This window comes from Panicum virgatum, chromosome 5N (assembly GCF_016808335.1).
Source record: "Panicum virgatum strain AP13 chromosome 5N, P.virgatum_v5, whole genome shotgun sequence".
Lineage (NCBI taxonomy): Eukaryota > Viridiplantae > Streptophyta > Magnoliopsida > Poales > Poaceae > Panicum > Panicum virgatum.
In genome coordinates, this window is record NC_053149.1 from 59,612,129 (window position 1) to 59,893,016 (window position 280,888).

The 280,888-nt window shown below is 47.2% G+C and overlaps 20 protein-coding genes, 2 long non-coding RNA genes, 1 other non-coding gene and 4 pseudogenes across 33 annotated transcripts; 12 read left to right on the top strand and 15 right to left on the bottom strand.

The window, feature by feature from the left end:
* The first annotated feature begins 5,505 nt into the window (after positions 1 to 5,505).
* On the top strand, positions 5,506 to 31,763 carry LOC120671821 (vacuolar protein sorting-associated protein 28 homolog 1-like). Of its 9 annotated transcripts, none has more exons than XM_039952070.1 (4): positions 6,355 to 8,832; positions 9,002 to 10,258; positions 22,302 to 23,242; positions 31,613 to 31,763. In XM_039952070.1, the coding sequence occupies exons 2-3, from the start codon at positions 9,515 to 9,517 to the stop codon at positions 23,142 to 23,144; spliced, it is 1,587 nt and encodes a 528-aa protein (XP_039808004.1). In that variant the 5' UTR covers positions 6,355 to 8,832; positions 9,002 to 9,514; the 3' UTR covers positions 23,145 to 23,242; positions 31,613 to 31,763. The 9 variants fall into 9 exon arrangements, with proteins under 9 accessions (XP_039808005.1, XP_039808006.1, XP_039808004.1 ...); XM_039952067.1 differs by lacking the exons at positions 22,302 to 23,242; positions 31,613 to 31,763 and adding exons at positions 11,447 to 13,407; positions 13,505 to 13,881 and having other exon boundaries at positions 8,514 to 8,832; positions 9,002 to 11,260; XM_039952069.1 differs by lacking the exons at positions 22,302 to 23,242; positions 31,613 to 31,763 and adding exons at positions 11,447 to 13,407; positions 13,502 to 13,881 and having other exon boundaries at positions 8,531 to 8,832; positions 9,005 to 11,260.
* On the bottom strand, positions 23,310 to 28,864 carry LOC120675005 (annotated as a pseudogene).
* Positions 31,764 to 43,717: 11,954 nt separating the features above from the next.
* LOC120671824 lies at positions 43,718 to 44,708 on the top strand. The gene is made up of 2 exons (XR_005673880.1): positions 43,718 to 43,997; positions 44,094 to 44,708. It is a non-coding gene; the product is annotated as an uncharacterized LOC120671824 (long non-coding RNA).
* Positions 44,709 to 45,166: 458 nt separating this feature from the next.
* Positions 45,167 to 49,719, bottom strand: LOC120671823 (sphingosine kinase 2-like). The gene is made up of 10 exons (XM_039952073.1): positions 49,049 to 49,719; positions 48,828 to 48,950; positions 48,619 to 48,719; positions 48,017 to 48,089; positions 47,088 to 47,174; positions 46,912 to 46,989; positions 46,743 to 46,813; positions 46,228 to 46,506; positions 45,888 to 46,010; positions 45,167 to 45,624 (listed from the first exon to the last, which is right to left on the bottom strand). Exons 1-10 carry the CDS (start codon positions 49,398 to 49,400, stop codon positions 45,421 to 45,423), a joined length of 1,491 nt encoding a protein of 496 aa, XP_039808007.1. The 5' UTR covers positions 49,401 to 49,719; the 3' UTR covers positions 45,167 to 45,420.
* Positions 49,720 to 50,637: 918 nt separating this feature from the next.
* Positions 50,638 to 50,709, bottom strand: TRNAD-GUC. The gene has a single exon. It is a non-coding gene; the product is annotated as a tRNA-Asp (tRNA).
* Positions 50,710 to 50,886: 177 nt separating this feature from the next.
* LOC120673323 (probable 1-acyl-sn-glycerol-3-phosphate acyltransferase 5) lies at positions 50,887 to 55,407 on the bottom strand. The gene is made up of 4 exons (XM_039954105.1): positions 55,162 to 55,407; positions 52,678 to 53,408; positions 52,298 to 52,428; positions 50,887 to 51,571 (listed from the first exon to the last, which is right to left on the bottom strand). The coding sequence occupies exons 2-4, from the start codon at positions 53,298 to 53,300 to the stop codon at positions 51,138 to 51,140; spliced, it is 1,188 nt and encodes a 395-aa protein (XP_039810039.1). The 5' UTR covers positions 53,301 to 53,408; positions 55,162 to 55,407; the 3' UTR covers positions 50,887 to 51,137.
* Positions 55,408 to 57,607: 2,200 nt separating this feature from the next.
* Positions 57,608 to 63,488, top strand: LOC120676808 (external alternative NAD(P)H-ubiquinone oxidoreductase B3, mitochondrial-like). Its single transcript, XM_039958133.1, has 10 exons — positions 57,608 to 57,825; positions 59,542 to 59,800; positions 59,977 to 60,183; positions 60,583 to 60,833; positions 61,153 to 61,369; positions 61,461 to 61,565; positions 62,174 to 62,443; positions 62,552 to 62,673; positions 62,904 to 63,023; positions 63,119 to 63,488. The coding sequence occupies exons 1-10, from the start codon at positions 57,731 to 57,733 to the stop codon at positions 63,204 to 63,206; spliced, it is 1,734 nt and encodes a 577-aa protein (XP_039814067.1). The 5' UTR covers positions 57,608 to 57,730; the 3' UTR covers positions 63,207 to 63,488.
* A 144-nt stretch (positions 63,489 to 63,632) lies between these two features.
* Positions 63,633 to 70,091, bottom strand: LOC120676809 (cyclic nucleotide-gated ion channel 4-like). Its single transcript, XM_039958134.1, has 8 exons — positions 69,189 to 70,091; positions 67,987 to 68,202; positions 67,568 to 67,767; positions 67,364 to 67,476; positions 67,020 to 67,260; positions 66,871 to 66,931; positions 64,443 to 64,469; positions 63,633 to 64,335 (listed from the first exon to the last, which is right to left on the bottom strand). The coding sequence occupies exons 1-8, from the start codon at positions 69,708 to 69,710 to the stop codon at positions 63,823 to 63,825; spliced, it is 1,893 nt and encodes a 630-aa protein (XP_039814068.1). The 5' UTR covers positions 69,711 to 70,091; the 3' UTR covers positions 63,633 to 63,822.
* Positions 70,092 to 90,695: 20,604 nt separating this feature from the next.
* Positions 90,696 to 94,960, bottom strand: LOC120675008 (lysM domain-containing protein ARB_03438-like). Its single transcript, XM_039956098.1, has 2 exons — positions 94,634 to 94,960; positions 90,696 to 90,965 (listed from the first exon to the last, which is right to left on the bottom strand). Exons 1-2 carry the CDS (start codon positions 94,958 to 94,960, stop codon positions 90,696 to 90,698), a joined length of 597 nt encoding a protein of 198 aa, XP_039812032.1.
* Positions 94,961 to 114,885: 19,925 nt separating this feature from the next.
* On the bottom strand, positions 114,886 to 115,586 carry LOC120672535. The gene is made up of 2 exons (XM_039952975.1): positions 115,391 to 115,586; positions 114,886 to 115,310 (listed from the first exon to the last, which is right to left on the bottom strand). Exons 1-2 carry the CDS (start codon positions 115,500 to 115,502, stop codon positions 115,111 to 115,113), a joined length of 312 nt encoding a protein of 103 aa, XP_039808909.1. The 5' UTR covers positions 115,503 to 115,586; the 3' UTR covers positions 114,886 to 115,110.
* Positions 115,587 to 118,850: 3,264 nt separating this feature from the next.
* On the bottom strand, positions 118,851 to 119,282 carry LOC120674069. The gene is made up of 2 exons (XM_039955163.1): positions 119,150 to 119,282; positions 118,851 to 119,077 (listed from the first exon to the last, which is right to left on the bottom strand). Exons 1-2 carry the CDS (start codon positions 119,280 to 119,282, stop codon positions 118,851 to 118,853), a joined length of 360 nt encoding a protein of 119 aa, XP_039811097.1.
* Positions 119,283 to 131,328: 12,046 nt separating this feature from the next.
* Positions 131,329 to 137,092, top strand: LOC120674216 (diacylglycerol kinase 5-like). 2 transcript variants are annotated; one of them, XM_039955360.1, is made up of 13 exons: positions 131,329 to 131,453; positions 132,407 to 132,617; positions 132,734 to 132,856; positions 132,968 to 133,096; positions 133,826 to 133,911; positions 134,008 to 134,131; positions 134,763 to 134,811; positions 134,958 to 135,040; positions 135,167 to 135,234; positions 135,395 to 135,469; positions 135,992 to 136,079; positions 136,193 to 136,312; positions 136,543 to 137,092. In XM_039955360.1, exons 2-13 carry the CDS (start codon positions 132,420 to 132,422, stop codon positions 136,858 to 136,860), a joined length of 1,461 nt encoding a protein of 486 aa, XP_039811294.1. In that variant the 5' UTR covers positions 131,329 to 131,453; positions 132,407 to 132,419; the 3' UTR covers positions 136,861 to 137,092. The 2 variants fall into 2 exon arrangements, with proteins under 2 accessions (XP_039811294.1, XP_039811295.1); XM_039955361.1 differs by lacking the exons at positions 131,329 to 131,453; positions 132,407 to 132,617; positions 132,734 to 132,856; positions 132,968 to 133,096 and adding an exon at positions 133,108 to 133,357.
* Positions 137,093 to 137,179: 87 nt separating this feature from the next.
* Positions 137,180 to 144,970, bottom strand: LOC120674215 (annotated as a pseudogene).
* Positions 144,971 to 145,047: 77 nt separating this feature from the next.
* Positions 145,048 to 147,839, bottom strand: LOC120674217 (5' exonuclease Apollo-like). Its single transcript, XM_039955362.1, has 4 exons — positions 147,449 to 147,839; positions 147,125 to 147,333; positions 146,450 to 146,557; positions 145,048 to 146,197 (listed from the first exon to the last, which is right to left on the bottom strand). The coding sequence occupies exons 1-4, from the start codon at positions 147,744 to 147,746 to the stop codon at positions 145,511 to 145,513; spliced, it is 1,302 nt and encodes a 433-aa protein (XP_039811296.1). The 5' UTR covers positions 147,747 to 147,839; the 3' UTR covers positions 145,048 to 145,510.
* Positions 147,840 to 148,198: 359 nt separating this feature from the next.
* On the bottom strand, positions 148,199 to 152,097 carry LOC120674218 (universal stress protein PHOS32-like). The gene is made up of 2 exons (XM_039955363.1): positions 151,111 to 152,097; positions 148,199 to 148,586 (listed from the first exon to the last, which is right to left on the bottom strand). Exons 1-2 carry the CDS (start codon positions 151,880 to 151,882, stop codon positions 148,579 to 148,581), a joined length of 780 nt encoding a protein of 259 aa, XP_039811297.1. The 5' UTR covers positions 151,883 to 152,097; the 3' UTR covers positions 148,199 to 148,578.
* A 2,561-nt stretch (positions 152,098 to 154,658) lies between these two features.
* LOC120674323 (frataxin, mitochondrial-like) lies at positions 154,659 to 156,502 on the top strand. Its single transcript, XM_039955495.1, has 5 exons — positions 154,659 to 155,082; positions 155,576 to 155,648; positions 155,762 to 155,809; positions 155,911 to 156,005; positions 156,216 to 156,502. Exons 1-5 carry the CDS (start codon positions 154,829 to 154,831, stop codon positions 156,343 to 156,345), a joined length of 600 nt encoding a protein of 199 aa, XP_039811429.1. The 5' UTR covers positions 154,659 to 154,828; the 3' UTR covers positions 156,346 to 156,502.
* LOC120674324 (calcium-binding protein PBP1-like) lies at positions 156,495 to 157,461 on the bottom strand. The gene has a single exon (XM_039955496.1). The coding sequence runs from the start codon at positions 157,092 to 157,094 to the stop codon at positions 156,750 to 156,752; it is 345 nt and encodes a 114-aa protein (XP_039811430.1). The 5' UTR covers positions 157,095 to 157,461; the 3' UTR covers positions 156,495 to 156,749.
* Positions 157,462 to 158,850: 1,389 nt separating this feature from the next.
* Positions 158,851 to 173,736, top strand: LOC120675515 (annotated as a pseudogene).
* Positions 173,737 to 175,019: 1,283 nt separating this feature from the next.
* Positions 175,020 to 178,442, top strand: LOC120676188 (receptor-like serine/threonine-protein kinase SD1-8). The gene is made up of 6 exons (XM_039957420.1): positions 175,020 to 176,397; positions 176,621 to 177,009; positions 177,091 to 177,301; positions 177,386 to 177,623; positions 177,714 to 177,864; positions 177,946 to 178,442. The coding sequence occupies exons 1-6, from the start codon at positions 175,071 to 175,073 to the stop codon at positions 178,249 to 178,251; spliced, it is 2,622 nt and encodes an 873-aa protein (XP_039813354.1). The 5' UTR covers positions 175,020 to 175,070; the 3' UTR covers positions 178,252 to 178,442.
* Positions 178,443 to 181,976: 3,534 nt separating this feature from the next.
* On the top strand, positions 181,977 to 186,402 carry LOC120676187 (receptor-like serine/threonine-protein kinase SD1-8). Its single transcript, XM_039957419.1, has 6 exons — positions 181,977 to 183,524; positions 184,594 to 184,919; positions 185,040 to 185,250; positions 185,344 to 185,581; positions 185,678 to 185,828; positions 185,926 to 186,402. Exons 1-6 carry the CDS (start codon positions 182,198 to 182,200, stop codon positions 186,220 to 186,222), a joined length of 2,550 nt encoding a protein of 849 aa, XP_039813353.1. The 5' UTR covers positions 181,977 to 182,197; the 3' UTR covers positions 186,223 to 186,402.
* Positions 186,403 to 202,434: 16,032 nt separating this feature from the next.
* On the top strand, positions 202,435 to 205,070 carry LOC120676057 (nodulation protein H-like). 2 transcript variants are annotated; one of them, XM_039957274.1, is made up of 6 exons: positions 202,437 to 202,775; positions 203,018 to 203,268; positions 203,342 to 203,600; positions 204,044 to 204,223; positions 204,399 to 204,554; positions 204,644 to 205,070. In XM_039957274.1, the coding sequence occupies exons 1-6, from the start codon at positions 202,704 to 202,706 to the stop codon at positions 204,821 to 204,823; spliced, it is 1,098 nt and encodes a 365-aa protein (XP_039813208.1). In that variant the 5' UTR covers positions 202,437 to 202,703; the 3' UTR covers positions 204,824 to 205,070. The 2 variants fall into 2 exon arrangements, with proteins under 2 accessions (XP_039813209.1, XP_039813208.1); XM_039957275.1 differs by lacking the exon at positions 204,399 to 204,554 and having other exon boundaries at positions 202,435 to 202,775.
* A 3,392-nt stretch (positions 205,071 to 208,462) lies between these two features.
* On the bottom strand, positions 208,463 to 229,404 carry LOC120674154 (annotated as a pseudogene).
* LOC120674155 (G-type lectin S-receptor-like serine/threonine-protein kinase At4g03230) lies at positions 217,296 to 218,076 on the bottom strand. Its single transcript, XM_039955288.1, has 2 exons — positions 217,855 to 218,076; positions 217,296 to 217,760 (listed from the first exon to the last, which is right to left on the bottom strand). Exons 1-2 carry the CDS (start codon positions 217,975 to 217,977, stop codon positions 217,449 to 217,451), a joined length of 435 nt encoding a protein of 144 aa, XP_039811222.1. The 5' UTR covers positions 217,978 to 218,076; the 3' UTR covers positions 217,296 to 217,448.
* Positions 219,850 to 221,885, top strand: LOC120674156. The gene is made up of 2 exons (XR_005674998.1): positions 219,850 to 221,651; positions 221,759 to 221,885. It is a non-coding gene; the product is annotated as an uncharacterized LOC120674156 (long non-coding RNA).
* Positions 229,405 to 237,377: 7,973 nt separating the features above from the next.
* LOC120673396 (NAD(P)H dehydrogenase (quinone) FQR1-like) lies at positions 237,378 to 241,035 on the top strand. Its single transcript, XM_039954212.1, has 4 exons — positions 237,378 to 237,605; positions 239,994 to 240,087; positions 240,195 to 240,457; positions 240,555 to 241,035. The coding sequence occupies exons 1-4, from the start codon at positions 237,583 to 237,585 to the stop codon at positions 240,784 to 240,786; spliced, it is 612 nt and encodes a 203-aa protein (XP_039810146.1). The 5' UTR covers positions 237,378 to 237,582; the 3' UTR covers positions 240,787 to 241,035.
* A 14,185-nt stretch (positions 241,036 to 255,220) lies between these two features.
* On the top strand, positions 255,221 to 256,175 carry LOC120675009 (aspartic proteinase Asp1-like). The gene is made up of 5 exons (XM_039956099.1): positions 255,221 to 255,256; positions 255,465 to 255,563; positions 255,647 to 255,835; positions 255,930 to 255,999; positions 256,144 to 256,175. The coding sequence occupies exons 1-5, from the start codon at positions 255,221 to 255,223 to the stop codon at positions 256,173 to 256,175; spliced, it is 426 nt and encodes a 141-aa protein (XP_039812033.1).
* A 1,488-nt stretch (positions 256,176 to 257,663) lies between these two features.
* On the bottom strand, positions 257,664 to 260,115 carry LOC120676424 (transcription factor bHLH123-like). The gene is made up of 7 exons (XM_039957687.1): positions 259,732 to 260,115; positions 259,167 to 259,629; positions 258,941 to 259,039; positions 258,697 to 258,762; positions 258,481 to 258,546; positions 258,309 to 258,365; positions 257,664 to 258,192 (listed from the first exon to the last, which is right to left on the bottom strand). The coding sequence occupies exons 1-7, from the start codon at positions 259,971 to 259,973 to the stop codon at positions 258,043 to 258,045; spliced, it is 1,143 nt and encodes a 380-aa protein (XP_039813621.1). The 5' UTR covers positions 259,974 to 260,115; the 3' UTR covers positions 257,664 to 258,042.
* Between the last annotated feature and the right edge of the window lie 20,773 nt (positions 260,116 to 280,888).

The following is a 280,888-nucleotide window of genomic DNA, read 5'->3' on the forward strand; positions in this document are numbered from 1 at the left end:
GCCGAAAGATACCTCCCTCGGAAGAACTCGCAGTGCGCCCGCGGCAGGACGCTTGTCGCCGGCCATCGAGGAGGATCGATGACGACGACTGGTGCGGTTAAAGTTCCTCCTTCTTCTCCTTCTCCTTGCGCCTTCGCCTTCCCCTCTTCTCTGTGTCTTTTCTCCAAGAAAATGGCAGGAAGCAATGTCGACGGAGACGAGGCGGCAGAAGGCAGAGGATTAAATAGGCAAACACCGTTATCACTCCACGGCGGTTCCCGAGCGGCGCAATGCATCGAGACACAAGCCGCCACGAACGGACCTCTCCGTTGCAACCGATGCGACACATCGACTCTACTGGTGCGTACTCTACAATTTCAATTAAATCCTCGTCGTCTATTTGTTTCCGATTGCAGGGAATACGGCGGACCGTTTCGATGCCTGAAACGAATCGCAACCGCACGATTCAATCTCAAGGTTCGAAAGCTAGTGCGTCAAGGGCTTCGCGCTGCCTTGACTCAAAGAGCCAGGGAAGAAAAACAGAGACGAGCACCAATCGGCCCATGCCCGACCTGCCCCGGCAGCACTCGGGTCGTCTCAAACTTTCTTGTCTGATCCGGCCTCTAGCGTTTCACGGAATCCCCTCCAGGGGGGAGGCCAACTAGGCCGCCCGAGCTGGCTGACGGCTCGGGTATCAGTCTGGGATGCGGGCTGTAGAGCAGTGGAGTGCTCCCAATGGGGCTCCGTCGACCCGGTCGTCCGCGGCAGGGTTGGACTTCACTCGGATTGTCCTTAATTGGGCCAACCCATTATCGAGCTCACCGAACTCGCCGTTCCGGGCCATCTAGGTCAAGCGGTAGGGTTCACCTCCTCCGATCGCTATCGGTCGCAGTGGAGTCATTCATCGTTGAGGCACGAAAACAAAAAAACAATGCGGAAAAATGAACAAACAAGAACGCCTCAGGGCCAACTTTGTTTCATTAATCTTCCTTTACAATAATCGGCTCTAAGCCGTCATAACAAACGAAAGCTAGCTGTCCTCGACTCACGGACATAGCGGATACAATGGATCAAATCCATTTACTCCCACCAAGGGAGCAATAAAAAGGGGCTAAGGCAACGGCTGCTACCTGGCAAGCTGGAGGACATGGCCAAAGAACGTCGCAAGACTTCTTGTAGCACCTCGCAAGCCTTCTTCTAGCACCAGCCGCGCCAGGAAACTCCTGGCAGAGAAGGAGGCAGACGATGCCGACGACAGGAATTCTTCGGAGCAGATGTTAGCCCAAGACTCCCCACCGGTGCCTGCTCCTGGGTATCTTCATCATACGCTGGAAGACGAGCCGTGATCTCCTTTCTGCTGGACACGGCGTCTTCCAGGCGAACCACTCTAAACCGCCCGCCTCTGGACGGAGGCGCGGAGACCCATCATGGTGGCAAAACCACCCTGCCTGGCGAGACAGGAACCCTTCACCGTCCCCCGCTGCTACGGCGCACAGCATTGAGCTGTGCAGCCTTCCAACCCTAGTTGGAAAATGAGGCAGCGGATTTGCGGCTCCGCGTCGATGACGCGTGAACTGCCCACCCGAGATCTCGGGGGAGTGGCAACCGCAAGAAGGACGTAGAGCAGAAGGGTGACCCCCGCGGCAGGGAAGTGTCGCACTACCACCAAGTCTCCAGGCCAGCACTGAGAGAAGTCCGAGGAGGCCACAAGAAGCTGGAGGGCCCCCTCGCCTGCTGGCAAGGGAGTGGGCAGACCAGTGGCCTGGCTTGCCTACTCCAGCAGCAAGCCCTCAGACCGAGTTCATGCCTGAGGAGGATCCCCCCGCCGATCGCAAGCATTCTTCTAGCACCAGAAAAAACAAGCCATGCCCACTCTCATCGGGAGGACGGGCGTGGGGTGTAAGGAAGAAAACTGCTAAATGGAACTCCATGATCCGCCTACTTGTGTGGAACCATGTATCCACAACCCCCCTATTTATAGGCAAACATGGGCACAAACGGCCCCAGTAGTCAGTGGGCCGCCCAGAGTGGGGCACACCAAAAGCCCTCGCTGAAATCAAACCCCCACTTAAATGCCGACGGAACGGCGCCAGCGCGCCCGGCAACTGCCATGCCACTCGGGTCACGATCACTGCATGACCCACCAATGGGAGGCTGCCCCGAGCGGGGAAAAACGAGGCGTCCGCGGTACAACGATAAGACGCGATGACCGGCCTCGAGATTGCACGACCCGTCAGCCGGCCATCAAGATGGGCCTGACCCCGTCACGCCTCGTCTGGCGCACGCCGAAAGCTAAGGGCGCGGGCAGTTGGATGGGACGCCCTGGTCAGGAACCATCAAAACCGAGGCCAGCGGCTCCACGATTATTTCAAAATCATGGAACCGCTCGGGAGCCTCTGATGGGGGAATAAAGCAGGGGTCCCTGACGGGCCCGACTTATATAAAGCAAGGCCCAGTAGACTTATTGGGCCAAGAACGGGACGACCTGACAAGCCGCGCGGGGAGCTGCCTTCACTGCTAAGCAAACGGGTCCGGGAGCCCGACCTCCCGGACACAAGGCTGCCCCCCCGACCTAGCGCCCCGGTCCAAGGCCAGGCTGGTGGCCTAAGACGTGCGCTCCAAGGGCGCCGCGCCTCCTAATAGGCGTGCCGGCCAAGGCAGCCTCCGTGCAAGCCCCAAGGCGCCGATTCTCCTTATCTTGCGCCAAGGGCCAAGCCAGCAGGCCTCCCTGACAAGGGGACAGCACCGCACACGCGGGCCCCTTGACACAACGGAGTGGGCCCGCCCCCGACCGACAGACTGAGTGGGCCCCGACGACTGACAAGGACGATTTGCGCCCCGACGGTGCAAAGGCACAACGCTAGATAACTGTAAATGGGGGCCCCACCTTGGGCTATAAAAGGGAAGGCCCCCACGTAGGAAAGGGTTGGTTGGACTCCCACGAGTTCGACACTACTAGACCAGCTTGTAAGCTCCACTCTGAACTTTGAGCACCCGGGCTCGAGAGCAATAGAGCAAGAACACCACCCCCATACTGGACGTGGGGCATTTCAGGCCCGAACCAATCTAAATCCTCGAGTCTTTGCGTGCTAGACCATATCCGATAAAGCGCACAACAATCAAGCAATCGAGTAATTTTGTAGTCGCCCATTTCCCGCAGCGACACGTGGAGTACAAAGTGAAGTTTATTTGCAAAACCTTTCCACGGATGAGTGTAATTTTGCGCGATGAATCTAATGACGGTAATTAAACGATGATTGACTATAATGATGATACAGTAACCATTCTCTAATCGTGCGGTTAAAGATCTCATTAGATTCGTCTTGCGAAGTAGCGCAAGAGTTGTAGAATTAATTTTGTAAACTAATTTTATTTAGTATCTCTAATTATTTATCAAAGTTTTTTACAGCTTGCGCTACGCAAACCAAACATGACCGATCCTCGCGGATGGCTGGCACCGGCGCACTGCACCGAAGGCTACACACCTACCCCATACTGCAGAACTAACCATGCATCGGCTCTACTAGCAGCAGCCATAGCCAAGCAAAGCCTTTGTTTTAGATGCATAAAGTTTTGAATGTAAAATACAGTAGTATTTTCGTTTGTATTTGGTAATTATTATCTGATCATGGTTTAATTAGACTCAAAAAATTCGTCTCGCAAATTATAGTTAAACTGTGTAATTAGTTATTTTATTTAGTTATATTTAATACTTTATGCCTGTGTTCAAATATTGATGTGACGAGAAATTTTGTAAAATTTTGGAATTTTGAAGGTTACTAAAAACAAGGGGCAAGTAGCCATGCCCTTGCTGCTTCGGTTGTTCAGCTTGCCCACTGCCCAGTGTCCAGCTTTTTGACAGTACAGGACGCAGGCCTCGAAATCCACACATTTCGGGCTGTGGATGGCAAGCGAAATGGGCCTCTTGCTTTGGCTGGGCTTCTTACTGCCGCTACGCCTAGGCCTTTTGGGCCTGAATGGTTGAATCTGTGTGCTAAACAAACAAAAAGAAAGTCGTAGTACAGACACTGACGCTCGGGTCTTGGCGTCGTAGCAATGTGCCAACAAACAGAGAAAGAAGAGCACACCGGCGATAATCGCGGTTCCTGTACTCTGGAGTAGCTGTACCTGTACGTGGTTGTGTCCCACTCTGTCCAAAGATTCGAACCAGCAGCAAGCCTTTTCAGTCTGTGTTTGTGTTTAGTTCCCACAAAAACCCCCACAAAAACATCACATCTCCATCACATCGAAATATTAAATGTAGCAAATAATTCATGCATGGAGTACTAAATATAAGTAAATAAAAACTAATTGTATAGTTTTGATGTACGTTGCGAGACGAATCTTTTGAGCCTAGTTAGGTCATGGTAGGACAATATCTACCACAAACAAACGAAAAGTACTACAGTGCGCTACAATGTACCCCGCGCTACAGTGTATTTTAGGGAAACTAAACACAGCCTCAGAGTTCGTGCGCCAAAACGAACAAAAAGGCTTGTAGCTGATGGACATCCCTGCCGCCTCCAAATTTTAACAGCCAATCGGCGCAACACGTGAGAGATGCACGGCGCATGGTTGTACAGGGCAGATTGAGCAACTATCTGTAGCTTGTCCATTCTCCAGTTTACCCGTCTCTCCGTTCATGTATATGAGTACATCTAATGGTGTGTTTAGATCATTTTGCATTTTGCATTTTGCATTTTTGTGTTTTTAGAGAAAAAAATTTAATATTTTAAGTATTAAATATAGACTAATTACAGATCTCATCTGTAAACTCCAAGACGAATCTAATGAGACTAATCAATTCATTATTAGATCATGTTTACTATAGCATTACTGTAGCACTTTAGTATCTAATCACGTCATAATTAGGCTCATTAGATTCGTCTCGCGATTTACAATCCATTTGTGTAATGCGATTTATTTTTTGACTAAATTTAGTACACCATGCAAGCGATTTATAAAAAATTTATATTTTGTGTTTTGAATATAAACAAGACCTAAGAAATTTGACAAAAAAAAATAGGAACTTTCTTCCGGAATTGACTGGCTGTCACTTCGCGTGGACGGACGTTTTCGTGTGCCAAGAGGCCACGCATAGAAGCTGTCGTGCAATTTGGCATTGGACTTTGCCATGCTTCGCTAGGAATAGTATCATTTGATTGTTAATTACAGTGTCAAACAAAGTCAGTTTACAAAATCAACTTCAGAACCCCTGTGCTAGTGACTTTGAAAAATGTAATGAGGTCTTTGACCGCGCGATTAGAGGATAGTTACTGTAGCATCACTGTAGTAAATTATCGATTAATTATCGTCACTAGATTCGTCGCGAAAAGTTACACACATGTCTAAAAATATTTTACAAATAGACTTTATTTAATATTTCATACATGCGATTCTTTTTTCGAAAAGCATGCGCGCTAGATTTCTAGCGCAACCAAAGGCCAATTGGTTCAAGTTTGCGTGGCGTGGAGCGATCGCTTCGGAAGAAAGGCAAAATCAAACGCGTGCCGCCGTGCCGGCGGCCTTCGCCGCGGCGTCGCCGAATCCTTTCAGAAAAATCAAAATCTCTCAAATTACACGGAACCCCTCGCAGTTCTTCGGAACCCCCAAACCAATCCCCCCACTCCGATCCCCTCCCCTCTTCTTCCCCCAAATCTCGCGCGCCGCGAAACCCTAGCACCCACCGCGATCCGCTCGCCGGAGGGAGGAGGGGCCACCCGCAGGCGCCGATGGAGGTGAAGCTGTGGAACGACAAGCGCGAGCGGGAGCTCCTGGAGAGCTACGCGGACCTGTACGCGATCATCAAGGCCACGGAGAAGCTGGAGCGGGCCTACGTCCGCGACCTCGTCTCCGCCGCCGACTACGAGGCGGAGTGCCTCAAGCTCATCTCCCAGTTCAACTCCCTCTCCTCCTCGCTCGCCGGCGCCGTCACCGTCCCGCGCTTCGTCCAGGCGTACCGCCTCGACTGCCCCGCCGCGCTCAACCGCCTCCTGCAGTCCGGCGTCCCGGCCACCGTCGAGCTCCGCGCCGCGTCCAACTCCTCTGCGCCGACCGCCACCGCCGCCTCAGCCGCCGCCATCGCGCACTGCGTGCAGACCTTCATCACCGCCATGGACGCCGTCAAGCTCAACATGCTCGCCAACGACCAGGTCCGCCCGCTGCTGCAGGACGTCGCCACCTCCATGGCCAGGCTCGGACCCCTGCTGCCGCCCGACTTCGAGGGGAAGGTCAAGGTCAACGAGTGGCTCGGCAAGCTGCATAAGATGGGCGCCGCGGATGAGCTCACCGAGCAGCAGGCCAGGCAGCTCAACTTCGACCTCGACTCGGCGTACAGTGCCTTTTTGGCTGCGCTGCCTGCCAGCATGTGACTGGGCAAGGATATGCCTGCTTCATTCCTGTTTGGTTGGTTCCTTCTATTTTGTTATGCTTTTGACTGCGTGGATCACTACTGTAGTTCCGTAGATACATGTACTTGTGGTCATGCTAATATGCTATATTGCTGTTAATCGACATTGTGCGAGTGGCTTCCATTTCATTTTTATACAGTAAATATGTTTACGGCTTGCCATGCGTTTATGCTACAATATGTGCATATGGCCTATTCAATTGAATATGTCTATTCTGTGTAGAACATATGAAGCAATAACTGTAAATTATATTATCTCCAATCATGTCATTATCTTTCCACTTTCATGAAGCCACAAATGATCTATTTGAAATTGTGGATAGATGCAATCGGTTCTGCTGCATCTCTTTGGTCTAACAGCAATGGAACTAAAATTTTGTCTCCTGTTATTATATATCATCACCTTTCTGTGCAATCTGCTGATTCTTGATGAGAGGGGGGGTTAGTGAGTTTTTACAGACATGACTGGTTTAGTGTTTAGTTGTTCAACAGTGGGCACAGTTATGTTCAGTGCATGCACTCATCTTTACTATTGCCCCGTACTGATCTTGATGGGAGTACATTTTTTAGTGCCTAGGAGGAGGATGTTAATTTATCGTATTTTGGGAATGCATTCAATGTAACTACTCAGAATAGTTCCTGTAAATTTTTGAATTTCTTGTATGTATATGTTAAGCTCTGTGCTTATTAAAATGGTTTTGTTGATCTAGAGTGATACTTGCATTCTGATTTCATCACTGTGCTTTGTTCCACTTTCTGTTCTTCTGGACTTCCGTTGACTACCATTCGTGATTAGCACATTTGGTGATTGATATGAGGCTTCCTTTGGTGTTGTGGTAGCTCATTTTAATAGTTTTGGATTTAAAAACATTGCTTGGTTTCAGGCACATTAGAATCATAAGGGAAAATCTTGTGATGTGTTTCACTTCGGATCAGTAATGAACTGCTGTAGATGTGCATTTTTCATCATGCTATTTTGTTTGCCAATGATAAAGTTGCTGATTTTATACTGGATTAACCTCTTGTCATTGAGTTCTGGCATACCATTATATGCATTGTCATATAGAATTTGTGCCCATGGACAATATGCTCACATATGCGTGTTATGCTCACATATGCGTGTTCATTTGGATATATTTTCTGGCATGTGGATTTTATGCAGCAGTAAGCAGACCTTTTTTTCTCGAAAGGGCAGGAGAGCTGCGCACCAATATATTTAGAAGAAAGATGGGGTAAGAACCCCAAGTGGTACAGTTTAGGGCCTGTACCAAACTCAAACAAAGGATCCCTCAGCAGTAAGCGGAACTTATTAGCTATTTTGTTGTTTCCCGTAGGTCTCATGATCTTTCTACTCATAAGAATGGCCTAGTTGGAATTGTGGATACATGTAATTGGTCTTATCGATTCCTTGTTTGTTCTCAAAATATCTGAATAAATGAACAGTAATTAAAATAAAGAACATGCATATATCCTTGATTCTAGTCCAAGCTGAGATATTGAATTATTCTTTGAAATTCTCACAAACTTGCTTTGGTCAGAAAAATTATACCTTGGGTTGTAACTTGTACCTTGCAGTTTGCAACATGAATATGATAGCTTCTTAAGCTCTGTGGCAGTTCACCTATATGATCGTTGGATGTGATAGAACCAATTGGAATTGTTCATGTTCAATATAAACTTTGAGACCTGTCATATGGAAATATGAGGTAGACACTCGGCTCGTCAGTTTACTCTTTTTTTTTTGTGCGAAAGAGCTTATCAGATTACTTTGAACTATGAGACTAAAATATGTCTTTAGATGTCACTACTGTGCTCTGGTGTGCCTTTTGGGTACATTGGAAAGTTGAGAGCAAAACAATTGGTGCTTTGGCATAATTATTGATGTTTTGCTCTTTCGACGCGATCATTGGTGTTAGTATGATGTGCTAACATCAGCTCTACCACGGTCAGGGACAATTCCAGACTAATGCATTATTCTGATGAAGCACTGAAACTTCCTGTTAAAGCAAATTGGATTGGTCTCGTCGACTCGTGCGGAGCCCACAACTCTACTAAGCGAACCACCATTTGGTTTCTGCCGAGTTTAACTTGGTCTAAAACAATAGTTGCGATCATCAATCACTGAGCTTATCAACGATGGTCAAGTCTTCAGCCCCCATGGCTCAGCCAAGCTGCCCAGCATACAGCACAGCCACTCATTTTCCTGCTCCCAAAACGAAACAAGAGTTGGTGAAGGGATTCGAGATATTTTGGTGCTCCACCAACCGTTGTGGGGAGCCGCCGTAGCTGACTGGCTGCCTGTTGAGTCGTCCTGCGTTTCATTCCTCTTGCAGTACAGCGCTTGCTGCAGAGGCCAGTTCCACTGCTCCGGCAGCCTCGCATCATCCCTCTCCGTCGCTGGCTCCGGATCTCTGCTTCCGGCACGCTTCAGTTTTTCCATCCGTGTAAGCTCTCAACTCTTCCCTCTGCATATTAATAGCTCGTCAGCGATTTCCCTGCTCTTGTTTTTGTGCATCCATGTTCGCTCATGGGAGAGGAAAGATAATTTGCTCGTAGTTTCTGTTTATTATCTCGGCTGCAATTCACCAACTAATCTTGTTTTTCTCTCTCCAGCAGGTTTCTGCTCCGACAAGATCTGTGCCTTCGCCGGTAGTTCCCCCCTGTTCCCGTAGCATAAGCATCGTTACTGCTCGTCTTTTCCCTCACTGCTCCTTTCATTCTCCAAAAAACACAGGGGGGAAAAAACGTGAAGCTGTATTTCTCCTGCTTCTCATGATCTCATCGTTTACCTTTTAATCTATTGCTTGCCTCTACTCTTCCATTTTGTCATATATTTTGTTCCCCACGTCATCCCCCTAAAAAAGAAAAGTGAGAAAAAAAGTCTTGAGTTTTTGCTTGTTTGCCCTCGTTTCCCTGTTTAGTTCCTTCCAAATATCCCAATACCTTCTGGTACTATCAATTCGTTTTATTCTCTTCCTTCTCATCTGCAAACACTTCCATCCAAGATCTCTTCACCTGGAAAGGTTTTCCCCAATTCATTTTGTTCTCTTCCTTTTCATCTGTAAACGCTTTCGCCCAAGATCTCTCACCTGCCAAAGCCGTGGAGACACAGACTAGTGCAGTTCCATGGCGGACGTGGCACTGGCCGGTTTACGGTGGGCGGCTTCGCCTATTATCAACAAGCTCCTCGCTGACGCTTCGACCTACTTGGGCGTGGACATGGCACGGGAGCTCCAAGAACTGGAGACCACCGTCCTGCCACACTTCGACCTGGTGATCGAGGCCGCCGAGAAGAGCCCCCACAAGGATAAGCTGAAGGCATGGCTCCAGCGGCTCAAAGACGCCTTCTACGACGCCGAGGACCTGCTGGACGAGCACGAGTACAACCTCCTCAAACGCAAGGCGAAGAGCGGGGATGATTCCTCGGTGGGAGATGATGATGATGCCTCCTCCATTAAATCAACTATTCTGAAGCCTTTTCGTGCCACAGCAAGCAGGGCACGTAATCTGCTCCCTGAAAACAAGAGGCTAATTCGCAAGCTGAATGAGCTGAAGGACATCCTGCTGAAAGCCAAGGGCTTCCGTGAGCTTCTTGGCTTACCAGCAGGTAACAATTGTGCAGCTGGCCCTGTAGTAGCAACAACAATTGTTCCTCCGACCACATCACTGCAGCCTCCCAAAGTGTTTGGCCGCGACATGGATCGTGATCGTATAATTGATCTTCTTACCAAGAGAACTGCAGCAGGGGCTAGCTCAACAAACTACTCATGTGTGGCTATCGTTAAACATGGAGGTGCTGGAAAATCCACCTTGGCACAGTATGTCTACAATGATGGCAGGGTAAAGGATCACTTTGATGTCAGGATGTGGGTTTGCATCTCACGAAAGCTTGATGTTCATCGTCACACACGGGAGTTGATCGAGTCTGCAACTAATGGGGAATGCCCACGTGTCGATAACATCGATACTCTCCAGTGCAAACTTAGAGACACACTGCAAAAGTCAGAGAGATTCCTGCTCGTCTTGGATGATGTCTGGTTTGAAGGATCCAACAATGAGAGGGAATGGGACCTGCTGTTAGAACCTCTGGTTTCTCAGGGGGAGGGAAGCAAAGTTTTGATAACTTCTCGACGGGATACATTTCCAGCTGCTCTTCGCTGCGAAGAAGTGGTTCGATTGGAAGACCTGGAAAATGCTGAGTTCTTGGCACTCTTCAAACACCATGCTTTCTCTGGAGCAGAAATTGGAGATCAACAGTTGAAAATGCAGCTAGAAGAGATTGGAAAAGAGATAGTGAAACGTCTTGGACACTCACCTTTAGCAGCAAAAGTTATAGGCTCGCGCTTGAGCAGAAAAAAAGATGTCACTTCATGGAGAGACGTATTGGGAGTTAAAAACTTAGGTGAACCCATGAGAGCTCTTTTGTGGAGTTACGAGAAATTAAATCCCCGTCTGCAAAGGTGCTTTTCATATTGCAGCTTATTCCCAAAAGGCCACAGGTACTATATTTATGAGGTGGTACATTTATTGGTTGCAGAGGGACTAGTTGAAAAATCATGCGACCCTAATAGGAGCATTGAAGATGTTGGACGTGATTACATCAATCAGCTGATGTCTGGATCCTTCTTTCAACCAGTTTATGAAGGGAAGGAGATAGATACTTATGCCTATACTATGCATGATCTCCTTCATGATTTGGCAGAGTCACTCTCTAGAGAAGATTGTTTCAGACTGGACGATGACAAGGCAGAAATACCACTCACAGTTCGGCATCTGTCTGTGCGTGTTATGAGTATGATACAACATAAGCAAAGTATATGCAAGCTGCGTCATCTACGTACAATAATTTGCCTCGACCCACTGGTTGATGATGTGAGTGATCTTTTTCATGTGTTACTGCTGAATTTGAATAAGTTGCGTGTACTGCATCTGCGTTTTTACAATAGAAGCAAGTTGCCCGAATCTGTTTCCGAGTTGAAGCACCTTAGGTATTTGAACCTCTCAGGAACCTCAATTTCCGAATTGCCTGAATCATTGTGCACTCTATTCCACTTACAGTTTATTTCTTCACGCATCAAAGGAAAAGATTTGCCTGGCCAGTTCTGCAATTTAAGAAAGCTGCGACGTCTAGATATTTATGGAGAAGGGGGAACACCGTCAATACCAAACATTGGCAGGTTAACATCAGTCCAAGGGCTTGATACGTTTTGTGTGAAAAAGCAAAAGGGATATGAGCTGCATCAGCTAAGGAACATGAACGAGCTTCGTGGCAGTTTACTTGTTACAAATCTCGAAGCTGTCACGGGAAAGGAGGAAGCCTTGGGGGCAGCGCTTCATCAGAAAAAACACCTGGGAAGATTGAAGCTTGTCTGGACTGAAGAGAATGGCTCCCGAGAAAAGGACACTACACATTTGGAGATCCTGGAATGCTTGATGCCACCACCTGAGCTGAAAACACTCAAAATTGAAGGTTACAAATCCTCCTCATATCCGAGCTGGTTATTTGACGGTTCTTATTTTGAGAGTTTGGAATCTTTTGAGCTTAATAATTGCGCTGTGTTAGAAGGCCTACCAGTGAATAGCGGGCTTCTTAGGCATTGCCGCAATCTGAAGCTTTCTAAAGCTCCAAATCTGAAGATCTTACCTTGTCTCCCAGAAAGCCTTCAAACATTAGAAATTAGACAGTGCCCACTGCTTATGTTTATCAGCAATGAAGAGTTGCAAGAGCATGGTCAGAGGGAAAACACGATGAGGAGAGACCACTTGGCATCACAACTCGCATTGCTTTGGGAGGTGGATTCAGGATCTACCATTAGGAGAGTGCTGTCAGATGAGCATTCATCTATGAAGCAGCAGTTGATGGCGTTGATGGATGATGATGTATCAGAACATCTCCAAACCATAAAAAACGCTGTCGAAGAGGGAAGAGATAAAGTATTGACGAAAGAAAATATCATCAATGCATGGCTATGTTGCCATGAGCAGAGGATAGGACTCATCTATGGACAGCGTATCGGGCTGCCGCTGGTTCTACCGTCAGGACTTTCTGAACTTGATCTTTCTTCATGCAGTATTACAGATGGAGCTTTGGCCAGTTGCCTTGGTGGACTCACTTCACTGCGCAGTTTGTCACTGAAAAAGATTATGAATTTAACTGCATTCCCGTCAGATGAGGTCTTTCAACATTTGACAGCGCTTAAATCTGTGTCTATTAAGGATTGCTGGTGCCTCAGATCATTAGGTGGCTTACGAGTTGCTGTCTCTGTCTCATCTCTTGGGCTCTGTTCATGCCCTTCTTTAGAGCTGGCACAAGGAGCAGAATATATGCCTTTGTCCCTTAGTTATCTCTACATAGGCAGCTGCATTCTTGCTGCTGATTCATTGGGTGTTAGCTTGCCACACCTGAAAGATCTTTACATTTCTAACTGCAGGAGCTTTGCTTCCTTATCAATTGGTCATTTAACGTCCCTTGAATCGCTATCAATTCTTGGTATCCAGGACCTGTGTTTCCTGGAAGGCTTGTCTTCCCTGCAATTTCTCGAGGTTTATTTGAGAGATGTTCCGAAGCTCACTGCTGAGTGCATCTCAGAGTTTCGTGTCCAAAGGGCTCTCAGTATTGGCAGCTCTGTATTGCTCAGCCATATGCTCTCGTCCGAAAATTTTACAGTCCCGGCGGATCTCACTCTACAATGCTGGAAGGAGCAATCCTTTTTTTTCGAAGAATCTGCGAAGTTCACGTCTGTCGAGGAGCTATCATTGATTGAATGCGAGATGAAGTCCCTGCCAAGAAATCTGAATTGCCTCTCGAGTTTGAAGAGACTCTACATCAGCTGCTGCCCCAACATAACATCTTTACCAGATCTGCCATGCTCCCTCCAGCACATAAGCATACGCGATTGTGAGCTCTTGACGGAGAGCTGCCGAGCACCTGACGGAGAAAGCTGGCCAAAGATTGCCCATATCCGCTGGAAGCAAGTCCGTTGAAAGTGCTTCAGATTCGCGGCCAGAGATAAGTAGAGGTAAAGGTTCCACACTCTTTCAAGGGTTAACTTTCTGCCAAAAAAAAGAGAAATCATTTCGGCCCGTCCTGATCTTTCAAATACGTGTTTCCAGCAGCTGCTCTGAGATCACTCCCCTGAAGCGACGTCGTCTCCACCCAATGTTATCAGGTGGAGACGTGGATTGTCCTAAGCTTACGCACCAGGTCAACTCTGTATCCTCGGTTGCCACATTGTGCTTCCAACCTGCACGGCCTCCATTGTCTCCTCTACTCTAGCACTCCTGCCCGTTGGTTTCTCAAACTGTTTGCTTCTATTATTTGTCATCTAAATTTGGATGTTGCTCCATTGGTTTGTCGTTCAGTTCTGTTGGTACCTGTACTGGTTGTAAGTTGTAACTGCTACTTGTTAAGTTCATACCGTGTATGACTAGGAAATAGTCAGGGTACTTGATTTCGTAGTTGACAGAATGTGCTATCTCCATTCTTGTTGCAACTTTTGGCATTGCGGTTTCTTGGTTTGGGTTGTTGCGAGTAGTGAGTACTTCGTGGACATGATAGTTCTTTTTAACTGGTACTAGCCTTTAATATCACCATTAGCGTCTGCAATACTCTTAGCGTTTGCAATACCCTGCAAGGTGCCCAGTTAGGCATCCGATTATTGGGGCCTGACTCTGGCTGTGGTCGACTAGAAATGCATCCGGTAACCTCTGAATGAACCCCTCCTAAGGTATTAGATTAAACTCTGAAGGAATTATCATGTGCCTACTTACTGGATTTATTTGTTAGTATTGATCTCCACCGGGCCAGTCCAACGACTGGGCCAATCTTGACTCGCGTCCTGATCGGGGACGCCTAGCCCAAGATGAGACTGGTGGGCCCCCGTCGCGCAGCCCTATAAAGTGGAGGTGGGATTAGAGGCTCAGCAACGAGGTTCGTCGCCGCCACTGTTTCCCCACCTCCAAACCCTAGCCGATCTACGGGAGAGGCTGCCAGCGGCGGGATGCGCCACCAGCAAGCCATCACCACCCCTTCGACCACGTACAGTGATGGCGCATTCATTCTACACCAGCGCCACCGCGAGACCGTCGTCCCCTACGACTCCGGCGACCCGCTGCATCAACCGTCGCTGCCTGTGCGCAAAGCTCCACCACCGAACCCGCGAAGGCGACGGCAGCGGCCAGCGGCCACCAGCAAGGTCTTCCCTCAGTTAAAGTAAGAACCCATCGATCTACTCCTAGGAGGTCCTAATGATCTTAACAATGGTATCAGAGCCTTCTCTAGTGAGTAGACTGAGTTGGAAGAGAGTGTTTCGAACTCGAATCGAGAGAATCAAAGGACAGATCGAAAAACACAGATCGGGTTTTGAACCAACCCTAACCCTAGCAAAGGAAGAGGTGGCGGGACTCACCTAGGTCTCTGCGGAGCCGCGTGGGACAGCACAGAGCGCCGGCTCGCCGGGGCTCGGTACCCAGAGGAGCCGCCGCGCCTGCCGTCGGGACGTCCGAGGTGTGCGTGCGCGGGCTCGCTAGAAAGGGCGCTGTCACCGGCTCGCTCGACGGCGGCGCGTTCACCATTCGGCGAGCGCGCGCGCCGGCGAGAGAGCCGCGGCAGCACAGCCACCTCCTTCCCTGGCCATCCATGGCCGCCGCCGCTTGTTGGAGGAAAAGAAAGGGGAAAGAAGAAGGGTCACTGGCCATGGGCCGGTGGCAGGGCTGCGGCCACGTGCGGGTGGCGCTGCTCCTCACAGCCGCCGGCAAAGGGGAGGGCCGCGGCGGCACGGCGCCCCTCCGGCCGTTTTGGCGCCGCCGCCTCGACCGAGAGAGAAAGGAGGGGAATGGCTGCTAGGGTTTGACGGGGAATCGGCCGGCTGGTTTTGCTCCCGCTAGGACGACGGGCGGCCGTCCGATGCCGATCCAACAGCCAGGGACGCTCGGACCCAAACGAGCTGGGCTGCCGCCGAGTTGGGCCGAGCCAGGCTAAGAGCGGGCGGACTGGGCCGCGCGATCGTGCGTGTGGGCTGCACGAGGAAGCGCAGCGCGCGCATGGGCCGCGGGCCGATTTCGCTGATTCGGTCCGCAAGCGTGTTTCAGAAGCCTGTTTCAATGATAGTTTGATGAATTTTGGAATATGTTATGATCTCCTTTCAATTTTGCACCAACGTGTAAATTGTTTAGGAGAATAAAAGAATAAAATAATGTTTCTTGATATAGAATATTCATGTTTCCGAGCAAGTTTCCGCTGCAAAGTAAAAGTCTCATCCTCTATTTAAATTGGAACCAACGAGAAAATTTAAATAGAGGAGTAGAAAGATATTTGTTTAAAGTTAATTTATGATATTGTTATTTTCTGATCAACGTTGATGATAACAATATTATAATTTTAAGTTCAATGATAAATCTCTGACTTTTTGCATCATAATGATCAATTTTTCAGAGAAAAGAGAAAGACAAAGAATTATTTCTAAAAAGAAAGAAAAGTTTTCTGCTGCAATAAAGAAAGATAGACTCAGATGAGTTTTTCCCTGTGGGAAAAAGGAGTCTATGTTTAAGGTTAAGAAAAGCTTCCGCTGTTGTATGTCAAAGAAAGAATGTTTTGGCACCATTTTGCCATTGTAAGTATCAAGTTGAGCATTAGTTTGCTCTTAAAAGAAAAGAAATTTAAAATTTATTATGATGTTGTCATTTTCTGACCAAAGTTGATGATCTCAACATTATAATTTTTTGTTCTAGTCATGTGTTCTATTTCTGCTCAACGGTGATATAGAATTGAAAGTAAAGGAAAGTTGTATATTTTAATTTTGACCAACGTTAAATTAAGACATACAATTCTTCCCAAGTAGAGAGAAATTAACAGAGAAAAGTTGATTCTGATCAACGCTACAGATAAAGCTTTGAGGTTACTTAGCTTGAGGTTAAGAAAGAAAAGTGCTTGTTTCATTATGACTTTTAGTTGATATAGAAAAGAGATGCAACTGTTTTCGAAAAGGTTTTGGTTTCTCTCACTAAAGTTTTGCGAATATTGTAATTCGTTAAATTTTCTGATTAAATTGGAACCAACGAGAAGATTTAATCAGAAAAGAAAGTATATGTGCATGTTTTAGTCATTGTGACCAAAATTTTATCTCTATAAAGTGTTGTCTTGTCCTTCAACAGTAAAGATAATAGTTGAAATGAGTTTGACGCACGTTCAATTTGACCAACGTTGAATTAAACATGCGTTGCAAATGCCTTTAAAGTTTTATACCGCATGTCGGAAAAGTTTTTGTCACTTATATCCTGCATGACAGGAAAAGTTGTGATGACTCATGTGCTACTTGAGTATCACATAAAAGTAAAGAAGTCTGGGGGAGCTCTTAAAGTTATCCCGATAATTCTCATGCACTACTATAGTGGCATGTTGGATAGTGACTTGAAAAGAATCGAAGGATAAAAAGAAAGTTGTATGCGAACCAAGATTGCAAGCATGACTTGCAAAAGTATAGCATAATGAAGAACTTGATGAGTTCTTGAAAGTGCAATAAATCAAGAACTCTGAGGACCTCTTGAAAAAGAACGAGGAAATGGTACTCCCATTATTTTGTATGACTTGGTTATATGAATAAAGTTCTAATAATCAAAGGCTCCTCTTTCACAAGTGTTAAAAATAGTTTCGAAATTATGGCAGCAAAGTTTGTGCCATATTTCGAGGAGGAGAAAGATTAGAAAGACAAGAAAGATTAAAATTTAGAGAGAATTTTCCCCGCAAAGTTAAATGCGATGCATTTTAAAAGCAAGGATGATCTATTAAAGTGAATATGACCGAAAAAGGAGTACAACGGTCATAATGTTGATACCCCAACCATGAAAATAAACAAAATTCTTGGAGTTTTTCAGCTCTAAATAGAAAAAAGAAAGTTGAGGTTCAAAACACCAGAAAGAAAAGGTGGTGCTTAAAGCACCCTTTGAGGCTTGTAAAGAACAAACCCAAATAAAAGTTTGAAAATATTCCATCTTTGCAATAGATGGGATAATCTGGGGAGTAAAGTATGCCGAGAACTAAGGCTTGAAAAGAAGTGGGACTGTATGTTCACTCCTATGATTCAAGTACTGAAATTGTCTCAACATATGTTTTGACGTTGTATGAATGCCATAAATTGAGTTGTCTCATTCATCGACGTGGCGAGAAGCCATGGAAGATATAATGAGACCTAAAAGTTCCAAATTTATTTTGGAATATAGAATAAGTTCCTAATGGAGCCAAGACAGTAGGCTATAATGGGTCTACAAGATTGAAACGTGACTCCAGAGGGAATATGAAAAGTTGCTAAGCACGACTTATGACAAAAAATTTTGTGCAAAGAAAAGAATAAGTTATAATGAGACATTTTATTCAGTCTCATGAAAGGATTCTTTTAGAATCATAATGCAATTGAGGGCATACTGCTTTTAGAATTGCATCAGATGGATGTTGGAGCAATATCTCCCGACGGAGATTTGCACAAGAAAGTATATACATGACATAACCAAAATGGTTTTGTTGTGAAAAGAAAAGAATATTGCGATACCACTTGATGATATCAGATCATAGAATAGTAGTATCTAAAGTTTTATGAGAACAAAGAAAAGTTGGGTTTTAAGTAAAGGTCAATGCAAAATGACAATTTGCAAATATGCAAAGTTCAAAAGATGGGAAATCCTTTTCCTGAAAAGGTTCAAAGAAGGTTATTTTGACCTCTAGTTTTGATAAGAATAATCTCGGTGAAGAGTCAGTCGCTCTAGGAAAGGAAATTCACCGGAATAAAAGAAAAAGAGGGTATCAGCACTATCGCAGAGAGCATACTTAGAAAAGAGTTCTAAAAGATATATAGTATGCATGCGAGTAAGTCTACGCCTGTCCTATTGTCAAGGGTAATAGTTTTGGAATTTTCAAAATTCTAGGAACAGTTATATGATCGATCAAAAGAAAAAAGTTCCATGTGCTTCAGCTGTTGGAAGCAAAATTAGTGCTCAAAAGAATTTACGCTGATATAGTGCAAGTATCCGGGACATTTTGGCAGAAGTCCAGTCCAGCAATAGATCACTGGAATGGAGTTATAGAATGTATTGCAATTTTGCAAAATATTGTCAGCCTCATGCTAAGTAAGAAAGAAACATTTACTCTCAAAAGGTTGTGAGTAAAAAGAATCAAGTTTTGACGAGTTTAGTGAAGCCCACAGTAGTAGCTAACACTCGAGTTTGGAGTTTTATTGTGGAAAAGCTTCAAAGCAAAATAGTTGTGATATTGTGGGTCGTGTACCCAAAGTTTAGCATTATATGAGACTACAGGACAGGCAAAATGGTTAAGGAAATCATTACCCGGAATTGATAATGGTTGACAACAGCAATATACCATTCGAATGTTTTCACTCCTATTGCAACATGTCAAGTGTGCTGCCAAATACATTGACAATGGGTTATATGTTGCAAAGGAGAAAATCCAGAATCATATGAAATCATGGAGTACCAAAGTATCAAGCAAGTGCTTGCGGATCCGCTTACCAAAGGCCTACCGACCAAGTCGACATGGGTTTTACGGGAGGCCTACGATTTCTGGATTACTAAAGGGCCCAAAGAAAGGTTAAGGTCTTGTTTCAATACAGAAAGGTGCATTGTGGCTGTTAAGTCTGACGGTAACTAATAACTGTCATGATGAGGCACGCCCTACATACTGATCTGCAATGAGATGAGACTAATAGCAAAGCGACTAAAGAGAAAGTAAAGAGTTAAGTTCAAATTGAGAAATTTTAAAGTACAAAGGTGAGATCAAGAGGGAGAATGTTAGTATTGATCTCCACCGGGCCAGTCCAACGACTGGGCCAACCTTGACTCGCGTCCTGATCGGGGACGCCCAGCCCAAGATGAGACTGGTGGGCCCCCGTCGCGCAGCCCTATAAAGTGGAGGTGGGATTAGAGGCTCAACAACGAGGTTCGTCGCCGCCACTGTTTCCCCACCTCCAAACCCTAGCCGATCTACGGGAGAGGCTGCCAGCGGCGGGATGCGCCACCAGCAAGCCATCACCACCCCTTCGACCACGTACAGTGATGGCACATTCATTCTACACCAGCGCCACCGCGAGACCGTTGTCCCCTACGACTCCGGCGACCCGTTGCATCAACCGTCGCTGCCCGTGCGCAGAGCTCCACCAACGAACCCGCGAAGGCGACCGCAGCGGCCACCAGCAAGGTCTTCCCTCAGTTAAAGTAAGAACCCATCGATCTACTCCTAGGAGGTCCTAATGATCTTAACATTATTTTCCAATCACGAGGTTGAACAAAATGTTCAAGAGCTGTGCAGATATATGTGGATTGCTTTAAGTGTCATGATCTTTTCATCACGAATCAATTTATTATCATGCCCAAAAGAAGTACTAATTATGATGCATGCAGTATCCTACGGCAATGGCGTCAGGGACACAAGAAAACGCGCACTGGTACGAGCGCGCTTGCGGTTGGGTGGGCAGTGGGCGGGGGGGGGGGGGGGGGGGGGGGCGAGCATCAGAACAAGGCGTGCACCGCCGCACGGACCACCGGCGGCGGCGGTTTTGAGTTGAGACCTAAACACACCCAATCCACACTGAAAAGCTGGCCAAGTAGACAAACGGAGGACTGCATCTCTGCTTGGGAAATTGACAGCAAGGATTGCCACATATGATTGTACCTTCAGCAAGGATCCAACGATGTTGCTGTGTATTATTTAGTCAACAAAAAACTCACACAGTTATTCTTTCCTTCTGTACTGTGTATTATTGCAGAACAAGAGCACGCATAATTCAGGCTGGTATCCAAATTTCTAAAACCAGCATCACCCCAATGTTGTTCAGTCCCTTTACCAATTCAACTGAAAGAAATATAATCCAAGAACGATACGCTCGGATCTATGGACAAGCGGATTCACGCTCAAGCTCAACTCCAGTCTCCAGCTACTCCGGTCCGTTCAGGTCCAGGAAAGCTGGGTTGTGTTTTTTTTTTCTTTTGCTAATCCTGCAGCCACTTCTAGTCCGATCGCAATGGTGCGGTGGCCGGTCGGCGACGAAGGAGAAGGGTCCCGACTAGCGCCCCCCGGAGCAGACGGCAAGTGCGCGCCTGCCGTTGCCGTCGTCAGCTTCCTTCTTCAAGCACCTACCGCGGTAACGGGGTGGGCTGAGCTGATTGGGCCGATCGCTATCGGCCCATGTAACACTCCCCCGTCACCTTCGTCAGATCCCATCCGCCGTTTATTTTAGATGCAACGGTCAAGATATCCTTACCCTGGACGGTAAGTGAAATACTGTTCACCACCAATAAGACATTCAGACGCCTCGACATGGCTGCCGCGCCTCCTTCCGCAGCCGCGGTCGACGGCGGTCGGGATAGCGTCAGTATGTGCTTGGGGGCAAGGAGAGGCACCAGAACTAGGCGGGACAGAAGTGGAGCGCGCCGAGTGGGGCGAGTGCGGCCGATGTGCGTGCGTGATCAGGCTGTCGCGACACCGCACACGGCGGCGACGGCGTCCGGCGGCAAGATCGTCGCGGGAGATAACGCCGCCCCGCACTGCGCGTCGCCTCTTCTCCCCACACCTCAATCCGCCGTCCGCACCACCGGCCGGCAAAATGGCGCCAAGTCGCGGAGCGTTCTGGATGGGGCTGCGAGGAAAATCCGGCTCGATGCGTCGCCGGGCGGGCGACGATGCAGCTGCAATGGATGTGAGAACAACAGAGAATGCAGATGCAAAGCCCAACAATATACATAGCTATGTCAGCATATAAAAAAGTTGAAGTTTATGGTGTTGGTGCTCGCTGCTATTCGGTAAACAAATTCTCGATACCGGAGCCCCACAAAAAATTTACATTTTCCAAGTACGAGTCTCCTTTATAAGCACAAAGAAGATTTTCCGTTGGTATCCTTCTTGGGAGATCGCCGCAGGATAAATTCAGAACAGGCAAATATACCAGGGACCACAAGCTGCCATGAATTAGGCCTGATAGAGTGATAGATTGTTCCTTGAGAGATCAAGTGACACAAAGGGTTAGACGGTCACGGTTCCAAATTCATCAAGAATACTTCCCCAATGCATTTTCTGAAAGAATCTTTGATTTCTGGGACGCTCACCCCACCAAAGTCACTTTGGCTCAGGTTCAGGTACACCAAATTGGTCAAACCAGCCAAAGATGGGTTGATTTTCCGGGAAGATAGGTCATTGCAGAACCAATTTAATTTTTACAAACTGGAAAAAGTTAATTAGTCTGTTGTAAGTTGTCAGGAAAGAAAAAAAAACGTATGATTAGATTTGTATTGTATTTTGCATGTATACTATAGCTAAAACTAGCATAAAAGTCATGGATAGTTCAGCAACGCTTTCATAAAACTACTGACTGAATTTCGTTTAGGACTGCTGTTGGCTGAAATGAGTAACACACCGTTTGGATGTAGATATTGAAGCCTAGAATTCGAAATTGGAATTGGATCTACTGAATACCGATTGTTTGGATGGCCTAGGAATTGGAAATGGAAATTGACCACAATACCAAGCGGTATTCCCCCTACTGCCGCAACCCCTCCCTCAATACCAAGCCCCTCCCCTCCGTATTGCAAAGAATCGATGCCTCTCCCCGTTTCTCTTGCATCGCTCCCCTCTCCCCTGTGCAGCCTTCTCCGCCGGTGAGGTCCAACCATGGCTGCTCCTCTCTGCCACCGAGGTCCCGCGCCGCTCCAGCTCCTCTCCGCCGCCGGCGAGACCCTAGGCCGCGCCGCTCCCCTCCGTCGCCACCGAGGTCCTGCGCCTCGCTCCACCGGCGAGGCTCCGGACCACGCTGCTCCCTGCGCGCCCCTCCGTCGGCGAGGCCCGGGCCGGGCCACACCTCTCCCCTGCGCCCCCCTCCACCGGCGAGTAAAGGATCACTTTGATGTCAGGATGTGGGTTTGCATCTCACGCAAGCTTGATGTTCATCGTCACACACGGGAGTTGATTGAGTCTGCAACTAATGGGGAATGCCCACGTGTCGATAACATCGATACTCTCCAGTGCAAACTTAGAGACACACTGCAAAAGTCAGAGAGATTCCTGCTCGTCTTGGATGATGTCTGGTTTGAAGGATCCAACAATGAGAGGGAATGGGACCTGCTGTTAGAACCTCTGGTTTCTCAGGGGGAGGGAAGCAAAGTTTTGATAACTTCTCGACGGGATGCATTTCCAGCTGCTCTTCGCTGCGAAGAAGTGGTTCGATTGGAAGACCTGGAAAATGCTGAGTTCTTGGCACTCTTCAAACACCATGCTTTCTCTGGAGCAGAAATTGGAGATGAACAGTTGAAAATGCAGCTAGAAGAGATTGGAAAAGAGATAGTGAAACGTCTTGGACACTCACCTCTGGCAGCAAAAGTTGTGGGCTCGAACTTGAGTAGAAAAAAGGATATCTCCTCATGGAGAGATGCTTTGGGAATTGAAAACTTAAGTGAACCCATGAGGGCTCTTTTGTGGAGTTATGAGAAATTAGATCCATGTCTTCAAAGGTGTTTTTTATATTGCAGCTTATTTCCAAAAGGCCACAGGTACTCTGTTAATGAGGTGGTAGACTTCTGGGTTGCAGAGGGACTAGTCGAAAAATCATGCCAACGTAATAGGAGCATTGAAGATGTTGGACGCGATTACATCAATCAGCTGCTGTCTGGATCCTTCTTTCAACCAGTTTATAAAGGGAAGGAGATAGTTAATTATGCCTATACTATGCATGACCTCCTTCATGATTTGGCAGTCACTCTCTAGAAAAGATTGTTTCAGACTGGACGATGACAAGGCAGAAATACCACTCACAGTTCGACATCTGTCTGTTGGTGTTAAGAGTATGATACAGCATAAGCAAAGTATATTTTTTTAGATAATGGATAATAAAATCCGGCCTCTACATCGAGGATGTACCAGCCAAATAATACAGAGTTCGAAAAAATAAACAGCAAGCCGATAGTCTTTAACATAGACAAGGAATCTAAAGCAAACGTAAAAAATGCTTCCACCCTCTATTGATAATTTCTAAAGCAATCATCTCTAATTTCTTGCTCATCTCAACGAGGGTGTCCTTGGCCTGCTCATCACGCTGCAACTGGGCCTAGAAGCGTAGCCAATAAGCTCCCCTGAAAATAACCTGCATAATAGAATTAGATTTCATTCTTTTAAAAATTATGTCATTCCGGCATCTCCAGATAGCCCAGCATAAGGCAGCCAAACCAACCCAAATCAACGGCTTAATTTTTTTGTGTTGATTATTAAGCCAAGTACCGAACATGTGGTCAATAGATCTAGGTTGGTTCAGGTTAGTAGCATAGAAAATAATCCTCCAAATCATTTTCGCAAAAGGACAGTCAAAAAAGAGGTGTTGTATTGTTTCATTCAAGTTACAATACAAGCATTTCTCACTCCCTTTCCAGTTTTTCCTAGCTAGGTTGTCTTTTGTCAGAATGACACCCCTTTGCAGAAACCAGAGAAAGATTTTAATTTTTAGAGGTATTTTCCATTTCCAAATCCTCCTATGTCGGAAAGGTGGATTTGTATCTATAGCATCAAGATACATAGACCGGACTGAGAAAAGTCCAAAATTTGTTAAAAGCCATTTAAAATAGTCCTTACCATCCACCAAGACAACATTGGATACCTGGGCTACAAGGTTTAGCCACTCTATTAAGTTATTGTCCACTAAAGACCTCCTGAAGGAAATATCAAGAGGTCTAGAGGACATAACTTTGGAAACCGTTACATGACGATCCCGTGCTATATTATATAAGCTCGGGTATCTATGTTTGAGGGGCTTATCACCGACCCAAGTATCGTCCCAGAACCTCGTGTTGGTTCCATCTTTAATTATGAAACAACCTCTAGCGAGTACTTCCTCTTTAATATGCATGAGGCCTCTCCAAAAATGAGAATATGTGGGTTTGGCTGATACCTGGGTTAGGGTCTTGGATCTCAAATATTTATTCCTTAGCAAGGATTGCCAGGTGCCATCGGTGTTCATAAGATTAACTATCCATTTGGCCAATAAACATTTGTTTTGTAGATATAAATCTAAGATGCCAAGACCACCTTGATCCTTAGGGCGACAAAGGATGTCCCACCTAGCAAGTCTATATTTGTGTTTATCAGTAGACCCTTGCCAGAAAAACCTTGATCTGAAGTGATCGAGGTTTTTGAGAACTCCTTTTGGAATCTCAAAGAAGGACATCATAAACATTGGGAGACTGCTTAAGACAGAGTTGAGCAAAACAAGTCTCCCCCCATAGGATAGGTATTTAGCTTTCCAGCAAGAGAGCTTTTGTTCAAAGCGTTCTTCTACTTTTCTCCATTCAGAATTCAGGAGTTGTCTATGGTGCATTGGGATCCCTAAATATCTGAATGGATAAACCCCTGCATTACATCCAAAGAGTGTAGTATAATATTGTTCCATCTCTTTGGCTGTACCATAGCAAAAAATTTCACTCTTGTGGAAATTTATCTTAAGACCCGATAATTGCTCGAAAGCGCAAAGCAAAAGTTTGAGATTTTTTGCTTGCTCCGGGTCATGGTCCAGAAAGATAATGGTGTCATCTGCATATTGTAAAATTGATAGACCATCATCCACTAGATGGGGGATAACCCCTCTTATTTGTCCATCAGCTTTTGCTCTATCGATAAGGAGAGCTAGCATATCAGCGACGATGTTAAATAAGATAGGCGACATGGGATCCCCCTGCCTGAGTCCACGTTTTGTTTGGAAGAATGGACCAACGTCATCATTGACTTTGATTCCGACACTTCCTCCTGTAACCATATTTTGAACCCAACGGCACCACTTCGGAGAGAAACCTTTCATTCGTAAAGTTTGCTGTAGGAAGGATCACTTAACCTTATCATATGCCTTTTCAAAGTCAATTTTGAAAATGACACCATTTCCTTTTTTGGTATGTAACTCATGGATAGTTTCATGTAGAATAACTACTCCCTCCATGATATTCCTTCCCGGCATAAAAGCCGTCTGTGTTGGACTCACAACTGTCTTAGCTACTTTATTCAGTCTGTTAGTTCCCACTTTCGTGAAAATTTTGAAACTAACATTAAGGACACAAATCGGTCTATATTGTTGAATTGTAGTAGCATTTTGAGTTTTTGGAATTAAAGAAATAATTCCAAAGTTGAGACTAAAAAGATCTAGAGCCTCCTTATGGAATTCGTAAAAGAGAGGCAAAAGATCATCCTTAATCACTCCCCAAAAAACCTGATAGAATTCAGCAGGAAAGCCATCAGGACCTGGAGCTTTATTATGCTCCATTTGGAAGATTGCTTCCCTCACTTCAGATTCAGTGAAGTTAGCGACGAGGATATCATTTTCCTCCGGGGATACTTGTGGAATATCTAAAATTTGATCTTCCATCAGAGAGATCTCAGATTGTTCTGGTGATCCAAAAAGACTTTTATAATAGTTTGTAATGTGGCTTTTGAGACAATCATCACCAACAACAACACCTTGATCATCTTCAAGTCTATAAATATGTTGTTTTCGATGTTTACCATTAGCCACTAAATGAAAGAACCTAGTGTTTGCATCACCCTCTAATAAGGATTTGACTTTGGCTCTCTCATACCATTTTAGTTCCTCTTCTCTCAAAAGAGTAACTAAACGCTCCTTTAGGTATTGCTTGAGATTGATCTCTTGATCAGATAGACAAACAGTCTCTGCTTTTTTATCCAGATCGTGTAAAAGAGCTAAAAGGGTCTTTTTCTCTTTCTTATAAGACCCAGCAGTACTTGCAGCCCACCCTCTGAGATACTGTCTGAGCCTACGAATTTTGGCTTGCCAACGTTCTAGAGGGTTGGACCCTGAGGTTTCAGATTGCCAAACATTTGCAACCAAGTCATAAAAACCATCCCTTATAAGCCAGACCCTTTCAAATTTGAAGGGTCTATTCCTGATCTGGTGGGTAGAGGCACCAGTGCTAACCACAAGGGGAGTATGGTCGGAAATATTCCGATCTCTCGGTTCAACCATCGTTCGGGGGAATTGATTTTCCCACTCCGTACTAACTAAAACTCTATCAAGTTTTTCGAAAGTTGGATTATCACCAGGTCCAGCCCAAGTAAATTGGCGGCCTGACATGACAATCTCTCTAAGATCAAGAGATTCAATAACAGCATTAAAGAGGGTTGGCCATTTAGGATCAAAATCCCCAGAACTTTTATCCTCTGGGTTTCGCATTATGTTAAAATCCCCACCAATAAGATAAGGAAGGTGTTCTTTAGAGCAAGTGTTAGCTATCTCAGAGAGGAAAGCACTCTTGTTTTGAGGTTGAGCAGGTCCATATATTGAATATAGGACAAATTTGAAGTCATTTAATTTATATCTTAGGGTGAATTTCACATAGAAATCTCCTTCGTCAATGGCTCCAATGTCAAAAATGGTAAGATCGACCCCTAGTAAAATACCCCCTGATCTTCCATGAGGAGCCATAGCATGCCAAAGAAAGTCACGCCCTCCACATAGATTTTTGAGAACATGATCAGGGAAAGAGTCACGACCAGTTTCAGAGAGAGCAATAAAATTAATCTGCTCCTCCTTAACTAATTCAGCCAAAAATCTGTGTTTAGCCAAGTCCGCAAGACCTCTGCTATTCCAGAAAACTCCTTTCATTTTATAACTATCTTTGAGGGAGTTTTTGGCTTTTTGGGAAGCTTGCCATGTTTTGCATTTTTGGCTTTATTATATTTTTTCTTACGATGGATAGGAGAGAGATCTATAATTTGATCATTCTCCGCCTCTAGCACGTTCTCATTTAAATTTCCACAAACGTGGTCGAGAACTGCTTCCAGTCGTTCTTCCCTTTCATCGTCGCTAGCAAAATTATTACCAACAGATTTTGGCTTCTTTAAATTAGCACCAAGGACCAATCTATCAACCTCTAAATTTTTAATAACAACTACATCAGATGAAGCTAGGTTGATGCCTATCCTACCAAGGTTTGAAATAATAACAGAATCTGGAAAGTTAGAGAAAGAGGTACCTGAAGATTCAAGGTTCTTTTTCAGCGCCATTCGTTCTACCTTGTGTAGGGTGTGCTCATCCGCCTTTCCCACATTCCTGCTGCTTCGGCGGAGTTTGGTAAACGCAGGAGCAGTGGCCTTCCCCATGGCTGCCACCTCAACCTCGGCTGCTGGCGGTGGCAACGGTCCAGAACCCACGCCGATGGTCTGGTGCCCCGCCAACAGCAAGGCGTGCGTGGCCGGCTGTTCCCCGAGCGTCCCTGGCTGCCCCCCCAGCAGCGAGGGCAGCGGCGTGGCCCTGTTCGGCTGCCCCACCATGGGCAGCGGTCCGCTGACCCCACCCAACCCCTCCTCAACCGAAAGTGATAGTGGTGTTGGAGGGTGTAGTGTGACTTCTTCTTCAACACGTGCAACTGGCGATGCGGGGTAAGTGAGCAAAGGCAGCCCCCCGTCAAACCCAAGAGAGGGGTTCAATTCCCCTCCCACTTCGGCAACTTCATCTGCAAACATGAAAGAAAGAGGTTTGATGGGAGGTGCTATCATAGAATTATATGTTGCTAGCTCTTCCTCTGTCAAGGGTGAGTATCATTTCCATTCTTCTCCACCTTCCTTCTCAACCATGACTTTAATACTTATCTCCTCAAAAAGCTGCTCACAAGCCAAGTCCATCGCTTCTTGAATTAAAGCCGCCTGTTTGTGATAAGCCCCACTTTGAGAATGAGAAGGTAAAGTGCCAACCGAAGCAGAAGTAGATTTGCCCTTCTCAAAGTCCTGTGGTTTTGGAGCATCATCTGCCTCTTCCATCTCCCTGTCACCATCACCATCAAGGTCTTTGTCATCATCTCCCAAGAGGTCATCATCTTCAGGATTGAAGATTTCAGGAGCCACTTCATCTGGCTTAAAATAAAGACGGTACATACTCCCTTTGACACAGACATCAGCATATTTTGGAATTTTCTGAACATCGAAAACAGCCACCAAAATGCGGACCTCTCCCGTCTGACGAAGGTGATAGATATCAACCTTTTGGGTCTCACCGATTATAGATCCAACCGCCCAAAGTGGTAGGAAGGAGCGAAGCAGACGAGGTACCTTGGTGACTGTCACCCAAACCTTATCTAGGACTTTGATGGGTTGCACATCATCAACAAATTCTTCAAACAAGAGAGTACCTTCCTTGTTCTTGGTCGTAACCGTCCCAACAGCTACCAAGCGATCCAACTCCTCCTTACTGGGAAAAGGAACCACGAAAACCTGGCTATCCAACTCCTGTACCTCCCACTTCCAGCGAACAGGAACGAGTCTTGAAAGCTCTGTCACCAGCAAACGCGAAGAAACTTCACCCGATTCCACAGTAATTTGTGCCGCCGCAGAGTTCAGGTCCGAAGCAACAATGTCATTGAGGTTGGCCGCTTGAATTTGGAAAAACCCCATGCCATCCTCCGCTGCCCCACAATAAGTGACCGAAGGTTTAGGGCCTCGCAACAAAGGGCACTGGTTAGTGAAGTGATCCTCTAGACAGATCGTGCATTCCAGGTTCCCTGAGCGCTTCCGCTTGGACTTGCCACGCTCTTCAGCAGTGGGTTCCCTGGCCTCTCGTCCCTGATCCGGATCATGGCGCTGGTTGCCCTCTCCAGAACCCGAGCCACTTGAAAGTTGAGCCCCTGCTGCTGGTGTAGCGAAAATGGCCTCTCGTGCCATATTTCAATATAATGTTTTGGCGATTGATGACACACACAACACTTGGACTAATATGATTGTTAAAGATGACCATTCTCAGGCTTTTAGGTTCAAGTGATGACAAAGAGAAGATAGGCGTAGCTAGGCCCAAAGGGCCGCCCCTCGCGGGTCTCAGGGCAGCGCCCTGAAAGCTCTTCGATTCAGGAGCACCGGAAGAACCGACGCCAGGGCATCGGAGCATCCGGTGGTAGTCGGAAGAACCGACGCCATAATACCTTGGTGCAGAAGGGAATCGAAGCCAAGTCAGCCTATAGGCACCGGTTGAACCGACGGTCCAAAATAGGGCATCGGTGCATTGGGCGTCCTATGTACCAGAGACGATGTCAAGTGCCCAGGAGAAGTTTCTTCAGCACCGGTTCAACCGACGGTGCATCGGTGCATACCACCGGTGTAATGACGTCAGCGTCCAGGAGAAGATTCTTTCAGCACCGGTTGAACCGGTGAGGCATCGGTGCATTGCATCGGTTCAACCGGTGGTCTCTGCGTCAGCTGTCAGGACTTCAACGGCTACTTCATGTTGTGAGTGACCGGATGAACCGACGCTACCCTGCCAAGAGGCATCGGTTCTTCCGGTGGTAGCAGATTTTCAGCTGACCGTTGGAGCAACGGCTACAAGACTTGGTGGCCTATATATACGCCTCACCCCGTCCATTTGAAGTGTGCTGGAGTTGCTGAACATCCCAAACACACCCAAGAACATCTCCAACCACCATAGAGCTTCATTGTACATCATATAGGCTTAAGCACACTTGTGAGAGTGCTTAGTGCTTGTAATAGGGATTAGTTCTTGCGAGAGCTCCCTTAAGAGAAGTCTTGCTGCGGCAAGCAACTTGTGATCCGTCGTGTGACCCTCCGTCTTGGTGTGGAGTGGCAACGACACTTTGTGCGGGGGTAGAGGAGGCCCCCTCCTTGGTGGAGAAGCTCCGTAGTGGATTTCGGCCGGGTGACCGAGAGAGACGGTGGCGGTGCACTAGACTCGGTGTCTTGTGTGCACTTGCCTTTGCTTGCCGGCATCGCCTTGGTGGCGTAGTGCAAGACGGTGATCGGAAGAGCCTCGGTGTCCCGTGGACGTAGGCATTTGTGCCGAACCACGTTACATGACCGTGTCTACTCGGGAGTTTGCATCCCTCTTGCACTTACCTCTTTACTTACCTTATTACGTTTCCGCATTTACTCTTTCTTGTGTGCCTTTACTTTCCTAGTTAGTTTGATTAGGATTGGCTATAGGTTGCAAGTTTTTAGGGGTAAGTAGAGAGTTGCATAGATAAACCTTAGTCATAACTAGCATGTGTAGGACGTGTTAGGTTTATCTTATGCAATTAGATTGAGCCCTAGGATAGAAAAGCGTTTAGCGACCCTATTCACCCCCTCCCCCTCTAGGGTCGGACACCCCGGTGATCCTTACAGCTGGTGCTTGAGGATGGAGAGGTGCACCGCCCGTACCACTGCCAATAGGGGCGTTAGGGCCTCCGTTGCCCCCTGCGGCATGGGGAGCGCCACGGCCACTGCCGCGGTCAGGACGTTCACGTCGGCCCCGATCGGCCTGGAGGTCGCGCCCCCGCTCCACCTGATCCGCCCTGCCACTCCTGGCTTGATTGCCACGCCCACGAACCGGCTGTCCTCCATTGCGACCAGGCGCAGCGAAGTCAGTCGCCACTTGCCGGTTAGCCGCTACTTGCCGATCATCTGCCGCCTGCCGGTCCGCTGAGCCGCGACCTGGGATGTTCCGGCGGCGGAACCACCGACCTCGACCGGCCATGAGAACGTCGCGGTAGGTTGGTTTCGGAGGAAGAAGGTGTGGTGGCACTGTGGGAGAGATGAGCCGCCGTCTAGGGTTTCCTTTGGCCAAAGCAGACGACGCGGCGGACGAAGAGACCAGTATCGCGCCCGACCCCAACCTGGGAAATCCCTGAGGTGAACCCGGGTTCGGCACTGACGGGTTGGACAATTGCTTCGCATTTGCAAAAGTCGGACCCGTTAAGTTCGGAATTCGAACTGGCGCGATTATCGGATCAGCCCGACGTTTCCCCGTCTTCTTCATCTCCGGGAGAAACTGGCCGAGCTTCACCGGCGGCGTAATCCTCGGCGATGGAAGCGGCCCTTTCCATAGCTGCTTCCATGGAGGTCTCACTGGACGCGCCACATCCAACTTGTTCGTCCCCGGTTGTTTGGCAGTCCCACCCGCCGCCGATCGACATATGGCAGCAGGCCTAGGCTGTTGTGGAGGTGGTGTCGGGGCAAGCGCCTTGGCCGGGTCTTGAGAGGATTGTTGCGCGACGAGGTTCATGGCGAGCGAATCAGCATCGCCCAGATCCTCGTAATCGGACTCAGAGTCGGAGTCCCAAAACTTGCCGGCCATTGATCTTGGCTTTGCCGAGGAGAAGAGAAAAAATTCCCCCAAATTGAATCGACGGTGCACCACATCTGGATCTTGAGGCCGAGGAGAATCTTTAGCAGTAATTCTTCGAAAAGCTTGCTTGATAAGCAAAGTATATGCAAGCTACATCATCTACGTACAATAATTTGCCTTGACCCACTGGTTGATGATGTAAACGATCTTTTTCATTTGTTACTGCAGAATTCGAAGAAGTTACGTGTACTGCATCTGCGCTTTTACAATAGAAGCAAGTTGCCCGAATCTGTTTCTGAGTTGAAGCACCTTCGATATTTGGACCTCAAGGAAACCTCAATTTCCGAATTACCTGAATCATTGTGCACTCTATTCCACTTACAGTTTATTACTTCACGCATCAAAGGAAAAGATTTGCCTGGCCAGTTCTGCAATTTAAGAAAGCTGCGACATCTATATATTTATGGAGAAGGAGGTACACTGCCAATACCAAACATTGGCAGGTTAACATCAGTCCAAAGGCTTGGTACGTTTTGTGTGAAAAAGCAGAAGGGATATGAGCTGCATCAGCTCAGGAACATGAATGTAACGCCCCGATATTTTGCCCGGGATCACCAAAGCGAAATTGGCCACGGCATTTAAAAACTAAGCAAGAAATATTAAATATGATTTTATGCATAATCAACTAAGAAAAATGGAATCGAATACATTTATGTGTGCATGCATGTGTATATGTGTATGTATGTATGTGCCCATGTTTATGCACTTTGGCAATCAATAACTCACAAACCAATAAAGGTTTACATATGAAATTGTTATGGCATGTCACTAATGTCATGATAAACCAAAGTCTAATTGAAGTAAAGTGAGAAAATGAAATTTTACACATGAAATGACAAGTCTTTTGAATCATGGTTTTTAAAGATTTAAACAATCTTTCAAATTTTAAACAAATCTGCTTTGAAAATAATTTCTAAAATATAGCTCAAATGAATTTTTGTCCAAAACCAAAGTTATAGGTTTTCAAAAGACGAACAACTTTCGTTTTCAAAGTTTTTCGAGTTGCTACACAAAACTGGGACAAAAAGTTGATTTTCGAAGCGTATACGATAATTTCAAATGCATTCAAGTTTTAATTTTTATCTTTCAAACCATTGTTCAAATGAAAAAGTGCCTAAAACAAAAGTTGTAGATCTCGAAATTTTGAACAACTTTGGTATTCAAGAGTTTTTCATTTGAGGCCATGTAGAAGGAGAAAAATTGAGTTTACAAACTAGAGTTTTGAACTTCGCTTTATTTACGAGCCTGCCATCAACTCCATCTCCCTCTCTGTTTTCTCGCCGTGACGGCGTTCGTCGCCGGCGTCGGCCCCCGGCCGTCCCACGCGTCGCGCCCCCGGCCAAACCCGTCCTCCGCGCCCCTGGTTTCGACGAAACCAGCCTCCCTGGCACCTCCCACGCGCGACACGCCGTGGAACGTTGTCGTCTCGCCGTCGCCGCTCTCGACGTCCGAGCCACGCGTCGCCGCGCCACTGTCCTCGCCGCCGCTCCAGCTGTCCTCATCGGTTCATGACGCCAATTCCGAGTTCGCCTCTTCCTCTCCTCGCGCTAGAGCCAGAGCTCGAGCTCTCCCCTGCTCTGGAACGGCGTCGCCGCCCACCACGGTTGCCGCCACCCCTGCTCCCGCGGAGCTCACCCCTCCAGCCTCCCTCCGCCCCAAACGACCCCACAGCTAGCTCCCCGTCGCCGCTCTGAAGCTCCTGCACCCGGCCTCGCCTTGCTTCTTCCACCAGAACGCCGCCGCCATGAAGCAGGGTTGCCGCCGCCCCTAGGCCACCGTCGAGCTCCCACCTCCGCCCTCCCACGGCTCCGATTGACCTCGGGAACGGCTTCACCTCGCCCCAACGGAGCTCCCAAGCCCAGCCAAGCCGCCTCCCTGCCGCCGGAGTAGCCCCGCCGCGGCACAGGGCCACCGCCGGCCGCCGGCGCCTGTGGGCCGCCCTCGTCAGACCGCCTCCGCCCCCACCAAGCACCTCTACTGGTTCGTCTCAGTCCCCTCTACCTTTTCCCCCACATATCCCTTGCCGCCGGCGAGCAAAAACGCCAGAAATCTAGCCGCCCGACCCTCCTCTGTTCTGTCCCGTCCGCCAAGGACCTCCCGTGAGAAGAAACAGAAATCCAGGGGCCTAGATGCAAAAGTTCGTTTCCTTTTTCTTTTGTTTTCAAAAACAGCAAACTTGTAAATTCCATATAAAATTGTAGAAAAATCATAAAAATTCAAACTAAAATTTTTTGGAATCCTCAGATCAAAACCTACAACTTTTGTTACAGTCACATGTTCATATTATGCTTCTATTTTAATCTAGGATAAAGATTAGATTAATTAGCACACAAATGTATCTCCTGTTGTAGTCATGAACTAAGGCTAGTTTTTGGACAGTGTGCTACACCATAGATGAATAAATTACTGTAAAAATTTGAGAACATTTTGACAAATCTAGCTATAGGTTTCATTAGATTTTAGTTTATGCCTATGTTAAATAGAATTAAATTCACAGGGTTCTATTTTAGTTTTACTAAGCTAAAATTTTTACAGCAGCCTTAATTTAGTTTCTTGATGCTATAGAAAAAATTTTGTAATTTTTTTAGTAATGTATAACTAGTCCTTTTGATTTATTCATGAATAAACTTTGTAAATCGAAAGCCCTAGTTTCCTTCATTAGAAAAATCTCATATTTTTACTAGAGATTGGTTTTCAGTACATGAACGTGTCTGTAAAATTTTAGCTACTGAAACTAAGTAGTTTACTATGTAGATTTTTAGTTAGATAAATGCCTAGGAAAGGAATCTAAATTCTTGTGCTTGCTGTATAGCTCAATAATTTATGAAAACTTTACAGCCAGCTAATCTTAAGGAATCTAACCTACTAGTAAAATTTCATTACCAGAACTTGCATTCTTTATCCTAGAGATTTGTTTTTGTACACTAGTAGTGATAGATTCATGAGTTTTTATGATTTATTTGTTACATCAAATGACCTGAAAATCTTACTGCACACTAGTGACTTAGTAAAGCATCTCTCGTAACAATATCAGCACCATTCTATGCTTTTAGCTTTAGTTATAGTTTTCCCTTGCTTTCCATGTGTTAATATGATGAAAGACACTTTTTCTGCATTTTTCTGTCCTAATATAAAAGAAAAGCAACACACCCAGCTCTTTTATGAGTTAGTATAGATAAAATTCCTACTCTATAAATGACTGCCCAACCGGCTGAAAAAGAAAGTAGTAGCACCTTTCAACTTAAGTTTAGTTGACCTCCATCTATATCAAGAAATAAATGCATTATATTCGTCTCATACATATGCATTGTTGCATTTCATTTAGGTACGATAGAAAAACCGCGGGAATGACGTGATGATGGAGTCGAGCCAGAAGACGGTGAATGTGGACACGTCTAAAAGATGGACGGATGGATCCCGATGTGCACGACCGAAGGAAGATGCTCGTTGAGCAATTCTCCTCTAACTAACAATGACCTAGTGTTATTCCCAGGCAAGCCCCGGTGCACAACCTATTATTTCAATTTATGACATCTATATATGTTTCTATTACTTGTGCATTAGGTTTAGGAATGGTTTGGAACTCTAGTTGCATGATCCCTAGGTTCCCTGTAGTTATACTAGTATGTATAGGACGATAGAAATGCTATGCTTAATAAGATCTCGGTAGAAGTCGAGTGATTTCTGGTCACTCGCGAGATATAGGATGTATCATTATTTTGAGTATATGGAATAATAGAATAGGTTGGAGAAAGAAAAGAAAATGGAGACCGGGCGGGGAAAGGCTAGCCCGTCTATGTCGATTAAGGACCGTTCGTTGTCTGGCCCTGTGATCGAGTTTGAATTGTACTAGCCGCATGCCGGGAGTATGAGGTAGTCGAAACCGGTAAGCCGAGTACTGCCTTACTTCGAAAGTACATGACTCCTTCCCACCCCTTAGGGCGAGTCGAGTAGTCGCGGAGAATTGGGATGCATGTATTTACTTTTGGTGGTCTCTCGTTGAGCTCGGTTGACTATACGCTGGTGGGGCGGTCCTGTAGTTCGAGGCGAGGAGGGGAAATGGTTGGTTTGTATTGTCCGACGGGGCAAATACGTGCCGTGTTGGTTAGGTCCACCTTGCAAGGTTAAATCGGATCGATTCGCCGACAGTCGCTCTCGGATATGAGCACCTTTATCACAGCACCGCATCGTAGTAATGAGATGGACTATTAACGTATATGTTGAAGGAAATGTTAAGATTACTAATTGATCTTCTATTATGATTGTTTTAGAAAGGGGTTCTGCAAATGTATAGAGGATATTAATTTATATAGAACGTGAGCTAAAATATTGAAAGTCAGGACTCACTCTTAATTGCTTTTCCGCAAAACAACCCACAGCCAGAAAGCCGTGCATGTCTAGATAATGGGCTATGTATACCCATAGTCGGGTAAGTCTTGCTGAGTATTAGTATACTCAGGGTTTGTTGTTTACCCTGTTTCAGGTATAGAAGCTAACCAGGATTCGCATCAGTGGGCTCGATGTGACGTCCTCACGTGTTCATAGTTATCGTTTTGTTTTATTGGTTCTCAATCAAATTTCCTTCTCTCAGGTCATATTCTTTTCCGCTGCTGTCATTTATTTTATGTAAATTCTAAATTTAAATCTGTTTTGTAAATATTTATGTTATTATCTATTTTTGTGAAATTATATTATGCTGGTACCGTCTGTGCTCGCCGTCGCACGAGACTTCTGGTGTGTTTCGATCGGCCTGTGGATTGGAAACAGACTGTCATGTTACACTTAATTAAGCTAATGTGTCTGATGTGTTCAAATGATGGCCATTACGCTTAATTAAGCCGTTTAACTTGGCGGTTCTGTCACAATGAACGAGCTTCGTGGCAGTTTATGCTTCGTGGCAGTTTATGTATTGCAAATCTCGAAGCTGTCACGGGAAAGGAGGAAGCCTTGGGGCAGCGCTTCGTCGGAAAAAACACCTTAGGCTTCCTCCAACGGTTCCCCCATCCAACTCCCCCTAAATGTACTTTTTATTATTTTTTACTACCTCTCCCTAAAAAATTCCTCCCCCTATAACTCCTCCTCTCCAACCATTCTCTCTATAAGCTCCCCCTAAACCAACTACCATCTTTTTTTATTCATTTTAACTTCTCATTCGAACACAACGTATATGAGCGATGCGTATTTGTATAAATGAACAGTAACCGATCTTCGCGTGTCCACACAGGAAGTTCCATGGATGACAAAACGGTTCAACAGAAATCGTTCGGTAGTACCTGGTGAGCGCGTCGAGGACGACGACGGCCATGCCGCGGTTATCCCCGCGGGAGGTCTTGGGCTGGTTGTCGCCCTTCATGGAGATGTCGTCGTAGAAGGCGCGCGCCGCCAGCCTCACCAGCCTGCCACAAAACGAGCCCGAGATGAAGGGGTGTTCATAGATTTGGGATCAGACCTGAGTCGGCCGCGCGAACGAGCCTCGCGGCGGCGGCTTCCGGCTACCGGCGGCTGCAGCGGCCGGCTTCCGACGGCGGCACCAGGTGAGGCGGGGCGTGGAGGAGCGGGGGGCTGACGGCAGCGCGAGGCGAGGCAGGGTGCTGGAGGAGCAGCGGCTGGAGGAGCAGGGGCCCGCCCTCGACGACGCGCGCCAGCGGCGGAGACGGTGGCGCGACAGCGGATCTTCGGCGGGCCGGATGCGCGGGAACCAGCGGCAGCGGAGGAGCGCGAGGTGGTTGGTCCTTCTTCCCGCGTGCGCCAACTGCTACCGAGCCCTTGCCAGCGGTGGGGGGAGTCCGTATGTCCCCCACCCATGGGGGGAGGAGTGAGCTCCCTGGGCGTGGGGGGAGCGAATACGGGGCGCCGTTGGAGGGGGGAGAGGGAACACTGTGCACCGTATGTGGGGGGAGGGGGTTCTTTAGCGTGAACCGTTGGAGGAAGCCTTAATGGATTGCAGCTTGTCTGGACTGAAGATAATGGCTCCCGAGAAGAGGACACTACACATTTGGAGATCCTGGAAGGCTTGATGCCACCACCTGAGCTGAAACGACTCACAATTCAAGGTTACGAATCCTCCTCGTATCCGAGTTGGTTACTTGGCGGTTCCTATTTCGAGAGTTTGGAATCTTTTGAGCTTAATAATTGCGCTGTGTTAGAACGCCTACCACTGAATACCGGGCTTCTTAGGCATTGCCGTTATCTGGAGCTATCTGGAGCTTTGGAATGTTCCGAATCTGAAGATCTTACCTTGTCTTCCAGGAGGCCTTGAATCATTATCAATTAGATGGTGCCCACTGCTTATGTTTATCACCAATGACGAGTTGCAGCAGCATAGTCAGACGAAAAACACGATGAGGACAGACCACTTGGCATTACAACTCGCTTTGCTCTGGGAGGTGGATTCTACCATTATGAGCGTGCTGTCAGCTGAGCATTCATCTATGAAGCAGCAGTTGATGGCGTCGATGGATGATGATGTATCAGAACATCTCCAAACCATCAAAAGCGCTGTCGAAGAGGGAAGAGATAAAGTATTGGTGAAAGAAAATATCATCAATGCATGGCTATGTTGCCATGAGCAGAGGATATGACTCATCTATGGACTGCGTATCGGGCTGCTGCTGGTTCCACCGTCAGGACTTTCTCAACTTGTTCTTTCTTCATGCTGTATAACAGATGCAGCTTTGGCCAGTTGCCTTGGTGGACTCACTTCACTGTGCAGATTGTTGTTGGAACGGATTATGAATTTAACTGCACTACCATCGGAAGAGGCCTTTCAACATTTGAAAGCGCTTGAATCCGTATCTATTCATGGTTGCTGGTGCCTCAGATCATTAGGCGGCTTACGAGCTGCTGCCTCTGTTTCACATCTTTCGCTCCGTTCCTGCCCTTCTTTAGAGCTGGCACGTGGAGCAGAATATATGCCTTTGTCCCTTAGGGAGCTCTGCATACACAACTGCATTCTTGCTGCTGATTCATTGGGTGTTAGCTCCCCACACCTGAAATATCTTTACATTTCTAACTGCAGGAGCTCGGCTTCCTTATCAGTTGGTCATCTAACGTCCCTTGAATCGCTATCAATTCTTGGTATCCAGGACCTGTGTTTCCTGGAAGGCTTGTCTTCCCTGCAACTTCTCCGTCTTTGGTTGAGAGATGTCCCGAAGCTCACCGCTGAGTGCATCTTGCAGTTTCGTGTCCAAAGGGCGCTCAGTATTGGCAGCTCTGTTTTGCTCAGCCATATGCTCTCATCCGAAAATTTTACAGTCCCGACGGATCTCACTCTAGATTCCTGGAAGGAGCAATGCTTTTCTTTCGAAGAATCTGCGAAGTTCTCGTGTAGACTTTTGGGGAAATTTCTGGAGTCTTTCTCATCCTTGTGTACAGATATATATTATACATACATGTGCCTCCTGGGCCTGGGCTACTAACTCTCTAATACATACAGCCCAACACTCCCCCTCAAGATGGGCGATAAATATCAATCATCCCCATCTTGCTATAAGCTGATGCACATTCTTTCACTCCTAAACCTTTTGTTAGACAATCTGCTAATTGTTCACCTGAAGCTACATAACTCAGTTTAAGTGTTCCATCATCCAGCCGCTCTTTGATGAAGAAACGATCAATTTCCACATGCTTGGTTCTATCATGTTGGACCGGATTATTAGCAATGTTTATCGCAGACCTATTATCACACCAAAGTTTCAAGGGACCTTCCTTTAGCTTCAATTCAGACACTAAGTTGCTTACCCATAGCATCTCGCTTAGACAAACAGACATGGCTCTATACTCCGCCTCTGCAGTTGATCGAGACACCACTGGTTGTTTTTTGCTCCTCCATGATACTAGATTTCCTCCAACAAAAGTGCAATATCCAGAAGTCGACCTCATATCATCTTGACAGCTTGCCCAATCTGCATTACAGTAGCCTTCTACAATTAGGTGTCCGTTTCTTTTGAACCATAATCCTTTTCCAGGACAACTCTTCAAGTACCGCAAGATTCTGTAGACTGCATCCATATGTGCACTTCTGGGATTATGCATATATCTACTTACCACACTTACCGCATATGTTATATCAGGCCTTGTATGGCATAAGTAAATCAAACGTCCAACAAGTCTTTGATATTTCTCTTTGTCGATTGGGTCTCCAGATTCAGCAGACAACTTATGGTTCTGCTCAATAGGTGTATAGGCAGGGCGACATCCAAGCATACCTGTCTCATTTAGCAAATCGAGTGCATACTTCCTTTGTGAAAGAACTATCCCTCTAGGGGACCTTAATATCTCAATTCCTAGAAAATATCGTAATTGGCCTAGATCCTTGACTTCAAATTCTTTGCTTAGATTCTCCTTTAGTCGAGCTATTTCCAAAGTGTCATCTCCAGTAATAATCATATCATCTACATACACCGCAAGAATAGTGATATTATTCCCAAAGTGTCGATAAAATACAGTGTGGTCCCCATTACATTGTTTGTATCCCATATTACACATTGCACGCTCCCATGTCTTGTTTTTCTCAAGTGCTGCTAGCTCCTCAAGCATAGCCTTCTTCCATTTTGGATCCTCCTTTGCTTGTTTCCAATCTCTTGGAATAGTCACTGATTGCAGTGATGCAATAAAAACTTTATAGGCAGAAGAAAGAGTGTCATATGAGACATAATTAGCTATGTCATTCTCATCCTCATTAGCATCTTCAAAACCATATCTTGCCGGAGGTTTTCCTGCGGTACTTCTCATCCCTTTCCTTATAGCAATAGGCAGATCAATAGAAGTGTTGATCCCTTCATCCGTTGGTACTAACGAAATATCAACCTCATTGTCATTAGCTGGAAATTGTTCCTGCTCCATCACCTGTAGGGTCTCCTCTTGACTACCACATACATCATCAACAACTGAAGGTTGTATCGAAGGATTTTTCCTTCTCCTCGTGTACACTTGCAAATTTCTTTCTACATGTGATGTTCTACTCATCTCTGCACTTGTTGGTTTATTTACAGCTGCTGGGCATGGGATCAAACCAGTAATAACTTTCTTCCTCCTTGATTCCTCCACATCCTTGGTCTCTAATGTTTTATCTTCTTTGTTACCAACCTCACATGTATCGCATATATCAGGAGACTCAAGATCAAGAAACAGATCACTCAAATCTGTTTTCTCCCCATAGAAAGGAATTGATTCCCTAAAAGTAACATCCATACTCACAAACATACGATGCTCGGATGGGCTCCAGCATTTATATCCCTTTTGCCCAGATGAGTAGCCAATAAATATGCACTTAACAGCTTGGGGATCCAACTTTCCAACAGAAGGTCTATGATCCCTAACAAAGCAAGTACACCCAAACACCTTTGGTGGAACAATAAACTCATTTTTTCCAAAAAGAATCTCACATGGAGTTCTCATACCAAGTACTTTTGATGGCATGCGATTAATAAGATGAGTAGCAGTCATAACTGCCTCACTCCATAAGAATTTAGGGACATTCATGGTATACATGAGTGAATGAGCCACCTCCAAGAGATGCCTATTCTCCCTTTCAGCAACTCCATTTTGTGGGGGTGTATCAGGACAAGATGTTTGATGTAATATTCCCTCAGCAGATAGATAACTTTTAAATTCATTGTTCACATATTCTGTCCCATTGTCAGTTCTAATAATTTTAACATGAGCATCAAACTGATTCTTTATGGATGCACAGAAGTCCTTAAAACATTTAAGCACCTCACTTTTATGTCGGATGAGATATAACCATGTCATGCGAGAGTAACAATCAATAAAGGTGACAAAATATTTCATTCCACTCACTGAAACGACAGGAGAGGTCCACACATCAGAGTGGATTAATGTAAAAGGTGACACACTTTGTAATCCCTTGCTCACATATGAGGTTCTTGTGTGTTTTCCAAACTCACATGCATCACATAGTAATTTACGTTTGTATACCTTACACATTTCATTAGGAAACATTCTACTCATGATATCAAAAGATATATGTCCCAACCGACAATGCAAAAGCATTACCTTAGCCTCATCTTCATTTGCAGTGGCTGACAAGGCAAGACATATAGCTGCATCTGTCTTTCTTCTATCAAGATACCAGAGCCCATTATGTCGAATTCCAGTCCCAAGTTGTTTTCCAGTCTTCCTTTCCTGAATTAAACAATTTTCACGATCAAGAGAAACCCGACAGTCCATATGATCAACTAATGAACTTACTGAAACAAGATTGACCGGAAAAGAAGGAACATATAATACTGATGATAGTGTAATGGATGGAGTGCATCTCACTGTACCAACACCTTTGATGGAACGATATGTACCATCAGCAGTTTGAATTGTCTCTTTATGAGCATCCGGATATGGTGTGAATGATGCAAATTCACTTGACATGCCTGGATGAACCTGAATCTAAAATCCAATCTGAATTATAATTTTGTATAGATGTAAAAGCTTGGTCCAATGTACCTGAGCTGTCAATTGAAGGGGTTTGTCTTTGATCATTTGATTTTGATCCCTCCTCATTTCTTTTTTGCTTCCTTAATTCTTCTAATTCAGCAACAGGAATGGTAACAAATTCAGATGCCATCCCACGGCTCCCACAATGGCTCCTCGTTTCTTCAATTGCTGCTTCCTCAATTGCAGCAAGGTTAGCTCTATAACCTCTTCTTCCACCACGGCTCCCACCACCTCTTAGTGCACCTCTAGCACTGCTTCTCCCTCTTCCACGGTTAAACTTAAATGGCTGGTGACAATCACGGCTTAAATGGCCCTTATCACCACAATTATAACATATCCTAGTTTCCTGAGTTCCTGTCACCACATAAGCTGGACGGGGTGGGGCTGAAGCATTTGCCTTCATTACATTCAGTCTAGTCTCTTCTTGTGCCATTGCAACTATTGCTTCTTCTAGACTTGGAAGACTGGATTGATGGAACATACTTGCACGCCTTCCTTCAAATTCTGGTTTAAGCCTCTCAAGAACTGAAGTACTCTTTTCTTTTCCATCCACTTCTTCACCCAAGCCACGCACTCGGAATGTGGCAACTCAATAGGATCATAATAATCTAAGTCAGCCCATAAGTGCTTCAACTCTGCGACATAGTCCATCAAAGATAGCTCCCCCTGTTTCAGATGGTAGAGCTTATCATCTGTATCAACCAATAACATCACATTACCAGCACCTGAGTACATCTTTGATAGCGCATCCCATACACCAGATGCAGTAGCAATTGTATCTACTGATCCAGCTATGGTTGGGGACATTGAGCTAAACAACCAGGCAACTACCAAAGAGTTAGTAGCATCCCAGGCCTTCCATTCATCACTTGATTTATCCTCAGGCTCAGCTACTTTTCCATTCACGAATCCTTCAAGTTTCTTTGCCTTCAATAGCAATAATGCTCTCCTAGACCAAGCCAAATAATTTCTTATCCCTTCTAACTTAATGTCATTTGGCATCAGTTCTAGTTTCTGAACTACCTCACTGTGTGGCATATTTTCTTTGCTTGAAGAGGAGGACTGTGACTCATTCTTTTTCTCTGTAAGTAATTCCACAAGTTTGCCAAGAATCATCTCAATACCTTGATTCTCCCCCATGCTACTCTAACTGCACAGCACCAAATTCTTCTCTCGTCTACTACCACCAGCACAAGTAGCAGCAAAGAAATAAACTACCAACAAGCAGCCTTCACTTTCCCCCACAGCTAGCAACCAGTGCACAGCAGCACACACCTTATCTGAACCTGCAATCTGCCTCCTGCACAGGTTCCCTCAAATGCCTACGCGTGGATCCCGTTCAGAGCCTCCAAGCTTGCTGCTATTGCTGCCTCACGCCTCCACGGGCACCTCCGGCCGTATCTGCCGTCCGCAGTGACCGTCGCCCTCACCAAACGGCCCCCTTGCTCTCACCTCCTTGCTGGCCCTTCTATGCACACCTGCATGCAGAAGAGCACCTCCAGATAATGCAGCCTCACCAGGATCAGGCAGCCCCCGTCGAGCAGCCTTGCTTCATGGCCGATTTGGTCGCCATCGCCGGCCACTGCTCCTCACCAAAGCTCTGACACCATGTAGACTTTTGGGGAAATTTCTGGAGTCTTTCTCATCCTTGTGTACAGATATATACTATACATACATGGGCCTCCTGGGCCTGGGCTACTAACTCTCTAATACATACATCCCAACATCTCGTCTATCGAGAAACTATCATTGATGAAATGCAAGATGAAGTCCCTGCCAAGAAATCTGAATTGCCTCTCGAGTTTGAAGAGACTCAACATCGAACGATGCCCCAACGTATCATCTTTTCCAGATCTGCCAAGCTCCCTCCAGCACATACAGATAGACGGTTGTGAGCTCTTGACGGAGAGCTGCCGAGCACCTGATGGAGAAAGGTGGCCAAAGATTGTCCATATCCGCTGGAAGTATATTCGTTGAACGTGCTTCAGATTTGCTACCAGTGATAAATAGAGGTAAAAGGTTCCATCAACTCATTTTCAAGGGCTAACTTTCTGCAAAAAAAAGAATGCATTTCGGCCCGTCCTGATCTTTCTGGTACGTGTTTCCAGCAACTGCTCTGAGATCACTCCCCTGCAGCGTCCTCGTCCCCACCGAATGTTATCAGGTGGAGTGCCCCATGCTCACGCACCAGGTCAACTCTCTGTCCTCCGTTGCCGCATTGTGCTTCCAACCTGCACGGCCCCTATTGTCTCCTCTCCTCTAGCACTTGGACTCCGAGTGCCTATGGGAGAAGGGTGTGTTGGTTCTCCATTGGTTTCTAAAACTGTTTCCCTTCCCTCATCTGTTTGTTGCTCTATTGTTTTGTCGTTCAATGCTTTTGGTTGGTACCGGTACTGGTTGTAAATGCTATCGCTCTCTGCTGTGGTGTACTTCTGAAGTCAAGCTCCATACAGTTATCGGAAAATATGTTCATACCGTGTATGACTAGGCAAGAGTCCCCACCTGATATTTCTGTGATCCGCGATAGGTTGCATGCTTGGCCTATATATATGTACCAGTGTGTCTTGCAAGGGTTAGAGATTATTCTACCCAATTATACAATCTTTCATACCTGAACTTGAAATTTCTTTTGGGTAGAAGATCCAGAGGTCTTGATCCTGTAGTCTGATGAAACTTTGTGATGTATAGAGTAACAGAATGTGCTATGCCCTTTCTTGTTTCGACTTTCGACAATGTGGGTCCTGGTTTGTTTTAGTTTTCTTATTAACTGGTAGTAAACCTTTAATATCACCATCAGCGTTTGCAGTACTCTGTAAGGTGCCAAAGTTAGGCATCCGATTCTGGGGGCCGGACTCAAGCTGTGGTCACCTAGAAATGCATCCAGTCCCTCTGAATAAACCCCTCTTAAGCAACCCTCATGCACTAGATAAAATTCTGAAGGAATTACCATGTGCCTACTTTCTGGATCTATTTTCCAATGACGAGTTTTTAAAATGTTCAAGAGTTGTACAGATATATGTGGATCCCTTTAACGTATCATGATCTTTTCATCATCGATCAGTTTATTATCATTCCCAAAAGAAATAATAATGACGATAGATGACCGTACTATCTACACTGGTTTGTTGGTCACAACTCGCAAACAATATATCATAAAATTATTAAACAGCAATAAAAGCAATTGACATGAACAAATTAACTTTAGAAGATAGGGAAAAGGGAAGAAAGGGTCATTTTAGCCTTTTAGGGTATTTGGTCTAACGTACATTAATGACATAGCTGTCTGAGCGTAAGTCAACTTTTTTTAGGTTTGACTTGCACCAGTTCACTGGGAAAGAAATGTAAGATCCCTTTCTTGTGGTCTTCTACTTGAGCATTTTTCTTCTAAAACTCGTCAAATTTGTAGGCATTTTTTTTTTGTCAACGCCAATCTTTTCACCGAATTTTGTTAGGGCAATATATGGTAGCCAATGCTTGGTGCACTGTCAGCTGAATAGGAGAGCCATAAGCCATCACGTCTTGATGGCACTTTCCATACGTTCCTTCTCCTCTAGCAATTACCTCGCCGTCAACGTCTATAATGCCACCCCTTTTTGGGTTCTCAACAAGCTGGCCTGGAGATAATTTAAATGATCTCACCTGCAGAAGTCACAGTAAGCCAGTAAGGGGGTGTCGTTTCCTTGCTACCGATGAACTAATGGATTGAGAAGAGATGAAAGACCTAAATAGTGATAAATTAATCATCCTGCACTCGCAACAAGACATAAGTTGAAGTGCCTTTTATTCCATCAATCATTACAATATTCAGTTAAAAATATAGCCTACTATGTTATCTTTTTAACTTTGGGAAAATGTCACTGTAAGTCGCAATGTCCAACTGTTACTGGATGAGAGAAACTAACCTTGAGATATGTAACATATGGTGATTTGACATAGCTACCATCGCTCATCTTCATCAGTAGAGCTAAAAGATCAGCCTTTGGACAATCTCTGAGTATGATTGCATCCATACAGCCATCTGAGAACTGCAACACAATCACATTTTTCAGCTTCCTTAAGTCAAATGTACTAAATTCAAGACTGATAAAAGCACTCGCCAGAAGCATATGGAACTGAACACTCAAATAGATGGTGCATAATGATTTTGTACCAATCATGCAGAAGCACAGATTTCAAAATACAAAAAGGACAAGGGCACCCTTGATAAAGTATTGCTATTGCTAGAGCATACTATTCGGTTACCTTTGCTTCAGGAGCTGCCATTATATCCTCGGCAGCCCATGGCACATTGTTTATCCAGACTGCAACAAATGGACCATCAACAAATCTCCAGTCTGAAGCTTGAAACTCAACTGATGGACCTGGATAAGAAGACGGGTGGGATTTTCCACTTTGCTCCAGAGACTCTAGGATGGAATTCTCGACTTGCTTGACAGGTTCTCCATATGACTCATAGCCTGGGGCAGGTACGAACTGAATACTTCCACAGTACTTTCGCAAGCTCATAATGCGAACCACAGCCTGAAATAAGGCTAGAGCTTGTTACCACATACCCAAACATCAAAGAAAAGAAAACCAGAAGGACAAGTCTAAATGATGTCAGCCATGTCATTACTCGACATAATTAACAAGTCTAAATGATGTCAGCAAGGATTTGGATACGAATTCATGAAAAGAAGGACAAGAAGCAAGGCCTAGATCTTTCAGAGATGATAAACGAAAGAACTGCCAAGAAATAGGAATGGTTCAGTACATACATAGAAGTCGAAGCGTGCACTTCCCATCCACCTGTATTTCTCAGACTCAATATCTATGTCGGCCACCAAACCTATGACGATTTTTGTTTTTTCTCTCAAAAGTTAATCAGATAGCTACCAGAAAAGTTCCTTAGGAATTTGACACTGCTTTATAAAGTTTGTTGCGTACCCCAAGTCATCAACAAGACACTGAAAAATTTCTTCTCCCCTTGCAAAATAGTACAAACATCCAAGGACTGCTTGTAACCTGTGTATAACGAGGAGTTTGTGTTCTATAAGATTCTCCGCAGGAAATCCGCATGACTCTACTTTTGTGCATGATAACGAAAGGAATAGAGAGATGACCTTTGATAATTGCCAATACAGCATTTGAAACTGAGCACGTCTCACCGGCAGCATGCAGAAGTGATTTGGCCATGCCATTTCCTGTACCTGCACACATGACAAGACCATGCCTATTTGGTCGCTTTCATAATTTTCTTGTGCTAATGCTTTAGTTTACACTAGCCTATCAACCCGTGCTTCTACACGGGCTAATTAATATAAAAATAAATGTTATAGCTAATAACTTTAATTATCTACCGCATGCCCTCATTTATCTACTAAATATTCTAACACATACTCTAAAATACATATGTATCATTATCTAGTTGCAATAGATTTTATTTTGAATCACACCTCCATGTGTGTTTGATATATATTTAATTAAACTATTTGTTTGTAAATTGCTATTTTTATCTTTTTCATCATAACTAAATACATGGTGACACCATGATATAGTACTTTTTATATAAATAATAACATAAGTAATATATTAATAATGATATAAATATTAATTTAGAATGTTATATTGGTGCACTTATATTTTATTATAATTATATAATTTAGATTCAGATTTAGAGGTTATTTTAACTATTAATAATGGCATAATTGCATAATTTATATGCAAATTTAGGGGGTTTATTTTTGTAATGGTATAGGTGGGTAATTTACACGAAGATTAGTGAGTTACTTTAGATTTTTTTATTATGACAGAGATGAGTATCGAGCTACTTTAATCTATTTTTTATAATGGTAGAGATGGATAATTTATTAGAAAAGATAGTAGATCTAATGACTATTATTATTAGAGTTGATGGATTAATGGCATGATGTTTCTGATTTTTGCGAGAATTTTTAGAATTCTCTATTTTTAAACTATCCACCTAAGATTCTAAGTAGCTTTACGTGGAGGTTTAAAATGAGCCTTCAATTAATAGTAAGATTGTTCGTACCTGCTGGAACTACCCCAATTGGCATCTTTATCGCCTCCTCCCAATCTGTTCGTTGAAGAATTCCATTTACTACCTAGGAGTACATCAGAAATCACAGCACCAGAAACAAATATGAACCTCATTTGCAAGTTGCAACAGGTTACACGTTCCCTTGCAGATGTTAACGGTAAGAATGACTGGAACCAGATGTTTTTTAGAGTACGTTCCAGGGACTAAAACCCGGAACCAGTATCAGGAGAACATGCTGATGCCATGCATAGTGTCAGTACAGTACACTTTCAGATAACATACTACTTATTCAAGAGTCTTCGGAAGGCATTTGTAAGGAAGGTTTATCATGTCAAGTGCAACACAACGTTGACCGTGGAACAACTAACAAGCACGGTTTTAAAACTTACTAAAACAACCGCACTCCACATGAGCTCTATAAAATTTGAGATTTATCAGATTGAAGTCAACTTGCACTAGCTAATCAGGATCGACAATCGCAAAGTCAGCGCTCTAGTCTGAAGCCTCGCCATGCCAGCCATGAACACACGTTATACGCACTTAAATATTCAGAGCACAGGCTGCTGCAACATCATCAGTGGTGTGGCACTAACCTCCACGAGGACACCGTCGCCGCTAACGCAGACAATGCCGTCGTACTTTCCAAGGTCGAGGGAAGACGCCACCTCCCGGGCATGTCCCTGGCACTCCGTCTCTGAAACAGATCACGAACAAAACGGATCTATATAACCGCAAAAACCATGAGAAAAAGAAACAAACTTGATAAAATTCATGGAAATGCGCCCATATTTGCATGCTGAACCTTGCACGGTGATGCTCACGCCAGCAGCTTCAAACAGAGGCTTGATTTCCGAGTCGTAGATCTTCTTCGCGCATTTCCTGCCGCCGAAGGGGTTGACGAAGACGAACAATCTCTTGGGGCGGCCTGCGGGTGAAAATTTCAGCACAGACGTGAGCAATCGGTGAAAATCTAAACAGGGGAGTCGTCTCCCGTCGAGCCTGAGCACGGAGGCACACACGCACCGAACGAGTCGAGGCAGCGTGCCAGCCTCTCGCCCCACGCCGCGGCGGCGCCCTCGCCGTCGGCCATCTCGAGCACGAAGTCCCGCCTGCACCGCCTCCCGGCTCCCTTCCCTCCCGCGCCCGCGCCGGGCGCGCACGACCTCGCCCTGGCCGCGCCCGCCGCCACGAAGGCCCTCACGACGACCTCCTTCCCCCTCGCCTCGACCCCGAGCACGTCGCGCTCCAGCGACAGCGCCCGCTCCCCCGCCGCGCCGCCGCTTCCCGCGCGGCGCCACCGCAGCTCCCCGCCCCCGAGAGTCGCCTCCGCCGGCGCGCCGTCCACGCGGACATTGGCCGTGGCGCGGTCCTCCATGCCCTGCCGCTCCGTGGCCTAGCGGCGGAGGTGTGTGCTGGCGGAGGTTTTGGCGCCTTGACGAGGGAGCGGCGCGCACGCAGGAGCAGGAGGCAGCGTGGACGGGCACGGGCACGGGCACGACGAGGCGATCGATGTGCGGGGGCGGACGGGCTCGCGTGGCGACGTGCTGGACTGGATGCTATGGGAACGAAGGCAACGGGCGGATGCGTTGGCTTCGGCGATCCCACGTTGGAATGGAACTTGGATCGGTTAGATGCGGCGAGCTCGAGGGCTCACATCTCAGTTGTGAGCTAGGAGGCGATGGGGTGCTCATTGCTTAACGCCATGTGCTTCCTCTGCCCCCTTCCATGTCATCCGGTGATCAGTTCAAACCGCCGGGGCAGCTCGCGTGCCGTGCTCGGTGACGTGGCTAGCCATGTACCGACTGGTATCGTCAGATTGAGGCGTACGGGGATGGTTCAGAGTTACGCGAGCCAACCATAAACAATGGCCATAAACAATGGCCTTGTTTGGTTCTCTAGCGTTGTCTAACGTTAGAAGAGAATCTCGTATGTATGAAGTACTAAATAAATAAAGTTTATTTATAAATTTTTTCAGAGACGAGTGTAACTTTTCGCGATGAATCTAATGACGGTAATTAATCGATGATTGACTACAATAATGCTACATTAACTGTCCTTTAATCATACGGTCAAAGATCTCATTGTATTCGTCTCGCCAAGTAGCGCAGGGGTTGTGAAGTTAGTTTTGTAAACTATATTTATTTAATACATATAATTAATAGTTAAAGTTAGCTATAGTATCTAATGGAAAGCGTCCGCGTTTGATGGACGCCCTACTGCAGCGAACGGATGTGGAGTTGTCAGAGGGTGAGAGGGGATAGGTGAGGTGAAACAACTCGAGTGTGATGATTTTCACTAAATTACGCCCTTGGAAAAGCTGAACGATGATGGTTGGAAAGGCAGAGGGAATCAGTTTTTTTACAAGGATTTTCTTGAAGAAAAACGTCTCTTTCAAAAAGAATTTCTCCCGAATTTACATGTACCTCACATGTTGTTTTCAAAAAGGATGGAAGCGCTTGACATGTAACTTCGTAATTGATTTATGTGCCTTCAATTGAGACGGCGACGTATTTTGACTTCTGGACTGCGAGCTGTATAGGCGTACGTGGAAGAACTGAAGCGTAGCGTATCAAATTCATCTTGGTTTGCGTCTGAACAAAATGAAAAAAACTCGCCGTTGCCGGGGATCGAACCCGGGTCGCCCGCGTGACAGGCGGGAATACTCACCACTATACTACAACGACCTTGTTGGTTAACCTCTGAGTTAATTTAAATAACAACATAAAAAGAATCACAGGGTAACATAAGGAATATGTTGATAAATTCACACGGAGCTCTACACCTCCAGCCCACCATCGAGAACCAGCGGTCCACCGGTGAAGCACAGAAAAGATCAGCTCATCGCATTTCCAGTCAAGACATATGATGAAACTGCGGATGAAAATTAGCTCCGTCCAGTATCATGTCAATGTTCAATCTCTAGCTCACAGCGCGTTTCACCGCCTTGAGATAATAGTCCTACTCCTACACTGATGAACCACCAGAAAATTTCTCCATACACATATCATCGCTTTACAGAAGAACGGAAACCTTAAGATGGCACACGCCATGACTTCCAGCAGTAAGCATCTTTGGCGGATATACAGTTTTCAGTCAAAAGCTACATCATCTTCTACACAGCCTTTTTGGCACCCTCCGGTGAGCCTACCAGTTGTGGTGGTAGTATGGAGTAATAGGTAATAAAGGAAAGGTAAGCGCAGCTCGCTACGACATATACCTTGAACCACACAGATGAGCAAAGAGTTAGGTAGAGGCAGATGCCCGTCAAGCCGACTATGGTGAAAAAGTTTGCTAGGCACTTCGGTGTGGATAGATCTCCTTCAGTTCCTTCATCAGGGAAGTGGCCCTTCGCGAGAAAATCTGACAGGAGCTGGTCCTTCTGCCTGAACCTCTCTATCATCCATTCAGTTATTTCGTCCTCCGATGTGGGGATGTCAGAGAGCTGAACCGTCCTGATGTGGATGTGGACTTCAGAGGGATCAACGCCATAAACGTTGTCCAGAAAATCTGGCAGTCGATGCTTGTATGCGATTGTGACATCGTAGACTGCAAGAAAGGCATGTCAGGACTCAGGAGTCAAATATAAACAAGAGTAGAACTAAGCCAAAACACATTGCAGAAATGGAAAAGAATCGCTTTGGAAACTACAAAGTAGCTATATTCAGGTTACGGAATTCAAGTATATTGGTCCTATCAGCAACAATGATGAGATATTTTGGAAATGATAGTACATACATACTGGTTCAGATACTAATAACTGGACTACAGAGAGACTGTACAACATCTGACTTGCTTACTTCACTTTGGAAGCAAAATATGCCTGTTTCTCGTTAACTCAAAATCATAATTAGATGGCTATAACAGTGAAGAATGTATTTCATTCTATTTCAGGAGCTGAAACCCATGTACTTTCTACTCAAGACAAAACCATAACAATAGCACAGTGTGAATATAGATTTTTCAGAATTAACACCACATATGATCTTTTCAAGAACCTCTATGGGTTCTAACAATGCTTATAACATACTCAAAACATAGCAATCTGACAGAGAGTGAATATAGATTTTTAAGAATTAACATCTCATATAATGGATACAACTTCTAAAACTCAAGAGATGAACTTTCTAATGTAAGTTTATAGCTATTAGTTGATAAATACTCTGCTGCTAAAGGGAAAAAGAAAAAGAAAAATCTAGCGACAGTAACACACATCATGCCAGCAAATGTATCATGCATCCATGGAACGAGAAGAAGGGGGAACATGGTGTTCACCTGCATCTAAGGAACATCTCAGCTGTTGCAAGCAACAAATGAACCCCTTTGTCTTCGGAAGGAGGACATGTTCTAGCTTAGGTAAACCATGCTCTGAAGCGTACTCTTGGCTCTTGATGCATTTCTTCTCACTAAGATAGAATGAGCAATCAGCAAACAAATATAGGAAAAGAGGAAGAATCATGCACATTCAATAAAATGACAAGCAACACGCAGAAGCAATGTAGAAATGGATGATCACATGTAATTTTTGATTTGGTAATCAGTGACTACGGAAATTTAAGACATTGAATATAAGTTATTAATTATATGTTCAGTCATGCATGTGGATTACATGACAAATATACAAACAATTAGTTTCAAAGATAATTATGCCTTACGTATAATCTGTGCCTTCAGGAAAAACCGCCAACCAGATAGGATCTCTGGGGTTCTTAAATGTTGATAATTTGTTCTGGATAATTGCTTCATCAATCTCCCATTTCCGTTCTACCGGGATAAACTCGAAAATGTGAAATGCCCAGCTAAAAATAGGTAACTTCATCAAGCTGCTCTTAAGTATGTACTTGATATATCCTAAATAGCCTTTCCGCAGTGCAAGATCCCACAAGTACATCCAGTCAACTTCAGTCCTGTGGTTAGCAAATAACAATACACGCCTTTTTGGAGTCACATTTTCACCAGAGAAGACAACCTTGGTTTTGTTTATCTTCTCAAACAAGAATGGCCATAAAGATAACCAAATTCCAAACAGAATGGAAGTCGCCTTTCGGCTGTAATGCACGCTGAACAGCCGCACAACAAAAGTAGTTATAGGGGCCAAGTAGACTATCAATAAGAATGCTGTTGACAGTATAATCGCTACACATGCTACACCACGGCAACGCCTCATGAGGGTCAATGGACGGTGCTTTGGTCCATTGTTCAGAATGGGCCGGCTAACATGATGCACTCCCTCCTCTCCATTGACATGATGCTCTTGGGAACCATTTGAGCCATTCATCCTTCACGGCTAAGACTGAATCCTTAGCAGGATTTAAGATTTCAAAACAGGGCTAAAACCCAGCACCGCTGATTATCTAAACATCATGAAGGGTAGGAGAAACGATAACTGCAAAAAAAATCAACATTACTGATCAGATGTAAGCATGCTGTTGCCATTCAAGACTTGAGAGTTAGCACAGTTTGCTTGAAAGAAACACTATCACTTAATTTCAGTTCCATCAGAAGCTTAGCACTATTGAAAGGTGACCGCCAATAATGGCCAACACTACCGATCAGATGTAAGCATGCTGTTGCTATTCAAGAAATGGTATCACTTAATTTCAGTTCCGTCAGAAGCTTAGCAATATTGCAAGGTGACCGCCAATCATGGCCAGCAACAATCTGCCGTTACAGGACATGACATCACCTTTATGCATATTAGTGTGAAAACACATGATTCACATACACAAACCCAGGCTTTCTATTATCTCATCATCTCCGTAACTCTGCATGAGGCTGCACAATCACAGACACATGGCTGTATGGCTGAGTATCTAGCGAGTAGGGACAGATTTCCACTTTTCCATCGAATCTCAACTCTCGGGATGATTAGTAGCTTTAGTGTATCCATGCAAGTTTAGAAACGCCATCCAACACGGCAGTTATTGCCCTCAAAAATCAGTTATTGCACTGGTCCTACGCTATCTTTAATAGGGGGTTGGTTACATCTACAACCGAAATGGAAGCCGAGCCTTTCATGGTTCAAAAAAGCTTGCAGATGACTAAATCCTAGCTCCAATTGGGAAGACCACATGGAAGCAACCACCCAGAATACGCAACTCAACCACTCGGCTGACAGCTACCAAACTATCAGCTCTAGACCCAATTGACGCCTTTAGGGCATCTGCAGGAGTCGCGACACTCCATCAGATACAACAATTATTGCACAAGTCATCACCCCAAATCCAATTATCCAAATCAAACTCTACTACTCAGGATGAAATAACAATATACCAAAAATGCCACAAAACCATCTATGTCGTATTGCGCGGCATGTATGTCAAGCACGCACAGGACAAATGAAAGATCCCTGTTTTTTGGACTGCATGGAATAGAAGGACTAACGTAAACTGTAACGCCGGAAACAATCATTGATGCAGTTCAGCTATATTGAAAAGTAATTGGTGTACCGTGGTTCTCTATGGCTCCACTAATTATGAACCATAAAACCACACCAGAAAGCTAATCTACTTCTGCAAAGTACCATCAAGATATTGCACAAATATGTTGTATTAACTACCCTCCCCACATTCAAACATATCAGGAGAACCGCCTTTCCTGTTTGGCAGTTCTGCACGTGTTCAGAAACACAAATCTCTTTTGCAAGCAAGCATAGAGTGCAAAGATAAGCATATCCACACGATCTACCTATCTGCGAAATCAGTAGAAGGAATATCACAATTCCATGCCTAATCCTCCTTTCGCAGAAATTCCAACTCTACATACCCCTAACAGGGGAAATTCAGCCTCTTCAATACTTAGGGTGCTCCATCATGTGTCCACCCATGGGCAACAGTAGTTGCACCTCCATGTTAGATTCAGAGTGCTCAAACAACTCACGGCGATACACCTAACCAACTCATCACGGTTGCTCTGTTAGCTCACAGAAATCGCTTTAACCCAAGAAACACCAATTAACAATCCTAGAGACAAGAATTCGCCCCCGAGAGCCCAGCATCGCCGAATCGGCCGGCCCAGACGCCGACCTCGAACCTTAAAGCGAACAAGATCGCCGACTAGCCGCCGTCCAAGCGCAGGACTGGAGTGCTTGAAAGAAAGGATGAACAGCAATAGGGTGCAGCGAGTCAGAGATGCCATACCAGGGGGAGAATTGGTCGCCGCCGGGAGCCGGGGGAGGGCCGACCTGGATGCGGCCGTGAATTTCGATGGGATCTGCGGGGTCCCTCCGCTCAGGGCGGCGGAGGGGGACAGGGGAGCACGAGGGGATCCCGGGGTCGCACCACGCGATAGGAACAAGGGGCAGGCACACTGGAGCCGCGCCCCCGGGGCGAGCGGAGCTTTATACTGCGCACGCGCTCTAATCGTCAGTCCACTGCAGGCAGCCGCTGGCCGTAGGTGGTGGCTGCAGCCTGCAGGTAGGCCGCCCTCGCCACGGGCGGCCGCCCGCGCGCGTCGCGACGCTGGGGAGCGGGGCTGCGGGGGGTGGGCTGGCCGGCTGCCCGGCTGGGCATGGGAGTGTGTGGCCTTGCGGGTTCGTTCGTCATGGTCCACTCTGCCGGCTCCTTTGTCAGGCAGGAGTACAGTGAATAGTGACATTTTGACCGTTAATTACGGTGTCAAATAAAATCAGTTTACAAAACCAACTCTAGAACCCCGCGTTAGTGACTCTGAAGAATCTAACGAGGCCTTTGACGCGCGATGTAGAGGATAATTACTGTAGCAGATCATCAATTAATTACTATCATTAAATTCGTCGCGAAAAGTTACACCCATTTCTGAAAAATTTTTACAAATAGACTTCATTTAGCACACCATGCATGCGATATTATTTTGTAGCGCTAGCTAGCGCTTTGAAAGCAAGGCCAGAATTCTTCCGTTGCCACGGCGTTGTCGGAGAGTTGGGCGAGAGCGAGACTTTCCGCCGCGGGGCCCAGGGTCGGTTCCGTGCCGTGTGACTTGTGTGGTGTGAGGCCCGGCTACAGTATTTTAGCATTATTGGGCCCAACTCTTGGACGTGTGTGGGGTGAGTGAATCGGACCCACGAAACTCTCAGAGCAAGGAATATGGCCCATGAAATATAATATGCCTTTGAGCCATGAATTATTATATATAGCATGCGTCGTCCGATGATAAAAAAACAACAACACATTATTCACAAAGATGATATTTGCACACACAAAGGTCACCACGGGAGGGCAGACAAAGTAGAGTTGAAGAGAACACCGCAGAGGCCAGAGGGGTAGTGAGGTAGTTACACACTCCTACCGCGGTAGAATCCTAGTGGAAAAGGGTTAAGTCATGTTAGGTTTGCTGTTGCACAAGACTTGTCACATCGTTTTTGGCTGAGGAGACTAGTTAGAGCAGAACGGAATATATAAGTGTTTGCATTTTTTTTTTCTAAATTCAGTAGTGGAATCGAGAATTATTCATCCTGGTTTGATTTATATAATTTGCTATATTTAAAAAGATCCTTAATCGGTCGTAATGCCATTTGTGAGCATATATAGATTGCTGTGGTTCATACGCAAGCACAATTTTACCAAAATACATACAAAAGAACAAAAGCCGAATAATCAAACTATGCTACACATGTACTACGTACATTGAAGTTCACAAGTGAAGGGGGTTCGAGCGTTCGCTCAATGGTTTAAAGGTGCTGTTGAGCAGCTTGGATTCCAACAACTAACTATTAGCTGTGCTAGAGCATCTAGCTAACGGCTAAGTTTTACCTGGGGTGATAAATAGACAATGACTGATCTATTAGCTGTGGATCTCAACAAATATTTTAGCAGCTAATCGTTAGTTAGGAGTGATCTAAACGGGACCTTTTTTTTTTTCTATTGATCTATGGTCGGCCTCCTAAGTTCAAGTTTATGAGTAGTATAGTCAAAATTTGATTCCACATTCCCGTTAATTAAGTTGGCAAGTCTCCAATTCAAACCTTGCCTTAAAAGAAAGAATAATAATCACATGTTTTCCTAGACAGGGGGAAAGAAAAGAAAACCCTAGCGGCCGTACAGCTGCGCCGCCGCAATCTTCCTGGTGGTCTCCTCTCTCTGACCTGTAAACACCCAGGATCTCCGGCTCTGCGCACTTCCCTCAATGCCCCTCCCCGCTCCTTTATTTCTTGGTTTACAAGCCAAAAGATCTCAGCGCCCGGCGCACGCCTCGGCTCCTTCCTGCCCTCCCGCGAGCATCGCAGCCGTCCACGCACACGCCCCGACCGTCTCCGCGACGTCGGATCGTGTACGCGCCGGGGTTCGGGCGGGCATGTACGAACGTGGTAGCCGCCGCGACCGAACGAAAAGGGAAGCAACCGCGGCGCGAGCTGTCGAATTGTCCCGGGTCATATCCCTGGTCCGCCTGTTCAATTTTTTGCATTTCCAAAGTAATCCCTGTGTTGGTCAAATGGGTCCCTGCGTTAGTGCGTTCTGGCGGTGGCGTGGCATTTACGCCATTTCTCGTTCAGCTGAGGGTTGAAGTGCAAAATATCCACGCCAGGGGGAAGGCTTCGTGCTGTACTCCACTGCTCTCCTTCCTATATTAGGCTCCCCCCGGAAGGCGAGGAGGCACCTCGCCCTCGTCCCCGTCCGCCGCCGCGTGTTTGGGAAGCGAGCAAACCGCTCCTCCCCACCCTTGCTGTACCATTGCCCCGCGCGCACCCCACGTCGACGCGATCGAGGGAGTTCGGGCTGTTGCGAGTGAGAGATGGCGAGCAGCGGCTTGTTGCTGTTGCGCCGGGCCGCCGAGGCGGTGCGCCGCACGCCGCGCTGGCAGAAGAGGCTCGTCTTCTTCACCGTCGGGTACGTCCATCGGCTTCATCTCCCCTATGCATTCCCCCTTTTTTTCGTCTACAGCTTTTCCCATCCCCGCTGCTGGTTGATTGATCCGTGTGCCTCGCCGCCGTCGTGGTGCCTTTTTGTGAGGCCGCGCCGTGTGCTTTGGTTCATTCTGCCGACCCTTGCACAGTTCGTGGCGCGGGCCGGGGCAACAGAATTAAGTAGAGTTTTATTGTTTATCGCGTTTGTTGGGCTGGTCGATTGAGATTTAAATTGCTTCGATATGAGACGACTTGTAAGTTGTAACTAGGCAACTCTGTTACGGAATCGTAGATCTCTTCGTTTCTTAAAACCACACTGCGTTGATTCATACTGTCTGACGCTGTTCAATGTGTTATACGGCCTGATATAGTTAATATCCAATCTTGCTGTACGTTATATTAGGGAGTTGCACAAGAATTCTGTGATATATTGAATTAGCATTCTAGCAAATTGCTTTAATATAGAAGATGTGCAATGTACGTACTAGACCAGGCAGTAAGTGTTCTAGGTATATTTAAGTTGATTGCGGTGTCTACCTGTTTCCGATGAGAATGGTATTATGTACATGTACTTACATATTATGTACGGAAATGCCATATTGCTTATTATTATTGCCCATCTGGATGAACGAGAAGGTAGAAGATGAAATTCTTCCTTTACTTTTCTTTCATATAATATATCTGGAAATGTGATTCTAAAATGCAGTAGTATATTGTAGCTGTCATACTTCAATATTCTACCACCTTGTGATGCTTATTGAGTTCCTGTAGTTTGGTCAGCTTTTGTTTGCACATAATACTTTGGTTTTAGTCTCGGAGCAACAGATTTAGCAGATTTTTTTTTCTGTTTGGCTCATTGTGCGAACTTTTAAATTTCTTTGATTGATGATGACCAACTCTGCAACTCTGTTACATCTCCCTACGCCTGTTCATTGTTATGTTCTTTGTTTATTAAGACCACACCGTGTTGATTGATGAAGTCAGTGTTGACTGATGAAAACATGTTAAAAAATGTGCTAAAGGCCTGTTAATATGGATCCAATCATTTCCCCATTTGCTGTATCCAATTTTGTTATTGTGAATTAGTAATGCAGCAAATTAATTGGTTTTTGTGAATAACTATTAATGAAAATGCAAATCAGATCATGCTTCCATATTGCATAGTTCATCCTTTTTGTCAATTAAAATAACTACGTATGAAATGCAAATCAGATCATGCTTCCATATTGCATAGTTCATCCTTTTGTGCGGATTAAAAAAACCTGACACATGGGTGTCCATATTAGATGACTTGAATGCGCTCTTAGATATTTTCGTTGATTATAGTGTCTACCATTTGCTCATGAGAATGGGACTGCCATATCTGTACTGCAATGATATATTTATGTGCTTTGATCATCTAGATAACGTGATGGTAGAAGGGGAATTTCTTCCTACGATAAGGTAGCCAAGGGTTTTCAGCAGTTCGCAATTGCTCTATGTGTTGCATAATGTACTTAATAAAATAATCTTTAGCCATTGTACTAGAATACTTTTATGAATCCCAGAAGTGACTATTTGTAAATAACCCAGAAATAGTGTAGGGAAACTCCACCTTAGATGTTGCTGCAACCCTACAGGCGCCATTCACTCCTTTTACTTCATTTTAATTGCTATTCTATATTTCAGGACTGACACTTCTGTTCTTAACCTTTTGTAGAGTTGGAACCTTGACTTATGCTTGTCAAGATAATCAGGTTCTTCAAATTTGTGATGGGACCGGAAAAAAGAAGGTGGTTATCCTTGGAACTGGGTGGGCAGGAGCAAGTTTCTTGAGAAATATTGACACATCTTTGTATGATATCCATGTGGTATCACCTCGCAACTACTTCACCTTCACTCCTTTGTTGCCAAGCGTGACATGTGGCACAGTTGAAGCACGTAGTATCGTGGAGCCAGTTCGCAATATTGTGAGAAAGGTATTTCCTTATCAATGGGGAATATGCACTAAATTTATAGCACTTATGGCTGATTGTCATCTTATTTTGTTTTTCTTCCGTATTAGTAGTATATATGATATATTCTGGACCATACCATTGATATGCATAATAAAATGCTAGAGTTCCACATCTTATGTCCGTATATCATTCTGTAGAGAAATGGTGCATTCCGGTTTTGGGAAGCTGAGTGCTTCAAGATTGATCCAGCAAACAAAAAGGTCCACTGCAGATCAGATGTTGGGACAAATATTGATGGAAACGGTGAATTTGTTGTGGATTATGATTACCTGATTGTCAGTGTTGGGGCTAGACCGAATACTTTCAACACCCCAGGTGTTACCGAGAATTGCCATTTCCTAAAGGTAAGTACCATGTAAGGTCTAGTGAAGAAATGGAATCCTTACATTGAATTGATAAACTAAGCTATTCTTTAGAGCAATTTGCCATCTTTTTGTTTATGCCAACATTACCAGGGGTACAAAATTTCTTATTTTCCTTGGTGTACCTGCTACTTTGTGTATTCGTTGTCTCATACCATGTCAAGTTAACTTGGTAGGGCTAGGCATTTATTTATTTGTTTATTATTTTCAATCAGTATGTTCCTTTGACTGCTGCAGTAGGGTAATAGATTCGGTCTACTGGCATCTCTTCATCATAATTTATTGCTTTTGTTTCTCTTAATGTAACATGTATAATGGTGCAAAAGCTTTCTATATATTTTGTACAATGGAATTCCTTTTGATAGAGTGTCACTACTGTAGGAAGTAGAAGATGCTCAAAACATCAGGAAGAGTGTCTTGAAATGTTTTGAAAGAGCCTCCCTTCCAAACATTTCTGAGGAAGAGCGGAAGAAGAATCTTCATTTTGTTGTTATTGGTGGTGGCCCAACGGGAGTAGAATTTGCTGCAGAGTTGCATGACTTTGTGAAAGAAGACTTGGCAAAGTTGTATCCTGATGTTAGGAAGTATGTTAACATTTCAGTAATTGAAGCAGGTGGTCATATCCTTACAATGTAAGTCCTTTAAATGCTTCGTAGCCCCTTTCATGTCTACTTCCATCGATCTAGTTATTCCACAGAATGGGGAGGCAACCAATAAAGTGGTTACAATCTCCTTCCTCTTTTCTTTTCCATAAAGAACAAAAAGTGTTTATGAAAATTTGGTGTCAAGTATTTGATGCTTTTATGCAGCATTTCTTATGTTTATGCAGTTGATATGAGCTGTTCAAAAAATATCATGTCAATGTTTAACCGTATACTATTATATGCATAATGCACCTTTTGCCCCCAGATAACTTCTGTTGTGATCCTTTTCGTTTCATGGTTTGTTTAGGTTCGACAAAAGAATCACCCAATTTGCAGAAGAGAAGTTCAAGAGGGATGGTATAGATTTGAAGACAAATTTTAAGGTTGTGAAGGTGTCTGACAAGGATATTACCATGACCAATCCTGCAACAGGAGAGATTGCTATTCCTTATGGCATGGCTGTTTGGTCAACTGGAATTGGAACCCGTCCCATAATTATGGATTTCATGAAGCAAGTTGGTCAGGTATTTTATCTGGTTCTCCTACATCCAGGGGGTGAAAAACGTATTTCGTTCTACCACTTGTTATAAGTTCAGTATCAATAAACTCTTGCAGGGGAACCGTCGTGTGCTAGCTACTGATGAGTGGCTCAGGGTTCAAGGGTGTGCAGATGTATATGCTCTTGGTGATTGTGCAACGATAGCTCAAAGAAAAGTTATGGTATGTTCATTCTACTCATTTTTTAAAAACATTATGTTACTTATACCGAAAACCACATCAAGGTTTGGGATGTATGTTTATCAGAATCACTATTCATTTCCTTCTCTTTTAGTTCAAAGTGACACCTGCGTCTAGCTTGTTCTGTTAGAAAGGCAATTGTGTGTATCAGCCTTACTTTTCATAAACTGTCTAATTTGATCTACCAACATTTTCTGGTATTTTCACAAACGAGAAGAACCAAATAGAATTGTGTTATTATTCTCTTGAGTTCCAAACTACCAGATTTCCTAAGTTCAAGTTTTCGGTCATATTTTTTTCCTCGAACGTTCTCGGTCATATTCTTTGATCTGTTGATAGATGCTTCAACAAGGTCATGTTAATTCCTACTCATTGGTTACTCTATTACTGTTTTGTGAATACAAATATTTGTACAAAATATATTTCTTCTTGTGCTAGCTAGTGCTTGTTATGTGCTTTCATATTTATTGGGCTGTATTAATTGATTTTCAGGAAGTGTCTGCAATGTCTCGAGTAGCAGGCTTAAACTAGCATTTGTGTTTAGAGTGTTCTTAGTTCTGACATATTTATTTGGTCATTAATATTTTCAGGAAGATGTTGCTGCCATATTCAAAGTAGCAGACAAGGATAACTCTGGTACTTTAACTGTGAAGAAAATAAAAGATGTTCTTGGAGACATCTGTGAGAGATATCCACAAGTGGAGTTGTATCTTAAATCCAACCAAATGAAGGGCCTCCATGATCTACTCAAGGACTCGGATGGCAACTCCAAGGAGTTGAAAGAACTGGACATCGAGCAGTTCAAAAAGGCTCTTGCTCAAGTGGATTCTCAAGTCAAGATGCTCCCAGCAACAGCTCAGGTAATGCACATGTAGCATTAGAGCCGAGTAACTCATAGTCCAGAGTGGCAATATAACTTCTACGCTCTCTGTGCTGATGTTGTATAAGAATACTTGTTGGTGCTTCAGGTTGCTGCACAAGAGGGATTATATCTAGCAAAATGCTTCAATAGGATGAAGATTTGTGAAGAAAATCCTGAGGGTCCTTTGAGGATCAGAGGTTCAGGGCGTCATCGGTTCAAACCTTTCAGGTTGGTCTTCCATGCTTGTGATATGCATCTGCAACGGGAACAGCTCAATAGTTTTTTAAATTACAGAATTCTGTCGAAAACATACACGGAATTTTGTTGTATTTGATGTACGAGGTGCACAAATGACAGTTGTTGGCACAATGTGTAACTGATATTAGTACCGTTTTGTGTGGCTATGATTGATCTTCCAGAACCAAGCGGTAACTAATCTGTTGTTGTGTGACCTACAGGTACAGGCATCTTGGCCAATTTGCACCACTGGGTGGAGAGCAAACAGCTTATCAATTGCCGGGCGATTGGGTACATGTTGGCCACAGCACCCAATGGCTGTGGTATTCTGCCTATGCAAGGTATGTATTACACACTTCTGTACGCCTTTGGTCAGGCTCTCACACATCTGACAGAATGCTGGTTTTCCTGGTCATTTGCTCTTTGTTAAATACAGCATGCAATTCAGCTGGCGCACAAGGATGCTGGTCGTTTCAGATTGGGGGAGGCGGTTCATCTTTGGAAGGGACTCCAGCAGCCTATAAATTCCTATCGGCTGATTCCGTAGTTGAATTCCTAAGTAATAGTTCGTCGAAAAAAATTCCTAAGTAATATTCTAGATGCTACTACTTGCATCAGTTTTGCTGCATGCCCCACTTTTTTTCTAAGCCTAGCCTAGCAAGGTTTTTTATACCAAATTTTGACCTTGCCAGTTTTGTTACCATGTGATCCACTACGATGGTTCGGAGAGTATTCCTGGCTTACTTGGGATACATGTTTTTGCGAGGATATGTTTTTGATATAGTGGAATGTGTGCTTTAGCTATATCTTACTTGTTTTTCATCTTTTTTCAAATTTCCATTTCGCTGTAACTTGGAACCACGAGTGTAGCATGCAGATGATTGGATAGACCTTAAGCTGTTGCACATGCATAGGAGAAAAGAGACTTTGATCGGGTTGAGGGGGTTGACCACAGCACGGGCCATATCATCAAACCAGTAAAGCCGTAGACCTGGAGCTCCTGCTCAATGCTCGAGTTCAACATGACATTCACTTATACCAGTAGCCTGTGGCATTTTGCTTCTACCTGACCCGGCAGGCCGTACAACATACAAGCATGGCGTTTGTTCAGACTCCAGACACACGAGGCGGCCCCTGCAGTCACAGCAGGTCGTCCTGGTTGGGCTTGGGCGAGGTGAGCAGCGCGGTGTAGAGGCGGAGCTTCTCCTCCCCCAGCGACGAGCACCGCGACAGCGGCCGCCGCGGGCGGATGAAGGACAGCGACGCGAGCGTCTTGCGGTGCTTGTACCTCCGCCACGCGAGCTGCACGGCCACGGCCGCCCACGTCCGCCACCCGGGCGAGTAGTAGCGCGCGCTGCGCCGCACCCTGTCGTTGGTGAAGGTGTAGCGGAAGTTGCGCGTCACGTACCTGACGTCCGCGGCGTCCAGCCCGAACGCCTCGGTGCTCTCCAGCGTCGCCAGCGTGGACGACGACGCCGGCAGCCGCTCCAGGAACGGCCGCCGCAGGCACCACGACAGCAGCTCGTCGCCGCTGAAGTTGCCCGGGCCCAGCGTGCACCGGCTCGTGGCGCCGGTCCGGAGCGCCTGGCTGCTCTGCAGGTGCCCGCGCACGATGAACAGCATCCGCCTCACCGGGTCCCCTTCCCTGACGATCTGCTCGAGTTTGAAAACGGAGATCACTTCGCTGTTGGTTTGTGCCGTTGCATTGCTTCCAAAATTGCAGTAGTAAAGGGTAGGGAAGATCGTGCTCATGCGCTTACGACTTCTCCTTTGGGGAGTATGAGGGACTTTGTAACATCCCAGGTTTTGGAAAAATTGGAATTTCGGAAACTCCGGGTTCAAAAACCGGAACCTCCGGTTTTACTCTGCTCCGGTGGGCAGAGCACGAATCGCGGCGCGCCGCACATTGCCACCGCCGCCGGCCATCCTCGTGCCACGCACCGGCCATCCTCGTTCCGTGCACGTCCTTATCCCCTGAGGAGCTGCTGTGTTCTTCTTTTCATTCTCTTCTTCCTCGAGCTCAAGCCGAGCTGAGCCGCCCTGTCGCCGCTCCGGCCATCTCCGGCCGCCGTTCGTCGATTCCTCCCACCAGCATCTGCCGAGCCTCGTCCTCCACCCATCCATGAGCCCATTTGAGCTGTTCCCCGACCGAAATCGATTCCCCACGGCCGCCACCGCTTGAAACTCTGCCTCACGCGTCGAGCTCCATTCTCCGGCCTTTCTCCGCACGACCTGAGCTCGGGGTAAGCATCACGGCATCCCCCTCGACCTCTCCAGCAATTTCTTCTTCCATTCTGGGCGTCGCGCGCATGCCATGGCAAAGACCGGCTGAAACCGGAACCGCCGGTTTCAGAAACCGGAACTTCTGGTTTTGGCATGACAAGTGCCTAAAACCGGAACCTCCGGTTTGAAATTCCGGAACCTCCGGTTTTGTCAGGGTTGCATATCTAAAATGTTATCTCATGTATATCTTTTTACGCATATCATTTCATGCAGTTTATTTTATGCACAATCGTAGCATTGCACTAACGCATGCATTTCATCCATGCATTATAGTGACCGAATCATCGGAGGTTGAAACCATGGAGCCCACCGAGTCCGTTGAGCCTGAACCCGAAGTCCAGTTCGCGGTCGAGCCCGAAGCTAGCCGAGGCAAGCAGCTAAGCATGAATCCTTGATCCTATTTAACCTGATTTAATTAGTTATCCCACCGAATAATGTTGGGTTATATATATTATGTATATATTGCATTCTTGTATCTATCTGCGTGCATTATCCTTCCTTGATTTGTCATCCTTGTTCTTGGCACTAGTTAGTTAGTTAATTACTTAACTTGACTAGATGCTTAGCCCTGCTTAGAATATTTATATCGCTCGCTAGACAGGAATAGTTTGGAAGATCACATTTACCGGTAACCCTTGATCGCACGGGCCCGGCTTGGTTGTATGGTCTGGTAGTATCGAGGTTCGAGCGGAATGCTAGGGCCTAGAAAATGAAGTCACATGGGTATAGTCTGCTTGGATCGATCTTGAGCACCTTTTCGTGCTACCACATATCCAATATAATGGTACGGATGAGCCAATTACCTTCTTTGACTTGATCATTGATGTACAGTTCTAGATACGTGGCTACGGGCTATGCAGAGAGGCTTAGTGTATCCCAGGTGGACCTATGTGTAGAAAAGTTTAGAGATGTCCCTGGTGGAACTAATTTTCTACTCATAAGCTAGGTGTGAGGTTCAATGATCGAGCCATGTTGGGAACGGTTGACACGAGTACCCCCTTATCCAACTTTGGCCGGTTGGGTGAGTCGCATGATCCTTGCGTCGTGTGGGTAAAGTAGTACACCCTTACAAGGTTATAATCAATTCGAATTGCCGCGCTCTCGGATATGAGCAAGCTCTTGGTTCGTCGAATTCTTCATAGAGAATTTCGGTATTGTTGGCTTTGGATTCATGTCATATCGAGGATCTATTATAGATTATGTTACTCTCTTAATCAACTAAAACTGTTTGTGGGTTGGGCAAGATTAATTAAGTTTGCTAGGTGATAGTCTAGACAGCTCATGTTTATGCAATAATTACTTAACCCTAAAGTCTTTACTTGAGCCTTTGCATAATCCTTGTTTATTTAATCGCGTAAGTCTTGCGAGTATCTTTGTACTCAGGGTGCTTCTAGCCCTAGTTGCATGTGAACCGAAAGTGGTGTTCGGCCACTTCTACCCCGCCGATCCAGGTGCGGGGGAGGAGTAAGTCGTTGAGGCTGTGATGGTGTCCTTGAGCAAGGCACCATTATCTTTTAGTTTTTCTCGCAGCAGAACTCCGTGAGAGCATGTAAATATAATAATCTTTAAGTTTCTGTATAATATGGCTTTCGTGAGCCCAAGGCTTGTAATGGAAGTTCTCCTATATTGAATTTGTAATTTTAAGTGTGTAAAGTTGCTCTTTGTGGATCATCGGCAATGTATGTGCTTGTGTAACGGTACGTGTGCTTAATTCTGGGCATGTGGCAAACACGTATCGGGATTACCGGGTTTGCTCTCGTTCTAGGTGAATTGTGTTGATTAAGTGCCTCTAAGATGTGGATTAGCACGTGGTGTGTCGAGAGACGGACACGGACACGTGCTAGCCCTCGTCTTAAAAAATTAATCAATAATTTCACTTAAACCGAGTGCAAATTGGATTCTAACCGATTTTACCCCGTCCCAGATATTCTCGAGCACCAGCTCGTCCATGTGCTGGAACAGCGGGCACGTGCAGCGCGATGAGCAGCACGTGATGCACCAGCACGAGCAGAACTCATCGCGCCAGGAGTACAGGACGGCGTTTGGTTGCGCGTACCTGGCGCACGAGGTCGAGGCAGAGGTGGTACTTGATGTCCCTGCGGAGCCCCTCGGGGAGGTCGCGGACGATGCGGCACTCGTCGACGCCGCGCGTGGCCGCCCACCTCTGCCGCTCGTACTGCCGCACCCGCTGCCGGAAGCTCCTGGGCAGGTTCTTGTGCTTCATCCACAGCTCCACGCCCCGCAGCCGCGTGTGCATCGCCTGCTTCTTGGACGTCGTCGCGTTTAGGAACACTTGCCGCCAATCACACAGCCGTACGTTTGCCGGCGTCGATGGATCGTCAGCCAAGACGTCGTCGAGGATCAGTCCCCATTTGAACGCAGTCCTCTGCTACTACCTTGATGTTGCCGATGAGCATGGTCACGAGGATCAGCCCGCCGGTGATGGTGATGGTGATGATGTTGAACACGATCTCCAGCCACTCCGTCGTGCTCTCCAGGTTCCCGAACGTGCTGATCGATTAGCGCCAGCAGCAGCAGTGAAAAGTTCAGACCATCAGTAACCAGGCCATGAACAGCTACTAATATGCAACAGCGAGTTCACCTGAGAGTCATTAACCCCCAGAAGATCGGGAGCAGAATCCTCTCGATCCTGCTGGGGTTGGCCACTAGCATGACCGTCCACTTGTAGGCCCCGTACTGGTAGTTGTCGCCACTGTCGAGGCACGTGCCCCTGGCGGTGGCGTTGCCGGCCCAGGCGAGCCTGCCCGCCGCGCCCAGCAGGTACCAGCACGCGCCCACCGCCTGCAACCAGGAACGGCAAGAGCCTAGCTGTCACGGGATCATGGCGTCGCAGGCGGGCGTCGTCACCTGGCGAGGCCGTTCCGGGTAAGATACCCTTGCGTGCGCGACAGCGTCCTTGGCCAGTTTTGCCTTGTATTTTTGCCCAAGAACGCGGTAGCTTCGACGGGCACACCAATTTGCACGAAGAAGAAGATGGTGGAGGAGACGAGGTGGACTCACGGGAGCGGCGACGAAGTAGGCCATGAGGTTGAGCGCGATCCCCCACCAGATGGTGCCGAAGACGTAGCCGGAGGCGTCCTGCGACCGGCGCAGCACGCGGACGGAGTGGTAGATCTTGGGCAGGTACTCGAACAGGAACGCCACCAGCAGCACGGTCATGACGGCGGCCGTCGAGCCCGCGCGTATCATCGCCGGCGCCGCCGCCCAGACGATCACCTGCGTTCACGAGTACGGCCGGAAAAGGGTCACGGCGTGGCTGGGACGGGTTTCCTGTGGGGGCGAAGCGCAGTACAGATCGTTTGGACCTCACGTCCTCCTGGAAAGAAGTTTGAATCTTGCATGCATTGATTGATGCAACGCATTGTTGGTTCACATCGATTGCTATGCAGGCTTGTCCTCAAGCGCCATGGTCCCAGATCGACCCAGTCTCTCTGCAGCGAAACCGTCCTCGTACGCGCGCATCGCTGCCTGGTCCTCTAATAAAACTTTTCCTTTTCCAGAAAGAACCCGCATGGCAGCAGGTCGCGGCACGTTGCTGAGAGCAGAGCTCCAGAACGAAGGCCGGGCTGACGTGGCTGGTGCTCGGCACTCGGTAGAATGCGACGGGGAGGAATGCGAGGCTGCATGCGGCCACGGCATGAAGACTTCGGCCTCGTTTGGTTCGCGGTAAGTGATATTTTAATTGCTAATTATGGTGACAAACAAAGCCATTTTATAAAACCAACTCCAGAACCCCGCGCCAGTGACGCTGAAGAATCTAATAAGGTCTTTGACCGCGTGATTAGAGGATGATTACCGTAGCATCGCTGTAGCCAATCATCGATTAATTACCGTCATTAGATTCGTCACGAAAAGTTACAGAATGATTTTGCAAATAGATTTCGTTTAGTACTTCATGCACGCGAGATTCTCTTTTCGAGAAACGTGCGCGCTAGTTTTGTAGAATGGCCAAACAAGTATGGTGGTGAATGAGGTATGATGAAGAAGGCTCCAAAATTCTCGGCTGTGGCGAAGGGTTTTTGGACAGGCGCTCCAATCTGTCACTACAGACCATTGCCCACCGAGGCCGTTCCTGCTGATTTGTTTCTACGCGGCAACAAATGTTCCGTGTTTTTTTTTGCCCAAGAGCAGAAGAGCCAGAGTCTCCTCAAAGAATGCACGAGGATGATGGCATGATGCACGGATGCGGACAAACGGCGCACCTGCATCACCGGTAGGATGACGAACACGTCCAGGAAAATCCCCTTCTTGTTCCTGGACCTCGCCCGTCGTTCCGGCACGGCGGCGCCGCCGCGCGCGTCGTCGCGCCCCTGCCGCGCCGCCTCCTCGTCCGCGTCGTCCTCCCGAGCCAGCGGCGCGCGCGCGTCCCGGAGCCGCAGCAGCAGGTTCCAGGCGTGCATGGCGTCCGGCGCGCACCGGAGCGCGGTGACCGCGGCGGCGAACCAGCCGTCGAGGAAGACGCACATGAGCAGCGCACTGAGGCAGACGGCGTAGAGGAACAGCGGGTCGACCACCAGCCCCGCCGCGCAGGCGAGCAGGTACGCGCGGTCCCACTCCGGCGCCCACCGCGCCCGCGGGGCGAGCGCCGCCGCCGCCGCCCACGCTCCGCCTGCTCCCCGCGACGTCGTCTTGGCATCTCCCTCGCTGGCTGCCGCACTCCGCGCCGCGCCGTGAGGGGAGGGCGACGACGACGCGGCCGGGCGCGCCGAGAGCTCGGCTAACATGATCGGCCGATGCCGACGGCAGCAGGTGCTGATGCTGATGAGTACTGACGGCGACCGTGCGTGGTCAGGTGGTTGTGTGGTGAGGCCGTGGCATGTGGACGATGGAGCAGAGACAGAGAGGACGGCGTCCGCAGGGCTTCCTCTACGCGAGTTGGACGGGCATATAGCGGCGGGCGGCTAAGACGGCTATAGCTAGCAGGAGCGTAGCGCGCACCTCTCTCCAGTCTCTTCTCCCCTTCTCGTCGCGCGCGTACGTACGCACGATAGTTCGGTGGCGGCACATCTCGACCGACCGATCGACCGACCGACTCGACGCGGCGTTTGTCGCCGTGCGCGCGTGCTCTACCGCCTGGTGGTCAAGTTCGTGCTTGTATCCGCGCGTGCTCCTCTACAGAGAGAGAGAGAGAGAGAGAGAGAGAGAGAGAGAGAGAGAGAGAGAGAGAGAGAGAGAGAGAGAGTCAGAGACGCTGCCAGCTGAGGCGGGCTGTGGACGACGGCGAGGTAGAAGACGATGACAGCGGATCTGGCTCAGGAGGGAAAAGCAAAGCGGAGGGTGTTAGCCTCGGGTCGGGACTCGGGAGTCGGGACAACCAACAAGCGAACAAGCTAGGTGGCCACATCACCCGTTCAAATCAAATAAGTCACCGTGCCGCAATTCGGCATGCATGCGTCAATCATTCGGTGTGACGGTGTCCAGCATCAGGCCATGAGACTGCCGATCAGCAGGGTTCCGGCCGGTCCGGTGGTCGGGTCCAGTCTCGTCCGCGCCTGCCTGCCGCTATTCGGCTGAGCGTGGTACAGGGAGTACAGGCAACTGTGGATGCAGTTCCTGGGTTTCCATCGGGAGGTGAACCGAGGATCAGAGAGGTTTTCCTTTGCAACATGATACTGTACGTGCATGGCTGGGATGGGGTACCCGTGGGCTACTGCTCAGGTATAGCTACTTCCATGCCAAATCGTCTCCATGTTTTAAAGTACCTGGTGTGCCTACTAATCCATCCGCCGCATTGTTGCCACGCGCCTTCTATTATTGGACTAGATAGCTGACAGCTAGCAAGAATTGCGATGGTTGATGGTTTCAGGTTATGCTCTTTAATTAATATAAGCATCTCCTAATGATTTTATTCAATCTTAAGACCTATCGGCTCAATCTTAGAGGTTATAAAGTTTCACAATAATCTCATCCTAATACAACTACCGAATTGGAATAATATGTACTCTTTGTTTCTTTGGAGGGGGCGAGTTAGGGTAAAATGTTAAGAAAGAGAGAGTTATTAGAAAACTGCCGATGTATATCTTTCTTTTATAATGACAATATAATTTAGTATGTAAAATCATGCTGCTGGAGATGCTCTTAGAAAACTGTCGTGGTACATCTTTCTTGGTACATCTTTCTTCAATAACGACAATATAATTTATTATGTAAAATCGTGCCGCTGGAGACGCTCTTAGCGTGCATATGGTAATATGTGTATGTATGAGCATGAACATTTGGCATTGGCAAAAGAACACATGGTACAGAACACAAGACACACTATAAGCACTTTCACGCCATATTTGTTAAAGGAAAAGAGTGACAAATGACTCCATAACAACACAAGGAACGTAGCAGCAAATTCAGCCGGCCTTAGTTACAGTAACTAAGGCTCGTAGAGGTAAGCACACATATATAAGAGACCTCCTTATTCATAGCACAACGACATTCTTTCTTGGCGAAATAAAAAGCACGAACCGTAACCACCTTGTACTCATGATCAGGGTGCCTGCAAGCTCGAATCAGGGGCCGGGAACGGCAGCGAGACAGACCCACTGGCCGATGAAGAGATTGTCACAGTTGATGTTGGGGTTGAAGCTGAGGAACTGCTTCAGAGGCAGCCCAGTAGCCTGCGCCACCGCGAAGCACGTCTCGCGCTCTTGCACCCCGTACGCCTTCTTGCAGATCAGCGGCGAGGCCGCCGGAGCTGGACGGTGTGCGTCCGCCAGGGTGATCACGGCGATGAGGAGGAACGCGACCATGAGAGCGGCAGCACCACGCTTCGCCATTACAAGTGTTTGTAGGGCACGCGAAAGAAGTTAGGAATAATGAGCACTGAAGTTAGGTATGTGAAAGGCTTGTGAGTGGCTTGCATTGGCTACATTGGTGTGCCTTCTTATATAGCATAGCAAGTGCAAATTAGGCCAAAAGGTGATTACGTGTAGGTGACAACATCAAGTGTGTGTCTTCGGTATTCCACGGCCTTGGAAATGGAGCTGTGGTCAATTACTGGTGATACTTCTCACGACATGTCTTTGCATTGTTGGCCATATTTGCATGGCGGGCATTCTTTTACTTAGGTGAAATAAATTGAAGTTTCTACCGGTTTTGCTTGGGAAGCCAAACATGACTTCAGGCCAACCATTCTTCTTCGACTCTGGCCAGGGACCAAATAGCTAGCTAGCCAGTGAACATAGAGCAATCTGAGTTATAATTCCTTGGAGAGTATATAAACAATATAATTATACCGTCTAACTTTGAACGTGTAACTTTGGACAATGAATTACCCATATGCACCGTTTTACAAGTTGTTAAACAATATAAGTAGGCCCTAGATAGGGATTCTAGTGTTAATATATAATAGCGCATGCACGTATATATATGCTATGTAACAGTGATGCTAATTAATAAGCCTTCATTTGTCCACGTACTGGATACTAACAAGACATTGTGATAATGCAATAATCTGTTCGGTTTGCATCACTGGTTAACAATGAAAGAATTGTTTAATCGATAGACGAAGCTAGCTATAGAAAAGGACGACTAAGAGCCAGCAGTGACACAGGCTAAGCACAAGACAGGCGTGAGCATTGATGTGTGATGATACTTCGAGACTCGAGAGCTGAGGGGAATTGAATAGGGCTAGGGGGATGTAGCCCATGAAGGAAGTTCCTCTCCCAAGAACTGGGTGCAAACGTACAGATAAGGGAAATTTGGTTTAGTTCTAAATTCATAGAATTTGAATACATTTCCAACCGATAATATTTATTAAGTAGGGTAATCAGCCACAGACACTATCGGAAACCCGAATTTGCCGTGTGCCCGAATCTTTGCCGTGCGCTATCGTGGCTTCGCGTGTGCTTTAGGCACACGGCAAATAGGCCGATTCCGGTAGTGAGGTGCCTCGAAAGTTATTAGGACATATATATTTCTAAAGCTTGTTTTAGAATTCTTTATAAATTATTAAGTTTTCTCTAAATGTATTAACAACAGTATTGTATTTTTCTAATGTCAATATTGACATATTTTTCTACCATTTGAAATTGACAGAATGCTATCGCTGTTTGTTCCTTGATGTTGTGCTGAAAATCTATACGTCTGGCTAGCTTGTGCAGAGAGCATCTTACTTTGCACCGTCTAGATTGTCTGGATATCGTGCACATGAATATGAATATGGTGTTAGTCCGAATAAATTGGAAAACGACAAGCCTTTTTCAAAGGTACTGGGAGGTACCACCAAATCACTACCAAAAACATATAGAAATTTAATACCTAATATAAGTTCCACATTTTATTACCTCTCGAGCTACCCTTATGTAATACCTTGGTATTTCTCAAGGACAATTCCAACAACGTGCATTGCACTTTATTAAGGGCCAGGTTAGTAGGGCTTCTAGCCCCCAAACAATATCGGCTTCTAAAGAATCTCTGCACATTGTATGTAGCAAAACGCTAGTGAAAAAAACCAACTAGAAGCTGATAAGACTATTTTTCTTTTGCTTCGTCGGCTCCCAAGAGCCGAAGGAGATGGAGCCCTAGTAAACAAGTCAAAGTTAGAGGTACAAACCCTAAAAGTTCAAACAGAGAAAAAAAAACACACTGTAATTTGACAACAGACCAAAAATTTCTCAATGAAAGCAAAATGATTATAACCGTTGAGCATCTAAAGTGGTTCCCAAATAAATCTTATCTAATAATCAGCTAATAGCGATATCCTAATAATATTTCTTTCATGTTTACTGAGGGATTTTATAGTTTTCTAATAATGTTATCCCAATCCAACTCCCTTATTGGAAGAGTTCCAACTAGTTCCCCTTATTTTGGATGAGTTGGTGTGAATTATTTGTTTATCACAATAATTATTGGAGAAAAGGATATGTTAGACTACTATTTCTACATCAACTCCTCTAATATGGTTGTTGGATTGGGAAAAGGGAATCTACTGAAGATGCTCTATTGTGCCATATGTTGGCTTGTGATACATTTCTGTAGCTGCCAAGTGTTAGATATCTCTCTCGTGCGGTGCTTTTAAGTCGTACGACTAATCATGATTAGTCATGATTAATCGTGCTTATCGGTCTGCCAACACCGATCATGTCCACGGAGGCAATTATCTCGACTAGAAGTCTAGACATCCGACTAATCATCGACTAACCATGTTTAGTCGTCCAATTGGCGTGGGGATGACTAATTTACAAGCTCTAGGCAACTTTTGGGCTGGCGATGGTTTTGACCTTTGTCTGGTAATTTGGTAGCCCATTTGGGTTTAGGTATGAGTCTCACTCATGTCATCAGGTGAGTGTTGGTGTGTGCTTTTCTGCTGTGATCTCCTAGATGGTTCGATGTTTTATTCTTAGTGCTGCTGAATTAACTTGCCAGTTGCTATTGAATCACATATTACTAAGTTAGTGACCATCTGACCATCAACATTATCTTGATCTTTGCTTTAAATAATATACAATATCGATCCTAGAATATACTCGATTACTAGGCTACGATTAGGACCGACTAGGCTCGACTAATCGGTCCTAGAATATACTAGGTCGATTGATCTTCATTTCCTTATTACTTGCGTCATTTCAGTTCATTCTGCATGCCTGGTGCACAACGTGTTGTTCCTTTGCAGGCATTGTTGTGGTTCATTACATATATTTCTTTCAGTACCATGATCACTTTTGTGCACTCCATTATTAGTATAAACAACTGTACAGTGATGAATGGTTAGCTTTGAAAGAATTTGGAATCCTGCAGCATGAAAGAATTTGCATCTATTTAGTGACCTGTAGCTTGTTCCTTTAATTTCTCTGAATTTCATTGCAGATGCAAGGTAGGCAGCAGTTCAGTCATCAGTGACACCGGCGACAGAACTGTTGACACAGAATTGCGCCAACGCACTCGAATGCGCTAGAACGCGCGACGATCGTCAAAACGATCAACACAGCGAAAACCCTGGGCGGACCGGTCTGACCGGTTTAGCCGACCGGTCTGACCGGTGCAGGCAGGGAACTCGCGAAGACCTAGAACAGCGAGTTCGGGAGGGACCCCATCGGAGCTCATGATCGTAGGGTTGCTCTGAGGTCGGCAGGCCACTCAGAACGTCTTCAAACGCCGCCGGGATGAAGGAAGAAAGCAATCTAGGGTTGGAAAAGGCTAGGGTTTGAGAGATAAAAGTAATGCGATTTTTTGTATTGATTCGATTGGGAATAACCTCAATCGGCCTTAGCCTTTATATTTATAGACCGGGGAAGACGTACTCCTTCACGAGTAGGATTACATGAGGACTCTTTACAAAAACCCTAATTCTACTCGGACTGTACAGACCAGACCGGTCTGACCGGTCGACCTCAGCAGGTGCCAAATTTGGCTGTCAACATATGCCCCCCTGCTTTTTGGTGAGTTTCACAAGCCAAAAAGCAAGAACTATCTTGATGTACATGCTTTACACAGAGCATACAACTCTAAAAATAAAACTAAGGGCGATATTCAACACCGGCCATCTTCGTCTTCACGTACTTTGCCAAACGCTAGGATAGAATTTCTTCAAGTATCTCCCATTGATAGCCATGGGTAGACGTTCACCTTGCACCGTCTCCACCATATACGAATTTCCGGAGATAACTTTGACAATGTTGTATGGACCCTCCCAACTTGGCGACCATTTGCCAAACTTGTTGTTTTTCATCCCAAGAGGCAAAATTGTCTTCCAAACCAGATCCCCAACCTGAAAAGATTTAAGTTTTACCTTTTTGTTGTAAGCTCTGGCCACCCGAAGCTTGTCTTTCTCAATCTCCTTCAAAGCCTTCAAATGTTTGTCGGTCACCTCATCAATATTATCCATCATCAAATCATGGTAATCAACAACGGAGAGGTCATTTTGCTTTGCCAACCTATATGCGTCTAGATTTACCTCAACGGGTAAAACGGCCTCTTGACCATACACAAGTTCAAAAGGAGTAATCTTAGTAGAACCATGTCTAGATATACGATGAGCCCATAATGCTTCGGATAACACCTCATGCCACCTCTTAGGATTTTCTTCTATCTTCTTCTTGACAAGTTTGATCAAAATCTTATTACTAGACTCGGCCTGCCCATTGGCCTGAGCATAGTATGGAGATGAATTGAGCAACTTAATCTTATAAGATTCGGCAAAGGCACGCACCTCTTTTGATATAAATGAAGGACCTTGATCCGTTGTCAAAGTTTGTGGAATGACGAATCTATGAATAATATGCTCAGTAATAAACTAAATTACCTCCCTATGTGTCATATTCTTCAAAGGAACTGCTTCGGTCCACTTAGTAAAATAATCTGTAGCAACTAACACGAAGCGATGCCCCTTTGAAGATGGAGGATTAATTCATCCAATAAAATCCAACCCCCAACCTCGGAACGGCCATGGTTTAATAATAGGATGCATCAACGCAGCAGGCACCAATTGTAAATCACCAAATCGCTGACATTCTTCACACCCTTTATAGTATCTAAAACAATCGGACAGCATGGTGGGCCAGTAGAAACCAGCTCTTCTGAGTAACCACTTCATCTTGGGAGCCAATTGATGAGTACCACAAATACCTTCATGAACCTCACCCATAGCAACCCAAGCCTGATCCGAGTCTAAACATTTGAGGAGCAAATCTTCGGCAGTTCGACGATAAAGTTCATCGTCAATTAAAACATACTTGAAAGCCAAACGCCGAATATTTCTCTCTGCGCCACGACCAGGATCTCTCAAATACAACATAAGAGGAACCCTCCAATCCTGGGCTTCGGCCGAGATGATTGAATCATCTTTTTTGGCCGAATCAGAACTAACAGCTGCATCACCGGTCAGACCGGTCTCTGGACCAGTTTGATCGGTCTGGGCGGTCAGACCGGTTGCGCTGACCGGTCGGACCGGTGCGTCTAGAACCAGACACTCGGCTTTCGTTTGCATCGGCTTGCGAATGTTGAAATATTTTTTCATAACATTATAGCCAGATGCTTGTTCCGCCAGAGTATTTGCCTTTCCATTCTGCTCCCTCGGAATATGCTTGATAATAAATTCATCGAAAAATGAAATAATATCGAGGCATTTATCAAGATATGCATTTAGAGAACCATTATAACACTGTCATACCTTAGATACTTGCTGCACCACCAGAAGAGAATCTCCAAAGGCTTCAACATGCTTCACGCCCATGGATTGCAAGAATTCCAAGCCAAATAGAAGAGCCTCATATTCAACTTGGTTATTTGTGCACTCTTCTTCCAATCGGTTTGAAAATTCAAAAATAGCACCATTCGGAGAAATAAGAACAGCACCAATCCCTTGACCATCATCACAAACCGATCCATCAAAGTACAACTTCCATGGTGTGCAAGTAATATAGCCGACTTCTAAATCATGCTTGTCATTAATCCGATGCTCAACAATAAAATCCGCTACAATTTGGCCTCTCATAGATTTTAAAGGTTCACAAGCCAAATCATACTCAACCAAAGCATAAGCCCACTTACCGATTCTACCACTCAAAATCGGTTTCTGTAACATATGTTTGATCACATCGGTTTGACATACTACTATGCAAGTACTAGATAATAGATAATGTCTCAATTTGGTACAAGCATAATAAAGAGACAAACATAACTTCTCAATAAATGTATACCTCGTCTCTGCATCAATAAGTCGTCGGCTTAAATATGTAATAATATATTCCTTCCCTTCGGTCTCTTGAGTCAAAACAGCCCCAATAACCTTGTCTTCAGTAGCCACATAAAGTCTGGAAGCCTCATTAATCAACATATCAGCTATAGGCATAGGATATTCATCCTTGGGAGTAGCTTTATTAAGATCTCTAAAATCAATGCACACTCTAATTTTCCCCGAATCCTTTTTCTCAACAGGCACAATATTAGAGATCCAATCAGCATAACGACAAGACCGAATAAATCCAGCATCAAGTAAATGATTAATTTCAGTTTTAATTCGATCATAAATAATGGGATTGAAACGCCTAACCGGTTGTTTATATGGTCTAAAACCGGCTTTAATAGGTAAACGATGCTCAACAAGATCACGACTCAAACCAGGCATCTCATGATACTCCCAAGCAAAGCAATCGATGTATTCTTTTAATAAATTAACCAAATCGGCTTTATATTCAGCCGATAAATTTTTATTTACAAAGGCCGGCCTAGGAATAGTTCCATCACCAATGTCTACCTTTTCTAAAGGATCGGCCGATGTAAACCCTTGTCTCAGCTTATCTAGATCACCAGAATCTTCAATGGCTTCACACATATCGTTCGTACGTGCCCGATATTGATCAAGCCTCTACTGTAGCAATTCTGCGTTAGACCGGTCTGACTGGTCGGGGTGTCCGGTTTGACCGGTCGGCCCTGTTCGCCGAACGGGACAGGACCGGTCTGACCGGTCGGCACTGGCGGTCTGACCGGTCGGCACTGGCGGTCTGACCGGTCGCCTCTGGAATTTCTATTGTACTCATCTGATTTACATTAAATGATTTAGCCGATTATTCATCAGCTTTAGCACAGCAGAAACAAAGCCATCTTTAGTGCAACTGATCAAATCATAATTGGACAGATCCATGCCTGATAAACACTTGACGTTGTCGTGTGCACTAATAGAATCCGAATCGGCCAAAGCAACAAAGGATGAAGTGTCCCCATGGACAATCTCAACCTCATCGCCGATCCACTGAACAATAAACTGATGCAAGGTAGAAGGAACACACTGATTTGCATGAATCTAATCCCTCCCAAGAATCAAATTGTAGTTACCTTGCACTTCCGCGACAAAGAAAGCTGTAGCAAGCGTCTTACTTCCAATGGTGAGCTCCATGGAAGCAACTCCTTTGGCGCTAAGGGGCTCGCTCCCTCCAACACCACTGACCGTCATGTTTGTCTTGATCAAGTCCTCGTCCTGGCCACCGAGCTTCTTGTACAGCGAGTAGGGCATAAGATTTACAATGGCCCCACCATCTATTAGCATGCGAGTCACCGGCTTCCCGTTGATGTGTCCCCTCATATAAAGAGCCTTCAAATGATTGTCTTTCTCGCTTGGCTTCTGGAACACAGCTTCACGGGGCCCAAACTGAAGATGAGCCAAATCCTCCTCCGGAACCACGAAGTAATCCGAAGATAAGTGCACCACATTGATCTCCATATTGGTGTGCTCTGGAGACGTTTCGTAGTCTACCAACTCTTCGTCTTCTGATGTCGGAGGAACTGCCGGGGCTTCTTCAATAGAAGAAACCGAAACGGGCGGCGCCGATTCGGCTGTTGCCTCTGTACTGGGCTCGACCGGTCTGACCGATTGGTCAGAGCGGTCTGACCGGAAAACACTGCATCCAAATCCCTTCATGCTCCCACACCGGATTTGTTGCATTTGACGCCGGTGGCATCCATGGCATGGTAGCATACATCTTATGAGGAGGATACAATGTGACAACATCACCTCTGCGCCTGCTGAACTCCCTCCTCAGGGACGCTGGACGATCTTGGCGTGGTGGTGATCGCGGTCTCTTTTTTAGTGGCCGATCGTTTTGAATGGCCTTTGTGTACTTGTTCAGCAACTGGTTGAAGGTGGGCTTCTGATTAGTTGCTCTTCCCTGCACCTTCACCTCATTGGTCTTTCAAGTACCCACTTCCGGATGTTTTGGCTTGAAAGTCCGGGGACGGTCACCAGGGCGGTCTGACCGGTTGGAGGAACCGGTCTGACCGGTCGGACCGGTCTGACCGGTAGGAGACACCGGTCTGACCGGTCGTGCCTGATCAGCAGACCGATTTTCTGATGGAGACCTTCCTTGCCCCCCAAGTCTGGGATTTCTGATAATGATCTTCAGAGTATCCTTGCCATCATCAGTCTTCTCCTTGATAACTTCCCGGGCAAGAATTTTGTCACTTGTATTCATCGGTCTTGGATCACTGATGACAACCTGCTTCCCCTTAGCTCCTTCGGCTTGTTCCGGCCGAATGAGCACCTTCGGATTGTTCAATTCCAGTGTATGAACAGGGAAATGAGCTTTATCAATTTTCATCTCAGAAAGTACCAATCGTCCTTCATTAATGGCCGATTATACCTGTCGACGAAAAACATTACAATCAGTAGTAGCATGAGATGTAGAGTTATGCCACTTACAATATGCATGTCGCTTGAGCTCGTCGGGAGATGGAATAGCATGTGACAATCGGATATTACCATTTTTAAGTAATTCATCAAAAATCCGATCGCATTTAGAAACATCAAAAGTAAATTTCAGCTCCTCTTGCCGATTCTTTTGAATCGGTTTGAGAGACGGAACTGAACCGGGTTTGGCCTTCGATGGCCAAACAAATTCAGCAGCATATACTTCTTTATTCTCATCGTCCGAACTATCCGAATCACGATCGATAATGTGCGTGTTGGACCGATGAGGCTTGAAAGTATCTTTGGCATTTTTAAGCTTAAACTCTAAACCCATGACTTTGACTTGCAAGAAATTCACAGTATGATATTCAAAGCCCTCGAGTTTATCTTTCAAATAAGAACGTAAACCATTAAACGCCAAATCCGCCAAATCTTTTTCAGAAATCGTCAAACTAAAACACTGATTTTTAATTTCTTTAAATCTTTTGAAATAATCTGAAGAAGATTCATCACGTCCTTGCTTAATCGATGTTAAGTCTAACAATTTCGCTTCGGTTTCCCCACTAAAAAAGTGATCATGAAACTTATACTCCAACTGAGCCCAATTGCGAATAGAATTAGGAGCAAGCGAGGAAAACCAAGAGAAAGTCGTTCCAGTCAAAGATAAAGAAAATAAACGCACACACAAAGCATCATTGAAACCGGCTTTTCCTAATTGCAAGACATATTGACTAACGTGTTCCCAAGTTGTACGAGAATCATCACCATTAAATTTAGTAAACTCAGGAATACGCCAACCAGCAGGAAAAGGAGTAAAATCAAACTCAGCGGGATAAGGTTTTTGATATAAACGTGTAGTACCCATATCCACCCCAAGCTTACTCTTAATCGCATTGGCCAGATCTTCTTTGAACTTAATAAGATCGGCCTGATAGTGCTGGCTGGTATAAAACTCAGAAAAACGATGTGCATTAGGGTTTCCATGCACCATCATCTGTGAAGAAGTTGGGATCGGTCCTTGGTTAGGTCCAGATCCTCGTGGCCCTCCCGCTACAGTAGTAGTGCGAGGCGGCGTATACAGCGACAACTCATTAGTTCGGCTAGGGGCAGCCGAACCAGGAATTGTCTCGAGAGGCGTCGGCGACGGCACTGAGTAACCGGTCTGACCGGTCATACCGGTCTGACCGGTCTGTGGGACCGGTCCGACCGGTGCTGTGTGCACGGTCGACGGTGGCGGGGTTTGCCCTGAGAACGAGTTCGGCGGCATACCATAGAGTGGTTCAGATGTGAACTCAGGGGTAGCCGAACTCGGATCTGATGAGTTAGGATCTGACATGGGTTGTTTACCTTTAAGCGCATCAACATCACTACTCAATTTAATTAAAATATCACCCGTAGCGGCTTGTGCAGCAACAATCTTTTAATCCATCATGGATGACATTCTATGAAACATATCAGAGGGAGAGAGGCTTACATTGGAGATCTCTTCAACCTTATCCTTGCTAAGCTTGAGAGATGGCAGTACGAACTCTTCCACTCTCTTGACGAGGCCACCACGATCCTTCTTGAAGCCCTTCAAGAATTGTGCCTTGACGTGCTCCTCCACAAGAAGGTAGGCCTTGCGCTCTTCTTCGGTGAGCTCCTCCATTGTAGCCGTGATGATGTTTTCCTTGTCGATCTCTGAAGAGCCCATCTTCTTCAAGGAGTAGATTAGATCGGTTTTAAAACCAGATTAATCTTTCCCCAGCGGAGTCGCCAAAAAGTGTGTTGACACAGAATTGCGCCAACGCACTCGAATGCGCTAGAACGCGCGACGATCGTCAAAACGATCAACACAGCGAAAACCCTAATTCTACTCGGACTGTACAGACCAGACCGGTCTGACCGGTCGGCCCGACCGGTCAGACCGGTCGACCTCAGCAGGTGCCAAATTTGGCTGTCAACAAGAACTAGTAGCTCGATCGACAGTAGAAGCCACAACTCTTGCAGGTAAGCAACTGGAGTAGCAAGGTTTTTTGGCAGACAAGTTATATGAACGGTTGCTTTCATGCTATAGAAATGAGTTCCTTGAATAATCTTGCATAGCAGCTGTTTATTTGTTTATCTGTTCCAGTAGCTCACCCACCTATCTTTCAGTTTGTGATTACTTTGTACCGGCAAAAACAAGGTAGCTGCTATTTAATCTACTCCTGCAATGTTCCTATCAAACTCAAGCCTTTTGATTAACTCAAGCCTTTTGATTTGCGCGTCACTTTCATGCTATAGTAGGTTGCATATCGTTTGTTTATTCGTGATAATCCATGTGTGATCTGTAGCTTGTCCCTATTCTGTGCTTGTCTCCTTGAATGCACGTTGCTGAGTATATGTTTAGCTTGCTCCTGTGTTTAGCTCATAGCTAATTAGCTTGGTAAGTTTTGCTTGCTTCCTGTTACTGATAAAGCTACACTGGAGAGATCTTTGCTAGATAACTATAATTACCAACTATATAGTGTTGAATGTTTAACCATAGCATTAGTAGTTTCAATTGCAAATATCACCGGCTGATAATATTTTGAGACTTGTGCTTTTCATTCTCCTGGAAGGAGCAAGTAGTTAGAAGAGTTTGGTTGAGGATAAGATGCTAGGCAGGAACAGGCAGAAGAGATAAACATACATGACGTTTTGTTTTGTGTGTTTTGTACCAATAAATCAGATTTTGTAATTCTATGTGTGTTTGATAGCTCAAAAGTGATTTTGCTATCCATTTTAATTTGAGATGTTAAAATAGGCTTAGCCCACATATGTAGTGTCGGTTTTGGAAATGGTCGACTACTAATCCTACTCGTTAGCGTGTGTCACACGCTATGATGGGATATGGCCTAGCATACAATGACTTGAGGTTTATACTGGTTCAGATTTGAATGCCCTACGTTTAGTCGGGTGATGATCTGCTGTACTGCTCGAGCCCCAGTGCTCAAGAGAGTTGGGAAGTTACAAGTTGTAAAACCCTAATTTTCAATTTAGGAGTTCAAATAAATTTAATTGAAATAATTATAGGCTCGTTAAGGTTTTATTCAATTTATCTTGTCTTTAGAGCATTTATCATAAATTTAAATAATTTATTTAGCCATAAAAAAAATATAAGGTCAAATAGGCTTTGTGCATCTCATGCTGTCTTTGCATCATTTTATTGTTTGTAGTTCAATTTGAAGTTGAGTTCTATGAATTTGAATTCAAATTGATTGTGTTTGTCTCTTTAATAAAATGGCAAAAGCTTTCTCTTTTTCCTCCCTGGCTTCCGGCCCGGCCCACTCTTCTTTTCCCTCTCTTCTTCCCCTTTTCTTTCTCTTTTTTCCGCGCAGCCCAGTTTCTTTTCCGCCGGCCCAAACACCATTCGCGGCCCGTTTTCTGCGCGCGACCCACATTGCGCCTCCCCTCTCCCTCTCTCGCCGACAGACGCGCCTTCCTCGCCGATCCAGGCTCGGGTGCGAGCCCGACCCGGCCATGGCGCGTGCATCGCCGCCCGCACTCTGGGCCCGCACGCCGAGACCTCCTAGACCCCAATAAAATGCGCCGCGACCTCCCTTGACCCCATCCCAAAGTCGTCGCCGCCAGTTTCCGCTTCAAACCCTGGCCGCGCCGCCGTCTTCGGAGCTTGGAGCCGCCGCCGTCGTTACGCCGCTCCTCGACGGCATCGCTGCCCTGGAGCTTCGCTGTGGGGTGAGGAAGCTCGCCGGACCCTTCTTTTCCCTTTTCCCCCTCGGTTTTACACGGAATGGCTCTCCGGAGCAGTCTCTATCCGCCAGTGCTGCCTTTCGCCGTCGCGCACCTCGTCCCGGCCGCCGACTCGCCTTCTTAAGCCACTAGATTGTTTAACCATGTCTTGCTCGTGCTCCCAGTCGAGGCCGTGTTCGAAACCAGCTCCGGAGCAATGTTTTCGGTGAACTCCGGCGACCCCGCCGCCGTGGCAGATCACTGTCGGCGCCCTGCGCCGCCGCGTTTCCTCCAACGCCCTGGCCGCTATCGGATCTCGATCTAGCGGATCGGATATAATCCGATCCTCTTTAACCCCAGGGCCGTCCGATCCAGATCTGATGGCCCAGATCTGTTCCAATCGAGTCAACCCAACCATACTGGTCAACCAAACCCCTTTTGCAAAAGAGCCCCTGCATTTCTCTGGAATCAAACCGCAGTACAACTTAGTTCAAAAATAATTATGAAAAGTCCTTTTCTTTTTGTTTAGACCCCTGCTCTTTTATAAAATCTTACCCGCCATCCTTAGTTGATAGTTTTGCTTGCTAGCACCTGCGAATTAGATTTAGTTACATTTAGGTCCTCGGTTTTTTTACCAGAGCCCCTGTTCTTTTAATTCCTTTGCAAATAAACACCTAGAACCTCATTTTGGCCGTAACTTTCTCGTTTTAACTCTGTTTTAAGCGATTCTTGCGTTCACGCGATCGTTGTAACGCGTACAACAGTTCTATAATGTCGTTTTGTATTGTTTATATTGATTGGTGTAATGTTTCTTATTTGTTGCATTTGTTTGCTTGTATGTAAGTGTGTGATAAACGATACGCAGTTCGAGCAGCAGCCCGAGCGAGATTTTGGAGACGAGAAGCAGCAGCAGTTTGAAGAAGGCAAGTGGACCTTGATCTTATTTTTCCCAAATTATTCACAAATTATTTGCATTTACTTTATTACATGCATGAGTCTATAATATGATGTGAACCCAATTAAGGATATGCCTAGTTACTTTATCCATCCTTGATCAAAACCTGGGTACTTTATTTATGTTGGGTAGCTATGCTAGTTGCTTATACTTGGACCATAGTTAGAGATACTTGATACAAATTCTACACATGTTACTTCATGTTCTATGGTTAATGTTGTTAAGCAAGATCATATATTTTAATTGGAACATGGAGAACCACAATACTACATGGCTCTGGTCTTGGCTAATTAATTAGAGACTCTAGCTTGTTACAGTCTTACAGAAAGGGCAAGAGGGAATGCATCGACGGGGTATAGCTCGGTTCTCTTGGGGTAGTGGCCTTTGCTAAGGAGCTGACCATTAGGGAGGGTTATGACCGCTTTGGCTTGAAACCTTAGCGGATTGACATGAGTTAGGGAATCTTTTTAAAGGCCTCGTAGTGAACCTCTCGCCACTCACTAAAGGAAGTGTTTAAGGGCCTTGCAAACTCGGGCGACACAGGGGAAGACGAATTGTGAGTAAAGTGTACAACTTCTGCAGAGTGTAAAACTGATATATCAGCCATGCTCACCGTCACGAGCGGCTAGGACCCTCACATGATAATTAAACTTGAAGATGATCTCAATCGATGGTTACTTATGATGATACTATTGTTAATCTACTCTTACTTGGGTTAATGGTATAAACATACACTTAGTTAATGCTTGCTAACAAAACTTACCCAATTAAAATTGCTCATCACAGTCAAACCATGTCAGTCTTACCCTTGACTTAGCCTTGCATGTAATATAGTTGTTTCCCTACCACTTGTTGAACAACAACCATAAGTGTACTCACCCTTGCATAAACATTGTTCAGACAAAGATAACAATTGTTCGGAGTATCCTGAAGACTTTGAAGAAGTCAAGGCGTATGTCTCCCAGTCAACTGCCTGTGAAGACGATGATTCCGCTGTTTACTCTGAGACGCTATTTATTTGTTTATGATTAAGACTGTTGGTCATGTAATAATATTATTTATACTCTCTTTCGTATGGCACTGCAATATTATTTCACTTTATTTGTCTATCGTGTGTATAAAACTTGATCCTGGCATACATACGAGATGCATTTCGGTTTCCCTCATATATTCTCATATATTGGGTGTGACACAAGCTCACGATGGAAAGAGTAAACCTTGCGTGTCTACCAGGGTGCCTAGAGCTTGAGTGTGTGAGTCTCCAGAATGTGTGTTCCTATACTGAGGACCCCTCCTTTTATAGCTTCAAGGGGGGCCACTTACAGGATGACTACCATGAAGTCGTGTGAGAAAGAAAACTTCTGCCCCGCCAGTCGGAGTCGCCTTGCCTTCTGGTCGAAGCCACCTCCTCTCTTCAATCGGAGTCGTGATCTCTGTCAGGGCGTACGACTGACCACCGCCTCGATCTCTCATCATGGGCGGGTTGTCCCTGTCCGTAGTGCTTTGCCAGTCCGACCGGCTATCCCGGAAGGAGGTACGGTATGGTGGTCATTCGAGTGCCACCTCGTCAGATCAGCCTGCTGACGATGGCGTGTCCCTGGTTTTGACATAGTGACGCCGCGCGCTGAGGGTGCCGAAGCGATCACTCCCTGCCCTGTCCACTCTGTGGGGACAGGCAGGTGAAATAGTGCACCCCTGTGATAGTGCAATGTCGCACCGGAGATAGCTTGACTTTGGGTGTCAACCTTTTATGTCAGGGGACTTTTGTCTGTATGCCTCTTGGCTTGGACGCCGGAGGGACGCCGGAGGGATTGGAGTCACTGGTGAGGAAGGAGTACGCGAGACCAGAGATAGGCGGTTCGAATCTCGGTATCTAGACACTACAAGGCTTGTGGTGGTGGCTAGTTGCCTGGAATATTTCTTTTTTTTATTTGGCTGTTTTAGATTTTTGAACTTGGTTTTCTGGACATGGATTTGCGGCGGTGGAGAGTATGGTATTCTTTTGTATTAACTAAAGATGATTTGTATATGCGGGTGACGCCGTCGCCCATCTTTATTAATCATTTCTAGTGGCGGGTGACGCCCCCGCCCGCCCCTAAAAATAATTTTCAAATTTATTATAAAAAATTGTTTAATTTATTAAAAATAGAAAACACTTCAAAAAAATGTGGAATTTTTGCCATAAGCCTATCATGACATGTAGAATTGAACAAAAATATTAAAACTATATTTCAGGGTACATAATGGTTAAGAGTGTGAAACCATAATATATGACTCAATCACTCTACTCTCTCATACAACTCAAGACTTATTTTGTCGTTTTCCATAGTCATAATCACTATGTACAACGAAATGTACTTTTAATACTTTTTTCAAGTTCTATAGGTCACGATAGACTTATGGTACAAATTTCACTTTTTAATGTGTTTTGCTATTTTTTTGAATTAAATGGATATCTGAAATAAATTTAAAAATTATTTGCAGGGGCAGGTGAGGGGTTGACCCGCTCTAAAAATGCATTATCAGTTAGTTGAGCACCTACTTAGGTATAGCATGCTGCCATTATCCATTAGTTTGATGAGCACCATGCATTCCCTGTAACCTTCACGATTTGGAGATAAGCGGTGTAGCCATAAATGAAAAATAAAGAACACAGGGAAGAAACATGATCGAGGCACAGGTGATATATAATCATTTTCGAGAACACACCTGTATTAACACAGGAATAGGAAAGTAGCATAGACAGCCGACCTTAGTTACACTGGCAGCTAAAGCATGTAAAGATAAAACACACAAGAGACCTCCTTATTTTATAGCACAAACATTCTTTTTCGTGGCATATATATAGAGAGGGAGAGAGTGTTGTATCACGCCATAGTAGGACATTTTTAAAAACTCTCAATCTCAAGTGTGCCCGAGGGCAAGGCAGACCCACTGTCCGATGAAGAGGTTATTGCAGTTGATGTTGGGGTTGAATTGGAGGAACTTCTTTAGGGGCAGCCCTGCAGCCTGCGCCACGGCGAAGCACGTCTCGCGCTTCTGCACCCCGTACACCGTCTTGCAGTGCAGCGGCGATGCCGGTGGGAGTGCGTCCACCAGGGTGACCGCAATGATAAGGCACACGATCGTGAGAGCAGCGGAGCCACGGTTCGCCATTGCAATGCAAGTAGTCTGCACGTGAAGGAAGCTGCTAGTCGGAATATGTAGAATTGGTAGGTGTTTGTAAGCTTAAGGATTGCTTTGCGCTTCAGTGTGCAGAGTCTCTATAGTCCGTGCCTTTTTATAGAGGGGAGAGTGCCAAAGCTACATGGTGGTTACTTGTAAGGCCCTGGCCTTGGAGACGGCATCAGCTCCAGTCAAACTGGTGCTACTACTACTTAAGGACATGTCGTTGTTTCAAATAGCAATGCAAGGACGCCATTATTTTGTTCCCATTAGGTGAAATGAAAGAAGTTGAAGTTTCGCCGGATTAGCTGAACGGGAGTCAGGTTTGACCAGGCCTGGGGATAGCATTGAGGAGAATAAACCACCTATAAGGTCAGGTGAATCATAGAGCAGCCAGGGAGAGGTTATGGTTCCAATGTAAGTAAAATTCGTAGTTTATGCCGTTTTGAATGAACAAGGATTTAATATTTTTCACTTATCTTTCTATTTCGGATGGCACGCTTTGGGTTATACAGGAATAATAATCAAAGTATGCCATGCGATCCATTTTAATTAGAATTAGAGGGTTAGCAAAATTTAAACTATAAATTAGGGAGAATATGATTGTGCATTGCGACTAGCTTGGATCAAGTAAGTCCTGAACACCTTGACTCTTCAGCGCCAGCACTAACTAGCTATGGTTCGATCATAGGTTGCTTGTGCGTTTTTTTTTAATAAATGGTTGCTTGTGCGTTGATCTGAGCAGCGCCCTGCAGGGAGCACACGCATTTGCACACATCCAGTCCAGCAGCCGAGTTACCTTTTGGAGTTCGGCAGGCAATCTAGTGGAGCTAGGAGGAATCAAGAAGGTGGAAACAGTTAGGCAAAATTTGCCACGGGACACTATTATTTGGTGGCTTTTGCTAGAAACCATCAAAAAATTATATCGCTGCTGAAAGACATGAGAAAACCAGGTCCATATGCTCTAAAGACACAGTCAGCAATACTTTAGTCGATTTAGTTCCAGAGCAATGGGAAATGACAATTGTGTCCGTTTACCCTATCCTCTCCCACGTTCCTTCCTTCTTCCCCGGGCAGATCCATGCCACGCATTGCTTGTGAACAGCTCTCCCCGCCGTGCAGCCCAACGGATGCCCTCTCCTCCCTGGTGCGCACCCCTCACCGAGTGCTAGAACGGCTCGGCCGAATCCCACGAGGCCCCATTGCCGCATCTCGCTCGTAGTCTCCGGGAGGAAGCAGCGGGAAAAGTCCACCGGAACAGAGAGGGGCCTCTGCCAGGACTACACGCCGGGAAGAGCTGCCCCTGGATGTGGTCACCATCGGCCGGCAGGGGAAAAGAGGAATTGCCGCAGCCACTAGACATGTACGCCTGGAGGGGTAGTTCTCTTATGCAATAGGACGGTAAGAAAGGAGCCTGCCCCACAGCTGGGTGCCAACCCGCCTCTTGGCTTGGACGCCGCACTTGGTCGCTCTTCGATGCAAGAGTAGAACCGCCGCCTGTAGTTGGGACAGGCACAAACGCACTACTACAAAAAACCATTTGTAGGGGTGGATAAAAATATATTATTAAGGGCGGACTTCACACCCGCCCCTAGTAGGCAGGTAATGTACCCGCCCCTAAAATGATTTTTAGGGACGGGTCATGTCATGGCCCACCGCTATAAATCTATGTCCAGAAAACACAAAGTTAAAAAAATCTAAAATTGAAAAATAAAAAAGAAAAAATATTTGAGGCAACCAACCACCACCACAAGCCTTGTAGTGTCGAGATATCAGGATTCGAACAGCCTACCTCATGCCTCTCGCACTCCTTCCTTACCACCGCACCACACGATCACTAGTGACTCCATAGAGTATGATATTTTTTTATATTAACTCTGAAGATGATTTGTAATAATCATTTTTAGGGGCGGGCGACGCCCCCCTCCCCCCGCCCCTACAAATTATTTTTGAATTTATTATAAAAATTGTTTAATTTATTAAAAATAGCAAAACACTTCAAAAAAATGTGGAATTTTTACCTTAAGCCTATTATGACATGTAGAATTGAACAAAAAATATCAAACTATATTTCAGGGTATATAATGGTTAAGAGTGTTTAACCATAATATATGACTCACTCACTCTACTCTCTGATACAACTCAAGACTTACTTTGTGGTTTCCACACTCATAATCACTATGTACAACGAAATCTACTTTTAATATTTTTTCTAGTTCAATAGGTCACAATAGACTTATGGTAAAAATTTCACTTTTTATGTTTTTTGCTTTTTTGTAATTAAATGTATTTCTAAAGTAAATTTAAAAATTATTTGTAGGGACGGATGTGTGGTTGATCTGCTCTAAAAATGCATTATCCGTTAGTTGAGCACCTACTAAGGTATAGCATGCTGCCATTATCCATTAGTTTGACGAGCATCTTGCATTCATTTAACCTTCACGATTTGGAGATAAGCGGTGTAGCCATACATGAAAAATAAAGAACACAGGGAAGAAGCATGATCGAGGCACAGGTGACATATAATCATTTCCCAGAACACACATGTATTACCGGAACAGGAAAGGTGACATATAATCATTTCCCAGAACACACATGTATTACAGGAACAGGAAAGTAGCATAGACAGCCGACCTTAGCACTAGCAGCTAAGGTCTGTAAAGATAAAACACACGAGAGACCTCCTTATTTTATAGCACGAAGATTCTTTTTCGTGACATATATATAGTGAGGGAGAGAGTGTTGTACTACGCCATAGTAGGACATTTTTAGAAACTCTCAATCTCAAGCGTGACCGAGAGCAAGGCAGACCCACTGTCCGATGAAGAGGTTATTGCAGTTGATGTTGGGGTTGAACTGGAGGAACTTCTTCAGGGGCAGCCCCGCAGCCTGCGCCACGGCGAAGCACGTCTCGCGCTTCTGCACCCCGTACACCGTCTTGCAGTGCAGCGGCGATGCCGGTGGGAGTGCGTCCACCAGGGTGACCGCAATGATAAGGAGGCACACGATCGTGAGAGCAGCGGAGCCACGGTTCGCCATTGCAATGCAAGTAGTCTGCACGTGAAGGAAGCTGCTAGTCGGAATATGTAGAATTGGTAGGTGTTTGTAAGCTTGAGGATTGCTTTGCGCTGCAGTGTGCAGAGTCTCTATAGTCCGTGCCTTTTTATAGAGGGGAGAGTGCAAAAGCTACATGGTGGTTACATGTACGGACCTGGCCTTGGAGACGGCATCAGCTCCAGTCAAACTGGTGCTACTACTACTTAAGGACATGTCGTTGTTCCCAGTAGCAATGCAAGGACGCCATTCTTTTGTTCCCATTAGGTGAAATGAAAGAAGTTAAAGTTTCGCCGGATTAGCTGAATAGGAGTCAGGTTTGACCAGGGCTGGGGATAGCATTGAGGAGAATAAACCAACTATAGGGCTGGGCGCCTGGGCCTTTCTCTTTTTTTTCTTTTTTTTTGTCCATGATCAAGTGAATCATAGAGCAGCCAGGGAGAGGTTATGGTTCCAATGTTAGTAAAATTCGTAGTTTATGGCCGTGTAGTTTTGAATGAACAAGGATTTAATATTTTACATGTTGATCTTTCTATTTCGGATGCCACGCTTTGGGTTATACAGGAATAATAATCAAAGTATGCCATGCAATCCATTATAATTAGAATTGGTTAGCAAAATTTAAACTATCAATTAGGGAGATTATGATTGTGCATTGCGACTCTTCGGCACCAGCACTAGTTATGGGTCGATCATAGGTCGGCGGAGCTTCCTCGTCGCCCAGTGGTGCAGTTCGAGCAGATCGAGGATAGCAGAGCTGGAGCTAAACGGTAGCATGCTCGCGAGCTGGAACGAACTTGCTCAAGCTTTTGACGAGCCGAGCTGAGCTGGAGCTAAACCTTGATCATATTTTTTCCCCAAATTATTCACAAATTATTCGCATTTACTTTATTACATGCATGAGTCTATAATATGATGGGAACCCAATTAAGGATATGCCTAGTTACTTTATCCATCATTGATCAAAACCTGGGTACTTTATTTATGTTGGGTAGCTATGCTAGTTGCTTATACTTGGACCATGGTTAGAGATACTTGATACAAATGCTACACATGTTACTTCATGTTCTTTGGTTAATGTTGTTAAGTAAGATCATATATTTTAATTGGAACATGGAGAACCGCAATACTACATGGCTCTGGTCTTGGCTAATTAATTAGAGACTCTAGCTTGTGACAGTCTTACTGAAAGGGCAAGAGGTGATGCATCGATGGGGTATAGCTTGGTTCTCTTGGAGTAGTGGCATTTGCTAAGGAGCTGACCATTAGGGAGGGTTATGTCCGCTTTGGCTTGAAACCTTAGCGGATTGACATGAGTTAGGGAATCTTTCTAAAGACCTCGTAGTGAACCTCTCGCCACTCACCAAAGGAAGTATTTAAGGGCCTTGCAAACCCGGGCGACACAGGGGAACACGAATTGTGAGTAAATTGGACAAACTCTGCAGAGTGTAAAACTGATATATCAGCCATGTCACCGTCATGAGCGGCTAGGACCTCACATGATAATTAAACTTGAAGATGATCTCAATTGATGGTTACTTATGATGATATTGTTGTTACTCTACTCTTACTTGGGTTAATGGTATAAATTTACACTTAGTTAATGCTTGCTAATAAAACTTGCCCAATTAAAATTGCTCATCACAGTCAAACCATGTCAGCCTTACTCTTGACTTAGCCTTGCATGTAATATAGTTGTTTCTCTACCACTTGTTGAGTACCAACCATAAGTGTACTCACCCTTGCATAAACACTGTTCAGACAAAGATAACAATTGTTCGGAGTATCCTGAAGACTTTGAAGAATTCTATGCGTATGTCTCCCAGTCAACTACCTGTGAAGACGATGATTCCGCTGTTTACTCTGAGACGCTATTTATTTGTTTAAGATTAAGACTGTTGGTCATGTAACAATGTTATTTATACTCTCTTTCGTATGGCACTGCAATGTTATTTCACTTTATTTGTCTATCGTGTGTATGAAACTTGATCCTGGCATACATACGAGATGCATTTCGGTTTCCCTCATATATCGGGTGTGACACAAGCTCACGAGGGAAAGAGTAAACCTAGCGTGTCTACCAGGGTGCCTAGAGCTTGGGTGTGTTTAGTTCCACCCCGTAAACGCATTAAAGTGAAAAGGAGTCTTGCTAATTTGAAGTACTAAATGAAGTCTATTTATAAAACTTTTTGCATGGATGGGCTGTAAATCACGAGACGAATCTAATGAGCCTACTTAATCCTTGATTTGCAACAGTGATGCTACAGTAATCATCCACTAATTATTGATTAATCATGGATTAATTAGCATCATTAGATTCGTCTCGCGATTTACAACCCATCTGTGCAAAAAAAATTGTAAATAGACTTTATTTAGTGCTTCAAATTGGGAAGATTCGAAACACAAAATTTTTTTGCGTCCACACCCTACCGAACTAAACACGGCCTGAGTCTTCAGAATGTGTGTTCCTATACTAAGGACCCCTCCTTTTATAGCTTCAAGGGGGGGCACTTACAGGATGACTACCATGAAGTCGTGTGAGAAAGAAAACTTCTGCCCCGCTAGTCGGAGTCGCCTTGCCTTCTGGTGGAAGCCACCTGCTCTCTTCAATCGGAGTCGTGATCTCTGTCAGTCAGGGCGTACGACTGACCACCGTCTCGATCTCTCATCATGGGCGGGTTGTCCCTGTCCGTGGTGCTTTGCCAGTCCGACCGGCTATCCCGGAAGGAGGAACGGTATGGTGGTCATTTGAGTGGCACCTCGTCAGATCAGCCTGCTGACGATGGCGTGTCCCTGGTTTTGAGACATAGTGATGCCGTGCGCTGATGGCGCCGAAGCGATCACTCCCTGCCCTGTCCACTCTGTGGGGACAGGCAGGTGAAATAGTGCCCCCCCTGTGATAGTCCAATGTCGCATCGGAGATAGCTTGACTTTGGGTGTGGACCTTTTATGTCAGGGGACTTTTGTCTGTATGCTGAGCCCGTCGGAATCTCCGTTCTCCCGGTCGGGGAGAGGGCCATGCATCAGATATGGTGCTCAGCCGGCAGGGGCGGAGCTAGAGAGCAGCAGAGGGGATGCGGCACTTCATAGCATGTATATAATATTCAAGCAAACATAGTAAAAAAATGAATGTGATAAGGGATTGTAATTTTTTGTTGGGTGCGGCCGCACCCACAGGCCATAATGTGGCTCCGCCCCTGTCAGCCGGTGCCCTAGGTCGGGCGTGCAGGTGGGACTTGCTGTCCGATGGAGCAAAAGCGTGGATAAAATCACAATTGGATTTCAAAGTAGGGGCTGTCCTTATCCATTAGTTTGATGAGCACCATGCATTCCATGTAACCTTCACGATTTGGAGATAAGCGGTGTGGCCATACATGAAAAATAAAGAACACAGGGAAGAAACATGATCGAGGCACAGGTGATATATAATCATTTTCGAGAACACACCTGTATTAATACAGGAACAGAAAAGTGGCATAGACAGCCACTGTCATTACACTGGCAGCTAAGGAATGTAAAGATAAAACACACGAGAGACCTCCTTATTTTATAGCACGAACATTCTTTTTCGTGGCATAAATATAGAGAGGGAAAGAGTGTTGTATCAAGCCATTGTAGGACATTTTTGAAAACTCTCAATCTCAAGCGTGACAGAGGGCAAGGCATACCCACTGTCCGATGAAGAGGTTATTGCAGTTGATGTTGGGGTTGAACTGGAGGAACTTCTTTAGGGGCAGCCCCGCAGCCTGCGCCACGGCGAAGCAGGTCTCGCGCTTCTGCACCCCGTACACCGTCTTGCAGTGCATCGGCGATGCCGGTGGGAGTGCGTCCACCAGGGTGACCGCAATGATAAGGAGGCACACGATCGTGAGAGCAGCGGAGCCACGGTTCGCCATTGCAATGCAAGTAGTCTGCACGTTGTAACACCTTGCCTTGCGGACAGTCCGCTTGGGACGGCGGACGGTCCACGACGCGCTCTGTTTCACCTGCTCCATGACCGAGGATCGTCGGTCGCCGCCACGTGCCGGCCATCGGACTTTCCCTGGCCGTCCCCGTACGCCGAATTGAAGTCGCGCACATCCCTCCACCCACCCGCGCCCACTCTTCCTTTCTCTCTCTCTCTCTCTCTCTCTCTCTCTCTCGGTTCACTCTCCCTCTCCCTCTCGACGCCATGAGCGGAGCGTGAGCTCCTCCCGTTCGCCGGCCGAATCCGCGAGTTTCCCTCCATGGATTTCAAATCCACCGCACCCAAAGCTTAACCACATCCCTAGCTTCCTCCTCAACCTCTCAAACCATAGCCACAACCCCCACCTCGCCGGGAATCCTGGATTCCCCGGCCGCCGGTTGGAGTTTCGCCCAAATTTGACCTCACCGTGGAACTCCATCGCCCGGTCACCATTTCTTTTGTCCAAGAGCTTGAATCAACGGTAAGTAAGCCGCTAATGCTTGTGCTCCCCTCGTTACTCCTCGTTCACGTTGTTTCCACGCACGTTCTCGACGAGGTCATTTTTACCGCCACAAGCCGCACGTCGCCGACTAGGTTTGGCTTGAGTCTTCGCGTGCGTCACCCATGCCTGTGTGCGCCTCTTCCAGTAGATGGGGTAGTGCTAGCCTCGCCGTCGGTCAGGCCACCGTCGGCGGGAACGGCGCGCCGCGCTGCCGCGTCAGTCTCACTAGTGGCGGCGCGCGGTGTCAGAAGACAGGAATCGCGGATGGTCCGCCTAGGAGGGCCGGACAGTCCGCAGGTCAGGGTAGAAGTTGTCCATAGACGTGGTTGTCTCTGATGGTTTCGCAGAATTGAACTGCGGACGGTCCGCTATTAGAGAGCGGACAGTTTGCCGTAGAGTTCGAAATTTGTCCAGAGACGATGTTGTCTCTGGTGGGTTTCGCAGGATTGAACTGCGGACGGACCGCTATTGGAGAGCGGACAGTCCGACGTAGAGTCTAGGATTTTGTCCAGAGACGTTGTCGTCATTGGTGGGTTGGCAGAGTGAACTGCGGACGGTCCGCCAAGGAGGGCCGGACAGTCCGCCGGTAGGATTAGAAATTTTGTCCAGAGACGTTGTTGACTCTAGTGGATCGGCGAAGGTGTATTGCGGACGGTCCGCTAATGGTGAGCGGACAGTCCGCCAGTAGGTCTAGAAATTCTCCAGAAGCGTTGTTGGTTCGGGTGGGTCTGCGGAGTTGAACTGCGGACGGTCCGCCATTTGGGCGCGGACAGTCCGCAGGACGTTTCAATTCGAAGTATAGTAATTATATAGTTGTGATGGACTCAATTATTTCATATGAATTCGTGTAGCATCCGCAGTTGAGGACGTCGTGTATGAGGTGATTGCGACACCGCAGGAGCAGCCGGAGCAAGCCCAGGAGTAGAGGCGTGAGAACCCGGCCCGAGGCCCGTCTGACCCTAGCTCTGAGCAACAGCCCGAAGGCAAGCCCCGGTGCATAACCCTTATTTCAAATTATGCAATATTATAATTGTATATATATATATATATATTCTTGTGCATTAAAGTCATAGGAGTTGAATGGAACCTTAGATGCATAACCCTTAGGTACCGTGAGTTCTATACTAGTACAGGTCAGACGATAGTTGTGCTATACTAGATACGGTTCGGTAGAAGTCGAGTAATTTCCAGTTACTCGCGAGATATATGTTATTTTATGTTTCCATACATGAGTTACTAATATTGGAAGAAAAGGAAAAAAATGGAATTTGAGACCGGGCGGAGATAAGTGTAGCTCCGTCTGTGTCGGTTAAGGACCGTACCGTTGTTGGCCCTACTGATCATGTTCGAATTGTACTAACCGCATGCCGGGAGTAGGAGGTAGTCGAAACTGGTAAGCCTAGCACTGCCTCGCATCGAAAGTACAGAACTTCATCACTACCCCTTAGGGCGAGTCGGGTAGTCGCGGAGAATTAGGATGCATGTATTTACTATTGGTGGTCTCTCGTTGAGCCCGGCTGACTATATGTAGGTGGGGCGGTTCTGTAGTTCGAGGCGGGGAGGGGAATGGTTGGCTTGTATCGTCCGACGGGGCAAATGCGTGCCGTGTTGGTTAGGTCCACCTTGCAAGGTTAAATCGAATCGATTCGCCGTCAGTCGCTCTCGGACATGAGCACTTTGATCACCGAGTCACATCGTAGTAATATGAGAGGGAACATGGAATATATTATATATGTTGATTCTATTTTGATTTGTGATTAATATTCTACCATGTTTGTTCTAGATGGTCTATGCAAATATTAGATCATGGTTAATCTATATAGAACCTGGAGCAAAAATATTGAAAATAAGGATCCACTTTTAGAAGCTTTTCTGCAAAATAAACCATCAGCCAAAAGCTTTGCATGTCTAGATACGTGGGCTATGTATACCCATAGTCGGGTAAGTCTTGCTGAGTATTAGTTGCTCAGGGCTTTTGTTGAAATATTATTTCAGGACACACGGATGTAGACTTCTGTCCCTGCTGCGTTAAGTTCATCCGACGGGACGCTGAGGGATGGGAGGTTGTGGAGCCGGACACTTAGTTAGGGGACTCCTCGGTGTCCACTTGTGGTAGATGTAGGCCTTTTCCTCTATGCGAACCTTAGTTTCGGCAATGTCAAGTTATAAATTATGTATGTATTCAAACTTGGCTTATAAAACTTATGGTAGAGTCTTGTGTATATTGTTGTATTTTTAAGTAATTGTCGTGCTTGTACCATCTGCGCTCACCTTCGCGTGAGACTATCGGTGATGTTTCGATCGGGACGTGGGCTGAGAAAGGATCGCCAAATTAAGTCATTAAGTTAATGCGTCCGATGTGTTCAAATGACGGCCATTACATTTAATTGAGAGTTTTAATTTGGCGGTTCCGTCACACACGTGAAGGAAGCTGCTAGCCGGAATATGTGGAATTGGTAGGTGTTTGTAAGCTTGAGGATTGCTTTGCGCTGCAGTGTGCAGAGTCCCTATAGTCCGTGCCTTTTTATAGAGGGGAGAGTGCAAAAGCTACATGGTGGTTACATGTAAGGCCCTGGCGTTGGAGACGGCATCAACTCCAGTCAAACTGGTGCTACTACTACTAAAGGGCATGTCGTTGTTTCAAATAGCAATGCAAGGACGCCATTATTTTGTTCCCATTAGGTGAAATGAAAGAAATTGAAGTTTCCCGGATTAGCTGAACGGGAGTCAGGTTTGACCAGGCCTGGGGATAGCATTGAGGAGAATAAACCACCTATAAGGTCAGGTGAATCATAGAGCAGCCAGGGAGAGGTTATGGTTCCAATGTAGGTAAAATTCGTAGTTTATGCCGTGTAGTTTTGAATGAACAAGGATTTAATATTTTACACTGATCTTTCTATTTCGGATGGAATGCTTTGGGTTATACAGGAATAATAATCAAAGTATGCCATGCGATCCATTTTAATTAGAATTAGAGGGTTAGCAAAATTTAAACTATAAATTAGGGAGAATATGATTGTGCATTGCGACTAGCTTGGATCAAGTAAGTCCTGAACACCTTGACTCCTCGGCGCCAGCACTAGCTAGGTATGGTTCGATCATAGGTTGCTTGTGCATTTTTTTAATAAATGATTGCTTGTGCGTTGATCTGAGCAGCGCCCTGCAGGGAGCACACATTTGCACACATCCAGTCCAGCAGCCGAGTTACCTTTTGGGGAGTTCGGCAGGCAATCTAGTGGAGCTAGGAGGAATCAAGGAGGTGGAAACAATAAGGCATAATTTGCCACGGGACACTATTATTTGGTGGCTTTTGCTAGATCAAAAAATTATATCACTGCTGAAAGACATGAGAAAACCAGGTCCATATGCTCTAAGACACAGCCAGCAATACTTTAGTCGATTTAGTTCCAGAGCAATGGGAAATGACAATTGTGTCGCACGGGCACTTCCTCCTTCCCCGGGCAGATCCATGCCACGCATTGCTTGTGAACAGCTCTCCACGCTGTGCAGCCCAAGGGATGCCCTCTCCTCCCCGGTGTGCACCCCTCACGGGCGCTTTTTTTTTTATATTAAAAAAAATCAAAATTTCAAAAATATATATCCGTTTTCAAAAATTTCAAAAATAACTCCGGTCGCCCCCCCATAGGGCGACAGGCCCTAAGTGTAATTTTTTTTTCAAATTCGCAAGGAGGTCCCTGGGCAAAAAAAAATGCAGGGGGGCCTGTCGCCCCCCCCCCCCCCAACGGGCGACAGGGGCCTGTTGCCCGTTGGGGAGGCGACAGGGTCCCTCCCCTCCATATAAGCCCTGGCCGCCATTCCCATTGTCATTTGAGCCTAAAAATTCAGAAAAAAAGAGAGGGGTGAGGAGAAGAAAAACGGCGAAGCTCTGCCGAATTGCGTACTACTGATCTACAGGTAACTTCCGTATGAATCCATTGATATTGTATAACAATTTAATTTAATTAGCGGATTAGCTGAATTAGATTTGGTGCTTTAGAACACTCGTTTAGTATTGCAATTTCAGTACTATTACAGACTTGTTTTTAAATTAATTATGAATTAGAATAGAATTATGAAAGTACCTTATTGATATTGCAGCATAAGGCAATGACTGCCTCCAATTGTGGAGGATTTGCATGAACCGAAGAAAAATCTAGTATAATACTTGATATCATGACCCATCTTGTTATCAGTAAGAAATTGGATCCGTTAGCGGATGGTACGATAGAGATGGTGTTGTCCAAAATAGTAGAGTTTAAAGATTTCACATTATTTCGAGGTATTACGACGCAAGATGTAAAGGGACACCTGCTAGAACGTCGGAAGATATACATGAGAGTATGTGAACTAGCGAATCATCCTAATATCATTGGATTCTTACAAAGTTCTTGTAAGATATGGATGCGGCCAGAGGTGTATGAGATGCATATTAAGGTAACTCTCATTCAGTTGTAATCCCGTCCGTCATTTCGAATCCATATTTATGAAATAGTAACATTGTTTTTTAATTATATGCTAGGATTACTCCGAGGACACGGAGTTGATTAACAAAACGATACCAAATTTCCGTAAATTGGTATGTATCTTCGGTGGACTTATGCCGCAAACTAAACGAAGGAGGTGGATAAGATCTTCGAGTGATAGTACTTGGCCTGCGCAAGAACAGATGCCCGGAGGTTCGTCGAGTCATGCTGCAGCACCTCAACCACCAAATTGTGTTAACTGGGATGACGACATAGATGACTTTATGCCCCCCAAACCATGGCCTCCAACACATAATGTTCGTCCCCCTTTACATGAACCTAGAATCAGAAAAGAGACAAAGGGAAAGGCAAGAGGTTCGTCAAGTAATGTTGCACCACCTGCAGCACAAACTTGTGTTAACTGGGATGACGACATGGATGACTTCATGCCCCCCAAACCATGGCCTCCTACACATGATGTTCCTCCCCCTGTACATGAACATAGATCCAGAAAAGAGAGAAAGGGAAAGCCAAGATGTTCGTCGAGCCATACTACACCACCTGCAGCACCACCATCTGTCAACTGGGATGACGACCTAGATGATTTCATGCAATGATCTATAATATATGATATTCATCGGTTTAAGATGTATTCGCATTTAGTATTGTTAATGTTGTATTATGCTTGTATGTATGTCTCGTACCTAACTTGCATTCACTAGACATGTACATAATGTCGAGTTTGAATCGTACTTAGTCGTAATGGAGCATCGAAGTATAAACATACCATCTATTGTATGTAATGGAAAATACGAGAGTGATCAGTGACGAACATTGAAGTGTATAAATAAGCGGTCCACAGCTATCTCATTACAAATAAATATCAGAGATACAAACATCAGATATATCTAACCACCCCTATGGCGTCGGACACTCTTAGGCCTCTGCTGGGCACGGACATGGCCCTCGGAGCTTTTCATGTCACTAGAATACTAAAAAGCACAAATGTAATTAATATAACGATAAGAAATAAGAACTAAGAAATGCATTACGTAATGTGAACCATCAAATTTTACATCATAATACAACGATAATGAAACACACATCACACATGCAGTGGCATGTCAGAACCCGTTGCAAACTACGGTAAATAGATTCCGGACTAACCTAACATGCCTTAGGTAATTTAAAAAAAACAGAACAAACACAACGATGCAGCATGTCACTAGCACTAGGGTAGTCCTAGTAGCCGTACCCCCACATAGCAAACTGCGTTGAGCCTTCTCCGCAGTATCCACCCATTGAAGGTGGTGCAGGCGGTGGTGCCGGAGGCGCAGGGCCCTTCTTCTTGTGACAAGGGCAGTTGCAGTAAGGAATAGTGCATGCTTCATCCTGTGAACCGGCTGCATTGCTGGTATCATCAACTTCGTCGTCTTTGCTACCCTCGCTCACTTCCTCATAATGGTTCACCTTGCATTCCAGATCAAAGATCTTTATCTGGAGGTACTCGATGAACTCCTGAACAGAATCAATTGGTGCAGGATCTACACACCTAGTAAAACCACAGTTTTCTAGAGCATCGGAAGACTGCAAAACAAATTTCATGTAAGGTGTCTCATTGAAGATAAAGAAATGAAACAACCGAGTATTACCCAAGCGTGTGGACATTTAAAGAAACGCCGACCACCATCCATCCCGTCGGTGCACATCTGCACTAAGCAGTCATCACCATGTCTGCATTTTGGCCACGGTTCTCTACGGTTATCGTATTGTCGAAGAGGAGTTTCATTGGTAAATTCACTCTTGTGCTGTGGCAGAAACTCAAACACTGGTTCCGGAAAGGAATCAGGTCCAAGAGGCCCCTCCCATATTATGGGGTCTCCCTTTCTTCCCCCTTTTCCTTTCCCAAAACCATAGTAATTCTTCCCGCTAGACCCACCTCTAGATATTGGGTATACAATGAGCTTTGGTGTTTGAGTGCTGCTGGGAGTTCACAAACTTCGGAGTATTTATAGGTGCACAATGGTCTGATACCCGTAGTGTGGAGTGTAATGCACCTAAAAAACCTACATGACAACACAGTGAAGAGGCTATCTGACCTAACACTGAAAAGGCTAGATTCGATTCTCGAAATGACTACTCGATGCATCTCTATGCATGCAAACTCACAGCACTGCATTGCTGCCGCTCGGTCGATCGCGCCTAGATGCCGCCTTCCCCACTACACGGCACAGACCTTCGCTGTAGAATGACAGGTCCGTCGTCCTCGCCAGAGAGACTGCTTTGAAGGTGAGCTGGTGTGGTTGCCGTGTTGTCACATCTTTTTTAAATGGTGGAAGAGCACTGCTATTGGGTTGTCGTCTTTTGTCACGTATGTCTGGGCAAAGAATGCGACATTTCGGGAACCCGTGATCGCCGTGCTGAGCAATGGCAACTTGTGATCTCGTACTCGCAGCTAGATACACGATGGTTCCTATTTTGAGCTATTCGAGCGTGTAGTCGTCATCATCGTCGGCGAGATCTCGGCCGCTAACTTGGGAAGCCGTGTGCAGTACGAAGACAGCCACGGATCATCCCAGGCCTCGTCGTCGTTCCCGTGTCCGTCGACCGTGCACGGGCTGACGTCGCAGTTCTACACAACTGCAGGTAACGTAGAAATCTCTTTAAAATTAGATCAAGTGTTCCTACATATTTACTAATATCACAAATAGGATACGGTCCAGCTACTGCGTTCGGCGATGTATTTCACAGCTAGGATATTTGCCCTTCCTAATTGCTTCGGGCCCGGCTTCCTTCGCAGGAAGCAATGCAGACTCACAGCACTGCATTGCTTTCTAATTGCAGGTGGTGCTTGGGGTATTCACAGCTAGGAGGAGCACCTCTTGGGATCTCTCAGCATCAGACACCGCAGCCCTTTCGCGTCCTGAGCGACAGGTGAGGTCTCCGGATGCTTTTTAGTATTCTAGTGACATGAAAATGTGTGCTTTTTAGCAGCAGACCCCGATGTATTTCTTAGTTCTTAATTATTATTGTTATATTAATAAAATGTGTGCCTTTTAATATTCTAGTGACATGAAAAGCTCTGAAAATATTAAGGACAAGTTCAAAGATTTCATAGATTCCCGGCTACAACTGCAAATTAATGGTAAAGGTTACAACACACAGAGTTAAGCTGTCAACTTAAAACATAAACAACTAATTGCAGTGGCATGTGCACGCGACAAGATAATTTCTTGTTGCATCTAAACCTACCATGCCTTTTGGAATGTAAAATACCGAGATTACAAGATACTACTCTACTGAGTGCACCTAGGATATTTGCCCTTCCTAATTGCTTCGGGCCCGGCTTCCTTCGCACGGCGTGCCCTCTCTCGCTTTCTCTCCCTGTCAGCTTCACGTTCAGCCGCCGCCTTACGATCCACCTCCTCCATCCTCTTGCGGATCTCTTCTTGCTCTTTCTTGCGCTTCTCCTCTTGCTGTTCCTCGTGCTTCATTCGGCGCCAACGTTCTGCAGCCCACCTTGCTTTTTGTTCCACAATGTCCTTTGCATGCTACGACTGCACGGTGTCGAACCACTGCATAAAATCACAAAGAGGCGGAGGAGACTTTGTCCAACAAAAGTTAGAATCATAACTCAATGTTAGGTCACAGAAAAATAGCGTATGTTGTCCTGCTACCTTGGCCCGGTCTTTGCCGTATCGCTTAGGTGGATCATATTCGTAGTTCTCACACATAAAGAATCTCATGCCGTAGTCATCTCCTAAAACCTCAGATTGCATGAACTTGCATAACGAACCGCAGAAGCACATTGGCACATCAATTCCTTCGGGTACGGTGGCTTTACACTTGCTCCACGGAATGTAGGTTGATCCTGACGAAGACATTGGCGCTATAGTGTGGTGCGCCAAATAACAAACAATGATTTAAGCAATGCACATATCGTATACCAAATCGATGCGTGAAAATATAGGTACTGTCATAATTCTATGGTCTTATACTGCAATATCAATAAGGTACTGTCATAATTCTATTCTAATATATAATTATTTTATTTGAAAAAGTCTGTAATAGTACTCAAATTGTAATACTAAACCAGTGTTCTAAAGCACCAAATACTAAACCAGTGTTCTAAAGCACCAAATCTAATTCAGCTAATCTGCTAATTAAATTAAATTGTTATACAATATCAACGAATTTAGACGGAAGTTACCGGTAGATCACAAGTGCGGAATTCGGCAGAGCTTCGCCGCTTCCCTTCTCCTCACCCCTCTCTTTTTTCTGGATTTTTTGAGGTCAAATGAGGAGGGAATGAGGGGGAGGCCTTATATAGGGTGGCCTGACCCGGTCGCCCGCGGGGCGGGCGACAGGCCCCCCTGTCGCCCAGGGGGGGGGGGGCGACCGGCCCCCCTAGCACGCCTGTAGGCTGGGCCCACTGGTTGCCCGAGGGGTGGGTGACAGGCCCCCCCTGTCGCCCTTTGGGGGGCGATAGGCCCCGTCTTTTTTTTTCTCCAGGGACTTCGTTGCAAATTTGAAGAAAAAAAATTACATTTTAGCCCTGTCGCCCCCCCCCCCCATAGGGCGACCAGGGTATATTTTTGAAATTTTCCAAAACGGACATATATTTTTGAAATTTTGATTTTTTTTAAATATAAAAAAGAAAAAACCGCCCCTCACGGAGTTAAAACGGCTTGGCCAAATCCCCCGAGGCCCCATTGCCGCAGCTCGCTCGTAGTCTCCGGGAGGAAGCAACGGGAAAAGTCCACCGGAACAGAGAGGGGCCTCTGTCAGGACTACACGCCGGCAGGGGCGGAGCTACGTAGTGGGGTGTGGGTGCAGCCGCACCTAGGAAAAAATTACAATCCCTTATCATTTTCAAATTTTTTCCATGTTTACTTGAATATCATATATATGCTATGAAGTGCCGCACCCCCCTCTGCTGCTCTCTAGCTCCGCCCCTACACGCCGGGAAGAGTTGCCGCTGGATGTGGTCGCCATCGACCGGCAGGGGAAAAGAAGAACTGCTGCAGCCACTAGACGTGTACGCCTAGAGGGGCCACTGATGGAGTTGTGACATAATTCTCCTATGCAATAGGACGGGTAGAGAGGGGCCTACCCCATAGCTTGGAACCAGCCTGCCTCTTGGCTTGGACGCCGTAGGGATTGGAGTCACTAGTGATAGTGTGGTGCGGTGGTAAGGAAGGAGTGCGCGAGGCATGAGGTAGGCGGTTCGAATCTCGGTATCTAGACACTACAAGGCTTGTGGTGGTGGCTAGTTGCCTGGAATATTTCTTTTTTTTTTATTTTGCTGTTTTAGATTTTTGAACTTGGTTTTCTGGACATGGATTTGCGGCGGTGGAGAGTATGGTATTCTCTTGTATTAACTAAAGATGATTTGTATATGCGGGTGATGCCGTCACCCATCCTTATTAATTATTTCTAGTGGCGGGTGACGCCTCCCGCCCGCCCCTAAAAATAATTTTCGAATTTATTATAAAAATGTTAATTTATTAAAAATAGAAAACACTTCAAAAAATGCGGAATTTTTGCCATAAGCCTATTATGACATGTAGAATTGAACAAAAATATTAAAACTATATTTCAGGGTATATAATGGTTAAGAGTGTGAAACCATAATATATGACTCACTCACTCTACTCTCTCATACAACTCAAGACTTATTTTGTGGTTTTCCACAGTCATAATCACTATGTACAACGAAATGTACTTTTAATATTTTTTTTCAAGTTCTATAGGTCACGATAGACTTATGGTACAAATTTCATTTTTTTATGTGTTTTGCTATTTTTTTTGAATTAAATGGATTTCTGAAATAAATTTAAAAATTATTTGCAGGGGCGGGTGAGGGGTTGACCCGCTCTAAAAATGCATTATCAGTTAGTTGAGCACCTACTAAGGTATAGCATGCTGCCATTATCCATTAGTTTGATGAGCACCATGCATTCCCTGTAACCTTCACGATTTGGAGAAAAGCGGTGTAGCCATAAATGAAAAATAAAGAACACAGGGAAGAAACATGATCGAGGCACAGGTGATATATAATCATTTTCGAGAACACACCTGTATTAACACAGGAATAGGAAAGTAGCATAGACAGCCGACCTTAGTTACACTGGCAGCTAAAGCATGTAAAGATAAAACACACAAGAGACCTCCTTATTTTATAGCACAAACATTCTTTTTCGTGGCATATATATAGAGAGGGAGAGAGTGTTGTATCACGCCATAGTAGGACATTTTTAAAAACTCTCAATCTCAAGCGTGCCCGAGGGCAAGGCAGACCCACTGTCCGATGAAGAGGTTATTGCAGTTGATGTTGGGGTTGAACTGGAGGAACTTTTTTAGGGGCAGCCCCGCAGCTTGCGCCACGGCGAAGCACGTCTCGCGCTTCTGCACCCCGTACACCGTCTTGCAGTGCAGCGGCGATGCCGGTGGGAATGCGTCCACCAGGGTGACCGCAATGATAAGGAGGCACACGATCGTGAGAGCAGCGGAGCCATGGTTCGCCATTGCAATGCAAGTAGTCTGCACGTGAAGGAAGCTGCTAGTCGGAATCTGTAGAATTGGTAGGTGTTTGTAAGCTTGAGGATTGCTTTGCGCTGCAGTGTGCAGAGTCTCTATAGTCCGTGCCTTTTTTATAGAGGGGAGAGTGCAAAAGCTACATGGTGGTTACATGTACGGACCTGGCCTTGGAGACGGCATCAGCTCCAGTCAAACTGGTGCTACTACTACTTAAGGACATGTCGTTGTTCCCAGTAGCAATGCAAGGACGCCATTCTTTTGTTCCCATTAGGTGAAATGAAAGAAGTTAAAGTTTCGCCGGATTAGCTGAATAGGAGTCAGGTTTGACCAGGCCTGGGGATAGCATTGAGGAGAATAAACCAACTATAGGGCTGGGCGCCTGGGCCTTTCTCTTTTTTTTTTCTTTTTTTTTTGTCCATGATCAAGTTAATCATAGAGCAGCCAGGGAGAGGTTATGGTTCCAATGTTAGTAAAGTTCGTAGTTTATGGCCGTGTAGTTTTGAATGAACAAGGATTTAATATTTTACATGTTGATCTTTCTATTTCGGATGCCACGCTTTGGGTTATACAGGAATAATAATCAAAGTATGCCATGCAATCCATTATAATTAGAATTGGTTAGCAAAATTTAAACTATCAATTAGGAAGATTATGATTGTGCATTGCGACTCTTCGGCACCAGCACTAGTTATGGGTCGATCATAGGTCGGCGGAGCTTCCTCGTCGCCCAGTGGTGCAGTTCGAGCAGATCGAGGATAGCAGAGCTGGAGCTAAACGGTAGCATGCTCGCGAGCGGGAACGAACTTGCTCAAGCTTTTGACGAGCCGAGCTGAGCAGTGTTTTTTCTATTGTTACATTAACAAGCTGAGCTGAGCCAGCTTGTTATTTAAACGAGCTGGACCGTGCCTAGCCAAGCCGGCTCCACATGCAACCCTACCACTAGTGTAACTACCACCATTTTTTTTGGGCCTTGGCATTATTTGATTCATTTACTTAATAAACCTAGGCCCAATTAATCCAACAGAAAGTTTCTCTCCCAAGAACTGGGTGGAAAGGTACGGATAAGGGGAATTGGGATTAGTTCTAAATTCAAAGAATTTGAATAAATTTCCAACAAATATTTATTAATTTGGATAATCAGCCACAGGTGCCTAGATTGTTAGGACATATATATTTCTGAAGTTTGTTCTAGAATGATTTATAGATTTTTCTCTAAATATATTAACAACATTAGTGCATTTTTAATGTCAACATTGCCATATTTTTCTGTTATCAAATCATTTGAAATTGACAGAATATTATATCTGTTTGTTCCTAAAAGTTGTGCTGAAAATCAGTCTCGCTTGCTTGTGCAGAGAGCATATTACTTTGCACCTTCTAGATTATCTGGATCTCGTGCACAATCCTTTTTACATGAATATGGTGTTAGTCCAAATAAAAAGGAAAACGACAAGCCTTTTTTCAAAGCTTCTGTGAGATACCACCAAATCACTACTTAAAACAAATAGAATTTTAATACCTAATAATAAGTTCCACATTTTGTTACCTCTCTAGGTACCCTTATATATGTAACACATATCTTGGTATTTCTCGAGGACAGTTTCAACCACGTGCGTTGCACTTGTTCGTTAAGGGCCAGGTTAGTAGGGCTTCTAGCCCCCCCAACAGTATCTGCTTCTAAAGAATCTTTGCACATTGTACGTAGCAAACGCCGGTAAAAATCAACTAGAAGCGAGTAAAATTATTTTCCCTTTGCTTCGCTGGCTCCCAAGAGCCGAAGGAGCAGGTGCCCTCGTAAATAAGTCAGAGGTACAAACATTATTAAAAAGTTCAAACAGAGGGAAAAAAATGCAACACACAGTAGTTTGACAATAGACCAAAAGTTTCTCAATGAAAGCAAAAAGATTATAATCGTTGAGCATCTCAAGCGATTCCCAAATAAATCTTGCATATAATAATCAGCTGATAGAGATGTCACAATAATATCTCTTTCATGGTTATTGAGGGAGCTGCTTTTGTAGTTTTTTTAATAATCTCATCCACATCCAACTCTCTTATTGGAAGAGTTACAACTAGTTCCTCTAATTTTGATGAGTTGGCGTGAATTATTTGTTCATCACAATAAATAATGGGGAAAAAGAATATGTTAGAGTACTATTTTTACATCAACTCCTCCAATATGGTTGTTGGATTGGGAAAAGAGAATCTACTGAAGATGCTCTATTGTGCCATATGTAGACTTGTTATAGTAAGTGGTACGCAACTCTCTCGACTCTCCTTTCTCTCCCTCACTACCTCTAACACCGATGGAGAGATAGAAATTCAAGGGTAGCAAAGAGTTTATCTCCCCCAAATTATTACAACTCTCAAAAGCTGAAAATAAGATATGTAGATCAGTCAATAATACATAGGAATAAAGTTAAAAGCAACATATACGGTTATATATATATATATAATGCTATGTGTAGAATGTATTTTGAAGGCACCTTGCATTTTATACAACGTTCTCAATTTATAGATTTAGCAATCCTCCCATACATGGAAAAACAATGAACACACATGTATGGAGCTCATTTTTATTAAAAAGGGGGTATACTGAAATACGAGTTGAGCACCTACTAAGGTATAGCATGCTGCCATTATCGGTTAGTTTGACGAGCACCTTGCATTCTATGTAACCTTCACGATTTGGAGATAAGCAGTGTAGCCATACATGAAAAATAAAGGACACAGGGAAGAAGCATGATCGAGGCACAGGTGATATATAATCATTTCCCAGAACACACTTGTATTACAGGAACAGGAAAATAGCATAGACAGCCAATCTTAGTTACACTAGCAGCTAAGGCCTATAAAGATAAAACACATGAGAGACCTCCTTATTTTATAGCACGAACATTCTTTTTCGTGGCATATATAGAGAGAGAGAGAGAGGGAGAGAGTGTTGTATTACGCCATGGTAGGACATTTTTAGAAACTCTCAATCTCAAGCGTGACCGAGAGCAAGGCAGACCCACTGTCCGATAAAGAGGTTATTGCAGTTGATGTTGGGGTTGAACTGGAGGAACTTCTTCAGGGGCATCCCCACAGCCTGCGCCACGGCGAAGCACGTCTCACGCTTCTGCACTCCGTACACCGTCTTGCAGTGCAGCGGCGATGCCAGTGGGAGTGCGTCCGCCAGGGTGACCGCGATGATAAGGAGGCACGCGATCGTGAGAGCGGCCGAGCCACGGTTTGCCATTGCAATGCAAGTAGTCTGCACGCGAAAGAAGCCGCTAGTCGGAATCTGCAGAATTGGTAGGATAAGCCACGTAAGCTTGAGGATTACTTTGCGCTGCTGCGGTGTGGAGTCTCTATAGTCCGTGCCTTTTTATAGCGGGGAGAGTGAAAAAGCAATATAGTGGTTACCTGTACGGCCTTGGCTTTGGAAACGGCATCAGCTCCAGTCAAATTATAATAATTCCATTCTTTTGTCCGGGATCAAGTGAATGATAGAGCAGCCAAGGAGAGGCTATGGTTCCAATGTAAGTAAAATTCGTAGTTTATGCCGTGTAGGTGTAGCTTTGAATGAACAAAGGATTTAATATTTTGCATTGATCTTTCTATTTCGGATGGCCCGGTTTGGATTATGCAGGAATAATAATCAAAGTATGCCATGCGATCCATTTTAGTTAGAATTAGAGGGTTAGTAAAATTTAAACTATAAATTATGAGGTTATGATTATGCATTGCGATTTGTTTGGGTCAAGTAAGTCCTGTAAACCTTGACTTTGTTGACATCAGACTGGGTGGCCGAGTGTAGTATGGGCCGACGCAGGAGTAGGAAAGACTGAAGATATCCAAGCCTATGGGCTGAAAAGGGCATAGCAGCCGAGGATTCAAAGATTGAGCAGGCAGATGATGTCAGCAGATTGTCGTGTCGAGATTAGGATTTGGTTTGTTTAGAAAGTTTGGTTTCTTGGAGTTCAAGTTGTAATCAAGTTGTCATCGAAAAGAGTCTTAGGCTAGGCTATAAATAGCAGACCTATGGGTCTTGTAAACTTGATTAATCACATCCAACACAAAATCTTTACATTTACCGCATCTACTTTTCATGTCGGTGGTTTTACTAAAACTCTAGTTGCAGTAGATTTTTCCTTTACGAGTTCTTCTCAGCAAGCAGGGCTGCATCGGCTTCGACTCCGGTTTGGTGGTAATTTTCGAGTCAAGTTGCGTAGTTAGGTCAAGGTTGACGGCGCATCGCTTCTTCCTGTCTATAGCGCTCAAGTTATCGAATACGTCAGATTTAGGTTTATAGCTCATCACCTTTACCTAGTTCTAATTTATTCACAATTTATCGATAAAAGTTATCAACACGTTAGATTAATCCATTTAGTCTAGTTTGTTTTTGCTCTTATCACAAGTTATTAGTATCTACTTAGATCTTGTTAGGTTAATCCGCTTAATCTAGTTTGTTTTAATCTTTTGCCGCAAGTTATCCGGCTTAGATCTAATTTGATCAGCTTTCATTTGTGATCTGATCACAATAGCCGATTAGACCCAAATCTAGATGTTGTTTCCAGGCTACGTTGCTTTAAGCTTAACTTGCTCTTACCAGATTGGCTGCCAATAGCCAATTGCTAACGTCATCGATATTGGCTGGCTAGCCGATAGCTCCAAAATTTAACGCTTACTTTTTATGTCATTTGCAGGTCAAATTGATTGGCACGCCAGCGCCCACGACGCGCTGATTTGGATTTGATACATCACAGCGAAGCAGATCTTTCCAGTCTTAATATATGTGGAGTGCAGAAATCCGATCCGTGGATTTTTGCGTCAGCAAAGTCTTCGGCGCGAGCACTAGCTATGGGTCGACCATAGGTTGCGTATGCGTTCTTTTATAAATTGTTGCTTGTGCATTGAATTGAGTAGCGCCCTACAGCGGGCACGCATTTGCACATCCAGCCCAGCAGCCCAGCTACCTTTTGGAGTTCGGTAGGCAAAGTAGTGGAGAGTTAGGAGGAGGTCAAAGGAGGTGGAAACAAAGACTCTAGGATACGGTTTTGAATCCTCTTAATGACATGTGCTCGTAGGCAATGCTCCGTTCATCCGTTAAATCTATGTACCTATAATATAATTAGAGAGGAATAGTCTATTATTAATTGTACGTCTAGACATGCAAGCGATTACTAATAATTTAGAGCTTGGTGATGTGTATACAGTGACTGCACTGCTCATACTACATTTATTTACTGAATTATATGTTGTCCACATTTCATTTATCTTTATAGTTCCATCTAAGGACTTTGCCTTGTGGAGAGACCGGAATTAATGTTTAGCTAAAAGGCACACAAAACCATACAAGCAATGCCATTTTAAATTAGATTGTTTATAGTGGCAAATAATGTTGATACATAGTTTTTGTAGTTGGTATTAGGGAGTGTTTGGATCAATTTTTCATAGTGGCAAGTGTGGAACTATCAATATATGGACGATCACTCCCTTGACTTTGTATCATGTGCTACCATTGGCGATTTACACTACTACAAAAAAAACTTAACTGTGACCTTTTCAAAACCCCTCGGAGGTGGGCACCATTATGAACCGTCCCGGTTAATGCAACAGATTAACCGAGACAGTCATTTTCTATTAACTGAGACATAAAAATAACCACCTCCTAAAATCAATTAATCAAGACGGGTTATGTAATATAACCGCCTCATAGTTAATTCCTAATTACTGAGGCGGTCATTGTAACGACACCGTCTCAGTAAATCAATTAACCGAGGCGGTTATTTTATAAGGCTTGCCTCCTAAAATCTGGCCCGGCCCAATACCCGAAATGAGGCTTGTATCTTACCCACCTATCGAGCCTATATATAAACATGACTTAGGATTTCGCCTCTCTCTCCCTCGGCCGCCCTCCCTCTCCCTCCCTCAGCCGCAATGACGAGCCAACGACAGCCAAACATTCCCCAAGTTGCCTAGGGTTTCTACACAAATCTTTTTTTCGAACAACTTCGGGGGGAGATCCCCACCTACTTTCATTGATCGGAACACACAGCGTAGTGTACATGGTCAGCCTCGGCATACCGAGGGGAGATTACATGGGTCACTCCAGGAGGAGTGAGAGGGAAAAGCTAACGTGAGATGGAACAATTAGTTGGTAACGGACGCCAGCCAGGAGCGCCAGGACTGAAGATCCTGGCGAAGACTCCGAAACCTGCAGCTCCACAAGTCCATATCTTTCAGCACGTGACGGATGATGTCAAGAGGAGAAGAGTTCACATGATCGAAGATTTTTGCGTTGCGCGCTTTCCACATGTGCCAGAGAAGTAGCAGGACAACATCAATGCAAACCGTGTCTGGCAGCATGGAGTTCAAAGGAAATTGCCAGGGGCGCCGTAGGTCGAGAGTGTCCGCGTCGAGGCCCAGGCGACGCCAAACTTGTCGAGCTACGGGGCAAGAGATGAAGATATGCTCGTCTGTTTCCATGACAGTGGGGCAACATTCGCAGTACGCTTCTTCCAATTTCCGAATTGACCTGCGGTACAAGTATTCTCAACTGAGGAGCCAAGCAAAGAATTTGACTTTAGTTGGCAGACGGGTGGACCAGAGGAGCATAATGTCAGTTTGCTGCTCGGTGTCCTGCTGGAGAAGCCGGTAAGCTCCACTTGTGCTGAAAGGTTCAGCCTTCATGCTGGCAAGCACACGAGTGTCTGGGTCATTTGAGAGCTGAATGTTGGAGATGCAGTCGCTGACCATCCGTTGTTCAGAGGAGGCTCCCTGACTGAGTCTCGGCCGGAGCTGGGGATCAAGCCCTTGGCTTAGGACTCGTTGAACCGTAGCATCAGGACGGATGCAGTGCGAGTAGAGGACAGGGAAGGTTTCAGCGAGAGATGTGTTGAGGATCCACTTATCATGCCAGAATGAGGTGAGTGTGCCGTCCCCAATGTGAACAGAAGTGAGGGCCTGGTAGCGGGGGAGCTCCTCATGGAGGAGGCGATTCAAAAAAGAATCCCCATCAAAGCCCCCGAACAGAGCAGAGTAGGTGTGGAACCAATGTTTCCAGGGAAGAGGCGTGGGATCATGCAGCTTGTGCACAAATTTAAGGAGGTAGTGGTTCATATGTTCCAGGTTCCGAACCCCCAATCCACCACGTGCCTTGGTTTGACAAACCTTTTCCCAAGCAAGCAGACATTGGGAGCCATGACATTTTTTCTCCCCTGTCCAGAGAAAGTACCGTCGCCGGGCATCAATGCGTTCTCGCACAGTCGTGGGCAGGAGGAGGGAGGACATGTAGTAGACAGGGAGGCTGCCAAGAACTGCGTTCACGAGAACAATTCTCCCCCCAGTGCTAAGAAGCCTAGCTTTCCATCCGGCTAAATAACGATCAAAGGAAGTGAGGAGGGGTTGATAGTCCGAGACATGCAGCTTATGTGGAGAAAGAGGAAGGCCCAAATAAGTTTGTGGAAAGGAGGAAGTCGCGCACCCAAGAGCCGAGGCCATAGCAGCAGCAGTGTCTGCGTCCACATTCATGGGAACGAAAGTTGACGGTTTCTACACAAATCAACCATTCCGCCGCCCGTTTGTGTCATCGCGGCAGGCCGCCCCTAGACCTACACCGACACCAAGCGCCGCGACGATATGCGCGGCGCCAACATCGCCGCCACACGAGGCGTCGCTGACACCGTGTGGACCTCGCTAGGGCCCCGCATATCACGCATGGCGCTCGTCAAATCCGTGGACACGGCGGCGGCGATGGGCCCATGGGACGCCGGGCAGAGGACGGCGGTGGGCTCGCGGGACGCTGGGTGGAGGACGGTGACAGAGGACGCGCCAGGCATGGGGGATAGGCTCGGCATGCTTTTTTTAGTTTTTTTATTTGATTAACTGAGGCGGGCAGAAAACCGCCTTTAAAAGTAGATAATTTACCATGACCTTTGATCCGAGGCGGTTGCGAAAAACGCTTCACTTAATCGTTTTTGCCCGCCTCTGTTAATCATTTTTGTAGTAGTGTTAGACATATACATTTTGTTTGACGGATCATTACTATAAGCGGCCAATCGGGTATTTTAACTTTACCCTATTTTCAGCCATCCAATGATTTACAAATAGCATCTAATCTCACCTGCCATCACCACCTCTGCCCGTCGATCTTATCATATGCCCACGATATCATACCATCTCGATGAGCTTGCTACCTCCTCGTTTCTCACCACCCTCCATCATTACGTCAGTCCCAAACGACTCATGATACCTCGCACCTACTGTAGCCAACCTGTAGTCCACCATGCACCTTACCACCACACCTCTATGGTTCTATACACATCGCCTCTGCTGGGCAAGCCTACTATATTGGTATTTATTAGTATTTTCAAGAAAAAAACATCTCATAATAAGTTAGAGATTGGTAGCATCATCCTAACCACACGAAATAAATGAAGAACAAATGTGCATGCAGAATGGAAGACAAGCACACCAACCGTTGGAAAAATGAAATTTCATTGAATGCAAATCTGTCAAAGCCTCACAGGGAGAGTGATACACGACTCCAGAATACGGTAAATAAAGTGGCACAGCAAAGAGCCAACCTTAGCAAATTTGGCTCATAGAATAGCAGTAAGCTAATGCTATAGGAAACCTCCTTTATTTCATAGCGCAAACGTCGTAATAAGCTGCTGGGAGATAGTGTCTGCGCACCCGCAGACTTGATCAAGCTGAAGTCGCGGCAAGGCAGACCCACTGGCCGACGAAGACATTCTCGCAGTTGATGTTGGGGTTGAAGCCGAGGAACACGTCCTGCTTCAGCCGCGCCGCTTGCGCCATGGAGAAGCACGTTTCGCCCGCCTTCACCCCATGCACCTTGCTGCAGCTCAGGGCCGGCACTGTCACGGCGTCACTGGCGAAGTAAACTGCAAGAGCGCAAGCTCCAACTGTTAGAATAGAATCTCGGCACGGATAGACGCATTCGGTGTGCTGTCTCCATGTATACCTCGTCCTCGTCCAAGCTTGTCGAGTTGCACGGTGAGCCTCGCGTCGGTGAGGGCGACCGCCACGAGGAGGGACGCGATCGTCAGGATGGCGGCGGCGCGGTGGTTCGCCATTGCAGATGATGGTGCTGCTGGAACCTGGAAGTGTGTAAGCAGATGAGATAGGTGCGTACGTGTGTAAAGCTTGGGTTGTGCTTACTGCTTGGTGATGAGTTGATGACTGATGCAATGTGGTTCTGTGTTCGCGCCTTCTTATAGGCGTGTAGCAGCGATTGTGGGAATTGATAGGATGTGCGCGACGAAACGACGAAGACGCTAGATGCTCACACTGCACGGCCTTGCATCGGGAATGTCGCTATAAGGTTATTTTAAGTGGACGTTTAGTAGGAGTTTCATGCACACATTAATTAGCATACTATATAGAGAATTATACGATAACATGTCATGAATTTAAGAAAAAAGAGAAAAAATCAGTTTCATCTGGATAAAACTCTCTTTACACGAATACCAACATTATGGGTCTGTTTGAGAGCACTCCACTCCCAAACAACCACTCCACTCCACTAACTTCATCCACTCCACCACTTGTAGTCCACTCTATTTGGGTATTCTGTGGCTCCACTCCACCTCCTCAAGTTGGACCTGTTGCGCTTGGGCTTGTTGCGCCTAGCTCGGCCGAGCTCCTTCCACCCCGCCAACCTAGCAGATCATCTCGGCCCATCTAGACTCCTCTCACTCACATGCAGGTCCTGCTTGTAAGTTATCTTCTACCTCCCTCTCCACCTTCTTGTTCTTCCTACCTAGCTCCTCTTATGTGTGGCCCGAGGACCCATGCTTGGCGCCGGCGTTGCTACAGAGGAAGGTGGGGCCACATGATCAACGGTGAGAGCCTCTGTGGTGGTGGCGGGACGGGCTCCTGGGTGGCGCAAGCCCGTCCTCTGGGCAGCGCCATGGGAGACCGAGGAGCTCTCGGTGGTGGCAGGGAGGCCCGAGGGGCGGCGGTGGAGGTGGACGCGAGCCTGCATCGACGGAAGCTTGCGTGTGTTGACTGAGTCATCGATAATAGAACAAGATAGAAATGTTTTCTGTGTAATGAGCGGTAGTGGTTGGTAATTTTGTCCAACTCCACCAGCTCCAAGAATTAGTGGAGCACTTCTTGAGGAGCTCCACAAAAAAGATGGTGTGGAGCCAATTTTTGGTGTAGTGGAGTGGAGCTGCACTTGTCCAACTCGTCGCAGCGGTCATTTGGACACTCCAAATATATGCTATCTCTGATTTTTCACTGCAACTTGATGTCTCTAGAGTGGGTTGGACGTCTCATCGGTGAATTGGACATCTCGACAATGAATTGGACGTCCCAACGGTGCATTTGACATCTCGGATATGATTTGGACTCTATCCAAGGGACCTAAAAAATCCTACAAATATGATCTTGCAAACTCGTTAGTCCCATTGATTGCGTTGTCACTCGATCACCAAAATCACTCGAAATGGCCTAAATGGGGCCATGTTCGTTACATATTCTTTATGAAAGTAGTAATCATTATGAACTGGTGTATTTGGATGCAGCGAAATGACTATATTTTCAAGGGTCTCCAACCATCGCAAGATCAATGTCATAATCATTTTTCGGGGAATTTGCATTAGTTATCCTAAGAGCAAAAGCTAGTGCCAAACAACATATGTCTTCATGGCTAGAAGCCCTTGTGTAATTTTGTTGATCTTTTTTATTTCCTTTTATGTTTCATGAGGCTACAGATCCTGTACTGAACTTCTCTGTTTTGTTTTGCATTAATATATAATCAATAGGAGAACTACCCTCCTGTTTCTTCAAAAAAAACAAGGACTTTTTTTCTAACAATAATACAATGGAACAATCTGAATCTGAACTAGTGGAAGCAACGCATTTAGATTGATTGAACAATATTTGCCTTCGCCAAAAGTGTAATTTTGTAGCGTTACATTATTTTAACTTGAAGAAAAGCCACGGACGCATGCATACAAATGATGAAATGAACTTCTTCAGCAACGTTAGATGGTCGTCCAATTCACTGTAATATATAACCCCAGCCAAACTGGGCCATGCTAGTCCGCGCGCGCGCCCCAGGAGGCTTCCTGGCGCGCGATCTCCGACAGCAGCGATCTTTCCTTTTTTGGAAAGTTTTTTTTTCTGCATTTTTCTATTTTTGGAAATTTATAATTTGTAAATATAAATTTTTAGTATAATTTTTGCGCGCCTTCAGTGGCGAATAATCATCATAACTTTTTATGATATACATAACTTTTACGTATAACTTTTTTTTAGCAACTTAAGGAATAATTTTTTAGTACAACTTGTACTTAACTTTTAGCATAACTTGTAGAATGTTATCTTTATCAGGGAGACTTCTCGTACAAATTCTTTTACACAAGTTCATCATACAACTTTTTACGTATGAAATTCATCATACAACTTTTGAGTACAAATAGTCAACAATTTTTATAAAAAAAAAAGTTGTCAAGAGAACTTCAACACATAATAGAACATAAAAAAAAAAGAGAACAACTGAAAAGGAAAAATTCTCATCATAACTTTTTATGGTGTACATAACTTTTACATACAACTCTTTCGTAATAACTTGAAATACAATTTTTAGCACAACTTTCATGATACATATATAACTTAATGTATACTTTTATAAATATAACTTACAGAGGACAACATTTTAGCATAAATTGTATAAAGATGTTATCTGGAAGATTTCTCGTATAACTTTTTACGCTCAAATTTATCATACAATTTCGGAACACAAGTCTCGGTATAATCTTTTAGTATGATTTTCATGCAAAAGTTGTCAATGGAATGTGAAGGGAAAAAATAGAAATGAAAAAAGAAAATAAATACCTGTGTCGCTCCCTCCCACCGAGTCTAAAGAGGAGGACAAAGATAAATGGTGAAGAGAAAAAAAAAGAGATAATGTACCTTGCTTGATCACGTGGACTCATGAAAGGAAAGAAATTAAAGTCACGAAATGCTATACACGCAACAGACGGCGAGTCACGCAGGGCCGCGGTCGGAAAATCGAGCGCGAGGACGCTCCCTGGCGCTCGCGTGCTGGATTGGAATCGCGAGCCAAACTCCCCATACACACGATGGACGAAATTAAGCACACACGCTGACGACACGCACGCGGCACGCGGCACAAAACAAAATTGGAACTCGCGAGACGACTGGTGGAATCATTCAGGGAAACTCTGACGCGGAGTGACACGCATGCATCACCCCTGGAATACAGCGAAGTGTGACACAGCCAACCTCAATCACACTTCAGCAGAAATTTGATTTGGCGGCTTGTTGTGGAGGCGAACACTAGAGAAATTAATTAACTTACTAATATAACCTCCTTATTCGTAGCCATCATCATGGCACGATCGTGGCCGTACGCATCATGGATCGGACGTGGCAGCACAAAGCAGTGATGATCAAGCGGAAGTGGCGGCAAGGCAGACCCACTGGCCGAGGAAGACACTCTGGCAGTTGATGTTGGGGTTGAAGCCGAGGAACACGTCCTGGGTCAGCCCCGCCGCCTGCGCCACCGTGAAGCAAGTCTCGCCGGCCTGCACCCCGTGCACCTCGCTGCAGCTCAGCTTCGGCACCGGTACCGCCACGGCGTCCTCATGCACCACGGAAACTGCATGCCAGCAGAGCACTTTCCAGGGTCAGAGAATGCACAGATACTAACTAGCGGGGTAACATTACTTGGTGATATATTTATCATCACCCCGAGAAGCGCCGCGATTCACGGCGAGCCTCGCGTTAAGAGGCCTCCTCGCGTCGGAGCCGGCGGCGAGGGCGGCGGCCACGACGAGGAGGGACGCGACCAGGAGAGTGGCGGCGGCTCCGTGCTTGGCCATCGCGAACGGCTGCGTGCTGGCGTGGAGAAGGAAGGGGATATTGTGTGGCAGCTCGACTTGGGCTCGGTGCTCGTACGTGCTGCAGGACAGAGGCCATGGCTCGTTCCTTCTTATAGCTAGCTAGCGCGTGGCCAGCTAGCGTGCGCGCGACATCACGACGACGACGCAAAAAGCGGGCTCGCACTGCCTTGGGAATGTGGTAGCAGGGACGGGTGATTGTAACATCCGAGTGTTAAATTTGAGTTTAACTAGCTAATTAGTAATCCAATTCTCTCGGTTACAAGTCGAATCACAAATCGACTCAAAACTCGATTTCCAATTCAGGAGCCAGAGGAACCCGGATACTCCGGGTTTGAATCCGGAAATTCCGGATTTACTCGGATACTCCGGATTTTCACCCGGATAGTCCAGACCTGAAATTATATATCACATGTTTTGGGTCTTGTGACTATTCTCAAACGTTATTACACCGTTTTCTCTCCCTTCCTCTCTCCCTCACGAGCTCTCCCTTTTCCCTTGGCCCCAAACCCTAAATACTTCCTTCCAAATCCATCCCAAGGCCTAAGGGAGCTCCAATCGGTGTGGGGGATCATCTCTTCCAAGTATTCCACCTTGGGGTGGTTTTATTTTCGAGTTCTCTTGCAAGGGAAGCTTACTCAAGGTACCAAAAGCTAGGGCTAAATGGATTGGTTGTTCTAGGGTGTTTTAAGCGATTTATTTTGGGTCAATCATCTCCCTATGAACCATTCTATTAGGGCCTGAAAGGATTTCAAATTTTGTGAATTGGCTTTGCCAAAATTAAGATTTCAGTTTTTGGGGCCGAAAATGGTAGGAAACCCGAAAACTCCGGGTGTTAACCCGGATACTCCGGAAAAATCCGGATATTTCGGATATAAAATCCGGATATTCCGGGTTTTGCAGAATTATGGACGTCGGGTTGTCTTGGGTAGTGGTGTGTGTACGGTTTAGGCTTGTTTCAAAGTTACAAATCATACTGCATGCATTCTCATGTCATATGCATACGTGTAGACACCGCCGCCGAAGGAGTCGTATACGAGGTGATCGTAGAGCCGCAGGAGCATCCGGAGCAAGCCCAGCAGGAGGTTCACGAGCACCCGGCCCGAGGCCTAGTCGACTCCAGTAGCGAGCAGCGTCCCGAAGGCAAGTCCCGGTGCATGTCCTATTATTTTAACTTATGATGCAATATATATATATGCTTATTTAATTACTTGTGCATTAGATTTTAGGAGTTGTCTGAAACCCTAGTTGCACGATCCCTAGGTTTTCTTGAGTTTATACTAGTATGTATAGGTCGATAGCGATGCCATGCTTAATAGGACTCGGTAGAAGCCGAGTGACTTCTTGGCACTCACGAGATATAGGATGTTTTAGAAGTCGGGTAATTGCCGGTTACTCGCGAGACATTTAATTATTTATGACCGGACGGGGAATGATGGTGGTGTATAGGTATGGCAGCAGAACAGGGTTTCTGGTTGTCTTAGCCCCGTCTGTGTCGATTAAGGACCGGTCGTTGTGGCAGTGCTGATCGGGGATTGAACTGTACTAACCGCATGCCGGGAGTAGGAGGTAGTCGAAACCGGTAAGACTAGTACTGCCTCGCTTCGAAAGTACAGAATTTCATCACCACCCCTTAGGGCGAGTCGAGTAGTCGCGGAGAAACGGGATGCATATGTTTACTTTTGGTGGTCTCACATTGAGCTCGACTGACTATATGTAGGTGGGGCGGTTCTCTAGTTCGAGGCGGGGAGGGGAAGGGTTGGCACGTGGGGTCCGACGGGGCTTTTGCGTGCCGTGTTGGTTATGTCCACCTTGCAAGGTTAAATCGGATTGATTCGCCGTGTCTCGCGGTTATGAGGGCCTTGATCTCTTTGCTGCATCGTAGCAAAATGTTAGAATGTGAGTTATATATATAATGTTGAACACATTGGAATATTTTTTGTTGCACCACCATGTTTGCTATAGTTGATTCATGCAAATATTAGAGTAGAGTTAATTTATATAGAATCTGGAGCTAAAATAATGAAAGTAAGGACTTAACTTAGTCGCTCTTTCTGTAAAATAACCACCAGCCAAATGTCTTGCATGTCTAGATATGTGGGCTAAATTATACCCACTGGTCGGGTAAGTCTTGCTGAGTATTAGTTGCTCAGAGTTTGTTGTTTACCCTATTTCAGGTATAGAAGCTAACTAGGTTTTACATCGGTGGGCTCGATGTGGCGCCTTGTCTTCACGTCTCGGTAGTTCTCGACTTATTTAATTTGTTTTATTTATTCTCTATTAAAAATACTTTGTAAGTTAGATTCTCTTCCGCTGCTACTTTTTCTTTTGTAATTTTTAAATTTAAAGCTGTTTTGTAAAAGTCTTAATATTATTTACTATTTCTGTAAAATTGTATCCTACTGGTACCGTCGTGCGAGACTTCTGATGTGTTTCGATTGGCCTGTGGGTTGAAAACAGCCTGTCAAGTTATATTTAATTAAACTAACGCGCCTGATGTATTCAAATGATGGTGGTTACGCTTAATTAAACATTTTAACTCGGCAGTTCTGTCACAGTGATCCGGAGATGCAGCTCGTGGACGTGTCGTCAGTGCCTACTTGCGAGCCGGCTATAGTACTGTTTCTGCAATTTGGCACAACTGAAACATGAAGGGGGTGCTTATGATTCCAAAGGAGGTCACTTGGAATATCCTGCGACTGCGATCCATATACAGTTAGGATATTAACTGAGCAACCACCTTAATTAAATATTTGCCTTGTGTTCCCAGTTCCTACGGATAAGTACGCTGAGGCTTTGTGAGGAGTACGAGAGATCTCTCGTCTCCTGGCTAAATATTACCCCTTCTGTCTCGAAGTGCTCGACGTAAACATGCCTGCTCGAGCTCTAGAACGGGAGCCGAACAAGACATAAAGCAGTGATATGAACCGAAAACTTTAGGCAGAGATATTTTTCTTAAATGCCATATGATTGTGGCCGTTTTTCTTTTTCTGGAGGCTACTCGGAGCAGCGCGCGTGACCACGATTCGTCCTGCAGAAGAGGGATCCGTGGGGCGGACATGCGTTGCGGCCCAATGTGAGGAAAAAATCTACATAGAAATATACAAATATATTTTCCAATTTAAATATAGAAATTAAAAAAATATTTTCCAAATTAAATATAGAAATTAAAATCTGATTGCACTATTGTATTTTTCGTGATAAGATCTTCAAAATAAAACCAGACTTAAATAATTTTGAATGATTTTTTTTGTGGAAGAAACTTTTTGTGAATGTAGAACAATTTTATTATAAATCAGTAACAATTGTCCCAACATAATAAAGAAATTATTCCGCTTCCTCGAGATCATAAGCGCCACCTACATTATTTCTATGTTTTTCTCCCTTTTCTTCAAGTAAGGATTCTGGACGGTGATTTCGGATTTGCGATTTACTATTTTTTCTCCTCCTGTGTTCAGCACCTCTCTTCTCTTCCATCCGTGATCCGTGAGAGGCTGTTTGGTTGTTGGTTACACTCCCCCGCTCTGCAGGATGCTCCGACTCCGGTGGGGGTTATTAAGAGTCACGTGTGTGACTAGCAGTCAAAATTTACATAGTCATATTTTTTAAAATCATATATTCAAATTAAAATATGACCGCATCACTGTGTTCTTTGTGATGAAATCTTCAAAACAAGATCACACTTGAATGATTTTTCTGCGGAACATTTTTTCAAACATGGAACATTTTTTGTAGTTGGAGCAATATCTTCAAAACCGTATATTTTTCGAACGTAGTATGAAAAACATGTTCCGTCTTATATGATGTGTTCCGTCTTATATGATGGTTTATCTGCCAGTTACACATGTGACTCCTAATATTAGGGATCAAAACTGTCGGGAACGGTTGGGAAAATCTCTCGACCATTTCCGTTCCTATTTTTTTTGGCAGAGAACGGGATCGGAAATGTGAAAGCCAGTCCGAAAAACAAAATCTGTATTACGGAATATCGGAAACGGAATATTTCGATCGGGAATATGATCGGGAATTGGTAATTTATAACGGGAACACCATCATAACCACTTGATACATTAAGCTCGACAAAACACATACGGGAGCCGCATGGGCATGACGGGAGCCGCAGGGGCATGACTGGCCTACGCACACCAACCAAACACATACGGCCCGCCGTCGCTCCCGCAGAACAAAATAAAACAGCACCAGGAGGCAAACTGTGTAAAATCCGTGTAACTTACCCGAGGAGCGATTATGCATCACTTCAACTGATGGTTCCACAACCATCACCTCAATAAGTTTTTGTATTGTGGTTAATAGGTTGCCAGCCAATAATTTGGGTCCATAATTTATTTTATCCATTCTACCCTCGGTCTGGTCGGCGACAGAGAACAGCCGGTGCATGCATGCAAAAAGAAAAAAAAATGGTGTCTACATGCAGAAAATGCAAGAAAAATTTAGAACTTTAAAAAACCTATAAATCTTCAACGTGTATCCAAATTAAATTTCAACTGCACTATTATCTTTCTTATGAGAAGATTTTAAAAATAAGGCCACACTTGATTATATTTGCACGATATTTTGAACAAAGCATTTCGATTAATATTTAATGATGAATTTCGGCTACTGGGAAAAATATTTTATCAACATGAACAAATAATTATTTTCCACAAACAAAAAGGTGAACATAGCGAACAAATAATAATATACGACGAACAAAATATTACACAAGAGAACATTTGATTGTATAGGATAATTAATAAAACATAAATATGGCAAATAAAGAAGTCAACATCACGAAACAATTTAATCTACAAAGCGAACAAATAATTTGATATTGCGAACAAATGGTTACACGCAGGATAAATAATTTTATATAAAAAGGATAAATTATTAACTAACTCTGTAGAGACGTACACAACTTACATAAATTATATAAAATGATTAACAAGTTTGTGAGCACAAAATATGAAAGAAAAAATAAAAGAGGAGGAAAAAAATGAAATGTCAGTATCATGAAAGAATAGAAAATGAGAATAAATAAAAAGTTAAAAAAATATTATGCCTCATCATATTTGGATCGTGAAAGAATGAATGTGCATGTGAAATGAAATATATTAAGTATTAACAAATGTACTAAATCTTGTAGTGATAAAATATATAATTTCCACAATAAAATTATAGAAAAGAAATTATTTAAAAATTTAAAATCAATTGTATGAATTCACAAATCAAATTTAAAGGAAAAGTAACCTACCGTATAAAAGAAAAGAAATAGAAAAGGTAATTGAGAAAAATAACCATAAAATGCAAGGAAGGAAAATAAAATAAAAAGGAAAAAAGAAATAGAAGGAAAAACATGTTGAAACTTATGAAGGAAAATAAAAAATATGAAAGAAAACATGTTCTTATAAAAATAAGATATTATGAAAAATAAAATAATAAATACAAAAAAGAACATATGAATAGAACCCAAAAAGAAGAGAAATAAAAGAATAAAATAAAATGATGATATGTTTTTCTATTGTGAAATTATAGAATTAGAAAAAAAATGTAAAATAGGAAAGTAAAACACAAGACAAGAAATAAGAATGGGAAGAATTAAAACAAAAATAAAAAGGTGTTTGGGTCATTTATTCCTCGTTGCAAAGGCCACGTGGTATCTTCGTGTAGCGAAAACAACGCTATGAGTGGCTCCATGCAAATCTATATAGAACATCACAAATAGAACTGGAGTTAATTCTCTCAATACCATCAAAGTTTTAGTCAATCCTTTTAATGCCATCAAAATTTAGGTCATTCCTTCATTACCACTAAAATTTTACTTCAATTCCCTCAGTGCCATTCTGTGATTGTTCTGTTAGAATGACCATTAAATGAGAGGAACAGATGTTACTGTCCCTGTAAAACATGGATGAAAATATTTGTAGTGACATCCCCTGCTCAATGCGCCCCTGGGGCGAGGGTGGCGACGCCCCTCCCTGCTCGAGGCCGCGCGGGGCTAGCGCGCACCCCTCCTGCTCGGTGCCGCCCCCGGACCCAGGGTTCACCAAACCGGTGGGAACCAGTCCGGTTTGACCGGTTACCGGTTAAACCGGTCCGATCCGGTTCCGGTTTGGGCCGGTACCAAACCGGCCCAAATTCAAAATTTAAATTTGAATTCAAAAAATGAAAAATTCCCAAAAAATTTCTAAAAATACTTCAAGGTGCGATGAATCTAATGGTGTCAAATTTTCTAAAAAATTCGTTCATTTAGTATAGTTTGCGGGGATTTGAAGTTAAACAAAAAAATGTGCATACAAAAGTATACAAATACAATGTAAAAGTAGTACAAAAGATGGTTGGAGGGTTCATTTAGGCTAAAATATATTATACAAATATTTATTTAGTATACTTTGCGAGCATTTGAATTTAAACAAAAAAAATTGAATTTGGCCGGTTACCAGTCAAACCGACCGGGAAACCGGCCAAACCGGCCGGTAAACCGTTCCGAACCAGTTGCACTGCGGCTTTTGAATTCAACCGGTTTGGACCGGTTTCCGGCCAAACCGGACCGGTATACCGGTACCGGACCGGTCGGTAATGTTAACCCTGCCTGGACCTGGGCGTCTTCGCATTGAGGGGGAGGGGAATCAGCCTGGCGCCCCCTCCCAGGTGCTCCCTGCTTCTGCTCGGCGCCGCCTCCCAGGTGCTCTGTCGCGCGGCCCTCGCTGCTCGACGCCCTTGGCTGGTCGTCGGGGTCGGGCTGCTCGGCGCCCCCTCCAGGTGCTCCTTGGAGCGCGCCCTCCCTGCTCGGCGCGCCTGGCTACTCGTCGAGGTGGAGTGGGTCTGCACTCTGTAGATCGGGAGAGGAGGGGGGAGGTTGCTTAGCACCCCTGAGGGCCCTGGCCACCGTCGGGGTTGGGGTCAGGGTCAGGCGAGGGGGAGAGGGAGAGGGAGAGGGCTCAAATCTGAGAGAGGATTGAGAGAGGATAGAGTTTCCTTCTTGGGGTTGGAGATAAGATTGATGATGGTAAAAATGGAACAATAAAAAATTGGCAGATGTAGTTAACGTTTCTACACAGTATTCTCACGGTGCAATGCTCCAAATCTAACGGAAATGGCATTGAGGGGATTGAAGTAAAATTTCAGTAGCAATGAAGGGATGGCTAAAATTTTGATGGCATTGAAGGGATTGGCTAAAATTTTGATGGCATTGAGAGAATTAACTCATAGAACTGCCACCAGCCCACCACGCTCGGCCTTGAAAAGCTATAGCTGCTATTGGGCCAAATAAACTAACAAACAGTCCACCAACGAACAACCACGCTACTTCAGTCAGACAATGGATTGAGATTTTGTAATCCATCCAAGCAGTCGATGATTAGAGCATGGCTAATAATTTAGCCTGCCGCTGGCTAAATACAAGTGCTATATCATATAAAATTAATAATATAGCCAGCTCATATAATGGCTTGGCTACTAGATCGGTTAAATGGAAAAAACAAATACAGTAGTTAATATTTACATATGCATACCATCTTTTATGGTCTATACGTTTGTGGCCACTCTTCAAATAAGGAGTAAGAATAGGAAATAAGGATGGTATTGGATCGCATGGAGCAAGAAAAAGCTGATTACATGCGCATCAATTGGTTGGGAGCAAACTTTTTTCTCGATCCTCATGTTTCAAACGGGGTGACATGCACAGCGCCGACTAGCCTTTCTCTCCTTTTTCTCTCTCTGCTAGTGAGGAATATCATGACTTATTCTGCTATACAACCTTCTGAGCTGGTTTTATAATACTTGCTCTTAAAGCTGCTGGCTGTGTTTGGTGGCCTTGCGCCATCTTGTTTTGCCTGTCTAAGCAAGAAAACCATCGATTGGTTTCTGGGCTAGTGCTCCTCGAAGTCTACACAGGCAAGCTTTATGCTTCTTCTGCCGGAGACACTACCGGAAACTTCGATTTTGCCGTGTGCACCATAGTTTGCCGTGTGCAAATTCACGGGCACACGGCAAACATGATTTTTGCCGAGTGTGCTCAAGAAAACACACGGTAAAACCAAAGCACATGGCAAAGTCATGGTTTGCCATGTGTTTTTTTCTTTTTTTTGACACACGGCAAAGTCATGGTTTGCCGTGTGCTTTTTTTTGGCACACGGCAAAACAATAAATTTTTTTTTGTCTTCTCACATTGAAACTTTTTCTACTCTTCACATACAACATGTGCCACTCCATGTTAAAATTTGATACATTTTTATATTTATTTGTTATATTTAACTAATTAATTGCATTTCAAGTAATTTTTGAATCAAGTCAAATTTGAGCCGCAAGTGATTCAAATAATAGAATAAAATGAGTGAAAAATGATACTCATGTTATTTAACCTAGTTTGAGGCCTTACCCATTAAATGAAAAGAAATTTCGAACATCTTGTGCAGGAAACACGACCATGAACGTGTGTCCGAATGATTTTAAAATTCTAAAAAAAGAAAATGAAGTCTAAAAATTATGAGATTTGGCAATATCTCATGATATCATGTGTGGAGGCTATGGTAAAAATTTGAGTGGATTTCAAAATTTTATCATGTACGATGCTTACAAATGGAAATATCTGCGAAGAAGAATAAGAGAGTTGAGAAGGATGCAGTAAGGTTTGGAGTGAAAGTTATGATCGAATTTGAATTTGACTTCAAAAAATTTGCTATTACCAATATACAATTTAAATTACATCACGTAAAATTTTGGTTATTTTTCGAAGCCGTTTAATAATTATATTTTATTTTTGCAATTAAATAATTAATTTGAATTTGAGCTTGAAACACATTAGATTATATATTTTTTCTCATAGAATCATCAAATACGAATTGTTGAGTCACTTTGGCAAGGTAAAAATTGTGACAAAGTTATGCAAACATAAAATATTAGAACAAATTGAATGGTACAAAAATTGAAGTTAAAATAAAGTGTTTCGAATGCTTTGCCGTGTGCCAGATCAAGGACACACGGCAAAGCAAGTGTTTGCCGTGTGCCAGATCAAGGCACACGGCAAACAACCAAACTTTGCCCTGTGCCCTAGATCTAGCACACGACAAAGTTAAATTTAAATTTCGTAAATGACCTCAGATAGAAAAACTACCAAAATAAAAGTTATAGATCTCGAAAAATTATGAAACTTTATAGTTGACAACTTTTTAATTTGAATTCGTTTAGGGCCTCAAACAAACAATATACTCTCGGTTTAGTATAATATGTGGGGAAAATGCAGTATAGACACAAGTGACTGTGTGGTGTAGTGGTAGAGAAGGTTACACGTGAGGGAGAAGTCGTGAGTTTGAATCTTGCCGGCTGCGTGGTGTGCGAAAAATGTTACAACTTACAATTTAGATGGAATCGGTGTGTGGCTGGCCGGTGGGGTCCTCCCCGAATTAAATCTTTTTTGTTTTCTATTTTTAAAATCGGTTTTTGAAAACTTCTTTGCCTAGTGCTTTTTAGCACTCGGCAAACTATTTACCATGTGTTCGATAAATAGCACACGGCAAAAGACTTTTTTACCGACGCTTGTTTGCCGTGTGCAATACATGGCAAAAGCTTTGCCGTGTGCAAAAAGGTCTTTGCCGTGTGTTTTTGACACACGGCAAACAGCCAGCCTCCCGTAGTGAGAGCGATTTCTGGCAAGGCGAGGCTTGCTCGTGCGGGCGAGGCAACGCGAAGCTGGCCCAGCAACCAAACGCCCCCTAAAATTCGTTGTCGGCTGCCAAAGTCGTCAACAACCTCCGCACCGCATCTTACCCCTGGAATGCATGCGCTCGACCGGACGGGGGGCTGAGGCATCCGCCGCACACCAACCAAGCCGTGACAATGTCGCCACACTGTCGGCATGAGCTTTCGGCGCCACCTTTCAGCCAACATGTTCGCTCTCTCAACATTCCGAACCCTTTCTCCACGAGCACCAGGTCAGCACGGGCGCGGAAAAGAGAGAGAGAGAGAGAGAGGGGAGATGCTTCCGTCACATCGTGAGGAATCTCCTCTTGCTTGCGAAACATCGAAGGGCACCTCCAGAGCAGATGATTCGATGCGCTAGCGTCGTGTTGGCAGATAAGAATTTTGGCTCCGCGCTAGTAGGCCCTACTTACCCTTTCCTTTCCGACGCCACCACTAAAGTCCCCCCAACTTGGTTCTTTTCGTAAACTGATTTCGTCAAAATTGAGACCCGTTTGAGCATCGTGACTGCTTGTTTTGCTTGCCCATGGTAAAAGACGGACGTAGCAGCAGTTGCTGGTGCTTATCGTACCATGCTGATATGATCGTTACGTGTTTCCTGGCCACGGAGATTTCAGGGTACTTACTATTTCTGTTTGATTATGACCGTTACGTGTTTCCTGGGCACGGAGATTTCAGGGTACTTACTATTTCTGTTTGATTATGAAGTACTAGACGTGTAACATCTCGGAAGTCTGATCATCAGTAGATCAGTAGGGATGGAAAACGGATTGGGTTCGCATGGAGTCAGATTCGGATAGCACTTTTTACCATATTTTAAATCAAATACAGATACATTCTCGGATATGAATGCAAAACGGGTACCTCTAATTCGGATATTTACATGACATATAAGATAATGTTTAGCCATTTTCTTTATTGGTAGTTTTAGATTACAAAATCATTATACATGTACAAACTAAAGTATAACAATATAATAAAGATAGCTAGTTGAAAAATAGTTTATTTATCAATAAATATGTTAATAAATAAATACATAAAAAATAAAATGCGGAATAAAAATATTGCAATAAATATATAAATAATTTTTATTATATATAAATTAAAAAATATAAAAGTAATTTCAAGATAAAACAAAAATAATTAAAGTAAATTAATTTTTTATATCTTTATTATAAAATTTAATAATATGGGTTATGAGAAATTAATATAACTTTTTAAATAGTTTTTGAATGAAAACGAATACGGATAGTGTCGGATATTGTCGAATACGAATGTGTAATCAGATAAAAAATTAATAAAAATCGGATTTGGATATATCCACTTTACTATCATATTAAATTCGAATACGAATACAGATATATATATTAATGTCTAAGCGAATATGAATGTCGGATAATTCAGATATCTAGTATCCGTTTCGAATTCTTAATCATCAGTGCCACCCTCCGAGGGAGCGAGGGTACACGCTCGCCCCCCATAAAAAGCTCCAAATTAAGAGAGACGTACACAGCCAGCCTCGCTCGTACAAGGATCGGGGGTCACGTGGAGCTGCGGCGAATCACCTGCCAAGATTCCTCGACACTGATCTGCTCCGCTGATCTGGTGAGCTGGTCTGCCCGGCTCGAGCGACGACGCACCACGCACCCACACCACGGTGCCGGCGTGCCGAGTGCCGAAGTGCCCCGATTCGAGGGAGGAAAATCTTGGCCGCCGGAGGAGCCCGCACCGCGGGCGGATCGGGACTCAGAAGGGTCCTGTCTGCCCGCTAGGCTGTGTAGCGCGTGTGGTTTCTCTCCGAGTCGAGCCAAAGCCCAAGAATAAACGAACGAACTACTCTACCCGCCGGCGACGGGGATCAACCACCCCAACGGAAAAAGGCCGAGAAGGTCAGTACCTAGTACCTCCCATTCGACCAACTCCACAAACCTGACACGGGTGCCCCACGCCTCCCCGGGGCCACATGCCAGCCGGACACGGCAACCGCTGGTGCCTGGTGGTCACACCACCAAACAGGTGAAGGGAGCAACCGACCGACCGCACCGCGCCTGCATCATTCTGTTGGGCCCGCAGCGTGAGCCGGTGGGCCGGAAACAGAAGCCACGCGTCGCCGCCGCCGCACGTGGACCAAGCGGCGCGGCCCGCCTGGCAGGTGGCAGCCGGGGCAAATATAAGCTAGCCGCGCACGCGCTCCGGCACCCCTCGTGTGTTTGTGAAACCCGCCCCCTCTTCCCTCCTCGAGCTCAAGCACACAAGGACATACCCCCAGCACGCGGAAAAGAGACAGAAGAATCCATCTCCCCATTCCCATTCCCATTCCCATTCCTTCCTTCCCTCCGCCCGCGGCACGCCCCCCCCCCCCCCCCCGACCCGACCCGAGCCCCCAGGGCGCCGCTCGCTCTAGGGCCCTCGGCGCCGTCCTCCGCAAGCGATTCGGATTCTCCCTGCCGCCCCCAGGTGAGCGCGCGCGATCCCTGAGCTGGATTCTCTGCTAATCTGTCTCGTGAGGTTTCGAATCCTGGTTTGCGCGGCAATGGCGGGGGGTTCCAAGTGAGCCTGCGAAGGAACCCTTGTGTTTTCTGTGGCGTATGTTTAGTTTTACGCGCGCTGTTTGGAGTCCTGAATAGCTCTGCGCGCGCGTGATCTGGCCCGGTAAGGGTGGGTAGGGTTTTCCGCCGTGTTCTTCGACGATGATTCGATTCTAGCTGAGTGGAGCGCATCTTGTTGGTTGTTTCAGCGCTCTGGGTTCTACAATCTCGTTGAGGCTCGTTACGAATTTGTAGTGTTACCTGTGTTTATACCTGTGGTTTAGCATTGAGTTTGTTCGATTTTTTTACTTTCTATATAAGTTGTCATGATCAGCGCACCTTGGTTTGATTCCCGATTCAATTCGGCTGCTTTGATCGATATGAAATGATTCGGGCCTTTTTGATCGATTGGTCATTTATGGCTACTTTTTCCGCGAAAGGATTTATGGTACGTGTTTTAGATTGTTCTAGGAGATACTGACAGGTGACGCGATTTTATTGGCAAAATAACAACAACAGCGATTTTTTCTTCAGATAATTGAATGTAAGCCTTATTGTCAGACTGACAGCGACTGGCATCTGTTTCCGTGCACTTGAAGGGATGTACGTCATGAGCAGGCTCTTTTCAAAGCAGCTGACCATGAACATGAACTGCTTTCAGTATCACCTAGTTTTGTTTATGATCTTATATTGCCCGTTCTGAAGCATGTACCACTTACTTGGAATAGAACGGAATCACACCCTTTGCCAAAAATGTAGTGCTGCGTTTGCAATTTACCAGCTTGCATTTCTGACTGTAAGAACATATAAGTCAGAACAAACATTAGAACCTTTAGCCTTGCAGTGCATAATCATGTTTCTAACATAGCATGAATATTCCAGGTTGCAGACTTCAATGGAGAAAAACGTTGACAGAAATGACATGATGAAAGAATTCTATATCCCAACTTATATCTTCGCACCGGAGTCTCCAGGGGAGCATGTTTCTCAGATACCAACATGTCCTGTTATTGTTTTTATCAACACCAAAAGTGGTGGCCAGTTGGGACGTAATTTAATTATCACATACCGTAAGCTTCTCAACCATGCTCAGGTAGACCTTGTCTATTTCTGCAAATATACTTCTTTGGTGTCACATTGATTTTGCGTTTGTTACAGCCGTAAATTAAATTGTCGTTTTGCGATCAGGCCTAACTGTGTAAAATTCAGGTGTTCGATCTGCTTGACGAAGCTCCAGACAAGGTCTTGCACAAATTATATAGCAACTTGGAAAGGCTCAAGCACGATGGTGATACTCTTGCTTCTGAAATCTACAGGAGACTAAGGCTAATAGTGAGTGCAACCAGACAATATCTCTTGCTAACATTTCCACCATTATTTTGTATTTCTTGCTTATTTGGATAGTCTTAACATGTGTCTATTATATCATGGAAATCCTATTAGGTTGCTGGAGGTGATGGAACGGCTGGTTGGTTGCTTGGAATTGTATCTGATCTTAAGTTAGCACATCCACCTCCTGTTGCTACAGTTCCATTGGGAACTGGAAATAACTTGCCATATTCTTTTGGATGGGTAAGTTTAAAATCAATTCAATCTTTTTCCTTCCTATATTGTGAATGCACATGTAGTGCAGTGATAGCGGAGCATAGTTGCGAGCTGCCGATCGGTGTTTGATCCCAGTTCACACCAAAAAAGGTCCCTTTCCACCCAAAACATACAGAGGGGCATTGGGCCTGGAAATCCTGGCTATCAGTGGCACCAGCCTGGCGCTGCTTGGCTGTCTCTTGGGCAGTTGGCCGGTCCAGTGACTGGCTGACTATGGTGCTGGCCCAGGTACGAATGCACCTGTACGGGTGAAGCCGGGGTTCAGGGCTTTTCTAGACCAGCATTCCTACCTACATGCAATGCTCGGGGAGGCTTTCCCTGGCTGGTCAAACTTTTCCCCACCTTCCTATTAGACAATCTTTACTGCAGTGTTCTGTACTTGCATGATCCTTTTATGCTTTATCTGCTTTGACATATATAGTTGACGATAAGATCTCTAATGAATTCAAATATTTCACAGATATGAAATATTATGTAGTTCTTTTCTCCTTCCATTGTGGTTTTTTAACTTTCTAAGCTGTTCAGTAAGTCCGTAGAATTTTACGTAATCTATTAAGATAAGCAACAGTTTTATGATGGTGGGTAGGAAAGTCCATTTTATGTTACCTTTTGTGAAGCCAGCTTTTTTGTTGGCTGCTAGCTCCTCTGGAACACTATATGAGTGGATGTCAATAATATCAAACAATTAATATGCAGGGGAAGAGAAACCCTGGAACAGATCAGGATTCAGTCATATCATTTCTTCAACTGGTAAGAGAATCAAGAGAGATGAACATTGATAGGTGGGTTTGCTTTTTAAAGGCGTTGGTATCTTTAGTATGAAATCATCGTATGGTATATGGATGTTAACTAATACTGGTAATCATACAATTATTCAGCTGGCATATTGTCATGAGAATGGAAAGCCCAAAAGGTTCTCCTTGCGATCCAATTGCACCTCCAGACTTGCCTCATTCTTTGCATGCATTTCGCTGCGTGCCAAAGACAGATCCACAAGATATGGTAACAATGCCTGACATTACCCCTTTTTTCCCTTAATGCAAGCATATTTACTGCATTTATTTACAGTTTGCTTTCTTTTTGGACACAGCTATTGTTTTCCCCTTTTCCTTTGGAAGAATATGATCCATCACCTTCAATGTATTTCAATTGCCATGCTGATATGTTAGACTAATATCTTAAATACTTATTTCTAAGAAAAGAGAGGTAGAGGTAGCACATATCATGCATCAAGAAAAATATCATTCCTTTTTCGAAATACGCTTTGCATGTAGTCTCGTGCCATTGTGCTATTCCATACTCCATTTCTTGGATTCCAAATATTTAACTGGGATCTTTACAACTTGTTGAATAGTACATAATGATTATTCGATCTTTTCAACTTGCTGAATGATACCTGTCGTTTTTTACTTTTCATCTTTTATCTACCTGAATAGATAGTTGTTTTGCGCTATATGTTTTCTCTCTCCATTAGTTGAGTTGCGTAAATGCCAGTTATGGAATATGAGAAAATTCTTGTCAAAAAGAATATGAGGAAAGTTGAAGAACTAATTTTCAAAAAATAGTATGAGAAAATCAATCTTTTGAATTATGTTGCCATTTTTTAGTTATACTCTTTTCTCTTTGTTCCCAGGAATATTCTTACACATATCGTGGGGGGTTTTGGAATTACTTCAGTATGGGTAAGTTCCTTTTTTTCCAAAAGGTTAATTTTAGGTTGCCTGTTAGTTGTTAATACGTTTTTTCTTTGCTCTTCTTATAAAATGAACTGAACAAACTCTCCTTAGCTAAAGAGGCAGTTTGAAAGAGACTCTTTTTTCTGTCACAGGAATGGATGCCCAAGTATCTTATGGGTTTCATTCTGAGAGGAAACTGCATCCAGAGAAGTTCAAGAATCAGTTGTCTAATCAGGTGAAGTAAGCTGCTGTGCGTTCTCTATTTTCGTAGTGCCTTGTTCCTTATGATTCATTGTCATTTATGATTTACGTGTATGTTTAGCCATACAGAAACCAATCTCTTTGCTGTTCTGTACTGCAGAAACAATATTTAAAGCTCGCATGCACGCAAGGATGGTTTTGTGCCTCTCTGTTTCATCCAATGTCTCGGTAATTCCCTTGGTGGTACTTTGGCTGTGGAATTGTCTTGTGTTGTGAAACGGAATATTAGTTACAAGTCGCAGTTCAGAAATTTGGTGTTTTTTCTATTTATTAAAAAAAACTTGTAGTCAGCTCACACCACTTTCCCCATTTTTTCACTGGGCTTCAGGAACATTGCTTGCCTTGCAAAAGTAAAGATAATGAAGAAATCTGGAAAATGGGAAACATTGGAAATTCCGCAGAGGTAAGGCTGCTGTGCTCTTCCTTGTCTATATCAACTAGTCGCACTCCAGTCTGTTATCTGATGTCAAATGAACAAGTACTACAACTCAACTCGACCCACTAATCTAGAAGTGACGTGTAAAATTTCAACATGCATGAAGCCAAAAATATTCATATCATAGGTCACACATTTCATGGTTCACACATATGCATGTGTGAATCAATCTGTAGAAAGTCCTCTAAAGTGATGGTGGTAGGTCACACAATCACCAACTCAATATTTTGAAATGGTAAACAAATGGTGAGCATATCAAAGAGTTTTGGATGCTACGTGATCAACGTTGACCGCTGATGGAACATTGCAATTTCTGTTATAGAATAGATAATGCTGTAGCATATAATCATGTTTGTCTTCTGAACCATCTTTCTAATATGCACACATCATGGCAGAAGCACTAGATGCCTATAATATTTTCAGATAATTGCCCTTGGTGACATGATGCCAGACTATAATGTTCTGACAGTTTTTTTTACACAAATGCAGTATCCGGTCCATTGTTTGTCTCAATTTGCCTAGCTTCTCTGGTGGACTAAACCCTTGGGGAACACCAAGTAAGAGGAAGCAAAGAAAAGTGAGTTCAAGACATTCCTTGTACAAGACTTATTTATACCAGAACTTTCCACAAAACAAACTGTTTAGGTGAATATCATATTTGATTCTCTCGTGTGATTTATACCATTGCAGAGAGACTTGGTAATGCCTCCGCTTGTGGATGATGGCCTTCTAGAGATTGTGGGTTTCAAAGATGCTTGGCATGGGCTTGTCTTGCTATCTCCAAAAGGGCATGGAACTCGTCTTGCACAGGTTTGCAACTGCAGACTGGATCATTAGTTGCTGTATTTCTCCCATCCAAACCCACATGCATTGATATCAGTCATTAGATGGATCTTAGTAACTCAGAAAAGTAGTTAGGGACAGGCCAGAGTTCAACTACCCTAGCAGCAGGATAGAAAATTTTAAAACTGCACTCTGGAGCTAACTCAAACCTCTCTGCTTCTGCATGTTCATGAAAACTGAAATTCTCTTCTTTGCAGGCTCACCGAGTTCGATTTGAGTTCCTCAGAGGCGCAACCGATCATGCTTACATGAGAATGGATGGGGAGCCCTGGAAGCAGCCTCTTCCAACAGATGACGGCAAGGTCGTGGTAGAGATCTCCCATGCTGGGCAAGTCAAGATGCTCGCGACCAAAGACTGCATAGCCAAAGGCATCCATGAGTCGTGCCCAGCTATTTCAACGATTCATCCAGAGTCCAGCTCCAGCGATGACACGGACGATGACTTCGAGGTGGAGAGGAGGAACTTTGGGGCCGCCTTGTCATTTCGGTACACAGGCGATGTGAACAAACAATAAAAGGTCGTGTTTTTATTGAGCCTTGTACAGTTTGTTTGCGTTGGGCGTAGGAAGTAGGTAGATGCGCTAATTTACGGAAGACTGGAAGGCGTCCATGTAAGATAACTTTGGCTGACAAGTTGGTTTTGATATGACAAAGTTGTGTTGTGCCATACAGCCATACAAGGATGCTGGGTGACTAACCAGCTTGTACCATCAGTACGTTTCAGTGCAGTTTTTCTTAAGCAACTCACCTCGATTGGCAGATTTGAACTGAGCGCAGTACTAACTTGGATTTGAATCAGTATTTTAAATAAGTAAAAAGACATAATCATCTCAGTGGGAGGTACAGCAGCGCGTTTCATTTTCAGGCTGCACGAGGAATGCGACTTGAAACAGTACTTAATATGTAATGGATTGACTCTCTTGTGAATTTTCGTTACCCTGATGCTAGACAAATCTCTAGCCACCACGTTCTGTACAAACCCTGGATACAGCATTTCAGACACTCATCTCGCCTATCTTCAGCAATCTGTCGGGTGCACGGGAGCACCTTATGCACCCGGAGCACCTGAGCTGTTATCTATCTTCAGCGCCGTGCCATGCTTGTCCAAATCATGCGCCACTTCGTTGCTCTTCCTGGGACAGTGCTGAAACTGAACTTCATTAAACTGAAGATGTCTTCTTTGACACCATGTCGCCCTCTACCTGTCAAAGCTGGTGTGCATCTAGACTAGAACCCAGCATCTCTTAAGATTACTCTATTGACCATGTCTTCCTCTACCTGTAAAATCAGACACTAGAATCTGAGCTTCTGGGCAATGAAATTTGTTCAGTTCTGATCTTCAGGATCTCATGAGGGGTTCATTGGTCACCATGTTGGCTTACCAACCAATTTAAGTGCTGCTGAAATGGAATGATAAAAGGTTACTGCATGACTATGAGCTTACCTGCAGAATAGGTCCCTGATCTCCACCACTTGCTTGGGTCTGCCGCATCTTGAGTTGTTGATTAGTTTCTCACGTCTCCATCATAGGCAACGATCACCTTTTGAAACATATAATAACGTTAGAATCTGATACCAGACTTCACTCTTTGACGATAAAGCATGTGCACTAGATTCTGAGGTTCCAGGAGGCTAGTAAAAAATAACACCATAAACCTACAGCTACCAAAAAAGGGAGCTAAAAAACTTACAACATACAAATTCTCGGTGATGAAGATGGTAAAAGCACACCAACCTGTTCAAAGTCAAAAAAGAGCATCCAGATAACATTATATTCTAATAATTCTTTGACAAGAAAAATTTAAGTGACAGAAACCTGGGTAAAACCATTATTCAATGAGGGATGTTGTCGTCTGTGTGACACCCTAGGTGTCTGCACAATAGTTGTGTATCCATTTTATGCATCATGTGCTTGATTTGCTTGAAAAATGAACTTTTTGTAAATATAAAAGGTTATATGTGTAATTATGATTTTATGCAAGGTCCTTTTTATAGTTATAATTGAATAGATTGGGTAATTATAGCTTTTGTGGAGGGTGTTTTTGCAAAATTTAGTGCATTTATTGCATGGCAGAAAATTTTGCTTTTAAGTCTAAATTTGAAGTGAAATTGCATTGAAAAAGACAAAATTCCTAGAATTCAAAATCCCTCTTATGTTTTCAAAATTAGCTCTTGAATCTTTGATCAAATAAATTTTTGCACAACATCAAAGTTGTAGATCTTGAAAAATTGAACAACTTTCATGTTGGGCACTTTTTCATTTGAGCTCTATATTAAAAGTTATCTTTGATTTACATCCGGGTCCCTGAAATTTTCTGAATTTGCGAAACAGTCCAATTTCTTCTTCCTCTTGTCTGCTTCCTCTGCGCCGCGCAGAGCGCCGCCCGTTGCCGCTCTGGGCTGGCCGCAGGCCACCTCCAGCTTCGTCGCCGCCTCACGTGGCACCTCCACGAACCCTTGGACCCACCCCCTTTGCGCTGGTACCTCCTCCCCTTGCCACGCGCCCCCGCCGAGCTTCGCGTGGCTGCCACCTCGCCGCCGCCGTGGCCCGAGCAGCGCAGCACCCCGGACTGCCAACTCGCGCGCGCCCCAACACCGGGAGGAGTCCCGCATCAGTTTCCCCTCCTCTTCTCGCTCGCTCTCTGCCCCAAGCTCCAGAATACCACCGCCTCCCTCACATGTTCGGCAAGCTTGACTCCGCCGCCGATCCACTACCACAACACCACATTGACCCCATCACCCCCCTAGGAAGCTTCATGGTGCCTCAGTGAAGCTCATTGACCCTTCAATTGCGTCTTTTCTCCACCCGAACCCCATCCCCGACGAGCGCAGCTCACCGCCGGCTGCTGTCCGCCGTGGACCAGCCATCCCAAGCCGAGCCCGACCACTACAACCCCTCGGAGAGCTTCACCAAGTTCTAGTGAAGCTAATCCCCCTCCTCTCGTCGCCAATCCCCTACTGGAACCACCCCGTCAACGAGCATCCTCCGCGCGCCGCGCCCTGCTCAACGTCGACGAGCACCATCCAACCCCCAATCTTTCACTTCGACCCCATCAGCAGGTTCGCCCTGGCCCACTTCACCTCCCTAGCCTTCTTCCCCTCGCCGCCGGCGACCGGAGCCGCCGGAAATGGCTGGCGCACTTTCCTCTGTCCTCCCCTGCGACCAGGGACCTCGCTACAAAAATTCAAGAAACCCCAGGGGGCTGTCTACGAAGCCCATGACTCAGTTGAATAGTGCTCTAAGGACTTCTTTGTAATTTCTAGCTGTAAACTTTGAAATTCACTAGTAATTCGTAGAAAATTCGTAAAATAGCAAATCTAGTTGTTCTGGAATCCTTGTGTAAATCTCTATGCAGTAGAATCAAAATATGGTGGATGTTTATTGAAAGTTTTTGCTGGAAAATTTGATTTGTGTCACTAGGTACATAAAGGCTAGTTGTTTTATCTTTTTCTTAACTATTGCTTGAAGCCTTGTTATGCTCTGAAATTTTTATGGTGTATTGTTCATGTAACTCTAGTATTTATATAAAAATTTCGTGGTCATTTATCATGTGTAGATATTTATTTGATTTAATCCTTGTTTAGTAGACTTTAATTATGATAAATAGTTTATGCTGATGTTAAATCATGAAAATATTTCTAAGTGATATTTTTGAATAGTTTAGCTTGTACTTGAAGTTTGAGCCCCAGTTCATGACTAGAACAGGAGTTCAAAATGAATCTTATTAATCTGATGTCTGTTTTGTCTATTTTCTCATATTTATTTCTGTGTAGATAAAATCATGAAAAATTCACAGTAGCTAATTCATCCCTGTGTAGGTCTTCTGTTAATTTTTGAGCTTCTTTTTTGCTCTATTTAATCTGTGTAATTCAAACTTGTTCTAGGTGTGGTCTGAATAATTGATTTGTTATGAATAATTAGCTATAGGTTTTAGCATGAAATTTGCAGGATAGCTTGTTCTATTTACCTTCTGTTTAAAGTAATTTTTTTATGATTTTATTACTGAATGTGCACTGAGTGACTAATTTGTTAGCAAACCATAGTTTGCTTGCTATAGGAAACCACTCCCACTTGTTTATGATGTTAATATAGCTTTCTTATGCTGTTGATCATGATGCCTTATGTAGTTAGAAATGTTGAGTTACTACTCTATAAACGATTGCCCATGTGTGTATTTGTTTTGTTTGCTTAGCTTCGCCACATCGTAAGTGTGTTTATAATACTGTTCTTGCATTACATATAGATACGACTGCTTTATCGGACGGGACGTACGAGATGATCTCGGAGTCTGACGGAGGTGATCTCGAAGCTCAAGTGAACACTGCTGAACTAACTGAAGCCCCGGACCAAAGTTCGGAAGAGCCTAGGGCTGAAATAGTTAGCAACTACCGAGAAGACAAGCCCCGGACATAACCTATATTTCAAATTATTATCATTTACTGTTATTACTTGCTTATGCATTTACAGTTCTTAGGATTTGAATTGAAACCCTAGATGCATGATCCTAGGAACCTATGTACTGAACACTAGACTTGAGTTCGACTACTTGCTAAGCTTATAGGACCGGTAAAAGTCGAGTGATTGCCTGTCACTCGCGAGTTTTATAGGAATTGATTGTTTACCTTTCTGTTATCAATATAAGGACGACAGACGGGGTTGTGTTCGATATCATAACCTTATGTGAGACCCCGTCTGTGTTGATGAACTTGCTAAGGTCGCGGTGTGTGATAGCGGTGGTTAAGTTTTTGAAAGTACTAGCCACATGCCGTAAATATGGTACGCGGCAAGCCTAGTAGCCGATTGGACCGGGGAGTGGATATACCTTTCACTCTCTCTTAGGGATAGGTTTTATTTTTATGTTGCGCAACAATACGACTTCGAGGGACAAGGTTCGGCCTAGGAGCCCTGTAGTCGGGGAGAGTGACCTTATCCACAAGCCGGAAAGAAAGGTCAACGGTTGTTTGGGAACGACCCGACGGTGTTCCAGACGTGTGTGTTAGGTTTGCCTGGCCAGGTTAAGAAATTCGATTCGAATCGTCTGCTTCTCACAGTTTGGGACTGCTTGATCCCTTTGCCACACAGAGTAATAAGAGCAACTATATTATTTATCAATCTTGATGTTTGCTTAGTTTTCTACCATGATTGGATAGTAGTTGCTTACATAGAATGGTTAATCAACTAGAATCTTGAAAGCTAAAACTTGAAAGTAAGGACCTACTCTTTATTGTTTTTCAGCAAAAGGAAACCAGAGCCTCACAAACTTTGCATAGTCTAGCTAAAGTGGGTTTAGTATACCCGTTGACGGTTAAGTCTTGCTGAGTATTAAAATACTCAGCCTTGCAGTTGAAACTCTTTTTCAGGAATGAGTTTTGAGGACCAGGTCGCTAGTTTGCCTTGGCCCTGCTCTTTGCCTCCTGGCTGGTCCGTAGAGTGGGATACGTCTTCGGCCGGCAATGACCATGACGAGTGATACCTTGCTTGGGCTAGCTTGGTATACCTTTGCGACGTGTTGTAGCCGTCGTTGTCTCTTTCCGCTGCTGTCAAACTCTGAAGTTAAAGTTATGGCTTGTATAACTGTTTACAAAGTTTGGTTTTGTAATAAGTACTTTGAAACATCTTTGAAACATATTGTAATCACTACTTTGCTTATGTTGTAAACTTGTGGTTGTAATATCTCTGGACTCGCCTTCGTGCGGGGTATGCTTGTTCGATCCGAGAACCGGTGGTTGTATCGGGACGTTACCCGACAGACCAAGAATTGTTCCGTTTGAAGTGCGTTTGAGCTGGTGTTGCCTTTATGGTGATGGCCTGCGCACTTGAGCCGGGATAATTCAGGTGGTTCTGCCACAGTCTGCACTCTTGAACAACAGACTGAAATAAAAATAAAAGCTACTGTCTCACACAGGCCTGGAGGGAAAAGCAACAGTCCACATACCATAGTTGATGAAAGAAAAGCATAAAAGCATCGTAAGTACGATGCATTACAGTTTAACAAGTCAATGTGTCAGTTGAAAACTCAAGAGTGTCAAGTAAACAAAAAGTGGATTGTATTCTTTACTGAAAAAGTATAAATTATGAGCACCAAACTTTTTTGCTTGGGCATTACTCCAGATTCATCTCTTGGTCTCATCTTGAAACTTCTAAGGTTCCTGAACAAGGTTATTGTTGTCAGTGAGATTTCTACAGTCTAAGCCAATTCAAATATAGAATGCTTTTGGCAATACATAACAGCATACTTTTTTTTGGTACAAGAGCAAGCTAAAATTGGAAACTTTATATTCCCCAGGGTAAAAGTACGGTAAATACATCTAAGAAGAAACTCACATTGTCATGGTTCCTCTGTACGAAGTTATAGGCCATCAAACAACTATCTACATGAAGTACTGCAGCTTGAGCACAGAAGGCAGCCATCAATCCACATCCAGTTTACCGTGGATAATGAATACACACTTAGTGGTCCGGTTCGGTCTTGACCCAAAGGTGCACAGTTTGATCTTCAACCTTAATGCCACTCTTCTATTAAATTCTTGCTTACAACTCCTCGTGAACATAACTCACTCAGTAGATCATGGGCCTCCTTCAACGAACCCTCATGAGCAAGGCCTTCAATAAGTATAGTGTAGGTTGATTCATTGGGCATGCATCCGTTAGATACCATATAGGCAAAAAAGTCGATAGCATTATCTATTTCACATCTTTTACAGAGCCCAAGTAGTATCTTGTTATACACCACAGCTTTGGGTCTAATTCCAATATCTTGCATTACATGAAACATTTGAATGGCATCTTCAACTCTATCTTCTTTTGACAGGACACCAATGATTGAAGAGAATGTAATTACATCTGGCAATACTCCTTTGCTGACCAAGCCTTGCAACAACTCCAGAGCATCTTCTGAACTGCAATCCTTGGTAACCCCATCAAGTAGTGTATTATATGTAATCAGGTTGGGGGTGCAACCATGTTCCATCATTTGCTCAACAAGTTCAATTGCTTCCTCAAGGAATCCTTTTTGACAGAAGAAACTCACGAGTACATTGAAAGTCACTGCATTTGGAGGGCAATCTCTACGAAGCATCTCAGCTATGAGCTCTGCAGCAGCATCTAACCGTTCGGTGTTGCACAAGCCTGTCAGCAAAGTAGTATATGTGATGGTATTAGGTTTGCAGGGCATGCTGCGAAACAATTCTAGGGCACTGTCAATACGTCCTTGAACACAGAATCCATTAACAAGAGCATTGTATGTGACAACACCCACTGTACATCCATGCTCTGACATTTGCTCAATAAGCATAATAGCTTGCTTGATCAACCCCTTTTGGCACAAGATGCAGATAAATGTATTGAATGTCACCTCGTTTGGAGGGCAGTTCTTTCGGACCATCTCTTTTAGAAGCTCCTTGGCATCATCCCATCGTTCGGCGCGACACAAGCCCTTAAGCACTGTAGTATAGCTAATGGTATCTGGATTGCACCCGTAGGAACCCATGCTATTTAAGAACTTAAAGGCATCGTAAACCCGTCCTTGTTTGCAAATAGAGTTAATGACAATATTGCACAAGGTAGTGTTGGCTGTGCATCCATGCCCCGCCATTTGTTCAAGAACTTGAATCGCTCGCTCGACCATACCTCCTCGACAAAAGAATCTGATTAGCATGTCAAAAGTCACCTCATTTGGCATGCAGTTCCTCTCCATCATCTCAGCAAAGAGTTCCTCGACATCATCCCACCGCTTAGCAGTGCACAAGCCCTTCAGAACGGTGGTGTAGCTGACAGTGTCAGGCTGGAAGCCGTAAGAGGACAACGTGTTCAAGAGCTCCCTGGCGTCATCAACACGGCCTTCCCTGCACATGCCATTGATAATGACATTGTAGGTGACAATGTTGGGTGTGCATCCCTTGGCGCGCATCTCATCCAGGATCGCCATGGCCTGCCCGAATCCGCTGTTCTTGCACAACGCCTCGAGGAGCACAGTGTAGGTGACGACGCTGGGCTGGCACCCGCGTCGGAGCATATCATCGAGCAGGCTGAGCGCGTCGGCGACCCTGCCGCGGTCGCAGAGGCCACGGATCAGGGGCGTGTACGTGTACGCGTCGGGCGCGACGGGCATGGACGCGATGAGCCTGCGCGCGGCGTCGAGGTGGCCGTAGCGGCAGTACCCCGCGACAAGGGTGTTGTAGGCGAAGACGTCTACAGGCGAGCCTGACCCCTCGGCTGCGCGGAGCACGCGCGCGGCGTCGGAGGTGCGGCCCCGGCGGCAGAGGTTGCGGATGAGCTTGGTGCAGAGGTACACGTCGGGGGTCTCCCCATCGCGGGAGGCGGAGCGCTCGACGAGGCGCGCAGCCGCGGCGAGGTCCTCGCGGGCGATGAGGCGGCGGAGGCGGGCGCTGGCGGGGTTGGGCGCCGGGGCCGTGTTTGGTGACTCGGGCCTCGTGGCGGCGGCGGCGAACGGGGTGGCGAGTTGGAGGGGCTTTGCGTTGGGGAAGGAGGCGTGGGGGAAGGGGACAGAGGAGGGGAGGAGCGCGGCCATGGTGGCGACCGGCTAGCGGTGGGAGTGGTCGCGGCGAGGCGGGCGTGTGGTGTGTGGAGCATCGTCATGGTGACTCCGTGGAGATTGGTCGGGACCGGATCAGATGAGTAACGGTTGGTTCCTTTCCTCAGCTGGGGCTGGGCTGCCTCTCAGTCTCAGACTCTCAGGCCAGAACTCCAAATTTACAGTTTGTTTACAGGTTCCACTTGCTTTCAATGGCGCATATATACAGCATGAATAACGAAAACTATCAGTAGCAACTAACAAGCATGCGAGCTTTCAGCAATCCACCTATTGGACAGCATTTTTTTCCTCAAACACGCAAGAGATCTGCGTGTCAATATATTAAGAAGGTGGATGAGAGCACCCAGAGAACACAGATTTTGTTTTGTTTCTTTAGGGGGGGGGGGGGGGCGCTCACGCACACCTATTGGACAGCATACGGGTATGAAATGCATCATGCTAGCAAAACAAGGTTCTAAGGAACAGATGGAGCGACCGCATTCAGATTCCAGACCAGCAAACTTCAGTTTGGACTTTGAACAGCACGTCCCATCTCACTGCGTCAAGCCTTCCACCATTCAGTTGTTAATCTTTACACAGGAGAGCATAATATTACTTGGGGAGAGAGAACTCAGGCGATACCAATGAGTTCTTCAGTGTCATCGATCCTTGCACCACAGCCCTCCTTCCTCTTCCTTTTAACTTTGCTTCTATACAGACTTGAACTGGAGATCCTGACCTTCCTTTCTTCAGGAGTCGCCGAACCATTCTGCTTTCTCTTTGGTGTTAAGTTATCAGTATCTCTGCCCTTGTTCTTTGTGGGAGTCCCGTCATCATTATCTGAACAAAGATGTCTGAAGTGGTGACGAGGATTCACATAGCAGAATGATGTGCTGACAATTCCTATGACTGTTGATGGCCGCACCGTCTGCATAAAGTCCTCCAACTCGGAAAAACAAGCATGCTCGGAATATGGCAAGGTGTAAGAATCCTTGTCAAACAGCTTTGGTGGTGACAAGGGATCAAAGTCCATTTCTATTAGGCCTTCATCTCGCCCTTTGCACCTAACAGACTTTGCTGGTGATCTACCCTTGGGCTTGCCCTTTCCTTCCCCGCTCTTCCAAAGCCAAGGAATACCAGAAGGTATGATCCCTATGGTGGGACACACCGTGTTCAAAGCTTCAAGACTCTCAATAGTGACACTGTATCTTGGAACAGCACGGATCCTGGTCAAACTGGTCTGCGTGGTAAAGATCTCGTGGTTTTCATCAATCCCTAGAAGGTGTATTGTCAGTAGGCGCTGGGGCCAGACCCAAATCTGATAGAAAATATTGAAGGAAAACATTTCAGAATTAGGAAGCTGAACATGCAATGTTTAGAAGAAGAAAAAAACACATAAACATGGGCTGATCAGGGCAAACATTGATACTGAAGCAAGATAACCTTGAACCATAGAACATCACTGAGTAAGAAATGTGCCAAGGCCATTTCAATCATTTCTCAAAAGAATGCCATCAAAGCTCTAAGGAAAATACATGGAGTTAGCATATTGAGGAAAAGAGGGTGCAACCTTTGTTTGTAGTGCTCTAGATATGTGTAGCAACAGGTCCTCTTTCCCAAGAGTGTCAACACCAATGATAACTTCATGATCAGGATGTGCCCGAATGATATTAACAATCTGCATTTCAAAATTAAAAAACATAAGCATCGGCAATCACATCATGATGAACTGCATTGATTTCTATTCTGGAGTCTGGACAGTAAAGTGCATTCAACACAGAAAAACATAAGCATTGACAACCTGCTTAGAAGTTGCTAGTGACATATTATTGCAGTTGCCATGTTCACAATGGCAGCACTAGTAGGGCATCCATCCCTAATCCATGCTCACTTAGGCATGATGACCTGCATTTTTTTTATGGTTTCTCTTCCTGCTGGCTCCTGCAGCTTTAGGATTTCACTTTTTCAGTGACATTTTCGCCTGCGTAACAAGCTATGCAGTGCTACAGTGCTACACTACTTTTTTGAGTCTGATAGATCTAAGTAACCATTTGTCATTGACAACTCACGACAGACTCTGATAGATTTAAGGATTGTAAATTATCGAGGCCAATGCTAGATGGTTTCAGTAAGCTCATCATTATGCGGAAATGGACCCGAGGGTTCGTCAAATGGAACCATTATGCCACGAAGACATAAATTGGCACAATCATCAATTCATCACGCTGATTTAAGCGAAACTGACCTGCTCAGCGACGACGGGGCGCGGAGGGAAGTTGAGCGACGGATGGCAGTAGGTGTTGTCCAGATAGAGCAAATCGACAGTGTCCCCACCGAGCGCGTCGAGAAGCGCCTGCTTCGCCCGCCGCGCCCTGTCGCACCCGAGCTCCCACCGGAAGTCCCCCGTGTAGAGCATGCACCCGAGGTCCCCGCGGAAGAGGTACATGAGCGAGCCTGAGCGGAGAGACAAGACCGCCGCGGGTCAGCATTTCAGAACCAACCGTGTAGAGAAGCCCGTGAAGGGGGCGAATCGGGAGGGGATGGGAGGGTGAGGGTGAGGGTAACATACCTGGGCAGTGGAGGGCGGGGATGGCGGTGACGCGGAGGGATAGGGGTCGGCCAGAGGTGAGGGAGGAGAGGGAGAGTGAGGCGGAGGCGCCGGGGGCGAGCGGGCGGAGGTGGGAGGCGTCGATCCCGGGGAAGCGGGAGGGGAGGAGGCGCGCCGTGATCGGGGAGCAGTAGAGCGGGCCGTGGCGCCACCCGCCCGCCGAGGCGAGGCCGCGGGTGTGGTCCTGGTGGAGGTGCGTGAGGAAGTAGGCCTGGCTGCCAGCGCAGAATCTGTCCACAGACACCAGGCCCTCCTCCATGGCTCGCCGCCTCTCGCGCCTCACCCAATGGCGATGCCGTGCTGATGCTTCCCCTCGCTTCGCCGTCCCCTCGCTGTGCGGCGACCCTGGAGTTTTTGGCCTTCGCTTTGAAACGGAAGGAGGGAAAGAAGCGGACGGAGGGCGCGAGCCCGGCGTCCCAAAATCGAAAATTTTCCTTCAACAAAAAATCGAAAAGTTCCCTTCTGACGTGTACAAGGCTGCAAGTCTGCAACAGCAAGCAAGGGGACGGCGATTGCCAATTTGCTTTTAGATGCCATGTCTGCAACAGCCTTTGCCAATTTGCTTCAGCAAGGATTAATTTAAAAAAATTGCGACCAAGTATTGGGCATGGCAATGGCAACATGGCATCTGTTTTGACAAATTTATTTCTAATAAAATCTTCAGACCGGTCTTACGAATACAAACATGAAACCCACAAGCATAAGCTCGTGTTTTAGCAGCTGAAACTGTTCGACTAGACAATTATTTTATTCAATAAAGTAGTAAATACAGAGAAGTGGCGGTCCTCCATTAACCAAGTATCCAATACAGCAGCAAGCTGAATAGATGTCCTGATACCGTGTAGACAACTACGAGAGAATACAACGGTCAATTGGCATTGCAAAACAAGATAGATTCGGGAGCCCAGCATAAGCATCCGTAAACCATAATAAGACAGCTCCAACCCACTGGAAGTGTACTCTACATTGCATCGACGACATAAATATCTCACAAGCAAACCAACAAAGACTCCGATGATCTAGGACTCCGATATGAAACTCAAAACGGCAAGCTGCATGTTTTCCTTTGTGCTTTAGCTGCTGCCATTGCCTCAGTTTTCTGCAGTGCACCAAAACAGCGGAATCAAAATCCAAAATCCAGTAGCAACAAGCAAACCTCCCCAGTACAGGAGTTGATAACAGACATGTATTTGAAAGACATGATTCATACGAGGCTCAAGAAAATGAAAAATGGCAATTTGATACGAGTCAGCGACAGATTATGCCTATGTCAAACAGGTACACTCAACATACAATATAAGATAGCAAATGGATATCAGATGTAAACAGATGAAACAACAAAAGTGAACACAGTGCAAATGTATTGGCAATGCTCCTTCAAAATAGATGTTATGATTCATAATACAATTCAAATTGTAATGTACATATTTCAAAAAAAAAACTCAAATTATAATGGCATGGTCGCAGGTATAGTGATGGAATTTTTCAAAACTGCACAAATTACAATTGCATGAATCCAATCAACCCTTAAAAATGGCATCACATATCAGCACCAGCATATACTCCGTATGCACGGTTTCATCGAATCACCCCATACAATTGAAAGATACTCAAAAGGCACTGTTACAGGTTGGTACACCAAAAATATGATGAAATATGATTTGTTCCTATGGATAATTGCATATGAACAATAAATTAATGTGCACAAACACATGAACCAAAGCACTTTGGCATTTCAAACTGTCCCAAGTAAGCTGCCAGCACTTAGAAACCACTAGGACATTTCTAACCCTAGCACATCATATATATAGTTCAGATGTGTAGAGAAAGTATCTTTGTCGAGGGCCTTTTTGATTTGTTGCTATACTTTTCTGCAAGTAAAACATGCTAAACTCCATGTAGCTAATTGTCACAATTTGCCAACTAGCATGCCTACAATGCTACGCAGAAAAATATGGCAACTGGCAACAGTGCCAACGAACTAACGAGGCCCCTAATCCAGATCCATTTATATCAAACAACAATATCCAAGTAAGAAGTCCAGCAGATGTCCTAAACATATCAGACAACAGTCAACAGCAACTATATCCATTATGGGGTCAGTTAAAATGAAGCATAAGTGCAACAAATATAATGTTTCAATCAATAAATCAATAATCTGCCGGAGACGCGGTGTACTTTGAAGTAACTTAATGGCAATGGCAGTTATTATGCAAGTATGCAACGAAGCTATGAAGAAGTAACAATAAGAGAGAATAAAAGTAAGAAAACATCAAGGCAATAAAAGAAAGGAGTAACATGATATGCTTCTAGAAGTAACCGATAACCTCAAGTCAATTACAGAAAGGCATGCCCCATATCAAGGGATATTGTATCAAAAAGACAGAAGATACTGATACGAAATATATGATAAAAGTGCCGCATCTATAACAAGAGAGAATAAAAGTAAGAAAACATCAAGGCAATGAGAATAACATGAGATGCTTCTAGAAGTAACCGATAACCTCAAGTCAATTACAGAAAGGCATGCCCCTTATCAAGGGATACAGGATACTGTATCAAAAAGACAAAAGGAAGATACCGATACCAAATATATGATAAAAGTGTCCCATCTATATTCCACCAGAAGCACAAAGAGTAGGTGATGATTTTGAATTGTCAGCATCCCAAGATAAAATCATCCAAAAGGCAACACATTGAAGTTGCAACACCTTTGATATGAAGGTGACAAGGAAATAAGTTTCTATTTTGGGCCTTCCTAAAGAGAGATTAACTTTAATCAAGTAATACTGAACTATTTTGATTAAATTGAAATAAGGCTAAGTAGCTATGAGCAACTTCTGCAGTCCGCACACATCTAACCAGTAAGAATAACCGACCATTTTTTACACAGACTGAACAATAGGAGAATTTAGGGTAAATAAGAGCTATTAGCATTCTATCCACATTCATGATTAAAAATTACATGTATATAACATAGCAAGACAACTGATTGAAATTGAGTCATAAATAACACCCCATCCCAGACCCCACCCCCTTCCCTCCATGTAAGGGCCACATCCAACGTGAGAAAATAGGTATTGACACAATAATTCCACTGCAATATTCATTTCCTCTGCTTACTCTATACAAGGTCAGATTTCCAAATTGAGAAAACATTTCCTTATTTTCGTGAAGTAATCACCCAATGTACACTACCTAGCGTAATAATGTTTTTCCTATAACGAACACACGCAAGCTGAGTATCCTTTATTAAGCAAGGAACAATTAAAGACTATCAGTGAAGATATGCATTCTGCAGCATAGTGTTACTATCTCAGTATTCTAAGAGAATCGCCAGCGTCAAACATCTAGTAATCGACCAGCATTGTTAACTGTTAACAGAAATCTGAAGCAGGTGGATTCATTCAGCACAAACTACCGTGAAACAACACTAGGCCATCAAGCTTGTCGCTGAAGGAAATACCTTAGTGGAAAAATGAAACATCTAACTCTGCACTACCATTTTCTTCCGTATCTGATATTTCTGTACTTAATCATTTCATGAAAGGTCTTAATGTCAAACTAGCCAATCAGCATGCAAAGTCAAAACTGTGGAGCTAAGCAAAGGAAGGGGAGCAGACCTTTCTGCACCTCAGGGGCGTCGTGGTAAACAGGTTCATCCTCCGGCACAGTGTGCAGCTCATCTATTGCCCCCGCTGCATCTCCACCAGCACCTGCAGCATCATCTGGGTAGCGAACCACCACAACAGGGCATACACAGTGATGGACGCAGTAATCGCTAACACTCCCAAGCCTCCCCTTGCCGCCCTTCCGGTGGGCACCAAAACCGCGGCTCCCCATGATCATAGCCGACAGGCCCAGGCGCTCGGCCTCGAGGCAGAGGCGCTCCTTCATGTCGTGGTCCTTGACGACGTGGATCTTGAAGGGGATCTGCGCGTCGACCAGCGGCTGCGCCAGGTCCTGCGCCTTGGTGGAGGTGAAGGCGTCGAAGTACTCCTCCCGCTTCTTCTGCAGCTCCTCCTCGGTGGGGCCGCCCTGGGCGGCGGCGGCGGCGTCCTCGGCGGCGTCGGCCTCGTCGGCGACGGAGACCGGGATGGAGCCCCAGTCGGCGCCGTAGAGGACCGAGGTGGGGCGCACGTGGAGCAGCACGACGGCGTCCCCGGGGCGGAGGTAGTTCTGCACGGCCCACTTGACGGCGAAGGCGGACTCGTCGGAGAGGTCGACGGCGATGGCGATGCGGCGGTGCGGGGAGGCCGGGTTGGTCCCCGCTAGCGAGGAGAAGAAGAAGCGCGGGGAGGAGGGCTGGATCGCGGCCACCTGCGCCGCCGCCGAGAGCCGCACCGGCGCCGGGGCCGGGGGGGCGTCGGCGCCGGAGGAGGGGTTGGCCGCCATGCGGGGTGGGTGGGCGGGCGGGTGGGGAGCCGATCGGAGGGATGGCGCGCTAGGGTTCTGCCGCGGCGTTTACTCTGGCGACGAACTGCTCGTTATTTTTCGGGGATTTTCCGGTGGCCGTTTGATCCGGGACGGGGGGCGAGGGGAGAGAGGGTTTTGGTTCGAACTGGAAGGGACCAACTGGCCAAGCAGAGAGAGAAGCGAGTGCGACTGCGAGTGCGCCCTCTAGCTCTGCAGATTTGTGACTTGTTCGGCTGGCAGCTCTAGCCAGCCAGTAACAGTGTTTTTCCTCTCACACCAGATCAGCTCAGCCACTTGCTAGCCAGCCAGCTAGCAGTATTTTTTTCTCACAATAAACCAGCCACCAGCCCAGCCACCAGCCAGCCGAACGAGGCGTTGGTGTACATGTAGCAGCCTAGTGGTGCCCCACTGTCTTTCTTTTGTTTCGCTTTTCTTAATCCTTTTTTAGCCCCTTCACCCGTGTGATGATTTTTCTGCTGCTGATTGACTAAAACCACCTCTTTTCTGGTAATAAAGCTAAAAGCTTTTGCTCAGTTTCAGTTATACCTGAAGCGGTGTCGTAATCGCAAACGAATTTTGCAAGAATCGACACGAGTCCTTGGGAATTCCTTGCAAATTGGCAAATGGTGCTTCTGCCGCTGTACAGCATAATTTGGTGTTCATTTGTTTATTTTGATGACAGTCTCCGCTTCGAGATGGCGGTCTGATCCACGGCCATGCCCGCTCTGGTCAATGGCCATGGCCAATCCTGAGCGCATGACGTGGCTGTTCTTCACATGGTCCTTCGTAGTTGCCGCCAGTTCATACGCGTAAGTTGCCAAAATAGTTGCCACCTCATGACCAGGTCGTAGTATCCGTCACTGAGGAGGGGAGGAGCCGTCGGCGCGGCCGGGTCAGTCAGTGACCTGCCATCGGGCGGGGGCTCCGCCTCATCCGGTCGCCTCGTACCACTACCAAGATCTCGCGCCATGTACGGCGCAAACCGGCAGGAAAACGGGGACACGGGTTGCTGCACAGGCGTCTGACACCGTGTGCCGTTCTGACACCGTGTGCCGTGGTTTCTGGTTTCCGACGAGCGTCTCTTTCCTTGGAAGTTCCACCCGCACCCGGATATTCTTCCAGCATGGGCCGTGTTTGGTTACATGTGATTTTTTTCACACACGTTTTTCGAGAAGAGAATCTCGTACGCATGGAGTAGTAAATGAAGTTTATTTGGAAAACCTTTTCAGGGATGGGTGTAGCTTTTCGAGACGAATCTAATGGTGGTAATTAAGTGATGATTTGCTACAGTAATGCTACAGTAACCATCTTCTACTCGCGCGCCCAAAGACCTCATTAGATTCGTCTCGCGATTTACACGGGGGTTGTGGAGGTGGTTTTGTAATTAGACTTCGTTTACTCCTCTTAATTTTTAGTCAAAGTTGCTACAGTATTTTCATGGTTTTAAACCAAACACGGACATGACCAAAGATCCCGTTACCTCAGCAGAATGTGTTTACGATCGGAAAGCAATGGCCCGTTTAATTTATGTTGTCATAGTAAATAACGATAGTTTGACCGCTAATTACGGTGTCAAACAAAATTAGTTTACAAAACTAACTTCAGAACCCCCACGCTAGTGACTCTGAAGAATCAAATAAAGCCTTTGACCACGTGATTAGAGGATAGTTACTGTATCATCACTGTGACAAATCATCGATTAATTACTATCATTAAATTCGTCGCGAAAAATTACACACATCCCTAAAAAAATTGCAAATATACTTCATTTAGTCTTTCATACGGAGACTAGAAAAAACATGCTAGAATTCTGGCACGCGAACCAAACGAGGCCAATTTGGCACCGGCCCTCCCAGCATCGTCGGCGTCCCTTCGTGCAAACCGACTACTTGCAGCAGCAGCAGCAGCAGAGCGTGAAGAAAAAAAGCATGGTTGGAGTTCTTCTATTGACGAAAGCAAGACGGGGGCGATGGAGTATGGCATTATATCCCGCCGCACGTGATGTGAGGCTGTCGCTCCATCACTCCATCGATCGCACTCTCCTGCACGAGCTATTTGCTGACCAGTGGTGCGCCTTCTCCTTCTCATCACGAGCACAAAAATGGTGAGCAAATAAAAAGGGGAGGATAAGATGATGTTCATACTGGGCCACCTCTCACTTTACGCTTTGTATATATCTCCCTTCCACACGCCGGTGATGAGGACATTAGCCTTTGGCCCTGTTCGTTTTTCTTTTCCCGGTTTATTTCGGCTTGTTTTGGTTTATTTCTTCTCACATGGTATTATTAAATCAGCCGAAATCAGCCGGTTTTTAAATCAGCCGAACAGGTTCAGAGACCAAAGGTTCTCGAACTCCTTTCCGCCCAACAAAAAGGAACAAAATCTTTAGATACAGCCTATGGTACTTTGCTCATTCTTTCCCTAATAAATTTCTCGCCGGCAACTTGTTATGTTACAAAGGCGGTCAAAGTATGAGCAGCTATTGGAAGAAGTCTCATCATATCGTGAAGAAGCTGTAGAGCCTCTCTCATAGTGAAAAAACGAGCTGGTTAAGAAAATGGTGATTTGGGTCTATTGATTATCCATGAAATAAAAAAATTTAACGACGATGAAGTGGCACAAAAGAGGCTGGTGGGCTGAGCTGCCATGCCTCGGTCGGGTCCAGCCCAAAATGGCCCATACTTGAGCACACGCTGGGCCAGGGCCCAGGGAACAGCAGCCTAGGGTTCCACTGGACCTGCTGGATCCGCCGTCTCTCCACGTGACCCGATTGCGGCCCTTGCGGGCACAGCACGCGCTTTCCATCGTCGCCGTGCCGCCACCACCGCCCGTGGCCGTCGGAGCAGGGCTGCGCCACCTCTCCGACGTCCGGAGGTTGCTGCGTAGGCAGTAGGCACATACACGCAGGCGGCGGCGGCGGCGGCCATGGCGTCGCGCAAGCTTCTCCTGAGCCTCACCGCCGGGAGGCGGCTCCGGTCCCGCACTCAACAACTCTTCTGCGCCGCCAGTCTCCCTGAAGCTACCACCTCTCGCTCCCTCGCGGCCGCCGTTGCCGCCGCGCAGCAGTCGGGCGGGTCGCCAGTGGCTCATCTCTTCTCTTCGAGGACCATCTCGTCGACGCGCCCCGCGACACAGTCCGCTCGAGATGCGCCCAGTTCATCTGCGGTGGACCACCACAAGTTGGTTTCTCGATCTCGCAGTCTTAGTCCATTGATGCATTCTAGAGTACTTCCAAAGCTTTCAAGTGGGGATGGGGGCCATAGAGAAATTATCTAGAGCAATTTTTGTTGCGATTTGTGGTCTACTTGGTAGGCCTAAATTAGTTACTTGAGCGCTGCCGATTTTGTCAATATAGTGGCAGTCAAATAGTGGATAATAGGCTGTTGGGTGAGATTGTAGTGGCTGAAATCAACAGATGCGCGTGAGAATTTCGAATAGTGGATAATAGGCTGTTGGGTGAGATTGTAGTGGCTGAAATCAACAGATGCGCGTGAGAATTTTAAAATGTGGAGAGTTGGGCTGGATACTGATTGCAGCAATTTAGGATACAAATTCTGATATTTGGTATGTTTATTAGCCTATACTTTATGCATAAGTCTGTTTTGGCATTGTAATATCTTTTTATTTTGTCGCATTAGATAGTTGGTGCTTATGATTGTGTACACTAAACAGGTTGGTAATGCCTGAGGACGAGTTTCATAAATTAGCAGATGAGACGATTCACGATTTGCTTGAAAAACTTGAGGTGATGAATCTTTGATATGGCCTTCAGGTCTCAGCACTTTAGGAAAGCTTCTTTGTGAACATATTAAATCGACATAACTTTAGCTTATATTGTTATTCTTGTGTCTGTTTTAGGAATATGGTGACTCCATTCAGATGGATGGTTTCGACATTGACTACGGGGTTAGTTACAACTAGTGATGGAGCATCGTTTGACTTCTTACTATTATTTGTCTTCATGCATTGGATTATTGATGCGTCCTTCTTTTCCTCTGACATTCCAGAATCAGGTTTTGACATTGAGGCTTGGGGATTTGGGAACATATGTTGTAAACAAGCAAACACCAAACAGACAAATCTGGTTATCTTCACCTGTGAGGTACTACAATGCTATCTTAGTTTCTTATTCGCTATTTGTTTAATTGCATGTATAAGATACATGGATTTTATTGTCATTATATATTCATATTGTTCTTGTTTGTCGTAGACAGTGTATGTCCTCCTTTTTTAAGCTCGAGGTTGATATTGTGTTGCACGTGTAGATATAATGCTTATTCTTAGTGAAGATGTTATCTGTATATCAATGCAGTGGGCCTTCTAGGTTTGATTGGGATGCATCAACAGATGGTTGGGTATACAAACGGACCGGAGCAAATCTTGTGCAGCTTCTGGAAAAGGAGATTGGTGAGCTCTGTGGTACCCCAGTAGAACTTTCATAATATCACAGGAAATGACACACATCTAGATTGGACGGAGTAGTGTGCCTGAGGTACAGTATGAGGGAGACAACATTCTTGTAATATGTTTTTTCACAAAATTTTGTTGTTCTACACATTTGCACACTTTGGAATAAATAACTTCCCTTTGCTGATCACAGGACATAGTATCTTTGTATTGATAGATTAGAGTGAAGTGGTCATACATGCAGTGACTGCAAAGTGAATCCTCATGACACTCTGTAGTCTATTCTTTTACCTTGTGTTAGAATCCTATGATATGAGCATTGTTAGTCTGTCAGACTACATTTGAGTTTCAGAATTCAGAACCGCAATGGAGTTGGACAAACAAATTGACGACAAATCACTGTATTCTGTTGTATTCAAGAAACAAGGATCAAATTGCATCAGTGTTCAAAGTCAAACACCCTGTGTGCCTCTTCTTCCATCAGCTCTGGGCTCAGTCTGACCATGAGAATGCAGAACTTCATCTGATCCAGGTCCCCTTCCCTCATCATCTCCAGGAGCTCATCATCCCGAAGCTCGCCTAACCCGAGCCTGGATGCATTCCGCTTCAGGCTCTGGAAGGTGATCTTGCCTGTGCTGGGGTCCATCAGCAGCTGGAACCCCTTGCAGAGCTCCTGAATCAGCCCCTCCACACCAAGTTTCCTCGCCATCAACGGTAGGAAGTCCTGAAACTGTACGGAGGAGCTCTTATCTGAGCCCATACTGGAAGTATCCTGCGAGATCATGGTGAAGATCGAAGATCTGGGAATAGCTGGTAAGATTTATGCGTGGGATTGTGGTTGATGGGTGTAATGGAGGAAGAGGTAGGAGTTTATATAAGGAGGTGGTGGAATGAGACCTCGGAGTTCATGAGCTTCTTGGAAGCACTCTCTCCATGCATGCCAACCGAAGTACAGGTAATTGCAGGCTTTGCTTCTGGCGGTTGCTGCGTCCGGCAGTTTTCGCTTGGTTTCTGCGAAATAGCACACAGGACATGGTTGGCTTCCACGATGACTAAGTTGCTTGAACGGGTCATGTTTCTTTTTGCAGTAGACTTGTGATCCAGGGACTTGATTATCACATAAGAAAATGGATAAGGGCGGTGATGGAAAGTTCATGTATGAACACAAGCAGGTCAAGGTGGCTGGTTGTACTATAACAAATAAAGCAAGGAAGAGGCCTGCTCAAAAAAAAAAAAGCAAGGAAGAGGCCGGTGGCGTTGGTTTCTCGGATTTTTTTTTATTGATCTGTGTGTGATGATAGGATGCAAAGACGGTGTCACGTGTGGGCCCAAACTGTCAGGTCACTAATTGCTGCCTGTGATTCCAAGAAAGGAGACAAGTTTGAATCAACCTAGCAAGTATGAACCGATGAGGTTGCACTCGGAGCGGGTCTTCTGAACATAGTTCCCAGGAAATTTCGTTCAAGGCTGTGCTTGATTTTAGATTTGCTTACGGTTCTTTGCCAATTGCAGCATGTTTGCCATGAAGCAATATCGGGATTGGTTTCACCTACACGAATTGAAGAAAGCCGTCGCTAAGAAAGCAAAATAAATCGTTTTCCTAGTGCTTTTTGCATCATTAGTAATTGCGTGCCTTCTTTTTCACGAAGCTAAAGTTGCTGAAAACGGCTAAGAACAGTCCTCTCGTCCTTTCCCATCACTATTCCTTTGAGAGAGGATGCTTGCTGCAACTCATTACAATGAAATGCGGTGGAAGCTGCTTCCCTTTGGAATTTGTATTTAGTGTTGGATCATACTTAGCTTAATAGTGGTTATCTAAAAATAAAATTATATTTATTTTTAATTATAAGATGATAAATGAATAAATTTTTTTGAGTCAACAAGGAAATGTTTAATCAAGATTTCTTGTAAAATATTGACCAACACGTCAGATATAAAAAAAATTGAATAAAGAAATATTAGATCAATGCGAAAATATAGAATCAATATTCCTTACAAAATATTGGATCAGCAAATTCGGTACGTGAAAATACTGACTCAACAAAAATGGGACATAGAATGTATCATCTTAAACAAGGGTAGCCTAAAAAGAAAAGAGACGAGAGGAAAATAGCCAAAAAAAAATAGAAAAATGACCACTGCTGTACTTAGCTAAATAACGGGGTTGACGCATAATAGAAACTGTGCTCTTATCACGATCTTTGTCATTTCTTCTCTCTTGTGGCCGAACTATTTTCCAATATTTTTTTTTATGGTAACTATTTTCCAATATTAGTTCTACTCAGGCGGGCTCTCAAATCTACACCAGGCAAAATAAACAACAGTGGGCCTGAGCCACTCCAAACGGGGGCCTAGCTGTCTAAGCATCAGTGGTATAGCAGACCCTGGGCTAATTTTGTGGCCCGCAGTATCATGGGCCCTAGTCGGTTTCGGATCTTTAAAGAAAAAGGCTGTTCTTGTGATGATGGGACGGATGGGTCGTCGACGACTAGTGACGCCGATGGAGCAGGGGAGGTCTTCGGTCTTTCCATTCGCGCCACCTTGCGCGGGGCGCAGGCGCGCAGCCGTGCCGTGTGGGCACCGACTCCGTCATGACCAGAATGCCTGCGACGGAGGTGAGCTGCTAGTGGTAGTTGTAGTGTTGTCTCGTCATTTTCTTGGCGGGGGGTCTCAGGATGCGTTGGAGTGAAATTATTTCACCGATTTATTAGTGGCATGATTTAAGTTATTGTGACGCTATGCTCGCAATCAGAATTGTTGCTACGGATATGAGTTTGTACTACTTTTTTATTGTTCAGTACTTCCCGGTGGTAGCTCATTTACGCCGTTACTGAAATTGGAAGGGATCCAAGGAAGAAGATGACAGATCTTGCTAAAAAGGAATCGCTATGCCGGTGGAGGAGGAAGTTGAGAAATCTCTATCTATCTCGAGAAGGGGCTGGAAGCCGGGATTCTACTTGGCCAAATGTCTTTGCGATAGTATCTCGGCAATTAACCAACACTTCATGAACAGCAGCAGCAGCGGTATGAGGTGTTAGATATCTAGGCAATTTTCGGTATATTTTAATTCTAAAATTAAATGTATAAACTAGCAATATTTCTATGACTTTAAGGAGTAAAATAAAACATGTGAACATGTTTATACTTATCACACATATAAGCATAAACAATATAAATAACCAAAGTTTCAGAGAGTACCCTGAAGCGGGGCCGTTGCCGGAGGCATTGGCTGCACTGTTACCAACTGGAGTAGACATCTACTCGGTTGGCCTCAGTCGAAGTAGTCGAACTCAATCGGTGCAGGAAGAAGTTCGCAGTGCAGTCCCGCGAACGGTCACCAAGATGTAGTCGACGTAGTTGTTCGGCCACCAGAATGTAGTCTACGTAGTCGTTCGGCTCGTCCACCAGGAAGTAGTCGTTCAATCGGGCAAAGCCTTTGTATTTTTGAGCAGTCACGTTAAAGCGTTACCCAAAAACCTGATTGCCCGCCTATCCCGTGCAGGATCTCAAGGCGAGCAAGGTTTCGGAGGCCTGCTCACGCTAATTCTGTGCGCGCAGAAATTAGCGTTGGGGAACTCAGTTGTTGCAACTGGAGAGGGAGAAGAGAGGAGCCGAGTTGCCTCAGTGCTCTGGTGCAGAATGGATGAGAGGAATGGCACTTCTTATATAGTGACTCAGGTGCTCAGGATCATTGAACCTGGACACCATCAGAGTCATTTAGGTGATGCGGTTATGGCCATTAATTACAGATTTAATTGCACGTTTAATCGCACGATTAATTGCTGTCAACGGCAAAATAGCCATCACATCGCGCCGCGCCGCACCGCACGCGCACCGCCCGTCCGGCCGGCCGCGCCGCGCCTCGCCTCGCCTCGTCTCGGCCACGGCCACGGCCACGGCCACGGCCCGGCCCGGCCCGGCCCGGCTCGGCGAGGCGAGCGAGCGCGCGCGTGTGGTTCACCGTCCTCCTCTTACCGGCTTCACAAGTGGTGTACACGAAGTCCACCTTTTTAGTCGGTTGAGATCCTCCTCAATTCCCGGTACGGAATTAAGCATTGATTCCGTAGCATTAATAGTGGGCTTTAAATTCTTTTAATGCTTTAGAATGAATGGGCCAAGCCCATTACTCCAACAATCCCCACCAAGAAATTCAAGCCACACTAGAAATACCCTCATTCCCTCATTGATATACCAGTATTCGACAGAGACTGTTAAGTTGAACTTCCATCTAGGACAAAGGCTACACTTATTCACAACTGTGCAATGGACTATGCCTTGAATTGCCAGTTTTGTGCAAACAAGTTTGACCAGAGCCCTACGCTGGTACTAGGCTGCAAAAGCATCCCCGCGGTTTGGAGCTTATAAGTCATACTCCAGGCCCTTCATGAGTTTCTAGAGAATACCCAATTCTCATAGACCATTACCAGTGGTCAAACTCATATAGGTGTGTTCCTTTCAGATGTTCTGTAGGACAACATCTTTGTTTCAAGAAAACAACTCATTTGTTTAAAAGAAACCACCTGGCACACATTAAGGTATAGACCAACCTGCCATACAGATTAGAAGAGAAATGCACCTTATACACGGAATGAGCCCTTTTCACAAAGGTTCTCTTCTCACAGTCAGACTTTAGTTTGTTTCACCATCCTAATTCACGGGATCTCCGATCACATAGAACAGGTTTCTACTATAGAATGACTCACGTGGGTCTCAAGCCCAATTCCATAGATGCATTGTCTATCACATTTCGTGAAAGACCCTTTGTAAACTGATCTGCCAGATTTTTAGCCGTCTGAACATAGTCCAGGGCTATAACTCCGGAGTTTCTCAATTTTCTGACAGATTTCAACCGCCTTTTTACATGTCTAGATGACTTCATGTTATCCTTTGAACTATTCACCTTGACAATTACCGTTTGATTGTCACAGTTCATTAGGATTGCCGGTAACGGTTTTTCAACTATCGGCAAGCCCATAAGGAGCTCACGAAGCCACTCAGCCTCAACAGTGGCGGTATCTAATGCTGTGAGTTCTGCTTCCATAGTTGACCTCGTTAAGATGGTCTGCTTGCAAGACTTCCAGGAAACAGCTCCACCACCAAGTGTAAACACATATCCACTTGTGGCCTTTATCTCATCAGCATCAGAAATCCAATTTGAATCACTATACCCTTCTAGTACCCTTGGGTACCCGGTGTAGTAAATTCCATAGTTCATTGTCCCCTTCAGATAGCGCATTACTCTTTCAAGAGCCTTCCAATGATCATCTCCCGGGTTTGAAACAAACCGGCTCAGTTTGCTTACAGCAAACGAGATGTCAGGTCTTGTAGCGCTCGCTAAATACATTAATGAACCAATGATCTGAGAATATCTCAGCTGATCTCGCATTATCCTTTTGTTCTTTCTAAGAATTAAACTGGCATCATATGGTGTTGAGACAGGTTTATAGTCGCTATAACCAAAGCGACTTAACACCTTCTCCACATAGTGAGACTGTGTAAGAATCACCCCACCATTGATCTCTTTTACCAGTTTTATATTAAGGATAACATCAGCTTCTCCCAGATCCTTCATCTCAAAATTTTGAGATAAAAACTCTTTGACTTCCTTAATCACATTAAGGCTAGTGCCAAAGATCAGTATGTCATCCACATATAAGCACAAAATCACTCCTTCAGCCCCACCATAGCGATAGTACACACATCTGTCAGCTTCGTTCACAACAAAGCCGGCAGAGGTCAAAGTTCTATCAAACTTTTCATGCCACTGCTTAGGCGCTTGCTTGAGACCATATAAAGATTTTAACAACTTACAAACCATTCCTTCTTGACCCTTTGATACAAACACATCCGGCTGATCCATATAGATCTCCTCTTCTAACTCTCCATTGAGGAAAGCCGTCTTAACGTCCATCTGATGAACGAGAAGACCATAAGAGTCTGCCAGGGAAAGTAACACTCGAATTGTGGTCAATCGGGCAACTGGTGAATAAGTGTCAAAGAAATCTTCTCCTTCTTTTTGGGTATAACCCTTGGCCACAAGTCTAGCCTTGTACTTTTCAATAGTACCATCTGGCCTAAGCTTTTTCTTGAATACCCACTTGCATCCAACCGGTTTACATCCATAAGGACGTTCAACGACCTCCCAGGTTCCATTAGACATGATAGAATCCATCTCACTCCTTACTGCTTCCTTCCAATAGTCAGTATCAGGAGATGAATATGCCTCTTCAATGGTTCTGGGTGTATCATCTATGAGGTATACAATGAAATCATCACCAAAAGACTTTACAGTCCTTTGTCTCTTGCTCTTTCTCGGAGCATCATTGTTATCCTCCTCAGGATTTTCTACAAGTGTATGTTCATTGTGTTCTATCGGCTCAGCAGAGCCATCATCCTCGATGAACTCTTGCCTAGATGAACTTGTTTCATCTCTCATGAGAAAAATGTTTTCAAAAAATCTAGCATCTCTGGACTCCATTATAATACCAACATGCATGTCAGGTACTCCAGATTTCACTATTAAAAATCTATATCCAACACTGTGAATAGCATAACCTAAAAAGATACAATCCACAGTTTTAGGTCCAAGCTTACGTTTCTTTGTTATTGGCACACTCACTTTTGCCAAACAACCCCATGTACGTAAGTATGACAGTGTTGGCCTTTTCTTCTCCCATTCCTCGAATGGAGTTATCTCTTTATTCTTTGTGGGAACACGGTTCAGGACATGACATGTAGTCAATATAGCCTCACCCCACCATTACTTGGAAAGTCCCGCTGTATCTAACATGGCGTTAACCAAATCCGTTAGAGTGCGGTTCTTTCTTTCGGCAACCCCATTTGACTGAGTTGAATAGGGAGGCGTCCTCTCATGAATAATACCATGTTCCTCGCAGAATAAAGTAAATAAATTTGAGAAATACTCGCCACCACGATCTGACCTAACTCTTTTGATCTTTCTCTCAAGTTGGTTTTCTACTTCAGCTTTATAGATTTTAAAGTAGTGTAAAGCTTCATCTTTTGACATCAACAAATAGATGTAACAAAATCTAGTACTATCATCAATCAAAGTCATGAAATATTTTTTACCACCTTTTGTCAACACTCCATTCATTTCGCACAAATCGGAATGAATTAATTCTAAGGGTGCCAAGCTCCTTGCCTCCGCGGTCTTATGAGGCTTACGAGTTTGTTTTGATTCAACACATACATGGCACTTAGAATTTTTGACAAAAGTGAACTTTGGAATTAAGCTCAAATTAGCTAAGCGCATCATACAACCAAAATTAACGTGACAAAGCCTCGAATGCCAAACATTTGTTTCATCAACGTTAATAACATTGTATGCAATTTTATTACAAACATCTGACAAAGAAAGACGGAACAAACCTCCGCTTTCATAACCTTTTCCAACAAAAGTACCAAACTTAGACAAGATACATTTATTGGACTCAAAGACTAATTTGAAACCATCTCTACACAGTAGAGAGCCGCTGACTAAATTCTTCTTGATGGTGGGGACATGCTGCACGTTCTTCAGCTGCACGGTCTTCCCCGAAGTAAACTTCAGATTTACCGTACCAACACCAAGAACACGCGCATGTGATCCGTTCCCCATCAGCAAGGAGGAAGTCCCGCCGGTCTGGTAAGAAGAGAACAAAGAAGCATCAGCACAAACATGAATATTAGCACCAGTGTCAACCCACCACTCGGGTGAACCAAAGACTGAAAGAACAGTAGGTAATAAATTACCGTACCCCGAAGTTCCTCTAGGCTCGCTAATAACCATGTTGGCGGAGTCGTTGGCTTTGCGGTTCAGACACTTTGCAGCAAAGTGATCCGTACTAGCGCACACATAGCAAGCTCCCGTCTTCTTCTTCTTCTTAAAAGTGGTTGTCTTCTTAGTCTTTGGTTGGTTCTGCGGTGGCTTTTTCTTGTTCTTATGGGAGTTGTTCTTCTGAACAAGATTGGCACTTGAAGCACCAGCAACTCCTTTCCCACGTATGTCCTTTGCTCTCGCCTTCTCCTCAACATCAAGAGTCCCTATGAGTCCATCTATTGTGAACTCCTGTCTCTTGTGTTTTAGAGAAGTAGCAAAGTCCCTCCAAGAAGGTGGCAGCTTAGAGATTATACCTCCAGCCACAAATTTATTGGGTAACACACATGGGGACTCTTTGCTGCAATTTTTGAGATCTTTTGCCAGAGTATGTATTTCATGAGCCTGTTCCACTACAGAACGGTCTTCGACCATCCTGTACTCAAGGAACTGCTCCATGATATACAACTCACTCCCGGCGTCAGATACTCCATATTGAGCCTCAAGAGCATCCCACAATGCTTTGCCAGTTGGCAGCCGGATATAAGAATCCACCAGGTTATCACCGAGAACACTAATGATCAAGCCTCGAAAGAGGATATCAGCCTCATTGAACGCACTCCCTTCCTCTGGAGAGAATTGTTCAGGCTTACCCTCTTTCACATGGATCACTCTCGATAGTGTTAACCACAGTATAAGCCGCTCTTGCCAACGTTTGTAATTTGAACCATCAAAAGGTGATGGTTTGATTGATGCAACAAAGCTAGATACCGAAAGCCTATTAACACAATCAGGTTTTTGGATTGTTAGATATCTAGGCAATTTTCGGTATATTTTAATTCCAAAATTAAATGTATAAACTAGCAATATTTCTATGACTTTAAGGAGTAAAATAAAACATGTGAACATGTTTATACTTATCACACAAATAAGCATAAACAATATAAATAACCAAAGTTTCAGGGAGTACCCTGAAGCGGGGCCGTTGCCGGAGGCATTGGCTGCGCTGTTACCAACTGGAGTAGACATCTACTCGGTTGGCCTCAGTCGAAGTAGTCGAACTCAATCGGTGCAGGAAGAAGTTCGCAGTGCAGTCCCGCGAACGGTCACCAAGATGTAGTCGACGTAGTTGTTCGGCCACCAGAATGTAGTCGATGTAGTCGTTCGGCTCATCCACCAGGAAGTAGTCGTTCAATCGGGCAAAGCCTTTGTATTTTTGAGCAGTCACGCTAAAGCGTTACCCAAAAACCTGATTGCCCGCCTATCCCGTGCAGGATCTCAAGGCGAGCAAGGTTTCGGAGGCCTGCTCACGCTAATTCTGTGCGCGCAGAAATTAGCGTTGGGGAACTCAGTTGTTGCAACTGGAGAGGGAGAAGAGAAGAGCCGAGTTGCCTCAGTGCTCTGGTGCAGAATGGATGAGAGGAATGGCACTTCTTATATAGTGACTCAGGTGCTCAGGATCGTTGAATCTGGACACCATCAGAGTCATTTAGGTGATGCGGTTATGGCCATTAATTACAGATTTAATTGCACGTTTAATCGCACGATTAATTGCTGTCAACGGCAAAATAGCCATCACATCGCACCACGCCGCACCGCACCGCACGCGCACCGCCCGCCCGTCCGGCCGGCTGCACCGCACCGCACCGCGCCTCGCCTCGCCTCGCCTCGCCTCGCCTCGCCTCGCCTCGGCCACGGCCACGGCCACGGCCCGGCTCGGCGAGGCGAGGCGAGCGAGCGCGCGCGCGTGTGGTTCATCGTCCTTCTCTTACCGGCTTCACAAGTGGTGTACACGAAGTCCACCTTTTAAGTCGGTTGAGATCCTCCTCAATTCCCGGTACGGAATTAAGCATTGATTCCCTAGCATTAATAGTGGGCTTTAAATTCTTTTAATGCTTTAGAATGAATGGGCCAAGCCCATTACTCCAACATGAGGTAGTTCACCAGACCCACAAATAGCTGCCAGATTGTCACACCCGGTTTTTAAAAGAAAACCGAATGCATAGCTATATGTATGCCAGGATCAAGTTTCATACATATAGAGACATCATAAGTGAATAATCAGTAACAGTATCACGAAAAAGTGAAATACAATAAATAAAAGACTATCAGAGTTATACAGCTTATCCTGGAAACGGAGGCTCCAAACTTCACAGGCAATCGACTGGGGGTTGCGTATGCCTAGAACTCAGCATCATCTTCAAAAGACTTCACAGCAACTTTCTCTTCTGAGCAGCAGTAAGCAAGGGTGAGTACACTTATGGTTGGTACTCAGCAAGGCCACAAGAAATAACCAGAATGTAATTTATATCCATCTTTAAGTTTATTAATCATGTGAGGGTCCAAGCCGCTCTTGACCGTGAGCACGGCTAACCGGTTAGTTTTAACTCTGCAGAGGTTGTACACTTTCACCACAATTCGCGTAAAAGTTCCGAAGAACTTTGAACCCAACCACGCATATGTGCTGATCAGGCACAATACCACACTTCCGAGGTGTGATTGCATAGGGACGCTACGAGGCCTTTACAAAGAATTCCTATATGTATGTGTTGGTCCCTGCCGTGCGGTCCCTCAGAAGACGCAGCTTCCTTCACCCGCTCCACAACACAAACTCATAACCACCAAGCGGAACAACCCCAACACAACATATAGTTCATCTAATTACTCAGCCAAGACCAGAGCCATATAGTATTGTGGTTGTACGGTTTTCTTGGGTGGTTCTCCATGTTCCAATTAGATCATCATAATACTCTTGTAAATAAGCATAGACAGAAAGATGGTTAGGGTCACTTGCCTTTCTCCAACGAAAAGCTACTCTTACTGCTCTTCACTGCTCTTCAGCTTTTGCTCACTTGCAATTCTTGATCTTCAATCTTTGAACAGCGAACCTTCTACTCGGAGCAAACATCGGGCAAACATACAAAGCAAACAACAAGATTCAACTAAGAACAATACACCAAAACAAAGAAAGGCTTTTAAAGAATGTACTAAAGGATAGGGCTCGCTTCTACGGTCACGAAAGCGCAAGAAACGCGGAAAACAGAACTAAAACGACGATTCTATAGACTAAACGATGCTTCAGGGATCTAGTCGCGATTAACTAAAAGGTTAAGGACTAATGGAAAAGATTTGTAAGACACAACAAAGTGTGCTCACAGAGAATAATAAGGTCATAAAGCTATCGCACATGTTGCAAGGATCACGTGAGCGCGAGAATCGATGAAATCAGAGTTAAAACGTGAAAGATATGGCTAAAACAGTGCACCAGGGACTTGTTTGTGAGAGTTTTGAACTTCCAGGGGCTAACTCTAAAGAAACCAGGGACTTATACATAATTAAACCTAACTCGCGAGGGTTAGAAAGCAAAACTACACTTCCTGGACGGCGGGTTCTATTTCATAAAAGATCAGGGTCTAAAACAGGGTTCTAGGGACTTATCTGCGATAAATTTGAAAGAAAAGGGGCTAGCTACAAAGAAACCAAGGACTAAAATGAGATTAAACCTAAACTACAGGGGCTAGCTTGCAAAACTACGCACTAATGATGGCGGGTTCTATTTTGGAAAAGCTCAGGGTGTTCTCCGTAAAGATTTGGACTAAAACAGAAATAGTTTTGAACTGCGATGGACGGAGGGTTGATTTTGGAAAAACGGAGGGAAAAAAAAGGTCGGAGAGCTCCCTTGCTACCTTGCGAAACTCTGGGGCGGTGAACTTGTCGAGGAGAAGGCACGGGGTCGACGGCGAAATGGCGACGACTCGCGAGAAGGAAGACACCACGACGAAGAGGACGACGAGCTGAGCACTAGGGTGGTGTCGGATTTCACCGGAGATGCACGGATGCGGAGGATGGTGGGATTCTGGGGAAAAGATTATTTTAGGGATTCTCAAACAAAGAGCCTCCCTATGGGTAGTCTATATTTTTGTGTGGAATTGCCATGAGAGGTTGGTTTAATATATAGAGAGAAAAGTCTCACCATCCCACATCAACTAGCAATGTGGTACTAAACCTCCTTCCCATGCTAATGGGCTTTACATGACTTTAGCCCATTATGGAACACATGAATGGGCCCTTGAGGTCCATTAGAGATTTATGTACTTTTGATAGTCTTAGCCCATTTAAAATTCGGAATTAATTATTTTCGAAATTAAAATAATTCTAGAAAAATCTAGAATCCATATTTAAAGTCCGAAAAATATTCCAAATGGCCCAAAAATTTTAGGAAAAATCCTAGAAATATATTGGGACCTAACGAACTCAAATAAAATATTTGGAGCTCATGAGAATATTTGGAAGAGCCTCTAAAAATTAGAGTTTGCTCTAGGGAAAATGGGAAAAGATTCCAGAAAAATCCGAAAAATTCCCGGGAAGAACTTTTGATGATAGAACACGTTTTGAAAGGTTTTCACACTCCAAAACACTATGCATGTGACATGAATGCATCACCAGAAGAACAACATCATTTAATTTGAAAAACAACCAATATTCATTTTCTTTTACACTAGATTCTCTGTGAAGAAATATAAATGTTGAGAAAATTTTAAAATTGTGAGAAAATTATTGTTTTATTTTTAATTTTAATCACATCCTGAAATCCAAAAATTTCAGGGTGTGACACAGATGCATCAATTCACACGTAGCAGGAATTAATAAAAAGCACTTGTTCTTTTTGTGATATCTGTGTAGCATACTACTCAAATTTTTTTGACTGGAAAGCTGGAGTTTCCTGTTCTCTCTTTGATTTTCTTATCTCCTATGCTTTTTTTTTTCTCAAAACGTTCATAGGGTTGAATATTTTTGGTCAAATCAAACAGTTGGAATATTCGGCATATGATTGCAGGAGTTAAAGATTGTCAGTTCCCTTTCAAAATGTCCTCCATTTGGAAGAACCGGCTGCCCAATCATCTGTATTACAAGCATGGACCGTGACTTGCTATAGACATTTTCAGTCACTATCAAGCACTGACTAGTAACTACTGCCATGCTTGACTGGCAATTGAAAAATTGGCGCACAGTTCCACCATGGAAAGTTCAAACGGAAACTCTGAATGTTCATGATGCTGGAGATATCTGCACGAACAATTTCTTTACCCCTACCCACACCCACACCCACAAAGAGCCTAACAGCACCCCAAAGGCCCACACACAGCGCTTGCAGGAAAGTTTCACCTCTGGAAGAATTGAGAGGTATGGAGAAACGCTTATGCCCATCCCTTCGTTATGTTAGTATGTCTCTCTCTCTCTCTCTCTCTCTCTCTCTCTCTCTCTCTCTCTCTCTCTCTCTCTCTCTCTCTACTTTGGTGGTGGTTTGTTATCCTAGTTTGATGCTTGGATATAGCTATGTTTGGGAAAATAAGATTCTGGAGGGAGTGCATGCTTGTTAATTTGCTGATTCTATATGCATCAGCTTCGAGATGCTTATCAGCTCCCATGGAAAGAACGGACATCATCTTTCAGAACCAATCAATTTCAGATGGGCAGACCCTAATATCTGGGAGCAAAAAATTTGTGCTTGGTTTCTTTAGCCCTGGAGATTCGAGCTACCGATATGTTGGTATATGGCACAATGATGTTTTAGAAAGAAGAGTTGTATGGGTTGCTAATAGGAACAATCCAATGAAAGATAGTTTGGGCATACTTAAGTTCGATAACAGTAGTAATCTGATAGTTTCAGATGGGAGTGGCAACTCATTTACAGTTGTTTATGCGGTGGGAGTGGGAGTGCAAGACCAAGACTTGGAGGGTGCAATGTTGGATAATGGCAACTTTGTCTTGAGGAGCATCGCCAACAAAACCAATATCGTATGGCAGAGCTTTGACTTTCCTACCGACACATGGCTCCCTGAAATGAATATTACACTTGGTAGTAAATTGCTGACTTCATGGAAGAGCTCTGATGACCCAGCTGTGGGGGACTACTCTTTCGGACCTGGCGTAACTAATGCTTCACAACTCATTATCTGGTGGAAAGGGCATGCATTTTGGACCAGTGGAGGATGGGATGGTGATGTAAACGCTCTCATTCCAGAGCTAAAATCTATAAGTACAATCCCTCTATATTTTCACTGTGACAACCTTACATGCACTTACACTCCCAACCCTGCTAGCATGATGACAAAATTCGTGTTGGATCCAAATGGTTCATTGAACATAGCACAATTTGATCCTGACGCTCAATCATGGATTCTGCTATGGCGACAGCCTGCTAGTTGTGAGGTGTTTAACTTATGTGGAGGGTTTGGTATATGCAACAACAATATGTTACCATCCCACTGTCGATGCCCAAAAGGTTTTGCTCAACAAGACACTCAATATAGTAGGAAAGGGTGCACTAGGAAAATCCCACTGCAGTGTAATGGTGATAAGTTTATTGATATGCCTGGAATGCGACTTCCTGGTAACAGAGAGAAGCTGTCTGTTATGGGAGATGATGAATGCCAATCAGCATGCATGATAAATTGCTCTTGTACTGCATATGCATATGTTCATTCAGTATTGGATGGTTGCAGTCTATGGTATGGTGATCTGACAAATCTCCAGGATGGATATAATGGGAATGGAGTAGGAACTCTTTATCTTCGTGTGGCTGCATCAGAGTTAGAACCCATCAGTAGTTCAGGTACGAAATGTATACCATAGTGAAATATTAGTGATATTTAGGATAGTACATGAAAATTGAACTACTTGACAGATATGCAACTAATCCCAGTTTTGAAATTATTATAAGTATTTCTTCAATCAAACAGTAAAATTTCCATCAAGGATAGGGTATTATGAACTTTGAAGTGAAGTGACAATCTCTATTAAATATTTCTTCAACAATAAAATTTCCATCAGGGATAAGGTATTATGAACTTTGAGGTCAAGTGACAATCTCTCATTCTTCTTGCTCAGGTCACAAAATACTTTGGATAGCTGGTGTACTTCCTTCAGTTGCATTTCTTATCTTTTGTCTCATCCTGTTTATTTGGATTAGGAGATCAAAAAATAAAGGTAACTATTAGAAGTCATAAGAACTCCTTAGTAGCTAAAGAGATTCAACCTTTTTATATGCAGTGTAGGTTAAAACATGGCAATAAGTCTCCTTTTATGTTTCAGGGAAGGGAAAACAGGATGGTCACCACTCCTTGATGACTACGAATACAATCAAACTGTGGGAGAGTGAGGAGACAGGCTCTCAGTTTACGATTTTTTCCTTTTCACAAATAACAAATGCTACAAACAAATTTTCAACAGAAAGCAAAGCTTGGAGAAGGGGGGTTTGGCCCTGTGTACAAGGTACCATGTGCTTTCAGTCTCTTCAGTTCACATGTTTGACCATTTCAAAAACAAAAATAAGAATGCTGATTATGAAGCATGTGGTTATGTGGTCAAATTTCTGTATGTTTTGGGCACTAACCCTAGTGCACGCCCCTATCTTGTAAAAGGGCGTACCCAGTGCCGTAGGCTTCCCGCACTGTGCGGGGTCTGGGGAAGGGTTGTCTTTAAGCCTCAAGCCTTACCCACACAAATGTGTAGAGGCTGGGGCTCGAACCCGGGACCTTCCGGTTACAGACGGTAGGCTCTACCGCTGCACCAGGCCCGCCCTTCCACGCCCCTATCTTGTGATTGCAAAAATTCAAATAATCTACACAGATAAGGGATACTGAGGACAGGGAATTGGACATATCAGGGATATATGAGTACATGTGACATGGAGATGGAGGTGCCGATTTTATAAGAAAAAAATGTACCAGCATAATTAAACAACTGTACCTATGTAAACAGCAGAAATTTATTTATCTTGACTTTAACTTAGCATCTATACTAGCTGTTTATTTATATTACTGATTTATACTTCCAACATGCAAGTTTTGTAACATTGAAACTTTTTCACACTTCTGAATATATTTCGATAGACTTGAAGGACAGGCTATGTACTGAATATATATCAAGAAAGTTACAGTCTGAAGACTTTGAACAATACTAAATAACTTGGATAGGGTGTATACCTTGCTGTGGACCTGTGATATTGGCATATCGCTATCAATACTCTACAATTCAGATGAAAAAAAATATGATCAGTGGCAATCAAATGAAATACTTTCTTTCAGTTTTCTTGCTAAATGTTGACATAAATATTCATAAATACATAACTATGCATATGAAGGTGCTTGCTATTTCTCCGTTGCAAAGTAAGTGAATTTGACAGTTCAGGGAATTCCTGTAATGAAAACAAAAAAGTTCAGGACATTCAATATACAATGGGAGATAGTTTTGTATATAGCTTTGCCATCTAATTTTTTAACTATGTTGAAAACCATTCTATAGGGAAACTTACCAGACGGGAAGGAAATTGCAGTTAAGAGACTAGCTGCAAATTCAGGGCAAGGGTTAGCGGAGTTTAAGAACGAAATACTGCTTATTGCTAAGCTTCAGCATAGCAATTTAGTTGGGCTGCTAGGTTGTTGCATTGAAGGAGAAGAAATGTTATTAGTCTACGAGTACATGGCAAACAAAAGCTTGGATTTCTTCTTATTTGGTATGTTTGATTTTCCTTTTTCATTCTTGTTGCTTCCTTTTTTTCTCAGCTGCCTTGTTGAACCAGCGAATGTATTTTTCCCCTTTATAAAGAAAAATCAAGAAGGGCTTTGCTAGACTGGGGAATGCGGATAAACATAATTGAAGGGTCGCACAAGGTCTTATTTATCTCCACAAGCATTCTCGGCTTAGAATTATTCATAGGGACCTGAAAGCAAGCAACATATTGTTGGACAGTGATATGAACCCTAAGATCTCGGACTTTGGAATGGCGAGAATATTTGATCCCAAAGGAACACAATCTAATACAAAAAGAGTTGTTGGAACATAGTAAGTATTTTCTTTGTTCTTCTAACCTTCCTTTTGCATTTGACATGTGAAGCTAATGTTGGCTATATTGAAAAATGTATATTGAGTTTAAGAGTATACAATCCTTTCAGTGGCTACATGGCTCCTGAATACGCTATTGCAGGCATTTTCTCCGTTAAGTCTGATGTATTTAGCTACGGAGTCTTGCTCCTGGAGATTGTCAGTGGAATGAAGAATGCAGGATCTCAACGACGTGGCAACTCTCTTAGCCTCCTTGGTTATGTAAGGAAAAGTTATAACAAGGGCATACTGTTTTCTAATTTTGTAAGCGGAGCATTTCTAACTTGGTGGCTGCAACTGAACTTTGCAGGCATGGGAGTTGTGGAACGAGGGCAGATGCCATGAGCTCATTGATAAATCATTACGCGGTAGATGGCCTGAGAGTGTGGCGCTAAGATGCATTCATGTCAGCTTGTTGTGCGTTCAGGAGCAAGCTGCGGATCGACCTTTCATGACTGAAGTCCTTTCAATGATTACCAATGAAAACGCCAACTTACCAGACCCAAAGCAACCTGGTTTGCTCTCCCTGTTGGTCTCGAATAAAAATGACATCACTGAAGAAACTTGCTCCCTGAATGGTCTTTCAATTACCAACCTGGATGGCAGATAGTAACTATCTCAATCCACTGTTGTTCTGTCTTTTTTTTATTATTGGTAAAAGCACGGATTACAATTGCTTGAATTGCATATTATTGCCAGTTAAATCAAAGAAACCTGAAATTCAGCCCCTCTTATAAAGTTTTGATCGATCTGCAAGGACTGCTAGGCTGAATCTTTAGAGGAACTTATGGTCGCCCATGCCCAGCTTGGCATTACGACTCTCTGATTTCAGCTGGTCCCAAAGCCACAACCTCGTTGTTGGTACTGAATTTTTCTGCTGAGTAGAGTAGCTGTTACTGTCTTGCTTTTCAATTCAAAGGACAATTGCTCACAGCTTGGTTCTGAAGTCCAATTATATACTGGCTTCAGTCTCCACGGTCAAAATTCAACACCTGCGGATCCGAACAACAAATGAATCACCAGAAACACCTCGCTGATGGGGATTACCCATTTCCTGGAGGATGACGGGGACGATGCCAGCCGCGGCATGTTCATATGCATGTCCCGTTCGTTTTTGACTTTTGATTGGTGTGGAGAGCTAAGGGGTGTGTGGTGTGTTTCATTAAATTCACACAGTTGACAAAAAAAAACAAGTGTTTCAAATGTGTGCAAGTGGATCAAACAATCTTTGCCAGTTGCATGGCACAGCGATGGTTTGAGATTTGATTAGTTCCCGTTTGACTCGCGTACAATTTACAGCATGACGATGGCATAGATAAGGCCGCGCATTTAGCTATTCGCCGGTGAACCCTTGCCAATTCTGACTGCCCTGGTCTGTTTGCCTGCTGAGCAAGTTAAACAGCCTGCATTCCAGCTACGAACTGAGCTAGATCCACACACCCAGAGCGCGTTTTTTTTTTGTTTAGGTTTGTCGTGTCGTATACTCGAAGTTGCATCTTAATATATATTTCTTGTCGTGGTCAAGCGCAATAAGACATGCCTAGTTGCATTTGCATCCAGTCGGAAAGCCGTGCCGTGAGCGTGGCTTTGTAGTTGCAAACAAGAGCCGCACTGTTTCTGTGTACCCCTGTGCAAGGGCGCTGCACGCGCAACCCCAGGATGGTCGCAGGCTGGGCTGACCTTCCATCGAACGGCCTGCAAGCCCGGCCGTGCGTAGCCGGTTTGTTGGCGGCGGCGCGCTCGGCGTCTGACCGGCCGGCGCCAGCTAGCTGCCCCTGCTCGCCAGCGTCGAGCCGTTGACCACAAGCTTCATTTGCTGCCGCTGCTCGCCTGCACCATGGACGTGATCCTGTGGGCGTAACAAAGGCCCGAACAGCCTCGCGTTCTCACGCCGCCGCCGCCGCGGCCATTTCCTGCTGTCTTGTTGGCACGACGACCGCCACCCGCCCGTGCAGGCTGCAGGCTGTCTCACAAAGGGAAAGTCATAAGGCCATGCCGTGAGAGGAGAGGTCAACGGTAGGTTTGGCGCCCTCGTTCGGGAACCGGGGCGGACACAGCATGAGGCGGCCACGCACGCTCTCTTCTCTGCTCCTCCTCCTCCTCGCCGCCGCCGCCGCCGCCTTCACCCCGTCGGCATCCACCGACACCATCTACCGGAACACGACCCTCACTGGCAACCAGACGATCGTCTCGGCCGGCGGCGTCTACGCGCTCGGCTTCTTCAGCCCGGACGGCGCCGGCGGCAGGACGTACCTCGGCATCTGGTACGCCAGCATCCCGGGCCCGACGACCGTCGTGTGGGTCGCCAACCGCCAGAGCCCGGTGCTCAGCTCCCCGGCCGCCCTCCAGCTCACCGCCGCCGGCCGGCTCGTCATCCTCGACGGCAGCAACGGCACCGTGTGGTCCTCCGCGGCGCCCACCGCCGGGAACGTCACCGCGCGCGCCGCCGCGCAGCTCCTCGACAGCGGCAACCTCGTCCTGAGCGCCGACGGGAGCGGCTCCGACCGCAGCGTGGAGTGGCAGAGCTTCGACTACCCGACGGACACGCTGCTCCCGGGGATGAAGCTCGGGGTGGACGCCAGGGCCGGTATCACCCGGAACATCACGGCGTGGCGCAGCCCGTCCGACCCGTCGCCGGGCGACGTCACGTTCAAGCTCGTCACCGGCGGGCTCCCGCAGTTCTTCCTCCTCCGGGGCGCGAAGCGGGTCTACACGAGCGGGCCGTGGAACGGCGAGATCCTCACTGGCGTGCCGTACCTCAAGGCGCAGGCCTTCACCTTCATGGTCGTGTACAGCGCCGACGAGACGTACTACAGCTACTTCATCCGCGACCCGTCGCTGCTGTCGCGGCTCGTCGTCGACGGCGCGGCGACGCAGTTGAAGCGCTTCTCCCTCAACAACGGCGCGTGGAGCAGCTTCTGGTACTACCCGACGGACCAGTGCGACTTGTACGCCAAGTGCGGGCCGTTCGGGTACTGCGACCCCGACCGTTCCCCGGTCTGCAGCTGCCTCCCGGGGTTCGCGCCGCGGTCGCCGGAGCAGTGGGGCCAGCGGGACTGGTCGGGCGGGTGCGTCCGGAGCACCGACCTGAGCTGCGACGGCGGCGGCGGCGGCGACGGGTTCTGGGTGGTGAACCGGATGAAGCTACCGCAGGCCACGGACGCGACGGTGTACGCCGGCATGACGCTGGACCAGTGCCGGCAGGCGTGCCTCGGCAACTGCAGCTGCGGCGCGTACGCCGCCGCCAACAACAGCGGCGGGGTCGGCGTCGGGTGCGTCCTCTGGACCGTCGACCTGCTGGACATGCGGCAGTACCCGATTGTCGTGCAGGATGTGTACATACGGCTCGCCCAGTCCGACATCGACGCCCCCAAGGCCGCCGCAGGTTCTGGCTTCGATTCGAATTTCTCTCCATTCTGCACTTCAAACTTTCAAATTTGGATTGTTTTTTATGATCTTTATTAAGTATAAGTACCCTTTTTTGAAGTAAATTATTAAGTACTCTAGTCAGGTGTACTAGTAGCCACATACTCCATGAAGCCTTCCAGTGTTAGACCGGTTGTTCATTCACCTCACGCTTGATCATTTCCTGCGTGCATTGGTTCCAGATAACTACCAGCGCTCACACAAGGGCAAGCTGATCATCATCGTCGTCGCGACCGTTTCCGGTGTACTTCTCCTGCTGGCAGCGGTTGGCTGCTGCTGTTTCTGGATGAACAAGGGGAGGAAGAAGCGTGACAGCGACGGCATGGCGTCAGTGCAGCAGAGCACTACCGGAGATTTTGCGCTTCCGTACAGGCAGCCCAGGAGCCATCCTTCGCTGAGCCCGGCACGGGGTCAGCAGCAGCCTGACGAGGCGTCGGGCGAAATGGGACACGCGTACGCCGGCAAAGATGTGGACATTCCATTGTTCGATCTGGAGGTGATCCTGGTCGCCACGGACAACTTCGCGGAGCACAAGAAGATTGGAGCAGGCGGATTTGGCCCTGTTTACATGGTAAAAGCAAACAAATCTAGTAATTTAGCTCGCTGGTTACTCCACATCATTTCTTACTGACCCGAACCGAATCCATGGCAGGGAGTCCTTGAGGATGGGCAGCAGGTAGCTGTGAAGAGGCTGAGCCAGGGATCCACGCAGGGGGCGCGGGAGTTCATGAACGAGGTGAAGCTGATCGCCAAGCTGCAGCACAGGAACCTCGTGAGGCTGCTCGGCTGCTGCATCGACAGCGACGAGAGGATGCTCGTGTACGAGTACATGCACAACCAGAGCCTCGACACCTTCATCTTCGGTTAGTCCATTTCTACACAGGAGCGCCTTGAATTCGTACGGGGTGATCGAGCAGGTGATTCATGCCGGTCCACGCATTACGCAGATGACGCGAAGCGCGGGTTGCTGGCATGGCAGAAGCGGTTCGACATCATCGTGGGGATTGCACGGGGCCTGCAGTACCTGCACGAGGATTCGAGGTTCAGGATCATCCACAGGGACCTCAAGGCTAGCAACGTGTTGCTGGACAGAAACATGGTCCCCAAAATCTCAGACTTTGGGATCGCCAGGATGTTTGGAGGTGACCAGACCACTGCGTACACCCGAAAGGTCATCGGAACATAGTGAGTAGCGTTCTTCGCTAACTGTCATGTGTGTTTCTGTTATTATTTCTGAAAGTTGGACTTTTGAGCTGAGTTTTCGGACTTTTTCAGTGGCTACATGTCTCCGGAATATGCGATGGACGGCCTCATCTCGACAAAATCCGACGTCTTCAGCTTCGGCGTGCTGGTGCTGGAGATCATCACCGGCAAGAGGAACCGTGGCTCCTACGAACCGGAGCTTGATGTCAACCTCCTAGGATACGTAAGTCGCAGCATGGATTGGAGCTCAATTTTTTTCTTTGTTCTGAATTCTGATCAGTCATGCGAATTGGTGGGGCTCCAGGCATGGATGCTGTGGCGAGAAGGGAGGAGCTCGGAGCTGCTGGACGAAGCCCTGGGCGGCAGCTTCCACCACAGCAGGGTGCTGCGGTGCATCCAGGTCGCGCTCCTGTGCGTCGAAGCGCAGCCGAGGAACCGGCCCCTGATGTCGTCGGTGGTGACGATGCTGGCGAGCGAGAACACCGTGCTCCCGGAGCCTGTCGAGCCCGGAGTGAACCCCGGGATGAGCACGTCGTCGGACACGGAGTCGTCCCGGACCCGGAGCGCCACCGCGAACTACGTGACGGTGACCAGACTAGAGCCGAGGTAGCTTGCATTGGAACTGTACAGATTTCTGTTTCTCCTTGATGTTTTCGTCAAGCGAAAATTGCATTGAGCGTGAGATTTTGTCTGTATTTTTTTGTTCGTTTCTCTTTGTTTGTTTCAGGTCCAATGGCCACTCTTCCATGTAAAGCTCGATCGAAAAGTCTGTAAAGATTGCTGCGTTGATAAGCTACTGCATTCGACTTCTTGTGAGCGTTCAGCGCCACGTCTTTTTTTTTTCTGTGTGCACTGTGTCGACCATGTTGCTTTCTCCACAAACCATTGGGGGGATCTCGCCCACAGCGCCGCCGCCTCCCGGGGCGGGTTACAGCCGCCCTAGGCGGGGGGCGCCGGTGGGCGCGCGCGCGGCATCGTGTGCACGCCTTGTTTGGTTTGACACGGGCCAGCGTTCTTGCCAAAGCCGGCAGGCTCTGCAGTTTCTCGGCCTGGTGGCCCAAGTGTATGCGTATATGGCTCTCACTGCCACTGGCAGTCTGCTCACCGTCCGGTTCTAGCCGTCCGTGCGTAGGAGGAGTAGGCGCCAGTGGCCTTGCCGAGGCACCCGAATCAACGTCGCCGCCGTCCACAGGGCGTCAGAGGCCCAACCGCTGCTCTCGCGCGCTCGTTGGCCGGCCGTGCTCTACCGACGGATGCCAGCTTGGCGGCGCCCCTGCCTCCCTGATAGCATACGTCTTGACAGAAGCGACTGTTGGATGAGAGAGCAGCAGAGATCGTTTGGAGAGGACGCCCCGGAAGTCGCCGTGCGCTCGCTGCCGCAGCACAACAGTCTGGTGTCAGAGTCAACGCCGCGGTTGAAGACTGGAAGTAGCACTCTCGTCGTCCTTTCGAAGGCGCTCGCCGTCGTCGGAGGCAGGCACGCCGCAGAAGCCGGAACATCGAACACCTAGGATCGCGCCGGCCATGGCGCCGGTGATCGGGGGCGGAGGCTCGGAGCTTAGCACGGAGTCGAGGAGAACGACGGTCAAGAGGAAGGCGGAAAGGGTCTTCGCTATCTTTGCGAAATCCGAAGGCGAACGGTGGCCGTACATATACGATCTAACGGCCACGACAGGTCCGGAGAGTGGACGGTATTTGAAATACCGTCCACCCATCCACCGTCCCCCCAAGGGGTCAGACGGACGCCTCGCGCCGCTGGCTAGCTCGCCGGGATTGTGGACCAGGACCTCGCCGCCACGGCCTCGAACGCGAGCTCAAAACCTGCTGCGCACGCGTTCCAGGCCCCGTCCACCGTGCTGGTACACGCAGGGCGGCGCGGTCGTCGGCGCCGTCGTGACATCCACCGTGAGCTGCCGCAGGAATGTCGACCGCGATCGCGAGCTCCTCTGACGTTCCGCACTTATGCTGCACAGGCCGGCGGTCGCGCGCTCATCACCATCGGCATCCTGCCCTCGACATGCTCCTCGCGCCCATCCTCTCGGCCGCCGGCTGGAGGCCATATGCCCATCGCCTTCGATGACTGACGGGGATCGCTTGCAGGCGCAGAGCATGGCGCGCTCTGCACCACGGGTCACGGCTGGAGCCAACGGACGCTCGCTGCCACCAAACTCTGAATAATTTACAACCACAAGAAATCGCATCTTCGTTGAGACGCTGAATTTACACGACGACTCGACGAGGAAACGATTTGTTCAGAAAATTGTGAAAATGTGCCGAACATCTGGAGAAATTCGCAGAGCTGCCTCAGTCCCCACCGATCGTGGCGTGCGTGCCCGTGCCCGTGCAGCTGGACTCCATCTCTGCTGTCCCCTTCCTGCGCTCTGTACGGCAGCGCAGGGCCGGCGGCAGCCTAAGCGTCAACACCGTTGTTGCTGACTGCGTCCCGTGGGCTCGGGGTCAATGGCGAGGCCGAGCGCGGCTGATAGTGATAGGCAAGTGCATGTGCATCTCCTGCCGTGGCGGCCTTGCACGGGAGTACTTCGCCGGACGGACGCGGGCGGCGGAACGGAAGCCACGCCGCCGGCGCCACAATCGGCGTGGATCATGCTGAGCATTGATACGAACACTTGATGCCGCGCATGCCGTCGTCATTCGCATCGTCACCGTGCAGCCGCATGCTTCTTCCCATTCGAGCACCCGGCAACCACCGTCCGCCGGCTTATCGAACGTCCACCACCATCGGCTTCTCCGTCCATCTGCACAGTCCGACGCGGGCGCAGTCCGCTGGAGCCCCGACCGCCGCGGCATCAAGGAGTCCCGGCCTCCCGGGGCGCGTCGCGCGCTGCTCACGGCGTGCTGTTGCTGCGGCAAGCGCCGCCGCACCTGGCGTTCCGGGAGCGGCGCCGCCTCGTAGTGCGGCCGAGAAACTGAGATGCCTGGTGCCGCGCGGAGCCGCCGCGTCTGGGCGCTCCGGCGGGTGGCGTTGCCCACGATCAGGGGAGGACGGTATTCCAGATACCGTCCCAGGGTGGTCCGTTTACCAATCACCCCTGGGTAAACTCGAAGCCGTCCGATCCGTTTCCCGTGGTCGGGATCAATCGGGGTGGGGGAGACGCCGTAGAACCGCTTGCACGCCGCCTTTCCGAGTACGCAGGACTCCAGCGGCTGTCTAATTTGCGGGCGTTCGTAAGTTTTGTTGCATCCGGTCGATATCCGACAAGAGGGAATCCCTCCCTACGGGTGGATCTCTTGACGTTTTTTTTTTCTTTTCTAGTATATTTTTGTCGTTTTGTGATAATTTTTTCTGAAAAAACTTTTCTAGAAAAAATATCAAGAGGAAACTTGAAATTTTTTTGATGAGAACAAATTGAAAGAGAAATTTTGAGAATTTTTTTTTTGAAGAAACGACTTTTGCATCCAAAGTCAAGAAAAAATTCAGGTAAAAAAAAGTTTTGTAAAACTTTTCCATCAAAAAATAAAAAAATTGGGAAAAAAGTTTTGTAAAACTTTTTGCATCCAAAAAAAATTGTGCCGCCGCCACCAAGTTGCCAGCCGCGCCGCCCCATCGCGAGCGGAGCTCGCCACCCCTCGCCACCACAGCTCGCGGAGCTCGGCCTAGGGAACCTGCCGCTGCCGCCGCTCGCGGAGCTCGGGCCCAGAGAGCCCGCCGCTCCCCGTGAGGGCCGGAGCCTGCCGCCGCGCCGCTCGCCCCTCGGGGCGGAGGTCTTAGGAGTCTGGTGCGGAGAAGGAAAATCTAGAGGAGAGAGGGAAAGGGGAACGGAGAGAGAGAGCTGGTGTGGAGAGGAGATAAATCACATGCGTGTAGGGCCCACCACGTGGTTTGGTCGACCGTGACTTCCGCTGGAGGCGGGCGACTGTAAAAGTAGCATCGGGGTTAATCCCCACCCCAGTTGGTGCATGGCACCGTTAGCCAAGGTTGGCGAGGCATCGTTTGTCCTGATGGTAGTGGTGATGACAATGATGAGACGTTGTTGTTCTTCTTGTTGACTTCAACTATAGACATCACAACGTACTATAAGCTGGCGGTGATGATGATATGGCATGGATTCGCGAGTCAAAACCTTCCCTCTTTGTAGGAGCTGGAGAGTGCAAGTCGGCAGCCCGAGTTCCACCAACCAAGCAACCGAGAGGTTCGTTCCAGCACCGCCGCGCGGCGGCCGTGGCGCGTTTGGTGGAGTGGAGTCCATGGAACTCGGTCTCTGACGGCCAACCACTCGATCGCGTGAAAACCAGCTAGCTAGCTGTTCCAGACCCCAACGCTGACCCAACGTGGCCACAACCATAAACAAGTATAACAATGAGCGCCCGCAGGCCGCAGCCTCGCACCGTCGCGTTAATCGCACGCGGTACGAGACAACAACGTGCTCGCTCTGTGTTCCCGCTGATTCCACAAGGCTAGTTAACGGGTTGCCAGCCGCCACGCCGGCCGTGCGCGCGTGCAGGAGCTCCTCTCACAAGAGGCCACCGCTTACTGCCCAGCTGCAAGCAAGGCCATGTTCTGACAGTAGCTGGAGGATCGCGATCACCGCCCGAGTATGAGGGCGGGCGCGCTCTGCCTCGTCCTCCTCGCCGCGTTCCTCCCGCTTTCCGCGTCCACCGACTCCATCGGCCTGGCCGCGTCCATCGCCGGCAACCAGACGCTCGTCTCGCCCGGGGGAGTCTTCCAGCTCGGCTTCTTCAGCCCCCCGGACGGCGGCGCCGGCAGGAGGTACCTCGGCATTTGGTACTACAGCATCCGGGAGCCGAGGCCGACCGTCGTGTGGGTCGCCAACCGCCAGACCCCGCTCGTGGGCTCCCCGGGCGTATTCCGCCTCTCCGCCGACGGCCGCCTCGTCGTCCTCGACGCCCAGAACGGCACCGTCGTCTGGTCCTCCGCGGCGCCCACCAGGAACGTGACCGCCGGCGCCACCGCGCGGCTCCGGGACGACGGTAACTTCGTCCTCAGCTCGGACGGCAGCGGCTCCGACCAGAGCGTGGCGTGGCAGAGCTACGACTACCCGACGGACACGCTGCTCCCGGGCATGAAGCTCGGGGTGGACCTGAGGGCCGGCATCACCCGGAACATCACGTCGTGGAGCAGCCCCGCCGACCCTTCCCCCGGCGCCTACACGTTCCGGCTGGTCCTCGGCGGCCTGCCGCAGTTCTTCCTCCTCCGGGGCGCCGCCAAGATCTACACGAGCGGGCCGTGGAACGGCGAGATCCTCACCGGCGTGCCGTACCTCAAGTCCAACAACTTCACCTTCCAGGTCGTGTCGGGCCCCGACGAGACGTACTACAGCTACTCCGTCGGCGCGTCCTCGCTGCTCTCGCGGCTCGTCGTGGACGGCACGGCGGGGCAGGTGCAGCGGTTCGTGTGGGTCAACGGCAGCTGGAGCAGCTTCTGGTACTACCCGACCGACCCCTGCGACAACTACGCCAAGTGCGGGCCGTTCGGGTACTGCGACACCGCCCAGCAGACCACCCAGTGCAGCTGCCTGCCGGGGTTCCAGCCGCGGTCGCCGCAGCAGTGGAACCTCCGGGACGGCACCGGCGGCTGCGTTAGGACCACCAACCTGAGCTGCGGCGGCAACGGGAGCAGCGACGGGTTCTGGGTGGTGAGCCGGATGAAGCTGCCGGAGGCCACGAACGCGACGGTGTACGCCGACATGACGCTGGAGCGGTGCCGGCAGGTGTGCCTGGGCAACTGCAGCTGCCGGGCGTACGCCGCGGCGAACGTCAGCGGGGGAGTCAGCCGCGGGTGCGTCATCTGGGCCGTCGATCTGCTGGACATGCGGCAGTACACGACGTTCGTGGAGGACGTGCACATACGGCTCGCGCGGTCGGAGATAGACGCCCTCAACGCCGCCGCCGCCGCCGCCGCAGGTTCTGACTGACGACTCTCACGCATTTTTTAATTTTCTGGAACAAACTTCTCTAATCTTCTCAGTAATTCAACGGGTAAAAAAAAATTTACTCAAGTTGTGTGTTGCTCACCACTAGAAGCCTACGACATGACTTTTGTCTATCATTGTTAGGAACCTGACATGACGCAGGTAGAAATGTGGGTTGGACGCTTGGACCATGTAGTTGTTTTCAGACTAGCTGACACATCTCGTCTAATCAATCGGTCTCCGTGTCTAATCCTCCACCTGATACTGAAACCGTCACACGACAGCGTGTTCACCAGCTGAATTCTTGCACAAACCCATTTTTCTCGGTCAACTGGTCAAGAATCGGGTGCGTCTCGCCATCCTCGCATAGAAAATGCCCCCACCCACCACTTCCTTCTGAAAATCACTCTGCCTCTGCATACACATTTGCAGAAATGGCTTCGTCGGAGTTTTCAAAACCTCGAACGAGTCGCATTTCTTATATACCAATTGCGCAGAGAATTCAACGGCCACCTTTGAACGGAAGCAAAGTAGCATGGGTCAAGTACCTGGCCCTGTTTGGCTTGGGCAAAAACTGCGACAGTACCCATTTTTTGAAGGAACAGGATTAGGTGCCAGAACCATGCGTCAGGATCGCTGGATTAGGATCGCTGTTTGGCAGAGTGCAGTCATTAGGAAAACATGGTGCTCAACGAGCGATCGTCCAACACCACCCAACTTGGAAGTGACGCTTGAAATGGCCAAAAGTTGTCTGGATATGATAAGCTAAGGGCAAAGGTTTCCATTGATCTGGGTGTGATGAGTGGAGTATTCATCAGCAATTCAGCAGGGCAAGCACTTGCATACGTTTAAGCTTCAATTTATGGTGGTTTGAAAATGTCGGCGCTCAAAGGCTATGTTTCAATATTTTCTGTACCACTCAAAAAGTGGGTGAGGACACGAAAGCACTTCTAGATAGTGGAGGCACGAGCGCTTTGACAAGTCGTGGAAACGTGCGGTGTGTTGGGCGGCCCCCAGTTCACCAACTAACAAACTTTTCTTTTGCTCTGCTTGTTTCCCAGCAAACGGCCGGGGCCGTCCCAGCAAGCGCGTGGTGACCGCGGTCGTCGCGACCGTCGCCAGCGTGCTCCTCCTACTGGCGGTCGGCTGCTGCGTCTGGAGGAAGAGGAGGAAACGTCAGGGCGAGACGGATTCGTCGGCGCCGGCCGGTGCAGAGGATGTGCTCCCGTTCAGTGCCAGGAAACACCCCGCGCTGGAGGAGGACTGGAAATGCGCCAAGAAAGACGTCGACCTCCCGTTGTTTGACCTGGAGGTGATCCTGGCCGCCACCGACAACTTTGCTCTGGACAACAAGATTGGCGAGGGCGGATTCGGCCCTGTTTACATGGTAAGATTCGAACAGTTAGCACTAGGATAAACCTGGAAATGGTAGGGGGAAAAATTGAATTTTTTGTCGACTGATCCTTCGTCATTTCTAACGTCGCGGACCTGCAAAATGTGCTGACAGGGGAAGCTCGAGGACGGGCAAGAAGTAGCCGTGAAGAGGCTGTCCCGGAGATCGATGCAAGGGGTGGTGGAGTTCAAGAACGAGGTGAAGCTGATCGCCAAGCTCCAGCACAGGAACCTCGTCAGGCTGCTCGGCTGCTGCATCGACGAGGACGAGAGGATGCTCCTGTACGAGTACATGCACAACCAGAGCCTCGACACCTTCATATTTGGTCAGTTGAATCTTGCAGCAACACGCGGCATTCAGCGTAAGAAGTTTCCTCAGGCAATGAACCTGACATGTCCTGGTGCTATGCGCTGTGCAGATGAAGGGAAGCGGAGGTTGCTGAGGTGGCAGCAACGCTTTGACATCATCCTGGGGATCGCGCGGGGTCTGCAGTATCTGCACGAGGATTCGAGGTTCAGGATCATCCATAGGGACCTGAAGGCTAGCAACGTGCTGCTGGACAGAAACATGGTCCCCAAAATCTCAGACTTTGGTATTGCAAGAATGTTTGGAGGTGATCAGACCACTGAATATACCAAAAAAGTCATCGGGACATAGTAAGTGACCAAGTGTCCTCTCAATCTCATGTTTATTTTCACACTGTTCTGAAAGTGGACCTTCACACTGACTGGTGATGAGATGGTTTTTCTCAGTGGTTACATGTCTCCAGAATATGCGATGGATGGCGTGTTCTCCATGAAGTCAGACATCTACAGCTTCGGCGTGATGGTCCTAGAGATCATCACTGGCAAGAGGAACCGAGGCTTCTACGAAGTCGAGCTTGATCTGAACCTCCTCAGATACGTAAGTAGTACAGTAACATGTACATCAGCAAAGACTTACAATAACGACCTTTTTTTCCCCCTGAATTGTTTCTCTGACCATCTTGATCATTGTTCAGGCATGGATGCTGTGGAAGGAAGGCCGGAGCGTTGATTTGCTGGACGAGTTGATGGACGGCAGCTTCAACTACGGCGAGGTGCTTCGGTGCGTCCAGGTGGCCCTCCTGTGCGTGGAAGTGCAGCCCAGGAACAGGCCCCTGATGTCGTCGGTGGTCATGATGCTGGCCAGCGAGAACGCGACGGTGCCGGAGCCCAACGAGCCCGGGGTGAACATCGGGAAGAGCACGTCGGACACGGAGTCGTCTCAGGGCCTCACCGCGAACAATGTCACGATAACTGCGATAGATGCTAGGTAGCCTGGTCATCGGACTGGACCGGTAGAAATTCGAAATTCTTTCTGCTCTGACGGTATAGTAGTAGCGTGTGCTTTATTGGTAGCTTACTTGTACAGCAAAGATTTCGTTACGGTTTCGTTTTGAAAAAAAAATGTAAAATTTACAACTTGTAGAGATTACATTCAAAAGTTCTCCGATTCATTTTTTACGGAAGTAACAAGTATAATTTCTTTCTTCTCGCAAAATTAAAAAAACAAGTATAATTCCATCGTCGGCCCCGCATCGGTTCTTGCTGGATCATCCGAGCCAAGCTAGTTCCAGTGCTTAGATCATGTTTATGCTCTCATGGTGTGATGAAACAGTTTTATATGTAACAAAAAACTGGTTCGAACGCACTTAAGTTCTTTCATTTGCGATTCTTTTGGAGACTTCTATGAAGGTGTTTGCACTTTGGAATTTCAAAAGAAAAGGAAGAATAGAAGCTAATTGGGATTTTCTGCGAGGGCTGAGCCCAGATCTAATGCCTGAGTCCGTCCATACGTGACACGAACCGCCGTAGTCCGTCCAGATCTAATGTCACATCCGGGCATAGGTCCCATTACAATGATACTTTTTTTAGAGAGGAACAATAAACCATCCGGAAACCTATGATCTCCTTTTCTTTCAGTCTATGGGAGGGGGCATTACAATGAATATTGTACTCTTTTATTATTGTATGGAAACAATATTATGGTGAAGTTCTATACGTGATACCTATTGATTCTAGAATTAGCACTAAGCACTAAGGTACAACCGCACAGAAAGTCAGATTCTATGAAATCCGGTTTGTGTGGGACCGAAACAGGCGATTAGAGGGGATGAATGAGAGCCGATGAAAATTTCTCCGAAAACCAAACTCCAATTCACTGCCCAAAACATCTCTTTTCTAATCGCTAAGGTGACACAAGTCAACTAGTTACATGCTCATCCTAGAAATGATTAGGACAAATTTGACGTAAAGCGGCAACACTGGGAGCTCGACACAAAGCGGAATCCAATGCACAACAATTTATTGAGCGAACCTACCAACAAATCCGCTTAACAAAGCATGTGATGATTTAACAATGATTAGCAAAACTCAAAATAAGCGGAAGCAAAGATTGTCCGAAAGAGCTGATAACAAGTTTCACAAAAAGACTAGAGGTAGTCAACCTCGAACAATTAAGCATGCAAAGATCTAGCAAATAGAGCTAGTTAACACAAGTCAATTAAGCATGTAGCGATCTAGCAAAGATTATCAAGCGCAAGAGCTAATCAAGCATGCAAATTACTTCAGAGTCATTAACAGGAGCAAAGCTTGTTGGGGATCGCCACCCCGAGGCCGGAGGTTCCTCGAAGAACAAATCCGAAGGTCGGCCACCTGGAGGTCACGAAGGCTGCCGAAGGTCAACAACGACCCTAGAAGGTGACTAGGAAGAGCAGAAGGTCATGAAGGTGGCCAAAGGTCAGCAACGACTCCCGAAGATGACCACCATGACCCGAAGGTCAGCCCCGAAGGTGGCCAACGTGAGCGAAGCTGGAGGATACCTATTGAGGGCTACTTTCAATACCAAAGGTCTTCCTGAAGGTGATCCGAAACTTCGGGGTGGCGTGAAGATCACGTTTCAGTAAAGGTAGGCAAGTTGTACAATCTTACCTACGGGGAATGACCCTTCGTCCGGAATATTTCTCAGATATTTCGGGTGACCAAGGGCATTTTTGTCATAATGTAATGAAGGTTGGGGGTATAAATACCCCCACCGAACATATACTAGACACACTGGGGGAACTAAGGCGAAACTCTGTTTCATTGTGTTCCTGACCTTTGTAATTACTGTTTATGCTTTTCTGCTTGAGTGACAAAAAAATCGAGAACCCAACAGAGGCGCGCACCGTGCTCCCAGCTTGAAAACCAACCCTTGATGGCACCGCAAAAGGAAACCCAATCCCGCAGACAATCTGGACAACGAGCACCACACATCACCAAACCACTCAACTCGGCAACTTCCTCAGGGAGCCCAGTCACCTGACCCTACAACCGAAGCTCTTGAAGCTTCGAGATCTCGACAAGATGAGCTCACTCAAGCAGCTCTACAGCTCAAAACCCTAGAGAAGCAAAAGGAAACTCTCACCAACCAGCTTGCCACAAAGCAGAAAGCATTGCAACGAGCCAACCAGTTAGCTGAGGCCAGGCGCAAACTAGCCGTGATGCAGGCGGAGATTGCAAAGCTACAACAGGAATGTGCAACCACACAGACCAACCATAAGCAGTCACCCCCGCACTCACTGGCCGAGACCTCCCTTCAGGCGGAAGCTCACAACCTTTGCCAAAACCCTCTCCCTGAAGAGCAATATCATGTATCTTCGGTTACTGTTGGGGATCGCCACCCCCGAGGCCGGAGGTTCCCCGAAGAACAAATCCGAAGGTCGGCTACCCAAAGGTCACGAAGGTTGCCGAAGGTCAACGACCCTCGAAGGTGACCAGGAAGACACGGAGGTCATGAAGGCTGCCGCAGATCAGCAACGACTCCCGAAGGTGACCACCAAGACCCGAAGGTCAGTCCTGAAGGTGGCCAACGTGAGCGAAGCTGGAGGATACCTATCGAGGACTACTTTCAATACCGAAGGTCTTCCTGAAGGTGATCCGAAACTTCGGGGTGGCGTGAAGATCACGTTTCAGTAAAGGTAGGCAAGTTGTACACTCATACCTATGGGGAATGACCCTTCACCCGGAATATTCCTCGGATATTCCGGGTGACCAAGGGTATTTTTGTCATAATGTAATGAAGGTTGGGGGTATAAATATATACCTCCACCGAACATGTACTAGACACACTGGGGGGACGAAGGCGAAACTCTGTCTCATTGTGTTCCTGACCTTCGTAATTACTGTTTATGCTTCCTGCTTGGGTGACCAAAAAATCGAGAACTCAACAAAGCTAATCAATTAGTTCAAACATGAGAGCATTTAAGACCAAATTTGGACCTGCATGCCATCGACCGTCACGCCGTATCATACACGTGCACATCACAAACTAAGAGATACATTAAATCTACACAACATTATCAATTATTCATCATTGGTCGCTTGTTTCAATGGCGCTGCTAATTCTTTTTCCTGCGCGGCGGCGCGTCTCGTTAGGTGAAAGGCAAGTCATGTCTACGCGGGGGAGGGCCTGTCTCGTCTCGGCATGCACATAGAGACTGCAGGAGGTCCAGAGTTTCACCCTCCGCTAGATAACATTGCCAATGACAAAACCCAAGATTGACGACGAAATAATAGCTGAAACCATGGGTGCAATCCTGTCGTGTTCTGCAGCGCAGGTAATCTCAGCCTTGTGCCAAACAGATGTAGCTCTGATCAAATACTCCATATATTTGTGTGAAATTTACGGCCAAAGCTTTGTGACGAACATGGCCCTATTTAAGCCATTTCGAATGATTTTGGTGATCGAGTAACAACACAATTAATGGGACTAACGAGTTTGCGAGATCATATTTGTAGGATTTCTTAGGTCCCTTGGATGGAATCCAAACCATATCCGAGATGTCCAATCCACCGATGAGGCGTCCAAACCACCGTAGTGACGTCCAAATGACCGGTGTGACGAATTGGACAAATGCAAAGAAGAAATCAGAAAACTCAGAAGGGGTCGGAATATCCGACGGGTCGTTGGACTAACCGAAGACCCCACCGTCGGACTATTCGACACACAGCATCGGATTAATTCTGAGAGGATACAGAAATCAAATGAAGAAACTCTTTGCGACCGGATGATCCGACGCGTGAAGACAAGAAGCGTCGGACTAATCGTCGGAGTATTCTGCAGAGAGCATGTTTGGGGGATTAAGGCGTTCTCTTCAGGACCGGTTGATCCGACGCACCGTCGGACTACTGCGTCGGAGTAATGATGTCAGCATTGCAGGTGGAGAAGAAGAAAACTCTTCAGGACCGGATGCTACGTCAGCTGTCAGAAGCTCAATGGATACATCAGTGCTCAGAGAGACCGGATAATCCGACGCCGTGTTCACAGTGCCGTCGGATTATCCGACGCCTACTCAGAAAACGGTATAACGGCTACTCAACGGCTAATCTGAGTTGGTGGCCTATATAAGCGCCTTCTCCCGGCTATTTTGTTGTTGCTGGAGTTTAGATAAGTCCCGCACACATTCAAGAACACCTCTAAGCCAACCTAAGTGCTTAGTGATCAAATCCTTAGGTTTAGCACATCCTTGTAAGTGAGAGTGCTAGGATAGCTCAAGTTTGAGTGTGATAGCAAGGTTGTGTGCCTTGTGTGCAGTGCTTGAGAGCTGCTCGAGCTTGTAATCGGTGTGCCGGCCCTCCTTGGAGTCTTGGTGGCTCGCCGGCAACGTCCTCGACCCTCCGGCTTGGTGTGGAGCGGCGACGACATCTTTGTGCTGAGGACGTGGAGACCCCCACCCTTCTTGGTGAAGCTCCTTAGTGGAACTCGGGGCTAAGGTGACCGTGATTGTGTTCACAGAAGAGACTTGGTTGCCGAGAAGCAATACTCTTTGTGTGTGCTTCAACAACGTGGATGTAGGTGTGCCTTTGTGGCTAACCGAACCACGAGATAAATCCTCGTGTCAAAGAGTTTGGTTTCTCTCATCCCTCCTTTAAGCTTCTATATTTCATATTGCAACTTGTGTGCCTCTACTTTTCCAGAGTAGTTTCTTAATAGGATTGGCTATAGGTTGTATAATTCTTTTGGAATAAGAGTTTTCATACTAGAAGAACCGTAGTTAAACATCTAGATAGCATAATCTAGTTTACGTTTTGTGCAAATTAGTTGGAGCTTGAGGTTAAGGTTTTTAGTTTGCCTAATTCACCCCTCCCCCTCATAGGCTACGAGCACCAGATTCCTTTCAAGCTTACATTTGGACAGTAAAAGTATGCCACATATCTTTGAAGGGGTAGAGTACGGGGCAGTCTAGTTTACGGTCGACTGTAGGGAGAAGTTCCCTACGGTCGATTTTCCAACCATTCACTTTTTTCTATTTTAGTAATTTTTTTGTCGTTTTCTGATTTTAGGGAAAATTTTCAAGAAAAAAGTTTGAAAAAAAGAGACACAAAAATTTGACGAGAAATTGAGAAAAATTGAAGAGGGAAATTTTGCGTCCAGAACAAAAAAATTTAGGTAAAATATTTTTGCATCCCAAATAAAAAAACTCTAGGTAAAAAAAATTGCATCCAAAAAAGAAAAAGAACATTGGTATTTTTTTAATTTGGGAATTTTTTTACACAAACTTTGCATCCACAAAATAAAAAAGAAAAAAAGCACTGCTACCCCCCGGGGGCGAGCGCCCGCGTCGCGGGCGGAGCTCCCCGCGGCCGCCGCCTCCTCGCCGCACTGTTACCTCACGGGTGCCGCCGCCGCCGCCGCCGCGCCGAGGATGCAAGAGGAAGGAGAAGGGGGAAGGGGCGCGGGGTGGATCTGAGGGGAACGGAGGAAGGAGAAAGGGCGTGGGGGGCTGCGGGAGGAAGGAGAAAGAGGCGTGGGGTGGGGTGGGGTGGAGTGGGGGGGCGCTATGTTATCCAGAGCGTGGGTAGTGGGTGGTGGGCACCACCACGTGAGAGAACCGTTGAAAAAATCGACCACTGAAAGGGAAAGTCACGGGTGAAGATAAAATCAGCATTGGGGGTAGAGTACTTGCAACTTGGAGCCCTTCGCTTAGGGTTGTTTGGATCCTCTAATTTTGGAAGAATTGGAATCTACTTAATAAACTAGGTTATTTGGTTTAGAATTTGACACTCCACCACTTTCAACAAGTTTCCAAAGTATAGATATAAACCTATCCTAAATTTATAGGGTAGGAGATGAAAATTGATTCTATACACAACCAAGCTATATTTCTATTCCATAACTTATAGGACGTTCGTTGCCTCACTTGGCTATAGTAGAAATATAACATATAAGTATCTCCCAGATATGACCAACAATAGTATATAAATATATTCCGTATATAATCAGTAGATTTGTGTCTAAATTATAATTATTAGAATGGAATTCAGTTTCAAGATTTCAAATTGCACACTAAATAATATTTCAGCCAATGGAATCGTTTGACTTGACACAACCTCCTCCTTTTCCGGATCGCCAGACCACCCACCGCAACTTCGGTATAGTCAAACGAGTACGAGAAGCATTTTTCACTCCGCAAGTGCGAATGCATGTGCTCGCCCTCCGATAGACCGCAAGGGCGAATGCATGTGCTCACCAACTAATCAAAGGAAAATGCGACAGGCATAGGCTAATAAATTAAATTGTTGCAGAAGCGACGCCAGTAATTAATAATGTAAAATGTGTAAAAAAAAGTGGCATGCATGCATAGCATGGGATATATACAACTCAACTACTAGTATACAAACATTATTCATTCAGTGTGATGGATGCCGTGGATCTCATGTGCGTCTGCTACTGACACTATACGGATGGAATCCAAACTCACCTAAAAAAACAAGGACACACAGTTCCTAGCGTTACTTATTTTGTCTGATTGACTATAGTGACTTCGATATATAATCAAACCTGGCAGCAGCAAGCCCAATAAGCTTTCAAGCCAAGCTGTGTCATCAAGAGACAAAGTCATCAGACAAGCTATACAACAATTTGTCTCTACGCCATCGTATTCTATTCAACCTGGACCCACATGCCAGTTTTCTTTATTCTCCGATCTCTCTCCGCTCATGTGATCCGATGGGATAGAAGAGGAGTGGTGGGCCCCATGAACAGGTAACAGCCCGGCGCTGCATGTGGCGACTACCTCGCCCTCTCTCTCCATTTCTCTCACCGCCAGCTCGGATTTGCACCTTGGCTTCCGTGAGGCGCCGAGTGAGGTGGCCTTATTGTACTTGCTCTTATTAGACTCCAGGCACATTTTGGGATCAACCCATCGCTGGTACATTCTAACCATTCAGCAATCAGCATCTTCACCAGCTAACCTGCACCTAGGGTCTCGTTTAGTTGCCAATGTAAAGTTTTTGAAATGAAACCTTTATATATTCGAAGTATTAAATATAGACTAATCACAGAACTAATCACAAAACTCGTCTGTAAACTACAAGACGAATTTATTAAAATTAATTAACCCGTCATTAGCACATGTGTTGTAGTAATTACTGTAGCAATTTAGTATCTAATCATAACCTAATTAGACTCATTAGATTCGTCTCGCAATTTACAAGCAAACTATGCAGTTCATTTTTTATTTCGTATAGATTTAATACCACTACTACAAAAATCTTTACAGAGGCGGTTAGAAACAATTTTCAGAGGCGGTTACCCTAACCGCCTCTAACCTACCATCAGTGTAAATAACGATTTACAGAGGCGGTTTGTTGCCCACCTCTGTTAATGGTTTAGAAAAAGCAAAAAAAAAAGCAAAAGCCCGCCGAGCCCATCACAGGCTCGGCGAGCCCATCGCGCCGCCGGCCCGCCGTCGCCGCCGGTCGCCTTGGTCGCTCGCCCGCCGGGAAGCCGGATCCGCGCTCCAACGCCCCGGCCGCAGACACCGCCAACACCGCTTGCGCGCCGCCGCCGCTCGCTATTGCCGCCGCAGCATCCGCGCCGCTGCTTGCCGCTAGATCCGCCCCCGCCTGCGCGCCGCAGCTGGGAGAGAGGAGCGGCGCGCCACCTCGGTCACGGGCTCCATGCGCCGCCTCGTCGAGGAGGGGGACGGATCTGGCCATCCGGCCACCCTGAGCCCGTGTGCCCGGCTGGCACGTAGGGAGGAGGGGCGCCGCCGCGCCATGGGAGAGAGGGAGGGTTGGAGAGGGAGAGGGAGAGGGAGAGGGAGAGGGAGGGAGGGGAGGAGAGGGAGAGCTCGGCCGTCGCCACGGTGGGAAGATTGGGAGGGGGACGAGAGTGAGAAGAGAGTAGTGGAGGGGGAAAATAAACCCTAACTATGCATATTTATACATGGAGAGTTTTATCAGGCCGAGCCGGGTTTGAGCGGGCTGGGCTTATTAGCTGAGGCGGGCTCATTATAAATAATCGCCTCTGAAAATAGTAGTATTAACAGAGGCGGTCACTGTAACGCTAACCGCCTCTGTTAATTCATTTTGAGAGGCGGTTTCATCAACCGCCTCAGTTAATAAGCTCTGACCACCTTTGTTAATGCACGGTTATTTTTTGTGCGCGCCTCATAGGCCTTTTTAAAGTGTCTCGCTTAATCCAGAATTGTAGTAGTGTACTTCATGCATATAAGATTCTCTTTCGATGAGATAATTTTAAAATTTTGAATTTTTCAACTAAACAAGGCCTAACTATACTCTCGTAGTTGTGCTAATAGTGTGGCCAGGCCGAGAGTTATTAACAATGTCCCAAACTCAGCCTTCTCGGGAAGCATACTGATGACAGCTACTCCGATCCTACATTGTGTTCTTCCTGACAGACAAGTAAGCATGATCCTTAGCTGACTTTGTCTAGCGTACAGTTTTGCCGTCCTCCTTCAGTTCACACTAACTATATTCTGTCTGTTCTCGTTGCAGATATATGTTTAATTTCGTCCGAGCCCAGATCTACGCAAGTTGCGTGGATTTCGTACGATATGTCCCAGCCGTCGGCGTTCGTCCCATGCATGCATGCTGTTGAGCTAGTAGACATCATTAGCACACAACTTTTCAAAACTGATCCAGCCATCGCATTCGATCGTCTTTGCAGGTGAGCAAGCATTGTCAGTAGGAGTATTTAGGAATGAATTGAATTGCTCTCCTCTTTCTTTGATTCGGTGGCCTTGTTACGTTTTTTGTTTTAACGTTCTCAGGGTGGGACAGGATCAGATCAGCACACAGCAGGAGGCGCAACGATGGTCCTAGAAACAGCCGCGATAATCAGCATAGTCGGGTGGGCGGCGTCGCCGGTGGTAAACAAGCTGGTGGGCAAGCTGCAGTGGTACTCGGTGCAGCGGTACACATGGCACCAGGGCCTCCCGGAGAAGCTGGAGACCCTGGCCCATTTCCTGGACGAGATTGGCAGCACGGTGAACGTGGTCGGCGCGCGAGGGTTCGGAGACCCCAGGATGATGGGCTGGCTGTGCCAGCTCCGGGGCGCCGCCGACGAGGTGGACCACATCTTCGACGTCCTGGATTACGACGTCAGGTTGTAAGGAAAATAGCCTCATTAAACTATTATTTTGCACAATCAATGAGACTAAAGAGTTTATCAAATGAACAATTATAGATTCCAGGGATAAAGCAAAAAGGCCAAGCAAAACAAAACACGAAGAAAGAACTCAAAGAAACATTGAATTGGACGAGTTCAGTAGAAAACAGTGGCACCGAATGCACCGGTGACACTGCACCGGTCTAACCGGTTGGCATCGGATACACCGGTGCCCTATCACCAGTGTAATGGGCCGAGCAATGCCCAGGCCAAGGGGGAGAAGTTCATGTTGCACCGGATGAACCGGTGGTGTTAATTGATGCACCGGTGCAAGCACCATGCTTTTACTCAGAGAGCATGTCAAGCAGCCGAGGAGAAGTTCTTAAGCACTAGTTAAACCGGTGGTCACCGGAGCAAGGCATCAGTGCAATTTTGTGACAGTTGAAAGGAAGAGAAGCAGCACCGGTTGAACCGGTGACAAGGCGCCGGTCTATCCAGTGACATCACGTCAGCTGTCAGAAGGCCAACGGCTAGTGCAGAAGCTGTGATTGACCGGAGGCACCGGTGCCCTATCACCGGTCTATCCGGTGCCCTCGCAAAAAAGTGGCCAACGGCTCCTAACGGCTCTTTGGACTTGGTGGGCTATAAATATGCCATCTCCCGGCCATTTGAAGATTGCTGGAGTTCAAGAACATCACACCCACACCCAAGAACATCTCGAAGCCATCCAACAACTTAGTGATCATATATTTAGCCCTTAGCATATTTTTTAGAGTGTTTTGTGCAAGGTTAGCTCTTAGTGAGTGAGAAAGCAAGGCCTTGAGCCTTTGTGCTGTGGTTCTTTGTTGAACCAAGAAGATATCTTGGTGCGCCGGCCCCTTGGAGCTTGGTGGTTTGCCGGCAACGTCATCGACCCTCCGATTTGGTGTGGAGCGGCGACGACATCCTTGTGCGGGGGACGTGGAGACCCCATCCTTTGTGGAGAAGCTCCTTAGTGGAACCCGGGATCAATGTGACCGTGGTTGAGTCCGCGGAAGAGACTTGATTTCCGAGAAACGATACTCTTAGTGAGTGCTTCAATAACGTGGATGTAGGTGTGCCTTTGTGGTTAACCGAACCACGGGATAAACACCCGCGTCGAGAGTTTGCTTCCTCCTATCCCGCTCTTTAAGCTTCCGTATTTCATACTAGTAATTCTTGTTTGCCTTTACTTTCATAGAGTTTCTTGATAGAAAAGGCTATAAGTTGCTAAACTCTTTTGGGATAGAGGTTTTACACTAGAACAATCTTAGTTGCATATATAGATATCATATTTTAGTTTAATTTTGTACAATTTAGTTGGAGCTATAGGTCTAGGTTTTAAGTTGTCTAATTCACCCCCTCTCCCTCTTAGGCTAGAGCACCCGATTCGGTCTTTCAATTGGTATCAGAGCCGAGATTCACACCTCTCACAAAGGAAGCCAATTCCATTGGCAATTTGTGTTTACCGGCTCACTTGATCGATTAGGCTTCACCACCTAGTGAGTTAGCTCTTTGGAGAAGGGATGGATTCTCTAGGACCTCCTCCACATTTCGACGGCACGGGCTTCCAACATTGGAAGGTTTTAATGGAAGCTCACCTTCAAGCAAAGGACCTAAATGTTTGGAGGGTAACTAGTGAGGGAATGAAGTGCAATAGTCAACAAGAGAAGCAACATGATGCTATAGCCAAATGTGCTATTTTAAGCTCTCTTAGTGACAATGTGTTCAACCGTGTGTTTGCTTGTAAAAATGCTAAGGAACTTTGGAAAACTATTAGTGAGAACCATAAAGGCACAAAAGATGTTGCAAATAAAAAATATCATGTTCTCATTGATAAACTTAATAGTTTCAAGCAACTTGATGATGAAAATACCGAAATTATGTACTCACGGTTGAATATTCTTGTGAATGAGATTAACTCATTATATGTCAAGAAGATTGATGTCGCTGTGGGAAATGGGCGATTACAAAACTACTCGATTGTTTGATTGTTGTGCGCTTGATCGGATATAGTCTAGCACGCAAAGACTCGAGGATTTAGATTGGTTCGGGCCCGAAAATGCCCTACGTCCCGTATGGGGGGTGGTGTTCTTGCTCTATTGCTCTCGAGCCCGGGTGCTCAATGTTCAAAGGGGAACATACAAGCTGGTCTAGTAGTGTCGAACCCGTGGGAGTCCAACCACTTGGGAGTTCAACCCTTTCCTACGTGGGGGGGGGGGCTTCCCTTTTATAGTCCAAGGTGGGGCCCCTATTTACAGTTATCTAGCGTTATGCCTTTGCACCGTCGGGGCGCAAATCATCGTTGTCAGTCGTCGGGGCCCACTCAGTCGGTCGGGAGTGGGCGAGCTTGATCCTGGTGATCTTCTGGTGCAAGAAATGATCCTGGCGATCTCCTTGAGCGGTGTGTCCCCCTGACGCTATCCCATCTTGGCTCGGTCGGGGCGGCGCGACCACCCGGTCGGTCACTCGGGGGTCTCCTTCGGTCTTGTCCACCGGAGCCTGGGTTTCTTATCTGGGGGGCTATCTTATATAGCTCTGTCACCAGACAGCGCGCCTGGTGAGGGGTGTCTTACCGAGGCCTGGCCGGGGGCGTCCGGTCACGATCGTTGGCGTAATGGAGTGGTGCACAGAGGCGACCATCATTACGGCGAGGGGAGGCAGCGTCTGTGAATACCCCCTCCCATTGTCAGGGAGGCCTGCTGGCTTGTCCCTTGGCGCAAGATAAGGAGAACCGGCGCCTTGGGTCTTGCATGGAGGCTGTCTTGGCCAGCACGCCTGTCAGGGGGCGCGGCGCCCTTGGTGCGCACGTCTCAGGCCACCAGCCTGGCCTTGACCCGGAGCGCTAGGTCGGGGGGGCCGCCACGTGTCCGGGTGGTCGGGCTCCCAGACCCGTTCGCAAAGCAGCGAAGGCAGTTCCCCGCGCGGCTTATCGGGTCGTCCCGTCCTTGGCCCAATAAGTCTGCTGGGCCTTGCGTCACATAAGTTGGGCCCGTTAGGGACCCCTGGTTTATTCCCCCGTCAGAGGCCCCCGAGCGGTTCTACGATTTTGAAATAATCGTGGAGCCGCTGGTCTCGACTTTGATGGTTCTTGGGCGGGACGTCCCATCCAACTGCTCGCGCCTTCAGCTTTCGGCGTGCGCCAGGCGAGGCGTGACGGGGTCAGGCCCGTCTTGATGGCCGACTGACGGGTCATGGAATCTCGAGGCCGGTCGTCGCATCTTATCGTTGTACCGCGGACGCCTCGTTTTCCCCCGCTCGGGGCTGCCTCCCATTGGTGGGTCGTGCAGCGATCGTGCCCCGAGTGGCGCGGCAGTTGCCGGGCGCGTTGGCGCCGTTCCATCGGCGTCTTTAAGAGTGAGTTTGAATAGGTCAGGGCTCTTGGTGTGCCCCGTTCTGGCCGGCCCACCGACTGCTGGGACCGTCGGTGCCTTCGTTGGCCTATAAATAAGGGGATTGTGGATACATGGTTCCACACAAGTAGTCGGATCATGGAGTTCCATTCGCCAGTTCTCTTCCTCACACCCCACACCCGTCCTCCAGATGAGAGTGGGCATGGCTCGTTTTTCTAGTGCTAGAAGAATGCTTGCGAATGGCGGGGGACCTTCCTTAGGTATGAACTCGCCGGCGAGTTCATGCCGCCGCCCGCTTCTTGGCGCCGAGGAGTCAGAGGGCCTGCTGCAGGAGTTTGGCGAACCAGGCCACTGGTCTGCCTGCTCCCTTGCCAACAGGCGAGGGGGGCTCCCAGCTTCTGGTAGTCTCCTTGGACTCCTCTCGGCGCCGACTCGGAGACTTGGTGGTGGTGTGACCCTTCCCTGCCGCGGGGTATCACTTCTGCTTTGCGTCCTTCTTGCGGTTGCCGCTCCCCCGAGATCTCGGGTGGGCAGTTCACGCGTCGTCGACGCGGAGCCGCAGGTCCGCTGCCTAATCTTCCAACCACGGTTGGAAGGCTGCACAGCTCAATGTTGTGCCCTGTGGCAGCGGGGGACCGTGAAGGGTTCATCTCTTATCAGGCAGGGTGGTCTTGCAGCAGTGACGAGCCTCCGCGCCTCGGAGGCGGGCGGTTAGAGTGGTGCGCCTGGAAGCTGCCGTGGCCAACGGAAGGAGATCACGGCCCGACTTCAAGCGCACAAGGAAGATATCCAGGAGCAGGCAGCCCCATTAAACTCCCCTCATCGGCATCGTCTGCCTCCTTCTCCACCAGGGGTTTCTTGGCGCGGCTGGTGCTAGAAGAAGGCTTGCGAGGTGCTACAAGAAGTCTTTCGACATTCTCTGGCTATGTCCTCCAGCTTGCCAGGCAGCAGCCGTTGCCTTAGCCCCTTTTTGTTGCTCCCTTGGTGGGAGTAAATGGATTTGATCCATTGTATTCGCTGTTTCCATGAGTCGAGGATAGCTAGCTTTTGTTTGTTGTAACGGCTTAGAGCCGATTATTGTGAAGGAAGATTAATGAAACAAAGTTGGCCCTGAGGTGTTTTTGTTTGTTCATTTTTCTGCATTGTTCCTTTCGTTTTCGTGCCTCAACGATGAATGACTCCACTGCGACCGATAGCGATTGGAGGAGGTGAACCCTACCGCTTGACCTAGATGGACCAGAACGGCAAGTTCGGTGAGCTCGATAGCGGGTAGGCCTAATTAAGGACAATCCGAGTGAAGTCCGACCCTGCAGCGGACGACCGGGTCGATGGAGCCCCAATGGGAGCACTCCACTGCTCTATAGCCCGCATCCCAGACAGATGCTCGAGCCGTCAGCCAGCTCGGGGGGGGGGGGGCTAGTTGGCCTCCCCCCTGGAGGGGATTCCGTGGAACGCTAGAGGCCGGATCGGACAAGAAAGGTTGAGACGACCCGAGTGCTGCTGGGGCAGGTCGGGCGTGGGCTGCTTGGTGCTCGTCTCGATTTTTCTTCCCTGGCTCTTAGAGTCAAGGCAGCGCGGAGCCCTTGACGGACTGGCTTTCGAACCTTGAGATCGAATCATGCGTTTGCGATTCTTTTGAGGCATCGAAACGGTCTGCCGTCTTCCCTGCGATCAGAAACAGATATATGAGGAGGATTTGATTGAAACTGTAGAATACGCACTCGTAGAGTCGATGCGTCGCGCTGGTTGCAGCGGAGAGGTCCGTTCGTGGCGGCTCGTGTTTCGAAGCATCGCGTCGCTCGGGAACCGCTATGGAGTGATGATGGTGTTCGCCTATTTAATCCTCTGCTTTATGATCATTTTGGTCATTATGTTTAATTCTGTCGTCTATTGCATGACGCCATGCCTCTATGGCCTAGTTTCTGTTGGGGAACGATCGATCCAAGTTTCTTGCTTTTTGGAAGCCAACAAATCTCCATAGTACAAGCACAAGATTCCGTTCAGAGTTTCAGCAACCTATATTCATGTTCAAGCCTGATGAGTTTACGATAGCAATCATGGCCTGATCGATATTGTCCTGTTCCTGATCTGCTTGTGCTGTTAATTTTTTCTGAGCTTGTGGTGTTTATTATGGAGGAAGAAGGGGAAGAAGAAAAAAAAAGGGAGGAAGAAAAAATCAACCCCTCTTTGATAATTTCTGGATCCGCGAACATATGGTTTATGGAATGTACAAGCAATCATAAGTTATTTAATAATGCATTCACACATACTGCGTGCATACGGTTTTTATTCTTTTTAGATCTTGTATGACGATATCTGGACTAACGCATTCACACCTAGCATTGGCTATCTCCAACAGGACGAACCTAAAACCTGAGACTCATTCCAGGATTTGAGGATTTGAATCACACGCAGTAGAAAGGTCATCCACCCAAAATTTGCCGTCTCCAATAGCCAACGCAAAAACAAAGCCCCAGCCGCCCGCCTCCCTACATGGTCCCACCTGCAGCAGCCCGCCACCGTTGTCACAGAAGATAGGTCGAGGAGAGAGAGAGAGCTATTTTTGGGTTGCCAACACCATCGGATCCAAAATGGGTCTTTAGTTTGGGTCCTCTGTTGGAGGCCCATTTTTTCCCCTAAATTCACTGTACAGAACCCATATATGAGTTTGGGTCTTATGATAGGTGGGTTGTTGGAGATAGTCTTAGCATAGTTCTTTATTTTTGTTTTCCTATATCACTTCGGAAAAAATTTGGGTGCGGACTGTCCGCACGCAGCCTTCCGTGAGGACCCGCTCCGGATGATCAACTCGTGGCCGCTCGTAACCTTGAGGCTCGTTCGAGACCTTCAGGCTCGTTCGGCTAACGCTCGCCTGCTGGCTCGGCTCGCAGCGCTCGGTTCCCAGCCTTGGCTCGCGTCTCCATCAGATCGAGAACGCCCACTACGCCGGGAGCCCTAACGTTTGGCAGCCGCCGCAAGCAAGAGCGTCTCCATCTTTGATCGCAGCAAGCAAGGGCAACCGCCAGGCACCATGGCACGAAGGGGGCCGGACCTGACATCTCGCTGCAGGTGCTCTTGCCACACTTGGCCGTGTCACATATCGTCATCGTCACGCCGCCACCCGTGGCGACCTCTTCGCACGCGATGAGCACAGACACGAGCAGCGCCGCCACTACCGCCGACATCCTCACTGCCACCGGCACCACCGTCCTCCGATCCTTGCGGGGCGCTCCGGCCTCCGGTGGTGGCGGCGGACGTGCTCCATCGGCGGCGGCAGCGAACGACAAGGAAGCTGGTGGCGGACGAGCTCAAGGCGACGACAGCAGCGAGCGACCTCGGGGCCGGCAGAGGCGGCAGGCGAGCTCGGGGCAATGACAACGGCGGCGACCTCGCGGCCCTAAGAGCGAGCGCTTGCGGCGGACAGGTGCCGTTCGAGATGCGGTGGGGAAGAACCTAAGGTGCGTGAAGATGGAAATGCAAGCCGAGCCTGGGAGCCGAGCACCGGATGGAGCAGCGTTGCGCGAGCCGAGCCAGCAACACCAGGAGGCCAGCCGAGCCAGCAACACCAGGAGGCGGATGAGCTGGTTCAAGCCTGTACACGCGTCATAATTTGATTGGGCGTCCGCATGATGCCGGGTGAAGACCATCCGCACTCAATTTTTTACCATCACTCCTCGTTGCAAAGCGGGCAAGCAGCTCCTCGTGTAGGAATTACCGCCCTCTCTCCCTCCCTCTCTTTCTCTACCGACTCCCGCTCCTGCTTTCTCTCACCCCGATGCTACATTCCCGTGTCGATTCGCTGCCTCCCCGGCCCCTTCGCTACCCACCCCAAATCGAGCCGCCTCTCCCCTTCGTTTTCCTCCGACTCTCTCGCCTAACAGAGAGGAGGGGTCGGTCCCGTGCTCGGCTTGGCTCCACGGATTTCCGGCCTGTTGGAGCCTGTCGGGCGATTCCGAACCGGAGGTGGAGTGCTTTTTGATGGTGTTCTTCGATGGAGGAGGCAGGGAGAGAGAGGGACAGGACGGTGGCGGTGGTGGTGGAGGATACCAGCGCGGCCACTAAGGTCAGTCGAAATGCTCCTTCCTCTACCCCTGGCGAGTCTAGTATTTCCCCATCAATGGGTTGGAGGAGATGCCTACTTGGAAGTACCTTTCCCCGCGCTCTGGCCTCATTTTGATTCCGCATTTCGCAATCTGCCTAGTAATTGCTAATTGTTTTGAGGGGGGGTGTCCAATTAGGCTCATGCGAAATCCCTTCCTGTTGTGTAATGAAATGTCAGCACCCGCTCAACCTTTTCAATTGCAGGATGCAGCTGCTGCTGTAAGCACAAAGCCCGCTAAGAGATATCCGCTCGCATTATGGATAGCCATATTGGGCCTGATCATGCTTGTGGGCGTGTACATATTCTCGTTGTCCCTGAAGCAAAACGGGATGCTGTTCGGCCTCATGCAGGCGAACATGATAGAAAAGGAAAGGGAGAAGCCTTGTCATGATCCCAGGATCCCAGACACAGAAATCCCTTACGTGCACTACCCAACGCCAAATACTTATGATAGGTAATGATATACTTGGTGATATGATTTTGCGGTAAATTTTCAGGTTAGTGACTGTGTGTTCCTTGTTTGTTAGGGAAGAATGTGCGTGCACGGGGGTTAGGTTCTTTGCTATCTTGTCAATGCAGAGGTCGGGGAGCGGATGGGTTGAGACGTTGTTGAATAGCCATCCAAATATTAGCTCCAATGGAGAGATATTCTCTGTCAAAGAAAGACGCAGTAACGTCACTGCGATAACGAAAACGCTTGATAAATTATACAATCTGGATTGGTACAGCAGTGCTGCTAAGAATGAGTGCACTGCTGCTGTGGGGTTGAAGTGGATGCTCAATCAGGTAATCCCTCTATTAATTGCTGTATTGAAGTTGGAGCAGAATTTATAAACCATTTTGCATCCCCACTTTTTGTACCCTAAGTGGCTATCTTGTGTAGAAACATTTTATTGTGGAACAACTTGCTGGTTTCTGTTATCCTTTTCCTTTTGAAACTTAATCTGAAGTCTGAACAGACTGTTAAAAATACGTGAAGGTGTTTATTCTGGACAATGGCTAGTGATAGATGATGCCTTTGTGCATTCTATAAATTTTTTTTTGCCAAACATATCAGGCTGATAGACTCATTATCTAAGATGAGTCTTCTGGGTATATATGTTTACATCAAAGGATCTATTGACTTGTCCTTTGTGCACATATTAGTAAATGTATTATGATAGTGTGGTAATTTTCCAAATATATATTTATCTTAACATTTTGTTATATCTTTCTGGTTAAAATTACAGGGTTTAATGAAGCACCATCAAGAGATGGTCAAATACTTCAACCGAAGGGGTGTGTCTGCAATTTTTCTATTAAGAAGAAATCTTCTCCAGCGCTATGTCTCTATATTAGCAAATGCCCATGATAGCGCCATGAAACAACTAAATGGAACTCATAAAGCTCATGTGCACTCCAAAGATGAGGTTCATATCTTTCCTTTTTTTACTTTACATACACCTCAGCATCAGATTTTATTGAAAAATACAAATTTAGGTATCATGAATCAAACATATATGCTTAAGACTACTTTATCTGCTAAAAAATGATGTAGGTGTGTGTCTTGATTTAAAGACAATCCTTTTTATCCTTTTTTTATAGGCTGAAATTCTTGCACAGTATAAACCAACAATTGACAGAAAAATGTTGATTACTGAACTAAAGCGGTCTGATAAATTGGCATCTGATGCCTTGGTGAATTTCAAGAACACCAGGCATATTGTTCTGTACTATGAGGATGTTGTCAGGAATCGCACTGTAAGTCATTATTGCTTCACATCATCCTATGGAGGCAAAAACGATCTTTATTTTTCCTAACCAGCATTGTTTTTTTTTCCTTTCTTCAGAAGCTCATGGATGTCCTGGATTTTCTGAGAATGCCCAAGAGGAAGCTTTCCAGTCGGCATGTGAAAATCCATACTAAACAATTGTGTGATCATATTGATAACTGGGCAGATGTTAATAACGCTTTGATGGGGACACGGTTTGAGAGCTTTTTGAATGGCTCAAGCAGACGACGTAGCTAGTTGGTGTAAATTCTGTAGTGAGTCTTCCTTTTGACCCCTTGTTCTCCCCTTCTATAGCTAAGAGAGTTAGGCAATTAGGCAATTTTGGATACCAGCAGCTACTCCAAAGGGATTGTTCATTTCTCGTCTACTTTGTAGCATGTATAGAATTTAATTGATCAAGTTAATAGGAGCCAATCCATTAACCAATGTGGTCCCTTGTCTAGAGTCCATACAAACGGATTGCTTGTTCTTTCTTGTTTTGACATTGCTTGATGCTTTTTGTTTACTGCAAAGTTTGAATCGGTTTGAGAAGCAGTTATGAGGCAAAAGCTCCATTACCCCGATACGTCCAGGAGACCACGTATCCCGTATCCGATACGTATAGGATACGGATATGCTAGGGATACGCCGGGGATACGTATCCATCGCGTATCGGCGTACTGGGCCGCAATGGGCCTTGAAACTCAGGTTTGGATACGTATCTATTGCCGTATCGGAGAGCAGAGAGAGGAGCGCGCGAGCTCGAGATCCGCCGCCGCGGGAGGGGAAGGGAGGATGGAGGTGCGGGGCACCGGAGCCGAGCCAAGCTCGCCGCCCGCCGAGCTCGTCGCCCGCCGGGGAGAGAGAGCCAGAGAGGGGCTCCGGCCGCCGCCGCCCCGAATCGAGGGAGGAGGAGGGAGCAAGGCAGTCCCGCGCCTCCGCTACACCACGAACCGCGCCTCCGCCCCGCGCTGCGGCCGCCATGGCCGCCGAGGGAGGGAGCAGGGAGGAGGGAGGGGGATCCAGCGCGACGAGAGAGGAGGGCCGCCACGCCCCCGCCGTCGACCAGATCCGGTGGCCGCCCGCCGCACCTGCCGCGCCTGCCGCCGTCTAGCCCGGTGCCGGTGAGGGAGGCCGGAGGAGCGCCGCCGCCGGCCTGGGGAGAGTGAAGGGAGGAGAGAGAGAGAGAGAGAGAGTGGAGTGCGACGGGGTTGGGGGAGTGGGTGGATAAAAAATGAAGTGTATGATATGTGGGACCCGTAGTTAGTAGTTGATATGCTGGTGCCATATTTCTTATGAAATACCTAGGTACTAACATGAATTGGCTCCATTCTGGAGAAGCCATTATTATTATTGGTGGAGGAAATACTTTGTGGCGCTGCATTATTATTATTATTATTTTATTTTTTAAATAGTAAACGTATCCGCATATCGGGTTTTTTAGAAAATTGTCGTATCCGCGTATCCGTATCCTTCCGATACCGATACACGTATCCGTATCCGTGCAACTTAGGGCAAAAGTAGATCAATTGGATACTTGATCCAAGTTAGTCTGTTTAGGCTGATAAGTATGAAATTATGGAGTTCAGAACTGCAGAATAAAGATTAAGAGCCCATTGGAATTGTCACGTGTAATGAACTTCTATAAATTGCTGGATTCTTTCCTTAATATGTCAAAGCTTATACTTGAAACCAGGCACGTTGCAGCTGTGCAGTAAAAGTGATTGTTGTACCTGGCATCATGGAGTTTTGGCCGCTGCAGCTGAGCACATAATACATGGCTTAGTTGAGATAGGAAGAACCACTTCACCTTTCTTCTTTCTTCTTTGTGTTACCCACCCTTTGTTTCCTCACAGACTGTGTCGCTGCTCATGCCTTCATGCTGTTCTCTCCAACTTCTTCATGCCTATCCAATCTCTCCCATTCAAATCCAATTTGCAGCCATGGTGCTGTGACCGCAACCTCCATTAAGCTCCTCCTCTAGCCACTTCGTCTACTCATCTTTGTCTTTGAGCGGCTGTGGCTGAGCATGTGCAACAATGCCACAGCCGCCTCCGTCACCTCCTCCCTCCTCAGCCTTGTGGCATCGCAGAATGGTTAACGCCTTTGCCTGCTTCTTTGCTGGGTTTGCTGGGATTCTCTGGATTCAGCGAGGTGTTTGGCAAATTTCAGGATCCTGTACCTGCATCTGCTCTGATTCAGTGATGGTAATCATTTATTGTTTTCTTGTTGTCAATGTCAATGTCCTTGGCTCTTGATTTCTTGTTTTTCCCTTATTTCTCTCCTCGGTTAGAGAAAATGGACTTAATGAGCAGCTGTTAAGTGTTACGTGTATTTCTTATATGCAAACAGTCAGGTATACTCCCATGAAATAAGATGTTGCATTGCTATATGCTCTGCCAGACTAGGAACAGGGAATTGGGGAAAGCTTCAGGAGTTCAGGTTGATGAGATATTCAATTGTGAATTCAGCTGCTGTTGATGAAACAAGGAAATATTTCAGATTATAGTCTTTATCAATTTCATATCATTTTGTTATTCTGCAGATAGTGACATACTGACATCACCATCAGTATTCTTGAGAGCTGTGGATGCCTAATGGCTGACTCAACTCAACCAGGTTCCACCTTTAAACCTTCGTTATAATTTCGTCGACCACATGTACCCACTTGAAATATACTCCTTTGTATTCTTGTACCTCTGAATCTTGGAACTGGAATACTGGACCTGACCTGGACCAGCAGAAATAAGCCAATACTGATAGTCGATGTCAGAAATTGCCCTTAGCCCTTTGTAGAGTTGCCGCTCTCAAATGGCTTTCTCATATTCAAATCAAATAGTGGTCTGACACAGGCACACAACGCTAACTTTCTGTAAGTTCTGGTGCTAGTATCCTTTACAAAAAATTTGGTCACGGTTCTAAGTTCGTTACCATTGCTAATATGGCGATATCTTATATGAAACTCCAGACTCTTACAAATCTTTGGTGATTTTGGGAGTCATGTCGGTGTAACCCTATATATTTGAGATGGATTTCTTCAACTTTGTTACCAAAATAAAGGAATTGGCAACAGGTTAGAGTTCTTCCAGGGGAAAAGGTTGTTTCACTTGAGTTGCAGAACCATAAGTTTTCGACCTAAATGTGCCAAATCTGTGGTTATAGATATTCTTTAGGTAAAGCCTCTGCTGTCTAGGATCTGCCGAGCCAGCCTGGAGCATGGTTACTGTTAGACGTGCATGTGCCTTGCGTGTGTGGGTCCAGCCTTAGCTGAGTCATGGCCGGCCAGTCCTTGTCCTTACTGGATTCGGTTAGAGATAACAGCGGGGAGATCTTGTTTGGTTCTATTTCCATAAGCCTCAAGATCTCACCCCTATATATATGTACTCGTGGTTCTCTAATCTCTAATCAATCAATCAATCAATCTGTTGTTCACCACAATATACATTGCTTATAATAACCTTGGCTATACAATATTCTCTTTTTTTTCCTAAAATTGTTTTTCTTTGTAACTGTTTTCCTTCTCTCTCTGATTTTAGAGTGATGCTGCGATCGCTTCCAATTAAGTTTTATGCTAATGTATTATACTTCTTAAGTTCTTGGATTACATTAAGTAATTATTAACTCATGTCCTAAGATGTGGGTATGCAATCAGTTGCTGTGGAAAATTTGCTTAATGTAACTCTTGTAATCCCTATGTTTGGCATTATACTGGTAAATATTTGTCAATTTCATTTGCTTTGGGACTTTAGTTTGGTAGCCATTGATAACTAGGATCAAGGAAAACACAGACATTAAAAAAATGAACAAATTAGTCAAGGCTGGACCCAGATTTTCTTAATTTCTGATATTACCTGACACTTGGTGATGAAAGCAACCATAATTCTAGTTGCTGCTACTTTTTTCCAAGAGGGGCATAGCCCGAATTTCATTACTTTTTGGGTAACGAAATTACAAAGTCTTTTCCACAATCAGTGCAAACGAGCTGAAACAGACTTTAACCAACTACAGACTCTTTTGAGGTAACTGGCCCAGAAGCTACGAGATTCAGACAAGTAGCAGAACCGAACGAAACTAGACAACCGACAAAAGAAAGCGTAGAGCTGCAACAAAGTACAGTACTCCTGACAAGCAAGCTGATACTAAAACTGAAGGAGAAAATCGCTTTCATCAGTGGAGTAGCACCATCCTTGTATCGTCGCCGACGCCCTGTGAGTGGAAGTGCAGCGCCGTCTTCAGAAGCCTTGTATCGTCGCCGACGCCCTGTGAGTGGAAGTGCAGCGCCGTCTTCAGAAGAGCCGCCGCGCCGGTCTCCAGGTCCTCCTTGTTCTGCCCCGATTGAAGACCTGCCCACTATTTCAGAAAGGTGCTAGCTGAGCAAACAATCTCTGTTGGTGATCTGATTGATTTTTTTTCAAAGCAACATTTATTTCAAGTAGTCCAGATCGCCCAGCAGATGGCTGTCAAGCCAATTATATGGAATTGTTTCCTGTTGGGCAAGAGTGTTGCTACCCATTGCCAGAATTGCTCAAAGGATGTGGGTCTGTGACCTGCTCCAAAAACAAAGGCCACCAGGCTCCATATATATTTAGTAGTATTGCATTCAAAGAATAGATTGTCAATGGATTCCATTTCATTGCAGAACAGGCAATGCATGTCTGTTAGCAGCTCAATTTTCACTCTCATTGAGCTGAGAGGATGACACTCAAGTTGGGGAAGTTTTCTGGGTTTTTCTTCATTCACACTCACAATGCCATGCCTTCCAACGGGAGGGGTGGCCACACATATATACAGCCAGCCAAGGAGCTACTAACTACCTAGTCTAAGATGCTCCTGCTGTCCTAAAAAAATAGATGCTAACTGCTGCTGTCCTACTAACTGCAGCTGTCCTAGCAAACTAAAAAGCAGTCCAAGATGCTGTCCTCTAGGGGCAGCACAAACCCACTGCATGCTGCAGCAAAAAAAGAGATGCTGCAGCCCCCACAAAGACCAAGAGTACAAGACTTATTCCCTTCATTCTCCCCCTAAGCCTTGTGCGTCGTCTTGTGGGAAAGTTGGACCATCCCGGTCCTGGAGCAAAGCTCAAGGAACTTGATCCTCCCAAGGGGCTTGGTGAGCAGATCCGCAAGCTGATCCTTGGTGTTGATGTAGCTCGCCTTGATGCTTCCTTCCTCCAAGCAGCCTCGGATGAAGTGATACCTCACCCAGATGTGCTTGCTCCGTTCGTGAAAAACGGGGTTCTTCGCCAATGCCAGAGCGGACTTGCTGTCCACCCTGAGCTCCACTGCTCCAGTGTCTCTGCCGAGTAGATCACCAAGCAGTCGAGCGAGCCAGAGCGCCTGAGTCGACGCGGTGGAGGCCGCTATGTACTCGGCCTCGCAGCTGGACAAGGCCACCACCTGTTGCTTGACCGACTGCCAGCTAACGAGGCACTCGCCGAGGAAGAAGAGGATCCCGCTCGTACTCTTGCTGGTGTCGATGTCGCCGGCGTGGTCGCTGTCGCTGTACCCGACGAAGTGTGCCGCCCCAGGGCACCTCGGGTAGTGGAGACCGTGGTCGAGAGTCCCCGCAACATAGCGGATGATCCTCTTCACGGCCTGCTGGTGCTCCGTCGTCGGTCGCTGCATGAACCGACTGACGTAGCCAACGGAGAACGCCAAGTCCGGCCGTGTGTGGGCGAGGTAGCGGAGGCTCCCCACAAGACGTCGGTACGGAGTAGCGTCCACCTCCTCCGCCGTGCTGTCACGGCTCAGCTTCAGCCTCTCCTCCATCGGAGTGAGGGTTGGGTTGCAGTCGGTGAGCCCAGCGAGCTCGACGACGCGCTTGGCGTAGGCGGTCTGTCGAAGTGTGATCCCGGAGTCGTCTTGGTGCACCTCGATCCCCAGGTAGAAGGAGAGAGGCCCCAAGTCGCTCATCTGGAAGGTGGCATTCATCTCCTCCTTGAACACCGCCACCTCCGCATCCTTGGTGCCGGTGATCACCAAGTCGTCGACGTAGACACCCACCAGCAGGGCATTGCCTCCTTTGCCCCGCCGGTAGATGGCCGCCTCGTGCGGGCTTTGCTCGAAGCCCATCCCCTTGAGCGTGGAGTCCAGCTTGGCGTTCCACGCCCTCGGGGCCTGCCGCAAGCCATAGAGGGCCTTGCGCAGACGTAGCACCTTACCCTCCTTGCCGGGGATCGCAAACCCCGGCGGCTGGTGCACGTAGACCTCCTCCTTCAAGTCGCCGTTGAGAAACGCCGACTTGACGTCCATGTGATGGACACGCCAGCCCTCCTGGGCAGCTAGCGCAAGGAGGAGTCGCACGGACTCCATCCGTGCCACGGGAGCGAAGGCATCGTCGAAGTCGACTCCCTCCTGCTGCACGAAACCTCATGCCACCAGGCGAGCCTTGTGCTTGACGACGGTGCCAGCCTCATCCCTCTTCAGCTTGAACACCCACTTAAGGGTGATCGCGCGGTGACCGCGAGGGAGATCAGCAAGCTCCCAAGTGCGGTTCTTCTCAACCGCGTCCATCTCCGACTGCATCGCGGCACGCCATGCCGCGTGTCCCTCGGCCTCTGCAAAAGACCGAGGCTCGCCGTCGTCGCACGCGAGGTGCAACTGCGCCTCCAGGTCGTGAGGCACCAGTCCCGGCACCGGCTGATCGCCGAGAAGGTCATCCATCGTACGGTACCGCAGCGGCTCACCGTCGTGGTACGCGTCGATGCGCTCCTCGTCGTGAGAGAGCGGAGTAGCGAACTCCACCGGGCTGTGAGCAGGTGCTGGAGTAGGCGTGCCCGGAGGAGTGGCGGTCGGTGCTGGAGTGCGCGGCGTCGCCGGCTGTGGTGGTACAGCTGAGGAACTCGGCGCAGCCGGAGTCGTAGCTGAAGGGCGTGGTGCCGCCGGTGTGGCGGGCGCCGGAGTCGGTGGAGGCTCGGGGACCGGGGTAGGCACGCTCGGCGAAGAAGAGCTGCCTACTCCCCCAGCTCCCTCGAAGTGGACGTACTCGACGGTGAAGTCGTCGTACGTCGGAGCCGAGCCGTCGTCCACCGCCTTGTCCCACGCCCATCCTCGCCCTTCGTCGAACACAACGTCGCGCGCCGTGCGCACACACTGTGTCTCCGGGTCGAGAATGCGGTAGGCCTTCGAACCCGCCGCATAGCCGATGAACACTCCCGGAGTGCTCCTGTCGTCGAGCTTGCCGATGTGGCCAAGCTCCTTGGCGAACGCGAGGCAGCAGAAGACCCGCAGGTGGGAGACCGCCGGCTTGCGCCCATGCCAAGCCTCATACGGCGTCATGCCGTCGAGTGCCTTGGTGGGCGAGCGGTTGAGGATGTAGACGGCTGTCACCACCGCCTCTCCCCAGAAGACAGTCGGCATCCCCCTCTGCTTGAGGAGGGCCCGGGCCATCCCCACAACCGTCTGGTTGCGCCGCTCGACGACGCCGTTCTGCTGCGGGCTGTACGGCGCGGAGTAGTGGCGTTGGATGCCCTCATCCGCGCAGTACGCCGCGAACTCGACCGCCGTGAACTCGCCGCCGTTGTCGGTGCGCAGCACGCGCAACTTGCGGCCGCTCTCCGCCTCCGCAGCAGCCTGAGCACGCCTGATGGCATCCGCAGCCTCTCCCTTGCTGCCGAGGATCATCACCCACATGAAGCGGGAGAGGTCGTCGACGAGCAGCAGGAAGTAGCGCCGTCCTCCTGGTGTGACCGGTGTCACCGGGCCACACAAGTCCCCGTGTACGAGCTCGAGCTGCTCCTTGGCTCGGAAGCTCGCCTGCTGGGGGAAGGAGTGCCGCCTCTGCTTCGTCAGCACACAGACGTCGCAGAGCTGCTCCACGTGGTCGAGGTACGGGAGGCCTCGCACCATCTCCTTGGCGCAGAGCCGCTTCAGGGCCTCAAAGTGGAGGTGCCCAAAGCGCTCGTGCCACTGCCATGCCTCATCGTCCCTGCGAGCTGCAAGACAAAGAGGCTGGGCCACCCCGACATGGAGGATGTAGAGGCGGTTCTTCCCTCGAACCACCCTGGCGAGAAGCTGGCGACGGTGGTCCCAGATGCGGAGGACCCCGCTGTCGATCACCACGCGGGAGCCGCTCTCATCGAGCTGCCCAAGGCTGATGATGGAGTTCCGCAGCGCCGGGATGTAGTAGGCTCCGGTGAGCATCCGGTGCTCTCCGGACTTGGCGGTGAAGATCACGGAGCCCACGCCCTTGATCTCCACGGCGGAGGAGTCCCCGAACCTGACGGAGCCACCTACGTCGGCGTCCAGGTCGGAGAAGAACTCCCGCCGCCCGGTCATGTGGTGCGTGGCGCCGGAGTCGAGGTACCAGCCATCGACCCTGTCGTCGTCGGAGCCGTTGCCGAGGAGAACTCGGGCACGCGGCTCGTCGAGGTGGAGTAGAGCGGTGACAGGCGGTGCCGCCGGCTGCGGCTCCATGTCCCCGTGGAGTAGGAACAGAGCCGGCTCGTCATCCGGCTGGGCCTCCGCGACGTGGGCTTGGCCCCCACGCCTCCGCTGCGGGCAGTCCCTGGCCCAGTGGCCGGGCCTACCACAGTTGTGGCAGGCGTCGTCTCGTGCCGCCTTGGGCCTGTCAGCGGCGCCGCCCTGAGCATCTCCGCGGGCGCCACCCTCGGCGCGCCCTCGTGCCCCGGCTTGGGCACCTCCGCGCCCCTTTCACGGCATGCCGCGCTTGCGGCCACCAGTCGAGGAAGAGGGCTCCCCCCTCCTCCTGTCACCGCGCCGAGCCTCCCACTGTTCCTGAGTGAGGTGGAGCTTCCCACCGATGGAGATGCCTCCCGAGGGAGGCTGTGGCTCGTCGCTGTCGACGACCTTGAGGCGACCTATCGCCTCCTCGATCGTCATGGTGGAGAGGTCTAGCAGAGACTCGATCGAGCGAGCGGTCTGCCTGTACCTCTCGGGGACGCAGCGGAAGTGCTTCTCGACGGCTCTCTCCTCGTCGTAGGTGTCGTCGCCGAACTGCACCACCTTCTGCAGTAGAGTGTTGAGACGGAGGGCGAAGTCATCAACATCCTCACCGGGCTTGAAGGCCAGGTTCTCCCACTCCTTGCGAACTGCCTGGAGAGTGGTCTTGCGGGCGCGGTCGCTGCCGATACATGCCGCAGCGATGGAGTCCCAGGCCTCCTTGGCAGTTTGCTTCTTGGAAAGCGTGAACTGCATCTCGGGTGGGGCTGTTGCGATGAGAGCATCCAGCGCCCGTCGATCCTCATCGTAGTCGACGTCGCCGTACCGGACTGCCTCCCACATATGCCGCACCTGGAGCTTCACCTCCATGACTGCAGCCCACTTGACGTAGTTGGTCTTGGTGAGGGTGGGTCACCCACCACCGGGACCGACGTCCCTGACCACCGCCTGGAGGCCGTGGTAGCCGGGGGCGCCGCCGCGCGCACCCCAGCCAGGAGCGCCGCCACCGCCCTGCGCGCCGCCGCCAAGGACGCGGCCGCCGCCAGGGGCGCCGCCTCCGCCGCCGGGCGCGCAGCCCCCTGGGCCGTCGCCGGGCGCGCCGCCTCCTGGGCCGCCGCCGGGCGCGCGGGCCCCTGGACCGTCGCCGGGCGCGCCGCCGGGCGCGCCACCATCTAGGCCGCCGCCGGGCGCGCGGGCCCCTGGACCGCCGCCGGGCGCGCCGCCGTCCAGGCCGCCGCCGCCGCCGGGGTGGACTGCTGCCCACCGCGCGGTCCGCTCCCGCGCTCTCTCCCTCTCCAACTCCTCAAGGTCCTCGTCGGCGGTGGCGTCGCCGGCGATGGAGCCGCTGAGGCTGCCGCGCAAGGTCTCAACCTCGACCTCCGCCGCACGCGCTGCATCCTCCGCCGCCTCTGCTTCCACCTCCGCCCTGGCCGCCGCCAGCTCCGCTACAGCCAGCCTGGCCGCCCTCGCCGCTGCTGCAACGGCTTGTGCCGTCGCTCGCCTACGCTCCTCTGCCGCGGCGAGCTCGGCATCTCGCTGACGCCGTGCGCTCGAGGCGACCGAGCGCTGAGACGGTGCGTCGGACATGGCGCGCCTCCAGGGGGCTGCTGCGTGGAGAAGACGCAGTCTCAGACGAGCTGCTGCTCGTCTGCTCGGGTGAGGAAGGTGGAGTAGAGGGTGCAGCAGGTGCTGCTGCGCTAGCCGCTGCTGCTGCGCTAACTGCCGCTGCTGCTGCACTAGCTGCTGCTGTGCTAGCTGCTGCTTGGGAGGGAGAAGTGCAGGAGATGTCTAACCTACAGGAAAGTACGGCTCTGATACCAGATGTTAGCAGCTCAATTTTCACTCTCATTGAGCTGAGAGGATGACACTCAAGTTGGGGAAGTTTTCTGGGTTTTTCTTCATTCACACTCACAATGCCATGCCTTCCAACGGGAGGGGTGGCCACACATATATACAGCCAGCCAAGGAGCTGCTAACTGCCTAGTCTAAGATGCTCCTGCTGTCCTAGAAAAGTAGATGCTAACTGCTGCTGTCCTACTAACTGCAGCTGTCCTAGCAAACTAAAAAGCAGTCCAAGATGCTGTCCTCTAGGGGCAGCACAAACCCACTGCATGCTGCAGCAAAAAAAGAGATGCTGCAGCCCCCACAAAGACCAAGAGTACAAGACTTATTCCCTTCAATGTCTCCTGACCAGTTCCTTTTTGCCAAGTTGTCTTTTGTAAGAATAGCATCATGTTCGATCAGCCAAAGCCAAATCTTGATTTTTAAAGGGAGTTTTGCTTTCCAGATTATGTTGTATTGAGCTCCTACTTCATTGATACAGAGATGTTCATAAGTAGATCTAACAGAAAAAAGTCCATTATTCTCCCATCTCCATTTGGGTTTGTCATTCTCTATGTTTACAGCAAAAGCAGTGAGCAAGTCTCTTAGATTTCTAAATTGGGCTTGGAGCCTCTCATTAAGCCATCTTCTGAAGGACAATTGCCAGCCCCTTCTTGCTGCCTCTGCAACAAAGATCTCAGGCTCATTGCAGATCTCAAAAAGCTGGGAGCAAGTGTCTTTCAGAGGGGTCTCACATACCCAGGTATCTCTCCAGAAGCTAGTGGTATCTCCTTTTCCTACAATCATCTTCCTCCCTTTCATGTAGATGTTTTTTACAGAAAGGAGTTGATTCCACACAGGGGAATTAGACTGTTTTCTTTTTAGGCCAGTTAGCAAATTATTCTTCACATATTTCTTTTTCACAATTTCTTGCCAGAGACCATCTTTTTGTTCTAATTTCCACCACCACTTGCATAAAAGGCTGATATTCATTTTTTGGAGATTATTTGCCCCCAAGCCACCTTTCTTCTTTAGTTGGCAGATCCTTATCCACTTGACCAAATAGTATTTCTTTTTCAGACTGCCTCCTTGCCAGAAGAATCTCTTCCTGATACTGTCTATCTTTTCAAGAATTGTTTTGGGAAGAAGGTACAATGACATGCTATAAATAGGAATGCTGCTAAGGCAGGCATTCAACAGAGTTAGTCTACCTCCAAGGGATAGAGCACTTCCTTTCCAGCCATCTAATCTTTTGTTGATTTTTTCCACAAGGGGTATCCAATCGGAGATTTGAATTCTACTCCCAGCTACTGGAACTCCCAGATATTTAATTGGCCAGCTCCCAGTTGCACAATTAAACATCTCAGCATATCTCAAGCTTTGCTCATTATCTTGTGATATCATGATTACTTCACTTTTGGTGAAATTAATTTTCAAACCTGACATATTTTCATATAAATATAAAAGGAGCTTCATGTTTTGTGCAACTTCCACATCGTCTTGTAAGCACAAGATTGTGTCATCAGCATACTGTAGCAAGTCTACTCCCCCTTCAATGTACTTTGGTATCAGACCTCTGATTAGCTGGGATTCCTGGCCCATATGTATCATCTTAGCTAATGCATCATCTGCTAAATTGAAAAGCAGGGGTGACAAGGGGTCACTTTGTCTAACTCCTTTTCCACTAGTGAAGTAAGGACCCATCATGTCATTTATTTTAACACTGAGTGTGCCACTGGTCACCAGTCTCTTTATCCAGTTACACCACTTTTCTGGAAAACCTCTTTGCTTGATGCAGTCAAATAGAAATTGCCAACTGATTTTGTCATAAGCTTTTTCAAAGTCCAATTTCAACACTATTCCATCTTTCTTTTTGACTTTTGTGTCATGAATGATTTCATGAAGACACATTGTTCCCTCCATTATGCTTCTCCCTTTTAGAAAGGCAGTCTCCTCTTTGTTGATAATTCTCTCCATAACTAATTCAAGCCTGAGCATGAGAGTCTTGGAAAATATTTTGAAAACCACATTGAGCAGACAGATTGGTCTATATTGTCGAATCTAGTTGGCCTCTTTTAATTTGGGAATCAGTGTTATTGTACCATAGTTCAGCCTATCAATCTCCAAATTGTGTTCATGGAATTCCTCAAACATTTCCAAAAGGTCTTCCTTTATAACCTCCCAGCAGACCTGGAAGAACTCAACCGGCATGTGGTCAGGGCCAGGAGCAGTATTTTTCTCCATGTCAAAAATGGCATGCTTGATTTCATCCAATTCAAATTTCCTACACAGTTCCTCCCCCTCTGCACTTGTGACTTTTTCCTTGGTAGTCCAGCAGTCTTGATTTAATTTTATGTCTGTGTTAATTGAGTATCCAAAGAGGTCTTTGTAATAATCTGTCGCCAGCTTGAGAATCTCTTCTGTTTCCTCTATTTCTACTCCATCTTTCTGGATACTAAATATGGTATTTTTCATTTTCTTTCCATTTGCAACTCTATGAAAAAAATCTGTATTCAGGTCTCCTTCTAACAACCACTTATTAATAATTATACAATTTTCTGTTGCTCAATCACATAATACTACAATACAGAAGAAAACACCTACTCTGTAATACACATTCACCTAGTAGTTTAATTATCATGATATTTGTCAATACTTAACTACTATCGACCTTCAAGCATGGTAATTGTTGCACTGTCAAATATGCTGCAGTCTGGCTTGGTTGATGATGTGTCTGTTTCCATAAGAACTCTCCTAGCTGCAAAGCCAGGCTGCTTAGGAGTTGGCAATGAGGCAGCATCAGGACTAGCTAACATCAGAAGCACTTGAGACATCAGTGGACGGTCATCTGGGTTCTCTTGCACACACAGGAGTCCAACTCTGATGCACTTGAGCACTTCATCTGAGTTGAACGATCCTTCCATTCTTTCATCGGCTAATTCTATGCTTTTCTCCTCGTTCCATAAGCTCCATGCCTGTGGAACAAAAAAAAGTTGGTTGCCAGATTTTATTGAAGCTTTCTTGACCAGTAGAATTTACATTCATTATATGAGGTAAGCTCTCACTTACATGGCCTAGAAGACTTTGGTTGCTCGAATATGAATATGGTAATGACTTGTTTACGCCCCGCCGTATTCTTGTCGATCGGAACGGCGGGCCAATACAGAGCGTCTGATTCGATCGTTGCGTCATTTTTCTCTTTTCCCTTTTCCTCCATCCAGAGCATCCCCGATGCCCCGACTTTCTTTTCCTCTTTCTCCATTTATTACTCCTCTATCTCACCATTGCCAAGCCCCTTCTCCCTCGCACGGCCACTCGCCGCTCGCTGACTGGGAGGGGGCTCGGCCCCACGGCGAGGTGGTTGGAGTGTGCCAGTGCGGGTGGGACGGCCTGATCCGAGCGTACGCCGCATGACCCGCTCGCCGGATCCTAGCGGGCGGCGTGCCGATCTGCTCGTGGGAGCACCGGAGCCGTTCATCAGCGAGTTTCGGATGCCGCCTAGGCGGCGCTGGATTCCGCCTAGGTGGCCTCGCATCTTCGGGGAGGGGTGCGGGACCTGGGGAACCCGCGCATGGTGGTGCCCGGATTTTGTCCGCTGTCGCTTCGGCTCTCGTCATCTCCTTTGCGCTGCCGGTGGGGAGCTCGTCACTCTAGGGGCGGCTGGAGATCCACCCTAGTCGTGCTGCCGCCTGATGTTGAATCCAGCGGAGATCGCGATATCCCACCGGGGCTGCTCCGCACCCATGGAGTGGCGACCTCCTTCGCGCGTTGCTGGCTAGTAGTGGAGCCTAAAGCGACACACAGCAGTACGGTGGAACTGGCAGGAAGTGGTGGCGCTTCAGCTGTTAAGCTCTACTATGCTTTGTGGTCATGCATTTCTCCGGGGGCATGCTAGTCCGCGCGCACGCCCCAGCAGCTTTCGTGGCGCTCGATCTCCGACAGGAGGTTTTTTTCGTTTTCAGGTAAATTTTTATTCCACCTAATTTTCTAATTTTGGAAATTTATGATTTGTAAATATAATTTTTAAGTATAACTTTTGCACATCTTCACTAAAGATAAATTTTCATCATAACTTTTACAATGTACATAACTTTTACACATAACTCTTTCTTAACAACTTGAAAATAATAAATTTTTAGCATAACTTTTACGGTACATACAAAACTTAATCAAATAACTTATAGAGGATAATTTTTTAGCGCAAATTGTATGACGATACTATGTGGAAGATTTCTCACACAACATCTTACGCACAAAGTGTATCGTGCAACTTCTAAGCGCGCGTTAGGAGGGCTGGCGGCGCGTGATTTCAGACAGCAGCGTTATTTTCTTTTTTGGAAAGGTTTTTTGTCCACATTTTTTCCTAAAATTTCGAAATACAACTTTTATGTATAACTTTTTACACACGTCTTCTAAGAGATAAACTTGCATCATAATTTCACGATACATACAACTTTTACATATAACTTTTTTTCTTAACAACTCTTTAAAAAATAATTTTTTAGCACAACTTTTATGATATATACAATTTTAATGCATAGATGTTTCCAGATAACTTTTTAGCACAACTTGTATGATGTTATTTTTATTGAGAAGATTTCTCGTACAATCTTTTACTCATAAGTTCAGCATATAACTTTTGAGTACAATTCTTGGTATACTTTTTCGTATGGCTCTCATAAAATGAAAGTTGTCAAGAGAACTTCAGCACATAATAGAATGTAAAAAAAATCTAAAAAGGAAAAGAAACGATAGTACTTGCACCACGTATAACGGAAAAAATAGAAATGAAAAAAACAACAACGAAATAGTGGGTAGTCACGTGGGTGGGCAGGTGGCTCCGTGGTTGGAGACAGCTGCTGCATGGGCGCAGCTGTCGCGCCGCGCGCTAGGAGGCGCGGTAGCGCGCGATCGTGAATTTAGCTTTGCGATTTCTCCGTCAGTTGTTCTGGACTACTACGACCCTGCTTTTTGCGGCTGTGCCTAGAGCACGCTAATCGGGGAATAGACATGTTTCCCAGTCAGATTTAACCATTCAAGAAGGCTAATCGGGGAATAGACATGTTTCCCAGTCAGATTTAACCATTCAAGAAGTGATTATAGTTAGAGTTAGGACGACATTGCTAATTGCTCTCAAAAGGAGTTCCAAAGTGTGGACTGATAATTTAGTCTGTGAGCTAAATTGGGTTAGACTTATCCATTCAGAGATCAAATTAGACAAGATGATGAAACGAATTCTTTAGGAAACTAAAGTCTCACGTGATTTTAACTATTATCTAAGTGGTGTTAAGCATCTGATCTTTTAACTTTAACAAGCCTATGCCATTTTCTTTTCCCCTTCCTCCATCCCCGCTGCCCCCGTCTCTCTTTCTCATTAAAATGCTTATCTGATATCACTAAAATGTATATTTAGCATTTACCTAAAATGCTTGTTATTTTGTTCACTAACTGATCGAGTATCTGATCTAGTACAGATCCTTGTAATAGATTTACATGCTCCAAATGCTTTTTTATATATATTCTTTCCTAGGCTTTGGTTTTCATATATGACTTGTCAAAGCTCTTAAGTTCTTTGTTTGCATGCATCCTAGTACTAGAAAGATAGTGGGTTCATTTTTACCATCCTGTACATGTACGATTATAAAGGAAGTATTGTTTTAGCTTTGCTTTTTGCTTATTAGTTCTTTTCCATAGCACTGCTGGTGCTCATTGCTGATTCACAAGCCTTGGCACCATCATATCTAGAAATTATAATTTTAACTGTATTTTTAACCTTTAAACTAATGCCTTTCATTCTTTTTCTTATTTAGTTGTAGTTTATGCAATGACTAGATGACAGGAGCGTCAACAAGGCACTATGTATCATCTACCATGGTACGTATCACAATACTATCTGCAAAATATGTTGAAGGTTGTTATGTGTCCTAGTATTTTCTGCAAGGCAACTCTTTGTTGTAAGATAATTGTTGTGTGTAATAACATGTATTTTAAATGCCCCTAGAACCCTACAATATCTTTTAGTTTTGTTGCCTTTTTCTGTATTCAGATTAAAGGATTAGAACATTGGCCAATAACATGGAGTTTATTTAGGCAATTTATAGGTATGAATTAGACAATAATATTATTATAGATGAGCAATAATATGGTTCGCAATAAGTATTTTCCCATATATAACAACAAAAATATTTAGGAATTTTTTTATTTAGGCTATGAGTTGAGACTATGCATTTTTTTAGGCAACTTATGCTATATCAACTAGCATTTTTGGTAAAAAATCATAAGCATTTTTAATCTAATTCTAGTTAATCGTGCAAATCATAAGCATTCCCTTGTATATGGCAGGTCACTAAGGTTGTATGTTAGCTAAATCAATTATGTTCCTTTATGACCCAAGCTATACGAGGATTGGAATTCAATGCCGGATTTTCATCATCGTAGCTTTGCTTTTTTTCAGTTGGATTGGTGAAGAGAGTTGTCAAGATCCAATAAGAACTACACATAAAACTACCTAATTCTAGGTGGAGCTCGTTTAAATCCATTTTTTAAGTTCTATATCTCCCCTACACAACCATTTAGCAAGTCTCGAGCCTGATTAGATAGCAGCACCAGGGCATCAAAAGCAACTAAATGTGAATCATTAGGCAATAATGTACCGTTAAGTAGGCAGATCATTATTTTTCAGACGTTTCCTATATATCAGCTTTTCCTAGTTTGTTCAGCATCACAATCAATCTAATGAAGCATATTTTATCTGCATTCAATCAGGCTATACAGCAGTGGATTTACTTGTATCAGGACTTCAGTTTTGCTAAGGTCCCCACCTCCTTCCTCCTTGCTATGTTCCTCTTGTTCTATTTGTTGCCATGGTGAGCCTAGATATTCCATCTTGTAGTCAACATATGCTAATCAACTAGCAAGCTATTCATTTTAGTTTATAATGTTTGTGTTCTGATTTAAGCATTTTCATTGACAGCGCTCACCAAGAGAAACAGGCAGTTTACAATGCTCTTATTATATGTCAATTTTGGAGGGGTCACAAAACTGCAAGAAGTGCATGCCCATGTTAGTGATTTCAGAAGCAAAAATTCATTTTTTTTAGTTTTAGCATTTTGTATTCTAGTTGAGCATTTTTTGTACTAATTCATTTTTTTGTTTGCTGCATTGTGCTTAGATGTTATAGCAAACTCACACAAATCTTGGCGATGGAGCGATTCCATTTTCTAATTTGGTGATAGAGGATGATGCATGAAGACTTGTTTTTGTGAATGTTTAGAATTTAGATGTAAAAGTACTTTTGTGTATGTTCATATTTGCCTACAGCTTTTCAAAGCTTTGCTTGCGGTGTCCCCAAAAGTTGCTTTTTGTTATAATTGTTGAATTAAATTAATAGTATTAAGAAGATAGAATCATGCGGAAGCAAGTAAAACAAGAGGATATGGTCATGATGTCTGGTTGGTGCCAGCTGTTTTTTTGTCAGAAAAAGGAAAGATGATACGCATGCGGGGTTTTTCTTCCAATAAAGTAGCAGCTGTACGGTAGGCATATATTACGGTCTGCCCTAAGTTAGCTATGCCCATATTTATTTTTGTTCACAGCCATATATTTATCACACATCAGGCGCATATGTGCTAGTTAATCCAGACTGCGTGGAATACCAAAGATACTTTTTTCTTTCTTCTAATTCTAACAAGTGTGAAGGCAAATAGAAAACCCAGTATACGATAGGCTTACAAGTGCAGCTCGCAAGGTGTGCTCAAACAAGAGACGGCGTGGCTCGAGATGGCTAGGCCCGAGACGGCGAGCTCCGCGACCGCGGCGAGGGCCCCGTCAGCGGAAAGAGCCGAGACGGACGACGAGGCACGAGATGGCGAGCTCACGGCGAGGCGATGCGGGCGATCTCGGCGTCGAGCGCCGCGTCTCACGGCGAGGCAAGACGAACGGCGAACTCACGGGCTATCTTGGCGGCGAGGTCCACAGCTCACGACGAGGCAGCGCAGGCCCCGGCGTCGGGGAGGGCCAAGACTGTAACAACCCTATGTTGATTAACTAGTTAAACATGTCATCATATGCATCTTAAAACATTAAGCATAATTAGCTCGCAATTAAGGAGTGAATCAACACTTAGGATAATCCACTGATTATGGTAATGGCGGACAGTCCGCCCCTATACGGCGGACGGTCCGCGACCTTGCCACGTGGCCGACTATGGTTCACCTTGGACTCATCGACTTCACTGCCACGACACCCCACCCGCGGACAGTCCGCGACTCACTCGCGGACGGTCCGCTAGTGCACCTCTGGTGCGTGTCATGCACGCAAAAATTTAGCGCCACGTACCCTCGCGGACCCCACGCGTTAGCCACGCCCCCTTTTCCACCAGAGCACCCCGTGCTCTCTCTCCCTCATCCCATTCACTCAAACTACTCTCTCTCTCTCTAACCCCAAGCCATGGAGGAGCTTCACCCTCTCCTCCACCATTGAAGCCTCTTCTCCTCGCCGGAGCCTCGCCGGAGCATCGCCGGAGATCGACGCCGACGAGCTACACCACCCGATCTTCTCTTCTTCCTTGGGGAGGAGCTTCCCCCAACGAGTTCTTCTTCTACTCCATCTCCTCCTTCAAGCCCCAAGCAAGGAAGACGACCCCGAGCTACTCCAAGCCTTCCCCGTCGCCTTGAAGCCCTTGCCGGTATCCTACTCAATGCCGGTGAGTGTTTCCCCTCCCCGATCCATCCCCCATTGCCCTAGGATTTGAAGCCGAGAACTCACCTAGAGCCCAATCACCATTGTTGACCTAGAGCTTCGAAACCCTAATGCATGTGAGATTTAGTTACTAAAGTAAACTCCCTAGACTCCCAGAAACCTCTAGGATCAAACCCCACCCCAAACCGTGGCCGAAATCACCGGCGGCGAACTCGACGGTGAGCCTCGGCCGTGTCGCGGACAGTCCGCCCGACATGGCCGGACGGTCCGCCAGCTCCTGACAAAAACCAACAGAGACTCTGCACGATTCTTAGCCTTTCACAAATTGAGAGGCGTACGGTCCGCTTAACCTATGCGGACGGTCCGCGATTTAGTCAGAGAGCATGTTTTCCACCCAGCATGGTCCGCGACTGACCGGAGGACGGTCCGCCACTCGATCCGCCGTTCATACCGGACAGTCCGCTCATTCCACGCGGACGGTCCGCGATTTAGTCAGAGAGCATGTTTTCACCCAACACGGTCCGTACCTAACCTGCGGACGGTCCGCCAAATTGTCCGCCGTTTAGAGCCGGGCGGTCCGCTTCTCCCAAGCCGGACGGTCCGCATTTAGTTGTTCTTTACCCTTACACTTAGCTATAATTAATCCACATATGTACTATATGTCTAGCCCCTTTTATCATAGTTTTGCAATGTTAAATCATACCTTCTCATACCATTTGCATACCATGTCAATCATTCATGGCATATTATTTATCATACACCATTGCACTCGTGTAGAGACCGTGACGCCGGAGCAAGAGGAGCTTGAACCGGAGATCGTTGGAGACTCTACTCCCGTCGAGACTCAAGGCAGGCCCCTAAACATTTCTTACACCCTATTTTGGATCAATGAAGTATATGTGTCTTGTTTGCGCATGAGTTACTATATATATATATATATATATATATATATATATATATATATATATATATATATATATATCATTGATTGCATAGAACCTATTTGATGCATTATCAACCTTGATTAGGATATCATCTTTAGATGAGTATGCTTGAATAGGTGTCACGAACTATATGCTTAGCTACGGTACAAGACCAGAGGTGGTCATGTCACCACCACTCGCGAGCTATAGGATATTGATTAATTTACATGATTAGTCAAGAATGGATAAAGGTTGAGCAAATATGAAAGATGATTCGGACTTGGGCAAGTATGATAGGGCCATGTTGGGATGGAGCTCACATGGTTAGTCTTGCTTGAGTTGATTAAAGACCGATGCGTAATCGCTTTGATACTTGAGCACCTTTCCGTACAAACCACATACTATATAATGGTACAGTAAGCCAACTAACATAAGTCACATCTTGCCTTGATCGGATTCGGTGCGAGTTGTGATGGAGTGCGATCGGCGTTTCCGGTGCACTTGTCCTTCTCGACCGTTCGCTCATAGTCGGTTGTGTTTGTGCGAAAGGTTGAGGCATGAATCAACACTTATCCTTGGCTGTGGGTATGGTCGTTTGTCTTGTTCTCGTGTGGGAAAAGTTGTACACCCCTGCAGGGTTTTCGATCTATTGCAATAGCCGCGCTCTCGGACATTGAGCACGCTCTTGTACTTTGACTTTAACGTAGAGTTACCGAGTAAGTTCATGGAAGATTGAGCTTATGATTTATGAATACCTTACTTATACAATTGTTTGATGCATGCTCTAGAGATCATATATGCTCTGTCTTTTGTTTATTACAACTTGATCAAAGTTAGATGCTTTTATGCAAAAGTTAAATACCGTACCCTATCCTTGCTACTAACCAAATGCATTCTTCTTGAGGTCGGGATATTATATACCCATATCGGATAAGCCCTACGAGTACCTTTTGTACTCATAGTGCTATCGTTAAAGTTGTTGCAGGTGATGCGCAGCCGGAGGCCGTGTTCGGTTACTTCTACCCCGCGGACGGAAGTGCGGGTGAGGAGTAGATGGCCGGTGGCTATGTGAAGGGCACTATCGGCATATAGTGTTATCTTCTTATTTGCGATATGTATGGAGTGCTAGTAGTAGAACTTTCCGCAGCAAAAACTCTGAGGACTTGTTGTATTAAATTTTGAACTGCTTTGTAATATAATCTCGTGTGTTGGACGTGACTATGTAATGGTGTTACTGTTGTGCTCGTGGAGTGTGTTTAAATCCTGGGCGGTGCTCATGACACATTCTAAGGACTACCGGGGTTGGTTCCCTCTAATCAAGTTGATCAATGGACGATGACTCGATTAGACGGAATCAACTTTGGGATGGTTCCTTGCAAAGACAGACGGTGAGCTCACGGCGAGTCAAGGGCCCCAGCTGACGATGCCGCGGCGAGGGCCTCGGCTGATGATGCGGCGGCACGAGGCAAGGGCCCCAGCTGACGATGCCGCGGCGAGGGCCTCGGCTGACGTTGCGGCGGCGCGGCGAGGGCCTCGGCTGACGATGCGGCGGCGCGAGTCAAGGACCCCAGCTGACGATGCCGCGGCGAGGGCCTCCGCTGACGATGCGGCGGCGCGGCGAGGGCCTCGGCTGACGATGCGGCGGCGAGGGCGATCTGAAACCCTTCCGAGATCTCGCGGCAGGTTCAAATTCTAGCGTGCGCGTGAATTCTGGCGTGCGTGGAGCTTGTGCGGAGAAACGGAAAAAAAAAAGATCTTTAAAACGCGGAATGCATGTCAGATGGGAGGGACGTCTTTCTTTCGCATGGCTCGGAGGTGGGTTCTACAGGATTCGGGAAGTTTTCTTCCTCTTTGATTCTTGCTCACATGATGCTCGATCTATCGACAGCGTTAGGTTATCTGTGGAGCCGTCAGCGTTCTTCACCTCCCAGTCCCACCATACATACCCTCACCTACCTACCAATCTCTTGCCTGTTGGTGCCCACTGCATGCCCACCCACGACAATGAGCCGTGGTCAGCAGAGGCTGGCTGGAAGGTTGGCCCATCGTCGCCCTATGCTGCCATGCGAACCAGGATCTTATTTTTTTTTTATGAAAAATATTTCAGCCTCTGCAAAAGACTGCATCCTTTGATCACCTCCCGTTGCTTTCCGGCTTTCGCGATCGGTGGATAAAAAAGCAGAGATTCCGGGGCACCGATCATGGGCCGCCGCTGCGGTTACACGTCGGAAAACTCGACAGGGACCTCGCACACAGTCACAGAAACAACACGTGCTGCCCTTTTTTAATTACTGCTACTGGTACTACTATTTTCATGGCAGCTGACGTGGACGACGGTCTCCGGGTCCCCGCCCAACGTGGCAGTGTGACACACAAGACGAGCGACGGTTGCCGCGCTGGAGGGGATTCCCGCCTATACGCATGTGTGCAGGAGCGTTCAATGCGAAAAGGCAATTCAGCTAGCCCATCGGTGCACGGGTGGCAGCAGGTCCTGGAAGCCTTGGCAACGAGTGGCCGACGTGCGCCTCAGGTGGTGCACGCACGACGTCGCGTACGTGCCAAGGGGCAGGGGTCTCGTTCAGTCGTTCTCGCTAGACGCTAGCTGCTGCAGCAACCAGGAACAGTTCCGATCCTCTATCATTGAGCTGGTGCTGGCTTGCTTTGCTGCTGCATCCAAAGCTTTGCTCCTTTTGGTAGTGCTCTACTTTTGGAAAGGCTCCCGGCTAATAAGGGGACCGGCGTCTCGCTCAGGAAAAGCTCTTTCTGCTCCCCTTTCTCGCCCTCGCTCGATCATTGCCAGATCTCGCGGTCTCGCGCTATGGAGGTGAAAGGAATCGGAGGCTACTGTCCCAAGGACGACACGGGGTAAAAGCGTCAAGATGATTGATCGATCATGGCGGCCGGTTCGGCATCTCCTCCTCGTCTCTGCGTGCCTCCCCCCTCCATAAAACGGGTAACACATGGCCTCTAGCTAGGCGAGAGCCCCTCGGTAGATCAGCTGGATCAGGACGCCTCGCTCGGTGCCTCTCGCCGTCGTCGATCGCCTTTGCGGCTTTGCCGCCGGCCGACCGGTCGGTGGCCGCTGACGACGCGCCGGTCAGCCAGAAAAGAGGTGGCCGGCCGGGCGGCAACCCTGATTTGGACGGACTCAACGACGACGGCCGGCCAGCCGCCGGCATAGATATTATCCGAATATTCGTACGAGATATCGCATGCAGCTGCTACTATGTTACTGCACGTACGTAAAGACACATGCGATACGTATGTAGAAACAAGCTAGCGTATGTGTACAGTACGTCCGTACCGAGATCTGCGGGGGCGAGCCGGACGTAGAGGTCCTGGCCGAAGTCCGGGTACACGCGCAGGTCGGTGAGCCCCGTGGTCCACATGACGCAGCCCGTGCCGTCGCCGATGCAGCGGCCGCCGGCACTGACGTTGGCGCTGGCGTAAGCCGTGCAGGAGCAGTTCCGGAGGCACGCCGCCCGGCACTGGTCCAGCGTCGTCAGGCCCATGTCCACCACGCTCCGCTCCGTGTCGGGCACCTTGGCGTGGCGCACCTTGACGAACCCGTCGGTGCCGTTGCGGCAGTCCAGCGGCGTCGAGCGCCCGCACCCGTCCCGGCCGTCGCGCAGCGCCCACGCCGCGGGGGTCTTGGGGGTGAAGCCCCGGAGGCAGGAGCAGACGGGGAGGTTGTTGGTGTCGCACACGCCGTTGGGCCCGCACGGCGACACCGCGTCGCACTGGTCCTTGGGCGCGTACCAGTAGAGGTTCCACGTCCCCGCCGCCTCCACCCACGTCGACCGCTGCAGCAGCCCGTAGTTGCCCGTGCTCACCACGCCAAGATGCGAGATGATCGACGCGTTGTGCACCTGCATATATATATATATATATATATATATATATATATATATATATATATATATATATATATATATATATATATATATATATATATATATATATATATATATCAGTGTAAGTTCATGATAGATGCATATATATAAATATATATATAAGCAGCAGTCAACTAGTATATATGTTTATTATACGCACCTGGAAGCTGTACGTGACCTCCTGCGCGTTGTTGATGAAGCTGAAGGTGAAGCCCGAGTAGGTGGCGGTGTCCGGCACGCCGGTGAACTGGACGCCGTCCCAGGGGCCGGAGCGCCACACTTTCTCGCCGCCGTTCCAGATGAACACCTGGGGGTCGCTGTTGGTGTCCATGACCATGGCGACGGGGCCCGGGAAGGGTCCGAGGGGCTCTTCCACGACGTCAGCGTCCGCCGCTTCACGTAGTCGATCCCGATCTTCATCTCCGGGAGCATCGTGTCCGTCGGGTAGTCGAACCCCTCCCACGCCACGGCGCCGCCGACGCCGTCCGGGAGCACCAGGTTGCCGTTGTCGAGGATCTGCGCCGCCGGGCGCGCCAACCTCGACGCCGGCTGGACCGACCACACCACGGTCCCGTTCCCCGCGGCGATGGCCAGCGTGCCGCCGGCGGAGACGGACAGCGTGGCGCCGGGGTTGTCCTCGACGGCGCCCGCGATCGGGGCCTCGCGGATGGCCACCCACACCACGGTGCGGAGCGACACCTTGTTGTACCAGACGCCGAGGTACGTGCTGTTGGCGCCCGGCGGCGTGAAGAAGCCCATCGCGAAGTTGCCGTCGCCGCCCGAGACCAGCGTCTCGTTGGCCGTCAGCGGGCTGCCCGGCGTGACGGTGTCCCTGGCGCCGCGGGTGGCCGCGAGGTGGCGGCGGAGGCAGAGCAGGACGCAGAGGAGCCGCGGGGACACCATTGCTCGGCGCGGGAGACGGGCAGCGCCGCCGGTGGCGCCTCCACCGTGCACGCTGGCGTCTTTGGACGGGAGCTGCGGAGACAGGGTGGTGGCGAATGTCGTGGAGTGTGGCAAGGAGCCCGGGGGCGCCTTTTGTGGCTCAGGTGTTTCTGTTCGCCGTATGAGGAGAACAGTCTAGATTGCATCGCTGCTGCAATGTGCATGTGAGGTTGACAGGCGATTGGGTCGGAATCGCTACTGCATGAGTCCTAGGAAGCTAGTTCAATGTAAAAAAAGTTGTGACTGTCTTCCAAAACCAAATCCTGTAATTCTTAGAGCGACTGTAAACCTTTCCTGCCTTGGAAGTTCACGGAACGTTTGAAAATTCCAAACGACCGTCGATGAGTTGCCTTGTTGCTCCATGTTCGTCAGATGCAGCTGCGTGAAAACCTTTGCATACAAGATGTTGGCCCTTTTTCGAAATCGCTGCAGATTCCAGTGAGGATTATGGCCGGGAATGGAAGAAGGGCCTTTTTTCTATTTTTATATTTTTTAAAAACATTTTTTACATAGATATATTTTTGGTTTCACAATTTACAGTTCTATACCCCTACCGCCCGGCAGGGGGCCGGCCTCCCGTCTGCCGGGCAGTAGGGACTTATATGTAATTAAAATTTAAGTTTTATCACATGGAGGCCCCTACCGCCCGGTGGAGGGGCGGTAGACAGGCCAACCGCCACATTTGCAACAAACAACATCCATAGAGGGAAAAAGGAGAGACGTGGTGTGAGGGAGGGAGTTGCAACAGCGAAGTCCTGCCGGATTCCGCACTTGTGATCTGCAGGTAAGTTACGTATGAATCCATTAATATTGTAAAGCAATTTAATTTAATTAATGCTATAGTATTAAAATTTCATTTCAGTATTAAAATTTCAGTTTATTACAGACTTGTTTCTAAATTAATTATAAATTAAAATAGAATTAAGTTTTGGTATCAAAAGCACTTCCAGAATTTCTGTGCACAATTACAGGGTTTCGCTGTTGCAACTCCCTCCCTCACCCCATGTCTCTCCTTTTTTCCTCTATGGATGTTGTTTGCTGCAAATGTAGGTGTGGAGGGCCCTCAGCTTTTATATTGGCGGAGAGCCTGCCGCCTCCCTGCGGGGCGGTCGGCCTGCCTGCCGCCCCTCCACCGGGCGGTAGGGGCATCCATGCGATAAAAATTAAATTTTAATTACATATAGGTCCCTCCTCCTGCCGGGCAGTAGGCCCCTTGCCGGCCCCCTGCCGGGCGGTAGGGGTATAAAATTGTAAATTGTGAAACCAAAAATATATTTCTGTAAAAAACATTTTTTAAAAAATATAAAAATAGAAAAAATGCTGGAAGAAGGTAGGGCAGCATGTGGCCCAATTACTCTGTGGTGTGCGCTGATGCTGGGCCAAAATATGTGTTGAACAAATGGCCCAGTTGCGGAATACGGCGGCTCCTCAACTTCACTTCGGGCCTTACCACCATTCGTCGTTTTAACCCACCTCGAATCCATTTGTCATCTTGTCAAATAAAAGATCCCATTGTCACTTGTTCAGAAGTTCTTCATCACTGGTTAGTTCTTTTACAGTCTCGGATTACTTTCTTTAATAAAGAAAATCATGTACGGTAGGACGTTTTTTTTAAAAAAAGTTTTACATTAGAACTCACACAGAAATCTCACTCGGTTGCCCACAGGACCACAGGTCATGGATGGATAAGAGTTTTTGCGTCTGTAATTATCAAAGCGCTCGATTACTTTCTGCTCTATACACGAGGCCGAACTACGTTCGAGTGCAGCCCCAGAGCCTCAGGCTTCAGCTATACTACAGGCGGATTATCACGAGAGAGAGTCAACAAACAAAGGGAAGAAAAAAAACACACCAAAAGTGGCGGGCCGCAGGGGGACCCGCGTGCCCCCAATGATTTCCGGCGGGACAGCCGTGAGGCCTAAGCCATGTCGTGGCGCCTGTCCGCCGCCCCCTCTTTCTCTCGATGACTCGATCGCTAGCTAGCCCGGCCCCGGCTGGGAGAAAAATAAAAACCCGCGATCCGCGCTGCCCCGCACCGCACGCACATCATGATCCCATCGGCCCGTGCGCCGGCGTCCCTCCTCCTCCGCCCGCCGATGGCGCGGGTTGGGTCCGGCGAACGATCCGGGCCCGCGGGCGCGCACGTATTCTCCCCGCCAACCGACGTCACCGGGTGCTCTGCCTCTGCTTCTGTGCAAGCGAGACCGCAGGCGAGGCCGGCCGGCCGGTGGCGCGCGATCGGGCGTTTATAGCGCAGGCAAGGCGATGCCGGCCGGCCAGGTTCGTCGTACGGCGTGGTCCAGGCAGCGCCACCGGACGGCCACCTCGAGGACACGCATGGTAAAGGAGAGAGCAGGCAGGGCTCGCAGTTCGCCGCGGATCGCGTGCATTGCGTGCTTGAGCTTGTGTGGGGCAGCAGCTCGATGGATCTTGGATCAGCACGGCAAGGCACCCAAACAAAGCTCCCCCAAAACCACGTCTCTTGCGGAGATAGATAGATGCCGGCTACTCTGTCGGACGCGCGGCGCGGGGGCCTGGCGTGGCGGCCGCTCCGTCTGCGTCAGGCTGCCGCTGTGCTCACGTCATCTGCGAGGCTCGACTCGCAGGTTTGATTCGCCGGCCCATCTGGGGAAGCCGCCAACGACAGCGAGGGTGCCGGTGGGCGGTGGCTACACACCGTCGTTGCCTCCTCCTGCACCTGACCTTGTGCATTGACCGACTCCATCCGCAGCTAGATGCCTGCGTATCCTATCCTTTAAAGAATCATCCGGGCATGTTCAGTACAGGCAGTGTTCTGCCATCTTTTTCTTATCCCCAGCACCAGCCAGACATCGTCCGGTTACGGCATGCCGTCGTCATTGAGGATCATCCAATCCAACACTCCATTCCTCAACTCTCCGTGCGCCTCCTGGCACCCTCGAATTCTTCTCCGGTGAGGTGACGCCCGGCAAGCTGGGAGTCTCGGGCCAACCGCAGGAACGACCGATCTGGGCGTCGGCGTCGTGCGGAAGGAGAGCCCACCGCCACCGGGGTTTTCCGGGATCTATCCATCGCGTTCTCAGTTCTCACCAACTCCAACCACGTGCGGACCCTGGAATGTTTAATGTACTAGTAGTGTTCATGATCTCTGGAGGCAGCACGTCCTGGTTCAATGCATCTCGATTCGCCTGTCGTCCTATACGCTGGGTGGGTCGGTCGCTGGCTGCCGTGCGCGGGGGTCGTTATCAGTTGACTTCATACGTTTGTTCAGACGAGGAGGCAGGCAAGCCAGCTGCGGCTCTGTAACTGAAATCGGCAACAGGATGCTTGGTCCGCCGGATCATTTCGATCTCTAGTTCTGGACACAGTGTTTCTTTTTTGCCCGTGTGTGATTCAGGGAGATCCAAATATGATGTTACGCATGAACTTAATAGACGTAAGCATACGGCAGAATTCACAGGATTTGTTTTCATCAGCTAGACTAATTGATCCCCGTCAAATACTCTTTAGAACACAAAACATGGTCACTGAAAGAGTTTGCACCGCAATGTACAATTGTACTGATCTCATCACATGTACATATACAAGAGCTGAGCAACTGCCGGCGAGCGCGACGCGCGGGCATGGCGAGCGAGACGCGGCGCTGGGCATCGTGGGCGCGCTCCAAGCGGGCGCACGACCAGCGGACTAGCTGCTAAGCGAGCTAGAGTAACTGCAAGCAAGCGGCCTAGACAAGCACAACACTAACCACTTTGACACCCCCCGCAGTTGGAGCATCCCTGACAATGCTTAAATTGGACCGAAAACCCTCAAAGAGCACAGACGGCAAGCCCTTGGTCATGATGTCGGCGAGCTAATGTTGTGTAGGAACGTGTAGAACACGGACGTCGCCCACAGCAACCTTCTCACGGACAAAATGCACATCCAGCTCGACGTGTTTTGTGCGACCATACCGGGTTCTCAGATAAGTAGCAGGCGGAGACATTGTCACAGTAGACAAATGGTGGCCTTGTCCATGGGAACACTGAGCTCGGTGAGGTGATGTCGCAGCCAGCAGCATTCGGCGGTGACATTGGCGACGCTGGTACTCCGCTTCGGCGCTTGAGCGAGACACGACCGCCTGGCGTTTGGAGGACCAGGAGATGAGTGAATCGCCAAGGAACACGCAGAAGCCTGATGTAGAACGGCGTGTGTCGGGGCAGCCGGCCCAATCGGCGTCGGAGTAGGCGACGAGCGACGGTGAGGTAGAACGCCGGAGCTGCAGACCCATGTCCATGGTGCCATGGACGTACCGGAGCATGCGCTTGCCGAAGGACCAGTGGACGTCCCTGGGATCGTGCATGTGGAGGCACGCTTGTTGGACGGCATAGGTGATGTCGGGGCGCGTGAGCGTCAGGTATTGAAGAGCGCCGACGATGCTGCGGTAGAACGTTGGATCGTCGAGCGCACGGCCGTCGTTGCCGGACATCTTGGCCTTGGTGTCCACGGGTGTGGCGGCAGGTTTGCAATCCTGCATGCCGGCGCGTTCCAGGATGTCGGCAGCGTACTGCGCCTGGGAGAGGAGGAAGCCCGTGTCAGTGCGCCGCACCTGGATGCCGAGGAAGAAGTGCAGCGGCCCGAGGTCCTTCATGGCGAACTGAAGACGAAGCTGGCCGACGACGTGTTGCAGGAGGCGCGTGGACGATGCGGAGAGGACAATGTCGTCGACGTAGAGGAGGAGGTGTGCCTCGTCGTGGCCGTGCCGGTACACGAACAACGAGCTGTCGGCCTTGGACGGTGTGAAGCCCAGCTGGTGAAGATGTGTGGCGAAGCGTTGAAACCAGGCTCGCGGTGCTTGCTTCAGCCCGTAAAGGGACTTGCGAAGGAGGCAGACAGCATCGGGCCGAGCCGGGTCGGCGAAGCCGGCTGGCTGTTGGCAGTAGACCCGTTCTGTGAGATCGCCGTGGAGGAACGCGTTCTTCACGTCGAGCTGGTGTACTTGCCAATTGCGCGCAGCAGCAAGATGCAATACAGTGCGGAAGGTGGCCGGTTTGACGACGAGGGAGAAAGTCTGATCAAAATCAAGACTGGGACGCTGAGAGAACCCACGAACGACCCAGCGAGCTTTGCGGCATTCCAGCGTGCCGTCGGCGTGGAACTTGTTTTTGAAGATCCATTTGCCGGTGATCACGTTGGCATGGCTAGGCCGCGGGACGAGCTGCCAGGTGCCGTAGTTGGGTGGCGATGGCAGACCAGACGGAGTGGGCGGTGTCGTCGGGCTGGATCACGGCGGAGAGTAGATCATCGGAGAGGGTGGCGTAGATCCAGGAAACGACACATGTGTCAATCTGGGTCCACTCCGGGTCGAAGACCTGCAGCTGCACGTCGACGGAACCATCGACATGATCCAGAAGACCGAACTTCTTGAGGGTGTTGGTGAAGAACGTGAGCCAGGTGCCGTAGTTGGCAGCGACGAGATCAAGAACAACCGGAACATGGGACTTGATGCTGATGAGCTGGGCGGTGGAGGCGTTGATGGCGACGGCGCCCATGGCGAAGGGGTTGGAGGAGCCAGAGGAAGAAGAAGGGCTCGCCATCAAGTGGGAGGTTGCGGAAGCGAGGACTTAGGAACGGGGGTAAGCTGATACCATGAAAGAATTTGTACCGCAATATACAATTGTATTGATCTCATCACATATACATATACAAAAGCCGAGCAACTGCCGGCGAACGCGACAGGCGGGCGTGGCGAGCGAGACGCGGCGCTGGGCATCGTGGGCGCGCTCTAAGCGGGTGCACGACCAGCGGACTAGCTGCTAAGCGAGCTAGAGTAACCGCAAGCAAGCAGCCTAGACAAGCACAGCACTAGCCACTTTGACAGTCACGAAAATTGCGAGTACGAGACAGTGACAGGGAAGACTACCACGGCCACGGACTGGCTGCTACCATACCCTCTCGCGATACGAATGAATGGCCACCCAGCCGTCTGCTACGTACAAAGAGGGCCGTAGTCGTCATGCGTTGCTGTGCCATACGCACGCCAGGGCTCCGCGATTGCATACTGCTACGGTGGCATGCATGTACAGCGCAGGACGAGGCCGAGCAAAATGGCAACCAGCTAACAAGATCCACTGTGCCGAATCTTTTTGACTTGAATTCACTGTCTTTTTGATGCAGTAGGGTTGGGTTGGGCGGTTGGCAGCGGCCGGTTGGTGACTAAAGGTTGCTTGCTTCAGTTGTTCATCCATGCCAGTCTTGATTTTTATTTCCAAGAAAAAACATTTCAGGGGCATATATAATTTCTGCTTATTAATCCCATGTGCATGGCTGCTATATCAGCATCTTGCTACTTGTATGTGTACGGACAAAGCTTGTACAGTTTCGATCAAAAAATGAAGTGTGTATAGAATCTCTTAGCGCAATTGCCGACAGCCACAAGTCAAAACACATAGTCTTAGATCCCCACTGACGTGAAATTCATCTTCTGTGAGATATACACCTCGCATTTGGAGTCCAATTGCCGAACCAGAGATGAGATTTTTTTAAGTAAATTGCACTCCAGATCCTCAAATTTGTCCCGAGATTTCATCTATATCCCTAAACTCTCAAATCGTCTGCCTGGACCCCAAACCGTATTAAGTGTTTCATCTGATGTCCTAAATACGCCACGCGAGCACTCGAAATTGACATGGCACGCCATGTGGTGGCAGGCTGGCAAACATTTAAAAAAGGGTCAGTTGGATCCATGCCACTACAACTTCTTGAAATTGGATTTCATGTTGAAATCCATGTCATTGAGTGGCATGATTTTGAACATGAAACCCAATTTCACGGAGTTGTGGTGGCATGAATCAAATTTTCTCTTTAAAAAAACCCTCAATTTTATTCACTTTTAATTTTTGAATCCATTCCTCCCAAGCACTCCCTCACTCTCATCCCCTCCGTTCCTCCCCTTCCGCTCGGACAACGCCGAGCCAAATCCGGCGGCATCGGCCTTCCGCGCCCGATTCCTCTAGCAAGCATCCTTCCCACTTCTCCACCGCCCTAGTCCCTTTCCCACGTGTTTTGCCCGCACCCCGGCCAGGAATCGCCGCACCACCGCCGTCCACCATTGGAGCTGCCCGAGCTCCGCGCCGGCGCGTGGTGGAGCTCATGGGTAGCGGTGCGTCCACCGCGGCGTCCTGCACCGTGCGGCACCCGAAGACGTCAGCGCGCCGGACCCACGGGCGAGGCTCGCCGGCCTGTGCGGTGGAGGGAGGGTGTGGCTCACTGGCCGCCCTGGGTAGCAGAAGCCCCCCGAGCTCGCGTGGCCGGAGCTCGCGGCCATCGCCCGCGCGGCTGCGGGGGAGGTCGGCAACCCGCACGCGTCGGAGCTCGTGGCTGCAGAGGAGCTCATGGCCCCTGCCAGCGCGGTTACGGCGGAGCTCGCGCCCTTCGCACGCGCTGCTCGTGCGGCTCCCACTCGGACAAGGCTTGCGCCGTCGATGACCGGGACGAGGCGGCGATAGGCTGCGCTCCACTGCACCGGCTCATCCTCTCGCTGCGACAGGTGTAGGTGGAGCTCGCCGGCGACGAGCTCAACGCTGCCATGGGCGAGAAGAAGGGCATCATGGCCGCGGGCGAGGAGGAGCTCGCAAGATAAGAAGGACATCGTGGCCGCGGGCGAGGAGGAGCTCGCGGGGCAGAGCTCGACTGTGAGCGAGAGGCGTCCAAGACGGCCGCGGCACAACACGACAGCGGGTTGGATGGCCGGCATGGCGGCTGCGGGCACGGCGATGGGCATGCCAGAGGGAGAGAGATTGAAGGGGGAGGATCGAATGGGAGTAGATGGAACTTGAAGGGATGTTTTTGTAAATATTTACTAGTGTGGCACGTGGGCTTCGGGGGCTCACGTGATTTATTTGGGACGTCAGATGAAACATTTAATATGGTTTATGAATTCAGATGGACGATTTGAGAGTTTAGAGATCTAGGTGAAATCTCGGGATAAGTTTAAGCACCTGGAGTGCAATTTTTTTTGAAACGACGAAATCCATTTGAAACAAAGCAGGAAAAGACCAGCAGATTTGGACACGAACACCAGCTTGAAAAATCTCGCTCGACGAGAAGAGGGTGAAACGGTGAACAAAAGGGCCAAATAAATCGGTAAAAAGAAAAGGAAAAAAAAGGAGGAAAGGAGTCTTGAGTCTTGACTGCCATTTGGAGGTCAAACCAGAGCAGCACCACGCCATCAAGGCCATCACTGCCTATATATCTCTCTCCCTCTCCACTGCCGCGAAACTGCCGATTTCACTCCACACAACCCCTGCTCTTCCCCCGCCCGCGCGCCGCAGGAGCTCCCCAGATCTCCATCCGCTCCCAGGAGCTCCGTCCCCTCTCCAATGGCGGTCAAGGTCTACGTCGTGTAAGCATCAACGCCTCCCCTTTGATTTATTGGAATTACTCGGTTATTTCCGTGGTTTCCGACGTCCGCTCCCTAGAACTTCTCCCTTTTGCTGGGAGAAAAAGGCGTCCCGATTTCAGATTTCTGATTGTATATCTGCGTCTTAAGACTTGCCCGGGCCGCCATGGTCTTGTTTTGATTGTTAGGGTGTCAGATTATGACCAAATCGCGAAGAAATTTTCATAGTCTAGTATCGCGAGATGAATTCTTGAGAGAAATCGTCAATTTTGGGAATACAGATGTAAAATCCTACCGGTTTGTTCGGGATACAGTCCATCAACGAGATTGAGTTAATTCCAGTCGGAACACACTGATGATTATACTAGGCTACTAGCCTTAGCGAAGAAGTCGGAGGTAGAAATTGGACCTGTAGTGCTCCGGTGTCTATTTTCAGGTACAGGACTCAGGGTCTCAATCATGATGGTAGGTTTCGGTCCTTGACGGAATTGATGCCTCCTTAATGGGGCCAAATAGTGGTGGGCTCCGGCGCTAATTGTGCCCATCCTTTCTTGCTTTTCTATGCACACTTGTGCGGCAGAGGTCCAATTTTGTCAGCCTTGCTGATTGGCCGGGAAAATAAATTTCTGTCATTATTGAATTAGCACCTCAATTCCTGATCTGTAGTGTCGATGCATCCGGAAAAGTCACTTTAATAGGATAGGATCATTGAAAAAGAAAATGTTTCAGGACGTCTCTACCAACTTCAAGATCAACTTCGCTCTTCATCATATATAAAAAAAACTTCGCTCTTCACCATCGACTATTGAAGATGCGCAGATCTCATTCCACATCTTTTTTTTTTCAAAAATTGGTATACATGTGTCGCTAGTTATGTTTAGGCCACTAACTGGGTGCTACTCAAAATTTCATACGCGCTTAGCGCATCCAGCTGCCAGTATTATATTGATCAAAAAGTGATCCATTTGTAATTTGTGTTTCATATGAAATGGTTGACATTGTAGAGTGGCAACCAAATTATACAAAATTCTAGCCTTACCTTAAGCTAGGGTTTGAATTTCTATGTTCTGATCTATATGCATATAAATGTTGTGACTCAGCTTGAGTGTCGCCTCCTTTGTGTTTATCTGCAACCTTTTTTATGACAGATCAAACGAAATGGCTCTGCCTTTCTCTTTAAAAAATGTGATTTACGTGGATGCACCCTTTTCTTTTGAGAGGGTGGGTGCCCTCCTTTTTTGATGTGGGTTCCCTACCACAAAGTCGCTGTAACCGTTAAATGGCACATTCATATGTGCTAGCTCCTGCTGCTTCCCAGTGCTTCACCAACCATTTGGATCTTATTTTTTGTCTCAATGTCTGTAACGATCTAGGTGGTTCTTTGTGAAAAAATATTCTTAACATCTAAGACAAAATGAAAAGCCAGTCATTTGTTTTATTTCCTTTCAAGAGAGTTATAGTTGCACGGTGGACTTTAACATGAATATTACAAGCTATATGTCACATTTGAGCACACCAAAATAAATGTTGAACTAACCTTAATTGATTAATGAACCACACTTTTTTATTACCAACTTATTTGGCTAGCAAGACAGATTCTTTTTTGCCTATGTCATGTCTCTGTTTGTTCCGTTGAGTTAATTAAATAGTCAAGCAGGTTACTAGCAGTTATGAAACTGTCTATTAAATCAAAGCTTTGAGTAACATTTATGATTAGCTGGACTTCTACACCTGGCTTTCTAACTACCAAAATATAAGTTCAGCAATTCTGAAGACCTGAAACACTTGGATTAATTAAATGCACACACACAGCTGCACCGATACATAGGCTTGGCAACATTTATATAAATTTCAGAAGCAGGGCTTCTCCAAGATTCTTGCTTGTGATATACTTTTTTGTGGGCCGCTGCGTGCAGGGCATCTTTTCTAGAAGAAAATAAAGCTAGCTAAGAAGATAGTATGACAGTTTTGATTCTTTCTTTTTTGAAATAAACATTTTTGTTTCCTTTCATGTCATTAGTTATCATTAAACTAATGTTTCTTTGAACTCTAGTTTAGCTGCGCATATCTGGTGCTCTTCTTTGTAGGTTCATCACTTAAAAACAAAAGTCGACGAAACAGAGTGCTTTACTGAGTAGTTGAATGATGTGTCAGTATGAAGTATGGTTGTCTGAACATTGGCTGTGTTCAAAAGGAAACCAGAGCATATGCGCTGCCTTAAATTTAAAGTAGTATGAAACATAAATTAGTTACATATATGGGTTCTGGTGGTAAATGGAGAGCAACGTTAATAATTATGTCAGTTGAGACTCAGAAAAAAAACAACTAATATATTTTGCTACTTGGGTACTTGGAGCAGAACTTGTTAAACAAATTATCAATATCCATCAGGTACTATTCCACGTACGGACATGTTGGTAAACTAGCTGAAGAGATCAAGAAAGGTGCCTCTTCTGTTGAAGGTGTTGAGGCTAAAATATGGCAGGTAAGCCCTGATCATCAATAGGTACTGCACACAGTTCCTGAGTGTAAATTTAGACAAGAATTGCTGACACCTTCATCCCGTTATTGTCCCAACTTGTTATCTGAAAGGTCCCTGAAACTCTCCCTGAGGAAGTGCTTGGAAAGATGGGCGCACCCCCTAAGCCTGATGTGCCAGTTATCACACCGCAAGAGCTTGCTGAGGCTGATGGAATCCTCTTCGGGTTCCCGACAAGGTTTGGCATGATGGCAGCACAAATGAAGGCGTTCTTCGACGCCACTGGTGGCCTGTGGAGGGAGCAGAGTCTTGCTGGCAAGCCCGCTGGCATCTTCTTCAGCACCGGAACCCAGGGAGGTGGCCAAGAGACTACACCGTAAGTACCATTCCATGGTTTTAGATGAGGGCCAGATTTGACATCCAAAGATCATGGGTTATCATGTGACCGAACTTTTGCTTGCTACTCCTTTCAGGTTGACAGCGATTACCCAGCTGACTCACCACGGCATGGTGTTTGTGCCGGTGGGCTACACCTTCGGCGCCAAGCTGTTCGGCATGGACCAGGTTCAGGGTGGCAGCCCCTACGGCGCGGGCACGTTCGCCGCCGACGGCTCGAGGTGGCCGAGCGAGGTGGAGCTGCAGCACGCCTTCCACCAAGGGAAGTACTTCGCGGGCATCGCGAAGAAGCTCAAAGGGTCTGCTTGATCGCTCAGCCCTTTGGCTCATACCTCATCAACGATTTAAAACATTTATTTACAGGTACTCCATACCGTCAATAGCTTGGTCTGTTCTCTTGTAGTGCCTGGATGCTGTGTGCCCCTGTGGGCACATCCTGCCGTGTGATATGGTTTTCTTGCTCTGGTGCCTTGGTTGTAATCTGGAGTTGAACTGCTGTGTTTCTCGTCTCATAAATAGTGATGATTGCTCAAGTAAATGGCTTACATCTTGTTGATCCGTAATGTCCTCCTGTGTTTGCCCGACCTAGTTAGTAGTCGGTGGCCTAAGCAACTGCTGAATTGCAGCGAGGCTTTTCGGTCTCTTGTCAGATGTCACAGTCCTCCAGTCGATATTGCTCATAACGGTGGAAGTTTTGGTGAACTGAACAATCTGAGCATTTCCAGGCAGAATAAAATCTAGGCCTTTTTTCTCAGGCTGAAAATCGCTCTGCCAAAGCCTGGAAAGTAATTTGGTCCACGAGGGCTGCAACACGCGGCCTGTCAAAGCCCAGCCCTCTTGCGTAGCATTTCGAGGTTTATGGATCCGGGCTGTCAAAAGCTACTAGGAGGCCTGCTCGTAGCCAGGCCGAAACAATGCTGGGCTTGAGCCGGTGTCTGGCAGAAATCTAATTGGGCCTTAATTTCCTTGTGTCACGGCCCACCACATCGAAGTGACAGTGACCTCACACTGACGTTGTGGTGAGGTCGCCGGAATGCCTTTCCCTCCTGCTGCAGTCCTGCTCTACTAGATGACTAGACGTACTCGAGTGCTGCTTGCGAGCGTGGCTCCGCTTTGGCCCTCTTCCGCACGACGCACTCGCTAATAATGCGTTTACGCACTAAGTACGTGATCAAGGCGGCGGCGGCGTCAGCTTAATCTAACTAGATTCTACCACGTGACCGCCCATGCTCGACGGCCGAAGCACTGAAGGTCTGAAGCACAACTCCACGGACAAGCTCGGAGAGGATGGGCTGCCGGCGTCGGGAGGGAGGGAGAGGGTGGCCACGCCGTTCCCGACGTGTCCTGGCGTGTGCACGCGCGCGTACCATGGACGCGGCCCTTTTGCAGCAAAAGGCAAGGCCGCGCGCTTTGGCTGCCGCCGGCGCCGCAGCAGGGGCGGCCAGAGCTAAGAGCTTGGATCCGGCCGGCCATCACCTGAACGAGATGGAGCCCCCCCCCCCCCCCCCCCCACTTCATCACATGTGCGCCAGCTGGTCTACAGGGTTTCTCATAGAAAGGAGGACTCGGCGAAAAGCCGGAACTAGCAGTAGCTAGCTATGGTCGGTTATTACCCTTTACCACTGCTGCAGCGTGAAAGAATATTTCGGAACTTATGCTGATGAACAAGCTCTTGGTAGTTGGTAGAGCTAGCTTAGGTTGTGTAGGGAAGGATTACACTTACTATACAACCAGCTTGAAACACAACTCTACAAGAACGGCAAAATTGACTTGGCAAATGGCGCAACTGACACCGTACGTCATGATTAAAGAAAAATTATTAGCTCACAACTCCGATTATAACCACCGACGGCCATGTGTCCCCTTGACAGCAATGCAAGATGGCTATATAGTAACTTTATGAATCTCTAGCTAGCTCTGCCGGTTCAGTTTCGCGAAACGTATTTACATATGTGTGAGGGTGCGTGTGAGCGTCTAATTGATTGATTTATATGAAAATGTTGCAATCATGATTTGATATTTGATTAATCTACGCTCTAATATAATTTTCCCACCAATATAAAATGTATTATACTATATATGTAACAACACATTGTAGTCATATCTAGCATCAGCATCCAATCTTGATTAACATCTAGCTATCAAATCAGTGTATATAAGTATAAACACTAACAGGTAATCGATAATTTTATCTAACACCCATCTATTCCACAAGGGGGCCGGTCTAGTTATATAGGTCGCATGGCTAATTTAATTCGCTGGAGAGATAAGCCCGTGGCTCTTTCCATTGTGCAAGCAAGATTGGCCTAATATTTCTCCTTTATACCATGTTCGTATGGTGGCGGGATGTTCTACGTGAATCCACGTTGGCCTGAAAATTTCATGCCATTTCATGCAGCTAATTATTCAGAATAAATCATTCACTCAGACAGCGAGATCCAGCTAAGGTGACGTGGTTTGCAAACAAAAAAAAGATTCAGGAATACCAAAATATAAGCGAAAAAACATATCAACATCACCAATACACATAATTACAATAATACATGACATGGTGTTAGAGATCAAGGGTGAGATTGGCATAAAATGATTGGCTCATTCCTTAAAAATCTCGCTATGTTTAGGGTACCTCGTCGTTATTGTAAACAATCTTATGTAGTCAAATGACATGCCAAGGGCAGAACAAGAATTGCATTATGTATGTTCTGGCTGGCCTTGCATGCCCTAAGCCTGGGCGGCTGGGTCTGGCCCTTCATTTGATTTGAGTTTTCGTAATTGGGTAGCATAGAAATAATGAAATTTCGATCCTAGGCTAGAAGGCCGGCCTGCTACCCCCTGATCCAATATTGGCATCTAAGGATGCAAGTGGGTCTCTAATGATATTTGTTTTTGAATCGGCTAAATAATTACGATGGTACGCCATTCTAATTCACCCCCAATTATTTATGTAGAATCCTATAATTTTTTTGGATCCTTTAACTTGCATCTCTATTGGCACCAGTGATCCCTGAATAACGATGCTGGTGAATTAGTTACAAACTAGGCATATGGCCCACACATTTACGCGGCTAGTATTGAAAATTTAAAAATTTGCATGTCGTTGTATCCTTAATATTTTTAAAGATTATACTATTTTGAGAGGTCAAGTTGACAAGTACCTTGACCTCATATATTGTGATGAGTGATTGTCGTGATGACTTGGAGGCTTTGGTGTGTTAGCTTGATTTTGACTTGTGTTTGTGTCAGGCTAACCGCTGTGTGTGCGTTTTATTTATGTTCTTGTGTTTCCTTCTTCAGTGCCCGTGTGGAGCGTTAGGTGTTGACGGGTGGTCAACACGTGGAGTGGACTAACCGTGGTGTAGTCGCGACTCTGTGGAGATTGCGCTGTGTGCTTGGTCTTTGGTTGCAGGTACATAGGCGTCAAGTGTCGACGGAGAGCTGCCGTGGAGGTGCTGTGGCCGATGGACAGTGCGGTGGACGGCGGTGAAGGGCAGCCGGGACCGGAGCTCGGGCCGGGCGGCAGCTGTGGCGTCTACTCCGGAATCGAGGGCGCAAGCAGCGACGAATGGCGGGTTTCTTGGTTTGCGCCACAAAACCAAGGAGGCGGACGGCGGTTGAAGACGCCAAGTCGTGGAGGCACGGGCGTCGGTCTCGGGACTGACGGAGGCGACGGGCATCGACGACGTCTAGGGCCTCGCTGCGGGCGAGGAGGTGACGGGCGTCCGGCGGCATCTAGGACCGTCAGAAGGCCGAGGCGGGAACGGCGTCTAGGGCCACGGCGTGGAGGCGGGAATCTTCCCGCGCGAGGAGTTTTGACAGTTTTCTCAAAACCGGCCATCTACCCGGGTTTCACGGACCTTCCAAAACCGTGGACCAGATCTTCATCAAGATGGCGGCATCGTGGAGAAGACTTCGTTGCGAAGAAAGAACCTCAGTCGTCAAATGAGATCGTGTACAGGGGGAATCTGCAGACCAACCGGTCTGACCGGTCCCTGGCACCGGTCTGACCGGTCTAACCAACCGGTCTGACCGGTCCATGGAACCGGTCTGACCGGTCTCCGCGGGTATAAATACCCCTTCACTTGTATTAGGTTGCAGCGGCTTTTGTAACTTGTTCGTGGATTGCTTGTTCCTCCAGGCCGCCGCCCCTGTCTCTCCCCCCCGTTCTTCTCTTTAGAATAGGACTTGCTTATGGATTTGTGAAACTTTGTATTGGATTTGATTGGGAAAGGAGGCCCCATCCTCCTTGTGCCCTCTGGGCTTTTGAATCAATCCAATCCCGTCCCTCTTGTGCTCTTTTGTGATGGATTTTCGTTTCATTTTTGGTGCACATGATCGTGATGGTTCGTAGAGCTCTTTGTAGTGATTCTCATACCCCTAGCCTCATCCCAAATCCACTGGAATCACGAGTTCTCACGAATTGAAGTTTTTGAGTTCTTGAGAAAACCCCAATCCTTCTTGATCTTCCCTTAAATTCTCAAGATTCTTTGATATTTTGGGAAAGATCTCTTGGGGATATGTTCGCAGGTTAGTTGCGGAGGTATCCTCCAAGTTTCACTGGATTTGGAATTCGTTTGCTCGAGATTCCTCTTTTGAAGTCTTGTTCACGGGTTTCTCTGGTGGCACCGGTCAGACCGGACGACAAGACCAGTCAGACCGGTCTAGACCTGTTTAGGCCACGACCGGTCAGACCGGTCTGTTGCACCGGTCATACCGGTCCAGGCAGTCGTGTTCTGCGATTTGAATTGTATTGACTCTTTTGCTTCCGCGTAGCTTCCCAGGGCTTTTCGCAAAGAGATAGCTGATCCATAGCTACTCTCTCGCTCTAGGTTCGAGGGTTTGTGGTGATTTTCGGGATATTGACCGACGGATCGATTTCGAGAGAAATTTTGATCGGCTCCCATTCACCCCCCCTCTGGTCGCCAGTTTCGGTCCCTCAATTGGTATCAGAGCTTGGTTGAGGTTTTCAGTACCTTAACCGGTTCGAAAACCACTTGGCGACCATGGCGAGTCTTGGTAAGATCCCTGTGTTTGCCGGCGAGGACTATGCTTATTGGAAGGTGCGTATGCGAGCCTTCTTGCAAAGCATGGGAGCCGAGGTTTGGGAGATTACCAGGAACCAGGCTTACGAGGTGCTTGCCATTCGGACCACACCTCTTCAGGTGTCCGAGCACAAGGCCAACGCCAAGGCTGTCAATGCCTTGTTCGCTGGCGTTTCTCGTGCGGAGTCCTCACGCGTCCAGGGTTTTCAAGAAGCCCACAAAGTCTGGACGTGCCTTGAGAACTACCACGAGGGCACACCTCAGGTGAAGGCCAGACTGTTCGAGACTCGCCGGCGTGAATACGAGAACTTCACACAGGGGCCGGGTGAGAACATTGGCGACATGTTCAGTCGGTTTCAATCGATTGTGAACAAGGTCAATGCGAACAGATCTGTTGATGCCCTTGAGTACACAGAGCATGAGAAGGCCCTCAAGCTGCTCTACGCACTTGACCGCTCTGTGTGGGATCTCAAGGTGAACACGATCATTGAGTCTGCTGGCTACGAGACTCTGACCGTGAACGAGCTTTTCAGCAAACTCAAGGCCACAGAGGTGGATAACCAGACACAATCCAAGCTCAATGGTGCCCCTCCTTCCAAGAGCATCGCTCTTGTGACTGGCCCAGGTGGATCGAGCTCTAACGCTAACTCTGCTCTTGGCTTTTCTCTTGCCTCTTTGCCTTCTGTTACAGATGAGCAGCTGGAGACGCTGGGCGACGACGACTTGTGCCTCCTCATCAGCAAGTTCCAGCGCGTCTACCACAACAGGCAGAGGAAGAAGAACCCCGGGTGCTACAACTACGGCGATCTGAACCACTTCATCGCCGATTGCCCCAAGAAGTCCGGCGGTGGCCAGAACAACCACTTCGACTACTACCGCCACCGCCACCGCAGCGAGGGAGGCTCCAACAAGGAGCGTCGGCGCCACAAGCACCGCAGTCGTGACCGGGGAGGACGCTTAGACAAGGAGTCGCTCAAGAGGCGCTTCCAGTACAAGGCCAAGAAGCGGGAGAAGGCCTTTCTGGCGCAGCTCAGCGACCTCGACAAGAGCTCCGACACCGACCGCTCTTCTTCACCGACCTCCGACGACGACGACAAGAAGAAGAAGAAGAAGAAGCGGGACAAGGAAGCCACCGGCTTCATCGTCCTTTGCTTGGCGGCCGGTCGGCGCAAGGGTTTCTGCACCATGGCGGGCAGAGACGATGGTGCACGTGCGTCTTCAGGTGGACATGCTACACCGACGCACGCCGACTCTTCTCCTGGATCTGAGAGTGATTCAGAGGTAAACTCCACGATCGATCTACTAGATACAGAGGTTAGGGAGTTGTACGCCGCTCTCGACAACTAGAAAAGGCTGCTTAAGGAAGCAGCTAGAGAGCGTAGAAAGCTTAGTGCTGAGCTGGCTTGTGCTAGGGAGAAATCTAGTGAGGATGAGTGCGCTGGCTGCATATCTCACATGAATGATCTTGTTACTCTCCGTGCCAAGCATGATGAGAACGTCGCGAACTTAGATGTTGCTAAGACTTCGCTAGCTGACGTGTCTCATGAGCTCGCTAAGACCAAGCATGAACTAGAACTAGTTAAGGACGCTCCTATTGTTAGCGATGTACTTGAATGTGATGAGTGTCCTATCTTTAAGTCCGATCTAGCTTCGTTGCAGTCCAAGTTTGCTACTGTTGTGTGCGAGCTAGAGAAGATGAAGTCTAGGCCAGTTCTGCTTGGTGCTTGTAAGCTTTGTCCCACGCTTAGGTCGGAGCTAGATGAGAAGAACGCCTTGGTTAAGTCTTTAGGGAAGACTAAGGTCGTGGAGTCTAGCCCACCTATTGACTGCTCTGTTTGCCCTGGTTTGATCTCTGATTTGGATAATCTTGCGGTAGAGAAAGTCAACCTGGAGAATGAGAATACCTATCTTAGGGCGATTCTTAGTTGGGTCTCTGCTAGTGAGCCGCAGTTGGGCATGATGATCAAGTAGTTCAAGCGTGGTGATGGGTTTGGGGTTGGTTACACATACACGAAGTCAGACTTTGACAAGTTATATGGTAAGATCGGCAAGGCTGCTGGAAACACTGCTAGCACGCCTGCTAGAATTGGGTCGGGCCCAATGCCGGTACTGTAGCTCGGGGGTACTGTAGCACGCCTGGTACTGTATCATCGGGGTACTGTTCATCGCGGGACACTGTAGCGCCGGACCGATGATCCCATACTGGAATCGGAGGAAGGAGCAGACCAGCTTAAATAGCCGGTCGCGGGAAGCTAATTAATTCCGGATCGATTCTTTTTGCGCGAAGCGAGGACGAAAGCGCAAGAGGATTAATTAGTAGGTGTGGTTTACTCAACTTGCAGAGTAGATCTTAGCCGTTATCCCGGGGCGGGTCGTTACAGGAAATGTACATGGACTTGGCGCTGTTCGAGTTTCTGATCGCTTTACCCTAAGAGAAGTTACTTTGGTTTCGAATGTTGGCTTTAATTTGCTCTCTGTTTCGCAACTTCTTGATGAGGGGTTTGAAGTTCGCTTTAAGGAGGGTTGTTCGCGTGTTTTGGATTCCAGAGGAGATTTGGTTTGCCGGATTACACCTCGCGATCGGGTTTTCTTGGTTGACTTTTCTGTAACTCCTCTTGGCCCTTCTCGTTGCTTGTTAAGTGGTCCTTCTTCCGATTTGTGGAAGTGGCATAGGAGACTTGGACATTTGAGCTTCGATTTGTTGTCGAGACTTAGCTCACTTGGCCTAATTCGAGGATTGCCCAAATTGAAGTTTGAAAAGGACCTTGTTTGCCATCCGTGTCGCCACGGGAAGATGATTGCCGCTTCTCATCCGCCTGTTAATCAGGTGATGACCGCTCACCCTGGAGAGTTGCTACACATGGACACAGTTGGTCCTTCTAGGGTGATGTCTGTTGGTGGGAAGTGGTACGTTCTTGTGATCGTGGACGACTTCTCTCGCTATTCTTGGGTCTTTTTCATGAGAACCAAGGATGAGGCTTTCGAGTTTGTTCGAGACTTGATCTTCAGGTTGAAAAACGAGCTACCCCAGGCCATGCGAGCGATTCGCAGTGATAATGGCACAGAATTTAAAAACACTCATTTTGACGCCTTTTGCAGTGATCAAGGGTTTGAACACCAGTATTCTTCTCCCTACACTCCACAACAGAATGGAGTTGTAGAGAGAAAGAATCGGACGCTGGTTGAGATGGCGAGGACGATGCTCAATGAGCATAGGACTCCTCGCAAATACTGGGCTGAGGCAGTTAACACCACTTGTTACGTGTCCAACCGCATTTTCTTGCGTGCTTTCATGCACATGACTTCTTATGAGTTGCGGTTTGGACACCAGCCACGTGTTGACCATCTCAGAGATTTCAGTTGCCGGTGCTTTGTACTGAAAGATGGAAATCTTGATAAGTTTGAGTCTCGCTCGTCTGACGGCATTTTTCTTGGTTATGCTTCTCACTCTAGAGCGTACCGTGTGCTGATTATTGATACTAACATCGTCAGAGAGACTTGTGAAGTCACTTTCGACGAGACTGCACCGTGCAATTCTTCGGTCTTTGAAGTTGCAGGAGATGATGAGCTCGGTACCTCCATCTTTGAAGATGAGGAGGAAGAAGCTGCGGAGGGTGAGGCTGAGGCTACCACGCGTGCTGTGGACCCAGTTGCCTCCGCCACGAGCTCGGACGATGATGACGGCCCCGATCCGACTACGTCTACTTCACGAGGGCTGATCGAGGCGGTGACTCAGGCTTCACCAACTGCACCTGAGGAGACACCAGACTTGGTTGAGGAGGAGGCGACTTCGACGCGGGAAGCACGTCGACACATTCAGCGTCGTCATCCACCTCAACAGATGCTAGGTGATCTCAACGAGCGAGTCACCAGGTCCAAGGTAACAAGTATCGCTGGCTTTGCTCATTCAGCATTTGTTGCCTCTTTTGAGCCCAAGGATATTGGACACGCTCTTTCTGATTTTAATTGGGTCAATGACATGCATGAGGAACTTGAAAATTTTGAAAGAAACCAAGTTTGGGTTTTGGTCGAGCCTCCACCTGCTTGTAACACCATCGGAACGAAGTGGGTTTTCAAAAACAAGCAGGGTGAGGATGGGTTGGTTGTTCGAAACAAAGCTCGACTTGTTGCCCAGGGGTTTTGCCAGAAAGAGGGTATTGATTTTGAGGAGACTTTTGCCCTTGTTGCTCGTTTGGAAGCTATTCGAATCTTTCTTGCATTTACTGCTTCCAAGGGTTTTAAAGTTTACCAAATGGACGTTAAATCTGCCTTCTTGAATGGTTTTTATTGAAGAAGAGGATTATGTGAAATAACCCCCTGGTTTCGAAAATCCCAAGTTTCCAAATCGTGTTTACAAACTTCAGAAAGGTCTTTACGGTTTGAAACAGGCACCTAGAGCTTGGTATGATAGATTGAAAACTTTTTTGCTGGCTCGGGGTTTTAAAATGGGATGTGTGGATAAAACTTTGTTCCTCATGCGGTCTGGCAATGATTTTCTATTAGTTCAGATATACGTGGATGATATTATCTTTGGTGACTCTTCTCACGCACTTGTCTCCAAGTTTTCTGTGCAGATGTCCAGGGAGTTCGAGATGAAAATGATGGGTGAGCTGTAGTTCTTCCTCGGGCTACAGATCAAGCAAACTCCTCAGGGCACGTTCGTCCATCAAGCCAAGTACACCAGGGACTTGCTGCGGAAGTTCGACATGAGTGACTTGTCACCTCAGCCGACTCCGATCAGCACTTCAATGGCGCTTAATGAGGACCTGGACGGTGAGGCGGTGGACCAGAAGGAGTACAGGAGCATGATCGGCTCTCTCCTGTACCTGACGGTGACGCGGCCGGACATTCAGTTCGGCGTCTGCCTTTGTGTGTGGTACCAGGCTTCTCCGCGCACCTCCCACAGGCAGGTGGTGAAACGCATCTTCAGATATCTGAAATTCACCCCTGAATTTGGTCTTTGGTATTCTACGGATTCCTCTCTGGTTTTCGTGGGCTTTTCTGATGCCGATTTTGGTGGGTGTCGGTTGGATCGCAAGTCAACATCCGGCACTTGTCAATTTCTCGGTACATCTTTGGTGTCTTGGTCCTCTCGCAAGCAGGCTAGCGTAGCGCTTTCTTCCACAGAAGCTGAGTATGTTGCCGCTGCTAGCTGGTGCTCCCAGATACTTTGGATGAAACAAACCTTGCAGGATTATGGTTTGAGTTTCGGTAGGGTTCCCATCTTTGTAGACAACATGTCAGCCATTAGCATTGCAAAGAACCTTGTCCTACACTCCAGAACCAAGCACATAGATATCAGATTCTATTTCCTGCGAAATAACCATGAGGGAGGACACATAGACTTGATCCATGTCCCTTCAGAGAGGCAAACCGCAGATATCCTAACCAAACCGCTTGAGCAGGACACATTTGCTCGCCTGCGATGGGAGCTTGGGGTTTGTAACCTCTTTTGATCGCTGACTTTTCTTTGGTTAGCTTTGTAGGTTTTTATTTGCTTCTCCTTGTTTTCTAGGTTTGGTAGTTGTATTGTGCATATGCATTGTACATGTTTGCATTTTGCATTGCCTCACTTGCACTAGCATTCTTGTATACATTGCTATGATCTTCTAGTGCCTGCTAGTGTGAGTTGATAAATTTGATCATGTATAGCTTGCTCCACTGTGTATATGACATCATCTGAGTTAAGCTATTTTGATTTGAAAATCTAAAAACATGATCACCCTGTCTTGGCTACTAGCATGTTAGGGCGTGTTGATATGCTTTGCTATCTTATTCATGCTAGTGTAGCTTTTCGTTCAGCAATTCATACTTGAAATGATCTAAATCTGATAAAATTGCTTGAATTGTTCTTGAAATGGATTGAAAAGATCCAAGTGGGATTGCTTGTCGCACTGATCGAGCTTTTGGGACGGCTCACTTTGCACTTGTGAGAACCAGGGCAAGGCTGTGCATGACTGAAACGAGTGCCTTAAGCTTCTGATTGTCTTTGGCATAGGCTTGGCCTCGTTGCTAAGTAAAGCATGACAAGCTTTCAACCCCTGACATTAAGAATTGCTTGACATAAATTTGATCGAAAAATGAATGTTTGCAACATGCTTTTGGCTGGTTTGGCTCACCTGTATGAGTTTGACTAGCACTGCTTTCTTTCTCCTACTTGCTATTGCTAGATCATGGGTGATGCTTTTATATTTTGCTGAACTGAACTTGCTAGCTCTAGACTTGATAGATATATCCTGTTGAGCTAGATTCAGTTCCTGTTTATGAAGCACACATGCCTGTCACTCGATGATCATATCTTTGTATGCCTGAATGTTTCACGTACACCCTCTGCACAGCATTCATTGCATAGCATGCCTTGAGGGGGAGTAGGCATTCAAGTTGAGCGTTTATCCAGGGGGAGTTGACAGATTGAGTGCTGCACTCATGGGGAGTTGTGCATATTGTGAGAGGTTAAGCATTTTGGGGGAGTTTGAGCTTTTGCATGCTCTCGCATCGGTTGTGTTGAGCCTTTGCCTCTTTCTGGAGGAACCGGTGCTTTGCCATTGCATGACTGTGTTGAGCCCTGCCTCTTTCTTGAGGGGTCATGTTTTGTTGATCGGTTGCGTAGAGCCGTTGCCCATGTCTTTGGGGACCGATTTTTGGCTTTGGTTTGTCTCATTCCGTGTGATCCTTCTTGACTTTTCTTTAGCTTTTGATCATTTGGATGAGATTTTCGGGTTCTTGCACTTCAAACCATTTCCTTGTGCTTGATTCGTGTCAAGTCACTCATCAAGGGGGAGAAATGTTCCTAACCATGTCAATAAATACCTTGGTTTGCTTGGTGATGAGTGATTAACAACGCTTATCGAAATTGGTTTGAGTGTCTTTGCTTCTTGGGTCTTTCGAAGATGTCCTTTGACTCCTTGGCGGCGTTGAGCTGTGATCCTTTTCTTTGGGAGCCAAGCAGTTTTTCGGTGGAGTTTTCTAGATCCTTGCTCATGTCGAGTGGCCTTGTTTTTGGCTTTTATCTGGCTTTTGGGCACTCGCTTGGGTTGTTCTTGCTTTCATGTCATCTTTTCGACAATGCACTCATCAAGGGGGAGATTGAGAGGTCAAGTTGACAAGTACCTTGACCTCATATATTGTGATGAGTGATTGTCGTGATGACTTGGAGGCTTTGGTGTGTTAGCTTGATTTTGACTTGTGTTTGTGTCAGGCTAACCGCTGTGTGTGCGTTTTGTTTATGTTCTTGTGTTTCCTTCTTCAGTGCCCGTGTGGAGCGTTAGGTGTTGACGGGTGGTCAACACATGGAGTGGACTAACCGTGGTGTAGTCGCGACTCTGTGGAGATTGCGCCATGTGCTTGGTCTTTGGTTGCAGGTACACGGGCGTCAAGTGTCGACGGAGAGCTGCCGTGGAGGTGCTGTGGCCGATGGACTGTGCGGTGGACGGCGGTGAAGGGCAGCCGGGACCGGAGCTCGGGCCGGGCGGCAGCTGTGGCGTCCACTCCTGAATGAAGGGCGCAAGCAGCGATGGATGGCGGGTTTCTTGGTTTGCACCACAAAACTAAGGAGGCGAACGGCGGTTGAAGACGCCAAGTCCTGGAGGCACGGGCGTCGGTCTCGGGACTGACGGAGGCGACGGGCGTCGACGACGTCTAGGGCCTCGCTGCGGGGCGAGGAGGTGACGGGCGTCGGGCGGCGTCTAGGGCCGTCAGAAGGCCGAGGCGGGAACGACGTCTAGGGCCACGGCGTGGAGGCGGGAATCTTCCCGCGCGAGTTGTTTTGGCGGTTTTCTCAAAACCGGCCATCTACCTGGGTTTCATGGACCTTCCAAAATCGTGGACCAGATCTTCATCAAGATGGCGACATCGTGGAGAAGACTTCGTTGCGAAGAAAGAACCTCAGCCGTCAGATGAGATCGTGTACAGGGGGAATCTGCAGACCAACCGGTCTGACCGGTCCCTGGCACCGGTCTGACCGGTCTAACCAACCGGTCTGACCGGTCCCTGACACCAGTCTGACCGGTCTCCGCGGGTATAAATACCCATTCACTTGTATTAGGTTGCAGCGGCTTTTGTAACTTGTCCGTGGATTGCTTGTTCCTCCAGGCCGCCGCCCCTGTGTCTCTCTCCCCCCGTTTTTCTCTTTAGAATAGGACTTGCTTATGGATTTGTGAAACTTTGTATTGGATTTGATTGGGAAAGGAGGCCCCATCCTCCTTGTGCCCTCTGGTCTTTTGAATCAATCCAATCACGTCCCTCTTGTGCTCTTTTGTGATGGATTTTCGTTTCGTTTTTGGTGCACATGATCGTGACGGTTCGTAGAGCTCTTTGTAGTGATTCCCGTACCCCTAGCCTCGTCCCAAATCGTCTGGAATCACGAGTTCTCACGAATTGAAGTTTTTGAGTTCTTGAGAAAACCTCAATCCTTCTTGATCTTCCCTTAAATTCTCAAGATTATTTGATCTTTTGGGAAAGATCTCTTGGGGATATGTTCGCAGGTTAGTTGCGGAGGTATCCTCCAAAGTTTCACTGGATTTGGACTTCGTTTGCTCGAGATTCCTCTTTTGAAGTCTTGTTCACGGGTTTCTCTGGGTGGCACCGGTCAGACCGGACGACAAGACCGGTCAGACCGGTCTAGACCTGTTCAGGCCACGACCGGTCAGACCGGTCCGTTGCACCGGTCAGACCGGTCCAGGCAGTCGTGTTCTGCGATTTGAATTGTATTGACTCTTTTGCTTCCGCGTAGCTTCCCCGGGCTTTTCGCAAGGAGATAGCTGATCCATAGCTACTCTCTCGCTCTATGTTCGAGGGTTTGTGGTGATTTTTGGGATATTGGCCGACGGATCGATTTCAAGAGAAATTTTGATCGGCTCCCATTCACCCTCCCTCTGGTCGCCAGTTTCGGTCCCTCATATTTGTTACCATATATCACTCTATTCATTATCGTAAATTATGTTTTATTATTGGTTAAAACAATTCAAATATGATCTACCTATAATAAGAATTTGATTTGTTGAGCTTTAATAATATTATGCATATAATTATTCTTATTTTCTTTTTATTTTGATTGAATGTTGTTAGCTTTAGTTTTTATTAATAGTATGTTTGTAACTGATACATAGCTAAATGATACTTTATATTTAATTTTTCATAATGACATTGGTGGGTGATTTTTAATTAGGTGCACGGGTATTTTAGGCTAATTTTATTGTAATGGTAGTGGTGGGTAATTTTTTTTTCTATTTTTCTCTGATTAATATGGGAATTTCTAGGCCTTAAGAGCGAACGTGGAGGCTCCGTTTGTTGGCCAAATAATAAGATAATAGATTGATCGTCTTTGCGACTGGTATTTTATAATAGGCACCATATCCTATGGAAACCAAAGTCCTTGTGCAAACTTTAGAAACTCCAACAGAGGTCACTGGATTTCCATCCGAGGGCACGGATTAGAGCTGGGGATTTTTTTTCATTTAGGCGCCCACCCTCAACCCACCTGGCCTGCGATTTTTGCAAAAAAAAAACCCCTCCATCCGTAACCCCACGCGCCGTTAGCTGTCGTTCCGTCTCCCTCCGCCCCGTCACGCGGATCGCTCCTAGGCGCCGCCGTTGGAGCTCCAGGCGCGCCGCCGTTCGAGTGCCTGCCCTAGGCGCCGCCGGACTCGTACAAGCTCCAGTAGCGCCGCCCCTCCTTTCTTCTCCTTCTGGGCCTCCCGCAGGGCATGGCGCTTCGCCTCCCCCAGACGCCGCCGCCTAGGGTTTCCTCCGCCACCCTCCACCGCCTCCCTCGGGTCGCCGCCTCCATCCATCGCCTCGTCGGGTCGCCGCCGCCCTCCGCTGCCTCCCTCGGGTCGCCCCCCCCCCCCCCCTCCGTCGCCTGGGTCGCCAGCCCCCTCGTCGCGTGTTACTGCTACAATCCAGCGCTTGAGAAAGGCCTCTTAATGTAATTTTTCACATAATTTCCAGATTGTTTCACTAGGCATAAAGCCTATGGAGGTCGTATTTGACAGTGGTAGCACCTATACCTACTTTACTGCCCAGCCATACCAAGCTGTTGTCTCTGTGGTATATTTTCAGTCATTTGTGTTCCAATTCCCATGAATTTTTAAGGAAACAAACAGTAAACTAATGGTACTCTGACCTTGCAGCTCAAGGGTGGTCTCAGCAAGTCACTTAAACAGGTGTCAGATCCTGAGCTGCCTCTGTGCTGGAAAGGGCAAAAGGCATTCAAATCTGTGTTTGACGTCAAGAAGGAATTCAAGCCATTGTCTCTGAGCTTTCCCAATGCCAAGAATGCTATCATGGACATCCCTCCTGAAAACTACCTAGTTGTCACTGTAAACACTCAAGACTTAACTGACTAGCATCAGTGAACCACAATGTTTTACAGAATGAAACGATTGCTAAATGTATTCTTACATTTTGTGCCAGAAAAATGGAAATGTGTGCTTGGGCATCCTTGATGGAACGGCAGCTAAGCTGAGTTTCAACGTAATTGGAGGTACAAAGTCCAGTCATACAAGTTCCTGAAATGTCAACAACCTGAACACTTTCATATTGCAATATTGATCAGAATTTGTTTCTGATGGCATATTTCATCTGACAACCTTCAAATACTGATGTCCTTTTTTGGCGGTAATTGCAGTGGATGCCTCCAAGGATGGAACAAGTGCATGATGAGGCAGTCGAACAATATTTCTCCATGGAAGAATATCAAGTCCAAGCTTTGATTGAAGGATCCAACAATTGTTTAGATTGAATTGTGTTCAGTCCATTTGTACAAAAAAGAATTGATGAGCTTGAATTGTGTTATGTCATTTGAAATGATTTAGATTGAATTGCATTCTATCATCTGAAAATATGTAATGGAATTGTGTTATGTCATTTGAAATGATTTAGAATTCCAACTGAAGTCGATATACATCCACCAAACGAGGTGGATCCTTTTTATTTGTTGCTTGAAAATGTTGCGTGATCTGTAACAAGTAGTATGTGCCATGTGAATTTGCTGCATTGTCAATGGTGTGGTCACTAGGCAACCTGACTAGGCAACCTGACTAATCTTATCAGCTTGGATCTTTGGGAAAATCTGCTTACCGGCCCAATACCAACTTCGCTCGGCACCATCAGCACGCTGCGATTTCTGTATGCACCATTTACAGGATTTTTCATATGCTTTTTATGAAGTTATGCCCTTTCCCAGACCTCCTACAGTGCGGGAAGCCTACGGCACTGGGTACGTTCTTTTTTTATGAGGCTATGTTGAATTCTAACTATTTCAAAATTGTTAATGCACTGATGTTCTTCTGGAGGTTGTACCAGAACAACCTGACAGGGTCTATACCGCCATCATTAAGCAATCTGACGAGCCTTCAGGAACTGAAACTTGAAAAGAATGCATTCAGCGGCTCTCAAGATCGGACGCCTGGTCCATGGTGGCGGCGCTGTAGGGCAATCGGAGGGCGGTGGCGCTATAGGGCAATCGGAGGGCGGCGGCGCTGTAGGGCTTCGGAGGGCGGCGCCACTGATGGAGATGGAGACCGGCGGCGCTGGTGTTGCTGTTGGAGGCTAGCAGATCCCTAGGGCCGGCATCGACGAGGGCGGGACCATCTACGGGGGCGTGACATCCTGGGCATCGATGGGGGCGACGGGGGCGAGAAGCAAACGGACGTGACGAATGGAGGGGATGACGGACAGAACGGAGGGGTGACGGCACCGTGGGGGTAGCGGATGGAGGGATTTTTTTTGCAAAATTCGCAGGCCAGGTGGGGTGAGGGCGGGTGCCTATATGCAAATTGTTCCCAGATCTGTCCAGCGCCCTCGGATGGGGATCCAGTGGTATCTGTTAGAGTTTCCAAAGTTTGCACAAGGATTTTGGTTTTCATAGGATACGGTGCTTATATCCCTTTTGGGCACGTACTTTCAGTTGTAGGAGCATATATGATGAGATTAGCATCATTGTTCATGCTGCCAGCATGACTGTTCTCGCCCATCTGCACTAATCCCTTCCGCTTTTCCTTTCAAATGTTGGCACCTGCTGCCCCAACTTTCCCTTCCAAAACGCCAACCTGTTCATACTATAATGCTAATTATATATAGCTAGCGACCATGCATTATTCACTTGCAAAGTTGCATATATATGAGTATAGATGATGCCCCATATACTCTGCCTCACTCATCATTATTCTCTTTTGCACCTGATCCAGCATGTTATACACACTTACGTTAGCCTGTCTTAGACCACCACGCACCAGCCAGTACCTATTATCACATCCCTTTTTTCCCTTTCAAAACATCCTTCGATTGCTTGGGCGATATTATAAGCCCTTGCTTTTCGTATCAGGCTAGCTAGCAGGTTGCTGCAAAGAATTAGTTTATCACCATTTGTACAAATTAAAACTTAGTTTGATAAAAAAACACATGGCTTTGCTTTCCTTTAGCTTCAACACTCTGTGCGTCTGTTTGTAGTTCACGGCCGGACAAGTACACGTTGATGTTAGCACGTACGTGTACCCGATGCACCCAAGCTACACTAGCTGTATCTCTACCGGAATGTGCCTCCAAATGTAGGGTGCCAGAACTCCGGCACCGTCTCGCCCGCCACCGTGTACGTGCTCGCCACCGGGACAAGGCACAGGCCCCGGCTGCGCAGGTCCTGCTTGGTGTCACCGCTGGCCTTGGCTTCCTCGGAGCCCTAGTTCATTCAGAAGTAAAACAAATGCTATCAACATATGCAGCAATGGACCGAGGAATAATTAAGCACTGATGAAAAGTTTTGAAGGAAACTGGGAAGCAACAAGTTGACACTACCTTCTGCTGGAGGTGTTGCAAGGGGATCACATTTTTCAAGTAGGGAGAGCTCAGTGACTGCAGGTAGCATATATGCAAGCAAGGTACGACAGGGATTAGCTAAATTTTGCGGATATAAACAAAAAAAAAATGTTAGAGTGATAAGTCAGGGAATGGCATTTTGGGCACTCACAGAAACTTGATCGTGAAGGAATTTGATGTATTCGATGGCCTCGTGAAGAACCGATGCGGTATCAGTCTAAAGTATGACCGTAACCACGAGATGATCCGTTAGGTCATTATCCAAGAAGAGTTCTAGCTAGCATCGCTTGTTCGCGCAGCTGATAACTAGCTAGAACGGCGAGGAGCGAGCGAGAGGGGATTGACATAGAGCAGAAAGAACTAATACCTTTCCAAAAGGCGATACTAGTTGCTGGAGCGCAGTGATTCTGTCCCCTAGCTTCTCTTTCCTCACCTGCAGCGCAAAAGCGAGCAGGAGAATTAAAATGGTTTTTTTTAGCGATCCAGACTCCAAGGCCATCATCCGTTCGTCGATGCTCACACGGAAATGTCATTCATCATAAGGAACAAAAAGAGGCACGGCGAACTGCTGAAAGATTAAAGGAGAAATCTACTAGGATCACGCCTCACACCTTAAAAGTCGGCAGCGGCGATGGCGCCTCGATCCGCGGCCTTTTCGCCGCGGCAGGAGACTCGGGGGCGCTTTTCCTCGCCGCCGGCGAGCAGGCGTCCTGGACAGACAGACCCGGAGTGGAAGAGAAACTGAGGACATGACTTGGCGAAACCCTAGAATAGATAGCTTTGAACTCGGGATCGGAGTGTGAGTGTGTGACGACTCTCATCTCATGCACAGCTTACGTTCACCGTCAGAGGGTTAGCGTTGGAGCTGCGGCTGCTGGGCTTCGTCTGCAAGGCCTGCAAGAGAAGCTGCGACTGCAGCGGGCCACCGAAGGGCAAGTAGCTGCCGGACAAGTACTGCATCGCGGCGGCGGCGGCGCCTTGCATCGGCCCGGACGCCGGCGCCGAGGGCTTGAGCAGCTGGGAGAACTGCATAGACGCCGCCGTGGCGTCGTAGCTGACCAAGGACTGGCTGTCTCCGTACATCGAGATGTTGTGGCCCGCCGTGCCGTCGAACAGAGCTTGCTGCGGTGGCGCCGTGCCGTAGGGCGACGGCGCTAGCTGCGCTTGGTCGACCAAGAAGCCGCCGCTCATGTCCCTGATTAACGGATTGTTCATCGCTGAGGCTTCATCGTTCGCCGGCTGAGCTCGAACCGTGTCGTCTTGCAGCACGGCTTGGAAGCTGTTATCGCTCCTCCCGCTCCTAAAACTCACGCAAGATCGGATGCTTTAGCTAGCCACCCTCCGTTATGAAGCTAACAGCCCAAAAGACACATGGATCATGGATGAATTGAAGCTAACTTACAAGAAGGCTTGCGTCCAGTCCACGTGTGGATCACCCAGCGACGAGGCGGCATCAGACAGAGGCTGATGCGTGGAGCTCCTGTAGGGGTCCTGGAAGGTTATGGAGCTCGTCGACTCGGCGGCTGCGGTCGGGGAGGTAGCCCAGCCACAGGCCACCCGGTCCGCGACCGCGAGCGGCGCGGCCGAGCACGCCGATGTGCCATGGCTCCTGTGAGAGGTGCTGCTCCACCACTCGTCGGCCATGGGTTGGAGGGATGGAGGATCTCCTCCCTGACCCTTCTTGTGCACAGCTGTTGCTTCGCTCGAGGTGAGGCGGAAAGTGGGATGGAACGGGAGGAAAGGGGGAGGGGAATCTGAGTATATATGAAGGGTACAGCTTAATTGGTGTGCGTTGAGCATCCATCAATCCATGGTGGACTTCTCCTCTATAGGGAAGCAGGAGGCTGGCCTTTGGGATGGGACCCACAGGAGTAGCTACTACTAGTCATGAGGTTTCATTAATTATTACCTTTCTTCTTTTCTTATTAATTCGACATGTTTTGTCAATAAATCAGGCGGGGAGGTTCTATTTGGTTATGGTTAGCTATTAGAAACACAGAAGACAATTAGCATAGCCATTCGTGTTTGTCTTTTTAGTCTTTTATAGTCCTTCAGGAAGTACCAATACATGGGTAAAAGGAGCAGGTAACATTACCATTAATAGTACAAAGTTTTTAACTAAAAATGATGTTTACGTAATTTTTTTGGCACATGCTCGTAAAAAGAAAAAGGAAGCACGGTCAATTCAAAATTTCAGAGCCTCTGAAGACTGAAGACCATATAAAAACTCGTATTTTAAAAGTTCATAGAATGATGCATCTGTGCTCAACAACGCAAGATCATATAATAGAATGGATCTACATATACAAGTTTGTCGCGAACTGTCTATGAAGTCGATCAGATCACAAGATCAGTGCGGCGGCTTCACATCAAAATGATGATCAGGTCCCCTAGAATGCAGTCCTTTCCAACAGGCGGTCTTTCCTAGGGTCGGAGGTGCATGCGGCTTTCCAAACTCACGATAAATTCTCTATCCAAAACTACCTGAGATAACAGAGTGTGGCGTGACCTAGCTGATGATTTATACACAGCTGGTACTCACTACCAGGTCCTGCATAATTCCTTGGACCTGTTGACCTCAGCTAGCGCACGAGGTTGATTAGTATTTGCTTCGGTACAAAGGGAAATCATGTGGCTGCCGCGCTTTGCTCTTTTATGAAAAAGTACGAAGGAGACGGTTAACTCACTCATGACCTCCCGTGTCGTTACAATTAAGAGTAAATTCTCTCAGTGCCATAGAAATTTTGATGACTTCCTTCTATGCCATAAAATTTTGAGAAATCCCTTCACTGCCATTGAAATTTCAATTTATCTCCTCAATGCCATTCTGTTACTATTTCCATCAATATGCTGTTAACCATGAATGAAGTTATCAAAAATTCTATGGTGCTGAGGGAATTTACTCTACAATTAACCATGCGAAATTCTCCCTCTTCCCTTTTATGTCCTCCTCTCCAACATGATCCCCGCTCCCTTGGAATCCTGTTTTTGCTTCAGATACCTACCATATGGATGAGGCAGAAAGTTCAGGAAGTAGGGTAGTAGGCAGTTACATGCTAAGTACAAAATAAATTGGCAAAGATGATTGACTTTCCTAATTCGTTGCTAGGCTCCCTGCTGATCTCGGTTTCACTCCTACCTTTAATTTACTAATCCCAATACATGTCATCACTCATCACTTACTCAATGTATGTTAAGCAAAATGGAAAGACCCACAGTAATGTGAAGGCAATATCATATCATTATTCCTATATGAAATTGAAGTATTTGATTCATAATAGTTCCCCAACGTTTTACAATTCTTGTGGAGCTGGACTAAACTCTGAAGCGATCAAGCTGATAGTAACAATTTTTCTATCTAGTATTTATGTCATACATCTGCAGTACATGCTTCGTGAATTACACCGAACTTTGCTCTAAATAAAGCAGCTTTTTGCGGTTGCAGCTGGATCCTGGATTACCTTCTGGAGAATACTTTAGCAGGACGTACACACAAAGCTTCTTTTTCGGTGTAGATGATACTAGTTGCTCAGTGCCACACGAGCTTCATGCATGGCTTCATCGTGAAGACGAGGTGAAGAAATGGGGTTTGGTTCGTGTAATGTCAAAATGTTAGCGGCGAACGATCTACCAAGTTGGTCTCCGTCTATATCACTTCGGCAGAAAGGCTTCCAACATTTCCATGTGTAGCAGAGCCAGTGGTTCAGGACGTAGGAAGACATGACAGCAAACGATGGTCTAGCTAGCGACTCGAACCGGTAATCGGTCTCCAGCTCGCCAGTGACATTATTTTCAGCCTGTACATGTGGACTATACAAAATGTGCTTTAACTTCGGCAGGCATTGGCTACTGTTTGTGTGCCATGCCAATCCATTTCTGGTTAAGAAAGAATATGTGTAGTCTCTAATGATTAAGGACTACGACATGAAAAAACATTTCATTTAGACCAGTTCTTAGGACTATATATAGTACTTTACAAGATGCCTCCTTTTGAAATACGACTTCATTTTGTCGTTGAGCCGGCCTAAAATATTCCCAGGTATTGCTTCAGCAAGAGGCCATCTCTACTGGACCACAGGTAGCAAAAAGAGGGGACCTTCTACCCATCATGGCATCTTGCCTCCAAAATGAAGATCTAGATCGCTAGTTTTTTGTCCAATAAGTTTCCGTCTGGGTAGTGGGAGTATCTTGCTTCATGTCGTGATTTCCACCCTCTTAATAAGTCATTCTGAAGAAATCAAGGACAGTGTTAGTGGTAGTTTATTGGGAATTTTGGTATGCATTCTTCCATTTGCAGCTTATCCGTATCATGACACAGCTGATGCTACATTACTGACTGACTGACTGAACCAACTAAAGAAGATTATGGAAAATGAGCTGACTAAGGATCACCTTTTGGCAACTAATCAGGAAAGGAGAATATAAACTCTCTTTCTGTTCCCACTTTCTCATCACCCCCCACAATTGAAACCAAAACTGCCCATATTTCTACTCGGAAAAGCAAGACCAATGCATGCAGGCAGGCAGGCTTTTAATAGTACTGACACTGCTTGCAAGCACTAGTTCTAGCTTTGAGGCAGCCACAGCCCACAGCTTTTTCTGCTGCGAGCTCACGAGCTTTAGGGTTCGGGAAACAATAATTAACCTGCCTGATAATACAAGCCCACAATTTCAGGGCCTTGTCTTGAGGTCTGCAGTGCTAGTTCTCCAGCATATACTATGTGTGTGCAAAGACGACTGGGATTCGGGCCCTGTATCCATGCCGTTTGCCCCCATCTTTCATCTGCTTTCAGCAACAGACAAACGCTAGGAAACAACGGACCGGATGTACCCCTGGCTGCCTCAAGATCTAGTTTATGCATGAATGCCTCGCCTTTTTACCCCTCGTGGACCCTCGCTCGACATGCGCGCTCATCAAGGTATTGATCATTGGAGTTTTTCCGCTCCCTCTTTCTTTGCTTCCTGCATCTTTTTCCAAGTTTTTTTGGTACTGCTCGGCAAAGGAGGAGAAAGCTAGCCAGAAATGTCGGACGCGATGCGTCTGTTTGATTCGATGCGCGGAAGCTGGAGACCCTGACCGGTCGATCCGTGTGCGCGCTGCGCCCGGGCATGAATGCACGCCGAAGCAATGGTTTGTGCTGGCCTGTTCCAAGATTTTTTTTAAAAAAAAAAACTAGACCTGTGGGGGAGACCGTACACTAAGAGATCTTCTCACGCAGTTCTAGAAAATTTTCGAACCCCTGCCCCTCTCGTACATAGTGGCCCGTTAACCGTGAGAAGGGACGAACCCAACTATGCTTTGGACATGGGACAAGCGAGGGAGTTTTTTTCTCTATGCGAGCCGAGAATCGAACCCCTGATCTGGTGGTTTTCGCTACCGCACTCCCACCAGTCGAGCTAGCGCTCGTTCGCCTGTTCCAAGATTTTTAGTTCTGAACATTTCTGGCCAGTTGAATTGAATGGTCTTCAGTCCTGAACTTCGCTGAAATCTGCAGGGGACACTCTGATCTGCGAGAAGCTATCCGGCCGTCTCATGGAGACATGGATAAACCACGGAGGCGGAGGACGATGGAGCTATCGCTCACGGGCACGGCCTTGAGAATTTGAGATGAACCATCGCCCCCATCGGGGCGACGCCATGCCGGCATGGCAGCGATCGGGCCGGCGACGCCACGCCGACGTCGACCGCACTTGGGGGCGCGCGGGGCCTGCCTCGGCGCACGCGTGCCCCCCGCCCCGCGCATACCTGGACGCGGGCCCGACCAGATTCCGGTTGCCGTCAAGGCCTGACCGGCCTGGCCAGTGGCCAGCCAGCCTCTCGCCGTCTCGCGGCCGCGCCGCGCACAGGCCGGTGACCCCGCACGAAAGCGACGGCGCATACGCGGGCACCGGCGTCCGGGTCCGGCCGTCCTCGCCCTAACAACGTGGAAGCAGACGCGCCGGGTGCGCGCGCGTACGTACGACGGCTACCGGCAGGCCTGCGTCCCGCGGGCCGCGCCGCTCGTCCTCTACGGCCGCCCCCGTGCTACGCGTCAATGCCCTGCATACGCGGCGGCTATGCCAATTGCCATGGCCGGCCGGCCATCATCTGTTGCCATAGTTGCCAGTGCCATGGCAGGCAGCACCTTTCGTGTTTCCTCTGCTGGAGAGGTCTGCGGCCAAGAAATTCCCCCACGATAAGATACTCCCCCCAAACCGCAAGTCCTGCCGCCGCCGTGGCTGAATCTGAAAAATGTGCTTTTGTGCCTGATTCAGTTGCACGATCATCAGTCATTCAGCTGTGTTCTCCTCCACTCACATGGCTTTTTTCTCCCTAGCCACCATCATTGCCTCGAGAAGATGCTCAACGCTGCGTGCACGTGTACCGTACCGTGCCTAGCCGCGAGATGTGGCAGGGCTAGCGCTGCGTGCGCCCCGGGACACGCGTGCCGGTACGGTTGACCGGTGTTTCAGATAAGCATGCGTGCCTGACGCCCGAGTACTCTGCTGAGGTCAATCGGCGAGTCCCTACAGATTATGGGTGGATCAGTGGATGGATTGGTTCAGTTGAGTTGAGTTCCCTGAACCGGAGTGGATCTAGCGACCTCGCCCAACCGCAGATACCCGTCTCGCGCCATAAACTACCATACGATTAGAAGCAAAAGCAAGGAGCACCAGCTGCAGCAAGCAGCATCTTGGTGAGCCAGTGCAGAGCCAAGCGAACCCAGCTGCCAAAGCGAGCAGACGAAACGCTACCGAACCTCTCCCTGCTGCCATCAGCCGGCGCCTGGCGACACCAACACCCATCCATCCGGCTTAGCCCGTGTTTAGCTTTTTACTAGAAACTGGGGCGCACCGTTGGTGCGCCAGTTTGAGCTGTCCAGTGGATGCCGTGTGTTAGTATTAGCGCAAGCTATGTTTTGTAAATTTAAAAGGCTATGTAATTATTGGGAACTATCTGGGAACGACCTGATTTTTAATTTTTATTTGTATTGTATGAAACCTTGAATATTTTTTTGGGTATCGAAATATATTTTTTTGGTGAAAGAAGGGATAAGATAGTTTATTAGGGACGACGGAGCACAATTAGTCTGATACTTAATGTATTTGCGAAAACATGTTGCGATTAGTAGAGGTGTCATTTTTTTAAGGAAGTAGTGGTTACATTTAAATATGATGCGTTGTTGTGGAGGTAGCATGAGAAACCATAGAAGGATGGTAATCGAATTGTACGTATAGTATTGCTATTGTTGTAGTAATGACACGGCCTTGCCGCATGGACCTGTATCCCTCGTTGTAGTATGGTAGTTGATGCCGATTTTAGTTCGTGCATGTAGTTGTTGTGTACAGGCAAATGTATAATTTTTTTAAAGCGACGTAGTTAAGTTGAATCCACTGTTCCATTATTTTCGCATAGATGTCATGGTTTGCAGCCCGTTGTTGTAATTGGTATGATTTGAGCATTCAATTGTCGTGACGTTAATATTTAAGTAATATAATATTTTGGGTATCGAAATGGAGGTATGACATTTGTTGCTGTATTTATTATGGTGAAAGAAAGGGAAAAATAATTTATTATGGAGGGTGGTGGCGCGGAGCACAATTAGTCGGATACTTAATGTAGTTTGTGAAATCATGTGATAATTAATAGATTTGTTATTTTTAAGAAAGTTGTAGATATATTAAAATATATCATGTTATTATGGAGATCGCATGAGGAACCGTCAAAAACGGTAGTACAATATTTTTTTAACAATATAATATGCTATGTTGAATGGATTATGGAAATAATTGTGGTTAAAGAAGGGTTAGATAATTTATTAAGGAGGTTGGAGCACAATTAGTCATGTATTTAATGTATTTGCGAAATTATATTGCAATTAGTAGCGCATTTTTTTATAAGGGAGCGGTGGTTGTACTAAAGTTGACATGTTATTATGGAGGTAGTATGAGAAGCTATAGAATTTTATTATGGAGGTACTATATTGCAATGTAGTTTTTGAATTCTTGATTAAATTTTATGTTGAACAACTTTTGATTCCAACACGTTTTGGTGTTTAAATTGTACGTATAATGTTGCTCGTGTGGAAGTAATGGATGATACAAGTTGTGGTTTGATTCAATTAAAATCTGAGGGTTTTTTTGAAAAAAACTGAGAGAGGATAATGACGGCGGGTTGATTTTATTAAAACTCAAGGTTTTATTTGTAAATTTCCTTTAACCAGCACTGTTGGACTGCTGGTTGATTTTGAGAAAAGCTGAGGGCTTTTTTTGCAAAATTTTCTAAGAGAGGAACTTGGACCGCGGGTTGATTTCTCTTAAGTTCGAGGGCTTTTTTGCAAAATGGCCAGGAAAAGCACGATCTGGGCCGTCCGCTCGGCCGATCCGACGGCCGAGAAAAGCGAGCGACGTGGCCTGCTTCCCTGCTCGCGGTATTGGCCGCGAATCGTAGGTAGTGATATGTAAAATTTTTACATTGGAATCTTATTAATTTGAAGTCCTAAATGAAGTCTATTTATAATTTTTTTTGCATAGATGGGTTGTAAATCGCGAGATGAATCTAATGATGCTAATTAATTTATGATTAATCCATAATTAGCGGATGATTACTGTAGCACTACTGTTGCAAATTATAGATTAAATAGACTCATTAGATTCGTCTCGTAATTTACAGCTCATCCATGCAAAAAAGTTTTATAAATAGATTTCATTTAGTACTATATATATATCCCAATATTCGATGTGATGTTTTTTTTAAGTTTATGAAATTTACAGGTAAAGATCTAAACAGGACTTAGCTTTCACAGAAAACCCGCCGAGCCCGGGCAGCTTTCACAGAAAACCCGCCGAGCCCGGGCCGCGAGATCACGTCGTTGTCGGGGGAAGACAAAAAGAGCCCGCGGCCTCCAAATCTCCTCCCCGCTGCCGCGCGCAACGGACAAGCGGTGGTTAGCAGAGCAGGGGCGGCTGGCAACTACCGCCGCGCCACCTGCCGCCGCCGCCGCCGCCGCAGAGCCCCGGCTCGGGCGCGGAATCCCGGCGAGCGGTGGCTTCCTGGCGCTAGATGACAGAGGGCCCCGGAAGCGTACGCACGTATGCCCGGATCGTCGCGATCGCGCTGGGGAAAGGGGTCACTTGTTTAGGGACCTGGAGCCGTTGGAGCCTCGAGCCGAGTCGCTTTCCGAAGCTCGCCGGCGTCACGGCGAGACCCTACCCTACCCTGATGAGCTGCCGCCGGCTGACCGCGTCGTCGTCGACAGGAACGGTACAAGCAGGTCTTCGTCCCTGACGCAATCACTCGCTCGCGGCTGTTTTTCTATTGCCGGTCGAAGCGCTTGGGTTGTCCTTGCGACGGCGCGTCTGCCGCCGCCGGCCACCCGAAAGGTGGCCGGATCGTCCGGTTCCAGTGAACCGATGCCAGCTTCCCCTGCTACACTTAAGATATTATTTTTTTTCTCTGTTTAGATCACAATCCGTAAACCCCATAAACTCAAAAAAAAATATCACATCGAATATTTGAACATATGCATGGAGTACTAAATGGAGTCTATTTACAAAACTTTTTGCATGTATGGGCTGTAAATCGTGAGACGAATCTAATGAGCCTACTTAATCCATGATTTGCAACAGTGATGCTACAGTAACTATTTGCTAATTATGAATTAATCATGAATTAATTAGTATCATTAAATTTGTCTCGCAATTTACAATCCATCTGTGCAAAAAGTTTTGTAAATAGACTTCATTTAGTATTTCAAATTAGTAAGATTTTATCGAAAAAAATTTACTTTCATCTAAACACAGCCAAAGAGTCCTTGCAAAGGGTCCAAGGCTTCTAGCTAACTGCAGCTGATGCTGACCGGCTGCGCCTCGCGATGTCAACGTGAAGGCAGGTCAACAAGGGCCGTCTCGGGCGAAGCGAAGAAGAATCCTGTTCCAGAACCACGTCGCTTGCAGTGGGGTATTGGCGCAGGTGGCCCTGCCCCGGCGTCTGCAAGGGACGTTGACCTGCTGGCTCATCTTGGGTTTGTTGGTTGGTTGGTTCTGCGTGTTCCCTTGATGCGGCGGCGGGGGTTCTGATTCTCTCAGAGCATGTCAAAAGGACGGACCTGCTGCGTCGGAGGGTGTTGATTGAGAGTGTCTCCGGAATGGACAATAATGAATGAACACGCAAATAAGGAGGAAAGATTTTCTCTCTCTATTCTCTCTGTCTCATCAATGTGCATGACAAGGAATATTTATAGGTGGCGTTACACCTCCTAGATACAATTACGCTTTTGCACCCTTACAATAGTCATATTCTCGGAATATTTCTAAATATACATGTAATTTTGCTAGTACAACGTGAGTGCGATACAGCTCAGACGGGCCCGTACTTCCAGACGGTCCTCTTCAGCCATCTCGGCGAAGGTCATGGGACCCATTTGATAACTCCTCGCCCTGACGGTTGCGTCGTCCGGTCTTCGCGTATCTTCGTCTTACCGCCTGAAGATCAGCGAAGATGGATGTCCTCTACGTTCGCTCCTGGCGTTGGCTTCAACGCATACGTCGTCTGGTCTTCGCGAATCTTCAGTGTCCGATCCGAAAGTGGTGTCCCCGACAGAGAGTCGCGTCGATGTCAATCCTAGTCAACGCCATGTTAGTGGCGCCTCGTGTTGCAGGTGGCATTTTTGGCAAAATGAGGAGAAACTAGACAGGTTGGCGCGCGATGCGCGCCTGTACAAAAAAAATTATTTAAAATAATTAAAAGAAGAAACATTATATAGTGAAAAAAGTTGTATGAAAATTAAAATTCAATTATTTGGATGTGAATATTTGTTGGGATTTGTATGTTACATTGGAATGGTTCAAGGCTTTTGGTAATTTTTTAAATATGTATTAAAGTTTATGATTAGTAGTATTTGTGTGAGTGTAGTTGTGAACAGTATGTGGGTCATTGTAAATAGTACCGTGCGATTCGTGTTATGAATTATGAAAACCAATTATTAGAAGGAAATAGATTTATTTATGTTAGATTAAACTGGTTCATAATTTTAATAACTCTTATAAATATATTTTTAGTTTACGGTTGTGAGGTGTGGGAAAAAATTAAAATGGTGTTGCATATGACTTTTTGTATATCAATTATTAGTATAAGAAAAGAGAAAAACAAAAAAAATGAAGAAGGGTAATGTAGAAAGAGAAGGAAGCATTGCATTAAATTTAAAATTACGTGGGTCCCACGTGGGTCCCACTTGAATAGTACGCGGGCCCCATGTAGGTCCCACCTAAATAGTACGTAGGACCCGCATGAACAGTATGCGGGTCCCACGTGGGACCCGCGTGAGCAGTGCACAGGCCCACGTGGGGCCAGAACTCACGGGAGGCCAGGTGGCATTTTTGGCAAAATGAGGAGAAATATTCGCCCACGTGAAGGATCGGAGGAGATCCATTTCGCCGCTTGACCTGACCACCTAAATTGAGCAAGCACGCGGGCCGTCGAGTGAGTGTGCACGGGTTTGACGGCGAGGAAGATTTGCGGGCCGTGGGCCTAAAAGTAGGTAGGTACAGAGGCGGACCTGTGTTACCGCGTCGGGCCGGTGCCACGCGCGCAGCAGCATGGGCCTCTCTAGGTGGGCTGCTGAGTTAATGAGTTGGGCCCTATTTGAATTGGTCGTGGGCTATCCCGCACTTCAGGTCCAGAACCCCTCGGAGAGGTGGGTCAGCGAGATCCTGGCCTAAATTCGAGTTTCTTCGAACCGAAATGTCAGGGACTGCATTCGTTCGGAGAAAAGCGAGAACCGATTTCGAACAGCACTAAGTTCAGTCGCTGGGCAGTTCCTGTGGCCGCTGTCAAAACTACTGTTGAGAAAAGGTGCATGCATGCTGACTCACGAGCCACGACGGCCCCCTCGTCCATTCCCCAGCATTTCGCAAACATAAAGGCTGCTAAAAAATACTTTTCTGCATGCATGCACGCTACCCCCGTTCAGATCCCGGGCCCAAAAAAACGTGGGTGCACGTCTCACGCACACGCGCGCGCCGCACACGGAACGGAACCCACCAGCAAACCGCGACTGGCCGGCCGTGACGGCGCGCACGCGGCGGCCATGAGCCCGTGTCCTCTGCGGCGATGCGAGAGGCCGAGGCTGCGCAGGTCCAGTGTGCGTGCCCCTACCTCCTGGTACGTGGTTGCCCGCCCCCTCGGAAATCTCTGAACCCCCAGCTCTCCCGGTCGCTTCGCGCATGATGCCCTGCGGCCTTTCTACAACCTTATCCGCACGCAGGTCGTACTCGGGAACACGAGCACGCGACTCATCCACAACTCATGCCGCCTTTTGGGGTCCGCCCCGTCACGACGTGACCCCAAAGTGTGGCAGGCACAGGTCGGTTACGTACAGCGCACACCGCAGTCGGGCCTGGGTGCTCGCATACAGGAGTCGCCGCACCGACCGGAGCCGGACGTGTGTGGCATATTAGCCGCCCGGACATGGTGCGAGCTTGCCGATGCCATGCAGAGAGAGAGGTGACCTGTGACAAAAGGAACGGTGCTGCTCTTTTGGCGAATGGCCGCGTTTGGTTACAAGTCAAATCAAGATTACACAAAAAGACGAATGCCTGCATGGAGTACTAAATGAAGTCTATTTGCAAAACCTTTTCAGGAATGAGTGTGACTTTCCGAGATGAATCTAATGACGGTAATTAATCGATGATTTGCTACAGTGATGCTACAGTAACCATCCTCGAATCACGCGGTCAAAGGCCTCATTAGATTCGTCTCGTAATTTACACGGGGGTTGTGGAGTTGGTTTTGTAATTAGACTTCATTTGATACTGTAAATTAGCGGTCAAAGCGTGCTACAGTAATTTCATGGAAAAAACCAAACACGGCCGATGCAACCTTTCTGTCGATGGCGCCATGTTTGTCGGGCTTTGTCCCGGGTGACGGGTGACTCTGTTAAGCATCTCCAAGAGTCTTTTTAAATTTCACTCTTTAAATTATCATTTGGAGAGTCATATACATAAAAATCGTTCTCTACACATCTTCACTCTCCAACATTTTTTTTATATCTTGTTTACACTCTAGAGAGCCATTTTCGCTATCTATCTTTAGCTAGCGAAAAATCTGAAATAGATGATGGTTATATTTGGATAACCACTTAGAGAAGCTCTTGGAGACTATTTTTCCATCAAAATCTCTATTCCTAACAATTAGGTTGGATAGAGAGTTTTTTGGAGTTGCTCTTACACTTACACCATTGGCTATTGGGACACTTGCATTTTACTGTATGCGTTCATGGATAAGATTATCCATGATCACCTTGTTGTGGAGACCATTTCAGACCTACTACATTACATATATATACGAAGTCAGTTTTCCCCCTCTCTATTCGGGAAGACCGTGACCGCCTAGTTGGAGCCTAAACGGTGTTTTCCAGTTCGGAGATGGCATAAACCGCCGCGTGATTATGGTTGGAACGGCCCATCCGCCCAGGTAGACGGCAGCATTTTGTAATTCTTTTGAAACGAAACAGGCTTTCATAGTTAGCCTGAAAAGGTATATACTTTTTTTTTGCGGGAAATGTACATATACTCGCTTCTTCCTTAAAAAAAAGGTATACACTTCGGCTGGTTTGTCAGCCAACCAAATAGCGGTGCTTTTCTCTCACCAAATCAGCACCAGTCATCAATTATCAATCAGCCAGAAATATTTTTCTCTCACAACAAATCAGCATCCACTAACCACAGCTACCCATCAAACTTTCTAACAAAAATATTTATTATTTATATTTGCCGTTTGGAAGAAATTTGCTTTTCAGTTAAGATGGCGGGGTCCGACTTTTGACCTTCGGCATCTATATGTTTTCAAGGAAATATTAGACACCGAACCTGCGGCGCATAAGCATAACCAGAGAGTTGTCAGATCAGCTGTGACTTGTGATCAAGCTTTAATCATGGGCCGTCCTTTCTTACTTGTGCGTGTATGCAATGGCCGTGACTTGGAAAACCCACTAGCAAGGACAAAGGCCCTGTTTGATTCCCAGCGCTAGCGCTAGATAGCGCTAAGAACTGTAGCTAATTTTGAATGCTAATTATAGTATTAAACTATGTCAGTTTACAAAACCAACTTCAAAACCCATGCACTAGAAACCTTGAAAAATCTAATGAGACCTTTGACCACGTGATTAGAGGATGGTTACTATATATAATCATCGATTAATTACCGTTATTAGATTCGTCACGAAAAGTTACACTCATCTCTAAAAAAAGTTTTGCGAATAGACTTCATTTAGTACTTCATGTATGCGAGATTTTTTTCTCGGCTTGCGTGCGCTAAAGAACAGTGGAGGGGAACAAACAAGGCTAAGCATGCTTGCCCGCCATCGTGCGGTAAGATCCTCAACGGTAATAAGCAGTAGCAACACCAATTTTGGCTCCCTGAAAAGTGCAGGTGCAGGCATCTCTGCCACTTGCGATCTGGGTTAATGCAAGTTGACCTTTTGGTGACACTGGCAGACCGTATACTACTCGTTCCAACTTTCTTAGAAGTCAAAATATTTCAACTTTGATCAATTTTATACAATAAATTGTTAATATTTATGATACCAAATAAGTATCATTAGATTCTTCATTAAATATACTTTCATAGTATATCTATTCGATGCTATAAATCTTTATAATTTTTTTCTATAATTTTGGTGAAAATTTGACTCTCTATTGAAATGACTTGCGATTTCAAACGGAGGGAGTAGTAAAGATAACACACACTTGGGCGACCAGTTGCTATTAGCAAATTGCCTGATAGATCGGCATTGCCGCTTTGGCTCATATAATCCGTGCACCCTAAGTGACGCGAACTGTAGTGCATAGGAGTGCATGTTCATGTAAATCAGGCAGACAGGAAGAAACAGGATATGGCTATGACTAGCAAGCATGCATACACAAAAGTCAACCGCGTTGCTGCTGTGCGTGGCCCTAGCTAGGCTTTCCTATGATATGGCCTAATCAACAGCAAACCTAAGCTAGCCGCATGCGTGCCCAGTACAATGTTGTCCATGTTGCTCTCGTTGCTGTTGGTCTTACCATCGCACAGTCGGGGAGCTGTTCCAAGTGCTCTCTTTTAATGGCGTTCCACTAGCCGATGGTTTCTTGCGTTTCCGGTTCCGGCGGCCCCTCAAAGCAGTGGCACTGACCGTGCTCGTCATCTGTTCCCGGATTCATCTATCTGCAGGAATGTAGTAGTAGATTGAATCCTTACGCGTCTACTCATCAGTGAGTGGAGTGTTTTTCGGTGGTGTTCGTAAGTACACCCGCTGATGCGACGGAGGAACGACAATTAAAAGACCTTTTGCAAGTGTAACGGACGTGCACAATAATGAGAAGTTCGTTACTTGGACGGCCCCTAGCTTGCTCCCGGCATCATGGCTGTGTTCAGTTCCCACAAAATTTCCAAACTTTCAAAACTTTCCATCACATTTCCATCACATCGAAACATTAAATATAACAAATGACCCATGTATGGAGTACTAAATGTAGGTAAATAAAAAAACTAATTGCATAGTTTTGATGTACGTTGCGAGACGAATCTTTTGAGCCTAGTTAGGTCATGGTAGGACAATATTTACCACAAACAAACAAAAAGTGCTACAGTGTGTTACAGTATCCGATGTAATATTTTCTCCCAAAATTTCGTGGATCTAAACACACCCCATCATCCATCATGAGAATGCAATGGCTGGAAAACCTGTCGGTGGATGGCCCGAAATCCGCACGACACGAGCGTAATTGTGTGCGTAATGCGACGTCCGCGTCGTACGCGAGGGGATGGATCCCGTTGACAGAGCCGCGCGCGCGCGCGCGCTTAGCTACGTGGGAACCACGCCGGGCGCCGGCGAGCGTACACGGACTGTGCACCGTACGCGAACGAACCGACGATGCCTCTCCCCCACGGCGTCAGCCGATGGGCCTGACCTCCTCGTCGCGGCCCCCGCGAGGGCGACCCTGCTGGCGGACGGCCCGAGCAGGCCGGCGCGAGGCCACGCGCCGCGACGGCGACGCGTCGGCCGGGGTCGCCGTCGCGGGCATTGTCCCAGCGTCAAGGCCACTGGCTCTCCCACCCGCGCTGATGTCCGCTGACGGGACACGACACGAAGCCCTTCGGTCGCGGTCGGCAGTGGCGACCGCGAGGCGCGCGACGGCGAGCCCGGCCAAAAACCCCGCTCGCGCGCGCACGGTGGATCTGCCGCGCGCCGGGCGCCACAGGTCGCGGGCGCGCATGCCCCGACATTCTTCTTGTAGCCCCCCCCCTGTAGGCCGCGGACCGCGCGGGCGGCATAGGCTGGGGGTGGCGACCGATCGGCCGGCCGCGGGACGGGATGGGACAGGGCGGCGGGGCGCGTCGCGGAGTTATTGCCGTGACGGGGCCTGGGGGAGCCGCGTGGAGCCCGCGACGGGCGCGGGACGGCGGGGGCGGGGCGCGCACGGCACGGCCCTCGGCCACGGGAATTCCGCGCGCCGACAGGGCCCGGGCGGCAACCCGGGCATGCCGCCGCGCCTGGCCGGCCGCCGACGGGCGGCGTGGTCTGGCGCGGCCTTCGCGGGGGCCTGCCCGTGCCCGGCCCTGGCTGCTGCATTATTGGGGCGCGCACCGCGGCGTGCTGGTACGAATGGCGCCGGGCGGGCGCGAGCCCGATCGCGACGCGAGCTGATGGTTCCCGCTGAGTGCGATTCGGTGTCCGGGCCGCTTGCTTATCATCGCAAGCGAGCCATGCACGCATCGCATCGTGATCACGCACGCGGTTGGGCCTAAAATCTTTCGGTTTTTATGACGATCCGTTTGCTAGCCAGCCGCGCTGCTGCTCCGCCCACGCAGGCACCTCAGGCTGCGTTAGGGCCCTGCTGCTGCTGGCTGCTGCCGTCGTCTCGCGAGCCGCGACATTCGACAGGGAATGCGCAAGATCTGCGAGATTCCACGCGACAAAAAGCCAGTGTCATCCTCTGGATAGAGACGTGTTTTTCGCTTGCCACAGTGGCGATCCCGATCGGACCACGCATGAGGGACACAGTAGGGGGCGGCCCCGGCCCTGACGAGCTATCTATCATTCACGCAGCAGCAGCAACCGGCACGGCACACACAGTGCCCATCCATGTACAGAGGGGATAAACGCAGCACCCCCGCTGCTGGTGATGATCCAGGCTCCAGGGCGCGCCGAGAGGTGACACGTGCCTGCCCAAACAAAATCCTGGGTAAATATAGTAATAAAAAATTTGATATATGTATATACTCCCCCAAGAGCCAGCTGTATATGAATAATCCGACCGTACGATGCCACATGTGATCTGTTCGCCGGCAGCATGAGAAAGAAACGTCTCGTCAATTCGCAGCTTTCCTGTCAGGAACACGCAACAACTTCTTCAGGTCGTTGGATAGATATTTCTGGTATGCACATCTAAAAAGGGAAAAGGGCCATTTTTTATAACGAGATTACTAGATTAGACGTATATTAATACGTACTCTATATGGCAGCACAGCAAGAATACAGCTGACGACAGAAATGATGGGTTTCTTGGCTGCTGCTTATCATGGAAACTTTGCTTGCTGGACTGAAAACCTGACTACCTTTATCGTTTAGGATAAAAAAAAACTCGACCGTGGTAGAAACGGACCCCACCGTATTTCATTGAGAGGAAGCGACAACGGCTTCTCCCGGCCGAAAACCCTCTGAACCCTGGCCCATGCCCACAAGAGCCATGTCTTGCGGCGAGCACAACGAAAGAGATTTTTTACCCCACGGACCGGAAATTCGCTCAACACGGGAATCGAATCCCGGCTGTGGGGGTGCCACCGGACGCCCCAACCAACCGGACTAGCGACCTTAGGCTTATCGTTTAGGATAAACGACATGGGCGCATGGCTCTGACTAGCTAGATGCCTTTTCTTTCAGGGAACGGGGAGAGCTACTACTCATGAGAAATAATTAATGAACATTGCAACCCTCGGAGATTAGCTGTGAGATAAATTAGCTGCGAAATAGACGCGGTCGGTAAAGATGAAAAATTAGGACATTGGTCCTCTTGGACCATGATGAGGAAGGTGCCTCTTCAATTCAATTAAGACCTCAATTGTTTTTAACTCAGAGTTGTGGAATCACGACTAAATAAGTGAGCATATGCACCAGTCGGGGAAGCTCAGAGTTGTGGAATCACGACTAAAGAAGTGAGCATATGCACTAGTCGGGAACCGCTGTTTAGTACCGGGCATCCGACCGTTCGGTACTAAAGAGATGTCATTTAGTACTGGCTAAAATATCTTTGAACTCACAACCTCTCTCTGGTCTCGTGCGTAGCTTCCATGTCATTCCACCTACGTATCACATGTGACTGGGTGGGAGATATTTTACTTTTGAAGTAACCCGTGAAGGACTATTTATTACCGGGCCAAGACATGCATATGTATGATACTGGTGGTGTTGTGATCCGGTACTAAAATAGCACTAGGGTTTTCAAATTTGGATCCGGTACTAAAATGGTTCCATACAAACTTAGTATCAGACTATAAGTTAAAGGTACTATGTTTGTGACAAAAGCTCATTTTTCTTGCAGTGAATGTACTAGTTGGACGTAGCTTTATTTTATAATCACAAGCTTAAACAACCAAGCAGGCTCTCACCTCACATTGTTAGAATAATTCACCTGCTACATTGTTACAGTACAATTTCTTTTTAATTATTACAGTTTGCAAGCTACTTCTCACAAGGTAGTCTCAACGGAAAGTGATATCGTACGGTTGCCAAGACTAAAAACTTAGTAACTGTGCTGGAGGTAATGATACTCATCTCTCATCCTATGAAATTTCACCTTCTCCTTTCTCATAAATAACTATGTCATGTCATCCTATGACACTTTTATGATACTTGAGATTAGCCTAAGTTGAAACAACCATGATACATGAGCAAGTCGCTTGTAGTGATTCGTTTTATATGCCAGCGTACGGCGAGGGAGACAGATCCTAGTAAGTTGATCATTAGTGACTCTAAAGTCTAAACGGCTTGAACGAGGAGCTTCTCGCTAATGCGAAAGAGCAGAAGCAGGCGGGTTTTCTCAATCCGAAAAGCTGCCTCTTCCGGCGTGTGTACTGGTACCACACTCCTCGCGAAAAGGGCCGAAGATCATGTAGGGAAGACGCAAAACTAGACGGGAAAAAGATACAGTCGAATAGTCTAGCACCTTCCAAAGCGGCCTTGATAATGTATAAGACCTTATAGTCAACTCCTGCTTGTGCTGCTTTTGACGGGCGCCAAACTAAACGCCGCTCGTGAAATGGATCCTCCAATCAGTGAGCCTCCGGGTCTGCAGGCTCCAGGTCGTCCTGGGGGTGCTCGTGCGCACGATCGTGGTCCATGGGTGCACACGCACACGCTCATGCCGATGCTCACTCTGGACCGTGCAGCTAAAACACAGCACTAGGGAACTCTTGAGGTCACTGCTACGTACTAGTACAATCTTATCTTGGTTGAACACCGAATACGCTAAACCTCCAGTGATCTACTGCTGCGATCTATCTTCGGAGGAGGTTGAACATCTGCCATGTTCAGAACCGTTAGACAACGTCTGGTTCGCTACCAACGCCGACATGTACGCGCCGCTCGGTCCCTTTCGTCCTGATCCGTGCCCTTCGAGCCGGTGCCTTCCGTTCCGTTGTGTTCCAGGGAAATTCTAATTTACGGCGACCATAAGGACGATTGAGTACGGTCGATTTTCCGACCGCTATTTTTTTCCTTTTTTGGCATTCTTTTGTCGTTTTGTGATAAAAGGCTTTCAGAGAAACTTTCCAAAAAGAAAAAATTGGAGAGACGATGAAAATTATTTCAAGGAGAAAAAATTCAAAAGAAAAAAATTGAAAAAAAAACATGGAGGAAAAAATTTTGCATCCAGAATTAAAAAAAATTGAGAATAAAAGATTTTCAGGGAAACTTTTCAAAAAAAATTTGGAGAGAAACGAAAAATATTTCAAGGAGAAAAAATTTATTTAGAAGAGAAAAATTGAACAAAAATGGAGGAAAAAAATTTGGCATACAGAATTAAAAAATTTGAGGAAAATTTTTGCATAAAAAATATATAAAAAAGAAAAAAAACAAACGTTGCTACCCAGCGGGGGGCTCGCCGGAGGCGGCGGAGGTGAACGCCGCCGGGCAGTTGTGACGCGCGCGGAGCTTTGCAGCGCCGCTCGCCTCAGGAAGCTCGTGGACCTCCCCGCCACTGGACTGCCGGGCCTCCCCACCGTCGGGCTGCCGCACAGCCTGCCGCACCACCGGGCTGCCGCGCCGCACTTCTGTCCTGCCGCACCACCGGGCTGCCGCGCAGCACCTCCGTCCTGCCGCCCTGGAGCTCCGGCTGTCGAGATCTAGAGGAAAGAAAGAAAGAGAAGACAGGAGGAAAGGGGAAAGGGAGCAAGAAGAGATAGAGGCGCTAGAAGAGAGCGAATATATTCACGTGGTGGGCCCCTCTAATTGACCGCGAGTTGTAGTCCGTCCGGTCACCCGGAAAATCAGGATTGGGTGTGTTCCATGCGGTACCAGTTTCTGGTCACGCTCTAACCCGCACCCGCACCGTCACTATGGACAGCTCCGAAGGGACGAAGCTTTGCAGCGATCCGTCAGAAAGGAACACGGTAGCGACGGCGCACAATTTCGTACCGATACAGATCGTCGATGGAAGCGATTAAGCGGAGGACGGCCATCACCTTTTGTTTTCACCAGGAAAAGCCAGCTTCGTGCTCTCTCAGTCCGTATCCGGATCCAGGGCCCTCCTCTTTGCCGACACGACGAGCTCCAATCCAAGCACGGGGTACCCCCTCGGGTTTTCTGTTTCTGGAAGGTATCCGCGCCACCGCGCATCAGATGCAGCAGTTTTCCAGGTCGGGCTGCCAAGGAGAGGGTCCGATCAATAATCGGTGCCTGCCTGCCTTTGGCCGCCGCCTCCGATCCCGCCCTGAAGTCAGACTTGTGCCTTCAATCATGGGGGTCCAAATCCACATCCATCTCGTGTGCTGCTCTGCTCCGGCTCCGCTCTGCTCTCAATTATAGGGCGCAGGAAGAACGGCGCCATGATTCCTTCTACTGTAGCAGTACCTCCGTTCCGTTCAGTTCCTCCGATCCCTCGTGATTGCAGGCACCACCCCTGCCGGCCGGTTGGCCGCTACTGTCGAGACCGACCAAGTGGGCGCGTGGCGAGTGCTATGGCAGCTCACGGAGAACTTCCAGTGAACTCACTTTACTGGAGGATGATATCGACGCTACTGGGATCTGATCGCTAAGACTTACTGGAGGATGATATCGACGCTACTGGGATCTGATCGCTAAGACTTAAGAGCGACCATCCCCGTTGTGGAGCACTAGCACTGCTCCTCCAGTGAGTCGAGGCAAAGGATCGGCCTAACCGTCAATGCGCCGCTACACCAGGCTATCTGTCTAGTCACGAACTTTTGATGGACACTGCCACTGGCTCCGTTATGGCAAGCCAGCACAAGCTCTTTCGGAGCCGTCCCGGCCTGCCTGCGCACTCGCGTCGCGAGGCCACAGCTAGCTCTACCTACAGCTAGCAGCTGGTGCCCGCCCGTCGACAACCTCCTCAGCGACAGCGAGCTCGCGCGCGAACCGCCGTACTACCATGTCGATCGCCAGCAACGCGGAGCGCCGGAGCCGGCCGGGGGCAGACGGCGACCGCACGGGCAAAGAAGCTCGACGCCCCCCTTTTCCGGGTGAACTCGATCGGCGCGTCGTGCCCGGCCGGCTCGCTCTCCTTTCTCCGTTCGGGGCCGGCACCGCGACACGGTAGGCCGCCGGCGCGACGCGGCGCCGCACAGCCCGGCCCCCGGACGACACACGCCTACCCCGGCCCGGCCGGCGTACTCGCTCGATCCAGTCGGGTGGGAGGACGAGTCGAGTTCGAATCCCACCCGGCCTGTCCCCGTGGGGCGCCGTCGTGCGGCAGGGGCACGTGAGCTGCCCGGGCCGAAGTGGCAGCGCCCGCCCGCGCGCTGTGGGTACCGTGCCGGCGCTCTCCGCGCAACGCCTTTGGCCTTTGCTTCGGCGCGAGAGAAAGGCACGCGACCGTGCGCCAGCGCCATGCAATGCAACAACGCTTTGCAGGTTCTGACTGTCCACTTTCCAGTTAGCTGCTTGACGGGAGCTTTGGACAGGCGCACGTTCGGTCGCGTCGTGCATCTGCGGATCTGCCCCGTCTTTCTTGATCCAATCACACGTCCGGGGCTCCAGCAGGACACGCAGGCAGGACCATCGATGCATCTGTTTGCACGCCTGCATGCTGAAGAATTTATTGCAAACTTAATATTGTCAAAAATGACTTGTAGCTTAGTCCAATCTCGCTCGACAGTTTTTTCTTCCATTTATTTTTTCCCTAAAATTATTAAGTTGCAATGCACTTATCCTTCGACACTCCCCTCACATGGAGCTTGACCCAAGAAATTTATGCTTCAACATCCAAACCTCCCCTCGTATGGAGACTTCCTTACCCTATTGAATTGCAATATTGCATGCATCAGTAACACCAAAAAGCTTAAAGTAATGAAAAAAATCAAG

Excerpts from the sequence above, each read along its gene's own strand:
- LOC120671821 (XM_039952066.1), top strand. The coding sequence starts at position 9,515 with ATGGCGGACGTGGCACTGGCCGGTTTACGGTGGGCGGCTTCGCCTATT.
- LOC120671823 (XM_039952073.1), bottom strand. The coding sequence starts at position 49,400 with ATGGAGGACCGCGCCACGGCCAATGTCCGCGTGGACGGCGCGCCGGCG. Across the intron at positions 47,175-48,016 it reads AATTGGGGTAGTTCCAGCAG|GTACAGGAAATGGCATGGCC; the intron begins GTACGAACAATC and ends TCATGTGTGCAG. Across the intron at positions 46,990-47,087 it reads TGTATTGGCAATTATCAAAG|GTTACAAGCAGTCCTTGGAT; the intron begins GTCATCTCTCTA and ends CGTTATACACAG.
- LOC120673323 (XM_039954105.1), bottom strand. The coding sequence starts at position 53,300 with ATGAATGGCTCAAATGGTTCCCAAGAGCATCATGTCAATGGAGAGGAG. Across the intron at positions 52,429-52,677 it reads CCTGAAGGCACAGATTATAC|TGAGAAGAAATGCATCAAGA; the intron begins GTAAGGCATAAT and ends ATTCTATCTTAG. Across the intron at positions 51,572-52,297 it reads GAGATGTTCCTTAGATGCAG|TCTACGATGTCACAATCGCA; the intron begins GTGAACACCATG and ends CCTTTCTTGCAG.
- LOC120676808 (XM_039958133.1), top strand. The coding sequence starts at position 57,731 with ATGGCGAGCAGCGGCTTGTTGCTGTTGCGCCGGGCCGCCGAGGCGGTG. Across the intron at positions 60,184-60,582 it reads AGAATTGCCATTTCCTAAAG|GAAGTAGAAGATGCTCAAAA; the intron begins GTAAGTACCATG and ends TCACTACTGTAG. Across the intron at positions 62,444-62,551 it reads TGCTCCCAGCAACAGCTCAG|GTTGCTGCACAAGAGGGATT; the intron begins GTAATGCACATG and ends TTGGTGCTTCAG.
- LOC120676809 (XM_039958134.1), bottom strand. The coding sequence starts at position 69,710 with ATGTTAGCCGAGCTCTCGGCGCGCCCGGCCGCGTCGTCGTCGCCCTCC. Across the intron at positions 67,768-67,986 it reads CCTACTTCGTCGCCGCTCCC|GCGGTGGGCGCGTGCTGGTA; the intron begins GTGAGTCCACCT and ends TCCTGGTTGCAG. Across the intron at positions 64,336-64,442 it reads TACTCCCCAAAGGAGAAGTC|ATCGTCAGGGAAGGGGACCC; the intron begins GTAAGCGCATGA and ends AAACTCGAGCAG.
- LOC120675008 (XM_039956098.1), bottom strand. The coding sequence starts at position 94,960 with ATGGAGCAGGTGAAACAGAGCGCGTCGTGGACCGTCCGCCGTCCCAAG. Across the intron at positions 90,966-94,633 it reads ACCTCTTCATCGGACAGTGG|ACTACTTGCATTGCAATGGC; the intron begins GTATGCCTTGCC and ends CTTCACGTGCAG.
- LOC120672535 (XM_039952975.1), bottom strand. The coding sequence starts at position 115,502 with ATGGCGAACCACCGCGCCGCCGCCATCCTGACGATCGCGTCCCTCCTC. Across the intron at positions 115,311-115,390 it reads CAAGCTTGGACGAGGACGAG|TTTACTTCGCCAGTGACGCC; the intron begins GTATACATGGAG and ends GCGCTCTTGCAG.
- LOC120674069 (XM_039955163.1), bottom strand. The coding sequence starts at position 119,282 with ATGGCCAAGCACGGAGCCGCCGCCACTCTCCTGGTCGCGTCCCTCCTC. Across the intron at positions 119,078-119,149 it reads GAATCGCGGCGCTTCTCGGG|TGCTCTGCTGGCATGCAGTT; the intron begins GTGATGATAAAT and ends GACCCTGGAAAG.
- LOC120674216 (XM_039955360.1), top strand. The coding sequence starts at position 132,420 with ATGGAGAAAAACGTTGACAGAAATGACATGATGAAAGAATTCTATATC. Across the intron at positions 133,912-134,007 it reads AGAGAGATGAACATTGATAG|CTGGCATATTGTCATGAGAA; the intron begins GTGGGTTTGCTT and ends ACAATTATTCAG. Across the intron at positions 135,470-135,991 it reads ACATTGGAAATTCCGCAGAG|TATCCGGTCCATTGTTTGTC; the intron begins GTAAGGCTGCTG and ends ACACAAATGCAG.
- LOC120674217 (XM_039955362.1), bottom strand. The coding sequence starts at position 147,746 with ATGGAGGAGGGCCTGGTGTCTGTGGACAGATTCTGCGCTGGCAGCCAG. Across the intron at positions 147,334-147,448 it reads CCCCGCCCTCCACTGCCCAG|GCTCGCTCATGTACCTCTTC; the intron begins GTATGTTACCCT and ends CTCTCCGCTCAG. Across the intron at positions 146,558-147,124 it reads GCCCCGTCGTCGCTGAGCAG|ATTGTTAATATCATTCGGGC; the intron begins GTCAGTTTCGCT and ends TTTGAAATGCAG.
- LOC120674218 (XM_039955363.1), bottom strand. The coding sequence starts at position 151,882 with ATGGCGGCCAACCCCTCCTCCGGCGCCGACGCCCCCCCGGCCCCGGCG.
- LOC120674323 (XM_039955495.1), top strand. The coding sequence starts at position 154,829 with ATGGCGTCGCGCAAGCTTCTCCTGAGCCTCACCGCCGGGAGGCGGCTC. Across the intron at positions 155,083-155,575 it reads TCTGCGGTGGACCACCACAA|GTTGGTAATGCCTGAGGACG; the intron begins GTTGGTTTCTCG and ends TACACTAAACAG. Across the intron at positions 156,006-156,215 it reads TGGTTATCTTCACCTGTGAG|TGGGCCTTCTAGGTTTGATT; the intron begins GTACTACAATGC and ends ATATCAATGCAG.
- LOC120674324 (XM_039955496.1), bottom strand. The coding sequence starts at position 157,094 with ATGATCTCGCAGGATACTTCCAGTATGGGCTCAGATAAGAGCTCCTCC.
- LOC120676188 (XM_039957420.1), top strand. The coding sequence starts at position 175,071 with ATGAGGCGGCCACGCACGCTCTCTTCTCTGCTCCTCCTCCTCCTCGCC. Across the intron at positions 176,398-176,620 it reads CGCCCCCAAGGCCGCCGCAG|ATAACTACCAGCGCTCACAC; the intron begins GTTCTGGCTTCG and ends CATTGGTTCCAG. Across the intron at positions 177,865-177,945 it reads ATGTCAACCTCCTAGGATAC|GCATGGATGCTGTGGCGAGA; the intron begins GTAAGTCGCAGC and ends GTGGGGCTCCAG.
- LOC120676187 (XM_039957419.1), top strand. The coding sequence starts at position 182,198 with ATGAGGGCGGGCGCGCTCTGCCTCGTCCTCCTCGCCGCGTTCCTCCCG. Across the intron at positions 185,251-185,343 it reads CCTCGACACCTTCATATTTG|ATGAAGGGAAGCGGAGGTTG; the intron begins GTCAGTTGAATC and ends TGCGCTGTGCAG. Across the intron at positions 185,829-185,925 it reads ATCTGAACCTCCTCAGATAC|GCATGGATGCTGTGGAAGGA; the intron begins GTAAGTAGTACA and ends ATCATTGTTCAG.
- LOC120676057 (XM_039957274.1), top strand. The coding sequence starts at position 202,704 with ATGGAGGAGGCAGGGAGAGAGAGGGACAGGACGGTGGCGGTGGTGGTG. Across the intron at positions 203,601-204,043 it reads TGAAGTGGATGCTCAATCAG|GGTTTAATGAAGCACCATCA; the intron begins GTAATCCCTCTA and ends TTAAAATTACAG. Across the intron at positions 204,224-204,398 it reads ATGTGCACTCCAAAGATGAG|GCTGAAATTCTTGCACAGTA; the intron begins GTTCATATCTTT and ends CTTTTTTTATAG.
- LOC120674155 (XM_039955288.1), bottom strand. The coding sequence starts at position 217,977 with ATGACGCAACGATCGAATCAGACGCTCTGTATTGGCCCGCCGTTCCGA. Across the intron at positions 217,761-217,854 it reads ACCAAAGTCTTCTAGGCCAT|GCATGGAGCTTATGGAACGA; the intron begins GTAAGTGAGAGC and ends TTTGTTCCACAG.
- LOC120673396 (XM_039954212.1), top strand. The coding sequence starts at position 237,583 with ATGGCGGTCAAGGTCTACGTCGT. Across the intron at positions 240,088-240,194 it reads TTGAGGCTAAAATATGGCAG|GTCCCTGAAACTCTCCCTGA; the intron begins GTAAGCCCTGAT and ends GTTATCTGAAAG. Across the intron at positions 240,458-240,554 it reads GGTGGCCAAGAGACTACACC|GTTGACAGCGATTACCCAGC; the intron begins GTAAGTACCATT and ends TACTCCTTTCAG.
- LOC120675009 (XM_039956099.1), top strand. The coding sequence starts at position 255,221 with ATGGCGCTTCGCCTCCCCCAGACGCCGCCGCCTAGG. Across the intron at positions 255,257-255,464 it reads CCCAGACGCCGCCGCCTAGG|ATTGTTTCACTAGGCATAAA; the intron begins GTTTCCTCCGCC and ends CATAATTTCCAG. Across the intron at positions 256,000-256,143 it reads GAGTTTCAACGTAATTGGAG|TGGATGCCTCCAAGGATGGA; the intron begins GTACAAAGTCCA and ends CGGTAATTGCAG.
- LOC120676424 (XM_039957687.1), bottom strand. The coding sequence starts at position 259,973 with ATGGCCGACGAGTGGTGGAGCAGCACCTCTCACAGGAGCCATGGCACA. Across the intron at positions 259,040-259,166 it reads CTAACCCTCTGACGGTGAAC|GACGCCTGCTCGCCGGCGGC; the intron begins GTAAGCTGTGCA and ends CTGTCTGTCCAG. Across the intron at positions 258,763-258,940 it reads CGCCGCTGCCGACTTTTAAG|GTGAGGAAAGAGAAGCTAGG; the intron begins GTGTGAGGCGTG and ends TTTGCGCTGCAG.